This window comes from Homalodisca vitripennis, chromosome 5, assembly GCF_021130785.1.
Source record: "Homalodisca vitripennis isolate AUS2020 chromosome 5, UT_GWSS_2.1, whole genome shotgun sequence".
Taxonomy (NCBI): Eukaryota; Metazoa; Arthropoda; class Insecta; order Hemiptera; family Cicadellidae; genus Homalodisca; species Homalodisca vitripennis.
The window spans coordinates 97,185,793-97,474,150 of record NC_060211.1 but is presented as its reverse complement, the minus strand read 5'-3'; the positions used below and the strand labels follow the sequence as shown (position 1 = coordinate 97,474,150).

Here is a 288,358-nt window from a genome sequence, read left to right as displayed (position 1 = left end):
TAACATCCACCAAGTCATTGAGAAATACAGTAAACAAGAATGGTAAGTAAAGAAGAAATTGCAATAAAGATTGTAATTACTGTAATATCCCGGTTATGTTTCATTGTATATCCAAAATCCGGACTCACAGAAAGGCCTTTATCAACAAAAAGGAAAAGTTCTTCCTACATAAAATTATAATTTATTGTTTGCCCTACAAGGATACTTTGGTTAAATTAAGGTTATTTAAAGAGTTGTATCGGAATAAGAAGAGAAGCATGGGATTGCGGATTGCAGTTCAGATATTCAGAGAATTAACACTTTTTACTAAATTTTGGGACCTTTTATTAGTTAGTAGATCTAAGAGTCAGAGTAAATAGATTCTTTGGATTTGGTAGACGCGAGTTAGTGATGTGTGGGAGGTTTGGCAACTCTGGAATTAGATAAGGCAGCCAGGTTGGGTAAGGTCAATATGAGACCTGTATACACTGAAATTTGGTACTCTAAATTCAAATATAAAACTTGTATAAGCAATAATTAAATCTATCTGTAACTGAACACTATGTACATTTTTTTAATATTATTAAACTTCAGCTCAGTTAACAGAAAATATCGCAATACGTACACACACCACATCTACATGCATTATATTCAAAGAACAATATTTTATTTGAAGAATATACCAGACTAAACGGCAGGGCAACGTAATTTCAGGGCTCAAATCCAAAGAAGAGCGAAATTCTAAATTGGATATTCCGTCCGAGTGAACTTGAAGCAATTCAAATCAGGAATCTATTGCAGGGAAAATTTGGAATGTTTTGAGATTTTAAAGAGGTATTTTTACTGAAAAGGTATATTTATTAGTCTGTAATTAGGGATGGAATAATTTCTTGTAGAATCTTCTCGATTATTTCCGAACTTATTATTATTACTAGTAGCTTGTATATACATAAATAAGTATTTATGTTATACAATTTGAATATAAATTTCAAGAAAAATCAGGTTTTGTGCTTATAAAATATAATTGGACTCTAGGCCTCTAAACGAAAAAGTTCAATCTCTAACAATGGGCGATGCAGTCAATTGAGGCAAAGTACCAACAGCTATAAAGAAAATGTGGAGTCAAAGAGAATTCAATACAAGGCAAATCGTGAGGTATTAACTAGGAATAGTCAAAATAAATCGATAGTGATGAGCAAATCCTTTTCTCGTCAATAGTCTGTCAATCTGTCACGAAAACATGATGACTGATCATCTTTCTCAAATCCTGCTTCAGCGCCTTTGGTAAGTACGCACAATCGTCTTGCGCCAGCGATCTTTAGTCAACTGCTGTGTTGAAACGTCACAGTTCTAACTGTTATTTGCTAAATTTTAGAAAAAAGCCTCAGCTTTACGTTTCCTGATTGATATCCTGAAATTCTTAATAATATTTTTTCTAAATAGTCATTATTTCTTTAATCACTATGTTGTTAAGGCTGTACATGGAACTACATACGAGATTAAGTTTAATAGCTCAAACATGTACCCCATAACTCAGCATTGTATATATGAGCTAATTGTTAAATTATTTTAATCACTACATATGTTTATTGCTAATTTGTATATTACAAGGGTGGAGCTTTGATTGATGCATTTTATCTTAACTTTGTGTGCGTTCCTTATACTCTTGGAACATACTTGCATCGTAGTTGTTTTAACATAAAACATTTTAAAAATGATACTTGCACTCTGGGAAGAAGGGTAAATGATCACTTAAGTTAAATCATACTGCAAGAGAAAGGATAAACGTTAAGAGAAAGGGGGAAGAGGCTGTTAATAAGATAGATAGCGTAAGAAATATAATACAAATGAAAGTTTGTTATAACAGTTATGTACAAGTTTAAATTAATTATACCACACTACCTCTGTCATCAAGATTTGTGGATTATAATAGAATATCCATCATTAATTTGTTAAATCCGAAAAAAATAACCAGGACTTTTTCACAGTTGTTTATCAGGAGATGCGTCTTTTGTGGGTATTTAAGAGATAAGTCACTGAATGATTTTCTAATTTTCCAACCCATTTTAGATTGAAATTTAAAATGAATATTTAAGGAAAAAATTCGGAGAGTAAAACATATGTTACCAGTGTACGAATTTGAGTTATTCTACAATATAGTATTATATATTATCAGCTATTTTAGCTCAAAGGGGAGGAGTCCTCAATTCAAATTCCTTAGCTTTAATTTAACCTAATTGTAATGCGATAAATTGTATGGCTTTAAGTAATTTTAGAACGAAAGCATCTCTATTCTTTACACTTATATTAGTTACCTAAAATTTGAACTTGATCTTTTAATGATTTAATAAATAATCCTTCATCAGTGCGTAGTGCACTCAGATGTGTGGCTGATGAAACAACGCAAATACCTTTTCACCTACCTTACACGCTACAACAAGTAGTTACATTGTAAAATTTGTTTCTATAGAAACTTTAACAATGAAATTCATAGAACAATTTACGCCACAAAATGTTTCTTTTTATTTAATTATACGTATGAAGTAATTTCTTGCGATAGTTGATCAAATGTAGTGAAAATCAGCTTTTAGAAATTGAGAATTATTTTTTTTTTAATTTGAAACATCCAAGATTATCTATAAGAGGCATCAAATACAGCACCATTTTGAATAACCCTAGAGACCTGGTAAAAGACTCTTCACTTGTCTTTTTATAGAGTTTGCAATGTCAGATAAATACTCTGACAAATACTATGTTAGATCACTATACGCACCATGAAGCAAGAGACGCTACGTGGAAAGCACTGGTTCCAATGAAACCAAAGTTATTTTTAAGAAGGTTTTATTGTATATATATATATGTTATATATATATATACACATATATAGTCTCTCAGAGCAGTTTCAAAAGAAAACTACAATTTTTTCGTACAATATTTCGTTGTAATTAACAACTTTTTCAAGTACACTTTTAAAATATACACAGAATAAAATAAACAAACAAAGGAAGAAGACCTGATAATAAACATTCTAAATGTAAATACAATTTTTACATGTAAACAAGTTTTTATTAGTTGTTAATTTAACAATAATAACATAATATAATATAATTTTGAATTTAGGTAAATTTGTATCACAATCTAATTATTCAAGTGGAAAACAATAATTTAGCGAATGCTAAATAATATATTCAAAGAATATATTTATCATATACATTATTTATCCTTGATAATATATTTTGTACTGAAATAATATAGTTAATAATATAATTAAAATGTTGAAATGCTATCTATTACTAATCCTAAACTTCATGTGATTCAGATCTGTTTTAGCAAAAGTTAAATAAGTCCGTGATTGGATTATTATGCGTATTAGAATCTATTACAATTTAATTCCAGCACAGTGAAAAAAACTTTAATATATTTAAAATATTACAATAATAATAATATTTAGCAGTATTAAACTAATATTGTAAAATTAACTGTCAATCAACAAAACCTAACTTATTCATTGACAAAAAAAGACTAATAAAACTGTAAACAGTTAAAACGCAATCATGTAGGGTTCATAAGCTGTAAAGACTTACCTTTTCCAATAAATCAATAACTATAAACAACCACTTTTATATGGGCCATATCCGGTATTCAATACATTACATTAAAATTGATGTAGAGTGGAACTTGTTCGAGGAATATTTGAGCTATTGTTGAACAAGCAGCTTGTCTGTGGTTAAATGTGCGAGTACTGTTGTTGTGGATGATATGGGTAAAATAATAAATATGTTAAATTATATTTCAATAAATTGTTTAAAATACAACATGCCAATGCCTAAGATAAAAAAGATCATTGGCTATTTATGTTAAGTTTTCATATAAGTATTTAGTTTAGGATATAGTTTACACGAGTAATTACCCATTTCAGGCCACTTCTATCTAAGTGTCTTCAAAGACTCCATCAAATTTGACGAGGAAATTCCAGTGGTCAGCAGTACAGAGCTTCAAGGGGCAAAACAAAACTTGACCTCGTTACAGGCCTTTTCATCGCCATTATGTTTCGGAAACTGGTTTTTTATTAATAACTTTACAAATAGTATTTTTCTTTCGTGTGTAATTTAAAACATAACAGAATTATTATGAAAGTGTTATGTGTAAATTAAATATTGGACTATTCATGGTAAATTATGCAACTAAGTTTACCGTTACTCAGCTGTGTCCTTTAAAATAGTTACTGTTTTTTTGAGAATTCGGTCGTTTTAACCTAAATATAAAAAATTACTAAGTAAGCTTACAATGCAATGCGTCATTTAAGAGTGTCTTGTCTAAGAATGAATAAATCTTGTTCGAATTTCGGAATTTAAGTTACAACAATTTCTAGCTAACCTGTTGTTTAGTAAATGTTCCTAATCATATCATGTTATACAAATCTTAAAATATTGCAACATCGCGTCTGTGCCATCATGGTCTCATGCCAATAAGGATCGTGTTGACCTAACCTGTTTCAAACCGTTTTCTTAATATTTACAGAAACATAACAATGAATAGTATTTCGAGATAGCCTCATTCTATAATGTTATAGCGAAATAGCCCAGCTTGAGAGTCGTTTTGAGAGTTTGCATATCTGTAAACGTAACAGAATTATGGATAATTGCCCTTTTTAAACTTTACCAACAAGTAAAGTATATTACCTCCTCTTGTTAACTGAATATTGGCACTCTTCCTTTCGACACAAACTCCACTACAAACTTTACAAAATATTTTAACTCTTACGCGTTCGTGGCTGATCCCTAAACTAACATCAAAAACTTTCGGTTCAAACCCTGTCGAAAATTATCATCTTCAGTCAACAGACGTTAAACCGAAACTATCATTAATCAGCTGTTGTTTGTCAGATTAGTTTTTGCAGGAGCGGAGCTTTATTGTCACTGGCTGAAGCTTCACCAAACGAACAGTTGTGATACATAGGGCTTCCATACCATAACTATTAGAAATAAATCATGCTATATTCATTTGTTTTTCCTTCTGAACTATTTCTAAAGTTTCTGTTATTACAAGTAACTTAATTATAGATTAACTAGTACTTTTTTTGTCGAATTTAAATATAAATTTTAAAAAATCAGGTAGTGTGCTTATATAATGCTAATTTGATCTCGGCTCATAGACTAAGAGGTTCAATCTCTAACAATGGGTGTTGTCGGCACTTGAGGCAAAGTAGCAACAGCGATAAAGAAAAGGTAGGAACAAAGACAGTCCAAATCAAGAGGTCTCCGGAGGTATTTACAAAATCCAGTGAGACTTTTTTTATCTACGTTGTGTATATGTGGGAATGTTTAGGTCAGAAATCCAAAAGGCCAACAACAAAGGTTCTAAATCACCAGCCATGCTTTCAAAGTTTCTTCTTGTATCATTAAAGCAGGTGTTTTGCAAAGTCATTACACGAAAAATGATAACTGATCATATTAAGCAGGTCCTATGTCAGTGCCTTCAACTGGTAAGCGTAATCGAATCGCGCTAGCGTTTTCACACAACTGCGGTGCTAAAAAATCATAGAACTTAGTGTTATTTATTAAACGTTAGCAAGGTAGCCTAAGTTTCACGTTTCCTCGTTGAATGTCTGAAATTCCTAATAATACGTTTTGTAATTCGACATCCTTACTTCTTTAATCACTATGTTGTCAGGGCTGTACACGCAATGAGATATAGAATCAGGTTCACAAGTTCAACACTAATCAGGGTGTCTAACCAACAATTCTTAAGTAAATAAGTGTATTTTTGGCTATTTTTCACGAACAAAATGATATCTTAACACAATCGCCAGACATTTTGTGACGATAAATATTTTGTATGTCGTCTCAAGGGAGAGCTTTTGTTGATTCATTTAACATGTAAATGTAAACTTAGATTTTTACCTCACTTATACACTTGGATCATTGTTGCATCACAGTTTTTGACAATGCGAAACATTTTTGTAATATGAATAGAAGAGTATACTCTCTTCTAGTATACTTTTTTGTATACTAGAAGAGAGGGCCAAGCATTATTTTAAAGTTAAACCATACTGTAAGAGAATGCGTAAATGTTTGGAGCAAGGTAAGAGGGTTTTAAATAGTTGAGTAAAAATATTTATAGAAATAAATTTTAGTTACAATTGTGTTATTACTCAATCTAATTATATAATACTTTCTCTGATCATGATGTGCTAATTGTAAAAAATATCCTTTATGGTTTTATGGTTAGGTGTAAGAGAGGACTTAATAGTCCTAACCTCGCCAATTGAATACGTTTTACGTTGTATTTAATAAAGACATTTTTCATTTCATTTCATTTATTTATCCTTCCCTGCATTGTCACACTTAGAGCACATAAATAAAATGGAATAATTTAAACAATTGACAGTCAGAAGACTAGTATAATATTATTATAACATTGTTCCGTAATTGATAAAATGATACAAAAGAGTCTCACTCAGTTCAAATGTCTCTCAACTGTTTAAAACAAACTCAAATACTAATCAGTGACTGTTCTCGGCTTAACGCTTAGTTTTCATTTTGTTTTTGAATTTTCAGAACTTCCCATCAACAGAGCAAAGAACAGAAAGTAGTAGTTTTCACTCAGTCATTGGCAAGCTATTCACCAACATCTTTTAGTCTGAAATAGACCATGGGTGTCCATACAGATGTTTGGCGTTAAGTTCATATTGGACATCAAGTTCTGCCTATTTTATTGTAATTAGTTTACTAGTCAGCATGAATCTTTTTTAATGGGTGTCGATTATTTCTAGAGACTAGCCTTGCCAGATTGTTTAATTGTAATTATTCATTAGAGGTTGTTTTACGGCGGGTTAGTTAATTATGAATGGCTTACACAGAGAACTATGAAAAGGTATGAATTGAAGTTTATCCATAAGACTAGACATATATGTAGGTTTAAAACAGTGTTACATAAAGTATAAAGTTTCAATAAGTGTCAACAATCGGTTAAACACTACCAGTCCTTTCATAACATCTTTTCATGCATTGCTGTAACAACAGGAATTCTTAAACCATAACAGGCTTCCATACCATAACTATTAGAAATAAATCATGCTATATTCATTTGTTTTTCCTTCTGAACTATTTCTAAAGTTTCTGTTATTACAAGTAACTTAATTATAGATTAACTAGTACTTTTTTGTCGAATTTAAATATAAATTTTAAAAAATCAGGTAGTGTGCTTATATAATGCTAATTTGATCTCGGCTCATAGACTAAGAGGTTCAATCTCTAACAATGGGTGTTGTCGGCACTTGAGGCAAAGTAGCAACAGCGATAAAGAAAAGGTAGGAACAAAGACAGTCCAAATCAAGAGGTCTCCGGAGGTATTTACAAAATCCAGTGAGACTTTTTTTATCTACGTTGTGTATATGTGGGAATGTTTAGGTCAGAAATCCAAAAGGCCAACAACAAAGGTTCTAAATCACCAGCCATGCTTTCAAAGTTTCTTCTTGTATCATTAAAGCAGGTGTTTTGCAAAGTCATTACACGAAAAATGATAACTGATCATATTAAGCAGGTCCTATGTCAGCGCCTTCGACTGGTAAGTATAATCGAATCGTGCTAGCGTTTTTCACAAAACTGCTGTGCTAAAAAGTCATAGAACTTAGTGTTATTTATTAAACGTTAGCAAGGTAGCCTAAGTTTCACGTTTCCTCGTTGAATGTCTGTAATTCCTAATAATACGTTTTGTAATTGGACATCCTTACTTCTTTAATCACTATGTTGTCAGGGCTGTACACGCAATGAGATATAGAATCAGGTTCACAAGTTCAACACTAATCAGGGTGTCTAACCAACAATTCTTAACAAAATAAGTGTATTTTTGGCGATTATTCACGACCAAAATCATATCTTAACACAATCCCCAGACAGTTTGTGTGATAAATATTTTGCATATCTCAAGGGAGAGGTTTTTTTATTCATTTAATATTCAAATGTAAGCTTAATGTTTTACCTTCCTCATAAAATTGGATCATTGTTGCATCACAGTTTTTGACAATACGAAATATCTTTGTAATATGACTTACTGTATACTAGAAGAGAGGGTAAACCATTACTTAAACATAAGTTAAACAATACTGTAAGAGAATGCGTAAATGTTCGGATTTATAGAAATAAAATTTAGTTATACTTATTTTATTAGTCAATCTAATTATATTATACTTCCTCTGATATCATGATGTGCTGTTTGTAAAAAAAATCCTTCCCTTCATTTTCACACTTACAGCAGATAAATAAAATAGGATAAGTTAAACAACTGACAGTCAGAATACTAGTATGATATTTATACCATCGTTCCGTAAGTGATACAATTATACAAAAGAGCCTCACTCAAGTCAAATATCTCTCAACTGTTTAAAACAAACTCAAATACTAATCAGTGACTGTTCTCGGCTTAACGCACAATTTTCATTTCGTTTTTGAATTTTCAGAACTCCAAATCAACAGAGCAAAAAACAGAAGGTATTTTACACTTAGACAATGGCAAGCTATGCACCAACAACTTTAATCTTAAATATACCATGGGTGTCCCATACAGATGTTGGGAGTTTAGTTAATGTTGCACATCAAGTTCTACCTATTTTATTGTAATTATTTTACTAGTCAGCATGAATTTGTTTTAGTGGATGTCAATTATTTCTAGAGACTAGCCTTGTGAGATTTTCTAATTGTAATTATTCATTAGAGGTTGTTTTATGGCGGGTTAGTTAATTATGAATGGCTTACCCAGAGAACTATGAAAAGCTATGAATTGAAATTTAATCCATAAGACAACACATGTCAACACTAGATGTAGGCTATGTTTAAAACAGTGTTATATAAACTATGACATTTGTGTAAGGGACAACAATCGTGTACACACTATCAATGCTTGCTAAACGTCTTTTTATACATTGCTGTAACAACACGAATTCTTAAACCGACATCAGGTTTTCGGACACTTTGGCATATGTAACGTTAAAAAAATAACAAATACGTGTCAAGGTTTAGGAATCTATCCTCTTTTTAAGGTGAACAAACCAATTACATATATTTTAAGATAATAAAAAAGAGCTGCTGGTGTAAAACATAAGTCATCTCAGAAGTCATTATTACAAACAGATTTATCATGTGTCGGATATTGACCACACGCCAATCCCTATCTTTTACATAAATTTAACAAGTATTCCTTAGATATTTATTTTGGAAAATGGGACAAAATGAAAAAGTTTGCACTTCTAGAGGAATAACAGTGAGTCCCTCTAAGTCAGTAATATTCATTTTTCCGATTTATAGATTTTGATAATTTAATAATTTGGATTGTAATTTAACCTGAAAATAAAATTGAGTTTCAAAATAATATATACTTTGTGGTGCTAGAGGAACAAAGAGGTTTTATGTGACACTGCATTATGTCCATGTCACTTACTCGGACGTGTAGGAACTTCATTCAATGAATATATAGGTAAGTTCTTGCACTAATTTTTAAAATATGTTTAACGTAAGTATAATAGAATTTAAAGATTATAGAAAGTTTTATGTATCAAGCAAATGTTGCCGGGCCAGTGACATGCCACCTCGTCACGCCAGAATGTCATATAAAGAAATCACATCATGAATAAGGACTTATTTGTTCTAGTTTTTAAGCACAATTAGAATTACTCAACACAGTATATAGTTCTTAAAGAAAGTAGTGGCTAAGCCAAGCAATGTGATGTTCGACCATTTTGCACTTTACATAGAAAAAGAATCATTGTTACTCGTTGGTATGTTATCCTCGTACACGTTATGATTGGTGAAAATTACAATAAACTTCCGTAAAGTATGTTACAAACAAAATGTTTATGTGATCTAACAAAATGTTACTTTACATATACATGTTTATATATGTAACCAACCTTGGCAGGGATTGGGACTGCCTGCGCTTAAAACAGTTGTCGTGCATTCACCACTGTTATTACAATCAACAGCAATGGCTGCAATGACACTGTTATGCGCACCCAGGTTAGAGCATTACATGGTACTAGGGCCAGTCCTTCGACAGGTCGTCGCACTTTTACCATGTAATACTCCCCTCCCTTATTAGGTTGGATAATTAGGATATAATGGTTTACGTCACGTTTGCTGCTATCTGTCGTATAAAATATGCATTCACACGACAAGAGTATAGTAGAACCGTAATTTCTCTTTGTAAACCATTGAACTGTATTGTACAAATACTTTTTAAAAGCGTTTTTTTATATTTTCAGATTATATAAATACAAATATTATGTATTCCAAGTAGATATAGGCAAGAAATGAGTATTTGTACAAAAAGAACTGCTTGAGATCATTTAAAGTAAACTTATTTGATTCTCGGTTGCCATTTAAATAGTATAAATAAAGGCGATACGCGATATGATTGTCTGATTTGCTTTGAGTGATAGGAAATCTTGCAAAATCTTTCAAGTGCACTAGGTGCTTACTTGAGAGGTATACCGATATTATTATAGATAAGACGTTATATTAGGATATTGAAAGGATGAAAATTCCAAGTTTAACATATATAAATCGTAAACACCACCGCCAAATGTTGTTTCGACCTATTGCGAACACAAGTTTATAAAAAATACATAAATAATTTTAACATTAGTTTCCATAGAAACTTTCTAATAATGCAAATCAGAGATTGATACAATCTATACTTCTATAATTCCAATTAAAAATAAATAAATATTTTAATGAATAGTATATTTAGCCTCATAAAGTAATTGGAGCTCATCTAAATTTAGTATGAACAAATAACAATTTAAATATTTAATTCAGTTTAAATATATTAAAATTCACATCTTTTCTACATAAATATCACGATTTACTATTTTAATTTATTAAATTTGTTTTAATAGTTTTCAGCTTCTTTAAATTTTTCCTGGAGAAATCCAGTTTAACCTACGTGTCTATAAAATTAACAGATATATAATCGTTAGCTAATAATGAAAATCAACAAATTTCTAACTCCAGACATTGATTAAAGTAATGTATTATTTCTTTTTATTATTATTAGTTTCCTCCCAAATTTAAAAATTGTAGTCACTTTTTAAATAACAGATTTTAATTTTTGTTTAATCTCATCATATTTTAAAATGTTTTTGAATCATCCAAGATTATCAGTAAGAGCTTTTTAAATATTAAAATGTTTTGATTACTCTCGACGTGTAAAAGACTAACGGATTAATGAGACTTGTCTTATTGAAAATACTTGTATTTTCAATGCCTTTGCATGTCGGTTAAATATGTTGCAAAATATTAAGTTTTTCCGAAGGTTCTTACTTTCAAAATTGTCTTTCATTTGGTACAGTTTCTAATGAATTTTTGTTGATAGATTTTTTGACATTTATGAGATTAGGTTTTATTATAGGTTCTTGTAGAGCAGTGTCCCCGTTTAAAATTAATAAATTTGACAATTTTTCAATATTTATGCAAATCATGACATTTTAATCTAGTTCTATTTCCAAAAAATGTCACGTTTTCAATATTTTTATAAGTTACATTTTTATTTGAATAGTTTCCAACTGTTTTAAAGTTTCTTTGAAGAAACTTAGTTTAGCCTACACTTGTGTATAATTAAAAGACAGCAAAACGTTTGGATAATATTCAAACTTTATTTTGGCTGTATCGTTTACTTTTTTCACAACAATGTTTGAATGCTTGTAAATATGAAAACTCTCTGTATAAGAATAAATCATGCCGCAATATGATAGGTTAATTATGAAAACATTTTTTTTATAAAGTATACTCATATCATTATATACCTTGCATAGAAGCTGCTATCGTAAATATTTAACATTGGAACCTTTATATTTGAACATAAATTATTTCGTATGAGTTCCACACAGAAAGAAAACAATCTCAGTTTGAACTTCAGTTATCATCTTTTATTTTGTCGATAATTGTTTAACTCAAGATAATGACAACAGCAAAGTTCTTGAAATGTTTATTTGTACTTTTAATCGGGAAATTGAAAAATATTCACAGAGATTCCAGTCAAACGTAAAATAAGGTACAATGTCCACTGTATGCCCTATATCAGACGCCGTTAGAATGTTTTGCAGTCGGGCAAGGCCTGTGACGTATGATAAATGCATGCATAACTATAATGTCCCTGTCTTTATTTTGTAGTCTAAAACAGTGTGGTAATAGTCATGATGATAATATTATTAAGTGTAATGTTTTATTACTTTTTTATAATTTTAAACGATATTATATCAATAAGGAAGATATGAGAATTTGGGGTTATGTATATAATAAAATTCAGCATTTATAGAATAAACGGCTAAGTACATAACTTAAAAACTTCATAAAAATTATGGTTGCCTGTAAAGTCGGTTTTACGGGCGAAGATTTTACGTGACAACGTCTTTTTCTCGGTAGAATATTTATTGATATGAATATTATTAAATTGCACAATAGGAACAAGGAATTGAATGAAAATAAGAATTGCACAAATTATAGAATTGCACAACTATAGAAATATATTTTGTTTACTAAAACATTGTACATAATTTGAAATTAATTAAAATTTTTTATTGTAAATGGTAAAGTTGAATAAAACATTTACTAAAATTGGAATTTGAAATTCTTGCTAAACACAGTTAAATTCTAACTCCGCGCGTGGTGATTGGTCGGTTTAGTTCGTTTGTTTGGTCGCACTGTTATGACAGGTTAGAGGTTATAATTTGTTATTTTAAATGTTTGACTAGCAATACGCGCTGTTTCTTCTCAATCGACTGAATTACGATTGATTGCAGAGTGATTTAAACTAATAATTTACTTAACACTATCAACATTTGTCAATAGTATGACATAACCTATAAACTCAGTTTCTCAACTTTTGTGTCAATCTAACAATTAATCAATCAATCATAGTTTACGATAATGAAATATCAGTGCACAATTATTTACCTTTATTGTTGTAGTTGTTGTAAATGACGAATCTAAGAACTCCACATTTTCACGAATAAACATAGTTATCTGCTTTATCCCGTGCGGCGGACCCACAGTTATCTGCTTTATCCCGTGCGGATCCCGTGCGGCGGACCCACTGGACGGGCATCGTAACGTTACCGGGCGTTACACTTTTTCATGAGTGACTCCGAGCCGCAACCTAATTTAAGACGTTGTCACGTCAAAAATAAATAAGATCATTTTTATCCACAATAAAACCAACTTCGGTAATTTAGTTATTTTACAAACATTAGTGTACATATCGATTGTATATTTGGTATATACATTTAATACATATAGATAAAACTATAAATTATGCTGTTGTTCATTAAAATATAATTTAAATAGAGATGATAACAAATCCTAAAATCTGTCGATCTTAGTTTTTATGATCAATAATGTAGCGAAGAAAAAATCCATATTACCATACAATCAAATCTTTAACTAATAATACAACGTTTAGCAAGCAAAAACAAAGTGCCATAAATATTTACTGTTCTATGCATTACGAAATTATATTACTTTGGAATTTTTACTGCCATCTTACATAACAGTTTCGTGCTAACATTGCTACCTAGGCGTATAACTGATGGGGGGGGGGTTACCATTACCGAAAACCGCAATTTCCATGCCTCCTAGTTAAGCTGCGGGTACGCCACCCTTTAAAATTTATAGATATAACTTAGATAAATATACAAATCTATATATATAAAAATGAATGTTTGTATGTTTGTCCTTTATGGAATCGTGAACTATTGGACCGATCATGATGAAAATTTGTACGTATATGTATTTTTCCACGGAGAAGGTTTATAAGCTATGCCCATCCCTTTCCCGATTCAGGATTCCGCCCCACTGGTTACAGAAATACCCATAAGAAATGCATTGCAGCAAACATATGTTAACGTCTTTTCAAATTTTTAATCAGCTGTTCTTTGTAAACATATATTACACTTATAGTTTTAAAGCATAGAGTAAGCTTAAGAGAAACGACAAATTTTGTTTAAACTGTTTTTGCAATCACTGTTAAACATAGACTTTACTATCCAGATAATACAATTCAAATTTGACGTAAAAATTCACCTTTAACTGCAATATTTATTTAATATAAACCATGCTCATGCTTGATCAGAAGAGTAATGCAGATATCATAATTACTATCTTACGTTGGCTACAAATATAAAGAATGTTATAAAATCAACCTTAGTTGTTTTTTTTGACAGAAGTATGGTTCTCAAAACTCCGTGTGTACATATTCTCTCGATCGAGACAACAAAGCAAGCTCAATCGTGGCATCGGAGATATAACTAATTTAATCTAAAATTTATTATAGTAAAAAAAAAAATTTACTAAGTAATATAAGGACTTCGGTTCTTAAGATTTGCGTGCGAAGCCGTGGGTAACAGCTAGATAGAGGCAGGAATATGGTACATACCTTCATAATACGCCCAAGAGGCTCACGATGGAACGACTATCAATTATCTCAGCAATGTTTAGAATGTGATAGAAAAAGAATAAGTGAATATAGTGTACTGTTTTCAACGGGAAATTGCGTGCGAAGCCGCGGGCAACTTTTGCAAAAAATTATTGAAATGCGCAGCAAAGCGCGCCGGGCCCGCTAGTTTATTATAAAATAGGCTTCTTGAATTTACGTCTTTTAGTTAAAAATTGAAATGTATTTTTATACAAATTATACGTATTATTCATTTCACTGTTGTAAATATTTAAAACCATGTTATCTATATTAAAAAGGTATTGAAATTTAAATTGGTGCATTTGTTTAATTATATACAGGAATATTTTGTATTCGAATTTGTTCAAATTTTATTTGAGATAATTTCTTTTAATAAATCGTTCCATTAACTCATATTAACTGATTTACATCCATATCCAGACCCGTCTCACTATAAATATAACAAGCGATATTCATTATGCCTCAGGAATAAAAATTTAAATAATGATAGACAATATTTAAGTATAACTTAAAGTTTCCCGACTCCCAAAATATCATTAACTAATAAAACAAAACCATCGTGCAATCTTACTTTAATCAATTATATTAATAATTAATGTATATACAACGTATACTATGGGCAATGCATAATGTTTTGTCTACTTCACATTAACAAATATAGTAGAACTTGGATTGTTGGAATGTCAACAAAGTAATAAATAACAATCAAGTTATCTAAAATTTTTAAATATGCGTACTTTATAATTATTGTATATGGATATCAAGGGATTGGAATAAAAGTCTAAATAATCCAAGTTTAACTAAATTTATGTTTTTTCTATCGTTACTTTATATATTTCTGCTGAAACAGCTCAGCTATAAGCGTTTCGGACGCCCATGGAGCTTGTGTACATTCTTCATTAGATATTAGACAGAAAAATAAATAAATAGCTTAAAATTTTTAAACAATTGTTACGAATAATACTCTTCCAAAAACATTGTTTTAATAAAATTGAATATTTGTGCGTATGTAGTAAAGGTATCTGAAATTATGTATTTATATATCTAAAGATTGAAAAAAGGCGTGAAACTACTAAAATTAATATTTGAGGTTGTAACATGTTACTTTTTCATAACATACGAAATTAAATATTGAGTAGTGGAATGGGAAAATTAGAACACTTTTGTTTGGTAACCGTATAATATGACGACTTGAGTTTTATAGTGATCTGCACCAAAAGCACCGAAATCATTATTTTTAGTAACGATGAGTCAGGATCCAACTAACATGTCCATGCCCGTACGGAATATCACCGCTTCTTCACCACGCACCTGTATAACGACGGCCGACTGGCGAGTAGTGATGGGAGAACCAAACACTTAAAAGACGGTGTATTCAAAGGTATCCTTGTATTTGAATATATAAATTTAACAACTGATATAAAACCCATCTTAGTTCACTTTTAACAGGAATAGGCTTCTCTGATCTGTGATATATATACCAAGGTCCTATGATAACAAGGACCCTATCCCCTTTGTAATTTTTAGCACTTTTAATGTAATAACATGAAAAATGCTTACACTAGAAAGCTATGAATTTCGACTTAAAAGTGTTGTCTAAATTGGTCTAAAATAGTCAAGTGTTACTGAAATCATGGTAGCTATTCAATAAAATACACGAAATTTGGCATAAAAATTGCAAGCGAAGATGTGGGAATGTGCTAGTATTTGCATAAACTAAAATATTCCTAAAGCTCATCGATTTTGAAGAGCAGATTAAGATATCTCTTTGAGAGGGCCATCTACAGCCTTGATAGAGTACTATTCTTTCAAGTTTACCTTCCACTAAAAAAATATGAAATTAATCACTTAAATTATAACAGATTTGGTTTTTAATACTGTATTATTTTATCAATATGACTTGTACCCAAAAATTTAAAATTTCAAAGGTGCTGATAATTTGGATTTCTTTTGATTTTAATTATATAATTAAACTTTTGCTGCTCTCATATACAAAATACATAAAGCACTGACATTGGTAGTTTTTTTTTAATAGATAAACGCATCATTTTTTCGTTTTGCTATAAATGTATGTGTAAAATAAAATAATACTTCAATTTATTTAATACTTCAAATGACCATTTTCATATTAAAATTATACTTGAAAATATATAGATAAAAGTCTAAATTATGAAAATAATTTTTGTTTCATGTACCTTATAAAAATGCCCTTGCTTGCTTTACTGTAGCGTATAAAGTAATTATATGACGTGTCTGAGCTGTTTACCTGTTGTTGATGTAATGGACACTTGCACATTTGCGTCTTAGAGGGCCCGGCAACGTTGTATTCCTGAAGATTGACCCTGCAAATGTAATAATATAGAGTATGAATTAAGAGCCGCTCATGTATGTATGAAAGTTTTAGTGAATGAGTATTTATCAGAGGATATGTCCCTAACAATTTCTCTCAGTACTATTGCAGTGGTAACTTTAATAACACCTTCAATTAAAGTGTACGCTGAGCGAGACCGGCTACTTTAACTAGCTCTGAGCCGTAGGGCCTTAGTAGCCACATCCAACTTATTAAGTCTGATGGAAAAATTTGAATTACATTCTATAAATATAGATGTAACCCAGCAACAAATGAACAATAATGAACATATTTTGCGATCGGCTCACCCTCGCCTAATCGTGTGAGGGGAGGTATCCCAGAAGTAACATTTGTCCTGACATAAAGGTAAATCCCGTACCGGAATAGTCGGGATGGATACCTAACATGCTCCTTAGTAATGTCTTAGAAAATGTGAGAAAAGCATTAGCCTTCACGGATTGTTAGACCCTGATCAACCAGATATGCTTACCTGGGATGAACTCCGTCGGATGTGACACAGTCTTTGTCTACTCCTTAGTGGACGTAACCTTACTTAACGTTTGTCGATGCACACCGTTTGTCGTCTGCGAACGAAGTGTACAGCTCTACCTGAGTAAAGAAGGTATACCTGTAGTGCGCGGTTGCCAGGGCGGACTGCATTTGACTGAGAGATCACTCATTCGAAAGACTGACTTCGACACTGTAGGAGAAAATTGGCAAATGGTTGAAGGATGCATGAATGTTGCATTGTATGTTAGAATGTGATTCTAATGTGGTGAGAATGCACAAAATTTTAGTTTGATCTCTAGTTATTGACATTTTGTTAGTTGAATTATTATAAACATGTATCCACAATAATTTATTACATTGACTTATTAATTATATTAATTTATGTATTCCATTAACTAAGTTTTATCAGACCTATAAAATGTCGTTTAAAATTGAACACACTACCAATGGAAAACCGTGCATTTTATACGATGACCATAAATATAGACATTTTAGAGTTTAAAAAAACTGTGATGTGTCTTGGCGTTGTTTGGGAAAACCTGCAACCTATCAATTAAAAGTGACGCCGAAGTGACGTTGGTTAATGTCACAACAACAACACACTGTCCCAAGCACACTGGACAACACCCTGTCACCCTGAGACGTATGTCTTCTGCAGCGTCTTCACCGGCCTAGTCTCCAGCATCGCGGTCACCCGCCCTCGCCACACCACTCAACACCCCCCTACCCACTCAATCACCTGCCACACTGACAACCCCCCTCAACCCCCGCACACTACAACACACCCATAGCAATATTTACAAGCACTTCGTCTTCATCAATTCATCCGCTTTCTGACCAAAGTTCATTATTGCAAGAAAATATACTTCTGAAGGAAGAAATAAAACGCCTACAGACCGAACTAAAATCCATATTAGACTATGCTATCGAGTCAGACCAGCGCCTTAGTCTGTATACATCTCGAATTTTTGCCTCTGCAAGTTCCCAGTTATCAGTGTCATCAAAACCTGTGCAATCCAATGACGGTGCTGTACAGTGCGACCCAATCCCTCTAACCACCCAAGAAACTCAAACCCTTCCTCTCTTAATTCCAGTCCCTGAACATTTTTATGAAATTTTAAAAAGTCTAAGAACTACAGTTGAAGTATAAGAAGCTAAAATTGAAAGTTTAAAACTCCAACCTACGCAATGCGTCTGCAAAAATCTAAATGAAACCAGGAAGCTCGTAAAAAACAAAAAAAGGGACAAACAATCCATTTCCTATCCTTAAGCACCCATCGAAACAGTCTAAACCAAGTAATACACAACCTCCTAACCCACATAAAGTTCCAAACTCGACATCATATCCACCATCAAAGTCTGCCAAAATTCCAATTAAATATAAAAATAACAGCCGAAAGCTAAACCACTCTCTGTATCTAACCTCATACCTTTTGACAGCGCCGGAATGACATCCAAACTCCTCTCCCTACGCGTTCCTGTGACAGGAGCCTTGAAGCCTGGGGCGAGGCTGCTTCAGATAACCTCATCCCAACCTCAGCCGTGACGAGCGGGACTTGGTTCAGCGTCCTGATCGCCGAGATCAATGACCTTGCGGCTGGGGATTAACGAAATAACAACCTAGAGAAAAGGATCACGTCCGTATCTTCTCACAACAGGGTGATAGCCGCCACGCTGCCCCATCGCCACGACTTGCCCTCTATGCACGATATCAACCTGAACACCGCCCACGTGAATACTTATATACAAGCACTGGCTGCTATGTACCAAATCGTTGTCCTAGATATGAATAAACTGCAGCGAAAGCACTTCACGAGGCACGGGAATGCTTCTCCACATTAGAGGCAAGTGACATCTGGCCAGACTCATCGTGGGGGCTCTCGGCAGGTTGAGCGCTCGACTACTGCGGCCGAGAAGGCTGAGGTTGCTCCTGACACACGTAACGCCGGGCGCCGTCCCACCGCCGCCACCACCGTCGCCGCCGCCGCCACCGTCACAACCACCCTTTACTCTGCCGTCACGATCCCGAACTAACTCACCACCGCAGACTCCGGAGCCCTTCACTCTGCCGCATATGACGTTTGACGATGCCGCCAAAAGTATATAAGAAAACCCAGAGACTAAAAGTGATGACTCGATCTCTTGTAGTAACTCTAATTTTTTAGGAAACCCACATCTAGAGCCCGTTCAAAATTTACAATCAATTAAAGTTCAAAATTCGCAAAAAGAAAAAAGAAAAGATTAATTCTCGTTCATCAAAATTTGCAAATAGGCACAAACAAAGGCGATGAAATCTCTCTCATATGCTATGATCTTCATCCCGATTTGCTAGTAGTAACCGAACATTGTTTTACAAAAAGCAACATTGAAAATTTTCAAATTCAAAATTGCCAATTGGCAAATTAGTACTGTCACACCTTCTTCAAAGGAGGAGGTGTTGCAATTTTTACCAAAAATAATTTCTCCTTTATCTCTTACCAAATTGGCAAACCCTCAGACAAGGACTTTGAAGTTACAGGGGTGAAGTTAAAAACAAAACATTCTCAAATCGACGTTATAGGTTTATACAGGTCTCCCAACGGCAACGAAGAACCCTTTTTTTCAAGTTTTGAACATACATTGTCTAATGTAATAAAAAACCCAACGATTTTATTGTAATGGGGGACTTTAACATCGACGTTTTGGATGTTACTAGCCCTACAACAAAAACACTTGCTGATCTGCTAAAGTCAATTGGCCTTGAGTGGTTAGTTTACTCGCTAACGAGAGTAACGACTGAGTCAGTGACAGCTATCGATAACATTGTCACCAATTTACCAGGGGTGCAGGTTGCGGTCGTCAACACTGCGATATCTGACCATTATGCCCAACAAGCCATTATCAATAGTCACGAGCCGGCAAGCGATCCAATTAACAATGAAACAATCAGGAATACAAGGCCCTTAAATATTCATCTCCTAAATTCTCTTCTTTCAAGATAAACTTGTTTTTTTCTAAATGTTTGAGATCTCTTGGAACCTCAATTTCAAAATTTCGAAACAACTTTCAACTAACACCTGAACGGGAGCTGCCCCTTAAAACAAATTTTACAAATCCGTAGGAAAAAAGTGTACATGGATAACAAAAGGCATCCTAATTACTAGAGAAAAACTGTTATTTTTTCGGAAATTAAAAAGCATTTAGCATGGTGTTCTGCAGGGCTCTATTCTTAGTTCCTTACTCTTCCTCATTTACGTAAATGATGCCAGCTCATCTGATCAACAAGGACGAATTGTTCAGTATGCAGCTGACACGATTCTCTGTCTCAACGCTAACTCAATCGAAGAACTCGAAAAATTAACATTCATTGAGCTCAACAACACGTCCAATTCTTTAATGAGCTTAATCTTAAAACCAATTCAACAAAGTCAAATTTCATCCAATTTTGTTCGCACACAAACGCAGACAAACGTCCGACAGTAATGTTAGACGATACTGACATTGAAGAAGTCTTCACAACAAAATTTCTTGGAATATACCTTGATCGAGGGTTGACTTGAGACTGTCACGTAGTCCACGTTTTCTCAAAATTATCCTCAGGAATATATGTTTTGAGAAAACTATCCGAGTATTGTCCGACCCAGATATTTTTGACGACATACTAGGGAGTAATCTACCCACACCTATCCTACGGAGTAACATTGTGGGGAGGCTGCGTAAACTCAAATTTCTCAAGAATCTTCATTCTTCAAAAAAGGCGATCCGAATAATAGCCAAATTGCGTAGTAGAGAGTTGTGTAGGCAAGCTTTCAAAGACCTAACACTGTTGGCAATGCCCTGCTTCTATATTTTAAAGACCTGTCTTTTTTTTAATCTAAATTTAATGCCATAAGAGGTGATATACACTCTTATGATGCCTCTAGTGACATACACTCTTATGTAACTAGAGGCAGGAACAACTACCGAACTGGGGCATACAGGACGGTACTGTTTGAACGTTTGCCTTCCCAAACAGGAGTTCTCTTTCTCAACAGATTACTAAATTCGCTATAAAAAATGCCCTAATGCCGAAGGCATTTTAAGCTCTTCTGAAATCAACTTTAGTCGCAAACCCTTTTTACAACACGGACGAGTTTAAAGTATTTAATTGAGAGACCCTCGATTGGCAGACTGACTATGGAATAGAGTTGGACAATTCGAATGAACGAGAGAGTGTGACGGCAAACAATGTATGTATGAAAGAGAATTTTGTGGTAGTTGAAATTGAACATTTTAGCTCTCTAACTTTGACGATTCCGATACATTTCCTGTAAAAATGTCTTATGGAATAAAATATTTATTATTATTATTAAATATTTATTATTATTAGCATTGATTGACTGGTAGAAGTTAGTGCCACTATTACTTAGCAGCAATACTGTGGTACGTCTCTTGGAAGGCCTATCTTACGCCTAAAAGTACATCTACACACGTCCCATTGTTTCCTGCCCTCTCCTCGCTGAATCTCATAAATCATCTTGAGTGTATTCATTCGAATTCTTGACTTGATAACAGTTTTAGTGTTATTATAATCTATTTAGTGTTACTATTTTAATGGCTCCTGGCATTTTATTGAAATATTTCATACCAGTTAAAGGAAATGATTTGGAGGTTAGATGCAATCTAGATCTATGGGTACAAATGTTTCCTTTAAACCTGGTATCATATTTTAACGGTTCCTGGCTGTTTATTAAAATATATCATACCAGTTAAAGGAAATGATTTGGAGGTTAGATGCAATCTAGATCTATGGATACAAATGTTTCCTTTAAACCTGGTATCATATTTTAACGGTTCCTGGCTGTTTATTAAAATATATCATACCAGTTAAAGGAAATGATTTGGAGGTTAGATGCAATCTAGATCTATGGATACAAATGTTTCCTTTAAACCTGGTATCATATGAATGAACTTATCACTATTAAGAGGTAAAAGTAAATGATACTTATCAATAAATAACTAACAAGAAAATGAAAATATAAAGGCTATGCACTATTAGAATGTTGTGTTCTACAAATAGAGTTTACAATGCTCTAGAAAATTAACACTAATTAGGATTCCAACAGCCTTCTTTTGCAACAATAAAATCTTGTGTACATGGGACGAATGACCCAAGAGTACAATACCATATGCTACATGGGATTGGAAGAACGCAAAAAGCTTATCTTAAAAAGCTAATGGGCATCTCAATAAAAAACAATACTACTAAAGTTACTGCATAACAGTCAACATGAGCACTCGAATTCAGCTCAGGTTCAAGAGTAAAACCTAACATCTTGCCAGTACGTCTAATTGCAACAGTTGGCACATAGATATTATCCAGACAAATACTGAATCTTATAGACTGGTTCGTAGAGAGTTTGTTACTAGCGAATTAGTCAGAGGCTCATAAAAATTAAGTGCTAACAGAGGCCTCCGCTTCACTAGAATCCCTTTTAGTCGAGTACAACGTAGCATCGTCAGCAAGGAGCACTAGTTTACTCTAAACACAATAAAATAAATCGTTTATAGCCACCAGAAATAAACGGACAGAGCCCTGGGGGACGGATTTCATCTCACGATTTAGTATCGTCCCATCTGAATTTTCAGTGAGCTGATTTTCGGTAAGTTGGTCACTAGTAAAGACCAAACAGTATTGTCTTAGCTTTATATAAATGAAGGTAGTTGGGTCCAAAGGCCTTTGATTTACACATGGATCGTGTTGTGGGTCGACTGTTATGTTGTGGTTGCACACTAACGTCAGAAAAAGGCTGGAAGGCATGGTCTGCGATTGCTGATAATACTAGAGTGGTTTTACATTAGTCATTACTAACTGTACATTTCCTTCAATATCATTTACATGCGTATTTAATAAAGAGATCATTTACAATTCCGTTTACCAATTTTTCGAGGTTCCAAATCATATATTGTAAACTAAAGTACGTAGTCTTCATTGTCAACATAGGAAAAGATCACATTTGCTGTAGCAACTGTGGATGCCTCACACATCCACATCACATTAACTTCAAGCATTTTTAAAGCTTGGAAGTGTTCATCAATCAAATTATTGCACACGAAATGAAAATTAACTTACAGAAACCGTTGCACCTTAATATTATATTTGTGCTTTGAAAATTAATCATGCAAAAACATCATCACTGTCAGCCACCATCGGTGGAAAAAGTTAACTACTACATGAGAGGAAAGAACAGGATAGGATCGTATGTTTGTAGCCGTACCTTTAGACCTACCATGATCCCGGTAACTCAAAGTAACGAGGCAGTGCGACTGAGCTCCTTATATAGTAACCAGAACATATGACAGAACAAAAAAATAACTAGAAATAGTATTAAATATCTTACTATGAAAAAACCACGAAATCTTGTTACTAATTTGTGATGTAGAACGAAGAAATTGTCGACCTCACCGACGAGACTTAAAAAAGAACTTGTTAGAAAATATATTGTGTTTAAGTATTAATTTAAAATGTAACAGATGATTTTATTATTTATATATTTGGCCAGATGTTTGTTTTGTTGTCAATGAGCCACTATGTTTTGAGGTTATAAAATCAGTTTTCTCGTAAATGATATATTGATATGTTCTTTACAAAGTTAATTGTGTGCAATAATTAAAAACACATCAATAGGCCTGCATTTAACATTTCCGTGACACTCTACATGAACAATCCCTTCAACATAACTGTGTGTTGGTTATTGCATAATTAGTAAGTAAGATGAAAAAAATACTAAGGTATTCCAGATGTATTAAAATATTTACGCACCCTGTAATGAATTAAGCATACGCGAACAATTTTAGAAATATTTCTTTATTATAACATTCCCATTCTATGTCTATTTTCTATTAACATCGTATTAGACAAATTTAAATGTTCATAGTGGCAGGGTTCTCTCGAGTCCGCATAAGTGATTAGACGTTTTACTGGTAGGACGACAAAAACCACCGAAAATGTTGCAAAGGAAATGACTATTAGAATAGAATATCCACAGATTGAGATGCTCAATAGTATTCAGTCCGGAGCCATGAATAAGTATTCAGCCAATAAATTTGGCAATGAACCTAATGGTATGTACTCTGATTCTGAAAAAGTTAGTCTTCCCAACATTTAGGAGCCGCCCCAGTCAATAAAAAGTCTTTTGGGAAATAACCATTCCCTGTATGGACATTTCTTATCAAATATACGTAAGTACAACATCCTTTTTCATAAGACATCGTTTGTCAGCAAGAAATTAGGGAAGAAACTTTTATGCTTATTTTTAAAATAAAGGGACAAATATATCATCTTATAAGACGGCCAAAGTTTGTATTTTACTGAAGAAACGTCTGAGCGAGTGCCCCAAAACTCTAGTAACACCAATTTGCTGGGTCTCTTTGAGTTATATATAATGAAGATTAATTCGCAAAGATACTTTTATACCACGACGTCCCGCAATACTAAATATTGGCCCAATAATAAATTCACAAACAGGACGCCGTAGTTGACCATCCGCCTGGCCAAGTGGCATCTATTTTAAATCGGAATCATTTATGCCTATAAATAGATGCCGCTTTGGAAAGAGAACAGACATAAACATACGCTCCTACTATTTCCGAGGAAAGGAAGATATCCTTACCAATATCATGCAACATTTCAAAATAACCATTTTAAGGTTTTACGTCTTGTTATGGTTTGCACTGTAGTTGGTAAAGAATAGATTGTTGAAGCATGTTAGTGGTCACTTCTGTTTTTTCTTATGCCAGTCTAAAATTTCCATATCACAATGATAGGAAAGCCACTCGTTTCGAGAACCGTACATGAAAATATTCACAGCTTTGTTTATTAAGGTTGGTTTTATAAGTGTTTTAAGTAGTATATACAATGCATTCTATGTCTTAAATCATTCGCTACTAATCAATAATTTATTTTACAAAATTGTAATTTAAAGAAATGTCTCTTTGACGTATATGAGCTACCGTCACTTCTGTTTTTTTCTTAGGCCAGTGTAAATTTATCATATCACAATGATAAGAAAGCCACTCGTTTCGAGTACCGTACATGAAAATATTCACAGCTTTGTTTATTAAGGTTGGTTTTATAAGTGTTTTAAGTAGTATATACAATGCATTCTATGTCTTAAATCATTCGCTACTAATCAATAATTTATTTTACAAAATTGTAATTTAATGAAATGTCTCTTTGACGTAAATGAGCTACCGTCACTTCTGTTTTTTTCTTAGACCAGTGTAAATTTATCATATCACAATGATAAGAAAGCCATTGATTAAATCGTTTATTTTTACAAAATTTTAATTTAAAGAAATGTCTCTTTGACGTATATGAGCTAAAACACTAATGAAAGTGTTTAAAGACTATGGTCGTGAAAAGTATGCCACGAATGAAATGACTATCTATTAAAATGTTACTTTAAAATTGCTAATCGACCAACCTTGGCATAGATTGGGACTGCCTGTGCTAAAACAGTTGTCTTACATTCACCACTGTTACTGGAACCAACAGCAATGTCTGCAATGACACTGTTATGCGCACCCAGGTTAGAGCATTACATGGTACTGGGGCCAGTCCTTGGGCAGGTCGTCACCCTTTTACCATATAACACTCCCCTCCCTTTTTAGGTTGGAAAACTATCATTTCTCGGTTTCGTCACGTTTGCTACTATCTGTGGCAGAAAATATGACAAGAGAATAATCCACACGACAAGAGAATAATGTAGAACCCACATTTGTTTTTATAATTCATTAACCTATATGGTATAAATACTTTATAAAAGCGTTTTTTTTATTTCAAAATTATTAATTTTATAAGTATTAAGTAGCCCAAGTAGATTTAGGCAATAAATGAGAATTTTTATAAAAAGAACCAGTTGACATAAATAAAAAACTTATTTCATTCTTAGTTACCATTTTCATATTTATGATAAAGGTGCTACTCGTTATGATTGTCTGGTTTGTGTCGCTGTTGTTGATAATCTTGCAAAGTCTTTCAAGTGCACTAGGTGCTTACTTGAGAGGTACATATTTATTATTGTAGATAAGTTTGACGTTATATTAGGATCTTGAAAGGATGATAATTCCACCTTCACCAGATATAAAACGAACGCAAGTGTTATACCGACCTACTACCACAAGTTCGCAAAAAAATACTAAAATAATTATAAAATTAGTTTCCATAGAAAATTTCTAACAATGCAATTCTAAGATTGATCAAATGTATACTTCTTTCATTTCAATTAGTAATAAATAAAAATAGTGGTGAATACTATATTTAGCCTTATAGAATGTTGTCCCGGTTCAAAATTTAGTAGAAATTATTTTAAGTATTCGACGCACCTTTAACGTTTAAAAAGTGACATATTATTTCCAAAAATATCATGTTTTTACTATTTTTATTTATTACATTTGTGTTTAAATAATTTTCTACTTTTAAATGTTCCCTGGAGAAAACCAGTTTAACCTACGTTTCAATAAAATGAACAGATATATAATTGTAGCTTATATTCAAATCGTTATTTAGCTCTAACTATTACTAACTATTAAAATCAAATAGATATGTATAACTCCATAAATGGATTAAAGTGATGAATTCTTTTTTTTATAAAAGTAGTTCCCTACGAAATTTAAAAATGTCATGACTTTGAAAGTAACAGCTATTAATTGCCCTCCGTATATGTTGAAATTTTCTGAAAAATCTATTATTAATAGTAAGAGTTATCTAATATTAAACTTTTTGTAACCTTTGACGTGTAAAATCCCAAAGGATTAACAAGACTTGTCTTAGTAAAAATATCATGCATAATGTTCTGTTAGAACACTATACGCACCGTAGAAGTTTTTTCCGAAGGTTTTAGAACAAAGTTTTATATTGTATTGCTGTTAATGTGATATATTTTTTAATGAATTTTTGTTGATTGATTTTTATGACATTTTTTAGAATAAATATTTCATCCAGTTTTCTGCTAGATTTAAATAAAAATCTATACCTATTCAATTACTATTTAGAATATTTAAGATTAAGAGATTTAAGACTGGTACATACAATATTTAGTCTTATAGAGCGTTGCTCTGTTCAAATTTAATCATTAGTCTCGTGTTTTTTGCAAAAAAATCCCGTTTTTCAATATTTTTATTAGTTACCTTTTGAGTTGAATAGTTTTCAACTGTTTTAGAATTTTTGAAGAAACCCAGTTTAGCCTACGCTTGTGTATAGTGAAATGATAGCAACACTTTTTTATATAATACTAGCTGTTTCCCGCGGCTTCGCACGCGTCTCTTAAGCTTTGCCCGTATATTTCTTTGCCTTCAAATAGTGTTTGGATATTTTAATATACGTAACTACTGTGTTGTAATTGCAGTTTATAATGTGCAGGCGCTTTGATAACTTTTATATCTTGCAGTACAGCCTGGTGGTTAGTTACATCAATGGGCATTGCGTATAAACCTTCTACATAGAAAAATACAAATTTTCATAGTGATCGGTCCAATAGTTTCTGAGTCTATAAAGGACAAACACACAAACATTCATTTTTATATATTATGATTGCAGAAACAGTTTAAACAAAATTTGTCGTTTCTCTTAAGCTTACTCTATGCTTTAAAACTATAAGTGTAAAGAAATTTATTTTTTGTCGCATTTATATATGTTTACAAAGAACAGCTGATTAAAAATTTGAAAAGACTCTTTCACTTAATAACATATGTTTGCTGCAATGCATTTCTTACGGGTATTTCTGTAACCAGTGGGGCGGAATCCTGAATCGGGAAAGGGATAAAAAGTATCCTATAACCTTCTACAGATCAAGACGAACAAATTTAAAAAAAAATTAGGCGAATCCGTCCAGCCGTTTGTGAGTGATGCTGTTACACACGAACAGTTTCATTTTTATATATATATAGATTACAATATTATTGACCACCTCAATCTTGGTACCTTTAAACCACCATTTGTTGCGCTCTGGGTTTGCCACCTAGTCTGAAAATCATAATTTTTTATTTATTTAAATTTACTTTGATATTCCAGGTGTCACAACAGGTTTCAAGTCTCTTAATCATATGTTGCAAACCTGCAGCCGTGGGAGACAGAAATACGATATCGTCGGCGTACAGGAATACATTAACTCGAACATCACCGAAGTTAAAACCCCCTTCTATAATATCGGTCAAATCATTAACAAATTGTATGAACATTAATGAACTGAGAACACCTCCCTACTTGAGGCCTATTTTAGTATACAACATTTTCAGTCACTCCATCATTACACCATACCACTACAGTTGTGTCCTTATAATAATAATCTAATGTGGTTAATACGCAAGTGGAGACTCCTAAACAGGATAGTTTATATATTAACGAACATCTATCAACTGTATCGAGCGCTGAAAAGAAATCTAAAAAATAACTATATAGTTTTCCCTTATTGTTATTTAACTGCAGGTTAACCATGCAAGACAGATTAAAAATATTGTCTACAGTGGAATATCTTTTTCTGAATACGGCCTGAAATTCTGTAATAATATTTTTCTTCCTTACCCATTCATAAAATCTATTATTCAGCAAAGTGGTAAATATTTTTACAATAAAATGAATAAATGACAATCCCTTGTAATTTTTTGCATAATTGATATCACCCTTCTTATGAAGAGGGAATATAATAGATTTTTTAAAGCTAGCAGGAATTGTGATCTTTTTAAAAAATACTATTAAATATTAGCATTCTATTTATTAAACTATTAGGCGCTAAACAGTTCAGATAGGCTATAGGCAAACTAAAAGAATTGCTACTTAGAAAAGATTAGAATGTAAGGACTAAATATTAAAAAGTTTTAAGGCTAGATGGACAGGAATTGTATGACCAGTCCGAGATTGGACAACAAAGAGTCACGCGTGTTATTGTATAACTGTGTACAGGTGTTGATATCAAGCGTACAAGAGTAGCTTTATTTAGGTGATACGGTATTACTAATTGCGTCATAGAAAGTTGATATGTTAAGGTGAGAACAATTATTTCTGTCTAAAATTACTTAATACCTTCTTAGTTTCATCAATTCGAAACAGTTTTTTTTTCTTTTCTTTAACTAATCTACATTAGAACATTTTAAAATATATTATAACTATTAATAACATTTGCCTATTTTATTTTTATATGTTTGCAATAACTATTCATCCCAGTTTTATCGTTTACTGTACATTTTTTCTATTACTCATCCTAATAAAGTATATTTAATTTATTTAGAAAATATTATTTAATTAACTATGAATTTTGGATTCTGAAATCTTTGTATTGTGCTGAACAACTTTTTAAATCGGTTTTGTATGTTATTTATTCAATTTAGCTACGATTAATGTAAATGAATATAACGCTTCGCTTATATTCATTTTGATTGATTGGCTAAAGTAAGAGACGTTTATTTAAACACTCAGTAAAATCCCACTGAGTGACATGAACCATCATTCCAAATGCATCTATTTCATCTATTCACGAGAAATTTTCTCTCAGTACCAAGGAAAATGTTCTAAATACTGTAAACTTAAGAACTCTTAATGAAACAATATATTAAGCTACACTATATATTCGATCAGAGCATCAATAGACATTTCCGTATAATTAGTACATTTAGCTACAACATAGGTCAGACCTTTAGTGGTTATCAACATAAAAATTAATGATATTGATAGCAACTTATAAATTTTGGAAAAACAAACTTGGAAGACAGAATATTTGACATTACTGATACTACTACTTTACATTAGGTTATACTCATATTCCACTCAGAAAGTCTTTGGGTTCTTTTTTAATAATTGCGATATTAAACGATATTAAAGGTTAATCTAAAGTGACGCACTATTAAGATAAAACGATTATTCGACGTATATTAATAACTAATAATTGCCATGTGCAATTGTTATTACACTAAGATTATAAACTATTCTCATATAAACATATTATCGATTAATTAATATTAGAATGCCATTCTGAAAGAACTATTGTAGCCAAATTGTTTATAATAGTTTTATAAAAAAACAATCCATTACCAAGTGTATGTGTCGTGTGTGTATTAGTGTGAGTGGGGCGACCTCCTACTGAATTGACCGCATCACCCTGAAACAATCAGACAATACACCATATAATCTAAAATTTTTTATGAGATGAATAAAAAAAAAGTGGTTGCAGAACCACTATATTTACGGAAATACCTCTTATTAAAGTACGTATTTAAAAGAGTTTGGATAAATTTAAATGTATTCAACCATGATATGTATTATGAAAGTAAAACTTGTATACCTTAAATGTATTCAACAATTATGTAACTTAAGTCTAATATAAGAAGGTAAAGCTAGATACCTCAATGTGTAGTGCAGTGTAGAAGTATTTGTTAGAGTTATGTGTAGTTCTACACGCACACAGCCTTTCATACTTAAATACATTCACTCAGCACTCATACTTTGCGTGTTTTGCAACACACGTGAAGTGTTATTTGGTAGTGTGACCTAGGGGACGTCGGGTCAACGCAGGAACGAAGTCACCTGGAAATAATCAGAACAAAACTCTCGATTCACAAATATGACACCAATCAGTTGGCTGTTTTATTACTAGTAACTTAAAAGATAGTATTTAACAAGCTAGAAAGTTTGACTAAAACAGCAGTTTCAGAATGGCATTAAAACTTACACTTGATATGTCCCAAATACTTACGGCGCGGGATCTTTCGTATTTAGGAATAGTAATATTGAAGCCTGAAACATAATTTTAAGTTAATAAATATTCAGTACATAATAAGTAAAGTATTTGCTAGTAAAAATATCAATAATGAGAAATGTTATACTTTGTACATAAATCATACATTGGAATAATTAAAATAAAGTAAAATGGGATTTTCTTGATAAGAACCCGATGGAAATGTGATTTATTTTATTTAAAACATAAACTTGTGTTATAGTGTGAATATTGCCTTATTTCGCATGAGATACTGCTGTTAATGCTTCTAACTTTTTGTAATTGAGCCTTTAATAGATAGGGACGCACTGTCACTAATGCTTGTCAATATAAATATCAAGTACAGCACTGTCTAGTTGCATCAGATAGTACAGTTACAATGCAGATTGAGTAACGCCTGTTCATATAAAGCTTATCAATGACACTTCGATCTGGATGAAATCGATCGTCAACTACACTTTTGGTGGAAGTGAAAATAGGACCGTATCGAAATGGTTTAAAATATCAAGCGATAATCTTTCCTTAGACTTATCCTGGCTTTTTATACTTATTACAGATTTCAAAACAATTAGATGATAGTTATACCACTGTCAGACAATTACATAAAAGACAAAGTAGTCATTTCAAAGGTCTGTATATGATTTAAAATATATTTACTTGTCTAGCGGTCGGGTTTACGTGTAAAGCTAGACAAATATGATTTGAGAAAACCCCGTTATTTCATATTTTAAACTTTTTGGTACTCCCTTATTTATAACTATACTACAACTCGCAAAATTGACGATCAATTTCTTATTCAAGATAAACTTCTCTATAAATTTCGAGAACCAGGTTACGTATTTTGGTGTATACCACTTAAAACAATGACCAAGTGCATAATGTCTTATTATAATGAAGACATTCTAGGACATGTTCTGGCAACAATATTATGGCGCCAATTTTATACTTAAATACGTGTATCGTTAGATTTGTAAACTCGCAACTTTGCTCTTTTCCATGTTGTGTGTTTACGTCACTATACACTCTTTGGTTCAGTCAAAAAACCAAAATTAATTACTTTTGAAGAAATATATTTAAATTTGGAATTGTGAACATAATATTTCAGATAAGTGATATTTCAGTCTAAAACATAATTCCAAGATAATAATCAGAACATAGCAAGTAAAGTATTGGCTAATAAAAATATCAATTTGTAATAATGAATAATAAATATATGTGATAGTTAAAAAAAGTGAAATTTGATCATTTTTTCTTGAAAAGAACCTGATTAAAATGTTAGTCCAAGATCCCAGGCCCCCCAGACCTGCGTGCGTATACAAAAAATAGTCCATGAGTTTAAGAGTGAGAAAGCAATCTACAGAGTATATCTCACTCGCACTCAAGCGCATAGATAATGCTGTCGCGCTTACACTTACAGGATAGCTTTAATGCGTCTGGGGGAATGATTGGCCCATGGGGTTGGTCTGGCTGCCTACAAAAGGTATTAAAATAGCCCCATGAATATTATATATAAAAATTGGAAGTTAGAATATAAGTAAAGTGCAGTAATTGTTTATGCAAATTTAAAGCGTCTGGCGGGAGTTACCGCCCACAAGAGGTGTCTGGCAATATTGGATTATGATTTCTTACAATATTTTGTAAAACATATCAAAACACCAGCTGTTAGAATTTAAGTAAAGTAAGCTTTATTTTTATGTACCATTCTTTCCTGTTACCTGTAAACGGGCCGGCTAATGAAGCTAGAGGGTATGCATAGGTGCTTAAGCATACATTACCCCTCATATTTCTCATAATTTTGGGAGTTAGAAAATAATTAAGGTCTGGGGGGCCTGGGATATCAGTCTTTGTGATTTATTGACAAAATAAACTAATATAATTTAGCGGTTACCTTATTTTACATTAGATACCGTTATCGCCTGTAATTTTTTACAATTGTACATTTAATTCAGATAGTAACGCACTATCACGAATGTTTGTAAATGTAAACACAAGTGCAGCACTTACAACATTGTCTAGTTGCATCAGATAGTACAGTTACCATGCAGAATGAGCTACGCATGTTTATAGAAAGTTTTATCAACAATAAATAATCAATCTGAGTTTTCTGGTTGACCTGGAAGAAAACGATCGTCAACCATGCTACTTTTGGTGGAATCAAAATGGGACAATATGAAAAGGTTTAAAAATACTATACGATATTCTTTACTTAGATTATTTCCTGGCTTGTTACAACATTTAAATTAATTAACAACTTTCAAACGATTAAATAATAGTTATATCATTGTCGGATAATTAGATGAGAGAAAGTGTTCACTATATGATAAGGTTTGATAATGATTTAAAATATATTCACTTGTATGGCGGTTGATTTCAAGTGTGTAAAGCTAAATAAATTATTTAGAAAAAAATTTAAATCATATTTTATACTCTTTTGATACCCTCCCATTTTGACTTCCGCCAAACCACAAATAATTTAAGATCAATTTATTTTCTAAGATTAAATTTTCTATAAATTTCAAGAACCAGTTTATGCATTTGAACATTACAAATTGGCTCTAAACTCCTAGATGTAGATCACTTAAGACAGTAAACAAGTGAAGAAATGTAAATTTAATTATCATGCGGGAGAAATTATAGGAAAGTTTTTGGCAACAAACAATGATGGCGCCAGTTTGGCACATACTACGTGTTTTATTACATTGGTGAACTCGGAACGCTTTTCTTTTCCTTTGTGTGAGCTTATGTTACTACACACAAATTCGAAAAAATAGAACAAAATTAATTACTTCTGAGAAAACACATGTAATTTTGAATTGTGAACAATACAAACCAATCTTGCGTACAACTTCATTGAAAGCTAACAAGAGTGAATAGTTTGTTTTTAATTTGTTGAAACTGTTTTATCACATGTATTGCCTCAGCGGTAGTAATAAGATGGGCAAGTATGTGGCGTAGTCCATACAGTAATTACATAGTACATTACATATTAGTAATTACAAGTAGATTGTAGTAGTTCTGCTGCTCTTCAGGTAATAAGTCAAACTGATGAGTTGCTGCAATCTAAACTCAATGCTTAAGTATTTAACATCAATATTCAGACACAGTCTTTATGAGTTACATTCAATGAACAATGTGGTTATTACTTATCCAGTTGAAGAATTTTACAGAACGGGAGAGGTCTGCTATGGTATCAGGGTCACAGGTCCGAAGAATGAACGTGAGCGCTGCTAACCTTTTCCATATCAACTTGAAGTAAAATAATTCAGAAAGCCACTGCATTAAAACATTTTGCGAAAATATTATGTTTTAAATTGTGTTTTCATGGTAACGAAATATAATTATTGTCACTTATGAAACAGACTAACCGGTTTTATTTTTCTATGTAATAGTGTTACTAGCAATAATTGATAGTCATATACATTTTTCAGAAAGAACAATATTCTATATTTTTACAGCAGGATATTTAATGTTCTAGGCACAATCAAATAATTTAAATTTATGGAGTGTACATATGGAAACATCTCTTACCTATGCTTGGGCTATAAAATGTACAATAAAATTATGTTTTATTTAAATACTAAAATTGAATTACTAGGATTTCAAAATAAACAAGTAAAAATATTTATTTGAAATGTTCCTATGTGTTTGAATCTTATTAAATTTAACAAATTATATATATTTATATTAGAAATACGATTCTATTCAGTTATTTCCCACGACGTTAGAAAATATCAGACGTAGTACTCAGAAATAGTAAAAGTACTACAACCTCGGATTATCTTATTTATTATCTTTAGTTTTTCTCTTATGATGAGGCCCTACAGAGTGATTAAAAGTAAACAAATGCTCGATACAATATAAAAAAATGCATGAGGTAGGTCTAAAATATCGGACTTTACATCGACGTTTGAGATAGCGCAGATTCAAATCTGTGACCTGTCTATCACCGCTGCACTTTTAATCAGTATTATTGACGTTTTACTATATCAACTCCCCCCTTATGCGAACTCGCAAAGGCCCGTACCCTATGACGGCGGGCAGAATAAAGCTTAAAAGGGTCTCTCCCTTTAAAAACCACTTTTCTACAGAGGAATTGTAATACATTATTATTTTTTAGCCTTGAACTGTTGTGGCTTATGAATTAAATAAATGAATTTTTGTCGGAAAGTTTGGAACGCAGAAATAACTTTGATGGATTTCATTTTTCATGATTACTCTAGCCCTTACTATTTATTGAAGATTCAATTGGAATTTTGAATAGAGGAAAGATTCTTACCATTTTTTGTAAAATTTAGACTTATAATATCATATTAGACTTTTAATATCATGAAAGGGATTTCACATAGAATCCATACTCAAATTACACTCCTAGGTAAATTCCGGTCTATATTATATTCTAAGGTAACCCATCCAACAAGAATGTTCGTACATTATATTTCTAGTCAATATCTTTCATGTCCCTATATTTCATCCTCGGTGTCATTGCCCCTAATAACTATTGTACGTACTCTCCGAGGATTCGCTAGTCAAAAGAATGTAAGATTGTCAAGCTTGTTGTCTTCTACCGTCACGGGCTTCTATAGTTTATAGTATTTATAATTTTAGACTTTTTATAAATATAATATACCTATATATTGGACCGAAAGTGACTTCATTTACTATTTTCCCTTCTGATCATCGCCTTCCTGTTATATCGTTTCAGATGACACGCCGCGATACCAAAGTAAGTGCTTACAATGATTTTCTTGCAATATCCCATTATCACTTGTTCTGGTGTGACGTGTGCTTGTGCTCACGACTTCTTACATCCTGTGCAGTGACAACGCCTGGACTGGACTCCAAGCAACTTCGAGTGTTTTTGTCACCTTTCTTTATTTTATTTTATGTTTTATTTTTTTGTATTAATTATCTCCCCCACCTGAAGGGTATGCTGACAATTGCAGTCATGCCTGGGACGGAAGTTAAAAAACTCGTCAAGAGCGTTGTGGTTTAAGTGATAATGTCAAAAGTGTTGAAAAGGCAAATTCCACTTGGAACTAATAGAAAATTTGCATCTATGCAGGTAGTGGTCAGTACTTGTAAGAATACAATTAATATTGTCACAGGTGGAAAAAACCTGATTCTATCTTGCTATTGATTGCTTGATTGATATTGAAAGTTGAATGTGATACTATTACTGATGATCTAAGGAGAACAAACCAGGAGAATAAATTACAATAGTCGCATCACAGAAATACAAAGTATATGCCAAAGTTAAGATTTACATACATAAATTATCAATGAATCTGGACCAGAATTAATTTAATTTCTCTTCTAGTATATTATCTGTCGCCAGATATATTATGTATATGCGAACACTTAAAGATATTGATTAAAGAGGAAGGTGTTCGTTATAATAACCTAAACTATCTTACTCTTACTACTGCCTACTATTGTGCAGAACATGAAAACGCTGGTGTGATGATATATATTAATACACTTTACAAAGCTGTTCCAATCGATTTAAGTATATTTTGTGATGAAGTAAATATAGAGTTAGCTGGAATTGAGTTGGTACAATTCTCTTTGTCTGTAGTAGTTATCTATAGATCACCAGATAGTAGAAAGGCTATTTTTTCAATATGTAGGAAGGACCCTTATTTTTTTGGTCCGGATGGGAAATTTAGTTATTCTTGGAGTAGATTTTAGTATCAATCTTAATGTTGATAGCAACATAACTAATCTGTTAACAAAAATGTCCTAAGGAGCAACGGTCTATATGTTACCAACTACAGTACGATTCGTGGTAGCTATTGTTTGCATACTACGGCCAATAATATTAGTACCTGGGATCATACAAGATTTTCCACTCTTGTTGAAGCTGATCACTTTCCTGTAGGATGGATGTCATCGGTCCTATGTTGAGTAACATTAATGACTATTCATGGCATGTTGACTACTTAAAAACCACTCATACCATTAACGAAGCTAACCTCCATTATTTGAGCCACCTGTTGCTTTAAGTTGATTGGAGCTGTGATACTGTTAGAGCTTACGCTGGTATAATTTTGAAACAAATTTTAAATTGTTTTAAGTTCAATTTTTACCTTTCGAGAAAAATATTAAAGAATTTTATCATAATGCAGAACAAATCAAAACCTAACAGTAAAGCATAATATATTCATAGCCTTGCATTGAAAATAAAATATATATTAACATATGCTACATAACATTTGTGGGTCCTTTCAAGTCAAAACTTAATACAAAAATTGATATTAACGATCTTGTATCGATGTCTCAGCTAAGTTCGTCGGCCAGCTTAATATGGCGGCCATTTAAGTTAATAACTCCATTATTTATAACCTAGAAGAACAAAACGTGTTCTGGAATGTATGTAAGATTTACTAAACATTGTTTAATAAACAATCATTTCGTATCTTGAAAGGCTTTTCAGATATTTATTTCATGTAAATCCCATATGAACTGTGCTATCACTGAGAAATGGCTGTATAAATACAAATTCAAAACCACTGTATTACCAAGATACCTTGGGGTATTATGAACTTCACTTTTTGTACAGAAATGAATTTTGAGGTATGTGCCATCATACTTAGTACTACTAAGGATATTGTAATATCGTTGTATATACCCAGCGGTAATAATGTTAGAATATTCCTATACCAAATTGATTTATTTTTGGAATATTTGCAAAAATTATAGTGTAGTATTGTTCTGTGTGGAGATTTTAACATTGAAACTTGTGGAAATGAACAGAATATTCTTAGACTTCACATTTTGTTAAGAACGGCTGGACTCTATTGCACAAATTTCAAACCAACAAGAGGCCTAGACTGTATTGACTATATTGTCACTAACATTGTAAATTCTGATTATACGGTGAAAGTTCATGATTGCCTAATATCGGACCATTACATTTTGAGTATTGAACTGTACATTTTGTGTAAAATCAAACCAGACACTAAGGCTAATGAGGGTCTTGATGAAATTAGCTTTCGACCTCTTCCAATTTTGAAGGTCACGGATTGTAAACAGTGATTGAACGGCTTCGATTGGGCCTTTATGTTGGGTGGCCTTAGATGTGAAGATATGTTTAATAAAGTTAATGATATATTCATTTACTGGTTATACAGGGTGATTCAAAACTAAACGGCAATCTCTCGAGAGCTTATTCTATAGCTAAAAACAAGTAAAAAAGTTCATATAACCATATGCCCGGAAACGCTTCGTTAGCGAGTTACGCCTAGCGAAAGATTTCGCCCGGATTTCAGAACCCTTGGTGAAGTCAGGCCGTATAATAATGGTAAAGGTAGTTACAAAGATACAAATACGATTGTTTTTTATGTTTTTATATCTGACAAATTTATTAAAATTCGTCCCAGAGCTGTAAATGCAATACTTTCAGAGATATCTTACGTAAAACACAAGAATTGGTGCAAAGAAATAACACATTTTTGTGTTTAACGTAAGATTACTTCCATAAATGTTAAATAAAGGTCATTTGTTTCTTAAACAGATTTGTAGAACATTTAATTATGAAAAGATTCATGTGAATTACTTAGGAAAAAAATTAATAATAGGTATTGAAATTCAGCTTTATTTAAAAATAAAACAGACGCACAAAAATGCATATTCTTATCTGCATAAAATATTAACTAATGTTTAGGTTGTGAGTAACAGCTGATCATTTATTCAACACTTTTTATCGTCATATTTTCTTTGCAAAGGTTGGCAATATCAGCTGATCAACAATTAAGTTCATGAAGTAATATTTGAATAACCTTTATGGAGGTTTTTGTATTGTGGCGTGTGAAGATTGTATTTTGTGAGATCCTGTGATTATTTGGAAATATTTTATACAAGTGTATAAAATATTTTATTAAATATTTATTTTTAAAATATTTTATTAAATATTTTTATAAAAGTGTATGTAATTATCTTAGTAAATAATGGCAGATAATGTAAATGGTATGTATTCGTTTGAAGAGTATACGGACATGATACTGATTTACGGCAAAGTTAACAAGAATGGTTTAGCTGCAGTTCAGGAATATCGTGATACTTTTCCACATCGAAGAACACCTGATCGCAAAACATTTGAAGCTGTGGAGAGACGACTTAGAGAAACTGGTAGCTTTAAACCGAAGCGAATAGATACTGGTCGTCAACGTAGCGCAAGGAACTATAATAATGAACAAGCAATAATAAATGCTGTAGAATTATCACCAACCACAAGCACCAGACGATTATCACGTCAGTTAAATATTTGCCAGTCAAGCGTATGGCGGACACTTCATGAAGCACAGTTGTACCCATTCCATATAACACGTGTTCAAGACTTATTACCGCAAGATCTTAATAAACGGAAGATGTTCTGCTGCTGGTTAAGAAGAAATTGTTTACGACATCAGTATTTTCTTCGGCGTATTCTCGTTACTGATGAATCCTGTTTTACTAGAAATGGAATTGTAAATTTTCGTAATACCCATACTTGGGCGTACGACAATGCACATGAAACTGCGACGAGGCATTTTCAACATACATTTTCAGTCAATGTATGGCTTGGTCTTCTGGGTGATAATTTGATTGGTCCATTTTTCCTCCCTAATCGACTTAATGGAGTAGCGTACTTAAATTTTTTAAGAACAAACCTGCCTACCCTCTTGGAAGATATTCCTGTTCAAAACAGAATAAATGCATGGTTTATGCACGACGGAGCACCTCCACATTTTTCTAATGATGTGAAAAACTATTTAAATGATACATACGGTAGACAATGGATTGGTCGAAATGGACCAGTAAAATGGCCACCACGTTCTCCTGACCTCACGGCAGCAGACTTTTTCTTATGGGGTTGGATGAAGTCAATTGTTTATTCAAAACGGATTAACACCATAGAGGAGTTACGTAATCGCATTACAGAGGCGGCAGAAACTATCGAGAATGTTCCAAACGTTATGAAACGCGCTAGAAAAGAGTGGATTCGTCGTGCGAAAACGTGCATTGCTAACAACGGAGGACACTTTGAGCAACTGTTATAGTTGATTATTACAGTTTTATAAAGGTAAATACATTTTATGTTAATGTTCAGTCTAGAATAAATGATCAGCTGTTACTCACAACCTAAACATTAGTTAATATTTTATGCAGATAAGAATATGCATTTTTGTGCGTCTGTTTTATTTTTAAATAAAGCTAAATTTCAATACATATTATTAATTTTTTTCCTAAGTAATTCACATGAATCTTTTCATAATTAAATGTTCTACAAATCTGTTTAAGAAACAAATGACCTTTATTTAACATTTATGGAAGTAATCTTACGTTAAACACAAAAATGTGTTATTTCTTTGCACCAATTCTTGTGTTTTACGTAAGATATCTCTGAAAGTATTGCATTTACAGCTCTGGGACGAATTTTAATAAATTTGTCAGATATAAAAACATAAAAAACAATCGTATTTGTATCTTTGTAACTACCTTTACCATTTTTATACGGCCTGACTTCACCAAGGGTTCTGAAATCCGGGCGAAATCTTTCGCTAGGCGTAACTCGCTAACGAAGCGTTTCCGGGCATATGGTTATATGAACTTTTTTACTTGTTTTTAGCTATAGAATAAGCTCTCGAGAGATTGCCGTTTAGTTTTGAATCACCCTGTATATCTTTTTGCCTACAAAACATAAGAAAAGTACCATTAAAATCCAAAAAACTAATTGTCAACAATGGTATACAGTAGAATTGGTCGCATTGAAAGATGAGGTTATGAGCTCCTTTAGACGAACTTGTACAACTGGTCTACTCTCTGACAGAAAGGTCTGCCTTAAAGCCATAAAGCTTTAGAGCTGAAATAAATTAGGCTAAGAAAAGTAGATATGCAAACTTTATCCTCAATTAAATACAACACATGTAGAGCTGCTTGGCGGGTTGTGAAGAGTGAGCTGGGCTCAAACAGCGTCTATCCCGATATTCCAGCTGCCGATGTTTTCGCCAACTTCTTTTTGGAGGCCGTAAATAATGTGAGGCAGAGTATCCCTCAAGTGGATACTGCGGGAGCCGATCTCATGCAAGTTGCAAACCCTGAGATTTCCTTCAAATGGAGTACTGTCTCTTCTATGGACATATGTAATATAGTAGCCAAAATGAAACAAAAGAGAAGTTGTGATATATATGGTATATCTTCTGTTAGTAGTACTTAAGAATGTAATTAATGTAATTTCTTTTCCTCTAGCCTTATGCATTAATGCTAGTCTACTTGAAGGTATTTTCCCATCCAAGCCTAAAGTTTCTAAAGTAGTACCAGTCTTTAAAAAAGGTGATAAGGATGAGGTCAGTAACTATAGACAGATCTCTCTGGTACCTATTTTTGCTAAAGTCTACGAATCAGTAATGAAATTGTAATTAAACACTTTTTTGAGCAAAATAAGTTGTTTACAAATAGTCAATATGGTTTTAGATCTGGACGAAGAAAAACTCAAGGAACGAACAAGACTCAAACGGCTCACGTAAAAGACGTTAAAGCTCATACGGGGTCTCAACTGAAGGGAGAAGATTGTTGAACAATATCTAACGTTAGTGGCTCAGTAAATATTTGGTTGTAGTTTGTTTTTTGGACGCAAAAATGTAAGCTTGACGAGATGCTTTATTCGCAGGCTATATTGGAAATCCTGCTCGAGAATTTTAGAACGCTTCCCCGCTTGTAAACACCTTTCCCACGCTTATGTACCCACGTAGATTAACTCAGTGCACGCTAGCATGGAGTATCTCCGGCCAAAACTACAGCCAAGTTCGAAGGAGTTGGAGTGTCTATTCCCCGGACAACGAATTGAAGGAGAGTTGATTAATGCGTATATGTGGCTGTTGGAGAGGAGTAGTTTTTTCTTCACCACTGTCCTTGTGACCTATTTCGTAGATACATTTTTCTAGACCTACGGAAGAGGGAGCTACGATCGAGTGAAGGGCGCGTTTAAAGAGATCAACCTCTTTTCTAAAGAACTGATTCTGTTCCCCTTACACCTAAGGTACTACGAGGGAGGCCACAGGGCGTTTATCGCCGTAAAACCGAAACTCAACCTCGTCAGGGCACTCGACTCGTTGGCACATCCCCGGACAAAAGAGATGCCAGTGATCCTACAGTTTCTGGAAAGGAACGTAACGGAAAAGAAAATACTATTTGATAGGGAAATCTGGATGCTATGTAACACTCCAGACGAGTGCCCCAAACAACGGGCCTCTACGGACTGTAGAGCGTTCATTTGTGCTTATGCTGAACTTTTGTCAGCGGGAAGCACACAGTCAGGAAAAAAATCAACCCTTTGAATAGCTGCTATTTCGGGCTCGGTTGTCCGATTAAAGTTAGATTTGCGGCATTGTATTATACTAATAAAGACCTTTAATGTGATGTGTATATTAACCTGTGCTTCTATTTAAGATTTTCTTCCGACTCCTTGTGGGCCGTCTCCCTGAAGTGGTAGCGGCTCATTGAAATTGTAGTAAAATATTGTTTTATGCTCAATAACAGTGTACCAACTTGTATAGCTCCATCTGTAACGGTTAAAAAAAATATTAAGCCGTCCCGAGACTTTTCACCGATGTTGTAATAGGCCTACAAGAGGTTAATAATACTGTTAATTTGAATGATTGGCTTCAGAATAACAATAACATAAATTCATTGACTCATGTGAAGTATCAGCAGCTTGTTCTTCAATGGTTAAAGAGAACAGTCGAAACAATTCTGGTAATAAATAATCGGAAGATGTCATAACTCATTCTGATGCCAAAGTGCAGCTAGACATGCTGATATACTTTGAGCAAAGTCTTATACTTCATCAGCCAAAATTGGCGCCTTAAAATGTATGAGTGATTATACTGTAGACATCTGACTTCTTTGTGTGTAGGGAACACAAAGATTAAGGTTTTGCAAATAGGTCATTGCTTAGCAACCGCACGTACTATTCATGCTGTTTTCATATAGCACCTTGGAGTCACTGCAATAGCAGTGTTGCTGGTTTAGTAGCTACTAATTAATTGTGACAATGGTGATGGTCTATAAAAGAGAGCAGACTGTGAATAATGAAGCAAGAGAAGTGATAAGAAGAATGATAAAAGTATGGCGAGAAGCAGAGAGAGGACAATTTCTAGCATTAGAAAGGAAAAAGCTGCAACTGGCGAGACACCTTTAAATATGCTTGGTATGAAAAGGCCCTGATCAGAGGAGAAGAAATTTAATATAGATGATTTTGATGGAAGTCTTTCGACTCTATGACGCGATTGAAATCGAAATTGTGTAACAAACTAAGACAAATTCTTACAGAGTGGCTGGACCTAGTTAATTGGCGTGCTCGTTATTTGAGGGATATCCAACAATTTCAACATTTAGGAATTGCTGGAATAGTATTGAAGTACCTGGTGTGGTGTGTAATTGACACTATACTATTATGACAATGCCATCAAGAAAATAAGGAACCAAAGTACGCTGTGAAAAAACAAATGATATATTGGTTGCAGTATAACATACAATGTGCAGCATAAATGACAAAGTTTAGTTTGCACGAGCTGATAGACAAGCGAAAACCTAAAGAAATGGTGTACCGCATTGATAAAAATATGATAAAGATGTTTTATAAGTAAGCCTACTCATGGCTTTAAATTAACTATAAGGGTCTGGATCACGTGGTAAGAACACAACGACATTCACTAACTGGGCTGGCCAATTAACCTACAAAATAATTCTTGTAGAGCACACTCGTTCGTGCGTTATCTTGACGAGGCTTATCAATCAGCCGGTCACCATATCCATCAAAGCTGCTTTGTAGCTCAGAGACATAGTGAAAGAAATTACTGTCACCAGATCCTGAGTCCGATCCCAGCCCACGCACAATACTTTTTGCTTGGGAATTTAATTTGTGTAAATTTGTCTGACAATATCTCAATATCTGACAGAAATAAAATGACATCCCTTATTAAATTTTAAATAATTATTTATTTTTATATTAACAATAAAAACACACAAAATTACTTTTGAATTAATAAAAAATGCAGGAAAACAATATCTTAGAATAAAATCGTATAAATTTCAAGAATACAGAACTCTCGCCAAAGGAGATATGTCCTGGCGGTGCTGCGCAAAAGATTGCGATAGTTTGGTCAGAACAGACATCAATATATTAGTTATTTTTTAAGAGAAACACGACCACAAACATAAAACCCACTACTCAAAATACGCTGCGATCGGCGTCAGCCTCATCTCCGGCTGCTGCCCCGACACCGCACCTCCAGACTGCACTGCCGCCCGACCCTATCACACCGGTTAAGGCCATGTCACACTGCCGTGGCGTCGCGTCCGTCCATCTGCGGATGGATTTTTAAAATAATCGCTGACCATGTTGTCAGATAGGACAAGTCACACTGACATAACCGACGTGGCGCAACGTTCGTCGCGTCGGCCACCGTCTGCTGCGCTATGCGGCTGGAGCGATCCTTGGCCGACGTCGGCGATGCTACGAAGGCTCGCGCATGCGCATAAAGCACCTCCCCAACCCCCTCACCGGGGCACCGCGCGCTCTTGCCACTGCCTACTCCTTTTATTTTATATTTTTAATAATTTGTTTAAAAAACCCTTGCGCGAAGCTCTAAAACAGCCCGACACTCCAGGATGAAATGACCGCCAGTTCTAGGGTTAATGAATACTCTGGTGTCATGTTTATATGCAATCATTTTATTTGTTATTTTTCATATTATGTTTGATCTATAACAAAATTAAATAGGCCTTATTTTAAAAAACATAAAGACTTATTACAAAAATGAAAACACCAACACAAAAATTACAAAATAATCCTTTCAAGTGCATCTTATATATAAAAACCAATAGTTTTAAAGAGGTATATCAAAGTATTGAATGCCCTAATTACTAAGTTCATAATAGAAATAGTATTGCATATTGTAATAATGAAAATATAATTTTGATAATAATAATTAATAATGAATACGCTTCAGAACAATAAATTAATTTTGTACAGCTATAACAAACTGTTAATTCCACTATCAGTGTATAACTAAACAAATTCAAAGTAGTTGAAATGCATAAGCAACTCCTAGAAAGACGTGGCGTTGGCCGCGGACGCGGACGCGTGTCTGGTAGTTTGACGGGATTCGAGACCGTCGCGGCATACGCGGACGTACATACTATGGATGGACGGACGCGACGCCACGGCAGTGTGACATGGCCTTTACCGCCTTAAAGGGCGTTCACACATGGCGACTTTACTCGCTGCGACTAGAGTAGCGGCTACTAATCGCTATGTGTGAACAGTAAGTAGCGGCGACTAGCACTCGCCGGCGAGTAAAAATTCACTCGCGAGGAAAGTTGGACATGTTTAACTTTTGGGGCGAGTAGTCGCCAGTAGCTGACCTTGAAGTGTCACGTGGTACACTCGCCGCGAGTGGTAGCAAGCCTGTCGCCCTGTGTGAATAGTGTTATCGCCGACTAGAAGCCGGTAGCTTGCGATCTGACGACTCGTGGTTGTGTTTTGCTCCTTTTATAACGTTTTGTCAGTTTATACGGATTCTATACTAAAGATGGCCGATAGTGTGAAGTGGAGTAGTGACCAAATTGTTACTTTCCTTGAAATTTACAGAAAGCATGAGTGTTTGTGGGACATTAGGTCACCTGAATATCTAAAACGCGACTCGAAGCAACAGGCGTTTGCCAAATTGCTTGATGAACTCAGACTTAATGGAATAATAGTGACTGAAGATGTGCTGAAGAAAAAAATTAAGAACTTACGTGATGCATATCGTAATGAACTGAACAAAGTAAAGAAGTCGAAGAAGAGTGGTGCCGGGGCAAGTGAGGTGTATAAACCTAAGTTGGTTTGGTTTGGTGCAGCAGACGCTTTCTGGAATAGCGTGTTATCCGGGAGGCAATCATCTTCAAGTATGGTAAGTTAATTACTGTACATGATTAATTAATCATAGACAGGTCAAACTTCAAGTCAGCAAGCCTTTTTTATCCTGAAGATAGGTTAAAAAGGCTCGTTTAAAAAAAACAGTTTTGTATTAAATCAAATACGGTATGTAAGTACATAAAAACATCATATTCTTGTTTATGCCCTGCCTTTTTATTTTTCTGGAAATCAGAACTACCAAACTTGTAATGCACAACAATTAAGAGATAAAAATATTGAAACGAAATAGGAAACTGAAAATTAAGCATGTTTGAATTATTTTTAAATTAATTATACCAACAATTTAAAAACAAATTATACATGATTAACTTTCTGTTTCACATGTAATTAAGGTATTTTATCTTTCAGTTTTAGTACATTACGTCCTGTTTGGTAATTACGAAATTAATATAAATAAACATTATAATCTGTACTTATACTTATTACAGTAGTTGATTAAAATAATGAACGCAACATTGTTGGTATAATATATTTACATAATTGTAAAATAAGAGAAAACATATGATATTTACAGTCACATTTCATGGTACTATATTACCATTCCATCAATGTCCATTTTTATTTACTTAGGCCAACAGCTTTCTTCTGCCACGGTACAGCCATATGGGACATGAAAGCATAAGAATATGCATAGCGGACATCTTCTCCATCCTGTGCATAGTTATTGGATTTATATTGCTTTTCCATCGGGCTCAATGTAGTAGGTACATCCCGCCACGAGCCACCGGTGAGTTGGCCCGTAATGATGTCCTCCTCGTCCACTGATCCTGGTGGTAAATACGCCCGACTAGCTGTCATTCTAAGCCAGTTGTGGATTGAGCAACAAGCTTTAGTTAGAAGCTCAGCTGTATCTACCTTGAGTGCGATCGGAGTGTTGAATACACGAAACCTTGACGATAAAATCCCGAATGCGTTTTCTACAACTCGCCTAGCTCTTGATAAGCGGTAGTTGAAAATCCTCTCTTGGAGTGTTAGCTTTCTATGAGCGTATGGTTTCAGCAAGTTACTTCCCAAAGGGAAGATATCGTCTCCTACTAAAACCCCTCCCTCTGGCCAATTTAACAAATTTTGCTCTAGTGCACAGTTTAAAGTAGAAGTCTGGAATATGGTGCTGTCACTCGCTCGACCATCACTACCTACGTCTATGTATCTGAAGCAATAGTCAGCATCTACTAAGGCTAACAGTACTATACTGTAGGTCCCTTTGTAGTTGTAAAATTCTGAGGTTGAGTTTGGTGGTCTTCTTATCAGCACATGCTTCCCATCAACAGCACCACAACAGTTTGGGAAATTCCAAATGTCTTCAAAAGCTTTCATAATAGCATTCCACTCCTCTTCGGTGTTTGGTACCTACAAATAAAAAAGCCTGTAAAATACTACATTTTATTTATCTAAAGATTCTAGATGATACTGTATCAAAATTGCCAGTTTATTATTAATTTTGTGAAAACCCATATATATATATATATATATATATATATATATATATATATATATATATATATATATATGTATATACATATGTATAGCTAGCTTTATGCAGACTTTGGCTTCATTTAACTAACAATGGTTTCAGGAGCCCGAGCTTTGAATGGCATTAGTTGTATATTGATGTGTTTTTCCACAGGATTGGGACACTCAGAGTGTAGCCGAAGACGACATTGCAGGGGATGAACCGGAAAACGTAGATGGTTTGTTAATGGAGCAGACTGCAACCGCAACATCAACCGCAGCACCTGCGCCTGTTCTACCTGTAAAAAGGATTGCAAGTAGCATGCCACCACCCAGTCTTCGTAAAAAACCTTTCAAGCCAGGCAATATGATAAAGTATCCCACAGGCAGTAACTCAAAGTACCCGATCCGCTTTGAATCCTCCTTAGATAGGCTGGAAAACATAGCCATGATGGCATCGCTGCAGGAAACTGAAACTGTTACAGATGACCAGTATGACAGATTCGCTAAGCACGTTGGATCTCAGTTAAGAGAATTACCTCTGAGGAGTTTTGTTCTGTTGCAACAGGAAATACAAAACTTAATTACTAGAGAAAGACTGAATCAAATCGACTTTACAAATCAGTTCACGCCCTCGCCTGCTGAATCTTCAAGTAGTTGTGATGTTTATAGTCCGTTACAGATTCAGCCGTATGACAACTCGAACACATCCGGACTAGACCTCGTGCAGAAAGCACTTTTACAGATTGGCGAAATGCCAAAACCGTGAATGTAATACTGTGTTTCATTAATAAAGAATATGTCACGATTAGTATGTTTTGTTATTACTTTTTTCAATGTTTTGGCCTCCTTATAGGGGATTGATTTAGTTTATAAATGTTATTTGCAATTGAATAAATAGTATACTTATATGCAGAGAATGTCCAGTATGATGGACGCATTCCCCATACGTAAAAGTATGGGAAATGCATTCATTGTGCTTTGAATATTGAATTCCCAAGCCTGCATTACTTTAATTTAACATAGTATTGAAGATTATTGCTATTGAAGAAAATAAGTAATCTTACCTTCATAAATGGCTGAAGAACTTCACATATGGCACTCAGCACTTCAGGTAACAAGACGGAAATTGTATTGTATGGTACTCTAAAAAGGTATTGCAGTGATTTCAGGCTGTCTCCACTCGCCATATACCTCAAAGCTATCTCCAGTTTGGTACGGCAAGAAATTGCTTCCCTCCATCGTGTATCCGCCTTCTTTATTAATGGTGATACCATTTTTAACAACTCCTCAAATTTTGGAACTGTTAATCTCATAATGTTGTAATAAGATTGGGGATCTTCACTTGCCAATTCTTTCAATAGTGTCGCAGAAGCACCTAGCCTATCCCTTCGCCGTATCCACTCCCGGACCCACTGACGTTTTCTTTTATTTCTTAATTTATTCACTAATTCATCACAAAGTTCCTTAACACAGATACTCAATACACGTCTCAAGGTCTCTCGCCTTCCTACAGACATTTTCCACAGCCTACCCTACTCACAACGAATCATCGAACTGTACTAACTACTACAAATCGCGATGTGTGAACAGAGATCGAAAATTTGCCGGCGAGTAAATAGCGGCGACTAAAGTAGCGGCGACTTAGTAGCGGCTAGTTAGTCGCCATGTGTGAACGCCCCTTTACCGGTCATCTTCCCTGATACCGCACCTTCACACTGCGCTGCGGCCTCACTCGACACCGACACCCTCGCCGACGACACCTACACCAACGCTGCCTACAACACCGTCCAGATCTAATATCATGGAGGAGAATGAAGTATTAAAAGAAGAAATAAAGTCACTGCAAGAACGGTTAAAAATCATTCTAGACCAATCCATAGAGTCTGATCAGCGTCTACTTAAATATACAACCGAAATGTTTCCTACATATCACATTAAACCAGCGAATAACCCAGATAAAATTCTCACCCATCAAGGAACTCAAACCATCATTGAAACATTATCTAAAAGTATACAAACCTCTAAACTAGAACGTGACGATAAATTAAATGAATTAAAAAACACACAGTTACTTAAAAGTACCTGTAATAATTGTAAATTGTTGACAGAAGAAACACAACAAATGGTTTTATCAATTCGCTTTTTAGAAGAAGAAATTAAATCCCTCAAAAGCAGTAACTCCGAAATTAAATCCACCCAACAAATGGTGTCGACGTTTCTACTGAACAACCGCTTTGAACCTCTTTCGGGTCCTGAAAATGACTATGGCGACTATAAGACCGTACTAAATAAAAAGCGAAAAAGATCATGTAAACTAAAAAATAAAAAGTCTTCGAATAAATTAAATCAGAACAAGAAAATACCTAAGAGGAAACCTGATCAGCCTAGCATCATTCTCCCGTTCAAGAATATTACTGTAATAGGTGATAGTAATGCCCGTGGACTCGCAGCATATGAGCAGAAAGCCATCTCATCCAAGACTAATGTCACGGTTGTGTAAACCAGGTGCTGATCTTCTAGAAGTCGCGCCCATCTCGGTCCCTCCTGCCGGGCATTGCTACGTCCTTCTCGCGGGGACAATAATGACGTGGCAACTAGGAGTCAGCATATCATCTTCAAGCACATGGAAACTATCCTTGAAAACTGCAGCAACCACTCCAAGGTGCTGATCTCACCACTTCTTCCAAGGCATGACCTGCCCTCCAGCAGCCCCATTCACGACACCGTCGCCTTGGTTAATAACTTTATCCAAGAACTCTGCGACCAGCACAAGGGAACGAGCATGATTGACATCAGCGACATACACCGACACCACTTCACACCCCATGGCCTTCACTTAACTGACAGCGGAAAGAGACGGCTTTCCTGTCAAATTGTCAAAGTCTTGATGAGTATTCCACTACGTCCAACTCAATCTCGCAGGCATGTCGCAGTGACCAGATCATCGGAAGACACCACGATGCCTCCTGCCTCAAACCCAGCGATCCCGGTACACCCCAAAACACTGCCTCATGAAAGCTACGCCGACGCTGTAAAGGACTCTGGAAAGCAGCGGATCTCACCTGTACAACTAACGAACGCTACAAACACTGAAAATAAACCAGTCTGTTAGGGAACCCACTCTCAACCACAAATCAGAATTGACTGACAAAAGCGGAAGAATTAAAAAATCAAAACTGAATTACACATTTGAGAATCAAGTGACATTATTTCATCAGAATGCACAAATGGCTACAAATAAAGTGGATGAGCTAACTCTCATGTGCGAGGAACTCAATCCTGACATGCTAGTTATTACCGAACATGGTTTTAAGACTAGCAATATTGCCATTTTCAAAATTCAAAATAATTATGAATTGGCAAATTTTTAGTGCCGAACCTCAGCTAAAGGAGGAGGGGTTGCAGTTTTTGTGCGGAATAAATTTTCGTTTACCCTTTACAACTTTCACGAGACAACAGACAAACGTTTAGAAATTACTGGGGTAAACGTACAAACAAACAACACTCCATTGCTCATAATTGGAGTGTACATCGGAATCGAAGAACATTTCTTTCTAAATTTGAAGATATCCTGACAGACGTGACAAGGAAAGAACAAAATTTCATTGTCATGGGCGACTTCAATATCAACATTTTAGATGTAGAAGCGCCTATGATAAAACGCTTCGCTGACTTGCTGGGGTCTTTCGGTCTCGTCTGGTCAAAAGAGGAATCGACAAGAGTAACCGCCACTTCGGCGACAGCTATCGATAACATCGCCACCAACATAACTGACTGTAAGGTGTTAGTGATCAACACAGCCATCTCGGACCATTACGGCCAACAGGCCATAGTCAAAGGTCACGAGTTAACACGGGATCCAATCAACAAAAAGACAATCAGAAACACAATGCCCATAAACATCGCGCTTCTAAACTCTCTGCTTTCGCGAGATAGTTGGAAGTTTCTACATTTTTATGATCCCGTAGAACAGCAATTTGAATCTTTCAATAATTAAAAATAAAAATGCACATTCCGAAAAACGAATTAAAATACAGATTGGAAATGAACTAGTCAGTGATTCCACTAAGCTCGCTAATGAATTCAACAAATATTTTGCTTCGTTTGGAGGTGACCAAGGACTCAGTCCGCGTCAAACCCAGTCTTTCCCCCACCAGCCTCCATGGTTTTCTCTCCGGTCACAGAGGAGGAAATTGCCACAATAATAAGAGATTTTCCATCGAAAAAGTCAAATGATTTGAATTACGTGTCAACGTGGCTTCTAAAACAGTGCTCAAATCATTTGTTGAAGCCACTCGAACACCTAATTAATCTCTCTTTTCGCTCTGGAACTTTTCACTCCTCTCTCAAAACGGCCAAAGTCACCCCAGTTTTTTAAAAAGGCGACCCATATTCCGTTTAAAATTACCGATTTCGATCTTGCCATCTTTCAGCAAAGTTTTTGAAAAGGCCTTCTTAATTCGGATCGTCAATTTTTTGGAGAGTCACAAACTGTTATCAATAAATCAGTTCGGATTCCGAAGTAGGAATTCAACACTAGACGCAGTCGAGCGTCTAGTTGACTTGATAGTACATGGACTTGAAGTTCAAAGAGACACGCTTAATGTGTTTCTAGACTTATCGAAAGCTTTTGACTGCGTTGAACATTACACCTTGACTAACAAACTGGAATATTACGGGATTCGGGGAGTGCCTCTCAATGGGCTCAAATCGTATCTTAGTGATAGAAAACAATTCGTAAACATCTCAAACGTGTAATCGAGGGAGGACTGCCTGAGCTGTGAAGTCCCTCAAGGTGATACTCGGTCCGCTTCTCTTCTTATTGTATGTCAATGACTCTGGCTCATCGCTTAATAAAGGGCAAATTGACCAGTACGCAGATGACACGACTCTCTGTTTCAGCTCAAAATCAATCCCAGAACTGGAAATTGTGACATTCACAGAGCTCAACAATACAATCCAGCACTTCAACGAGCTCAATCTCAAAACAAACCCATCAAAGTCAACTTTCATCAAATTTTGTTTGCGAAATACAGACTCAAATTGGAATCCAACAGTCATGTTGGACGAAACTGAAGTCGAACACGTTCTCTCGACTAAATTCCTTGGGATGTACCTAGATAGAGGGCTGACATGAAATTCTCACGTCGACAGTGTCTGTTCAAAGCTGTCTTCAGGTATTTATGTTCTGAGGCAGCTCTCCAAATACTGCCCAATTCAGGTACTGATGACTACGTATTATGGAATAATCTACCCACGTCTCTTGTATGGAGTGATCTTGTGGGGAGGTTGTGCAAACATACATTTTCAAATAATGTTCATCCTGCAGAAGAAAGCAGTTAGATTAATTGCAAAACTTCAACAGAGAGAATCGTGCAGAACAGTATTCAAAAATCTCAAACTGTTGACGCTTTCCTGCCTATATATTCTGGAAACATCTCTTTTTTTCAAATCAAAATGCGAGGTCATAAGAGGTAGTGACGTACACTCTTATGACACTAGAAACAGGAATAACCACCGTACTGGAAGACACAGGACGGTGGCTTATGAACGATTGCCTTCGCAGGCAGGAGTTCAGTTCGTCAACAAATTACCAAATTCGATCAAAAATGCCACAATGCCTAATGCATTTAAAACTCGTCTGAAAACCGCGCTGATCTCTAAAGCTGTTTATAGTACAGACGAGTTTATGGCAAACGATTGGGGGACCACCTAATTGGCTAACCATGTGATTAGAGTGGGAAAATTATGCAATGAATGAGAATTTGGGTGAATGAAAAACTGTAAGTCTGAATGAGAGCCACTTTAATGATGAATGCAAAATTTTAGCTTTTAAATGTTATGACGATTGCGATGCAGTTTGTATTGTTTTTATGCAATAAAACATTGAATTGAATTGATGTGACATTGAAGAGGAGAGGCCATGCGGTCCTCCGATTACCAACCTGTGGTGCGAACTAAATCCAATTGAGCTGGCCTGGGCTAAAGTCAAGAGAGTGGTGACTAACATACGAGGGGACTGTCACTAACAAAACTAGAAGAGGCAACACAAAATTCTATTAACAAAATGCGAGGGCAATCCGGAAAGTAAGGTCCGATTTCTTATACAAAATACACAACAGATGTTTTTAAATTGTTTTATTTAATCTTTTTTGTTCAAACATTTGTCATAATATTCTATGAGCTTTACAATGCCGATGTCGTAGAAGTCTGCCACCTGTGAGGATAATCAATCTTAACTACTTCTTTCACATAGTCATCAGTGTTCAAGTACTTACCGCCGTGAAACTCCTTTAGGTAGTGAAAGTTGTTGGTGCCAAGTCTAGGCTATATGGCAGGTGGTCAATCTGCTCTCAACCAAATGATCTGATGAGATTTTGGGTTTGGATGGCAGATTGGGATTTGCTGTTGTCTTGCAGCAAAAGAACTTCAGATGTCAATAGGCCAAGTTGCTTATTCTGTATTGCACGTCGAAGTTTAATCAGAGTATTGTTATAAAGCATGTATTTATTGTTCTCCCTCGTTGCAGAAACTACCAAAAATCCATGTCTATCCCAAAACACGGTCGCCATAACCTTGCATGTTGAGATTGTTTATTTGGCCTTGACCTTGGCGTCTTGTGATGGGATGCCATCGACTAGCGTTTCTAGGGTTGTGTACGAAATCCATATCTCACCACCAGTGACAATATTTTCTAAAAGTGTATTCCCTTCCTCATGATATCTGTCAAAAGACTCAAGGGCACAACCCATTCTTCTTATTTTTGGTCCTCAGTAAGCACCCTGGGAACCCAATGTGAGCACAATTTTGGGAAATTTCAAAAGTTCAGAGACTATTTTGTACTATGTTGTTTTACTTATAGTCGGAAATTCCAATGCTTATAATGAAATGATAATCAGTGTTATTCACGAATCAGTTCATCAACGGAATTTACCAAATCCGTGATCACTGATGGTTAACCAGATTGCGGTTGCGGTTCATCATGGAAATTTTCCCGTCTATCTTTGAAAGCTCTTACCCACTTCTGCACTTTGCTATAACTCATTGCATTATGGCCATAAACTTCACTTATCCGTCTAAGAATATACACTGCTTAAACGTTCCTTGCTGTCAAAAACCGTATAACTAATCGTATTTTGCAGCAGCGAGTTGATCAATTATTTTGAACAACTTAAATTCGCACAGTAAACAGCACTCTATAATAACTTCGCTGCAAATGGTGTCATTTCATACACAAGACATGCTGGGAGTCGACGCACATGCGTATTGTGCTGTTCACTTGCCACTTGAATAGTTATTGCAAAACGGACCTTATTTTCTGGATGACCCTCGAGACTGGGGTGGCTTCAAAAATCACACCTTGAAGCTGGAGCAGCATTACTGGGTAAAGGACGGAATAAGCCATCAACAACTTTGTCACTGAGTTCGGAGGAAGGACTGCCGTGGCAGTGAAGTGTCAGATGACAGTGAGAAAGAAATTAATATCAGACGATGAAGTGGCTCAACCGCCTCCAAGTACAAGTGGGTCATTCTCCACTAAGTAGCAAATTTAAGTAGCAAAAAACTCTAGCTCTGTTATTTATAGTCTGAGAGATCCGGTGATTTTGAATATTAATAGAGGGAACTGGTTATCACATGATCCATAATTAAAAAACATGTTTCTGTATGTGCAATCATATTTAAAAAATTAATAAAGTACCATTTTCTCTCTACTGTGGCTTGTGACAACCTTGAGTTCACTACTTGTTTGTTGAATAATTAGGCTGTTTTCAATGCTTTTAAGGATGAAAAAATATATATGTGTCAGTATTTCCTGTAGAGAAGACAGAAAGCACTGACAAAATTTATCGGTCTACTGACGGAAATACACAGAGCTTTGAAGCTGTGTTACAAGAATCAAGTCTCTCAACCGTGTCACTTTTTGAAATGTGCGCCAATACGTAGTGGGTAACCATAGAGAGAGTAACTAATGTTGGCAGCTCTGCTCATCACGTGGTCGTTAAAAGGCAGGAATCTGTTCACTGTAAAACGTCTATTTCCCGGTCGTTTCGACATTTTTGTGCTGTAAAAGTGAAGTTCCTCACCACAGGCATCTCTCAACTGTGGAATTCATAACTTCAAACAGGTAAGTATTATAAATTTCTTTCTTTCATCAAAGTTTAGTGGTGAGGGAGTAGTTTACACCCACTTTTACCCTAACCTCTCAGCTTCAACTGGAGTCTCACAACGTGCATCCAAATGCGAAATTCTCTCTACCGTGGTTCTCTCAACTGTGGACCTAAACTTGCCAGGGTGGAGAGAGACATGACAGGGTGGAGAGAAAATTCACTGTTTCGCAAATTTTTGAAGAAGATATATAGCTATTTGGACTGTTAAAAAAATATTTGTCCTTCCACATAAAAGTAATTTTTTAGGTAATTAAAATACAGCTCGCGGTTTATTAAAAGATATTTTTATCAAACAGTTGTCGAGGTCTTCTTTAAATCTTATTTTAAAAGTGTTTTAAGCAAATCATTGGCATCAGCAGTAAACAAGCTCGTGGTTTAAAATACACAAGATATTTATCATAATGGGCCTGCAGCGATAAGATAAGACGAGAGCGAGTGGCAGGAAATACATAGTCTAAATATAGCTCACGCATTTCAGGTGAAGCGATAGCAACATCCGATTCATTGTTTGATCTAAATTCGGTCAGTAGGGGTCTGGGTCACTATTTACGATACTATTCACTGCTACAGTAACAGTTGAGGAAAACAATCAGCTGCACTACATGCAGAGAGTAAACTCAACTGAGTAATTCTTCAACTTCTACATACAGCTGCGTTATACGTGAATTTTATGAAAGATTTTTAAAAAACTTAACAAAAACCTTGCTATACAATCTTAGTTGACTAGCGAAGGTGTTCACGCAATCTTACAAACATTATTATAACTATTTGGAGGCAATTAAAAATGTACCGCTTCGTGAGCTCTTCACTGTGCCGCTTGGCCCATTCACTGCCTGCACATCAGTGATCCGCGATGGGTTCCCGTGCTGCACGAGTAAAAACTTTTTAGACATTTTTGTTTTACGTGTTAACAAAACACTTTTTTATTGAACTGAGTTTTGAAACACCTGATATTTGATTGCAGAGCTAAATAATGGGGAGGAAGAAAGCGGATCGGGAGATATCTCTATTGAAAAAAAGGGTTGCAGAACGCCTGAGAAGAGAAAAAATCAAGAAGGATCCAACTCTTGCAAAATTACAGGCTGAAAAGCAGGCAAAATGGAACAAAATGAAGAAAGAAAAACAGAAGCAGATGACTAACCGACAACAACGAGAACTGCGCAAGAAATGGCGGGAAAAAGCAAAAGAAGCGTATGAGCGAAAGAAGATAAAGAAACAAACTTCAGATGAAAATTTGCAACAAGACGTAACAAGCTGCCAAAATTGTGATGGCTCACCACCAGTGCAAAAGCTAAATCATAATAAAAGTTTGAGTGCTACAAAAAGGGAAAGACATCGATCAAAAACTGCCTACCAACGTTTGGTCAGTGAAAATAAAAAACTTGCAGCTAGCAGGGAAACACTCCAACGAAAAGTAAGAACATTACAAATGAGACTACTCAGAAAGAATTCTGGCTCAAAATCTGAGTCGCCTAAGTCAGTAGTCAAACAAGTAATTTAAAAAAATGATAAGAAGGAAATAGCCAGGCGTTTACTATTTGGTGAAACCATGAGAAAAACACTTAAAGACACATACTCAAGCTCCACGACCAAAGAGAAAGCTCTGCTTAAATCAAAGATTTCACCAAATTTTGAAATTATGAAGAAGTATCGTCTACTTACACAGCTGAACTATGTGAAGCCAAGTCTCTTCAACAAGAGTCGCCATCACTTGACCAACAACGGTTACTTGCGAACCAGAATGACTAAACTTACATATGCCGTACGAACTGATGTCAAAAATTTCTTTGAACAAGATGATAACAGCAAGATCTGTCCTGGGAAGAAAGATTGCATTACAATAAAGAAAATAAAGAAACAAAAGCGTTTCTTATTAGACTCTATCAAGAACTTGCATTGCAAATTTTGCGAGAATTCCTCCTATAAGCTTTGCTACAGCACATTCTGCAAACTGAGGCCATTCTGGGTCGTAGAACCACACGTTGATGACCGGAACACTGTTGCCTGCAAGATACATGCCAACATAGAATATCTGGCCGCTGCCCTTCACAAAGCAGGTATTGTTTACAAAGCAACTCCGAAAGGCATAGCTGAAAATATTTGCTGTGACAGTGGGAACATATCTTGCCTTCGAAGACAGTGCAATGCTTGCAAAGATCTTACAATTCCCTACTTTATAAATGATAACAAAGAAATTACTTACAGTAAATGGATTACAGTGAGCTCCCTGGTTAATGGAAAGAGTGTTAAAAATGTCACCAAAACAACTGTTACAGCAACTTCACATGAGGTAGTTAATTCTTTTGAAAAAGATTTTCATGCTAACATGTTCCACGAGTCGATTATGATTCACCAGTTCCGAAAAATAAAAGAGTTGAAGGTTAGGCTTGGTGAAAATGAAGTGCTCATTCACTGCGACTTCAGTGAAAATTATAATATGAAATATGCAAATGAAATTCAATCCTTCCACTTCGGTGGAAGCCGAAAGCAGTACACACTTCAGACAGTAGAAATTTATTATCGAAAAAACATCTACAGTGAAACCACCTCTCAGTCATTTTGCACTTTATTAGAATATAAAGAGCACGGTCCTGTCGCTGTGTGGGCACATCTACAACATGTTTTTGAATACATCAAAAAAGAACTGCCCACAGTCAATGTGCTCCACTTCCTATCTGATTGTCCTGCAACACAATACAGGAATAGAACTCTGTTCTATCTTTTTTCGAGGGCCCTACGAGCTTGCTTTGAAAACCTTAAATTTGCTACGTGGAACTACGGAGCTCCTGGGCACGGGAAAGGTACCCCAGATGGAATTGGGGGGTTGTCTGAAAAGGACAGCCGACAGGGTAGTGGCACTTAGTAATGACATCAGTGATTTTAGAACCTTCGTTGAAGTTTTACAAACTCACACAAGAAGAGTGCGCCTCGCTATCGTTGAGGAAGATGATGTGACAACTTTGGCCACGATGATCCCCACCAAAGTACCTCCTTATGTGGGATCAATGAAAGTTCATCAGGTGGTTTTTTCCGCTTCATATCCAGACATTCTTAAGATGAACTCGTTGAGCTGCTTCTCTTGTTATGACTGTGAGAAGTACATTCTCGGTATACACCAACTACCTTCAAAAGCAGACTCAGAGCCATCATCGCTTCCAATTCTTGACGATGTAACAATGGCAGAAGATGACCCTGATGGTACCCAAGCTGTGATTATCGATGAGGCAACCCTTACACCTGGCGTCTTCCTGTTGGTAAAATTTTCTTCAATGGGAAAGAATCCAAGTACCAGCTTGTGGTATTCCTATGTGTGCTGCATCGAAAGAATTGAAACTGACGGAAAATACGAGGTTCAAGCTTTTCAAAGCAGTGGCTCAAACCGTGAATTTGTAATCATTGAAAATGATGTGAGCCATGTGTCAAAAAACGACATTCTTGAGGTTCTGCCAAGCCCATCCATGTTGGTTAAAGGACGAAAAATCGTTCGTCTTCAATAAGCCAATAAACATTAAAGAAAAACTTTAGTTCCTTCAGTGAGTTATTGTAACTTTCCGATGGCTATAATATGCTATCAATCTATTTTTATCTTACATATAATTATTTAATTTAGTATATACTTATTTTCATATAAATACAAGAAATTAATGAGAATTTATAGTATTTTCCTGTCAACTGTGGTTGTGTTTCTCTCAACCGTGTGGCCATTTCTCTCCACTGTGGAAATTATTCTCTCTACTGTGTGTTGAAATTAAAAAAAATTAATATCTTATAAATGAGCGGTGATTTGTGCTTCCTGTTTCACTGACATCTTAAGCAAGGTACCTTAAACCAAATTAGTGAAAAAATTCTGTTTTATTTTATAGTTTATAAATTGGAATTTTCAACTCTGAAATTTGCTACTTAGTGGAGAATGACCCAAGTGCTAATTAAACAGTGTCGTAAAATAGCATGTTATGAGTGACCTTAGACTTCCTATATTAAAAAACTGTTACTATAAACATGATCTACAGTTTTTTAAGTTAGAAATGAAATAGAACTCAAACTTCTCAAAATATTAACGTTAATGTAAATACTTGACGTTAATGTAATACGTTACAATTTTTAACTTGAATAATGTATTATTTCAGAAAATACTGTACTGTAAATTACTATTTCTCACTTCGTTGTAAATAAACATAAAAAGTACTCTATTTTATTATATTTTATGTATTTAAATACTTTTTATGATTAATGCTTACATTGTCAAAATGTTTGGTCTGAAATTGTGTTTACTGATTGCTAATTACTAAGTATCAAGTGTAATTAAAAAGTTTATTCCAGAAATAAAACTATTTATTTATACAGAACCTTAAAACTAAGGAATATAAATAGTATAGTGTTTAACACAACTTTAAAAAACAGAGAACACTTTACGTTTTTTACATCATCATCACGTTTCTGATTATGTTTTTACAGTAAAATTGTCAAGCAGCATGAAGAGATATATTGAAAGGGTTGGACTGATACTGTTGAAATAACCAACGTTTTTATTTATGTCGTAGATGGTGATGGAGAAGTGTCCCAGCAATGGCTGCCACATTCCTCGTACACGCATTCAAATTGGAGAGCTACATTACGTACGAGAAACATTTACCCAAGTTATACTGATGATAGTAACAAAGTTTTTACTATACAATTAACAACGATTCTCTTCAAAATTTATTATCTTTATAAATAATATTTGTAAAAAATAATAAATTGCTCTATTTTACTGTACAATTTTTAATAAATTAAACCTATATTATATACAATATGTTGTGTTTTACTCTATTTCTGGTCCCAATTAATCCGCATAAACAAGATTGTAACTGTAACTAAGGCAATAATAATATTATACATTTTAATTAAGCTTTACAGCAAAGCCATTTATTTATTTATAGACTCCTTTGGTTATTTTTAATTAAAACCATTGTTTCAAAACTAACTTTGTTGCTCCAAGTCTCCCCTACTTTAACCACTACGTTACACTAAGCTTCCCTTCCATTTTCACCAACTTCTTATGTTTTATCAGCCATTTTGCAAACAAATAAATATATTATTGACAAATAAATCAATTTAATATCAAATAGGCACTGCCTTAGGTGATACGAACTAACAAGTACACTAAAGCTGCTACAATAATAACAGTATTCTCAGAATGGTAAAGTAGTACCAGTACAATCCGTATCAACCTGACACTCATAATGTTCTAAACTAGACTGAGACTGAGACAGATAATGATATGCCGAGAGCTGAACTGCCTTATTCCTCAGTTTTAATTAAGGGAGACAGCCACACCCGCGACTTGGCAAAACATGTGCGGCGGAAGATTACCCGGGGGATGAAAGTGGAGGGCGTCTGCAAGCCTGAAGCCGGGCTGCTTGATGCGACGTCTCAAGTCTCGCCCCCACTCGGTAGCTGCTGCGTCATTGTAGCTGGGACCAATGACGTCGCCTCCGGTCAGCAGCGCAACATTTACCGACATCTTGAGGACATCATCAGGACAAAGCTGAAAACCTCCAGTGTTGTTGTCTCCATCCTGCCCCACAGACACGACTTGCCAACCAACCACCAAATAAATCAAGAAATAGTGTTGGTAAACCATTACATAGAAGAATTGTGTGCCAGGTACCGTGGGGCAGGGGTTCTGGACTTCAACCGCATCGGCAGAAGTGCGTTCACACTGCACGGTATGCACTTTAAACCGGACAGCAAGCATCTGCTGGTTGAGTGTCTGCAGGGAGCGAACCGCTTCATCCGTGTAACGCCCTCGCCGCCTCCTGCCTCCCCCGCCGAGCCGTCACCAACACGGTCCGCGGAGTCTCCTGCGCCGCCGCTATCCGCCTTGGGACAGCCGGTCGCTGCTGGGCCTCACATGCTGCATTACGAGTCATTTGCGGAGGCGGTTAAAATCGGCTCAGCGGTGCGACAATCCGGTCCTTCTTCCTTGGGAAAAAAATTCCCAGCTCTGGACTCTGTGAATCCAACATAGCTAAATCAGGACCGGGGAGTGACAAATCTATAAAACCAAAAGAAAATTCAAAACAAATTCACAAAATTCTAAATCCAATTAAATCATTTTCCGTCGTGCACCAGAACCCGCAGTCTGCCACTAATACAATTGACGAGCTTGTTCTCATGGCAGAAGAGCTGCATCCAGACATATTTGTTGTTACTGAGCATGGCTTCACGGCAGATACTGTGGCAATGTTCAGTATCAGCAATTACGAATTGGCTAGTAATTTTCACCGAATGCAATTTAAAGGGGATGGCGTGGCAATTTTTGTCAAATCCCAATTGACTTTCCAGCCATGCAATGTTGGTTACAGCTGTGATCTAAACTTTGAAGTGGCTGCAATAAAACTCGGACTAAATTCCCTGGGAAACATAATAGTAGTTGGTTTGTACAGATCCCCAAACGGGTGTAGTACATTTTTTGAAAAAATTCGAGTCCCTCCTACATTTTTTCCATTCTAAATTATTAAAGTTTATTATTATAGGTGACTTCAATATTAACGTTTTAGACCACGCCAGCCCTATGACCCAGCGGCTCCACGATATTCTCACTTCTTTCGGCTTAATCTGGTTAGTGAACTCACCAACACGGGTGACCGCCGCGTCGAGTACAGCCATGGACAACGTCATCACAAATATTCCGGATGTTTCGGTCTCTGTGCTGGATGTGGCCATCTTCGACCACTTCGCCCAAGAAGCTGTCATAAATAATTCCAAAGCAAAATTCAAACCCCACCCCGTAAAAATTAAACGAGATATAAAGCCATCAAATGTACAGCTTTTTAATAAATCTCTCGGGAAGGAATAGTGGTCTTTCTTCGATCCATTCCAGCGAGTGGACGATGCCTTTAATGAGTTTTTTGACACTGTAATTTTTAACTTAAATGTCATTTGCCCATTTCAAATGTTCAGTGAGCATTCTCTTGGGAAGAGGAATACTTGGGTCACTCAAGATATCCTAAAATTAAGAGAAAGGCTCCGGTTTTATTATTCAATATACGTCGTCTGAAAACGAAGAATTTAAAACTTTTTTCCGCAACTTCAAAAAAAAATATTGTAACGAAATTAAAAATGCTAAGACTCGAAATTTTGAAGAAAAATTAATACAATCGGACAAGTTTTTCAAAAAGTGCATGGGAAATTATTAAAATCAACAAAAACTTTAAATATTTTTCTAAATTTTCAACTCCTACCCTTAAAATTCAAAACAAAATAATTGACGATCCTTTAAAAGTGGCAAGTGAATTCAACAAATTCTTCTAACAGTGGCCAAACCTGACAACTCATTTAACCCGGACAGCCATCGCGAGGAGCCACTGGTGGGACCGGTCTCGTCCATGGCTCTCTTCCTCGTGAGTGAGGCGGAGGTGGCTCGTATCGTGCAGTAGCTGAAACCTAAAAAATCCTGTGACATCAATGGTATGTCTGTGTGGTCAAAGGGTGGCGTCAAGCATCTTTTGACACCAATTGACAAAATTGATTAATCTGTCGTTCGCAAAAGGCGTCTTCCCATCGGCATTGAAGATTGCCAAAGTCATTCAAATTTTCAAAAAAGACGATCCTTGCATCTCAAGCAATTATCGTCCAATTTCAATCCTCTCTGTGTTCAGCAATAAAAAGCTTTCCTCAATCAATTTCAAAAATTTCTTGACCGTTACGACGTTCTCTGTACCGAACAGTTTGGGTTCAGAAAAAACAAGTCGACAATCAATGTCGTAACAGATCTCATTCATAATGTTGTCGATGGACTGGAGAGGCGAGAACATGTGATTAGCATATTTCTCAACCTCTACAAAGCCTTTGACTGCGTGTATCTGACAACTCATTTAACCCGGACAGCCATCGCGAGGAGCCACTGGTGGGACCGGTCTCGTCCATGGCTCTCTTCCTCGTGAGTGAGGCGGAGGTGGCTCGTATCGTGCAGTAGCTGAAACCTAAAAAATCCTGTGACATCAATGGTATGTCTGTGTGGTCAAAGGGTGGCGTCAAGCATCTTTTTGACACCAATTGACAAAATTGATTAATCTGTCGTTCGCAAAAGGCGTCTTCCCATCGGCATTGAAGATTGCCAAAGTCATTCAAATTTTCAAAAAAAGACGATCCTTGCATCTCAAGCAATTATCGTCCAATTTCAATCCTCTCTGTGTTCAGCAATAAAAAGCTTTCCTCAATCAATTTCAAAAATTTCTTTCTTGACCGTTACGACGTTCTCTGTACCGAACAGTTTGGGTTCAGAAAAAACAAGTCGACAATCAATGTCGTAACAGATCTCATTCATAATGTTGTCGATGGACTGGAGAGGCGAGAACATGTGATTAGCATATTTCTCAACCTCTCCAAAGCCTTTGACTGCGTGTATCATGCAACACTGATGCACCAGTTGTGGACAAGTGGTATTCGGGGTCTGCCGCATAAGTGGCTCTCGTCTTATCTGGAAGATAGGGGGCAGTGCGTGCAGATTGGGAGTGCTCTATCAGAGAAGATAAAAATGTTTTATGGTGTCCAGGGATCAATACTTGGACCAGTCCTCTTCCTGATATACGTCAACAGGTTGAATTCAACAATCCAACAAGGAAAAGTGATTCAATATGCTGACGACACGACTCTCTGCATCTGATCAAAATCAAAACACAATCTTGAAATAAAGTCTTTCATCGAACTTAATTCATGTATCGAGTATTTTTCCAGAACCAATTTGAAAACAAACAGTTTAAAATCAAACGTCATGAACTTCTGTCTTCGGCAGCATGACGACCAAGAGCTCCGGTCCGCGGTGATGGTGGACGACGTTCTTCTGGATGAAGCTGAATTCACCAAGTTCCTTGGAATGTATCTTGACCGAGGGCTGACATGGAACACCCACGTTGAGGGTCTTTGCTCTAAGGTTGCCTCGGGCATTTATGTCCTGCGCAACCTTGCAAATTGTTGTTCTTTGGGTGTTTTAAAACTGGCCTACTTTGGTCTTTTACATCCATATATATCTTACGGCTTGATATTGTGGGGCAGTTGTTCCAAAAACATGTTTCAAAGAGTTTTTAGATCTCAAAAGAAAGCCGTTAGAATTTTGTTACAGTTGAACCCCAGAGAGTCGTGCAAAGACGCCTTCAGGAGCCTTGGATTACTGACTTTACCCTGTCTCTTTATTCTAGAGGTTATCCTGTACTGTCGACTCAAATGTGAGTTGGAATGGGGCAGGGATGTCCACCAGTACGGGACTAGAGGCAGGGACAACTTCCGGCTCGATCAGCACAGAACGACGGCTTATGGACGCTTACCGTCCCAAGTTGGTGTCAGGCTAATCAACAAACTCCCTGAGGGTATTAAAAATTTAAACGATCCCAATCAATTTAAAGCTCGACTAAAACACTTCCTGGTGTCAAAGGCATTTTACTCTGTTGATGAGTTCATAATGGGCCGCTGGGATGAAAACATTAGAAATTAATGAAGTTATTCAAAAGTATTAACACATAACCCGGTTCTGATATAGATAAATAAAGACCGAATGACACCTTTATGACATACTGTGTTTATAAAAAATAGGCCTAACAAATTATGATGATTTTATTTTAAAGTTTAAATTTAAATTTCAACTTAATTCCATTTTATGACCCATGCAATGCAATTATAACAATTTTTAATGCAATAAAGAGTAAAAAAAAAAAAAAAAAAAAAAAAAAAAAAAAAAAAAAAAAAAAAAAAAAAAAAATAGTAAGGTGGCAGGACTATCACTGTCATGAGCAGTCATTAACTCACACTCTACTACAACACTCAAAAGTATAATGCAGACTACTAGTAGAATACTACTTCAGCTTAACTTTGAATTCACATAATGTTTACCACGAAAAACAACCATAAAAATAAATACAGGAAATTTTTTATACCAAAGAGTCGAATATGGAAAAGTTTAAGGTAGTACTTCAAAATAATATAACTATACAGGGTGTCCAGCAACCATTCAAACAAACTTTGCCACATTGTTCAGCAGGCCAAAACTAACAAATAATGCAATATAACAGGTGCCCTATTTCACTTCGTTTAGCGTCTGTCTGTCTGTATGTGTTTTTTGGGAAAAAAATTACTACTCAAAAACCACTTAAGATACAGAATTCAAACTTAACAGTTATGTTAACCTAGTGTTGGTCCTTTTCAGTGAAAAAAATAAAACAAATATCTCATTGCATTTCAAAATGGCGGCCGTTCAACATTTTCAAATTGTACTAGCTTTGAAACGGCTACTTTGACAACAAATTCACCAGGATAACTTATTTTAGCATATTTTATTACCAATTCAACAATTTTTGTTTCAAAAAGATTGAATAACAAATAACTGAGTTACAGCACCAAACGTAAAAACAGGTTAAATCCATGCATTGCAAGTACATACAACAATGTAGTGGATTTTTACGAATAAACTTTTTAAGGTTCTTTATTAAAATACTGAACAATTATTATAACCTAAAAAAAATATTACTATTATTTTTGTTCCATTTACAGTAATCAATGTGTTACACACACACAAATAAAAAAGAAACAAACTATTCACAATGCTCTTAAAAAACAATAGCATATTACATGAAAACAGCTGACCAACAATCAGCAACCAAATCAGGTGTTTTAAATGAAGAAAAACTAATAAACAAACTATCAAGACATTGTTGAGCAAGTCTATGTTTTGAACGTGATTGTCACTGTTTGAATGTTCTGTTCTTCTTTGTAATTCCTGTTAATTTAAATTTCTTTTATTACTTTGTTTCTTGTACGATATGAACCGTTTTACTTTTGAAGAGTATGCTGATATTCACTTTGTGTACGGACTTGCTGGAGGCAATGCCAGATTAGCTAGCAGATTGTACAGAGAGCGCTTTCCAGATAGGCTGCACCCAGTTCATAGCGTCTTCAGTGCTGTTCATATTCGTCTTAGGGAAACTGGACATTTGAAAAATAATGTTGTAGAACGGGTAAAATCCGTAAGGACTGTTGATTTTGAAGAAGAGGTTTTATTATTCCTAGAAGAAAACCCCTCCACCAGCGTTCGCGCTATTGCTCATAATTTGGATGTTTGCAAAAGTTCTGTGTGGAAAGTGTTAAATGAAGAACGTTTGTGCCCTTACAGACATCAGAAAGTACAAGCCTTAGAACCTGCAGATTTTCCTCTCAGGGTACACTGATCTCGTTGGTTCCTTCACAAATTAGTTGATGAACCCGATTTTTTAAGGTATGTTCTCTTTACTGACGAAGTGTCATTTACTCGAGATGGCATATTTAATAGCCGAAACAGCCATTTATGGGCTGGAGAGAACCCTCATGAAATTGTGCAACGTAAGTTTCAACACAAATTTTCTGTCAATATCTGAGCTGGAATAGTAGACGGATATTTGATTGGGCCACGCATTATACCAAACAGACTGAACTGTACTTATGAAGTTTTTTTTAGGGAAATCTTACCTGAGCTGTTGGAACATGTTCCTATTGAAACTAGACAAAGAATGTGGTTCCAACACGATGGAGCACCAGCCCACTTTTCCCTGATTGCTAGACAACATTTGAATGAAGTGTATGGAGATCGTTGGATTGGACGTGGAGGTCCCGTCCCTTGGCCTCCACGGTCACCTTACCTCACACCCATTGATTTTTACTTGTGGGGACACATGAAGCAATTAGTGTACAGGGTGTATATTATGTCTGGAAACACCCAAATATATCCTTTAATAATTTAAATATAAATTTGAAACCTCTTACAATCGTACGTCCTGCCGAGGGTATCGTGAATATTATTAATGGAAGCCTATACCTTGTGATACATAATTTTAAAGGTAATAGCTTACTGAATTGAATGCCACAAACCGCATCTCAAGGGAATTATTCTATCAGAAAATAGAGCATTTTTAGTATTGAAAATTTACTGATGTTCAACAATGTAATTTTAACATGGTTCTTGCCACAAAATGTGTTACACTAATTTTTTAGCATTTTTTAAATGTTCAATTAAAATAAAATAAACAATTTATTTTTAAGCTGGTTTCATTAGTACAAATTTACCAGTTTTTATTACAATGAATAAAACTTATGAGTCACTTTCTCTGATTACTTATGAATCTGTACTTGGTGTTTTCCAGTCAGCAGGAAGGTTTAAAGAGACAAAGGTCACTAGCCTATGAGAAACATTATTGTGTTATTAATCATCTGGTCTACAGGTTTCAGTTTGTTGAGCATGGAGCTTTCACTAGACAGGTCTAAGCTTGGGAATTACAAATGGACAAAGGTCATATCATTCCTGTCGAGTTAATCAGTGTCTCTGAAGCATTGCTGTCAACAAGTTATCTAATTACAGTAGTTCAGTTTTTATTTGGCATTTTAATGGAATTGTCTGAAAGAGAACGAATTACTCTGTTGATGATGCGAGGATATGGCGATCGTCAAAGATCTTATCGGGAAGTTTGTAATTTGTTTAATGACACTTTCCCAGAAAGGAATCCCATAAGTGTTTCAACAATATCAAAAACTATTGAGCGTTTTGAAATGACAGGGAGTGTACGTAATCGGCCAAAGTCGGGTAGGATACAATCTGCAACAGATGAAGAACATGCACTAGATGTTTTGCAAACATTTATTGAAGACCCACATACATCGCTCAGAAAAGCTGCACAGCAACATGATATGCACCCTATGTCTGTGAGTAAGATTTTGAAAATTAATAAATACAAACCATTTAAAGTTCATTTAGTCCAACAGTTAAGTGAGGATGATTACGACAGAAGAGTTGAGTTTTGTGAACTTGTGATGCGCAAATGTGATGACAATAGAGATTTTCTGACCAACATACTATTTTCTGATGAGGCAACTTTTTTCCTAAATGGCAATGTTAACAGGCACAATTGCCGTTACTGGGCTAGTGAAAACCCACATTGGATTACTGAGTCCCATTCACAGCAACCACAAAAACTGAACGTATGGTGTGGAATTTTAGGTAACAAAATTAGGTAACAAATTTTAGCAGGATGGTGCTCCACCCCATTATGGGAGACAAGTAAGAGAGTATTTGGATTTAAGGTTTCCTCATAAATGGATTGGCCGAAGAGGAGAAATCGAATGGCCTCCAAGATCTCCGGATTTGTCACCAATCGATTATTTCCTATGGGGTCATTTAAAATCCAATGTTTATAGAAGAAAGCCTCATAATTTGGAAGACCTAAGAAACAGGATTATAGAGGAGATTGCTTTGATAACTGAAGAAATGTTAGGCAACTCTGTCGAATCATTTTACACAAGATTGGCTCATTGTCAAACCGTAGAAGGAACACAGTTCGAACAATTGCTTTGACACCAAATGCAGAGAAAACGTTTGTTGTAAGACTTTTCTAACAGCATACATTATTTTTTATTTGTAATAAGAAATCAATAACATAAGTATTTCCATAATTGTACTGTAATAAAAACTGGCAAATTTGTGCTAATAGAACCAGCTTAAAATGAAATTGTTTGTTTTATTTTAATTGAACATTTAAAAAAATGCTAAAAAATTAGTGTAACACATTTTGTGGCAAGAACCATGTTAAAATTACATTGTTGAACATCAGTAAATTTTCAATACTAAAAATGCTCTATTTTCTGATAGAATAATTCCCTTGAGATGCGGTTTGTGGCATTCAATTCAGTAAGCTATTACCTTTAAAATTATGTATCACAAGGTATAGGCTTCCATTAAGAATATTCACGATACCCTCGGCAGGACGTCCCCCGTTGGTGTGACATAACAAAACATTGTTCCAAAAAGTAGATGCCCAATCTCTATCACGATTGTAAGAGGTTTCAAATTTATATTTAAATTATTAAAGGATATATTTGGGTGTTTCCAGACATAATATACACCCTGTATAACACTCCCATACAGAATGAAATGGATCTAGTAGCTAGAGTTGTTGAGGCTGCTGCAGTTATTCAAGACAGTAATCCTTTTGAAGGGGTGAGAAAATCGTGCTTACGACGCTTCAGAATCTGCAACGAGTTACAAGGACGCCACTTTGAGCAACGATTATGAAAGTTTTACAGTAATGTAATCATTGATTTATTAATAAAAAATATCATGTTCAATAAAACTTTTCAAACACATTGAATTAATTATGCTGTTTCACACAATTGCCATGTAAGAAAACCCTATACCCAACCATAACGTCGCCCTATCAACATTTTTTTTAAGATTTAAAAACCAGGATTCACAATTGGTTAAGAACTTTTTTTAAAATTTACCTTAAAACAAATTTAAAAAATAAATGTTAAATTTCAGGTTATAATATTGTTCACTATTTTAATAAAGAACCTTAAAAAGTTTATTCGTAAAAATCCACTACATTGTTGTATGTACTTGCATTGCATGGATTTAACCTGTTTTTACGTTTGGTGCTGTAACTCAGTTATTTGTTATTCAATCTTTTTGAAACAAAAATTGTTGAATTGGTAATAAAATACGCTAAAAAAAGTTATCCTGGTGAATTTGTTGTCAAAGTAGTCGTTTCAAAGCTAATACAATTTGAAAATTTTGAACGGCCGCCATTTTGAAATGCAATGAGATATTTGTTTTATTTTTTTCACTGAAAAGGACCAACACTAGGTTAACATAACTGTTAAGTTTGAATTCTGTATCTTAAGTGGTTTTTGAGTAGTCATTTTTTTCCGAAAAAACACATACAGACAGACAGACGCTAAACGAAGTGAAATAGGGCACCTGTTATATTGCATTATTTGTTAGTTTTGGCCTGCTGAACAATGTGGCAAAGTTTGTTCGAATGGTTGCTAGACACCCTGTATATTTCACACTGTCAAATTGCTTTTGAATATAACTGAATTATTCTTTTGTAAAAAGAAGCTAACTTTAATCAAATATAATAAAATAGAATTGAAAAACCATATATATTATATGAAACAGGAAGTTTTTATTAAAACAAAACAAATATTTTTGTAATATTTGTATTTATGGAAAATTGTTTCAACAGTATCAATAACAAATATGATGAACAGAGGCATAAATAAACAGTATTAAAATATAATGAAAAACTGTATTTTTTTAATACCTGCTTTGAAAAATAATGGCTAAAACAGTACTTACAAAAACACATTATGACCAACTCATCTTACAAAGATGTATTTCAACTATGACGATGGAAGCTAAATTAAGTGAAACATTTTATTTTATAACAAATTGCAATAATTTTGTTTGGGCTAAGTAAGCACTTTATTTATATTTATATTGTGCAATTTACAATTTTTTCAAGATAAAAAATGGCTCTTTTCATTGCGCTCAAATGTTAAGAGAAACATTTTTTTTATATACACATATGAAATATAAAAAAAGCCTAAAAGCCAATGGTTTAGTTTTTTGGAAAAAATTAGATTTTGTTCTTGGTTTTGATTATTTTACGAAAATATAATTTCACTTCATTAGAGGAAGATGTTTTTCCTATTGGCTCGTGATATTTCTCAAGATAAACCAATCTAAATAAAAAGTTGCACTAAAATATATTTGTTATTTTTTATGTAGATGATGATGATGATAGGGTATATAGTACAGAACAGTTTAAACAAATTCTGAAATTACAAATATTTAATGGTGTTGTTAACAGTTATATAGTCAAGAAGATGTTCAATTTGATAAAGGCACAGAGTTTGCCAAGTAATTAATCTTTAAAAGTGTTTCATTGCACAAAGATGGATTTGGAAAAGCTTGAAGAACAATTTCTTTACACATAAAGGAAGCTGGTCATTTCTTTTCTAAGACTGATCGCTAGTAGAGTCAAGTAAAAATAAGTTAGCTTATAAAAAATTATGTCAAACATCTTAAATAATGTTGTAATTAATAGTGAATTAAACATAATATGTATTTACATTTACAAACATATTTGTTTTTATATATTTCTTACTTTTTACCCAATATTTCTCTCGAAATAATAACCTTTAAAACAAATCATAAAAACACATTAATTCAACAACATAAACAATATATAGTAACCATATCTTAAAAGCAACATGAAAATTAACCATAGGTGATGATAAAACATACAGACTTAGGAATAGCACGATGAATACTAAATATGGTTCTTTAATCATGAATGTATGTCTACAATAGTGAACACAAGTGTTTTAACACATGAGTCATAAGTACATTTTGAAAATTCTGTAAGTAAAATGATGACATAAGAAAATCATGAAAAATGTACACAAAACAAATTAATGTTACAATTACAAAACAAACATAACATGATGAAATACAAAAGTTGTAAATGTTGGTATGCTACCATTTCAACTAATGGTATTAGAGATAACACTGGTAACGTCTTATTTTATTAAAATTAAAACAAAAGAAATGTATGATATATACAAAATATCATTCATTTAAGATATTCATATATAAAAAACCTAGTTTAAGTACAACAAAAGATTATGTCTTAATAGGAATGGATGAATCTATCAGTAACTAGGTCAAACAAGGCCTATGTTCAAAAATTTGATATATACACATAACTTTACATAAGCATAAGTTGACTTATAATTAAAAATGTTGTACTTTATAGAGTGAGGCACCATTGGTAAGGAAAAATGCTGTAGCATTTTACAAGAAGAAGAGCCTATCACAAAGAATTTGCGCTGGATCCTTGTGAATACTGGAGCCCACCAAATAAGCCAGCTTATGCGCATACTGAAACAAGAGACAAAGCTTTGTCATTGGCTATTCCGTAATGTGTTTAATAAATACTTTTGTAAACTAAATAAGTCAAACAATGTATTTCAATACAGAATAATGTAAATGAAACATGCATAGGAAAATAATGGAAGAAGTCAGAACAAATACATAGCAATGATATCTTACACTCATAATACCCTACTCTCCTGTTTCATTCAATAGATTATTCATCTGTGAAAGGTGAATGATATAAAAATGGGACTTTTTTAAAGCTATTCCAAAAATAGAAGTATTAGTATAAACTCAGTATCTTACATAATTGTTGTCAAATCATCACTATTTTCACTAGTGTTTATTATGAAACTCACAATAAATATATCATAATATTTTTGTATGCCAAAATATAATTATTCCTTGCAAAACTAGTTTTTGGTCTGTAATACATGGCTTATCATATTATTCCTGATTCTGGCTATTTCCCTTTTTAGTAGTAGTTACTCTGATTGTTTATTAACATATGAGAGATCGCACCCACACCAGTTTGCCACACAGTTTGGAATTTGATAATATTCTTGTGATTAAAATTATTAACAACTTGGGATCTCGTCACCTTTTCTCGTATAATTCTAAATAAAAGACCTTGTTTGTTTTTTGTTCACTTTGTTTTTAAGATAGTTAAATTTTTTTTATCAAATGCTATTAGTTCTGCGATATTACCAGAGACCAAAATTTTTATTTATAGGTATCATCACTATCATATAACAAATTCCAGTTCCATTTCGCATGTTGTTATTTTAGTAGACACATTTTCTATTTAATAAATATTTTATTTATATTCTTAAAATAGTACATGCAATGACTTGCTAACTTGCAATGGCCCGCAAAGTGTACATTTTATGTCAAATTGTACAGTACTCATGGTATACGTATTTGTTATGGACAGAGTTTACCAGTTACATTATTTACATTTCTATAAACTGTGAGAGAGTTATTCAAACTTATCAGGTTTTTTCAAGAAGATTTCTCATTCAAAGAAATCCCAAATAATAAAAATGTAAGTGTAGGAAAATTGCCTTTGAGCGATCTCTTTTGTTAATCCCTTGCTCTAATTATAATTTTACTTACTACCTCAGGGTTACTAGTTGGTCAAACTTGCTTTTAGATTGGCCAAGATAGTAAAAATTTACTTTCACTTAAATTAACCCTTTTCCAGCCTAGTGACCATTGTGCTTCAATAAGTCTGATGCTACTGTTTCACCACCATAAAATACCTGTAAAAATTGTGTATCCTCTGAGCTGCCAATTAGCAAGTGGGTTTTAAAATGTCTTATTATATCATCTATTGATAGGAACGTTTTCTTTATTTTCTCTATTAAAGTACTGCTGAGTTGAAAAATATGAAATGTTTTGCATCTTACTCTAAGAACAAGAAATGCATTCCTTTTGTTCACTAATCTTTCTATCTTGTGCTGTCATGGTATTTATTGTAATTACTAGCTGGTACCCGTGGATTTGCACGCATTTTCAAAATCCAAGTCCTTATTACAGTTGGAGGAATTTAGCTGTGCTCGTCGAGCCCTAATACTACCCTTTCAACAAATAAACGCTATATGTGTGGCGGATTGCGTTTACGTGCTAGCCGCTGAGATGAAGGCGCAGCAATCGCTTAAACTCATGATTTCGATTTGCAGATTAGTATTGACAAATACGTTATTTTCAAAAACACGTTAAACAACACTATAACAACTAAAAAACAAGGATAAGTCCTACTATTGATATTATTCGTTATTATCTTATTATTTAATTCCACCACAATCAGCACTGTCACTAAACAGACTGATTTTAGCGAGTGTGGTGAGTTATTTAAGCCAATACGATTCCCGAAAGAAGAGTTTTACCCATGAGTCACAGAAAATGTTTTCGGGACGCAGCGCATAATGCTACCCCGCCACCCCTCCCGCCTATCACCACACACCCAAGGTCACGCGCACAGCTAAAGTCCTCGAACTGTACTACTTAGGAAAAGCACCTGATGTAATATGATGAATTGCTGTGACATTTTTCAAATGTAAGTAGGCATACACCATACATATTATAAATAGGTATATATTATTTTAGTGCTCATGGCCAAGAGCAGGAGTCTCCAACTTACGGCCTGTGGGCCACACCCAGCCCGCGAACAGATTTTTCCGGCCCGCAGAAAGCTAGCATACTGAAAAATTATTTATATATTGATATTATATTTCTTTTTAAGTATTTTTACTATTAGCTCATTCTCATTCATACCAGTACTCATCTCTCACTTGCCCCTCTTTTCTCAATAACCGTAAAACTAGATATAAACAAGTAGTGATCAATTGAGCAATAGATAGTAAGTGGTTAGCTTGGACTGTACGCATAAGAGCAGAAAGCTCGGTGCTGTTGTACTCTACCCCGAATGTACCTGAGGCAGAACCAAATAACCTCATTGCATCAATCTTGTCAGTCGCTTTCCAGCGTTAGTTACAATCACAACTAGTGCGAGTGTACCTGTGAGTTGATGTTTCGCGAAATCATAGTGATCGTGGACAGTTTCTTTTATGTTCCTGTTTTATTGTTCGTAACAATGGCTTCTTGTAAAGAAAGGAAAGTGACTTTGAGTGCCAGTTTTAATAAACAGTGGACTCATGACAGTGGTATTCTATGATCGATATCAATAATAAAGCGTTGTTTTATTTGCAATGAGACTGTCGCTGTTCTCAAAGAATTTAATGTCCATAGAAATTATGAAACAAAACACAAGTGCAAGTATTCCAATTTAACAGGCAAATTGTGAGAGGACAAATTGATTCTTTGAAAAATTTATTTCCAAAATCAGACATATTCTTACCAAGCAATCTCTACAAAACAAGGCTGCTGTAAAAACCAGTTTCAAAGTCAAACATATTGTGGCTAAAGCTGGTAAACCTTTTATCAACGGCCAATTGGTGAAAGATTGCATCTTGGTGAATGTAGAAGAAATCTGCTCTGCTAAATGTTCACTGTTCAATGCTATTAGTTTGTCGGTGAACACAGTAGCGCACTGTATGAAAGATCTTGGAAATAACATTGATGATCAGCTGAAAGACACATGCAAGGACTTTGAATGGTTCTCAAATCAACTGATGTCAATGACTCAGCACAGGTTTTTTTATTTGTTCGTGGTGTGAACAGTGATTTAAAAATCACGGAAGACTTGGCTGACGTTCACTCTATGGAGAGTAGTGTGACCAGAGAAAAAAATCTTTGCAAAAATAAGTGAAACCATTTCCAATCTTGGGCTCGACTTCAATGCATGAGAGGTGTTACCACTGATGGTGGAAAATATGTCTGGTACAAAAACTTGAGTAGTTGGAAACATTTACAATTCTGTTAAAACAACTGGCAGTGTTCAACTCGTCATTTATCACTGCATTATCCATCAACAAGCATTGTGTGGTAAACACCTAGATGTAACTGAACTAGTGAATGTACTGTAAAAGCAGTTATCTTTATTAGATCAAGTTGTTCTCTCAAACACTAAGAGTTCAAAAATGTTCTTGCTCAAATTGATAGTGCATACTCAGATGTTCCTCACCAATGACAAGTTCGCTGGTTGAGTAGAGGTAAAGCATTTCAGCGGTTTTTCAAACCTTGTGAAATGACTGATATTTTTATGACTAAACAGCGTCGTCCTGTACCTGAACTTTCTAACAGTGTGTTTGTATGGAAATTGGCTTTTCTTGTTGGCCTCAAGGCACATATTAACTTTCTGTACTTGAAACTGCAAGGTGAAAACTCTTCAATTTGTGACTTATACTGACATGTCAAAGCTTTTAGAAAAAACTCATACTTTTCAAGAAGCATTTAGGAAGTATGAACTTTGACCACTTTGAATCTTGTCAGAACTTAAGTGGACTTAAGCACTGCTACCTTTCCGAAGGATTACGTTTTGGGAATCATGTCTAAGCTACAACAAGAGTTTGAAACCAGCTTTGAAAACTTTGACAGTGCAGTAGAAGACATTTAAATGTATCAAAATCCTTTTAAGTATGACATTGACAAAGTGCCTGCAAAAATGCAACTTGAAGTCAAAGAGCTAACAACCAATTACTCACTCAATACCGATTTCTAGGAATCCCACAAAGAAGGTAACCTACTTACATTCTATAATTCTCTCCCAAAAAAAGACCTTAAAAACATTAAAAACCATGCTCAAGCTATATTTTCTCTTTTTGGATCTATCTCCAAGTGTCAGCAGACTTAAAAAAATTAGAAAAAACTTTGTGGGTGTAGAGGGAGGGGGCTTGACTTTCTGCCCTAAAATATTGCTGGCCCACCTTTCCTCAAAACCTTTACAATGTGGCCCTTCAGTAAAAAAGTTTGAAGACCCCTGGTCAAGAGTATCAGAGTTTAACATGATTCTTGTCATGTTTTGCAAAAGTAGGGGCATTTCTGGTTTGAATTAATTATAATTATGTTTTCATCGCCACAGCTGAGTCTTTCTTGTTGTCCCACTCAGGAAATTACAAATACTTAGGTCTTGGAAACCTACTTCAGTCAAAAAGCGTTTACTTCTAACTCTTGTCATATAATTCCGATCTGAGATATTTCCAGTACAATAGTAGAGTTTCCCTTGTTTTCCTGACAAAAAGGTATATACATATATAGAACTGAGAAGCCTACTTCAGTTAAAAGATAGTTTCTCTTATTGCCCGATCAAAATACTACATAAATATGTAGCTCTGGGAAACTACTTCTTTCAAAAAGTGTCTACTACTAAGCCTTGTACTCTACTTTCAGTTTAAAATATTTCCAGTGCCATAGTTGAGTTTGCCTTGTTGTACCGAAGAAGAAAATATACATAAGGGATACGTAGGAATGAGAAACCTATTACGGCCTTGAGGAAATCCTACCTACTTCCTATCTAAGGGGAAATCCTTGTTAAGTTCATAAAATTCAAAATAATCGCATTATATAAGGCTTGCTGTTTTCAGACTGTAGTCTGGGAAAGAATAGGTTGTTGAGGCACGGGTTATCTGTTTATTTCTCTGTTTTCCTTAAGCGGTTGTTAAACTGTCATATTACAATGTTAAGCCTATCAATTTGGAGTACCTTGTGAGGAAACATTGACAGCTTTTTTCAATCAGTTGATTTTATATTAGTGTTTAAATAGTATTTACAATGCACTAGATTTGATGTTTTTCATTCATCACTGGCGTAATCTGGAGTGAAATTCAGGTAATAAATCTGTATTTGTTATTTGCATTACACTACTGATCACGCACCGCTATACTTAATACTTTGTTAAAATTATGAAAACATATATTATGTTCAACTTCAACTGAAAGTATCAACGGTTGTTTAGTGTCAGCTAAATTTGGATTTTAAAACATAGCGCTTAGCAAAACAATTTGTCATTCATTTTGATTTTAAGATAACTACATTTGTGTGTATTAGTAACATCACTGTGTATTATATAGACTGTTTCTTTAATTTTACTATAATATTCATAAAATATCTTTAGCATTATATTTATAGTAAATCGCATGATAGTGAAATAAAGTGTGTGTTTCTAAGAATTAAAGCGTTAAAAAGGATTTAACCAACTTTCCAAAAATATATAATAATATGTACAAGTTATGTTTGAACAAATTCTGAGTTGGTGTTCTCCTGTGACATGCAGGCTAGTAGCATCAGAAGCGCATCACAAAATTTGACTGGGAAAGGGTTTAGACTATCAAAATTCTTAATTATATATTCAATTATATATAAAAAAATATTATCATTTTTCAACCATATAAAAAATATATTAAATATTTAACTAAAGAGTTGACCAGAATATCATCTTGATTACCTTGGAATTTGGCACCGCTTATAACTGAGCAAAATCAATATCACAAGTGAGAGGTCTCAAAAAAATAAAATCTACATTATTTGAAATTATGAATATTACTACTATCAGACAACAAAGAATCATTGCCCATACAACAGTAAACTTCACTGTCGGGAGATAACACTTTCACAACAAATCATAGCATTGAAACAACAAAACAATCTCATATATTTTATGTAAATACAAACCAACTACACAAATGGAAAACACTAACCAAAATGCTCAATTAAATATCTTGTTTCTTTGTTTACTCATGTCACCACAGTAACTATGATGGTTGTTTATATCTATCAAAATAAAAATCACTACAGAGATTTAGATGAACATATAAATAATGTTTAATGGAGATACCTGACAAGGAGCAGGAACTCGAATAGTTCCTGGCCAATTGTAGTAGAGATGGCACATCTTGTACGTCAGTCTCTGGATCTTGTCAGGATCCATTGTGGTAGTATTGTGGAGTACTACGTAGTGGGTGGGGGTCACAGTTCCTTGTCTCACCATCTGAGACACTAGGAAGAAGTCAAACAAGTATCTCCGAGTGATGGTGTGGTCTACAATCGACCCTGGTAGTGGATTCTCAAAGTCTCCGTTTTTCTGAAGAAAATTACAGTTATTCATTAGTAATTAATCACAAGCAGAAATTAAATAGACTTTTTGTGCGAATGTTGAGTTTAGCTCCAGTTAACCTTCCCGAAATCTGATGCCGTCACAGACTTGACGAATCTGGAATCATGTTTACCTGATGAGATAAAAAGTCTGCAAATGATGAAGCTCAAATGAACCTTTACATCTTTTGACATCAGAGATACCTAGACTACGAAATATAGTGTAATCTAGATAAAGTTATCCTCATTGTCTCATTAGGTGCACAAATGTTTTAGACACTATCTCTGAGCGCAGTGGAGCAACCAAGTTTCCTACACATAATGTAGCTATGGTGGAGTTATTTAATGTGAACGTTAAGTTTAGCTTAAGTGTACCTTCCTCTCACAGCAGTGTACAGCACCTGGAATTTGACGCTGTCAATCACTTGACTTCTGGAATATAGAGTAATGTTCATCTGAAGAGATATCAAAACATCTTGTAACGAAGAAGGTCAAAATTAACTACTTATATTGTTTCTACATTAGAGACACCTAGAGTATATAGTGTAATCTACATGAAAAGGTATTCTCATTGTCTCATCAGGTGCAAAATTGAGTGCACTTTGATGTTTTAGACACATATAGACTTAGTGAATCAACCCTTTTCACTATAGCTACGTTCTGTGTAGTAGTGTAGGCAACAGCTAATGTAGCAGATTGGTAATTAATAAGTTTATTTACTTACTTATATTGGCCTCCACATTAAGAATTCAGGGTAAGTCTATAAGAAAAGTACAGTCTAAAATATTTTCATTTTATTCATGCTGATTCATTCCAGAAACGGTAACAAATTTAAAATAATATATTATAAATATTTACTATATGCTATTTACAAAACTAAATGCCAAGAACAATTACGGACAAAAACTAAAACAACAATACTAAATAACTTGCATTAAACTAAATTCTATTCCCTACCAATTTCATATTTGATAAATATTCCGAGAAATAATAAAAATTTTAAATTTGTGTATTGCAACTTTATTATGAATTAATGAAAAATTTAATTAATTATCTTCAGTTTATTGATTTTAATAAAATCAATGTTGTACTTTTGATTCCAGATGTGGACATGAATATTTTACTGTAAGTTTATTAAAGATAGAAGGGGGAATACCATGTTATTTATTCTTAAAAGATCAATATTTTAGAAACATTTTATTGAAAAAAGATGTTACTTCCTGAAGCCATAAGTTGCCTTATAGGACTAAGATTTTAAAATTAATAAAAACATCATCCAATTACAAAAAAAAACACAAACAAAAACTATGTCAGGACCTTAAAGTTAGTACTTCTAAACATCATCATTTGATATTCTAAATAAGTCCTTTTGAGCTGTGACAAAACCGTTATGCTACATATAACTACTCATTAGCTAGCAAAAACTCATGCTAAGTTTAAAATACCTCAGACACACTTCATAACAATTTTCAAACCATACATACACTCTAGGTATGTAAAAGTGCACTTCAGTTATTAAATTATGTATTAGACTACAATATGTATTAAAACAAATTATACACTTAGACTTTTACATTCACCTGAGGAAATACATTTCTAATGAATAGTTTAGTTCGTCACTTCACGCCCTCCCACCAAGCTTTGTATATGGTTGTGTAAAGGAATTCTTGCAGTTTTTGGAAACATATAAACCAGCTGCCTAAATTGATTATGATTTTTAAACAAAATTATTGAAAATATCTCACAATTTATATATTTTTATTTACCACACTCAAATTAATATTTTTTTAATGCTACAATGTATACTTTACGATTATTGTAAGATAAGAATGAATACGTTTCATTCTTGGTTATTACAGAGAACCAAATATATATAACTAGAGGCATTATCATGAGAAAAATAAAATTAAAAAAAAAAAAAAAACTGTCTTGCTTGTAAAACATACAGTATTCCCAAAACAATTCAATAAGAAAGTAAAATTTGAGCAACTACAACGGCTGGTCTCCGGTGGTATGAGATGCAAGAGTGTGCATGTGCGAGTGAGGTAATCAAAAGAGAGCTGATAGAGCAGTGCACTGTTTAAAGTTTGATGGTGACTTGGGAGAGGACTCTTAAAACGAAGAGGGGAGTCACTCAGTAATTGACAGTGGCACTCCTTTTGGCGGAACACAAAAACTCATGATGGCACACTGGCCAGAGACATTTTTCAAACATTTTTAGTTTAAAACCATTTTAAATCTGATACACATAAATGCCCATATTTGTTACAGACTAAAGGCATACATTCTGGAAGCTCATATTATAATCTATAAAATTAAACTTTTATAATCCGAAACCTCATTACGATTATATACTTCTTACCGGCAAGAAAATTCTGGTATTGATTCTCTTCTGGCACACAATGACGGCCAACATTGGCTTGTAGTCAGGGCTGACTGTGGCAAAAGCCTTCTCCAGGGCTTGTACCTCATGCTCCTTACAGACATTCAACTGGCCATCTCCCACCCCATCTCGGTAACAAATTATTACTTCAGGGTGACAGTTGTTCACCTGTATACAAGAAACTACAATTAATACATGGAATACAATTATGACAAACATTGGCTCGTAGTCAGGACTAACTTTAGCAAAAGCCTTCTCCACGGCTTGTACCTCATGCTCTTTGCACACATTTAGCTGGCCATCTCCCACTCCATCTTCGTAGCAAATTATTACTTCAATTGATGAGAATAAAGTTATTAATACTTGTGTACCAAATGTTATGTATGTACTTGATTCTGAAACATTTATTGTCATCCATTCATCTGAAACAATTTTCAAGTACAGTTGTGTATCAGGGGAGGGCATATTTAGCTTTGCGTACAATAAAATCACCTAGATTACCATAGACATTTTCTTGACTCTCACCAAATTAAATGGAGTTTTGAACTGTTGTGCCTAACTATATAGGTGAATGTTGAGCAAGCATTGAACAAAAAAAAGCCTGTAATTGTTTAAATACACAATCAAATAAATATCCTTAAATTTATGTTGCCAGCATTAAACTGAAAATAATTATATTTTGGATAATAGTAGCAGTTCAGGTATACTAGGTTTTGACCACTAGAGGAACAAATTACCGTAGCCTGATCAGGGCTGAATGTTTAAATTGGTTTTGGCCAAAATGAATGCAATGCATTCTATTGATAGAATGAGTTTGGATAGAGATAATTTAGTCAATTATTCAGGACATTTTAGTCTATTCAGTTGCTCTACAACAGTGTTTGTTACTTTTTCCAAATAATGTTTATTTACTTTCTTTTAGTAGGTATATATTTACAATTTTTTTTTTAAGAAAAACAAAAAATCAAAAGCAACTGTCAATATTTTTATATGTATTTATTTTTTGTTTGTTTATCTGTTTCAATATTTTTTTAAATTTAAAACAGCTCAATTTTTTTACATAGAAAACCAGTTTTTATAGGATTACTTAATTACAAAACGTAATAACAAAACAATTGAGATTCACTTACATTTTTTTATTATTTTATGACAAGCTCCTAAATTAGTTGTCTGGGAGATAAGATAAAATGGTTTGTTACATTCAATTGTTATTAAAATGACAATAAATCAAACATGATAATAAATTATGTTTATAGTTTATTTTTAGGATAAGTATATTTTAAACTATATTGACGAGTCACCTGTTTATTTGGTTTCATAACAAGTTCTCAGGTATCCTAATGTTTAGAAATCTCCTGCAAAAAAAAATAACAGTCCAGTTCCACTATTTTTGGGAATAAAACCATTTCTAAGGATCGGTATTAATAAGTTGAGCCAAAAGCAACAACCAACAAATCATTGTAGATCTTATCTACTATAATTATGTAATATTACGTGACAATAAATTTCTGATTTCTGATTAAAATAAATTAAATTACATACAATGACCATCCATTTACATTTTATAATTCACTTTTGTGTCAGTCTTTGAGCATCTTTGATATCTCAATATCACTGTTTAAGTATCTGTCTACTTCTGCAGGACGCAAATTGTCTTGTTTCATGGAGTAGCAGAAGAACTAAAAACTCATTCAACAACTATAAACAGTTAAACGATAAACATTGAGAACACGAATGTAAGCAGAACATTGAACTGATGAAAATTGAGGATATGGCAAAATGTAAACAATAATAAAACAAGCCATTAGATGTGGTTCCATTATGCAAACATAACAAATTGAAATTGAATAATTTTTACAAGGATGCACCAAGGCACAAATCTGCGATCTAACAATAAAACAAACAAATACGTGATTGTTAGCTTCTAGAAAGAGCATGAGTGCCGCTCAGGTAAGATTACTCGGTCCCACTCAGCCACAACGCTCGGGCAAGTTCCTCAATGGGTTAAGCATTTGAGACAAAGTGAAAAACAGTACCATTGATATTAGCCTATATCGATAAACATGAGTGACAATTCTTATAAGACAAAGAGGAAGCTTCTTGTAATTTGGTTATGACAAGTTCTCAGGTACCCTAATTTTTGGAGTACTCATGCAAACAATACAACAGTCTAGTTCCATTATTTCTGGGAATAAAACCATTTCTAAGGATCGGTATAAGTTCAGCCAAAAGCAACAACCAAATTGTTATCTAACTTTTCCACTTTACACAATGTCAAAACATTTCTAACACAATTATTATATCTTAAGGTATTTCAGCCTTGTGGTGGAGAGCCAGATTCATTCAAGATACAGTACTGAAACATCTCAGATTGACATTTGTTTACTATAATTCTAACAGCATAAACCAATTCATAAAAAGATAGCTGAATTAAGGGCAAAATACATAATAGCAACAAAAAACAAAGTAAACAAAATTACAACAACTAAACCTCAAAAATAGTAATTAAAAACAATAATAAGTATTCAACAATTAATTAATAAACAAAGCACTCTGAAGGTTCTTTCTAGGATAAGTCTAGACAGGAATAAGCATATGTACACTTGATAACTTCCATCCTACTGGATTATGAAAGCTGAACCTCTCCAGCAGGTGAGGGTTATAATTTTATTCATAAATCTGCCATTTTTCTTCCCATGCATACCAAGCTCTGGAAACCATATTTACAAGGTGTGTTCAAAAAGTATCCTGAATTTTGTGTATTTTCAAAAGTTATTTATTTATTCGTAAATATCTATTTTGTCCCCTTCAAAGTAATCCCCCTGGGATATACACTTGTGCCAACGTTTTTTTCAATCTTCGAATCACTTCAAAAAATCATTTTTTTGTATCTTGTTCAGCTCCTTCTTCGATGCAGTCTCTATCTCATCAATCGTGGCGTAGCGTCGTCCTTTCATGGGCCTCTTCAGTTTCAGGAATTAATGAAAAAGTCACAGGGGCCATACGGTGGCTGCAGTATCATTAATGTGTTGTTTTTGGCCAAGAAGTCGCGTACAAGCAGCGATGTGTGAGCAGGGGTGTTATCGTAGTGCAAAAGCCAATTTTTGTTTTTCCACAAATTCGGGCGTTTCTGGCGGATTGCTTCGTGCAAATTGCGCATAACTTGCAGTTAATAATAATAATAATAATAATTCTTTATTGCAGTATAAACACAATTAACAAAATTGCATTGCAAGCGTCATTTCAACATTTGGATTTAAAAATCTATAAACTAAAAACCTATCTTAACATAGGCACAGTTTAATTCCACATACTAATGTGTGAACCTAACAATGTATTGTATTTTGCACGTTTTGCATGTTTTTGGATATCAGAAAAGGATAAATAGAATAATAATAATAAAATATTAATTTTCATCCCAGCGGCCCATCGTAAACTCATCAACGGAGTTAAAATGCCTTTGACAACAAAAAGTGTCTTAATCGAGATTTGAATTGTTTGGGTTCATTAATTCGTTTGAGATCTCCAGGGAGCTTATTGATTAACCTGACACCCATTTGAGATGGTAAGTGTTCGAACATTGCCGTTCTATGCTGTTCTGTCCTGAAATTGTTCCTGCCTTCTGGTCTCGTACTGATGGACGTCCCTGCCCTGAAACCAGTTCACATTTGAATCGGCAGTACAGGGTAACGTCGAGAATATAGAGGCTGGGTAAGGTTAGAAATCCAAGCTCCCTGAAGGCAATTTTACACGACTCTCTGGGTTTTAATTTTCGAAATTATTCGAACAGCTTTCTTTTGTGTTCTAAATACTCTGTCAAATTTGTATTTAGAACAGCTGCCCCATAGTCTCAAACCGTAGGTCAAATGTGGATGTACTATACTATGCAAAGTTGGCAGTTTTCAGTACATCAAACGAGCAGAATTTTGCTAGATTGCGTAAGACATAAGTGCCTGAGGCAACCTTTGAGCAAACTCTGTCAATGTGATCGCTCCAGGTCAGTCCCCTGTCCAGGTACATCCCCAGAAACTTGGTGGATTCGGCTTCATCTAAGATAGCTTCATCCGCCATCACAATTGGTCTGTATTCGTCTTCTTGTTGACGGAGACAAAATTTTATTACGTTAGTTTTGGCATAGTTAGTTTTTTAGATTTTTTCTCTTGAAAAGTGCTCGATTGCATGCGTTTTAGTTCAATAAAGGGCTTTGATCTCAAGATCTTGTTTCGTACTTGATCTGATGCAGAGAGTCGTATCGTCCGCATATTGAATCACCTCTCCATTTTGAATTGATGAATTCAATCTGTTGACGTAAATGAGAAAAAAGTATGGGCCCCCAAAATTGAACCCTGGGGGAAACACCGTACTGCATTTTTACTTTGCCTGACAGGGTGTTCGCGATCTGCACACACTGCTCTCTCCACTGAGGTATGACGAAAGCCATTTATGCGGCTGACCTCGAACACCACATGGTCCATAACTGATGCAACAATGTCCCCATGATGCACACAGTCAAAGGCCTTTGAAAGGTCGAGAAATATGCTGAGCACTTGTTTCTCGCCTCTCCAAGCCATCAACAACACAGTCAATGAGTTTTGTTACAGCATCAATCGTCGATTTATTTTTCCTGAATCCGTACTGCTCAGGGGTTTTAAGAATTTCAAAACTGTTCAAGAAAAACCTTCCCAAGCCTTCTAATGAAAACCTTTTCGAAAAATTTTGCTCATGACAGGAAGAATGGATACAGGACGGTAATTACTTGCGATGCAAGGATCATCCTTTTTAAAGATCGGAACCACTCTTGCTGTCCTTCAAAGCTGAAGGGAAAACGCCTTGGGCGAAGGACAGATTTATCAATTTAGTAAGTGGTGTCAAAATGTGCTTGAAGCAACGCTTGATCAGCCACACGGACATTCCGTTGATGTCGCTGGACTTCTTCGGCTTGAGGTCTCTCAAGACGTCTGCCATCTCCACCTCCCCCACAGGAAACAGAACCATGGAAGAGACCGGTCTCACTACTACATTTTCTACAAGGATTGTCCCAATTGAAAGATGTGCTTGGTACAGCCACAGTTCGAAAAAAAATTATTAAATTCGCTAGCCACTAGAAGTGGGTCGTCTGTTAATTTACCGTCAATTTTTAGTTTCGGATTTGATTGTTTTGAGTTATTTGTTTGTGATGTAACGCTTTTTATTACTTCCCACGCACTTTTTGAAAAATTTTCTGCGTTTCTCCAATTTTTGTTTCAATATGTCGTGCTTTAGCGGCTTTTATTTCCTTGCGATAATTTTGTTTAAATGTTTCTATAAAAATTTTTGAAGTTTTCGTTATTTGATTTTAAATAAATTGAATGGTAAAATTTGAGCCTTTCTCTCAAGTAGAGAATATCCTGAGTAATCCAGGCATTACTCTTCCTATGAGATCGCTCCTTTATCATTCTATATGGGCAAGTAATATTTAAGTAATAATTAAGGCAGTCATTGAACGCAGTGAATGCTTCCTCTACGTGTTCAAAAGCATCCACAAATGACCAAGATTCTCTTTGGAGGAATCTGTTGAGAATTTTAATGTTTTCATTTTTTAAATCTCTTTAAATTTTGCTGAAAGAGGGTTCGTATTTAGGATTGAATTGTTTGATTACAGTCTCCTGTGCGAAATGGTCAGAGATGGCCGCGTCGAGAACAGGAACAGAGACGCCCGGAAAAGTTTTTGTGATGACGTTGTCGATGGCCGTACTCGACCTGGCAGTCACTCGAGTTGGTGTGTTCACGGACCAGACTAAAGTCAAAAGAAGTGAGAACATCGCGAAAACCGCTGGTTTGAGGGTTGGTGTGGTCTAATACATCAATGTTGAAATCACCAGTAATTATGAATTTTATTGCCTTGGAACGTAACAAATTTAGAAGGGACTCGCGAATTGTTCAAAAAAATGTTGTGAAGCATCCGTTCGGGGATCTATATACGCCAATTATTACAATTTTTCCAGAAAAAATTTAGACTGATTTGTATACCTTCCGCTTCAAAGTCCAACTCACTAGTGCGGTCAACTCTGAAGGGTTGGAATACCAGTTTCGATTTTGACAAAAATTGCCACACCTCCCCCTTTGTATTGCGTTTCGATTAAATATAGTTGCCAATTGATAATTGTCAATTCTGAACAGAGCAGCATTTTCAGCAGGTGTGAAAAACCATGCTCAGAGATAATGAAAATGTCAGGTTGCAGTTCGTCTGCCATGAGCGATAGCTCCTCAATTTTGTTGGATGCAATCTGTGCATTTTGATGCACCACTGAAAGTGTTTGTAAAGAATTTTGAATTTTGTTGTTAAATTTTGATTTGGAATTTGAAAAAATGTTTTTGAGTATCCAGTGCTGATATCCCTAGGTTACTGTCGTAGTCATTAGAGGTGGAAAGTTTTTTGTTTTTTTCACACTATTCTTTGTCGTCTTGACCGCGTCGGCAAAAGTCTCGTATGGCAGCGTGCGAGGTTCGGTTACGCCAGCCGAAGACTTCCGGGCCAGCAGAGGATTGTCTTCGGGTGTCTGTAGGAGGCGAAGACTGCGCTGCACCAGAATGTGTGACCTAGCTCCTGCATGCATTGTATCAGGTGCCTTGCCAGGAGTTGCTTACTTTTGGTTTTTAAATGCATCCCGTGTCTTGTAAATGCACCCCTTCTAATAAGGTTGAAGTCTAACACCACTGCCCCACTATGCCTAGCGCACAGTTCTTCAATATAGGCGTTTGACTAGTTTCGTCTCCTTATTTATTGGATGGTCAGTTGGCAGGTCGTGTCGGTGGGGCAGAGTTAAGACAATCACCTTAGCAGTTTTCAGCTTGGCAGTGATGCAGAGCTCCAAATGCCTATAAATATTGTACTGCTGCCCAGCTGCAAGATCGTTGGTTCCCGCTATGAGAACATAGCAACTGCCAGGTGGAGGGGTAGCATCAGAATTCACGGTCTGCAGCTTTGCTCCCGGCCTGCAGGCTCCCTCCACTGTAGTATCCCTGGTCACCATGCTCTGAACTAGTTCGGCAATATTTCGGCCATGGCTATCACCGTTGATCCAAACCGTATGGAAAGGCAGTGATGCTTTTGTTTTAAAAAACGGGTTGCTGAGCCTTCTTCCTCGGAGCTGTATTCGGTCGCCGCTCGAGTTTCGGTCCTTTATAATTTTTATTTTTGTTTCCGCTTTCCTGGATATCAGTCTTCAGAGCAGCAAACCTGTTGTTTATTTGGAGTGGTCTTCCTTTACCACGCTGCACCGTCCACTCGGATCCACCATCCTCCCCTCCACACTTGCCACACCTTGTCCCCCTCAGAGTCCGCAGCTCGGCCTCAAGCACTTCCACCGTGGTCCTCAGGTTGTTGATATCAGTACGGCTATTTACACACTGCTCTTCCATACAGATAGCTGGCAAATCACACTGCGTCCCGAAATCAGCCACCGACGCACGAGTTGTCATGACAGACTGTGGCGAGTTTACAACAAATATTTCGTCCGTATACTGCAACAGTCGCTTATCGTTTTCTATTGTATGGTCTATGACATGACGTAGTTGTTCTTTCAGTTCAGCAATCTTTTCCTGAAGAATAGAGTTTTGTCCTTTACCAGGTTCTCTATAGTGGGTAGCTTCAGGCTGTGTAGAAGAGGTGTCCAGAATTGAATAATGTGGGGAGAGTGATACCACAGGCGTTGACATATCGGGTGCCACGGTAGACGTCGGGCGGCGGGCGTCGAGAGGTAGATGTCGATAGCACGTGTGTCACAGTAGGCGTCGTGGAACATGTCTGCGAAGGTAAGGATGGCGAGACGGTGGGCCGCAGCGACAAGCGGCAAGCTGCCAGGGCGCTCCAGCAGACGGTGAACGCTGCGGCATCGACAGTCGTCTCATAGTGACGGGGTGAGGCCCCGAGTGTTTGGCATTGCCTACTGTCATTGTCTTATATCTGGAGTCCGTTTTTAATGAAGCACCGCAATTTTTTTCCTAGACAAATCCATGATACATCTCCGTTTTTTAAAATTCTGTGTTGTCTGAATTTGTATTCATTGTACAATTATACAAGGTTTTCCTCTCTTTTAGTTTTCTTCAATTTTGAAAGACATTGAGTTGAATATATGTAAGAATACTTTTTGTTGATTTAACGAAATAAATAAATAAATAAATTAGTAAACAGTAATAAATATTAACAGATTTAACAATACAAATTTAACAATAACACATTTTATAACAACGAATTTAACAATAATAAATTTAACAATAACACATTTTACAATATAACAGTAATAATTAAAATAATAACAGGCAATAATATTAACAATACGAAAAAAATAAAATAGAAAAAAGTAACGAATACAACTCAAATTTGATAAAATTCTTAATAGATTTAATAAAATAGTTCTTTGGTTTTAAGCAAAAAAGATAAGCTCGACACTAGGATTCGATCCGTGTAGACCGAGGGTCGTAGGTACCAGCGCTTTACCCACTGGTCTACGAGGTGCCTTGTAGATAAGATGTAGACACTAGTACATAAGCTGTGTATTCTGCAGAAAAACAAAGCGAAGGCACGTTGTAGGTTGCTCTGCAGTTCGTTGAACGGAATAAGGAATAATATTCCTTATTCACCGTTCTACCTTGTGGCAAGAAGTCATGATGCACCACGACCCTGCAATCGAAGAAAACTGTAAGCAAAACTTTCACATTCGACCGAACTTGGTGTGCTTTTTTCGACCTTGGTTCATGCGGCAGCTTCCATTGAGATGATTGAGCTTTGGTTTCCACGTCATAATCATAAACCCACGATTCGTCACCAGTTATGACCCTCTGGAGCAAATTCAGGTCGTCGCGGACAGATTCCAACATCTCATTAGCAATGTTCATGCGATGCTGTTTTTGATCGAAATTGAGCAATTTTGGTACGAATTTTGCTGCGACCTGTCTCATGCCCAAATTATCGATTAAAATCGAATGGCACGAGCCAATCGATATGCCTAGGTCCTTGGCAATTTCTCTAACGGTGATTCGACGATTGGCCAATACAATTTTCTTCACTTCATTAATTTTATCGTCTGTTGAAGTGCTCGGGCGTCCGGCACGCTCTTCGTCGTTCACATCTTCTCAGCCTTCTGAAAACATTTTGTACCACCGATAAATGTTGCTTTTGTCCAAAGTAGTTGCTTCTCCGTATGCCACAGTCAACATTCGGAATGCATCCACGCACTTAATTTCGTATTTCACACAAAATTTGATACAGGTTCTTTGTTCCATTTTTTTCAATAGGTAAAAATCGAAGACGAACCAAAACACGTGCAAGCAAAGCAGCTGTCAACAATTAACTGAACATTCAAAATGGCCGAAATTGTCAACATAAGTGAGAGACATATGTACCAACATAACGCCACAAAAAAAATCTAAATTCGAATATACGTAACCCGCGAAAATTCTAAATTCACGATACTTTTTGAACACACCTCGTATAACAGATAACTCTTTAAGCAGGGTATAAGAAAAGTTAAACCCAGCTCTGTAACTTAGGAACAAAGTGTCTATAATTTGACTGAAGGTGTTGAACATTATCAAGTTGATAGAGCAACCACACCACCGAAGAGACACATCAGCACCCATGCACAAGCTTGACAGTTTGGACTAAGCTCATCTATTGACTAAAAGATGGCTCCCACAGCAAGACTAAAATATCTCAAGGTCCCAAATATGAATTGTGTCAGTAATATTTTAGCACAACGTGAATTAAAAATCTTAGAAGATGGTCATGTCAACGACTGCTTACACCTAATAAACTAAGACAACTTCAATACTATTTGACAAAACAGATAGCATCAAGGCCTCACCTCACTGTACTTTTGGAGGGCAATGGCCAGTGCTGTTCGTAGGCCATCCACCATCTCACGGTTGCTCGACTGCATAAAGACCTGGGAGTGCCATCGCGTGACATTGGGATTCAATGAGGCTACAAATCCTGCTACCGACTGAGCGCGGTTCTTTGTGTCATGGTACGTGTCGATGCCACATATCATTGCTTTGGCCTGTAAACACATTACTACTGTACTCTACATAGTCACATTTAAATCCATTAGTAATAAATACTCCGCCAATAACTACAAATAATTGTATCTTTATTAGAAATGTACAAAATTACAAATAGCAATTAATTATTTGATAAAAATTTAAAATATGCAGTTTAGAATACTCAAATATTTTTTGACAAGAAATAACAGTGATGATACAAAGTATAAAAACTAATAAACTGAAAATAGAAAATAATAGAATAACAAAACACAATTTTTGTAACTGTTCAGGAAAAGTAAATATTTACTTCTCTTAATTGGAAAAACTAGTATTTTATAAGTCTTTACATCTTTATTAAAAAAGAAGACCTATTAGTCAGTAACTATTTTATTATTTCAAACTAATATTATATTAGGAATAATTTCAATCCTTACACTGTCAGAAATGAACTTCAAACATTGAACCACTAACTTAAAATAAAAAAAAACCATAAATTTTAAGAGAATTAGAAGACAAACATGCTAAATCAATATAAAGTAGATTAAGTTCTAGTTTAATGCATTTGATAATCAAGTATTAATTATATAACCGATTCTATTAATTTTATTCTACTATGGAAAATAACACAACTTACAAATGGTATTTTAACAGCCCAAAGTGCTCCTCCCAGCTTGCAATTAATTTGCAAGGCTATCTTCTGCACTATAGATCTGAGCTTATCAGGTCTTGATATCGTCCTGGAATTTATTACCTGTAAATCATTATATTATTGTTAGTTCACACCACCCATCTCCAAACAAAAGGCAAATACTTTACCTGTAGAAAATAATTGTTTAAACTGGTTTGTTTTTTACGTATAAAAAATTACCCTTGCTTAAAAAACATTCCTGCTGAAATAAAAAAATATTAAAAATACCTCAGATATTTTTATAACTAAATAGCAATTAACTGTCCATAATAAAAACAATACTTACTTAACACTTGGTACCCTGGGCCCTTAATACATGTTTCGGCATGGCTCCCTGGGGGTTTTACGATGCTTTTAAAAAATTCTGTGTTATTACAGTAATTATGTTATAAACTCATACTATATATCTTTTTAAAGATTGAGATACATAATTTTTTTTAATGTATACAAATATAAAGTTTATTTTCAAAATAAAATTATTACATAATATTGAATGTTATGTAAAAAATACAAAAAAAGTTTTTGCTACATAGCTTGTTAGTTCAGGTAATTCGCCTTAGAGTGGTAATTTTTAAAGCACAGTGGTCTGAATCAAATACAGGATCTCGCAAATTTTCGTTAAGGTCGTTCATAAAATCAATATTTGGTCCCAGGTGTGTATCAAAATCATCGTCACTTTCCGACTCGCAGTCAAACAAAAGATCGCAAATTGCACACTTTTGATTTCATCACCCATATTATTTAAACTCGAAAATAATAAGTAAATAATATAAAATAAAATCAACGGAAAGTCTAGAAGAAAGAACAAAGCGAGTATAAATACAAAACAAAACACACGGATAACCTCACATTGCTTGCATTTGCCTTTACTTCATTCAGTAAGAAACTAAAGTTCTGATTATTTACAAACAGTTAAATTCACATTTATAATACATTATAATAACATCTGCTTCAGTGTTTGTCGGCAAGATTTGTAGAAGACATCACTAAGACTCACAACAACACACAACGTGAAACACTACAAAGCAAACTGACAGTACCGACGATCAGCTGCGGCGCCTACGATCAGCTGTCTAGACTCGCTTGTAGTACGACGATAAATATACGTATTTCATTACTAAAACGTGACCCAGGGATCTCAAAACCAACAAATACGAACTTAGACAACCAATGAACATAATCAAAATGTTTGAATCCAAAAATAAGATGACTGAGCTAAATAATACAATTAAATAACACGACCCGAGCTATACTCGGGCGCCGGTAGCAGGCGCTGCCGACGCGGCCCGACCTATACTCGGGCTCAGGGTACAAAGTGTTAATAATGGTTTAAGTCAAAATCTACAACTAAAGAATTAGCAAGTTTGACCATAGAAAACAAATCATTAAACTTTCATAAGTCAAGTACAAAATTACCTGAGATGGGACAGGACGCTCTACACAACACATTTTCTTTATGGCAGAGTATCTATCATCTCTTGATGTTGGAAATATGATAACCGTTAACTGAACATTTTTGTTCAATCCTTCTCTCAAACCCTTTAGATAAGTCTCTGTGCGATCATCTCGAATCTTCTGCATGACTGGAAATTCAACCTTCACACCCATTTGAGGACAAACTTTGGCCATCATCTCCACAAAGTTTCTTGAGTTTACATCATCTTTCTGAGTGTACAGCACCAACCAGTTGTTAATGTTCACCTAGCAGTAAAACAGCATTTGTGTCATTTATTTCATGAATAATTTATATTTTGTGATTTTATTCTCTATCAATTTCTATTTCTAATTATAATGAATATTATTAAATATCTATAATGTTTCATGTAAAGCTATATGATAATTATCATATATGTAATTAATTACATGTAGCTTAGAAGAAGCTTACCTTAATGTAGAGTATTTGTAAAAACCAACTACATAGTCCTTAACTGAAAATATATACTGTTATTTGTATTCAATTTGACTTTGAAAACTTCTACATCATATTATGTAGACTGATTGATATACTATGAATGTTGTTTTTCCAATGTGATTATCACAAGTATATTATAACAATTACTTTGTTTCATAACCCAGTAATCAAAATTAAAATCCATGTTGTTTGTTTGTATGCATCCGTTTTAAAACTGGTAACAAAACTAAAATTTTGTATGAACTATATTGTACATTACTACAGCACAAAAATCGTACTGTCTAACAAAACCATCTTTCTTGAATGTTACAGCAGCGAACAATTAGACTGGTTGGCCTTGGCTGACAATCCTTCATTACACACAATATTTTAAAGTCTGTTTAATTTTTATAATGTTACTTCACAAGTGACTTAATTCTCTTAGTTTCATATTTTTATACTAATTTTGCTATTTTCCTACATTGTAATTAAATGATAATGTAATAAACATTGTAATAAAATTGTTTAAAAACAAAAATAAATTATTTAAACCTGTTGATTTAAATTTAAAACATGTGTTTTTTGTCGATTTTCCTATATAACAAAGTTATACTTAGTGCTGCTGTATATACATAACATTGTGCTATTAGTAATATCTTACATTCTAAGGTTACAAATAGCAAACATTGACTCTCGCTGTAGACACAGACGCAGACACATAAGTGTGAGTGTGATGTCACTGCTCAGTTTACAACACTACATCAGTACCAACAAGAAGAAATTTTACGTCAGTCCACCTTATCTGATATTTTGACTATACAAAATTAGCTTTGTCCCATCAGCTTGAGATAATTGTGTTCCTAGTGTACAATTGCAGAGAAAAAGTGATTTTAAGAAAGAATCAATTTTTTGACTCCAGTACAATCAAATTGATGGATAATTTAAAAATTATTTGAAGGTGATCTACCTTTGTGTGTGTGTTAACTTGAGTGACTTAAGTACTTAAGAAAAGTAATACAAAATGCAGAAAATTGTACAAGAAACAGCGAAGCAAGACAAAAATTGGATCTTGAGGATGTAATAACTGCTGGCATTGCCCAGTTTTTTTAACTTATAAATTACAAATTTTTATTTTTTCTAAAAACAATCATCAGAAATTATAATTGTCTTCTTGTTTTATTTCAAAAGAATGTTAAAATAGGCTTTACCGATCTCGTTTATTCCACAGATGGGAATGTTTATTAATTGTCATTAATTTTTATTAATTTAGATGTTATCCATAAAGAAATAATTTGATTTTTTCATTTCATCTATTTTTTCAGACAATGTGTAAATAAAACAGATAGTAGTAATCATAACTATGTAATAACGGGAACAGCTGGTGGTCAGCACTGATTTAGTAACAACGCCTCAAGCGTTATCAGACTATTTTGGTGAGGGCTGCTCTAGTAACATTTAGATGGACTTAAAATTATAAATCTTAATTTGAAATGTGAATATATACAGTACAATCTACAAGTGTTTTAATTCATGTTATTTTTTACCTAACTCACTTTCCTATCCTAGTATTTTGAAACACACTTGAACAAACAGCGTGTATAAAAAAATACATAGACACGAATCTAGCAGAGTCCAACCAGGATATGATTTGGCAAGAGAGCAATTTTCTAACCATGGCTAATGAGTCCAGTGTACACTCAATTAGGCCTATGATTTGACAAGTTTGGCAAATTGTACAATTACATTTATCAATGGTTTATACTTATTCCAGATCAATTTGGAAAATAAGACCAATGAAATAAAATAATAATATAGATGGCTTCTCTATAAGGCAATTAAAGCCAATGTGTACACATTCCCACATGACTTTGAAAAAATATCAGTTTCTCTGGATAATTAAGAGTTGACTGTGTCGTTCATACATAATAAAGAACTTACAACTTCCAACATGTGTTGGGAACTTGCTGCTCTACTCCAGTCAGCGTTATATGAGCCCCTGTCTTCAAAGTTTCTTCCAAAGAAAATTTTCTCTGGTGGCAGAGTTCGAGCAGTCAGACGAATTGATTTTTCTGGTACTGCAAGTCCCCATTCATCCAACAGTTTAACACAGGCTGGTGAATCTAAAACATATACAGACATGATTATTGTTCAATGTGTTAACATCATTACAATTTAATATTACAATTACTGTTTTGGATGAAAATATATTTGCATTATGTAAATTACTGATTACTAAAACAAGCTGTTTTTGTAAGTTGCATTTGAAAAATTGTAACTAGCTAACTAACCAAATTAACAAATTATCAATGTTTTATAAATAATATTTTGGTAGCAGTCTGTATTTCCCAATTTTATGGTCGTGCATCTACTCGTGAGTGACAGCTGATCGGTAACGCAAATTAAAGATCACTAAAATTAAATTTTCGTACTTGTGATTGGAAAACCATAGATACATAACCAACAACAAATTATGTCTATTTTGTAAATAATATTTTGATTGTTATTCATATCTTTTAAATTTATTTTAATGCATTACCACAAATCTACTTGACAACTTCTCAGTAATACAAAAATGATTGATCACTACACGTTTTTGTAGTACAGTCAAACCTCAATATAACAAATTCCTTGATATAACGATATATGATATATTTTTTTTCAATCCCCTAGAAGTCTCCATAAGAATGAATGCAAATTTCACCTCTACATAACAAATAAAGCATACTCACAACCTAAATATAATGAATGTTTAGTAATCCTGGAAAAAATAAATCACCCAAGGTATAGTGCATTTTTCGTTTTTAGAACCTCTTGTAGCGAAATTCACCTCTATATAGCGAATTTTCCACGACTGCACCTTGTTATAACGAACGTAAACAAACTCACAATGGCAACAAAGGACAAAAAACAATCATGTCTCGACATGGAAGCTTAGTCACAGCCACTCCGGTATGAAGTGCTAGACAAGTTTATTCAGTTGTTGTGGAAAGTGACAATGGACGCCAATAACAAAAAGAAACGGCGTGCTTTAAGTGTAGTGTGTAAATGAAAAATTATCAAATGCATTGAAGACGATCCGACGGAAAAAAAATTGGACATCGCAAAAGAATTTGGCATTCTGCCCAGCACTTTTTAAAAAAAGAAAGAGAAGTTCGATAACGGAAGTGTTACTGTGTTGTAAAATCAGAAAGATAAAGTCATGTGAGCTGAAGGACGTAGAAGTGTGTGTGCTTCAATGGTTGAAGCAGTTCCGAGACAAAAATATTGCGATAAGTGGACCTATACTTCAAGAAAAAGCCCAGTTTTGCTTTTAAACTGGGACACGAGAACTTCCGAGCTAGCAATGGATGGTTTCAAAACTTTAAAAAACAAAATGAACTTATTTTCCTAAAAGTGTGCGGTGTAAGTGCAAAAGTCTATGATGGTGTTTGTACTGAGTGGAAAGATAAACTTCCCGAGCTAACCAAAGGAATATGAACCAGAAAACATCTATAACTCAGATGAAATTGGATTGTTTTTCAAATGTTTACCTGACAAAACATTGTCATTTAAGGGTGATAAATAACATGGTGGAAAAAATAGTAAATATCGTTTAACAGTTATGCTGGGAACAAACTGCACAGGGACTCATAAATTAAAGCCTTTAGTAATTGGAAAAGCGATAAAACCACGTTGTTTTAAAAACGTGAATAAACTTCCTACAGACTACAAGGCGAATACAAAGGCTTGGATGAATTGTGACGCTTTCAGTGCATGGCTTCAAAGTGGTAACAAAGATATGAATAAGAAAAGGAAGAAAATTCTCATCTTCACTGATAACTGCACGGCTCATGGAGACATTCCTAGGCTGAGTAACATTAAGGTCGAGTATCTTCCTCCAAACACAACCTCCAATCAGCAACCGCTAGACCAGGGCATTATCCGAAGTTTTAATGTAAATTATAGAAAAGAGGTCGTACAACAGTTCCTTAGAGACATGGAAAGCAGTTTACCTACAAATATCAATGTCTTGACGCCATGTGGATTATCACAAAAGCGTGGAGTAAAGTTACAGAAACTACAATTTGTAATTGTTTCAAGAAGAGTGGATTCACTGTCACAACTCAGGAGGACAATTCAGACCAGCCTCCTACACAAGAAATCAGCACTGCGGAGGGTTTGGAAACAGTCAAAAAAGCATTAGAGCTAGAAAGGATGCAGAGTTTGAAGACTTTGTTACTTTTGATGACGACATGGCTGTATGTGGGGAGTTGACGGACGCTGACATCATTAATTCTTCTGTGACCTCTGTTCCGGACGAAAACATGGCTGCCGAAGATGACGATGAACCAGATTGTGTAATGACCGACCCGAATTTAAAAGAGGCTCGTGAAGCCATAGTGTTCTAAAGCGTTTTTTTTTTTTTTTTCTTAAAAAGGGTGGTCTGAGTGAAAGTGTGGTAAAATCTATAACTGAATTGGATTGCTCATTGGATATTATTAACGTCACATCACATAAGCAGACTACTATTACTGACTTTTTCTCTAACAAACAGGGCGAAAACAGCATCAATAATGATGCCATTGAAACACAAAATGTAGATTAGGCCATTTAACCTTTAACGATTTGTAATTTCCAGTTTAGTAATACTGTACAGTATGAGTACTGTATTTTATTTTACTGTATTATTTACTATCTGTAGCGTAAGATTTTTAGGTCATGTTTGCTTTTCAACTTTCAACACTATGTGTTTTCAAAGTACATAGCTACTGTATTAGTTTTTCTGTTTTACATACTGTAATCTTAATTGAAACAAACAAATTAAAATAAAGTTTCATTGTTCCAAATTAAATGCATTTTTATTTCGTTTTACACACTATTTAAATACAGTATAGCATACAATCTCACAACGTTTCAACACGACCGAGCCGAGGGTCTGTGAACCTCGATGTAGCGAAATTGTACCTAACCTAACCTCAATATGACAAACCTCATTATAACAAAGTACTCGATATAACGAATTTTCTGTCTGGTCCCTTGAGGTTCGTTATATTGAGGTTTGACTGTACACACATAAGTAAGACTGAAAAGCCTATTACGACCTAGGGGGAAATCTTACCTACTTTTCTTATGTATTTTCGGTATAAGGGGGAAATCCTTATTAAGGTTATGCAACATTCCAAAATAATCATTATTAAAGTTTTGCGTTATACCAGTCTTGCTTTTTGGACTGTAGCCAGGGAAAGAATGAATCGTTCAAGCATGTTAGTATTCATTTCTCTGTTTTTCCATAAGCCATTGTTAAAATGTAATATCATAATGTCAAGGAAGCCCAACATTTTAAAGTAACTAATGTGAAAACATTCATAATTTTGTTCATTAAGGTTAGTTTTATAAAAGTATTTAATGCATTAGATTTCAATTCATACTGGCGCAATCTGGAGTAAAATTTATATATTAATGTATTATTTACTATCTGCATTACACTACCGATCAAGCACTGTTTACTTATTATTGATAAAATTTAAATATAAACAGATGTTTCAGAAAGTTTGTCGAACTATAGCGGTCAACAGCTGTTTATGAAACGTAAAAACTACAATTTTTTCTGAATTTCAAAATATTCCAGTTAAATTTTCTTAACTTTTTCTTCACATAAACCTTCCTTGGATTTCAATGGACATTTTACAAAAAGAATTAACCGAATTGGTCCAGCCGTTATCGAGTTTAGCGCTTACCAACAAATTTCAGCATTCATTTTTATTTATAAGACAAGATAAGATATATTTTTTTCTGTGTTGATGTTTATGTTTATTGTATTCTTATAGCCATATTTATCATGTTTAATTTCCTGAAGACGGTTTAAGCCAAAATATAGAAATTGTTCATTAATATCTTCCTATTTCTTATTGAAGATTAACCCTTAGCACGCCGTAGACGGAATAATCCGCGATGTTGTTAGGTCTTATAACACCAAAGACGAAATAATCCGCCGATCGATAACAATATATTTTATTACTGTTTTTGAAGTTTATAAGCTCAATATAGATAAGCCACAATACTAAGTAATGTACCGGCTTGACCAAATAATCCAATTGCAGCTGTCAGCTGGCCGCAGTAGGTAAACAATAAATTGTTTTGTTGCTGGCAGCTGTTGTTCCACTCCCGTCTGTACGCCGATGACGATACTATCCGCCATTACCGACTGTCAGTGGAGCACGCATTGTGCCTTTGGGACGTGTTCTTGTGTTGTCATTCCTTATACAAACAGTTGTAAAAAGTTATTGTTACCATGTTTTAGGTGTTACAATCAAGTTTTTATTGTTTCTTTTCTGTTGTGTAATTATGGCTGCAAGTCATGTCCCGAAACCCCATGGCTTCATTCCGATTTGTATTTTGAAGTTTACCATACAACTGCCTAAATCTATCATCAGAACTTATAAATTAATCAAGATCAGCATATTACACTTTATTTGTTTTCTTATCCTTGTACATAGCTTTCCAATTTTTCATCACATATATTTGATTACTCTGTAACCTGAATTTGATTTTTATTGAAATATTCCATTATTATGAAAAAATGTGATTATTTTAATGCAAGTATTACATTACTGTAAAATTTATTTTGTGTGTGTGTGTTATTAGTCATTAGGAATGAATAAAAAAATAGCTTTAAGGAATTTTCATTTAAATTTTTTCACCTTAAATGAGCGTAATCTAAAAAAAATACTAAATTTATATCGGCGTTCAAGGGGTTAATATATATCTATATATATATATATATATATATATAAGCTACAAAGATGATAAGCTTAGTGAACCATCATCAAGCTTAATTACTACCTGGTAGAATAGTCTCGACCAGGCTGAAATGTTGGATTAAAGCACAAAATGAAACCTAAATGTAATTGTCAGGAAATCCTAGAGCTTTATGTTAAGACATTTGCAAAGTATTAAGTGATTAAAGATCCATATCACTTTTTCCACCAACTTAAAATTAATAGCATTTTGGGACTCTTAATTTATAAATTTTTAATGTAAATAACAGCATTGTATTTTTTTATCAGTCAATGCAATACACGATTAGGATTTTATTACTTATTCAACTACAATTACTTTGTTAGAAAAAAGAAATTGTGTGACAAATGAAACTAACTTTTGATGCTATCAATAAAGTCTTGTAGAAGACGTTGTCTCTGGTTAGGATTGACACGAGTGTAGTTAGATACGTCCTTCATAACTTTGAAGTCATTTCTCATCTCTTCTGTCAGCCCAGTCATGTAACACAACTCTGGGATCAGCATCAACAGCCCAGTACCTCCCTAGAACATATCACACTCGTGTTAGTTTTACATAAAACAGGATGTCATCAGGGAGTTTAAAATAATCCATAAGATAGCTTATAATGACATATAACACTTTATTTACAAGCAAATTATTTATTTGTTTCCATCTTTAATTTCTATAGAAAATAACAAATAAAAAATTTGCTATGCATAATGTACATTTTACTATTATTTCTCCTGTTAGTTAAAGGATCATAGTTTCAATCACAGAAACAAGAAACTAATTATTTTAACTTGGTTTTGTTATTTAACTTTCAAATTACCATCAGCTTTACTGACTTTTTAGGATATAAACATATTTCTGTCCGTGCCAACTCTGACTGCATATCCAAGTCATCCTTGTTCTCACCGACATAAGAATTAAGTATGAATTAGACTTATTTGGTATTTAGGGACAATCATATAATATTGTAAATGCAGAGCCATTAATCTTTCAAGGGTCTGCCCGATCAATTTATCATCTTATTATAAAATCTTGAGACCTAATATGTTTTTTGACACTTTTGGAACAGCTAATGGAAAAAATAATATCTAATGACAGCATTGTTGACTGTGCTCGTTAAATGTTTTAATGGCTAGGGATGCTACCTAGAAGTAATATTTTATCAACCTTTTCATTGACAGTGATTTACTTGTTTTTCATCACAGTTCCTTCAGACTTACAGAATTGATGGAACTACTACTAACTTTCTGCAACTCTAGTTTTACTGACATCATATTGTTATTTTCTTTTCAGAGTTATATGTATAAGAAATAAAAACTGTCATTTTTAAATGGCAACATAAACATTTCTTACACAAATTAGTTTTTGTTTGGATTTAGCTTACCAGAAAAGCTTAGTATTTTTCTTTAGATACCACTGTAATATAGAGAACTGTAATCTTTACAACAATGTACGTATAATATGTAACAGTTTTGTTCAAAAGGAGTTCTTTAAATAATAAAAACGTAAAAGTGTTCTCCCGTGGCAGAGAAATCGAATTATCCCGGTTTTTACAGAAGCATGTCATTACAATTTGTTCGAGGGTAGGTTAACATACTAAAGTTAAAAAGGATTGTTGCATTGTCTTTTGAGTCTTTTAAAGACAAACGCACGGTTATTTGTATGTCATTACTTTTCAATTACTGAACGGATTTAGATATGTTATACCATTTTTAAATACAAACAGAGATTATAAAGAGAACAATTCCTTTGATGCGCACTGAAAGTGTGACTGAAGTTACAAGATGATCTGAAAGAGATTTTCAAGATATGGAAATATTTTGGTTTGCTATAACTAACTCACCGGTCTCTTGCTTGGTTTAGGTCTGTGGACAAGTAGAGGTTGTTGGAAGTCATGAATCTGAATATCCTTTCTTCGATGATACTCAACATAATCCATCTGTAAATTAAAATATTATGAAAACAAATGGGAAACAATTACATTATTTACAACAGTTCAATTCCATAATTCACTAAAGCTAATGACTATCAGATAATAAACATTCTGGATGATTGGAATCCTTCAAATATACAGGAAAATTTTTCATTTCTATATGCGAATTACACAACCAGTGTTTGGCCAACTAACAGAATATTAAACATGTTACTACTCACTGTAAATTTGCAATCTTGTGGACATTAGTGAAATTGAGTCCAAATCCCAATCATTATCATTATCAGAAAAGTTACACACTGTTGAATGTCTAACTTACAACAACGCATCTGGATGAATCTAAAATTGATAAAACCTCCATATCTTTATTAAAAATAAAAAAATTACAGTAGCAACTTCAAAAACGCAATTGAAAAAAATGTTCTGTTTCTAACATGGACAGTGAAGCTTCACCACGTGATTTTATGATAGTTCCTTAGTTGACCGTCATAGTATAGTACCAATCAAACAGCACTACTATTGATTTGTAGTAGTTCAAATAATCACTACTACAGGCTAATGTGTATTGTATTACAGCTGCCAGTCTTCGTGGCACGTGATAACACGGACGGACATGGCAGTTAAGGGATTAAAATGAGATATTTCTCATAGTTCTACTACCAAAAATGAAGGCACAAATGTATTTGAAGTTTGACATTGTTCTCATGGGGTAAAACTCAATTCAATACAGCCGACTAATATGTTATTTTTATTGCAATAAGGGAATTTATTGCGGCTGAATATAACATAAGCAAACATGTCAAGTATACATTTGAGATATTTGATATACATGAGACAAACCACCCGTCTGTGATCTATAGCGACTGAACCAAGAAATATCTTTTTTTGTTTAACGAAAACCCCCTAATATGACCCCAAAGAATTCTGTGAAATAATTTTTAACATCCAAAAATACCCCACAAGAGCACTCTTGAGAAGTAAGCATTATTTTGTAAAGATATTACGTGTCAGTTGTAAATTTTCAGCATATTTCCAATATTTTTTGTAATAGTTCAGACCTAGGATATTTCAAACTCGTAAAAGCAAAAATGTCCAAATAGTAAGGTATGACTTTCATTACACCTATCATTAGCTCTTTGGATAAGAATGGCTTTAAAAATATTTTTAAATTGTTAGTTTTAATAGAAACAGAAAATGTTACAAGAGTAAAATCAAACTGTTACATTTTTACCATACTTAACTGTTGCTACCAGGCCTGCAGAGGACTAAATAACTATTACATCAATGAGTTAATAATAATCAGCAAAACTTTAAGGTAAGAAATTCACCATTATTACATACACTCATGTTGTTTAGTAGAAATTAAGTTTTATCCAACATTTAAATTATATTAACTCAATTCATTCTTGACATATCCTCATAAGTAAATGGCTTTGCTATTAGTCAGCCAAATTCCATGGAACCATCATGGAACTCTCTTGCCTGTAGAAATACAGGTTCATGGAAGTCTACAGCTCAATTTTTTATGTTCAGCTCAGACTGAATAGAAATGTTGTCATCCAGTAAAAGTGATACGTACCACTGTTCCATCAGCTTTCTCGAAGGTACTTTTAGGATTTTGACTGAAATCAATATCATCAATTCTATATATATTTACAGGCCTCATTGTCATAACAGACTGTCCAATCAGCATTCTTTCCAAAACAGTTTTCCAATCGCCTCCACCACCACGAGACAAAATATCTTTTCTGAAAAAAGATAAGCATACATTTAAGTTGTCAAACACTTATTGAAATGACATATTTTATAAATAAAACACTCTTAAAAATTATCTATAGATACCTCAAAATTAATCAAGCTTAACCCTTTGAGTGCCGCTGGCATTTTCCCAAGTCATATGCATAAAGTGCTGGGCTATTTTTGCATATTTGTAAGCTTTTGGGGAAAAAGCTGTTGTATAAGAAAAGCTGCCTTATATTAAAGAACTGTAACGTGAGATTGACAAAAATAAATATCTTCCAACAACTCAAATTAAAACCAGAAAATTTTATAGCCAAGGGCCCACAGAATATAAATAAAATACAAATTTTCAGAGTAGAAAAATATGAGCTGAGGAGCGGACCAAAATAAATGAAGTGAGAGAAGATAAGGGATGGGTTAATTTTGATAACTGAATATGGTGGTATCCATTGTCTATGTAAATATAAAATATGATATAAGAAATAAATAACAATGTCAACTATTCTCAATACCATTAAACAACTATAAATAATTAAACACTAATCATTGAAAACACGATACATAGAATATAAGCAGAACATTGAAGTGATGAAAATTGATCATATGGCAAAATATAAACAATAACAAAACAAGCTATTAGTTGTGGTTCCAGTGTGAAAACATAAAGAATCGAACTGGAATAATTGCTTATAAGGATGCATAAGGGAACAAAACTGCGATCTAACGGTAAACGGAAACAAATACTTGATCATTAGCGTTTAGAAAGAACACAACAACTGCCGTTCAGGCAAGATTATTCAGTCTTGTTCGGCCGCAACAAGTCACGCTTGGGCAAGTTCCCCAATGACCCAGCAGGGATCACTTCTGGCTGGTTTATATCTACCAGTTGAACCCACCACTGGGCACAGCAAAAACCGATGTGCCACTACAATCTGGGCAACCTTATGGATGTCCAGTAGCAGCACATCACTAACCGCAAATGTTGAGATTCTGGGGTTCATGGGCAATTCAATAGGTCTAGTCTACTGTGGAAGATGACTGTTGGTGAGTTGGTGGGGTTTGTTCCCTAACCTCAGAGGTTCTTGTTAACCTCAACAAGGGTGTGCCACCCCCTGGTTCAGAGCTGGCCCCCCTTGGTATTTTAATAATCAATTTTTGGTCGTACATAATAATACAAGCTGTACACTTATTCAATGTTACTATCTTTTTTTGTCGCTTAACTGTTTTATATCAAATCTATTTTTTTTTTCCAGATGTATCATAGCTTTTAACTTCATACAGCAGACTATTTAATCTGTTAAATATTAGCTTGTCATATTCAAACTTCATACCGGAAATTATGTTGAGCTATGAAACGTTGGCAAATGGTGGATTAAAAAATAGCAATTGTTATATTTTTTATTTATAATAACATCCGAATATGATAAGCATTCAATAAAAAGGCCTATAACATAAGAGTTAAGGAGTATATTATTGATGTAGTATAAGTCGGTGTTATTGTCTGATATCTAATCTCTACTAGTTGGAAAACAAGTATTAAATAGAGATCATAACATATATCAGTAATGTATAACGTTTATTGTTCGAGTCTTTATAACAAAGTAAAGAAATACTTACATAACATCCAGAACGGTCTGAGTTCGCAGAACTTTATTGGAAGAATTGCAATTCAGCATAATTCCTCCTTCAAATGCATCTACTGCTGTTACGTATCCTGGCCATATTTCAAGCCTAAAAATGTTTAAAATTTTATTACACTATAAGAAGGCACCATGCACAAAGATTTATATACGCACATAAATATCTTTTACTTAAACATTGAATATCAAGTTTTAAGACTAGTATAGCTGCCAACACCTGCATTTATGGAAATCAAGATGTTCCTACACTGGCATTGCTACATATGTAGCATACTTTATTTTATTGTTTTACTCTTTCTTCTTTTCATGCTGAATGTTTCTGATTTAATGATTGTAAAAAACTACTGAACCAGTTTTGAAATATTTTTACTGTTTGGAATTAAAAATCTCTGATTGGAATGATTCCAAATAATCCAGGCTTAGTCAACATTAAACTACATTGTATTGCTGCAGGTCATTACAGTATTTTTTCACTTCAAGACACCTACAATGATTAAAAAGATTTTCATTTTTGTGAGACAAACTTATCTTTTCTACTTAACACTATCTTGAACACCAATCTTATTTTATATTAAATAAAAGTGACAAGTTATGTAACTGTAACTGAACATTTAAAGACTCAAACCAATCATTTTTTTTTAATTATTTAAACTAAAAGTTAACTTACTAAATTTTTAATGTATAAATTTATTAACTTGTATAAACTCTTAGAAGGAAGTTTATTTGACTTGAAGTATTCTCATTGCCAAACTCAAGAAACTTTAACCCATTATTTCCAAAAATTTAACTTAAATTTGAAATAAGTTTTTATTCTAATTAATTATTTTAATGCAACAAATTCATACAATTGGTGTTTTACATTTTAAGAGCACAGCAGTAATTACTTCACAATTAACTACTTCTGAAAAAAGCATGAACATAACGTGAATAAATATAAACATGTTTTCAGTATGATTTCAGTAAGTTTCAAAATCAAAGTCCAAGTGTAGCTAGTTAAACTTATCACAAGGTGTTCCGGTTTCAGGATTCACTAAAAAAAAATAATTAGACTCCCAATTAAAAATCTGTTCAGATAGTGAACATCATAATGGGGTATATAATGAGGTATGAAAAGACAGAACAGAACATCATAACAAAAGGCTGTAACTTTGCTTCCCTCTGATCTATCAATGAGTTCTTCCTTGGATCAAGATGAATTTATGTACTATGCTACAAGTCTCGATGATCACAAGCCTATCAAGAATTGTCACACAGACCGAGAATGGCACAATTTTAAGAAAAACCTGTCAGATCCTTAATAAAAAGACAAGATTCGAATTTCAATCTGTTTGTACAAAGTAGACATACCGGGTGATTCCGATAAAAGTGCACAATTTTTCCAGGTTAATAGAGGATGTGAATACAAACATTTTTGTCTAATACACATGGGGTCGCAAATGTTTTCGAGAAAATTGAGGATTTATGAATAGCCTCCTTGTAGGCAACACTTGGTGCTGACTGAGATCCAGCTAGAAAACGGAAAGCTACTGAAACTAAATGTGTTTTTCTTCTTAATTACAAATAAAAAACACATTTATGTTATGTTATTACAAATGAAATAAAGTTTTGTTTCAGCAGCTTCTTCATTTTTAGCCGAATCTCAAAAGGAACACTAAGTGTTGCCTACAAGGCGAAATTTTAAAAATTCTCAATTTTCTAGGAAACCAAACACTTAGAACACTACATGTATTGGACAAAAAATTTTTGTATTCACATCCTCTGTCAACCCTGAAAAATATGCACTTTTATAGGAATCACCCTGTATAATTAAGTTTTTATTTACTTACACAAATAACATAAAAAGTACTAGAAAACATCTTACTTGTGTTGAGGAATTGAGTATGAGCGATCCTTGGAGAAGTATTCTCTATCTAACTTTACCATATTCAGCTCTCGTTGGATGATGCTGAACAACACATTGAACATATGAGTACATTCTCCCATTGATCTTTCCTTCTTGAAGATTAGTGAGATGGTGTGTGTTTCGTTTGTTATCGGATGCACACTAGTCAATATGGTGTCCTATAGCACAGATATAAAGAAAATATTAGTCTGACAAATTCAATAAAGAACTAAAAGCTTGTTTTTTTAGAAAAATAAAATATACTATGGACTATCTAATCAATGCAACATGTACTTGATCATATTAGTCTCATTGTTTTTTAAGAATCAGAATCTGAAACTTCTAATTTAACATTATATTATGGAAACTACACAATTACATTTTAAAACTAATCCTACAAATTGTATTTGTTTAAACTATCTAGAATATAACACTTGATTAAAAATTAAATAAATTTAGCAAAGTAAATTTTTGTGTTTCTTATTTATTGAAAGAATATGTATGTACTAACTTAAAAACTTAAAACCTTCAATAATAACAATTCAAAATCATTGTTAAAAGAATTAATTAAAGGTCAAAAATTAAATAATCTTATACTAATTTAAATATGTATATAAATGACTTAGAACTTAACTTACCACTTCATCAAGTTTTCGAGGTAAATACATTGTCACTCCATCAAAAGTTCTGTTTCGTCCAAACAAATCTCTATGTTGAACAAACAGTAATTTCTCACAATAAATTCTGTCATCAACTGGTGGATTAAATCTAACTTCATATTCATAAATTCCTCGTCCTTCCTTTAAATATAGATGGATGTAATTAGCTGTAGCAGGAACTCTGAAACAAACAATTTATAAATTAGGGTTTCAATTATTAAATCTAAAATGCGTACAAAATCTATATTTTATGGAAATGAATAAGTTATAGGTAAACAGTAAACCAAAAACAAAACTGGTCAAACCAAACACTGATGAGATCAGGTTAACTGAGTCTTGATCACCTAATTTTTAGTGATAATCAAGGCACACAAGATAAAAATAGCATTACAAAAAAAAGTGAAAAGTATATTAGTACATTTAATTAATATTGTACCATGTATCACTTGGTATAAAGATTAGGTAATATAAACATGTTGTTGTTTCTCTTAAAAGAAAACAATGTGATCACAAACTTAATAGTAGAGCATGTGAGAAAGGTGCAACCGATCTTGAAGTTAGTGTAGTAGCTAAAATTGGAAACTGGTGATTTTTGGTAAAAGACAAACAATTGGATTGTGCATAACACAGAACAGCAGTTATCAAGTAGGAAAACGTTGAAAAAACTTGAGCATAGAAAACACTAAAGAAGCTTAGTTTATTTGGTTTTAATAAATGATATCTCTAGGAAGACTACTTAACAGGACAATGATACAGGGTGACACAGAATAACGGGAATTTTTAAAAAAATTCTAAAAAATAAGAGTGATGGAAGAAAATGGTTTTATTTGTATTAAATGAAACATCAAAACTTGCCATTTATGAAACACTGATGGAATTTATGATTTTTTTAAAACAACATCCTTTAAGTGGCATCCTCGTCTACGAATGCATTCTTGAAATCTGCGGTGGAGATTCCTCATTGACCACGGCAACATCTCAACTGGAATACTGCTAATTTCATCCCGAATTCTCTAATTTACAGTTCTTGGTCGAGTTGTGAACACTTTAGTTTTGAGGTAGCCCCACAAAAAGAAATCGCACACGGTCAAATCTGGCGATCTAGGGGGCCAGGAAACGTTACCGAATCTTTAGATGACACGGTTACCAAACAATACTCGCACAGCTTCCATTGACTGTCGTGCAGTGTGTGATGTCGCACCATCTTGTTGAAACCAGGATTCTTGAACGTCTGGAAAATTGTTCAATTCAGGTGTAATGAAACGTTGTAACATTTCCACGTAACGATCAGAATTGACAGTTACTGCAATCCCCCGTTCATCCTCAAAAAAATAAGGTCCAATGATCCCATGTAATGAAACAGCACACCATACTGTAACCTTATTAGCGTGTAAAGGGCGCTCATGAAGTTCATTAGGATTTTTTCTTCATTGTTTATGTGTGTTAACATTGTTGGCAGAATTGCAATCGCCACTGGTAATCATTTTCCTTCAACTGTTGCACTATCTGCAGCTTGTAGGGGTGAAATTTTAATTCTAAATGAAGAATTCTGCGAACACTCTCACAGGACATTTCAACCGCAGCTGCTTGCTTACAAATCGAATGGCGTGGACTCCTCAATACAGATCGGCGTACAACATCAATGTTCTGTGCAGCACGAGCACTTCTTGGTTGATTTCTTCTTTAAAGCTGATCAACTGTCTTCAAAATTATTAATCCAACTTCTAATGGCATGTTTTGACAGAACAGAATCATGACGTCCTAAGTTGTAAAAACATCGGAACTCAATCTGGGCAGCTTTCAAACTATCACCGTTTTTATAAAACATTTTTATAGCTAACGCACGCTGTTGCCCGTTCCACTGATCCATGGCTACTGTAATGGCGACTTGCTTACTTGGTCACTGTCACTGTCCCGCAGTGCTGCCACAACACGTTACAAAAATTCCTGTTATTCTGTGTCACCCTGTACAAAGTTAAGACTATTGCCATTCACATCAAATTTAAATATGCTGTATGAACTTTGACTGCTAGCTTAGGGTAGCTTGATCGTTGGAAGAAACAGAATGGCGTTAGGCAATTAAAGACTAATGGCGAGAAACTGTGGCTTATCTTGCAGAATTGAGACAGGATTAAACTAAAGAATATTGTAATAAAAACAAACGATAGTAGCAAGAAATTAATAATCTACTCCAGGGAACAAAAAGAATAAAGATATGATGTCACAATTCATTTGGAATACTTAAGTTTAAACCAATAATTTTTTTAATAAATTGTGAAAATCAAGCCATTAATTACAATACTAAATATCAGATATTATATCTCTATTAGTGTATAAGGAAATAAACTCCAAGAAAGTGGAGGACACAAAAACTTGTTTCCAAAGGTGATATTTTTTAATGGTCAGAATCGCCAGAGTCCTGGAAATTTTACAATCTGTAACATTTTATGGGATATTCAGACATCAAGAGATCCCATAAACAGAGAATTCTCAGCTTCTAGAGGTCAAGATATCCTACTGGTTCCGAAGCTCATTGAGACAAAGCTCAGAGAGAACAGAAACTGCAAGAGGCAAATCTTCTTGAGATATGGAGCTACTAAAGACGAGGAGCTGCTAGAAACTGACAGCTTCCAAATGCTGGAAAATCCGTAACACCATACACACCCTGAGTCTTGGAGCAACAAGGGCTGATAACTCTCAGGAGCTTGGGGGTTATAGGTTGGAAGCTTCCAGAAATCAGGAACTCAAAAAGGCATAGAACAGCTAAAGGCAGGGAGCTCTTAGAGTCTAGTGATTATATAAGCTAAAAACTTTCTGACGCAAGAAGCTTCCAGAAATGTGGAACTAGAGGATGAATCTTTTTGGAATCCAGGAGCTACCAGACGTCACAGATTCACAGAGACATCGGGATTTCCCAATAGCTGTTATCTCTCAAAGACTGAGATTCCGAAAACCTCCTATGGTTTCCCAAGATGCCAGAGTTATCCAGAGTTTCCCAAATGCACATATATTCTTTTTAAGTATTATCAGTTTAAAGGGGATTCTTTCCTAGCTAGCTTGTCAGAGGTAAATCTAGGATAGGCCTAAAAATTTTGTTAAGGGAAAACTAAGTCTATTGGCAATGTCTATTGTACTGTATTGTGTGTAGTGGCAATAAAGAATTTGATTGATTGATTTGATTGAAAATAAATATTAAAGCGATAATTATTGTAATTATTTATTAGTAATCTGCAAAGAAAAATATCTGCTCACAATTTTACTGTGTGGGTTCATAAAAATTGTTTTATACAACTTAGTGAACTATTAAATTGAACTACCTGAGTCATTCTATTTGTTAAGAGATCACTTGAATGTTATGTACATGTGTTTAATAAATTATTGTAGAAGCTGAGAAAATTAAAAACAAGAATACTTACTCCTGACCTGTTGTACCTCTGTTAATACTAGGTTCTCTGTTTGCATCAATCTGTATCCGTCTAAATTGTTTTGTGACAGAGGTTACTTCAGATGTGGCAGAAGCTGCAACAGCAGGTGGTGGTGGTTCAACCTGGCTCAGTACACTCTGCAAAGGTGTAGGTGCAGTCACACGTGGCGCTGGTAGTGATGGTTGACTTTGTAACCTGTAACATAACCAAGAAAAATAAAATATATATTTTTTTCATTATTTATTTATTTTGTGACACATAAGTTTACATAATCATGGCCCCACCAAGTCAACATGACTTATCGGTGAGGTCCATAATGAAACTTTAAAAAAAGCAAGATACAAAATTCCATTACAGTTTCATCAATTATTTGTTTTGCTCCACTTAGTTCATGCTTTTACAAGAAAATGTTATTTAGCTCTTTGTGTGTTATATATATATATATATATATATACATACAGGGTGATTCAAAACTAAACGGCAATCTCTCGAGAGCTTATTCTATAGCTAAAAACAAGTAAAAAAGTTCATATAACCATATGCCCGGAAACGCTTCGTTAGCGAGTTACGCCTAGCGAAAGATTTCGCCCGGATTTCAGAACCCTTGGTGAAGTCAGGCCGTATAAAAATGGTAAAGGTAGTTACAAAGATACAAATACGATTGTTTTTTATGTTTTTATATCTGACAAATTTATTAAAATTCGTCCCAGAACTGTAAATGCAATACTTTCAGAGATATCTTACGTAAAACACAAGAATTGGTGCAAAGAAATAACACATTTTTGTGTTTAACGTAAGATTACTTCCATAAATGTTAAATAAAGGTCATTTTTTTCTTAAACAGATTTGTAGAACATTTAATTCTGAAAATATTCATGTGAATTACTTAGGAAAAAAATTAATAATAGGTATTGAAATTTAGCTTTATTTAAAAATAAAACAGACGCACAAAAATGCATATTCTTATCTGCATAAAATATTAACTAATGTTTAGGTTGTGAGTAACAGCTGATCATTTATTCAACACTTTTTATCGTCATATTTTCTTTGCAAAGGTTGGCAATATCAGCTGATCAACAATTAAGTTCATGAAGTAATATTTAAATAACCTTTATGGAGGTTTTTGTATTGTGGCGTGTGAAGATTGTATTTTGTGAGATCCTGTGATTATTTGGAAATATTTTATACAAGTGTATAAAATATTTTATTAAATATTTATTTTTAAAATATTTTATTAAATATTTTTATAAAAGTGTATGTAATTATCTTAGTAAATAATGGCAGATAATGTAAATGGTATGTATTCGTTTGAAGAGTATACGGACATGATACTGATTTACGGCAAAGTTAACAAGAATGGTTTAGCTGCAGTTCAGGAATATCGTGATACTTTTCCACATCGAAGAACACCTGATCGCAAAACATTTGAAGCTGTGGAGAGACGACTTAGAGAAACTGGTAGCTTTAAACCAAAGCGAATAGATACTGGTCGTCAACGTAGCGCAAGGAACTATAATAATGAACAAGCAATAATAAATGCTGTAGAATTATCACCAACCACAAGCACCAGACGATTATCACGTCAGTTAAATATTTGCCAGTCAAGCGTATGGCGGACACTTCATGAAGCACAGTTGTACCCATTCCATATAACACGTGTTCAAGACTTATTACCGCAAGATCTTAATAAACACAAGATGTTCTGCCGCTGGTTAAGAAGAAATTGTTTACGACATCAGTATTTTCTTCGGCGTATTCTCGTTACTGATGAATCCTGTTTTACTAGAAATGGAATTGTAAATTTTCGTAATACCCATACTTGGGCGTACGACAACCCACATGAAACTGCGACGAGGCATTTTCAACATACATTTTCAGTCAATGTATGGCTTGGTGTTCTGGGTGATAATTTGATTGGTCCATTTTTCCTCCCTAATCGACTTAATGGAGTAGCGTACTTAAATTTTTTAAGAACAAACCTGCCTACCCTCTTGGAAGATATTCCTGTTCAAAACAGAATAAATGCATGGTTTATGCACGACGGAGCACCTCCACATTTTTCTAATGATGTGAAAAACTATTTAAATGATACATACGGTAGACAATGGATTGGTCGAAATGGACCAGTAAAATGGCCACCACGTTCTCCTGACCTCACGCCAGCAGACTTTTTCTTATGGGGTTGGATGAAGTCAATTGTTTATTCAAAACGGATTAACACCATAGAGGAGTTACGTAATCGCATTACAGAGGCGGCAGAAACTATCAAGAATGCTCCAAACGTTATGAAACGCGCTAGAAAAGAGTGGATTCGTCGTGCGAAAACGTGCATTGCTAACAACGGAGGACACTTTGAGCAACTATTATAGGTGATTATTACAGTTTTATAAAGGTAAATACATTTTATGTTAATGTTCAGTCTAGAATAAATGATCAGCTGTTACTCACAACCTAAACATTAGTTAATATTTTATGCAGATAAGAATATGCATTTTAGTGCGTTTGTTTTATTTTTAAATAAAGCTAAATTTCAATACCTATTATTAATTTTTTTCCTAAGTAATTCACATGAATATTTTCAGAATTAAATGTTCTACAAATCTGTTTAAGAAAAAAATGACCTTTATTTAACATTTATGGAAGTAATCTTACGTTAAACACAAAAATGTGTTATTTCTTTGCACCAATTCTTGTGTTTTACGTAAGATATCTCTGAAAGTATTGCATTTACAGTTCTGGGACGAATTTTAATAAATTTTTCAGATATAAAAACATAAAAAACAATCGTATTTGTATCTTTGTAACTACCTTTACCATTTTTATACGCCCTGACTTCACCAAGGGTTCTGAAATCCGGGCGAAATCTTTCGCTAGGCGTAACTCGCTAACGAAGCGTTTCCGGGCATATGGTTATATGAACTTTTTTACTTGTTTTTAGCTATAGAATAAGCTCCCGAGAGATTGCCGTTTAGTTTTGAATCACCCTGTATATATATATATAGAGAGAGAGAGAGAGAGAGAAGACCGGGGGCTATTCCAGTTCAAGTACCCATTGCTACATATCTGGAGTGAACCATCTTGTCCCTAGGTTTTGTCAAATCACATGGCAAGCGTCCCAATCAAATCCTTTTAATGAGGAAGTTGCTCATCAAAGCGCACATCGGAAGCTGAACAGTTTCAAACGACCAATACTGAAGAGGGCTTCTAAATAGCTCAATTAGTGAAATGGATTTGGATGATAATCACCAGTTACCACAATGGGATCCTATGGAACTCTTGGAAACAGTTGAGAAACTTCAATTAAAGAGTGAAAGAAAAATAAGAATGACTGAAGCAGATAAAGATGTTTCAAATGGCTTCTTAGTAAGGGAGTCCCTGAAGAAGAGGCCAGAAAGAGACAATTAAGGCTCTGCCTCTAGACAGAAGGACTAAGCAGCCTACATTGGAGGAAACCATCCCAGAATCTAACCAGGGTGAAAAGAAGGCTAATGTTGCTAAGAGATCTTAAAGCGGGTTCCCTAAGTAGGAAGCAGCCCTGGGAGAATCTTTGTGAGGTCTACCTGAAGACAGTCTGGTGAGATCAGTAAAATCCCGTCTATGGGCTAAACAGGACAGTCAAAAGACAGCTTCAAAGACACCTTCAAGGTACCAAGATGGGAATTATGATGTCGACTTACTGAGAATAAAATCGGACTAATGAACAGATGAATGGAATTCAGATAAGAAAGGATGACCTTTACGCCATAGCTTTTCATCACGTTGGCTAAGCACCTTGTGTGCAGGACATCTCAGGATGGCTAATGTACATTATAGATCTAAAGCCATTGGAAAGGTCAAGCTTGAAAGCTATAGAGGAGAATGATCTATCAAAATCGAAGATCCTGTGCGTATACTTTTCAAATAAGAGACTCTGATTCAGCAAAAAAGATTTTGAAATTGGTCAGAGTACAAAACTCTTGAGATGGCCAAATGGAGAATGGTAGGCTATGGAGTGACAAGGGCACTGCTGTAAATCTCCTGATTTCTGTAGATCTGGCCTTCAGCAAACACCACAAGAAAAAAGATTACAAGAGTTTCTACAAATTTATCAATTCTACTATACATAACAGGAGTAATAAGCCCAAAAAGTGTTAACAAACAGACTGTCAAAAAGGTGAATGAAACCAGTCTTGAAACTCTGTCATCTCTTCAGACTGGCTAAGACGATAAGAAGGTGGTACAGACTGCCACTACCTGTCCATAAGCCTCACGAAAAGCTCGTAGGCAAAGAGGGTGCTTCCAAAAAACTATCCGGATCTTGATTTGCCACAAAGGGGCTTCTGATCCAGCAAAGGAAAGGAATATAAAACCCAAAGGCCAAGAAAGTGATGAAGAGGCTTCCAGTCGTACAGGTCTCCCAGTCTAAGATGTAGTGAGCAGAATACTCACCTACGACAAAACATCTGTGGTGCTGATTCAACAGCCCTACATATATGGAGAAGGAGCAATAGACTTCCAACCAGTGCAGGTAAGTTGTTCTACTCTACAAATTCTACAGAAAAACTTAATAAATTGTTTACGCTTTTCCCACAGGGATTGGTTGCAGTAGAAGTGGGGGTACACTCAAACCAGGAGAATGGAAGTTATCATCATGGCTCCAGCTTAAATACCGTGAAGGGGAAACACTGCCTCCTGAATGAGTTGAAAGAGTTGTTTTTTTGTGGAAAAAGAAGGAAGAGTAGCCTTGTCATTGACTGCGATGCCAATGCCTATCATATGATATGGTCAGCAGTGACACCAATAAATGAAATGAGTGTCAATGAAATACTGGTCAGCAATGACAGGTATAAAATAGGGGATAATTACCAACATTCAGGAATATGGTTGGCATGTGAACAAAGAAATGTCATGTCAGTTTGTTGGTATAAAACTTCTCAGTCGAGATCCCACAAAGAGCAGTATAAATTATTAGAGTGTGGAATGCAGAGACAAGCGAGTGAGCAAGCTCGAACTCGGATAAATGTAACAATACAACAATTTCACTTAGTTAATAAGGTGAAAATAGTATAGAACACAGCATGCTCATGCACACGCACAATTAACACAGTATAATTATCAGTGTTACTCTGATTAATTGACGAGAAGCATTGAAATGTATTTGCTAAAATTATGAATATTCCTAGGCTAGCTCTGAATATGTGGTGCATTCAATAAATTAAAGAGTACAATTAATAAATACTGTAAAATACAATAACAATTAACTATTCATCAAAGCAACAAACCCCAAAGTCATTAGCAGTTTCCCTCTGCCTCTGGGAACTGGAGGTGGGTCCAAAGGATCAACCACTAGCTGGGGTGTTGGAGTGATAGGTGGTTGTTGGATTGTTTCGGCCTGTATCTGCTGAAGACGTTGTAATATAGCACCTCGACCTGAGGGTCTGGGCAAAGGTACCTGAACTGCCTCCTATAAAAGAACATAATTGATTATACGACCAAGTATTCCATGACTAAAAAAACTAAGAACTAATATATGTCAAAACAATAATTACCACTAAAATTAGAACATGTAAGGCTGCTAATATATCTTAAATTTTCTATTCTATATCAAATTTAAATTATTCGGCTGATTAAACACTGTAGCCAGTTATCATTTAACATACAGAAAGAGTGATTTTACATGCCACTGATACACCACACATCATTTAAAGTAGATGTGTGCAAGACCATTCTGGAATGGGAACTGTTCCGACTAGAACGTTAGTCGGCTCAGGACTAGTTCCGCGAGATAGTTCCAGTTCCATGCATTAGGTTCAGACTGTGCTTGTCTACTTATTTCAGTTTCTGTCTGATTTCGTTCTGGTACAATATAATACTATATTCCGATGTTTGAATTTTAAACACTGTCTCTCTGCTCAAGTGATGCATCATAGATACACAGTTCCATAAAAATTAAACTTTGTGATAGCTTATATTCACAAATATAAATTTTAATTGTATATCCATAAAAACTACTGTCAGTATATAGGTGATCAAAGAAACTAACCAATTTAATCAAAGACAATTTTATTCAAACAAAAACAAACACAATAAAAAATATATTTCTGAAGTGAATTGAAATTCACATATTTTAAAATCAGGATATAAAATATAATGAATGGAACTGAAACAAAATTATATATTTAGAAGTTTAGCTTAAAACAGTAAAATAAATAGATATGCTAAAAGAATGTCTATTACTTAAATACTAAAACCTTACTCAATTAACACCGTTAATCCCAAATTATAACAGTTGTTTAAAATTAAGAAATATTTTTACTAGTAAAGAGAGCCTTAAACTATAGTTGTGCGAAAATGAGTGTGAGCCTACTGTTACACTACTATATACTTGGATGTAGTAATGCGGTTTATACGAATGGATTTTTGGTGATACAATAATTTAAATGTATCAGAACGTATTACATACTTATAGATACAGAACTATTACACTGCTTAATCTGGACAAGGTAACAAAACATCATAAAAATATATATACAATTCATGCTGAATGTAACGTAGGTAATGATACTTTCTCTGAGGTCATGAACACAGAGTTAGTAATTCCCAAACGTGCCTGAACCTTTTTAGACTATGCCTATCTTTATGGTAGAATTAGGTATTTTAAAAGGTGGCATAAGTTAGTTACAATAATGTGTTTCACAGGTTGTTTAAAAAACTGTTGGGTGAAAATATATCACACAAACAGTAATTATGACACAGACCTATTTTTTGCGACACAATACGCACAAGATTCTCAAGAGTTTTATTTTATATTTCTATAACGTTTGTGCACAAGATCACAGGTCCGTTTATAGAGCCTGATATAAAACCTTAACAACAGGTTTTTATAATACAAAAATGTAATTAAGTTAGTATACGTAAGTCTTAGAGTAAAGCTACCCCTCTCATAACAGTCTACTTTAATTTCACTTAATGCACAAGATTTAAGTTCGTTTCGGTCTTTTATAAATACATTTAAGCTCAGCTTTGTGATAGGAAATTAAAAATTCACAGTTTAAAACAAATTTAATTGTCATGCTCAAAGTTAATTTTAATTGGAATGCTAAGCTTAATTTGAATACTGTTCAGAGTAGCTCTACACTCTCAATTATCTGCCTCTTGTTTTTATCTGCAAATTAAAATGCATTATTGTTTTTATATCCTGAGGGAAAGGATGGTTTGTCCCAGTGCTTAATCCTAAAAGGACCTTTGCACCACCCTTACTTAAATTTGTGTCCTCAAAGTCCGAGGTTAAAGTGCATAGCAAACAAGGTTAAGGCAGTTTACAAAAAACTCTTTTGTATTATTCAGTGATTCGTCTTTCACATTTGAGATTAAATGCTTTCTGAGCATTATATTTTTCTGAGTTTTAGAATGCTGTTAATCCAGCCACATTTATAGAGAGTATAGTACAATTTGGTGTACTTTATTTACATAACAGAACAATTCCAATTTTGGTAAACCTACAAAAATCAAACTAAAATCAACTGTTGACAGATAATACAATATATTGTTGCAGATGTTGAAAGCAGCTCCATTTCACATTCCACTTCTGTGTAACATCTGAAATGGAGCTGAATTCAACATCTGCATGTAATCAACCCTTCCCACCGTAGCTGTTTCATATGAAGAAAACTTGGTTGCTTTGCCATGCTTTGGTATCGGTCTAAAATCATCATAGTGCACTCAATTGTGTATTTGGTGAGACAATGAGAATACCTGTAAATCTAGATGGCACTTAATTTATAAGTCTACGTGTCTCTGATGTTGAAACAATTCAAAAAGTTCATTTTTAGTCCCTTTGTCAGCGATTTTTTTGGATTTTTTTCAGATGGACGATGACTCCAGATTACAGATGTCAAATTTGTGTGTCAGATTTCAGATGCTGAACTAAGCGGAAGGTGAAATGTATTTGAACTCAACATTCAAACTGAATCAACCCTTCCCACTGTACAGTTAAATTATGATATTATCATTTTTTTTTTGAAACTAACCTTAAAATAAATATTATTTACTTTTTATAATAATACACTGAAAATTATCAAATTGGACTGTTTATAACTTTAACATTGTTTAACCCTTTGGATGCCAACGTACCGGTATTACGGCCGTCGGCTACTCAACTGAAAATCGCCAACGGCCGTAATATAGGTACGTCACGTTTTTCACCTGTAATTTTCTTATAGTTCATCTTATTGCCGCGAAATTTTGACTAATCGATAGTCGATTAGTTGCTTTGCAACCACAAAGTAGTTAATTCGTTTATGGACTGTTTGTTTGGTCGTATTTGAGCTTCGCAGCTGTTGAATTGTTTGGTCGAGATTGAGGTTACGTTCGTGTTGCTATGCGTTGTTTACGTTTGTAATTCTCTCATTACTTTTGTTGTTAGGGCATTTTTACTATGCCCCTATTATTAGATTCATTGGTACTTTGGGATTATACAGACCACACCCAGACATGAATCGTTATTTGACATTTAGCTTCAACTGGTTAATAGATTAGCGTAGAACAATATTTCGTCGATATAAAACAGGAATTGTCTTATCGCAAACCCCTCCCCATCCTCAGACAGAGGTCAAAGTCGAGCGGTGTAGTAGATAACGTGATTGCAGAGTCTCGCCGCCCGTTCGCTTTGTTGTACTTTCGTATTTTACCCCTACATTTCTCCAAACACAAAAATTCAACAAAAATAAACATTACCAAACAAAAACTAAACTCTTTATTGAAAAAAAACACACAAAACTTGTCATTATTCTTGATCAAACTCCGCCACCCAAAATGCGAGTGCCTCCGGCCGAAGGTGCTTCGGAAGCTCGCGCTGATGTCAACGAAAGAAAAACATCCCTCGAGATAGTATCTATCAGTAAATATAATTCTAGAGGGGCTGATCAGAAATATAAATTGAATTGTAATGGAAAGGCAATTATGTACCGTGCAAAAAACTTAAATAATCATGTGATGCTGCGCGGCCTGCCGTAATCGGGATTCTCGAGAAAGATAAGATAACAGCGACCACAATACCTGGAAATGCTTGTTGATTGATGGAATGTTAGTTCTGTTACTCAAATACATCGTTTTATAATGTTCTAAGTTCATTGAAAAAAGTTTAAGCGAATCTGACCTCATTAACAATTGATAATCTTTGTAAGTTTGTAATTTTGTAATTAAAAAGTTGTTTTTTCGTTCTACAATGTTTGTTTATAATATATCTATAAATTTATATTTTTGTTTTCTTCATAGTGGTGTGGTTAGTATAATCCCAAAGTACCGATTTGTATAGTGTCAAATATTGATTTGTGAATATAGTGTAACATTACATACAACGTCCATGCAAATTACAAAAACTGTGCCCGTGTCACATTTAGTGAAAAAAATCATAACTGGACTTCTATATAAGGTAGGCTTTTGAAATTTTGTAATTAGGTTAAGGGTTAGATATAGTTTACTAGGATGTAACAGGAAATCAGCATACATTTTCTTTTAAACCACTTATTTGTGCTAAAAAAAAATGTTTTTTGGAAGTTTTAATTTTTTTTTCTTAATTTTTAACTTTTTTATAAGTTTAAATTGCATTTATGCAACTAAAATTTACCAACAGAACAAGGGCATTTCATAAGCAAACTAATGGTAAAAAAATCATCAATATCTGTTAAAAAATAAAAAAGTTACGATACATTTAGTGAAAGCTTGCAAAACTGCTGTAAATGCCCTTGGCGTTTCTGGGTAGTACTTTTGGAAAATGGGCTGGCATCCAAAGGGTTAATAACAACAAATTACTTGGCCTATAATCGCCAAAATACTCCCATCGTTGGGGGAGGCCTATTATAAAAGAAAACTAGCTTAAAGGGTTAATCTGGTTTCTTTACATAGACTTGTTTTGAAAAAAGTTACTTTACATTATAACCTGCTGTAATTTTTAGTACCTTGCCATCTAATGTCAAGTTGATACAGGGAATTTAATTTTGTCTCACCGTATACTAAACTGATTTACCTGTACTGGAGGTGAGCCATCTGCTGTGGAAGATGAAGTGGATGGACCAGGGCGTTGTTCCATCTCCAGCAACTTAGCAATTATTGCTCCCCGGCCCCCTCGGCCTCGTCCCGGTATTCCTTCAGCCATTGCTAAAAACAAAACATATAATTTAAAACAAAAAGTTATGTTGATAACATTAATTAGGATTTTCCATGCCTTGTAGTGGTTTGGTACTATGCATTTACCAGTTAACTAACATATTGATGCTTTTCTAAACAAAATCTGTGTGTTTGCCAATAAAGAGATTGACTGATTGGTCAGGAGATTTCACTTATATACAAAACAAGTAAATTATTTGCTTTGAAAACAATATAAATTTCTCGTTTAATGTACCATACTCCTCAGTATTATATGCAGATGACACCACACTCTTGAATTTCAGTGAAAATTATGAGAATCTTATTATGGAAGAAAACTATGCTGTAAAATCGGCTATGGAATGGTTTGAGACAAACTACTTAGTAGTAAATGATCAAAAGACTGAGAAAATACTGTTCACTTTAAATAGGAATTATGAAGTTAGTAAACCTGTAAAACTATTAGGGGTATACCTTGACAGCAGATTGAGTTGGGAACATCACATAGACCAATTGTGTAAAAAATTATCTAGAGTAGTCTATCTCTTGAGTAAATTGAGACATTGTATAACTATCGATATGCTTCTAGCCTCCTATTATGCATTTTTCCATTCACACTTAAGTTATGGTATAACTTTATGGGGGAACAGTAGTAGTGCAGTAAGAGTATTTAAATGGCAAAAAAATGCATTACGTGTTATGAAAAATGTTTCAAAAAGAGAGACTTGTGTTCCAATTTTTAAGGAATTAAAAGTAATGACTATTCCTAATATGTATATATTCTACTACCTTATAAGTGTAAAGGAACAACTTGAAACATTTACAACTAGACAGGATATTCATGATTATCCTACTAGAACAAAACATTTGTTACAACTCTTATCAGTTAAATTAACCAAAACAAAATGCAGTCATCTTTTTATGAAAATTAAATTGTTCAATAAGTTACCATTAGATGCTAGATCTGTATCTTTAGTCAAATTTAAAACAGTTTTGAAGTGCTGGTTAAAATTTAATATATTTTATTGTGTTAATGAATTCTTAAATTGTGATACCACAACAATAATTTTTTTAAATTTTGTCTCTCAATGTATTTATTTATTCAGTAATTTATTATTTATTTAGTTTTAATATTGTTGAGTTTTAAAATTTTATCCATGTTAAATGTGTTAATAGTTATTTATTATTGTTAATTTATATAGATCTGTTGGTTGTTTGGTTATTGTTGTTATTAATTATATAGATCTATATATTTGCTGGTAGGCTGGATTGAGCAGGTAGAATCTGAGTAGTTTGTTTTAGTTTTAGTTTAGTGTTTTAGTTTAGAATATTTTAGTAACTTGACGAAGTCTATTGCACTATTGAATGTGTTTAAAGACCAATAAAGATCTTGAATCTTGAACTTTTTCTATCTTAATACAAAAACACTTGTGTTAATAATTTTGTTAAATCCCCAGTTATAATAACAAGTACAATTGTATAAATAACCTTAGCTTGATTATCGCTACAAATAACAAAACACAACAGCTTGTATCATGTACTCTCCAAAATCATTAACACTTTTTGAGCCAATGTATATATACAGAGTTAATAAAAGGTCCGGAGACCCCCTATTAATATTGCAATGGCTCACACTAGAAAATCTAAACTCAATACACCGTTATGTCATGTTATGAAGTAATTTTTGGGCATACTACTTAGTTCACAACCCTAAAATGGGGGATTTTGGGAACAACTAAAGAAATTCAAAGTTCCATTGAGTTACCACTCATTTTGATGGTCTTGATAAAAGAAGACAATACAAACTAGATGTCTCTATCTTAACCCAGTACAAAATTACGACCAATTTAAAGTTTGAGAGGTCTGAATTAACTGTTTACAACCTAGGCATAAGGTAACCTTTCGGAGCAGCTAAAAGTTGAAAATTTTAAGCATCACTCATTGACTTTTCATTTTTTAAATATTAAAAAGGAAAAAATCAAAGCTAAGTATGGGTTTGAATATAAAACCTAAGAAATCAAAAAAGTAATAAAAATAATTGTGAATTCTTATCAGATTCTTTTTAGAGTCATTCCATGTTATTTCAACCATACAATTAAACTCACCGTCTCAGATTTTGATGAAACTTGGCATAGTTGTTCCATTCATTCATGGAAGTAACCATCTCAAATGTTTTTAGATATTATAGGGGTTTAAAGTTTAAGGAATATTATGATTTTTATTGTTCAATCGCAAGAAACAAAACTTGTTTTTGGTTATCAATACCATCAAAATGAGTGGTAACTCAATGGGGATTTGAATTTCTTTAGTTGTTCCCAAAATCCCCCATTTTAGGTTTGTGAACCAAGTATTAAGTATACCCAAAAAGTACTTCATAACATGACAACGGTGTGTTGAGTTTAGTTTTTCTAGCGTGAGCCATTACAATATTAGCAGGAGGTCTCCAGACTTTTTATTCACCCTGTATGTACACAGATGTTTAAAATCCCATAGAAAAATGCAGATATCTGATAATACCATCAAGTATAGACATCCTAACATCAATTCTTTTAGGAAGTTTTCTCATCAAAATAATTCAGAAGAGTTGAAGTTAATTTAAGAAACAATATTTACTAATACAACTTAATATAATTTTCTTACTAAATTCTTTAAATATTTAGTACTTCAAAATTTTATAAGTGTATGTGAGAAGAAAGTAAAACAATTTAGGGGGAAAAAGCTGATAGAGGTCTCATTAACTTATAGTTTGATAAGTATAAAAATAAAGCTTGGGTGCGTAAGGACACTTTTACTGCTCTTCGTAGTACTGAGAACTGTTCAACTCTATATGAACTAAATGTAGTTATTCAAACAACAAATTTCTAATAATTGTTTTTAGACTAAAATTTTTTGAAACTGAGAATTCCAATATCACGTGACTCTACAAATAACTGAGGTGGTATGATTTTGACCTAGTAGATTGGTATTAATTGGTTTTGTTTGATTTATGTAATGATTTATTTATTTATAATATCTAAAAATTTTGAAATATATAATTTATTTAAATTTAAGTTCACCCTCTGCCAAAAGATGACTGAATAGGCTTTGAATATACTTTGCCAACTGTAATATATAAAAAAAGACATAATAATATGCCAATATATTAAAAAAGACATTGTTTTTCTCTTTCACACGTGATTTGTATAGCATATGGAAATGTACTTTTTTTTTTTAAATAAAGTTTTTTGTCAACTGAACTGTGAACTGTGAAGATGGAGCAACCCTTATTGCCATGCTTATCCCTCTGCCTTTCATGAGATATTTGAACATATTAGACAAATTCGTAACAGCTCATAAGCAAAAATTACATAGAGTAATTAGTCGGTTGAAAACATTTTGCACAGTAACAAATAACAAGTGGTATCAGTTGATGCAGGTCATTTTTCTGTTTATGATTGGATTTATGAAATTGTATTCAGTCAAAAATCAAAACAAACTATTTGTCATAGGAAAAATGAGATTTCAAATTCCTATTTTCATACATAGAGCATTATAAAGTTAAATTATACAATACTTTGTAACTGCTCCAGGACTTCGATAACCATGATGATGAATAAAATACCTCAGGCAATTAATAAAATGTTCAAATGATTTGATCGTAAATGCACATTCACATTTTATCCAATGGCCATATTTGCATTTGCATTTGCAAGGGCCAGTAAGACATTAAGTAGCCCATCTGAAACTAGAGACCAGAAGGGAATAGGGTTCTTAATAGGATATAACTAAAAATGTTAATCTAAACCAGAAGGGAATAGGGTTCTTAATAGGATATAACTAAAAATGTTAATCTAAACCAGAAGGGAATAGGGTTCTTAATAGGATATAACTAAAAATGTTAATCTAAACTAAACAAACTCCTCACCTAACCTAACTACCTAACTGTAAGTCTACCTGAGGGCTAACCACCCTACACAGGAGCTGACCACCCTAACTAAGAATCAGAATCATTTTATTGTCGTCCAACAATTACAAAATTGTATTGACAAAGTCAAATATGATATTAAAAATATCACTATGTAGGCCTACAGAGCCTAAAATAAATACAATCTATATCTATGTTAAAAGTTTAAAATTGTAAGTCACTAAAATTAGCATTAAAAATCTCATCTACAGAATAAAATGTTTTTCTCTTGAGCCACTCTGCAACAAAATTCTTAAACCTACCAACAGAAATTCATCCAGCACTTAAAGGTAACTTATTGAATAGCCTAGCTCCGGTTATTGCATAGTTCTGTTGAGTTTTACTTAACCTAGCATATTGTACATCAATTGTATTTTTAATTCTAGTGTTGTGTTCATGGTTAAAGCTTCTAAGATTGAAAGAGTCGAGATTTTCCTTAACAAAAACTAAACTGTGTAATATATATACATGGAAGCGTAAGTATATATCCAGTTCTTAAAAAAATGGCCTACAGGACTCATTGTCGCTAATTCCTACTATGCAGCATATTGCTTTCTTTTGCCACTTAAACACAGTCTTGGCCCCACTAGAGTTGCCCCACAGTAAAACCCTATACAGAAGGTGTACATTAAAAAAAGCGTAATATGCACTAATGACAAGATTAAGACTTGTATACAATTTTAGGTTTTTGAGTAGAAATATTACTCTGGCTAATCTAATACATAAATGGTTTGTATGGATTCTCCAGCTAAGCTTTGAGTCTAAATTGATACCAAGTAGTTTTACGGACTTATTTTCAGAATTACGTAAACTAAAGAAATTTCCTCGGTCTTGTTATTATTAACAGTTAATTTATTAGCAGAGAAACAGAGATAGGATCTTTCCCTCATATAGCCCATAATGACATCATTTGATTTTTCCTAAACCAATACTGAGATGAAGAAATGAAATTTTAGCACTCAAAGTAATATTCCAATTGGTTTTTCACAATAGTCTCTATTAACTTTGATATAACGGGTACTATGGCAATAGGCCGGTAATTATTTAAATTCATTTTGTCACCCTTCTTATGTAAAGGTACTGTTACTGTTATTTTAAGGCACTGTGAATATATTCCATCAGTAAGCACCCAGTTTATCAGCTGTGTTAAAGGATAGATTATAGCATCTAATATTTCCTTTAATACAAAGTTGGAAAGTCCATAGACATCTTCTGATCTGGAATTACTTAACCTATACACAGAACTATATACATCTCTACTATTTACAACTGTCCACTTAAAACTAGATAGGACAGGAGGTTTAATACCTGACGATTTCAACATATCAACAGAACTTGCTACATCTAAAATATCACAGTTATTTTTTAACACATTAACATCATTAAATTAAAATCTATTAAAATCGTCAGCTGTTATTGGGATTTTTTTCTTTGGCTTTGTTAGGCACACGACCTGTTTCAGCGTTTATAACTTTCCATGCAGCTTTACATTTATTGTGTGACTCAAAAATAAACTTTTCATTTGCTCTTTTTTTAGCCAAAATAATTTTCTGCCTATACATTTTCTTAAGCCTGCCATGAATTGCCATGCACTGAGGATCAGTCCTTCCTTTTTCATGACTTAAGTCTAGCAATAGCCTTATTTCCCTTAGCAGAGGAGTGTCCAGTTCAACTTTAAGCTTTTTGACTTATATCTAGGCTTACTATGGTTGACAAGACTTTTCTTTTTTAGAGGGCATTGATTCATTCAAACGATCAGATAAAACTTGCAGAAAAGTTTGAAAAGCTAACTCAACATTAGTTACTGTTAAAAAAATGCTATCCCAGGTTACAGATCTTAACCTATGCTTAAGTCTATCTAGACAAGGTTTGCTCAAAAGCCTATGTGTTTCAAATGTATAGTGAATATTTTGAAAAGGTTCAGAAGATGAGTTTAGGTGTTGCATATTATAATTTAAAAGTAGTGCACAATGGTCAGAAAGATGAGGTTGGATAATTTCACAGGTGAACATTGAGGGGTGTAGGTTAGTGACAAAATTATCAAGACAGGAGGCAAGGCGGGTGGGCTGGAAATTTAAACAGACAAAATCAAGAGATCGTAGAATATTAACAAAGTTTTGCACTTTAGGGTCGTCACTTTTTGGATCCATGTTTATATCCCCAGCAATTATCATCTTGAAATTTCTGTATTTATTTACAAAGTCAATAAGATTAGCCAGCTTCTATGTAAAAATGTCGACTGACGAATCAGGTGTACGATATACAGACACAGTCAGTAAGCACAAAGTAGGAAAAGCTATCATAGCCACTTCAAATTGCTTAATTTCACACAGGCAATGGATGTCAACAACTTCAAACGCATGTAAAAAAGTTTTACACAAAGATTGCCACTCCGCCAAATGAAGTAGGCCTACAATAACTAGCAGCTAGTAGAAAACCTGCTGGTTGATAGAGCAATATTTCATCGTCTACACACCAGTGTTCATTAATATAAAGTATGTCACAATTGACATCCTCAAGGAAAACATCCAGCTCGTTAACTTTATTTTTAATTGACTGAGTGTTTATGTGCACAAAATTTACATCCAATTTCAAACCAGATATAGATTGAGAAGGAATAGGATCACTCACCTTAACTGCAAACTTTGGTAGGCCTAAGTTACCATACTCGCACCATGGTTTGATTCCAAAAAAGACTCACTAGGAACATTATGAGAACTAAGGGCCGACCAGCCTTCCTGAGGGCCGATCAGTCTTCCCAAGAGCCAATAACCATTTTATTTCATATTTCCTCACCCTACATTATCTATTTCTACACTAGTATCTACACACTATAGGAGGAGTTAAACAAATTTCAGACCAAAAATTGTGTGTCTCTAAACCAAATAAATAACCAATTCACAATGTCCAATTCAGTTGCGATCAGATTCTCAGAAGATTTTATACAGGCTATTACATACTGTCAAGCTTAGGTAGCTTAAGCTATCTTAGCCTATTTTTAATGAGCTGGGTAGGCAGGCCCTCATTAGAGACTGGAGGCATTTATGATCTAACCTATATGATGATTTGGAAAGGAAAATGTGCTATGTAATTTAATTTCTACGTATTTGCATGCATAGTAGTACTAAAATTAAAAATGGAATTTAAATCTCAATTTGTGGTTTATTTGTGTATTGTGATTCTTGTTATTTATGATTTTCAGTGTTATATGCTCCTGATAGCTTATTCGCTTAGTACATCATCCCTTTTGATTCCCAGGGAGATTAATGAGTATAAGTATGAGTGTGTTTGGGCCGTTTTCCCTTAAAAATTTTTATTATCCTCAATTAAAATTCCACTGGCATAGAAAAAACCACCTTTGAAGAAACTGTTAAGTGCAGTGGCCTTCACTTCCTTGTGGATAAACATGGTGTCTATTACTCAAGGCGCGATAACTCTAATACGATCAATTATTTTTGAAAGTCATTTATGTGTTGATTGAGGATTATATAAACAATGGAAATATTACAATATTAATTATTTCCTTTTTAATTGGTTATCGTATTCTTAAAGAGTAAGATTATAAGGTTGTTATGTAATCATGTGTTATTTTTAAAACCAGATAAGCTATTTTGATGTGATCAGAAGTTAGGCTACAACAGATATGTACGAAATTAGTTAAATTATGGTTACATTAGTTTTTCTTATTTATTAAAATTACAGCATTATTGTTTTTTACTCTCTTTATTCGTTTGTAGAGTTTTATTCAAATTGTTTGAATTTATTTGTATCTAAAGCGGGTAACAAGATTTACGTTATTAATTTATAAAATTGGTTTGTTTGGTCAAGTTGCGTTTCCCAGTTAGCAGTAAATGGCCAATGGTATTTGTAATCAAACCTAACAGAAATTGATTTTCTAGTGATAGGTTCCTCGAGGGATGATGTTTCGTATTTCACAATCAGCCCAAGGCAGCATTGAAGGTGCCGGTATTCTTAGATCTAAATAACTAAAATATTTTTGTATTGAGTCAAACTCTGCATTATTGTTATTTTACATAGCCTATCCAAGATAGCGTAATACACGAGGTTGACTTGCAATCGTAACAAGACCACGTAACGCCACGTATTTATATAACAATACTACTCCACATGAGAAAAGTAGTTTAATGTTCTATAAATTCGTTATTTGTCATTTGAATCCCTTGAAACCTTATATTATTTTGTTCAGGAGGAAAATAGCAATAGCTTAATAACGTGAAATTCGTCTATTACCGTTCCGGCCATTAAGCTCACGATTACCCAAATAAAATGGGGTAAATCACCCAGTGTTTAATAGCATGCCAGTGTTTGATAGGCCTAACATATTTTGGCTTCTGCTAGGTTCATATGTTATTTAATTAAATATGTTTGGGGTTTGAAAAAGTCCAATTCTTTTTTAACCTATCCAGCTGATTAATTCTGTATTTGGAGAGAAGATATATTGATGGGAATTATTATCAGTAAGTATTAAGAGTAAGTGTTATCAGCATCGAGAGCTTTGCTTTTAAAACAAGAAGGCTGAGTTAAGTATTTTAAATATATATTTTTGTAATTACTCATTAATTAAATTTTATATGATATATAAAGAAAGAATGTACATTAAATTCTCTTCAATTCTTTGCAAAACACAATTATCTAACCTTAACCTCAAGAAATAGGAAACAGAATCAATCAATGGATTGTAAAATTGTGTTCGAACCCAGTGTTTGATAATAACTATCAAACACTAGATTACACGATTTCTAATGTTTGATCATTGGTTAGTGAAGCTTTTAAAAATTAAATATTCTATGTAGTTAAAATTTGTATTAATTGTAGTTAACAATGTTACTAGGCCTAATAACAAGAAACTGAACAAATTTTATTTTTCCCTGATGCCGCCAAAAAAGAAACCAAAGTGTGCCTACAAACATGAAAACCTCCTACTTGCATTAAATGCTGTTTAAAAGGGTGAAAGCATCAATTCTGCCTACAAGTGCTTCGGAATCCCACAATCAACTTCATCATACAAGGTATCTGGTAACACACCACTAAATAGGGAAATGGGACCACAGCCTCTTCTAGGGACTCAAGCTGAGGAAATGCTTTCTAATTAGGTAAAAGGTTTATTTAGCTGCTTAAGGATTTCCTGCCAACATATTGTATTCTCACTTTTGTGCAACAGATCACTGAAGATCTTCACTTACAAGATAAATTCAACAATGGGTCCACAGGGAATAAATGGCTTAGTCTGTTCCTTCTAAATCATCCTGAAATTTCATTAAGGATGATAAACCAGAGAAGTTGAGCTGTGTTAGAAAGATTTCATAAGAAGTTGGTTTTCTCTGATCAGCAGATATCTGAATGAAAATAACTTGTACAATGTGCTTTCAGACCCTGTACGGGTGTTCAATATGGACGAGACTTCTTTTTTCTTGTGACAAAAAGCGGGAAGGTACTTGGCATAAAAAGATATTGCATTTTTTAGATATTTACATGGAAATATCATAAATCTTATTAACTTTAAAAGTAATAATTTTAAACAACCTGTTATGGTTGTTAGTAAGTAAAGTTCCCTTACAAATGTGATTTTGAAGACTATCAAAACACTGGGTATTGATTAGCAAACAATGGGTAAAGTGTTTTTCTTTGAATATATATGTTTTTTTTCCATAATTAATAAATATATAACTTTTTACCGGTGTATACACATTATTTAGAAACTAGATTAATAAAGATTCAGAATGCACTAATTTTTATGTCTCTACGATAAAGTCATTGAGGTATGAATTTGTATCTCACTTTTTCCTTAATACAATCAAAGGGCAGGGCACGACAAACAGACCCGGTTGTTTATATCGAAATTGGCGAAAGATATTACTTAATCATAACCATCGATATAATCAATCGATACTCATTAATTGTTTTGAACAATTAATTAACTTAAATAATCGGTACTTTGGGATTATACCGACCACACCAGTATGAAGAACACAAAAATATAAATTTATAGAAACAAACATGATAGAACGAAAAAAAAACAACTGTTTAATTACAAAATTACAAACTTACAAGCATTTCCAGGTATTGTGATCGGTATTGTTGTCGCTGTTATCTTATCTTTCTCGAGAATCCCGATTACGGCAGGCCACGCGGCATCACATGATTTCTACAGTACATAATTGCCTTTCCATTACAATTCAATTTATATTTCTGATCAGCCCCTCTAGAATTTGATATTTTACTGATAGGTACTATCTCGAGGGATGTTTTTCTTTCGTTGACATCAGCGCGGGCTTCGGCAGCACCTTTGGCCGGAGGCACTCGCATTTTGGGTAGCGGAGTGTGATCAAAAATAAAAAGAAGTTTTGTGTGTTTTTTTTTCAACAAATGGTTTAGTTTTTGTTTGGTAATGTTTGTTTTTGTTGAATTTTTGTGTTTGGAGAAATGTAGGAGACTGCAATCACGTTATCTACTAGACCGTTCGACTTTGACCTCTGTCTGAGGATGGGGAGAGGTTTGCGATAAGACAATTCTTGTTTTATACTAACGAAATATTGTTCTACAATAATCTAGTAATCACTAGAAGCAAAATGTCAAATAACGATTCATGTCTGGGTGTGGTCAGTATAATCCAAAAGTACCTTTAAGTTTTTTGCACGGTACATAATTGCCTTTCCATTACAATTCAATTTATATTTCTTATCAGCCCCTCTAGAATTTTATATTTTACTGATAGGTACTAGGCTATCTCGAGGGATGTTTTTCTTTCATTGACATCAGCGCGTGCTTCGGCAGCACCTTTGGCCGGAGGCACTCGCATTTTGGGTGGCGGAGTGTGATCAAGAATAAAAACAAGTTTTGGTAAATCTTAAGATCAGCGACTAACGCTCCGATCGCCGTAATTTTTTGCATACTAACACAAGTTAACGTAATTTCACCGAAAAAAATAGTCCCGATTATCGCAGAAGCCGTTTACTCCCCCCAAAAAAAATTAATTAAAATAAAACCTGACTGACAGTGCATTTATTTGTTTTTTTGGTGTTATTAGTTCGTAGGGCAGTAGTCCAGGTACTACCCCTAGTATAAACTCGTCTTATCTTATCAGTGATAAACGCGTGCCGCTTATCTTTTGCCTGTAATGAAACCTGCATTAGTTCTGTCTGAGTTTTGTAAGTGTAAGCAGTCATGGCGTGATCTAGGCTTGGACTTTGCAAACTCGAGTTAATTTTTTTTCTAAAAGAGCAAGCAGCGCAAAGCGCTGTGCAGCGGGCAAGCATTGCGTGATCTGAGTTTTGAATAGGGAAGCTAGGGTCTTTTTAGCGTGTGACAAGAACCATCGCACGCCATGTCAATAACTTCACTAATTATTCCTTGTCCATGTGGGTTTGTTTGTTTACGTCTGGCGGTCTATCGAAGCCGTCCTATAGGTCACGTGATCCGCCCGGCCAATCGGAAACTTTCCTGTTTGTCACGTGACTACTGTCTGATAGTAGAAAATCTTGTTATTTAACCCTTTGCACGCCAGCCTATTTTCCAAAAGTACTACCCAGAAACGCCAAGGGCATTTTCAGCAGTTTTGCAAGCTTTCAAAAAATGTATCATAACTTTTTTATTATTTAAGAGATATTGATGATTTCTTTACCATTGTTTTGCTTATAAAATTCTCTTGTTCAATTGGTAAATTTTAGTTGCATAAATGTAATTTAAACTTATAAAAAAAAATAAAAATTTATGAAAAAAAAATTAAAATTTAAAAAAAAAATATTTTTTTAGCACAAATAAATGGTTTCAAAAAACATTTAGGCTGATTTCCTGTTATATCCCAGTAATCTATATCTACCCCTTAACCGAATTACAAAATTTCAAAAGCCTACCTTATATAGAAGTCCTGTTGTGATTTTTTTCACTAAATGTGACATGGGCACAGTTTTTGTAAGTTGCACGGACGTTGTATGTAATGTTACACTATATTCACAAATCAATATTTGACACTATACAAATCGGTACTTTGGGATTATACCAACCACACCAGTATGAAGAACACAACAATATAAATTTATAGATATATTATAAACAAACATTGTAGAACCTAAAAACAACTCTTTAATTACAAAATTACAAACTTACAATGATTATCAATTGTTAATGAGGTCAGATTCGCTTAAACTTTTTTCAATGAACTTAGAACGTTATAAAACGATGTATTTGAGTAACAGAACTAACATTCCATCAATCAACAAGCATTTCCAGGTATTGTAGTCGCTGTTATCTCATCTTTCTCGAGAATCCCGATTACGGCAGGCCGCGCGGCATCACATGATTATTTAAGTTTTTTGCACGGTACATAATTGCCTTTTCATTACAATTCAATTTATATTTGTGATCAGCCCCTCTAGAATTATATTTACTGATAGATACTATCTCGAGGGATGTTTTTCTTTCGTTGACATCAGCGCGAGCTTCGGAAGCACCTTCGGCCGGAGGCACTCGCATTTTAGGTGGCGGAGTTTGATCAAGAATATAAACAAGTTTTGTGTGTTTTTTTTTTTTTAATAAAGAGTTTAGTTTTTGTTTGGTAATGTTTGTTTTAGTTGAATTTTTGTGTTTGGAGAAATGTAGGGGTAAAATACGAAAGTACAACAAAGCGAACGGGCGGCGAGACTCTGCAATCACGTTATCTACTAGACCGCTCGACTTTGACCTCTGTCTGAGGATGGGGAGGGGTTTGCGATAAGACAATTCCTGTTTTATACTGACGAAATATTGTTCTACGCTAATCTAGTAATCAGTAGAAGCTAAATGTCAGCTGTCTGAGGATGGGGAGGGGTTTGCGATAAGACAATTCCTGTTTTATATCGACGAAATATTGTTCTACGCTAATCTATTAATCAGTTTAAGCTAAATGTCAAATAACGATTCATGTCTGGGTGTGGTCGGTATAATCCCAAAGTACCAATGAATCTAATAAAAGGGGCATAGTAAAAATGCCCTAACAACAAAAGTAATGAGAGAATTACAAACGTAAACAACGCACAGCAACACGAACGTAACCTCAATCTCGACCAAACAATCCAACAGCTGCGAAGCTCAAATACGACCAAACAAACAGTCCATAAAGGAATTAACTACTTTGTGGTTGCAAAGCAACTAATCGACTATCGATTAGTCAAAATTTCGCGGCAATCAGATGAACTATAAGAAAATTACAGGCGAAAAACGTGACGTACCTATATTACGGCCGTTGGCGATTTTCGGTTGAGTAGCCGACGGCCGTAATATAGGTACGTTGGCGTGCAAAGGGTTAAGTGTTTTGTATTGCCAACATTGTACTGCCGAAAAACTGGTTTTTATATATTAGCGATCATCGGGACTATTTTTTTCGGTGAAATTACGTTAACCTGTGTTAGTATGCAAAAAATTACGGCGACTAGAGCGGTAATCGCTGATCTTAATATTTACCCAAGTTTTGTGTATTTTTTTCAATAGGCCTAAAGAGTTTCAAAGTTTTTGTTTGGTAATGTTTGTTTTTGTTGAATATTTGTGTTTGGAGAAATGTAGGGGTAAAACACAGAAGTACAGCAAAGCGACGAACGGGCGGCGAGACTCTGCAATCACGTTATCTACTAGACCGCTCGACTTTGTCTGTGGATGGGGAGGGGTTTGCGATAAGACAATTCCTGTTTTATATTGACAAAATATTGTTCTACGCTAATCTAGTAATCAGTAGAAGCAAATGTCAAATAACGATTCATGTCTGGGTGTGGTCAGTATAATCCCAAAGTACCAACTGTTTCTATGGTGTGGAAGTTTTTTAAACTATACAGCATGAAACCAATCCCCACATGACTCTCCTCAGAATCAGATTTTGACCTGCAAAAGCCTGTCATTGGGCCATTTTCCTGTGGAACTCCAAGTATCAAGTACATTCTATAAGTTTTTGATTTAATGAATTTTTAAAAACTCAGCAAAACCCCTAAAACTACTGAGGCCCTATAAAAACTGAAGTAGGCTAGGCCTCAACAAACATGGGAGGGTTGAGGCTTGAAAATGCAACAAGGCCTATTTGCAATACATCTACCTATAGCTGTATTTTCTGTTGTAAAAATGCAATTAAAATATGAGGTTTCTATAAGTAGAACCTGCTATATAGGCCTAATTATGAAATTCTAAGAGTACTTCAGGGCCCTGTAAAATTTTAAGAATAGGCTATACCCTCAGGTTTGACCAGAGAGTTTTTGATAAGCTCCTATCTGGTAATTAAGGTTTTTGTAATAGGCCTATACTACACTATTTTATTTTATTCTAATATTTCTAAAATATTAGTTATAAGCTAAACCAAAATCAATACAATGCAAAGAAACGTACCTGTTAATGGTTATTGTGTTAAATCTGTCTTTTCAAGATGTAACTTCTAATTTAACAGTGTTCAGGAATATTCATGACGGAGCAAAAAACTTTTCCACACAAAATCAATCACTTTGTTAGAAGTGTGCTTGTTATACTAAGGAAGAGACTTTCAAACACATCACATACATCCATTACACCATCACACGCCTTACTAAACACAGACTCACAGACCATACGCTCAGTTCACAAAGACGGAAGAATGTAAAAGAATAAAAACTGGATTTCACCAAAGAGAAATACTAAAATTACAAAGAAAACGGAAGCCGTAGTGGTACATAATTTGCTATAGCTTTTCTTGTGGTGCACGTTTGGATCATTTCAGAAGCCAACAAAAAAAAATTATGGTTGCCTGTAAAGTCGGTTTTACGGGCGAAGATTTTACGTGACAACGTCTTTTTCTCGGTAGAATATTTATTGATATGAATATTATTAAATTGCACAATAGGAACAAGGAATTGAATGAAAATAAGAATTCCACAAATTTTAACTATAGAAATATATTTTGTTTACTAAAACATTGTACATAATTTGAAATTAATTAAAATTTGTTATTGTAAATGGTAAAGTTGAATAAAACATTTACTAAAATTGGAATTTGAAATTCTTCCTAAACACAGTTAAATTCTAACTCCGCGCGTGGTGATTGGTCGGTTTAGTTCGTTTGTTTGGTCGCACTGTTATGACAGGTTAGAGGTTATAATTTGTTATTTTAAATGTTTGACTAGCAATACGCGCTGTTTCTTCTCAATCGACTGAATTACGATTGATTGCAGAGTGATTTAAACTAATAATTTACTTAACACTATCAACATTTGTCAATAGTATGACATAACCTATAAACTCAGTTTCTCAACTTTTGTGTCAATCTAACAATTAATCAATCAATCATAGTTTACGATAATGAAATATCAGTGTACAATTATTTACCTTTATTGTTGTACATTTGTCAATAGTATGACATAACCTATAAACTCAGTTTCTCAACTTTTGTGTCAATCTAACAATTAATCAATCAATCATAGTTTACGATAATGAAATATCAGTGTACAATTATTTACCTTTATTGTTGTAGTTGTTGTAAATGACGAATCTAAGCACTCCACATTTTCACGAATAAACATAGTTATCTGCTTTATCCCGTGCGGCGGACCCACAGTTATCTGCTTTATCCCGTGCGGATCCCGTGCGGCGGACCCACTGGACGGGCATCGTAACGTTACCGGGCGTTACACTTTTTCATGAGTGACTCCGAGCCGCAACCTAATTTAAGACGTTGTCACGTCAATAATCATATTAAACATTGAACTGGATTATGGGTGCGTTTTCTTGACTCCATATCAAACTGGCCACTACGACAGTTTTCACGCTGTATAGAAGAGATTTCTACGATTGTTATATAACAAACTTTAATACTCATATTCGGAGGCTTCCCTTGAGAAGCAGGAGGTGCGATTCAATCAGCCCTCCTTGGCTGACCGGTGTTAAAGTCAAAGTCTTCATTGCAACAAAAACAAGTTGGTAACTCATAAAGGGGAAATCAAATTGCCACAAGACATTCCAAAACAAATAATAGTAAATACTACTTATGTCTTTACTGGTACATCTTTACTTAAACTTAAAATAGAATTCAAGTAATAAAATCCATTCTTAATAGAAAATTAAAACTAACAATTAACAAATGGTAACACAGATAAAGCGAAGTACAACAATTAAACTTAGTCAATATTTGAAGGACAAAACTAATTAATATTTAAAGTTTCATTTAAGGTATTACATAATGATGATAAAAAGTAAAAATAAAATAATAAAAATCTATTATATGCAAAAATGCAATATAGTTAAACATTAATATCACAGATAAAGCAAGGTCATTACTTAAAGCTAATGACAATGTTTCAAAGGTCTAAAAACTCATTTACACTGTAAAAAGGATTCCTTGGTAGCCAACTGTACAATTGTGTTTTAAAATATTTAAAATCAATATCACAAGCATTTCTAGGAAGTTTGTTGAACATACTTATCCTACGTAAGAATAAGACTTTTGTGTCTTGCTAAGCATAACATGAGGTAAATCTCTGTATCTGGCGCTATAGTTGTGAATTTCATCCCTAAACAAGGAAGAATCAATCCCCAACTTAATTCTAACTAGATAACTTTTTTATATACAAATTAAAAACTGTGGGTATTTGTTCACTTATAAACAATGGTCTGCAGTGAGCTCTATAATTAGAGTACGGTAAGTAATTATTCCGATTGCTTTTTTCTGGAGCAACAGAATGGTTTTTTGTACTGGTACTACAACCTTAGAGCAGTTTACCATAAGAGATTATACAATGAAAAATATACCATCCTCAAATACATTTTTGGGATATAGTTTTTCAAATTGCGCAAAAGGTATATTATTCTTGAAAGCCTGCTACACACTCCCTGAATGTAAGGACCCCAAGAGATTTTTGAATTGATGTTGATTCCTAATAGTTTAACATTATCGCTAAAGCGTAGATCTTGTGAACCAAGTTCTAGAGTGCCAAGAGTAAAAAGAACAGATTGAGTTTTATTACTATTTAACAAAAGACCATTGCTATCAAACCAGTTTTCGCTTTTCTTGAGTCTGTTGTCAGTTTGATTAAAAGAGTACTTTCACTAGAGTTTCTACTAAACAATGTTGTATCGTCAGCATAAATAATTGATGTACTGTGTATAGAAATATTTTTTGGGAGGTGGCTTATCATAACTAGAAAAAGAAAATGACTAAGGACCGAACCCTAAAGTACTCCACTCAGTACCCCTGCCACAACAGAAAATTTGTTCCCAAAGCTAACCTGCTGAGTGCGATTTTTAAGGTAGCTACGAAATAAGTTAAGCTCGGCACCATCAATGCCATAATGTTCTAGCTTCATGAGTAGAATGTAATGCGAAACACAATCAGATCACACATGGTAGCGACCGTACGTGCACGATTTTCAAATTCACCAGGGACGGCCTCCACCAGGCCCCCGATCGCATCCACTGTTGACAGGCCACCCCTGAAGCCAAATTGACATTCTGAAAACAATCGGTTAGACTCAAAAGAGTGATTAACCTGGTGTATTACCATAATATTTTATTTATATTATTTATTATTATTAATATTTTTGGAGAAACAGGCATCACAGAGATCGGTCGATAATTGCAGGGACTAGACGGGTCACACTTCTTAAAAATGGCTACAACTTTGGATAAATTGAGTACATCAGGGAATGAGCCCTTCTCTAGACACTCATATTTATCAGACTGTCAAAGGCTGTACTATTACTAACAGTACTTTATTTACAAGATTCCTGATGCAATCAAAGATTTATCTACACTTGCTTTCGCTTGAAATTAGCTGTAACAATTCCATTCATATTCTGTAAGTATAGCAAAGCAATTGCAACAGATGAACCAGTTTTGTACAAGTTGCTAAACTCAGAGGTTGATTGTCAGAATCTATTTTCCTCTGTACATATTAAATGCTCCTCTTGCACCCAATACGCGGCATCTCTTTGAGGGGTGAAATTGCACTAAATCATACGTATATCACTCCACTATGCCTAGACTTCATCGGTTGTACATTATCCAGTATGAACTTCTCTTCTGACTCCAGACTGACAACTAACAGAAAGTTGAAGAGATTAAACACTATGTGTCAGTTAATATACATTCATTAAAAGAGGATGCTGCAAAAAGGCACTATTATTTATTACTTAGTATTTTCATAATTACCTAATGGCTGTTTATTTCTGTAAGAAATTAAATAGCAATTACTTTTGTATACTTCGTTTTATTACCTTTTGTAATTTATTGCTTGGTATGTATCATGAATGTTTTATTATATCGGCAACTGTTTACTAGTCTATTTTATAATTATTTGTATGACCGTAGCCTTTTAAATATAAGTAAAACAGTAAAAGAAGTTTGTTATGCTTTTGACAAAAAAAAAAAAAAAAAAAAAAAAAAAAAAAAAAAAAAAAAAAAAAAAAAAAAAAAAAAAAACTCTCAGGCACGGCAGCAAGAAGAGACACTTCCGACCAGTGTAGTGTGTGCCAAATTGACATGTGCAAAGAACCATGTTTCAAAACTTTCCACACTAAAAATAAATATCTATACATAAGTGGGTTTCAACTGTATATATGTGAAGCTATAGTGACAGTAATGACAATGCTGAATACAGTAAATAATAATGAGAAATATATTTATATTATAGACTAGTACATGATGACGTTTTTCAGTCAACTTTTGATATTTTACAAAACATATTAAAACATTTATTTTATTTTTTAGTTTTAAAACAAGACTTTCTGTTTGAAAATATGCATGAATAAGCGTTTGTGTACAATGAGGAAGAACTCAGCTTAAAAATTCATGTCCCATGTTTTTCTTATAATTGGTTAAAATTATTGTATTTATTTAAAAATCATTAAAACGGGTGGCGGTGTAAGAAAGTTTTCAAGATTAGGAGGCGGCAGTGAAAGTAATCAATAACGTTACAAGGTAAAGGAATGATGATCCCTTTTAACTCAGTAATAGCTATGAATTACTATCGTCTAAAAACGGATATTCAATGGATGAAGATATCACCACCAACAGCCAAATAAAAGATTCAAAGCCACCCTACATATTTTTTCCAGGAGCGAACAATTTTTCACTGATGGTCAAATCCCTGGATTCAATGGCAAGTAAAAAAAGAATACTCGTATAAGTGTCTTAATCAAGACAAAATTAAACCTTTTTCGCCATCTCCTAACCCCCATAGGACTCACAGATTTGAACGTCAGTTTTCATACTTTCTAGATAAAGTAAGAACGTGCATATACAGTTTTGTTAAAGAACATGCATTGCTCTATTTCTATTAAAGACCAAAAATGGCGATTAAAGAATACAACCACAAAAAGTCTGTGTTTTTTATTTCGAGCCTTGCGGATCGTAATAAGCAAATATATCAAATTCAGTATTTACTAATTAATGCAAAATTTGTATTTGAACGATTTAACCCTTTACTGCATGATTTTTATGTAATTGCTAAAATAAATACCTTGTGGTCCTTATATAATCTGTTTAGCAAAAAAATAGTAAAAAATTTTTTTTTTCAACTTTAACATGCTTTTTTAATGTTTTTTGCTGTTGGCTCAGATATGGCGCCTCATGCAATTAAAGGAAAGAAGTCCAAATTTCAGTAGAGCTATATATGTACCATTATGCATTTGACTAATAGTAATAAAATTGTACAAATGGCAGTAATAATAGTCCAGTTTGTTATTAAAAAAGTTTTAATTGACAAATATAAGTTGTGTTGACAAAAGATGACTAAATTATATATAATTAAAGACCTAATTAAAAGTTTACTTATTGTTATTGAATTAAATGCAATGAGAAATCAACTCTGATGAACTCTATCATGTGTATTTACATGGTGTGAAATTTGTAAAAACAGTTGTTGTCCTTATTGAGGCACAAAGTTAGAATGCACTTAGAACACTTCACAAAGCTTCTACTCTGGCAGTTAGGCAATTTGCACCTCAACCTAGAGTCACTCCAGATAGGCCAGTGCCCTGTCTCGTCTTTCCTTACATCTTTTGGAGGAATGGCAGAAACATGTGGCTTTTTAGCTTTAGATTGGAGAGCCACATCCAACTCAGTGCTTGGTCTTCCTCGTTTTAGAGGTTGTTTTGCACCTAGTTTACACATTGTCAATGCCACTGATTCCCTAAACTCTGCCAATGGCAGAGTGACTTTGCCGTTTTCTTTGCAGACTCTTTGGTACAGCAACCAGCTGTTACACATCGTTACGTCCAGTAGGTGATAAAAAAGTCTCATGTACCACTTTCTTGTTTTCATTTGTATTTTGTACCGCCCAAGGATGGAGTTGATTTTGTCAATTCCTCCCTGTCAGGTTGCCAGGCAACAAGTGACAGTTCAACCTCTTCAACTTTTGCACATTTTTCAGTTGAAAATCCTCGTTCTTTTGCTTGAAATTCTGAAGGTAAAGGCGGATTGTTTCCTGGAACTCTATCCCTCCTGACGGTTCCAAGTGCATGAACATTCCTTTTAGCCAGATGATCAACAAGTGGTACAGTAGTATAAAAGTTGTTCATGTAAAGCTGGTGATTTTGCGGTGAAATGCATCGTGACAGGCGAACTACTACATTGGCGCATGACCCGAGATCTGGTTCACCTGGAAGTCTTCGACTTTCGTCATTTTCTTGGCCCGTGTAAATTTCAAAGTTGTAGGCAAAACCGCTGACCCCACTTAAAACATAAACTTTATACCCCCAATTGTGTGGTTTTTTTAGGTAAATATTGTCTAAGGTAGTTTTTGGCCTTTGTAGCACACATTTGCTCATCAACGCAAAGCATTTGCTCGAGAGCGACTGACTTAAATTTTGATTGTAGCTCCTCAACAAGAGGTCTTAATTTGTAAAGGCGATCATGCTCTGGCCCACCCCTAGGAATTGCTTTTAGGTTGTCACTAAAATGGATAGCGCTCCTTATAAATTCAAATTTATTTACCCCCATGGTTTCAATAACAGCAGAATTCCCAATCGACTCTTTCCAGTAGCTTCGAACGTTTGGCAGTCTCACTATTGACATCATTATTACTATTCCTAAAAAAATTTGCAGTTCAAGAACAGTGATGCTCTTTGTGGTGTTAGGGTCTTTTTGAGTTAAAAATAAGTTTGACTCTTGAACAATATTTTTCAATAACTTATCATCAAAGAAATATTTAAAAAAAAGCATATGGAGTTTCTAGGTCCATAATTTCTTGAGACAGCAGCTCATTTGCTTTGTCAAACGGCATTTTTTTAGGTAAAATACTTGCATCAACCCAAGGAATTCCCGGCTTATTCTTTTCTTTCACAGGTTTTTGTTTAGGTTTTGTTCCCACTGTATTTTTTTAGTTTGACTAGCACATTTTTTCATACAAAGATTAGGCTTTTTAGGTTTGGTCTTCATACAAGGATTACTAGATGTACTAGACGTACCTGGCTGTGGACTTGGAGGAGGGATATTTTCATCTTCATCGCTCGATGAATCAGTAACTTGCGAAGGATCCAGTTTAGCATAAATAGGTTGTATTTTTCTTGGCGTTCTCCTGTCGTCTTCATCACTGCTTACCTCAAAGTCTGGATCAGCGTCCACATCGTCCAAGTCTTCACTACAGTCAGATAAGGGCAGCAACGCATCAAGAATATCATCAGTATTCAAAAACTCGTCCATATCTAAAAAAAGAAGAAAACACTTAGTTTAACTTGAAAAACTAATGTTACTAACATTTGTTTATATTAAGACAAATAAGAAACTTTTTTTCATATTAATGACTTAAGTGCATAATGGCACAAATATGATCCAATCAAAAATTGGTCAGTTTTAAGCCTATTGCATGATGGTCCATATATGGACCATTTGAAAAATAAACATTTATAAACGTAAGAAAACAGCAATATAACTTTAAATAGGTTCAATATGATCTACATACCTCATAGAAGGTGAATATGTTGGTCTTTTTTTATCAAAACTCACAATGAAACTTGTTTTTCGCACTTAAGAATCAGGCATTTATAGGTTAAGTTTCACATTAGGAGTGTCACCATGTGCTGAGTGGAAGGAAGCAACGGTGCTGCAACCTAGTGGCAAAATCTGAAAGCTCTTAACTCAGCTGGTAGTGCCAGATGTGGAATGTCATGCATTCAAGACTTTAAAAGACATTTTTGAACACAATAAGTGGATGGTTCATATAAGGTCAACGATGCAGTAAAGGGTTAATATAAAGAAGAAAGCTGTTTAATGTAAATGTTGCCAATGTTATGAACATAAAATCCTACTATCAAAATACATTTCTTTGTAAAGGAAACAGGAATTTTCCGGACATTTGCCATCGATCAGTGATACAAGAAATCTAAATAACAACACTAAGTTTCGATATCTGCAATCTGATCTCTTCTTCAGGTTAAGTTCACATTAGGAGTGTCACCATGTGCTGAGTGGAAGGAAGCAACGGTGCTGCAACCTAGTGGCAAAATCTGAAAGCTCTTAACTCAGCTGGTAGTGCCAGATGTGGAATGTCATGCATTCAAGACTTTAAAAGACATTTTTGAACACAAAAAAAAAAAAAAAAAAAATAAGTGGATGGTTCATATAAGGTCAACGATGCAGTAAAGGGTTAATATAAAGAAGAAAGCTGTTTAATGTAAATGTTGCCAATGTTATGAACATAAATCCTACTATCAAAATACATTTCTTTGTAAAGGAAACAGGAATTTTCCGGACATTTGCCATCGATCAGTGATACAAGAAATCTAAATAACAACACTAAGTTTCGATATCTGCAATCTGATCTCTTCTTCAGGTAAATAACTAACATAACACATAATTACACACTAGGTTAAAATAAACCTTTTTTTATTATTTGATCATGTTAGATGAACTTCTTAAAAAACCATACTGTAACTCCGCATTGGTTTATTATAAATATCTAATCTGTTTGATACGTTTGATTTTCTGTTTTAGGCTAATTTCGATTAATGGTTGTCTGATCGATTGATCTGCTACATTAATGTATGAAGTCTAAATTAACTTTCATTCCAAGAAATGAGGTTCCTGATGTATTATGTTGGCTTCATTCCAATTAATATGATGGTCTTGAGACCAACAGTGACATACAGTTTTTACTTTTCTCTTTCTCGTGTTTTCTTTTTGTCCTTTTATCCTTACGTTTAATGGTCTTTTTGTTTCGCCTACGTATTACATATTGCAAATACATTTTATACTGTAAACACAGTTTTGGGATGTGTGCCATTTTTTGGTTTTGTTTTTACGAGCCTTTGTCTACTAGTATTGTGTGTTTTAAACGCGGTTTTAATGTTGTATTTGCTACCCACTCTTCTAATTTTTTCCGATAATCCCGGCACATAAGGGATTGACATAAATGCAAATTTATCACTATTATATTTTCCTGACTCAGGAATGAATCTTCTGGTTTGTTTTCACTTATGTAATACTGATTGAGGGTATCCATTGCGTCTAAGATCCGATTCAACTTTCCTAAATTTATCTTTTAATCCAGCACTATCTGAGCATAAGCTCTTTTCTCTATCAAATAACGAGTAGACCACTGCTTCTTTGACATATTATTGATGGTTTTATTGTCAATTAAAATATTTTCCTGTCTGTGTGTTTTCTTTCAACACACCCCTTTTTGTATATCCCTATTGTCTATACAAAAACATCAAAAGGAAGCTTGCTTTGGACTTCAACTTCCAATGTGAGGTGGATGAAGGAGAAATACTATTATTGTGATTTTTAAACTCATTCAATTTAGTGTTTTCATGAGAAAAAATAACGTAGGTATCATCCACATACCCCCACCAAATCTTTGGTTTGAACTGAGCTGAAGCCAAAAGATTTTTGCTCAAATTCCTCCCTGAAAATATTGGTGAAAATAGGAGACAGTGGAGAACCCATTCCCATCACCTCATCTTGATGGCACATATGACCCTCTAACTCAAAATAATTGCGTTGAGTGCATAGTTATAACAATTTCATAATTACTGACACGGGAAGTTTAGTTATTTCCTTTAATGTTTGATCTTCTTTGAGATGTGATTTAATGATTCCGAGAATTTCTAGAACTGGTACATTTGTGAATAGACTTACAACGTCAAAACTTACTTGTTTGTCAGTTGCAGTCAACTTCAGGGATTTTTACCTCTATACAAAATGCCTGAAACGTTTGATAAAAGAGTCAGTTTTTCCTACCAATGGTGTTAAAATATCCAAGAGGACTTTAGAAAATACTCTGCAAGGTGAATCACGAGAACTAATGATGGGCCGGACAGGGATGCTAGGTTTAGAGTTTTAGTTTAGAGTTAGAGTTAGGTTAGAGTTTGGAGTGCATGTTTTAGTGAAATTGACGTACAACATGGTGGTTGTGACTCCTAACTTACACGAGTGTCACAACGCAGAGCGTATGATTCGTTTATTTTAACCTAGTTTGTAATTATGTGTTAGGTTAGTTATTTACCTGAAGAAGAGATTAGATTGCAGATCTCGAAACGTAGTGTTACTGATTTTTGTATCACTGAACGACTTTAATGTCCGGAAAAATCCTGTTTCCTTCACCATACTGAGACTGGAACACATACCCGTTCCATTTAAAGAACCCAGCTCGTTGTTATATCAAAACCAGGGAAGCCTCTTAGTCGTCTTATCTATTATTTCAAAAATTTTTCAAAAGCTTCTTCTGAGAAGACTACTATCAATAATCGATGAAGATTCTGTAGCACCTGCTTATCAGTTTAGTTTTAGGCAGAAACATAAAACATGAGATCAAGTTCACAGAGTAGGTAGTTGAAATGATACGGGAGTGCTTAGAAAATAAAAGTTATTGTTCAGCTACGGTACCTTTTTAGATGTCAATCAAGCGTTTGATAAGGTGTGGCATACTGGTCTATAATACAAAATTAAGAAGTGTTTGTCCCATTCTATTTTTCCAACAGTAAAATTATAACTTTCAAACTTATATTTTAAAATAAAATACCAAGATATTCTTACTTAGCAACATTCAATAGAATTTGGAGTTCCTCAAGAAAGTGTACTTGATCCACCTTTTTACTTACTATATACCGTTGCGCTTACCTTCCAGAAAGTGAACATACTAGAATTTCATTTTCGCAGATGGTATTGCAGTTTTGTCAGTATATAAAGATTGTGTTCGAGCATCTCAATATTTACATCACAGCAATACTAACTGGTTTAAGCGATGGAGAATAACAATTCTTGTCCTCTAGTTATGTTAAATAACGTTAATGTACCCCAAGGAACTGAAGTAAATGATCTAGGCATGCGTTTAGACAGAAGGCTTACATGGAAATCCCATATTTGGATGAGGAGACAGCAGCTAAATAAAAAAAAAGAATTAGCTGCTTTGATTTAAATTAAAACAGTTTGAATAACTATACAATCTAACGTGATGACTCAAATAAACTCATTAACCATTTCAATATTATATGTTATTTATTTACAATCTATTCAATTTAAGAACACTATTAAGCAAATATTACATACAAGAACAAAAATAATATGTTATCAATTGTTAATACTAACATAATTAATTCAAGAATCTAAAAGGTAGTTCCTGGATAGCAGATTTCTGAATTCTGTATATACTTTTAGAATGATTTAGGTAGATTTAACTAACCGCAAGGTGGTTTTATAATCTTGAAAGATAATTTAGACTGAATTTGATAATTTCTTCTTTAGTTGTTGGGATATTAAAACTTTTATTTAATGTTTTATTGAATATACACTAAGGCGCTTTTGCAATTTTTTGTTTTTGTACGCCTTCTGTCTAAGCGCATGCCTAGATAATTTACCTCAGTTACCTGGGATAAATGAATGTTATTTTGTGTAACTGAATGACAAGAATTTTGATTAATTTATTTTCGTTAATTTTGTTTCACCATGTCTTAAACCAATTAATGATTACATCTAATCTCTGAAGGAAACAGGATTTTCCGGACATTTGCTATCGTTCAGTGATAATATACAATATGTAACACTAAGTTTGAGATCTGCCAGATATCCTAGATAACCTGGATTGCATTAGTTTAGTCATTTCCTGAAACAGAGATCGGATTTCAGATCTTGAAACATAGTGTTACTAATTGTATTGTTTCACTGAACGATGGAAAATGTCCGGAAAATCCTGTTTCCTCCACAATTCCTCCATCGTCGTCAATAACAAACTTCAAACAAAGAATCTAAACTCTGTTGTAAGTAATGAGATGCTCAAACACGATCTTTATGGTATGACAAAGTTTCAATCTGCAAAAGTCTCAATTTGAGTATGTTCATTTTCTGCGATGTCAGCGGTACATAGTACGTATAATAATGGACCAAGGACACAGTGTTCAGAAATTCCGGATTCTACTGAATATAGCTGAGTATGAATATGTTGATTTTATTTAGAAAAATTGGTTTGAACTATATGATGTTAATATTGGAAAAACAGAATGGGTAAAAAACTTCTTATTTTTGTATTATAGATCAGTATGCCACTCCTTATCAAATGCTTCATTGAGATCTAAAAAGGTAGTTGAACAATAATTTTTATTTTCTAAGCACTTCTGTATCCCGCAACTACTCTCTGGAGTTGTTCTATTGTTCTATGTTTTCGCCTAAACTGATCAGCAGGTACTTAAAAATCTTCATTGATTAATGATTATAGTCTTCTCAGAAGAAGCTTTTCAGTTTTAAAATAATATATATGAGAATTATGAAGTCAGCTCAGTGAGAGGCTTTCCTGGTTTTGACATGAAAAGTAGCTGGACTCTAAAATTTAACGGTTTTCTAGTCTTAGTACGCCGTTTAATTTAGTATTTTAAGAATAATCGTTTTTCTTGGATGTTCTATTTTTCTGGTAATACTCAGAAGAATTGAGGATTGAAATTGTGAGTTATAACTGAGCGAACTTCAGACGGTATGATTTTTATAAGGGAAACCGAGTTGACGTGGAGAATCTAAATACTCGTGTACTTCTTCTTCGTTGTTTAAAAAGGTGTCATTTGGTTTGAAAACACATGAGAGATATTCTGCAAATGCCTCAGATTTTTCAATGTTACTTTTCGTCCAGTTTCCATCAGTTTTAAAATAACAGAAATGGATATTTTAAGTTGCTAATTTCTCTTTGTATTTTCAGGATTTTAGGATCTGCGTGATAACAAATATGGAATTTTTATATATTAGTTGGCAAGTATGTAGGTTCATTCATAGAAAAATTATTGAAATGATTATCATTTAGAACTTGTAACAGATATAGTCTTCTATGATAATTGAGAACCCCATTCTTGATGGTCGCGTTGTAATCATATTCTGCTATAAATTTATTCCCTAATGCAGTGAAAAACTATTAACATTGTTTTTGGTTAAAAATGTGCCTTGGGTGACAATAAACGGCTGAAAATGTAATTGGCTTACCAATTCTTAATAACAATGCTGGAAGCTTGAAGGTAATTCTTCATAACGCTAGGTAGTCCGTAATGTTTAATACTGTCTTTAACTAAAATGCCACTACTCCCATGGGCCGTGTTGTCAGGATGATTAGTGTAGTATAATGAGTAGTGAAAGTTACTTCAATCAGGGTGGAGAAGAAACCAACAAATTAAAGAACATTATCATCAGTACATAAATTTTGTTTGAATGGTGTAACTAACACGACTTTGTTTTATGTAAATTTTTAATGTATTAGATAAATTATATAAATTATACTGGTGCAATCTGTAGTAAAGATTTGATAGTCATTTTGTTTTTGCAGTTTTCATCACATCAGTCTTCAGTCATGATGTTTAATACTTTCTAAAATTTATATCAAACGTTTCTGCCTCTTTGATGAAGTTCAGTCGAATGTGGCCAGTGTTTACTGTAAGTTAATTTCGGATTCTGTTTTGTAAATATTATCACTATTTTCTGAATCCTAAAATGTAAAAGGAAACATCCGATTTTTATTTTAATAAAAAACCTTCCTCTGAATCTAATGAAAATTAAAATAAACAATTGTCCACATTGGTCCAGCCGTCTTCGAGTTTATCGCTTAACAACCAACAGATTTAGTAATTATATTTTTTTGTGTTACAGTATTTATTGTTTTGTAGACCGTCTCGGCATCACTTCGTGTAAAGTATCTGTTTAATTCTATATTCACAGTAGTTAATTTTGAACTAATTAAATTGACTTAATGTACAGTAACTAAAATACTTGTTTATAGTTTATTTAAATGTTTTTTTCACTGTCTTTAATATGGCACTAATAGGTATCGTAACTTTTCAAAACAGTGATATACGTTCCACTTAGTATATATTTTTGGTTATCGATTCATTCAGAAACATTTTCCCGTGAAATGAGTGTGGCACAACAGCTATATGAATAACAACAATACACTTACTTCGTGTTCAACATTCAACAATCGCGTGCGCTTCCAGATAGAAAACTATAGTTTTCCAAAACATTCAGACTGTGATAGACGAATTCGTCTTTGGAAAGAGATAAAGGAATAAATAAAACAGGTACTTTATATAAAAATATAATAAAAACTAAATTTATCAGCTACAAGACGTCTTTGAATCAGACGTCCAGCCAAAAAGATTTGTTTCAATGACAATAATGATACCAATTAATGTGAGATACATAAATAAACAAATAAACCCTAGAATCCTATTAAAGTAAAAACGGTTTAGTGCTGCTGCTATAAACAGAATTGCGACACAAGCAATTTGGGCGGCAGTGTTATAAACTAGACCGGCAGACTGTATCTTGATGGGCCCGCCTCCGAGGGAAGCAGGGAGGATCGTCTTGATCATCCAAGGTAGCCCAAGGCACAGGAGGATGTCCAGGGTGTTTGCCCCCAGAGCGTTGCTGATGCTCATTGATGCTATTCCTATGCATAAATCAAAATATATCGTCAAGTTAAGCAGTAAAATTTAAATCCGATAAAAAGAAACGTCTCAAAATAATTAAAATGAATTAGATTACTAGAGTACACTTACTACATTAATGTAACTAAGCATTGTTTTCAAGGTTAATTTCGTTGAGAGATTTATTGGTTTATGACTAAAATAAACCCTATAGCTCGGGATGGCCATAATAGAGAAAGGAGTTAATATCTAATCTACTTATTAATGTATAAAATATATATGTAGTATTCTATTGGGAAGAGAATGGCATGTGAAGTTAAAATTAAGAAGTTATGAACGGTATTTATATTTTTTTATCTTGATCTCATTCCAAATTCTACCAATCCTCACTGCTGCTTATCGCTTCAGTATAGTAGAACTCTTGAAAGGTCAAATGTTCAAAGTAGGTATAAGGATCCAAACAAAAGTTGTATTTTGACCCGCGAGTTCTATTTAAATTCCAGGATCTGAAAGCCGATTCGGACTCTAAAAGCACAAAACTTGGTTGTCCATGTATTGGTATGGGAATTTTTCTATGGGATAAATCGATCACAAGCCTTGCTAGTTTTAGCAAATCGAAATGGGAGGACAAAAAAGGGTAAAAATATGAAATTATTTTTTTTTTAAATTATATTTGTTTTTGCTTGACCATACTTAAAACAAACCGTCAGACAGGTAAGTAAAAGTGAAATCAGCGTCAAGAGACACTTAAAGTGGCAACTTCCGGTATCTTTATCTAGTTGTTTGACGTTAATAATTTTGATTTATGTGTCTGATGTAAGGTTAATACTATCGTTTTATATTTTTTAACATACCTTCGGTGCAAACGGTATTCCATTAACCTGCTGGATCGAAGAGGTAATGTGGCATGGTCTCGTTTAATTAGTTAAAGAATAGTGTAAAAAGGTGAAAAAAGTCTTTACAAGTAAATACGTTGTACAATTATTTAGATAAAGCATGATTTAATATGTTTACTAAATAGAAATATATGAGTAAATATCCTAAACTTAATTACAATTTCATTGAAAAGAAAGCGTTAAAAGGCAAAAACTAAACATTAGATTTAATAAAATTTACCTAATCGTGCATTGATGACGCTGGAGCAGGCTTCAGGCATGCTACCTCCCATGGCCAGAAACGTTATGCCCATTACAGAATCACTTATTGTAAAAGTGGTACCTGGAAAAATACATAGCAGGATTTAGGAACTCATTGTTTGGAGTGTTTACTCTGAGCTCAAAAAGTTTAGTTCCCGATTTTGCAATTTAACCACAAAATAACCAGTAGAGCTGGAATAACACATGTTACGTTAAAGTTCGTTTATTTCATTCTATATCATCCATATAAAGGAAATTATTTCCACTATTTTTGTCAATAGCAAAACAAATGGTACGGATTTTGGCGATCAATGACACTGCTACTTAGAAAATTGACAAGCTGGAAACTTGTGATCTGATCAGGACAAACTTTTATACAAGATAGGTACAAAATGTTTAGTTTCGAGTATGTCATTGTACAATTATATGATAAATGTAGTTTCTGAATCACCGTTGGTGATACCATAAATCAGTGAAACCCTTCCTGGAAGTAAGATTTACCTCATTGTTCAGTAAGTAACTTGTAAGTAGTTGTTGAATGCTTATTGAGCTACACCAATTATTTAAGAGACGATATTTCATTCTGGACTTTTACTAAAGATAGGTAACAGAGTATTCAGTTTATGAAAAGGACAATATTTTATGGTGAGTGGTTTATGTATAATAGATCTAGAGGATGGATAGTATGTGTATAGTTCGCTAAAACACGGTGAGACAGGGTTCTTTCACTTGATAGTGGTTAATTGCTTTTATATCGTCAGTATAACAGCTCACGGGAGTACTGGTCAAGCGATGAAAGCGATTAATTCCCTGCCAGAAGGAGGTGGTTACAATACTATTTCTTTGAGTTATGATGGAAATATACAATCATGATTTCTCAACCTACTGACGACGTGGGTGTTCGTCTGGTTTACACCTTTTTCTGTTATCTAACCACAAAGGTTGTTCTTGGTAACATTGTAGGTCCAAACACAAAACACATGGACTAAGCACACACACATGGGTATTTTGTTTACATGTTATAGACTTTATAGACTTAGTCTTATGGTCATTTAATTAATTTACGTACGGTATACCGAGAATTGTGTAGGCCACCCCTTTTTTAAAGTGGTATTCTAATAATTCCTATGTTAAATGATTATCATTGGAAGTTATTTCAACGTTCAGAATAATTTATTATTAGAATTATTGAATGGTTACCATAAATGGTCTTTTGGTTAGAGCCTTGAAGCTGGAAAGAAAACAGTTTCTTAGTCATCGAAAGTAACAAACATAAATGTTTTATGACAAAATTTCATGATATTTATTTCAGATTTAAGTTTCAGAGATTAACAAAATTACTAATGAACGTTTAAGAGGGGTGAATTAGACGTGTTTTGTATGCTACAACTATTGATGAGGAAATAAAATGTAATAATAATATATGAAATATGTGTAAAACGAATGACACTAGTTTGAATATTTCCTTAGATTCCTGTTTCTAACTTCAATAACCAGTAGGTAGATCCCTAACGTAAACAAGTCTGTGTTATCACAGTGTGTAAAATACATTGTAAAAGTTTAATACAGTAATTGAGTAGTTTGTGTGTAATGAAAGCCTAAAAATCCGAATAGTTTTTCACCATTTTCATTCTAGGAAACTTTAAACTTAATGTGTCATGTTTGGTATTCATGTTAGCGTGTATTGGGTTGTAAATTATAGAAGAGTAAGTGACTTACCAACTAAAGCTACCATCCAAGAGACAACGTAAGACGATAGTCCGATCCAAACAATGCACATGCAGAACGTGAATGGGTATAATTTCCTGCGAACCTTGCAGTCGGGTACTGTCAACCAGAGTGCAATCTCAACCGGAAGCGTGAATACCCACCAGCACATGCTCATCACACCGTCAGGCTTTACACAGAGCTTCTCCTTCTCTAAAACCATAAACATATGAGGATGTATTAATCTAGAGATCCTGTAGACTGGTACTGTCAACAAGGATGCAATATCCACCGGGAACATGAATACCCACAAGCACATGTTCATCACATTACCAGGCTTAACATAGAGCTTCTCATTCTCTAAAAAATAAACATATGAGGATGTATTGATCTAGAGATCCTGTAGTCTGGTACTGTCAACAAGGATGCAATATCCACCGGGAACGTGAATACCCACGAGCACATGTTCATCATACTGCCAGGCTTAACACAGAGCTTCTCCTTCTCTAAAACCATAAACATATGATGATGTATTAATCTAGAGATTCTGTAGTCTGGTAGAGTGAAATATTCACTGGAATCGTGAATACCTCAGCTGCTTAAAAGGAAATTACTACTAACAAATATTCACCAAGCCATATTGCCTTCAGCCGGTGTATTAAATGACCACTAGAGTTGCAAGGGCTGAACAATTTCACGTAGTCCGTTAAATTGTGTTTGGGTGTGAGGATTTGGTGAAATTATTGAGTTTTAGCTTTTGGAAATGAAAGAAAACTAAACATAACTTTTGGTACTACCAAATAGAATGCTTCATAAGCAGTGACTGCGTAAATGACAAACTTACCAACTACTACTAGCTTCATTGGGCTTCTTCAAGCAATGAGTCTCTTGATACAAGAATTGAAATGGTAAATGTGATTGGAACGTCATTACATTATATTATGTTTAATTTTGTTCCCAAATGTTTCTCACAATAAAAATGGAAGTAAGGACGTTTCACTTAAATTTTACCAACGAAACACTTTGACTATTTTCTTATTAAATTCATAAGGATAATCTCACCTGGCTCATTAGCTTCCACGTTGCCATTTCCACTTTCATCGACTTTGGGACGATTCACCTCTCTTAAGCTGGATAATCTACGTGCTCGCTGAATAGAACTGAACAACTGATCGCTCTGAAAATGGGTTGGGCGGTAGACTCCATCTCCCGCACCGTCTCGCACGTCAGATCTTGCTGATTTTATTGATTCTGAAAATGTGTCATTAATATAATTAGCAATGATTCGTGCCGCGGGAATACAGGTACTTTACTAAAACTGATTTTACATCTTTCAAGATATAGTTTACACTTGTTAATAAATTGATGACTAGTTTTGTTTCCATTGCAATTTGTTTATATCACAGTACTTTTAAGATTTAGCTTACTTTGCCTGAACCTCTTAGTACACTGTTATTTATTTAATTTAACTATAAGGTGTTTTCACTTCATTGGGGAATTAAATAGTTGAATATAACGTAGTATTGAAGGACCCGACCGAACGTAATGGCGGATGGACTGCTCTTTGACTTAATGGCCCCAAAAATCAATATGGGATTCCCTTAGCCCAAGAGAAACATAAGTACCAAGTTTCAAGTTTGCTATCTGTAGATATAACACAGACTGACGAAAAAAGATCAGATTTATTTTAAGTTTGAGAGAAAAACTGGTAGGATACGGAGGGGCCTCTTTTAAAAGAATGCATTATTTTAAAAGTTAAATCTTAATCACTAACCAGCAACGACCCATTGTGAAGAAACATTGCTATGTGGAGTAATGCAAATAGTGTATGTTCTTTACGTTCAATAATCAATGCATGGTTCATTATAATAAAATATAATAATTTCCATACGACATACTTGAACTGTCAAAAGAGTTGGCTTTCTTCAAAACCTTCTTGGCCGCCTTGGACATTTTCCTGTCACAAAACATGATGATGCCGTAGACGAAGTAGAGGACTAAAAGTATGAGGGACTCATACCAGTAGATGTGCTCGTCCCACAACATGATGGCTAACACTGCCAGTACGACCATATAGATACCGCAGTCCCGGGCCAGGGGGTACACTTTAAGCTTGATGACCTGGGGGATACATATTGTTGTAAAATATTCTTTTTGTAAGCATAAATAATAAATAGTTCAAAGACATCCCTGAAAGTTAATATAGAACTACCCTCAGCTTCAAAGATGAATATTCCTATTGGAAAATATTGCCTGGCATCATTGTATTTTTATATCTCAACTTAACTATTATACAGTCAACTTACCATTGCGGCAGCTATACCCCCGCAAGCTGGGACTCCTAGTGTGTTGAACACCGCACTACCAACCACCGCGCCCACACCCAGGTCAGACTGGGTCACGAAGGTACCGATCAGGTTGGCGAACAGCTCAGGTGTACAGGTGGCGAGTGCCATGAACGTGGCTCCTGCCACATCTTGGCTCAGGTTCAGGTCTGCAAACAAAAGGTGCAGTACAATACACGGGACTACCAACCACCGCGCCTACGCCCAGGTCAGACTGAGTCACGAAGGTACCGATCAGGTTGGCGAACAGCTCAGGTGTACAGGTGGCGAGCGCCATGAACGTGGCTCTTGCCACGTCTTGGCTCAGGTTCAGATCTGCAAATAAAATCTGCAGTAGAATAATTCACTGACAAACACATGTAGATAAGTTATATTTTTATGTAGATGTAGATACAGTATATAGATAGGTAGGCAGATATGTAAAATGTGTACCATTTACATGAATATATTTCAAGCTAATTTATCCATAACATTCAATTTGGAGAAAATATAATATAAAAGTGCAGTGAATTACTTGTATAACTATATAAAAATAAGGTCTAATAGGTTCAATTAGAAGGATGCAAAATTGCCAAGATGGAAGAAATTACCGAATTTTTGCAATGGAACTGAGCATCTAATAATTTATGCAATGGTTTGCTTAGCACATAAAATATGTATTTATATTTAACCAAATAGATGACCACAATATGTGCAATATATTCCAATTCATTGTTTACATTGTCACTTTCCAACTCAAGCATGGTATAAACAACTATTTATTATAGACTTAAAATATGGATGAAACGTGTATTAGAAAATATACAAATATAATATAGGGGGTAAAATATATATATATGAATGGATAAAATAAATAGAGATAAAACCTAGTTAGAGTAAAAATATAATTTTGCTGTGATTAAAATAAAAAGTAAGGCAGACGCGGGACTGACCGACAGAAGTGAGTAGGCCTACTTCTTATAATAGGCTCTGAAAATATATTTCGAAAAAGTACGTTTGCTAATTATTAAATGATTTTTTAAATATTTTAAAATAACATGAGATATATGCCACTAAACGTTCCTCATTTGGTATTTTTTCAAATAGATCATTATCTGTTCTATTTGCTTCGTTATCAGTTGCACATAATTTTCATCAATAATAACATTATAAACTTCATCCAGAGGATTTTTAATAAATATAGCAACAACTTAATCAATTTTCATTTATTAACTGTTCCTCAAACAGCTTGATTTATATTTTTTTTCCTTTTTGATATGAACAGTAATACAATAATCATCATCCACACCCCTTGGTAATTGGTTTACCATTGCATTTACTTCTACTGAAACATTTATAACTTACCTATAGATTCAGTGTTGACCATTAACATTTCTTAATCTTCTTATTTTCATGAATGGTATTCTTGGACAGATTAGTCTCTCTGAAATTAAGCCTAATGGTACGTTTTTTAAACCATCTGGGAACGGTGGGTACTTGAATCCATTACACACTAATAAAGTATGAATGTTTTGCTTTTTGATTGATTGAAAAAAACTTTTGATTGAACATTGACAGATGGTTTTTCTTTATTTGTAGGAGTGTAAACATTGCTCAAACGATCTGCTCTTTTCTTGTTTTTATATATCAGCGAACGTTGTCTTGCTACACTTCATTAGTCTTATTTTCATTTACACTCCTATTTTTTGCCTTTTGTAAATTAAAAATTATGCTTCGCTGTTTTCAGAGCTTTCATCACAATTAAACAAATTATAGGCATAAGAAAAAATCGCAGTCTATATATTAACATTAATATTCGTAGTGCAATTACAATTAATCTGTTTGTAAGCAATTACAAGTAATTTAGAATACCATAAAATATTTTACGGCGTGCCAGCCGATTCTACAGTACACTATCAGGGTATTAATTTGAACCTTCTTTCAGTCAGTTGATGTATCTTTTGCATGTTATTTTGTTGAAATGTTATTTTTATCGTTTATAACTTTTACATTTTTAAATAATAAACCTTTTAATAATTACCTTGACAAATGCAGTCGACGGTTGGTAGGAAATAGTCGTTACAAACAAAAGCAATGACTATGAAGCAGTAGAAGGCAACGAAGACGTGAAACAAGAAACCGCCATGTCGTCTCTGATCGTTCGTGAATATATCACCTGGGAATTTGTCACTGGATTCTTCTGCCAAGACGCAGCCTGTACTGTCTGAAAGAAGCAAAAGAAACCCTATTAGGAAAGTAGTGAACGGCTGGAATGGCTTATTGATTTATATAAAACTTTATATAAAAATTTCAATTTTGCTAATAATACAAAAAATAAATAAATCGGTTTTAAAATACGTCAACGTTTTTTCTCGGTAGAATATTTATTGATATGAATATTATTAAATTGCACAATAGGAACAAGGAATTGAATGAAAATAAGAATTGCACAAATTTTAACTATAGAAATATATTTTGTTTACTAAAACATTGTACATAATTTGAAATTAATTAAAATTTGTTATTGTAAATGGTAAAGTTGAATAAAACATTTACTAAAATTGGAATTTGAAATTCTTCCTAAACACAAACTCCGCGCGTGGTGATTGGTTGGTTTAGTTCGTTTGTTTGGTCGCACTGTTATGACAGGTTAGAGGTTATAATTTGTTATTTTAAATGTTTGACTAGCAATACGCGCTGTTTCTTCTTAATCGACTGAATTACGATTGATTGCAGAGTGATTTAAACTAATAATTTACTTAACACTATCAACATTTGTCAATAGTATGACATAACCTATAAACTCAGTTTCTCAACTTTTGTGTCAATCTAACAATTAATCAATCAATCATAGTTTACGATAATGAAATATCAGTGTACAATTATTTACCTTTATTGTTGTAGTTGTTGTAAATGACGAATCTAAACACTCCACATTTTCACGAATAAACATAGTTATCTGCTTTATCCCGTGCGGCGGACCCACAGTTATCTGCTTTATCCCGTGCGGATCCCGTGCGGCGGACCCACTGGACGGGCATCGTAACGTTACCGGGCGTTACACTTTTTCATGAGTGACTCCGAGCCGTAACCTAATTTAAGACGTTGTCACGTCAATAAACTATTGATATCACTGAATTATTGTTTCCTCAAGGAGATTTCTCTTAGTGAGTTGGCGAAAAATCTCAAATTTGAGTCTAGGCCGTTATTTATAATTTTAATCCTGAAACCCTCAACAATTAGAGGACTACATATACGTCTGGTAACTATTTAATGGATGTTCTCTTTTGTCCAGTATTGGAGCGATGTGCACACATGAGTTAAACTGACAACACACTACCCAATAAGTATAAATATACATTCAGAGGACAGTTCTTGATCTTGCAAAAACAACTATAAAAATATGAAATTTTGAAAGCTTTTTGCTATTTTTTGTTTGAAAATAAACTATTTTTAAATGAAACCCCCTCTCCTTGATGTAACATTAATGGTCCCCTAGAAGTACATTCGAAAATAAAATATATTGAAAACAATACAGCGCAGTACAAAAGTTTTAAATTGACATCCAGCTAATTTATGCTTGATGAATATCATGAATGTTTACTGTGCGTACATACATAACAAGCTATAACCTCCCTCATAGAACATTTTTAACCACATTAATAGTCTGCAGGGGTTCGTGCCCGGATCCAGAAAAGCACGGACTCGTCAGGTGTCCTGTCCAACCGGTTCATAAACTTCATAAACGACTTTTAAATGAAATTACATCCCGTATATTGCTAGTCATATGACGTTAGTTTATGAACATTACCAGGACTGGTAGCTTGAACTGGTATCCTGTCACTTGATGTCAGATTTTGAGGCAGTTTCAAGATTAGGAAGTATTGGAATAGACGTTTCTATAAAGTGCATGTAGTCTATAATAAAGGGAAGTTCTTGGATAGTGAAATGAAAAGCGTCTGGTTTGGAACTTGGAGTTCAAGAGTTTACCAATATAAAAAAAAACTAATAGGCTATAGCAAAACCCCGGAATCTTAGTGACTTGGATCCTCGTAAAGGCAAGGAACTCTTTTAGCTGTTATTGGACTAATAAATGCAATAGAGGAATAAAACAAAATATTTGATGTTAGTTAGTAACGTGGCCACATCCATTTCGATACTATTTGTTCATACAAACCTAAGTTTATATTAGCTTAAAATAAGTATTTGATGTTTCACGTCGGCTTTTCACTGGTAACTAATAATTGGAATTTATTGGCATTAACAGCAATTAAATAGCTTTACATAACTCTAGGTCACATTTGGATATTCGTGGGGAAAGAACGAAACCCCCTTGCTATAAAAAGCTCTAGACTTGGACTGACATGGACGAGAATGGAGTCAGTTATATAGGCAAAGATTGGTTTTCACTGGAATAGTCTGGGTGTGAGTTATGAAGGGACTGATCCCGCTTATTGGCAGGGGATTGATTTATCCCTGACAAAGGAGCGCACATTGTCGTGTGATGTATTTGTGCATGGCAGTGACAAACAGTCCCCGCAACAACACTTGCTGCCTCACTAATCAATCTTATGGTGTTGCTTTGGTTGGAGCAATCTTGCAGACGTAGACAACATTACATGTCGTGTAGTTGTAAGGTGGTAGCTGTCTTATAGACTGTAATGTTTTTAGGATTTAAGTAAAGTTCCTGCCTCACTTCAGGAATAAAAGTACTTCTTCCGCTTGCAGTATTAATTTTTTTAACCAATTCCCATTCCAACTCCAATCCAATTGAAACATAATCACTGAATTTTGAAAGAACCAAAGATCTTTAGAAATAAATAAAGTAGTGTTAACCACTAAATATGGGACCATGCAGTTATGATTATGTTGGCACGATTGGTTTTTGGTTGGCATGGTTTTGTGGAGAAATTCTAACTCTAAGATGTCTAAAATACCTCAACTGAATGTAGAAAAATTGGAAAAACATTTGTAATAGCTCAACTTGTAGTATAGGCTTTTGGAGTGGTCAATTTGTGTATTACTACAACAAAGGTAAAAGGCTATTAATGTATGCTATCATATTAAAGTAATTTTTAATACAAATATATTTAAAGTCATATTTAATACAAATATTTTTAAAGTACATTCAATCGTACGTCCTGTACCTGATTTAAAAACGGCGTAATTAAAACTTTTTTGAAATACAAAAATGTAGATTTCAGTGAAAGACATTGAACTCAACCAACATCCGTATTAAATAAACCCTTCCCACCATAGCTATGTATATGTTAATTTTTAAATAGTACAACTTTTGTGGAATGATTATAAAGTGATTGTATTTTTACCGTCGTCCTTACGGTACATAACTTCTATATTACTAGTATATAACTTCCCTGGAAGGTATATACTAGTAATGAAAAATAAAAAAATCCAACACGGGTTACGTAGTTGTCAAAAGATTAAAAGAAACATTACAAAACATTTGTACTGTATAAACTTTACTTGTTGCTCATATTACTGAGTAAATACCTAATTTATAAATGTGTGGTTAAAATATTCGTTAAATTCAAACAATAATATTTTTATTAAAAATTGGAGGAAATACCTATAACAGATACAATAAGTAAGTTTACGATTTATACACAATGCTAAGGTTCACATTACTAAATTAATGCAACTTATACTGTCATATTGAAACTATCAGATATTTTATAAGGATTGATGTCTTTAGAAATATAATTATTTTACCTCCCTTTGTCATGTATAAATGTAGTAGTAAAGTGCCTGACACAACGTATATAATACACTACACATTTCTATATAACATAATTAGTTACAATGACCGGTGTTTATGAGTCACTTGATATTCTACAAAGCTAGTGATTGATCCCTTAAACTCAAAGTTAACTTACAAGTTCAAGTTAAAGTTCAATTAAACAGGATTGCGTGATTACCATGTTATTGATGTCACCGTCTGGGGCTGTTAACCAAAGTTCGCAGATACCTGACTTGACTTAAGGGCATACCCAGCTCATCAACAATACAGTACGATACAAATGGGCTGTATATCCATGGTACGCCTTAATGATGATACTTACCGAAGCAAAAACAAGCGGAATAAGATAAATAATATTGTTTGTTTGTTCTTTCGGAGGAGATATTTGTCAAAAGTGCTTTCCAGATATTCGGGAATTCGGGTTTCAGGTCTCTTGTCCCATATTAGAGATGGTTTAGCTTAAGATAGAGCCATTTGGTTTTTGGTTGCATTATATCTATATATATAAAAGAAAGTAGTGTTAGTTACGCTATTTATAAGTCAAGAACGGCTGAACCGATTTGGCTGAAAATTGGTAGGGAGGTAGCTAAGAACTGGGAGAAGGACATAGGATACTTTTTATCCCGTTCCCGATTCAGGATTCCGCCCCACTGGTCTCTAAAAGTTACAGAAATACCCGTAAGAAATGCATTGCAGCAAACATATGTTATTAAGTGAAAGAGCCTTTTCAAATTTAATCAGCTGTTCTTTGTAAACATATATAATGCGACAAAAGTTATATGTTTATAATATAATTCAATTACTATTTAAAATTTCTTTACACTTATAGTTTGAAAGCATAGAGTAAGCTTAAGAGAAACAGCAAATTTTGTTTCAACTGTTTCTGCAATCACTGTTAAACATAGACTTTACTATCCAGATAATACAACTCAAATTTGACGTAAAAATTCACCTTTAACTGCAATATTTATCTAATATAAACCATGCTCATGCTTGATCAGAAGAGCAATGCAGATATCAAAATTACTATCTTACGTTGGCTACAAATATAAAGAATGTTATAAAACCAATCTTAGTTGTTTTTTTTTTTTTTTTTTTTTTGGGAGAAGTATGGTTCTCAAAACTCCGTGTGTACATATTCTCTCAATCGAGACAACAAAGCAAGCTCAATCATGGCATCGGAGATATAACTAATTTAATCCAGAAGTGATACACGCGCAAAGCTTAAAATAAAAACCAATACGCAATTTCGCTTAACATCTGAAGCTCATAATCATTAGACTGTAATAATATGTACGTAAAATATGCCTATTTTCGTTTCAAAATTACATTGAGCGCCATCATTTATTACATTGAATTCCGCGCTAATGAATTCCGACTTTTTGACTCCTGTCCACGATGGTCTAATATAGTTCAATTGTATACAAAAATCATAGAATATTGGAGAAAAATTCCAGTTATTTCACAGGTGCATATTGAGACTGTTTTAACATTTAAATCTTAAATAGATCATGAGCTTGGAGTATCTGTCAGTGACTATCATTTATCTCAGAAGGGTAATAACGACGTTTAAAAGAAATATGCTCTCCTACGTTCTGTAGAAAATCGCGTGCGAAGCCGTGGGTAACAGCTAGTATTACATATAGTTACAACCCATTAATGTAACTTCTATGAAGACAGAAAAATATAAAAATGCAGTCAATCCTTTCGAGAATTTTAAATCCAGGCGTAAGAACAAATTGTTGTAGGGAGGATTTTAATATTTTACAAGCACATGGTTATTGAGTTAAGGGAATGATATATTTTTAATGATTCATTACAAAAAGAAACTTTTGAAAAGGAGCATATTTATTACATTGAAATGAAGTATTTATTAACAAAATACCACTTAACCAAATAAATGCTCATAGATAAATAACGTGTCATTCCTTTAGTCTTACTCAATTTAACATATAGCGTGCAATTTTCTTGTCCTTATCTTTAGTAGTTTTTCTTTGGCCCTATTTATATGATTGTCTAAATAATACTGTAAATGCCTAAATCTCTTATAGAATGATTAATAAATTACTTTCCATTTTTTTTGTCTTAAATAAAATATTATACAGCAAAAAGACTCAAGAGTTCTAAAATAACTCCAAAGGTTAACCCGACCAACCACCGGTAGCACCATCCAGCATTGTGTCGAATGTAATGCTTGAGTACACTGATTATCGATGTGATGTATTGTACCCACAAAGGGCCTTTTTACCATTCATTCATCTTATAAGTGCTTATCATCCGTTTAAGTCTTATAACTGACTGTATTATTCACAAGAAACATAAAACATAACAAATTTAGTATTTAGAGTATAGCCTATCTTATTTTAAAAATATTCACAAATTTTAATTATTGATGGATGATATATTTATTATTGATTTATATTAACAAGAATATTTTGTATTAAAAGAGAAATATATCTTTTTCCAGTAATAGATCCAAAATGTCTTGTCTTGAAATAGAAAATTGCAGGCATCTTTTAATTGTATACCTATTTCATTTGGTCATGTCCTATGGCCCAGTTTTATTGAAATAAATAATAATATGTTAGCAGGGTCATGGTTTTAAGATTAAATAACGGGAGACAGAGATCAGTGTCATTTTGTTAAATATTGATGGCAGGTTATGATTGCGTAAGAGTACATTAAATTATTAGTAATGTGAAAAAATGGAAAGGTAGTCGCGGTACTGACCGACAGAAGTGACTATTTCTTATAAAGGGTTGTGAACATATATATCTCGAAAAAGTACGCTTGCTAATTATTAAATTTTTAAAATTTTAAAATAATATGAAACACAATATTATTTAACATAAAAAAGTTGTATATATATTCGTCATATTATATATAATTTCATAAATTACAAAATAACGCTGTTATCCCTAAGGTAACTTAATCTTAAAATCATTATTGGATCTAAATTACATAAATTAAATGAATTAAAAAAATAAAGTCAAATTTATCTTCCGCCCCAGAAAAAAAATTAATAAAATTAAAAAATAAATTTACTAAAAAATACCTAAAATTTATTAAAATTAAAGTTCTATAGGGTCTTATCGTCCAAAAAAAAAAAATTAGGCTTTTTTACCTAAAAATCAAATTATAAAATTAAAAAAAAATAAAATTAATCCCTCATCTATTCATTCATACCAGCCTTCAATTAAAAGACTAATTATTATGCTACCTTTGCACAGTCAGAATACTGCAGCCATTTAACTAATCATAGGGCAGAATTTACCTTTAAAATTTTCCTAAAAGAAACAACATCATTGAATTATTAATATTACTTCAATAACTATATATATATATATATATATATATATATATATATATATATATATATATATATATAAAATCTCCAATAATAAATCTTAAGTATTAATAAAAATTTAATAATAATAATAATATAAATAACAATAATAATAGTATTAAGTAATAACAATAATAGTAAGTGATTAATTAACAATATAACTCATTTATTTATTGTATTCTACTGGCTGACCTCGCATTATCGTATATACAGGTAAGCGGTCCCCTACTCTTTGCGCTGTATCTCAAAAAGGGTTGAAGTACATAATATTACTTCAGACAAAAGTTGAAGAGAATTTTACGTTCTACAATTTCTCTAACCACCTTCAAAGTCATTTAGCGTAAAGGTGATTTTCGTGACCTTTGACCTTAAATATCTTAAGTCGCGTACACGTGATTATATGAGACTTTTAAGGTAAGTTTTATATCATCAAAATAAAGACGTATGCAAATTTTTAGCTTATTAAATTTAATTCCGAGGTTGCATCTTTATTTTGCCTTATTTTACTGAGTTATTACAATATACACAACTATACACACTTCCACACATTTATTTCTAAAGTATGTACACTGAAATTAGGAGTATTTCTTGAATTAATTTCCATATGTAAACTGATAATATGGGATGTATCTTGCGTATTGCAATATATTGCCACTGCAGCAGCTGCAACCTGTGATCTTTTGAAATGAACTGTGCAATTGCAATTTGGAATGTCTATAGGTTTTTCATTGTTCGTATGAGTGTCAGCAATATCGGCACAGTTGATCAAGATCAAGATTTGAGGTTATCCGAAGAACATAATATTCCGCAACCCTGTATCTGAATAATTATAAATTTTTACAAAAAAACTAAAGAAAAATACGTGTTTTAAATACTGATGTTTGTCTAAAAAGTAGTGCCATTCTATAACTTTCAAAATTTTAAACTAATATAATTTAATAGCGTACTGAAATCAATAAAATGTCTTAAATTTAATAATATAATTGATTTCGTAAAACCCAACATGCAAAAACACTTTATTTCAATTTTATTTTGATTATCAAGTAAGATTACTTGCACTTTTATCATGACGCGAAAAGAAAGTTTTTTCCCCTGTGCAAAACATACATCCATAACCCGCAAAAAGATATCATTATATTGAAAGGTAACATTACGTATAGTGTAGTTTTATCGTGGTCGGCAAAACTCATGGTAATTCATTAAGAGTTATACGGTTATTAGGTAGCTGTCACTTTTATCTGTTACTACCCAATAACAAGCAGGATTGCGAGTAACTATAAATGTTTCCAAGTAAAGCACACTTGCGTGCGTTGACAGTACGGATATGAAGCATATTTTGTTGTTTTCATAATAAGAGGATTAAGACAATGAGCATTTTTGGTCTGCCTTCAAACAGAGAACAAGTCTTGTATATTTAGTAATGTAAGTTAGTAGAACCGAAGGATGGTTCAAACATTTATACACTAGCCTGTTATGAAATTTCTTCATTACTAGATACTGGTGGTTTGATTTCCATTTACATCAATATAAATCAATATTAAAAATTGTACGTTTCATGCCGATTTTATTATGTTATTTGTAACTATTTGAATGTAAAAATCGTAAAGAAATATGTATAGCCTTGTCAAAACTATGACAAAAATTTTTTTTTAAACCAATATACCATTGTATTTTATTTTAAACTCTTTAAAACTTAAATAAGCTACACTATAGCTTATCTTTAATATACTGTTCGCATGAGCTCATTTTAAAACTATATGAAACACAATGCACTAAAAATGTATGTCTTCATCACTTTCTAATAAGAAGTTTTACAAATATGTCGTTTGAAATATTTTATAAATCATTTATTAAGCTGCAGATGTGAAATTTAAATCAATATCGCGAAAGTAGATTTAAGATTTTCTCGGGAGAGAGAATGTAAAAAATATAACATTGAAATTATTGAGAAGTTTCCAATGTATTAAATATGTCTTCAAGGACAGTTTTGTGGTAGAGCTCTCGAATCTTGATAATTTCCGACGCTGGGAGGTTTTAGTCTCTGTAGCTTCCCGGTCCGTAAGAGATCTTGGCCTCTGGGAGATCTGAACTAAGCTTCCGGTCTCTGGGAGCTCCCGGACACTGGAAACTTTCAGTTTGTAGATCTAGGAGTTTCCAACCCCTTATGCTCTCGGCTTATAGAAGCTTCTGCTTTTTAGACCTACCAGACTCTGGATGTTTTCGGTGATAAGACTCCCACCTCTAGGAACTCACAATCTCTAAGAGCTTCCGCGATAGACAGCTGTCAGCCTCTCGAAATTCGAGGATTATGATTGTTAGAGTAGGTTTATGAAATAATGTTTTGACCCTGGGCATTCATTCACCTCTACAACGTGTCAACAACGAAATTGATTTTGCCATTAACCTTAAGAACGCTTTTGTAAATTAAAATTAAAATCCATACGACTAAATGGCGCCAAGAGCAGTTATGAAAAAGGTTTTTGACCATGGGGCTCCACCTGCTTATCTCAATTAGTAGCAAATGCCGAAACACCAATTATTCCATAGAAAATGCATTCCAAATTCGGTTAAAATGCATTCCCATAACAGTCTTTTACTTTGATACAATTTTTTTTTACCTTGAAAATCTACTAGTTTTATTCCGATTTATTCTTACAGTGAACATAACCTTAACATTTACTTGAAGAACGTCCATACCATTGTTCATAAATATATTTTAAGAATTGTGATCATAATCATGATAAAATTATGTACATAGATTTGACTCTAAGACTCGTAATTAGATTATATCTACGCAAAGTGACTAGACCCAAAATTATTTATGCAAAAGTTTAACAAATGCTAAATGCCAGAGCCAGTAAAAGAATTGGTTATTTGTGAGACGGTCATTGATGCTAAGTTGCCAAATAAATTTTGCCACCACGACGTAGAATAGGATTGTAAACAATTCCAATGAGACACGCGATCACCTTCTTAATAAGTTAACTGTAGGCAAGTAATTATTCACTCGAGGATAAGTATATTGAATATTTCTTTAAGATGCAGAACAGTTGCATTTTCTTCATATCTAAGTGATTATTGGAACACACCGGCCAATTAAGATAAGGTAAAAGCACTGCACTCAATGTGTCGGAACAGGCTTCGCTCTGGTTGCATGCAAAATTTTAGATATATAGCTCATTTCATTTTTAAGATATCTTGCAGATAGATAAACAGACAGTTAATTAAAAAAAACTGAGATTGACAAGAAGATTTCTCATAGAACCAATTCTCATATAAATTAAGTACTACGCAAAATTTAATGTGTGCATATGAATTCTTTACCGACTTATTCTGTCAAATAATTCATTCACATCTGTGTTCAATAAAATTGGGGTTTTATATCTGTTTTAAAATAATAAAAGTCACTATCAAATAATACATGTGTTGGAATAAATTAGACTATATGTATAAGTCAAATGTTTGGATCTCTTATGAGTGAATTGAGTCTATTTACAAATATTTCTCTTCTTCCTTTTTCTCGTAAATCATGCTTACCCTCAAGACCAATGTAAAAATATTCGCTAAACTCAACCAAATCCTATGGAGTAACATGTACCATCATCGAGCTAACTGTATTTCAAATATAAAAATAAAGGTATACGTGCAATTTCAAGCCTATAGGTCACTATAAAATAAATAGTACCTTTTAGTAATAATAAGTAGTAATCGTACCTTTTCGAAATATACTGACAGACTGTCAGAAATGAAATCTTTCCCGCCCCGCGATTGAAAGGATTCACTAAAGCTCAGCCAATAAGTACAATAAAAATATTATTACTTCAAATAATTAGGTAGAACATAGTACTTCATCCAATATTTAGATAACGTTGAAGAAGGTAAAAATGTAAGGAAAAATGTGACATATATGTGGTGGGTCCAGCTCATGCTTGCCAACTGTCGTTATTCGAATACGGCACGGAAAGTACTCCCACTGAAGAATATAACCCCATCAAAGCCCTCGTTTAACGACTGTTGGCAAACGTCCTTTGGACTTACCGATCGGCCTCCTCAACGCAATCTTTCCAAATTCGTTCGAATATTTTATAAAGTCATTGTATGAAACCTTTATGCCTCTTATGTTTATTATTTCATAAAATTGTCTACATTCTTTAGGTAAAAATTACCACTGCAAACTAAATCGTAGTATTAAACGAGTGTTAAATAAAAATAAAGCTTAGGTTATTATCTCAGAAATCGTACGTTCGAGATAATAGAGTCCGGACTGATAAGTTAAATTACTGAATCTAGCCTACACGTTACTTTTTTCGAACGCACTACTTTAACCTTTGTCATAATCCCTTCTTGAAATAACCTCTTTTTCCGTAGTTAATTAAGTTGGTTACATAAATTACAAAATGCAGTTGGTTGTTATTGATAAAGATGTTGTAATAGACTAACGCTATCCATGTGGTTCATGCACAATAATATCACATCTGCAAAGTAGGCAGCAAATGCTTATATAAGGGATACAAGTCCTGCAAGAAATGTTTTAACGAGGCAGTTTATTTTTGTAAACGGACCCCTTCATGGAGATCTTACAATCGAACTATCTGTGGTAGAAGACGCTGATATACGAAAGAGTACACAATTTGGCATGCCTGATGCTATTTGATGAATGAGACTTCCGAGACATCTGAAAGTTCTGGTATCCGTGTTCAATAACATGGAAAGTAAAAATTAAAGAAACAAGTAATAATTTTCGTACTTCAATAAAAAAAATGTGTAATCCAGAATTATGCGAACTGAGAGGTTTTCAGAAGAGTAAAAACTTTATATATATAATAACGAGAATGTACTGATAATCGAGATTTCCTCTGTCTCCATCTATTATACAATGATAGTAGATACTGTACTCTGTCCGAGAGCTATGGTTCTTGAAGTACTGTATGTACCCTCTCCGGATGTCCCTACCGTTCTATCAGGCGTTACGGTCGGACTACCCTTTGAGTCACTGACTGAGTTCGGGGTGATGTGAATTGGTCAGTATTGTTAGTGCTTATGTATTTTACTTAATTTTATTACGGTAATAAAAAATTATTACGCTATTAATATAAAAACTCCATACAAAAATACAACAGCTTAGCTACACAGGACAGCCATATGGACAGAGTGTAACTAATGTTTCTTGGGGGGGGGGGTTACTTCCTGTCTATTATACCACCTTCACTTTATTACTTATATTTTTTATCATTATTAAGTCTCTGTATAATAAATATTACTTTAAAGTAAATTCATCATACTTTGTAGAAGTTGCATATAGAATTAGAATACAAATACGATATTAAATGTCAAGTTCAAATACAGTTTTGGCCTTAACTGAACAAAAGAATGTAATGGGTATTTTATTGGGTTTTCACGATTAATAAGTACTTTATATATTAACAATCAACATTTAAAACTAAACTTGAAATATTTGACTTGAGATATGGTGACCTGTTATATTTGGTTTACACTGTATATTTAAATATTTATGATTCATAAGTAGTGTTATAGTTAGTCAAACACTTAAAAAATGTATTGAAAGATTGATTAAATATCTTAATTTTGTTTATAACAGGAGGACGGTTTTTCAACCTTATCTACAACATTTCCTTTAAACAATAAGTTCTAATATATATAATGTTTTACACGTGAACATACATAAACATGTAGTGTGCGCACACAATAAGAATAGAAGTCACGATGGCCAGGAGTGCTCGAGAGTTGTACGTTGAATGATATTAATTTCCATAGAGCAAGGTTACTTGGATCCGGGAGGGTCTCTGAAGGGTACTTAGTGAGCACTTATCCGTCTCACGAGACCTTTCAAGCTGCAAGACTTTCCTCTTTATCTTTACACTTACGCTGCTGAAATACCAGCAACAGCATCGCGTTACTTCAGATTATTCCAATTCGTAAAGTATGATGTATAAACATGGTGTTATTATTTTAACAATTTTCTTTCCTTTGAATATAGTATGGGCACAAATAGAGACTTATGTTCCCCTGCACTATCAGTACAAATGAGTAGACATTCTTGAAATGAAGAGGGCCCTATTGAAAATTCCAGTCTTCTTTCTTCTCAATTTATTCAAAAATTACATCTTAGCCATATCTAATTTGTTATACTGGCTGAAATATTTCCAAAATCTTTGTATTTACATATTTACACCATATGGTATTTTAATTGTAATAAACATTATGTAAATATTTATTTGTGGAGTCGCCTGATGAGGAAACCTTCGGTTTCGAAAGGCCTCGCCCGAAAAATAAATAAATTGGAAATGTTATGTATTTTTTACTTTTAGTAATATTCTTGAAATGGTCTTCACATTACAAGATAAGAAAACAAGATTATGGAACTTGGTTTTTTGACAAAAATATTAGCTAACGATGTCACTGTTCACCGTGTAAACAAAAAATTACACATTACATAAGACGGGGAAAATATTTTGCATAATTTGATTACCAATGGTCCAATCCAAAACAGATATGTGTTAAAATTACCACTGTAATTGACGCAGCCCTGAAAAAGCGATAACACATATTAGGTATTACATGTGGCGCCTACAATTGTATATCGTATGACACCAGCCAAGATTATGAATAAACAGTAAAATTAACATAATGAATAAACAGATTATGGTGAACAGTAAAATAGTATAGAAATAAACATTTTTTTGGATAAAATATTGATTTTTGTATTTTATTCATAATACACATTATTATTCAAGTAATAATACAACAAAAATAATAGCTAAATGTCGAGTATTTTTTACAGGAACAAATTAAATTATATTGATGACCTGTAATGTTAAAATGACCGAATTATATGGTACTGTAATTATTTTTAAGCAAATTTCATTTTAATTTTTTGGCAAGATGCTGTATAGACTTCTGTGTATTAACTTCCAAAAAATGTCAATATTTCTATTTCTATTGGTGACTGTTTGCTGGGTTTAAAGTCAGGAGGAAATAATGTGAAATTAAAATGCTCAGCATGTGAAGCACACATGGCCTCAGGATCCATATGCTAGGACCTAAATAGTTCAGTGTAATTCCCAGGTGAGTGACAGCTAGTTCAAACTGGTTAGCCATTGAACACAAAAGATAATGTTGCGGGCGTAAAGATGACTAAGCTTGTCCTTGGTTCATCGTTTCTTAAGTAAAATATGAACTTCTCGAGTAGAGTGCATGTTCTTGGGTGGTGGGCCTAATCACAGTGCATAAATATGTAAGGAAACACCTTTACAGAATGAGGCATTTTAAGAGTAATACTATGTAGGCTATGCAATTATGGGGGGAGGGGAACTCATAATTTTGTGGAACTGATAAAATATAAACGGCTAATGCTTCATTTTATACTTGAAGACTGTATAATAGGCCCAACAGCTTAGCAATTTTTATAATTCCAAGGTTTCTACTCAAGAACCATTATAAAATTATCGCACAACCCTTATGAAATTAATAACCAAACATGAGCTATATCCTGGATTGTAATTTACCCAATAGTACAGTTTTAAATAGAGCTCGATAAACCCCAGTAACACAACCCATTAACTCAACTACAAAGAGAAAAATGTTTGAATTCTTTCACCTCAACACTTTTATACTTTTGCGAATTCAAAATTTTTTAAATTTGTTGTTTCAATAGTATGAATTTAAATTTCGCATAATGGATTTATTATATTGAACTCTTCTTAAATGTCTTTATGAATAAATTATTTAGGACTTTAGGCATGCGAGAGAGTACAAAAGCCTCGATAAAAGTGCATTTAAAGCAGAGTCCCTAAAAAGTAGTTATTACAATTACTTTGAATTTGTGAGACCCATGTTGGAGTTAATGTTGGTATTTTTGAGCAATTTCGGTGCAACTTACATTTAAAATTATAGTTAATCACATTGTGCTTGAGAAACATTTATATTAAAGACTACCTTGGTGTTTTCAAGTTACAATCTTTGTTAATCTTACTAAGCAAACCGTTTTTGCTATTTAAGAACTCTCCTTTGAGACTACCCTAGCAAAAATGAGTTCAAATAGGATACTTTATATTGGTTTTGAAGTATTTAGTTCTTTTTCGATGTATAACTGTTTTTGTTCATGTAATGTTATAAGTCTTTTTGTATCACCGATAGGTGCTGCACTCTTTTCGTGTTTTGAGTGGGAGAGAACGAAATAATGTTGAGCAATCTTCTCTACCCCTATAGAAAGCGGTTCAAAAACTACCCACCGTCTCTGACAATGACCCGCTGCTACTTGTTCTACGAGTAAAACCTCGAGGCAACTCCACCTTTCGGTCACTGCGACCACACTGTTTATACTCCTCTGCAATCTCGCGGTTTTCACGTGCTCTCACTACAGTTAAAGTGTCTCTAAAACCCTCTTTTTGGAGTATCTATCACATTAACATAAAACAAGGTCCTTCTTGGCCACCATACACAATGTGACGCCAAATGTGGATCTCCAAAATAAGGAACCTCACCAGCTTTCGTAGCTGGGCAGACTCTCCAAAATACGTAATGCCGTAAACGTGTTCCTCAAGATGTCTTTGGCAATCCTTGAACTACCTTTTCGGAAGCGTCTGCATCTTCAACTCATGGTCCTCAAAACAGAAGAAATACCTGACGCAACTTACTTTTACAAAACTTGAACTTTGAAATCTCTTTGATTTTAAAATTATTCCAAGTGCTCGACACCCCGAAATGTTTAACCAGTGCTGCTGAATGGCTTAAATTCAGGAAAAACGTGTTACGTAGATCACCTGCTTCATCGTGGTGATCTGAGGCTAAGGTAGAAATGTATCTGACAAAGTGCAGCATGCTACTTAGCTATCTAATAGTATAAGTAACTCCACACCAGCGATTTTCAATGTACTTAAATGTAATCTATTCAGGCTCGGCTTACGATTGGTTTGTGAAAAGTGTCCATCGTTAAGATAGTGATGCATTACAGTAACAACATTTTTGTTTAAAATTAAGGATGATAAGGAAATGACGTCTGCATACCTGTTACTAGTTTCGAATATTTACGTAAAACAACGTTAAATACTTGCGATTATTGCTAAAGCCACTTACTTTGTTTACTCAGTCGTTTGTTTGGACAATTACGTAGACATAATTATATACTGGCAGGTTGAGGAGTATTATGTATATAATGGTGATTTTTGTCTATCGTAATAACAGGTTATTCATAGGAAAAATGCGAGTTTAATTATTTTGTTAACTACTAAGCAAAATGCTATAAACGTTTTTTAACAAGTCATATTTGGGTATTAGTATCAATAAAAAATTATAGTATTGAATAATATTGGTCTATCTTTAAACCCAATAAAGGGGACCCATGGAGTAAAAATTTATAAAATAGTTATAGATGTAACATTGAATAGTCATTATAAGTAAGTATAGATATACATTTTTATGTACAAAGCAAAGTATGTAATGGTTAAACAACTAATTATTTGTTTTTAAACGACAATAGATTTGTATTATTATTCAGTATTTAATATTTATACTATACGATATTGTATAGGACTACTGCCATTATATATTACATTACAAACTCATTTCTGGCTGTGTATTCTAAGCATACGTTTCTGCCTACTTAAAGATAAGTATTGTCAGATTGAGTAATACCCTATGGTAATCAAACAGTTAATATATTAGAGGACAGGTTACGAATATATATATTACATTACAAACTCATTTCTGGCTGTGTATTCTAAGCATACGTTTCTGCCTACTTAAAGATAAGTATTGTCAGATTGAGTAATACCCTATGGTAATCAAACAGTTAATATATTAGAGGACAGACGAATATATATATTACATTACAAACTCATTTCTGGCTGTGTATTCTAAGCATACGTTTCTGCCTACTTAAAGATAAGTATTGTGAGATTGAGTAATACCCTATGGTAATCAAACAGTTAATATATTAGAGGACAGACGAATATATATATTACATTACAAACTCATTTCTGGCTGCGTATTCTAAGCATACGTTTCTGCCTACTTAAAGATAAGTATTGTCAGATTGAGTAATACCCTATGGTAATCAAACAGTTAATATATTAGAGGACAGGTTAGCTGGAAAATACGGCATTTATATGTTTTTCGTCTCCACGTTTATTAACTGTCAACTAATAAACCCAGTAGGTTACCACTTGAATTGATAGTGGAAGGTGAAACTCGGAACGTGAGATTTGCTGAGAATTTGACACCATATTTAGTGCTAAAACTAATAACAGTGTTTATTTCAGTTTTATCTTTATAACTTGCACGTAAATTCGATAACAATAACAAGTCTAAGGTTTTGAAAAAAGGCACATTATTTATGTTTAAAAGATTAAATACATTTTTTAGAGGTAATGGATATACACTACTTGAAAATGAACTGAAAATTTGATAGAAAATTGTAGCTATAAATAAATGGTCTACACAACTTCAGTGCTAAAACTAATAACGGTGTTAATTTGTTTTAGAATTGTTGCTATAAATGAGTGGTCTACTCATAAATAAGTATTGGAAAAGAAATTTTCAAATTCAGATGTAATATAAAATAAATGACGTATTGTATATTAGCTCTCTATTAGTTTGTACTTGCTGAGTGATAGGAGTTTTTTGAGTCGATATACATATAAAGCGTCCAAATACGTCCGCCGTAGGAAAATACGAGATGGGTATTACCGTTGAACACTACGCAACTGGTACGGGATGGTATTACACATGGATGTTGGGGGGGGGGGGGGGGGCTAGATCAGCGCTTTGATGAATTTCGGTAAGGAAAAGTCTTAACGAATCAGGAAATATTTGAGTATATGTGTAAAAGCATTAAGGCAGAAGTATGACCGTAACAATATGTCAAGTAAAAGTGAAGTGTACCATGTTCACCATCATAAATCTTGAAATTATACCTGAACCTTGGGAAACTTCAGAAACATTACTAAGTGCTTTTAACTGTAGATGTTTTTATTGTAAGCTAGTCAGGAATGTCGACCTATTAAAATGTGTAATTTTTATAATTCTCTGATTAAGACATTTTTATGTACACAAATGACCGCAAATAGCTATTATACGAGTATATACACGAGTTAAATTCAAGGTTGGCCTATTAGAACATTTTACATTTGAAATTGCAGTACTGTAATAAAGTAAACTACTTATAAGAATTACCATATTACAGGTAGTAGTTTTAGTGGCATAAATTCTGCAAGTTACATACATAATACGTATAAACAGACGAACCTAAAATAATATACTTTATAACACTATAGCAAAAATCTACATATCTTCAAACAAAAGGATAACAACAAAACATCATTATAACAAATATCATTGATAATTTGATGAAGTGGGCTGAAATCACAGAAATAACCGAGTTTACAATGAACTAAATTAATATAATTTTTAAATGTTGATTAAGAATAAAGGAATGTCTTTCCCAACCTAAAGTGTAGGATACTGTTTTGTTGTTGACAGCTTAGACCTTGAAATCTCTAGCAGAACTAAGTCTAAAGCAAAGCGCCATTGGCGTGTTTTCAGATTGCCCTTCGCACTAAACAAGCACACCTACACAAATAGCCCATTGACAAGCAGAGCTATACAATGTGGCTCATTAGTCGTTTCTCCTGTGAATCTAGTAATCAGCACTATTCAGCTCCCAGAATTGTCCACTTCCTTCAGTTTTGTGCAAATTTCTGCCATTCTTTGGCAAGGAACGATTTTTACATGACCATGTTAAAACACACGAAGGTTTTTTCTCTCACTAATAATAGTATTTATAAAAAAGTAACAAGTTCTCGTTACTTTTAACAACAATGTTATATGATTGAAATGAAATTTCTTCCGGGTAGTTGGATAAGCACAATTTCAATCCTGCGCTAAGCCAATCGTAGGTTTTGCTAAACTGTAATAGTGTAACACTATACATATACTAATTTAAAGGCATGTCATTTGATATCATGACATAATAACGTAGGCTAACACTATCTTAAAAAAGCCCATGTACATGTGCGAGATTCCTGTATACAATGGACTAATGAGAGAGGTTAAGTACTATTCTCCTTCCATTAAGAATATAAAGTATCTCGTGATTCTGATAATTATTCTTTGTTTAAGAGTTTTACAGAGGTCTTCATAACCACATGAAAGATCTTTTAGCACTTATAGTTTTAGTTTAAATAAGTTTGAGTGGCTAGGAACGAGTGTAAAAACGAAATGTACAAAAGAATGACTGTTGGTTTTGTTAAATAAAAATTAAGGTGGTCAAAATCTAAGCATATAAATCTAAAATCTAAAATATCTTAAGCCATATAAACATCTAAAATATGATAGGGAGAGTTAAACTAAGAATAAAGCAGCTTATCTATATTTAGCATATAAATTACTGCAGGAATAGGCGTTTCATATATCTTCGTTAATGTTTTGTAAATTAATATAGATGATTATTTCTTTAACTCAAATTAGTTGTGAGATTCTTTTATTCGGTCAGAAACAAAATTGTTGCAAACTGACAAAACGTTTTATGAAGATTACCATGTTTACCTGTTGCCACCTGGTCCGTTGTTATTTTAAATGGGGTCTATGTGCTCTTTAGTCAGAACCCAAAAGCTAATTTATGTTGTATAAGCATAAATGTGATATTTCGTAAAATCAATATAGGAATTTTACTAAAAATGAAATTAAACGTCAGCCTGTTAGTTTTTATGGGGGCAAAAATTGTAAAATTATTGGAACGGGTTAAAAATACCAAACAATAATTATTTTCTGCCATCACGTTGTTTTTTGTTTGATGCATTTAAATCATACGCAATAATTAGACTTAAGTCGGGTTTAGCCAATCTTATAACTGAAAATGGTTTAGTAGTTTTGTATCTTAGGCAAACGCTGCTATAAAAATTATCTATTTATCGTACGTCTGACGGCTGATGTTAAGGGCATTTCTAAGAAAACTGTGATATCATAAAAAATTTTGATTTAAATTTTTAACCCTTTTGATACCATCTATTTTGGACCATTTACAACAACTATCGCGTCTGACGACTCGTCTAAGCTCTTCTTTATCAGTCTAGACTGGGTCTATAGTTCCAAAGAGCAGCCGTTGACCATTATATTTGAGCTGAACACTGCCAATTCCATTATATTATGCTCGACGCTACAAAACCTGATTTATGTTCCTAATTAGTCATCCTACTATTGAGATAAAAGTAGTATATATTTCTGGTTTCGAATAATTGGTTTTTATCTTCTACTTATTAATTGTAAAAAAATCATTACATTTAACAATACGACTAATAAGTTGAGGCTTTAAATAAACAAGACTCAGTATTTTGCGGAGAGCTTGAGTCTTGTAATCGATGAATGTACCGCTTCGTCATTATAATTTATAGCCCAAGGCTATGAATACGATACTATCCCAAGGTCAGGTGACGCACCACCTGAATGTATTCGCACCATGTGACAAAGAAGTACATTTGATCAAACAATGCAATGTTTGTTCAATTGGTAAAATAATCACCTTTCACATGTTATAAGAAGATGTTCATGTTGCACAATAATTCTGCATCAGACGACCGCCCTCTTCCAACTATAAATCATACAGTTACATGACGTTGTCAATCCGTCGTATATAATAGGCCAAACTCACCATAAAGAACACGTAAAACTAGAGTTTAGTTCATCAAATTTTTTAAAGTTACACAAACAATTCATTGCATTTAAAACACACGTAGTGACGCTAAATCCAAACATAACGAGCTGCTTAATACTATTGCAAACGATGTGATGGACTCATAACGGTATCACGCAAAGAATATGCGTGCTCGTTTCAGTATCACAGTATCACACCTTGTTATACCATACTGTTTATTGTGCGTTACTTTTTGGAAGAAAGTGTGATTCCTAACCACAAAATAAACGGCCAGGACTATTTATAAATTTAGGCTTAATTTATTGGTCGTTATGTACAATTTATTATTACAGATTATGTCTTATAATCGATGTTATCCATATCTACCGATTATATTTGATATCTACCGTCTTGGAGGAGAAGGTAACGAATGGAAAGGACACGAAGCGAAAATAAACGATATACTTTGTCTAATTTCTACTGTATATAATTGGTTGAAAGGTTTGTAGCCAACACAAATATGACTATAATTACTTTTAAATTTTCAGCAAATACAGCACATTTGAAAACACTATTACTTATCTTAAAAATACTTAATGAACAATTTCCAGTCCCGAATGAGTTGGAGTGTTTTACGTGGTTAAAATGTACTTTCAAATCCCTCCCAAATTGTTAAATTAGCAAATTATACCATGTTTAAGAATATTTAGTCAAAGTCGTTTTTATTGATATAGCATGCATTTGAAGACTAGTTCTGTTGCTAGACAATGTTCAATTACAAGCAAAATGGGTTTAAGCTGGTGTTATCTCATTCTCACATCTCATTCAGTGTAATAGTGTAAAATAACCACAATAGAGAATATACTAATGAATTCCAAATTATTGTAATTTCGTTTCATTTTCAAAAGCAAGATATATAACGGTGGAATGAGCAAAATCATTTCCAATACCGAAGGTCAAGAAACGTAGTAATGAAGCGGAGCTGGTACCACTTTGGGAAATGTAACTAAATCAAATAGAGATAGACAACTTAACAAGCAGCTAGAAATTACATAACCTATACGGACGAACAGGTCAAGTAAATCACAAATAATTAAATTACTGTAAACTTTATTCACATATAGTATTTCTACTAATTTAGTTACTTCCTTTTGGAATTAATCAATTACATAATGTATCTACTTATTGATTGATATTATCTGTCGAAATAATAGTAAACGAAACGTTAAAACTTAATCACTGCCTGAATATACTTATGAGGAGAAACGTATTATATACACAATCCTTATTACAAAGAAATTTGAAAATACAGAACAATGTAAGTTGTAAGATTGTTGGGTGGTATAAAAGAATTATAACTGAATTTCATGCTGCATTAAAAAGCTTTTCTCTGTTGCAATAAGAACAACAACACACTTGAATATAAATGTATATTATGAAAAATGAATTCTTAAAAATAGCATCAACAGAGGCAGCTTGAAAGGTTGTACTTCGTAGTCACTTGTATGAAATAAATCATTTCTTTAACAGAGATCGTCCATATTAGGCCTAAATCTTTTACGATATGAGCGTAAAAATATATGTATTGTATTATTTGTTAAATACTTATTAATTGTTATTCTTTGTATGTAAAAAAGTAAAATGTCACGAGTTTCTGAATAAGTTATGTATAATAATAGACCACGAAACAAACTATTTGAATATGAACTGTAAATGAATCCAACAGAGTGGTACCTCATATCATCCATCTGGGCTAGTAATAAAAATTAAACGTCTAACTAAAGCATTTAGTGTAATACATTGCATTTAGATACACGGATATGTTTTAATAATGTTTAAAACTAAACGCACTTACTCGTTTGGTTGGTTGTGAAGTCAGCGTCAACGACTGCGGAATGCACAGATGCTATTGAGAAGGCTGCGACAACAACCAATGAGAACCTCACGCTAATCATGGTGGCAGTGGCAACAACAACGAACACCGCGCGAATGATCACTCCTCACCTGAGGTTAGGTTAGGTCTACAAGTCCCGCTTCTGTAATTAGCACTATGCACAAAGCCGATATAATAGCCTACTTAGCTTAACTGATAGCGATTCATTGAAGTACAGGTAACTCATTAGTGATTGGAATAGAATATTAATTTCCTTTTCAACGGTCAAGTGGCAGTCGCAAAATATGTTTTGAAAGTTAATTAATTTATAATTCCTTCTTGTAAAAACTAAAGTACCTAGATATCAAAGACAAAGTATAGAATCCTCAGACCTGCTGCCACCTGATATGTTGCAAGATTACCAATATTAACACGTGATCTAACAGATTGGTTAAAACTCAAAAGTACAAGAATTATGTTTTAGTACCAAAATCCATTTTATATTAATATAAAGCTTTTGAACATTCCAGCTGAGTTTTTAAATTTCACTACTTGAGGGAAATCTAGAGTTTCACCACTCTAGAAAATATTCTTAAATTTAAATTCTATTGCAACTTCTTTTTGGGTTTAAAACAAAATATAGTGCTGGTACATTTATTTCAAAACATACTAAACTACTTTTGTTTCAACATTTTTGTTATAAGGTGCGTGTGTCTAATTTAGTCTTTCTGTTACATCGGGAAGTTGAACCCGAAGCTTAGTTATCCTATAGGTTGCAACCCCATTTCAACCTCTTTGGATTAGTGAGTGCGTGACGGCTTTGGCTTTAATACGTAGGTATAACATGTAAATGCTACATAACACGGCGTTTGAAAACAATCAATATACCACAAAAAGACAAAAAAAGTTTAATCTTAATAAATTAATAAAAGATAAATTACTAATGATATAAATATTTTGGTTAGGTTTGTTGACCAAATTATAACGCCATTTTGTTCCAATATGAATGACGGCCTTGAAAATTACAATAAGCACAACTAGTTATTTATGGAGATAAGGAAAAATTAACCATGTATGGAAATATATATATAACACATTTCCTAAATACTTCTGGTCATAAACTGGTTTTTTTTGTATCTCAAATGGTTATTGAGATGTCGAATAGACCCTAATGTAAATCCTGTAAGATAGCTTTCGATCGCCAAGAAACAAGATCAAACTTGATAAAGTCTCTTTTGAGTGAGGTATGCAATTCAATATGGTGGCTGCAAAACTTTAAACGTTCACTCCATCCTTTATATGCCTAGGAACAGTCCTACAAATGTCGCTGGAATCCTGTACTTTTAAAATAAATCATCATAATTTTTAAATGGTCAACAAATCTACATGATTCTACCGACTGAGCCTGTATGTAAATAAACTTTTTAAATAACTTCTCTAAATTTTTATTTCATTATCTAATTTGTATTCATTATCCAATTATAACCCCGCTCTCCACCATTATCCAGCGGAGCAACCTTGGCCTTTGCCCTCGACTCCAGTACATTTAAACAGCCGATATTCTGTATATTTAGTCCGGTAACTTGAAAGTGAAATACTTTCTTTGTTAAAAATCTACTAATTCTATACAGCAGATGGACAATAGTTATGGGTACCTTTCCATATCTGTTTTCCTTTATATTGCTTTAAATATAAACAAGTACATATAGTTAAAACAATAATAAATTTGTTGAAAGATGTAATTAGATTGATTATGATTTAAACTTATAAGCGGTTTTGATCCGTTTAAAACTATATAAAATAAGGTAGACCTGGTCCAAATAGTTGAATAAATTCAAAGATAAATAATATATTTAAATACCTAAATATGAAGTAGTAAATTATTATGTAACAATGAAAATCACTCACAGAGCCTAGGCTTACTATTCACTACGTAGTATATAATGTAAAAGTGTTTTAATACTGATTAAAAATCGTTAACGCATTCGACCTTTATATTTTCCAAATAGAGTATTGTTTAAAACATGGTTTCAGTTTATGTTAACAGTGTTGTCCACATAAAATTTAATTAAATACTAATATCTCTATATATAAAAGATATTTCAGACCAACATGTGCTAATACTTTCTTAATCTGGACTACAAGGCTAACGTTACTACAGTACAAATACCTTAGACCCGAGGTAGATTACAATATCCGGAAAGAGTCTTTTTGACCGCAGAAGGCTTTTTAGATATATACATCAATAACTTTCATCGTCAGCGTAAAATCACAAACGATACTAAGCACCGGAAATACCTCATACCGGAATAATTAGATTACAATGATCGAAATTTGTCGCTTTTTCACCAAAGTAGACTTTTCAGACCTATGTTTGTATACGCGGTATAGTCTTAAACGAGGCAATAAGGAAAATACTACTGGGGCAAAAAGAAAAATGGGGCAAAATTATACTGGAAGAAGATAGTAAGGGTTGGAAATATATACTTTTCGACTAAAGTCGAATTCTCAGACCTAATAAGCATATATTTTTTGATCGTGGCAACATGGAAAACTCTACGAAAACAAGGCGAAAGAGTTATAATATTGTTTCGAACCAGAAATGCTTATTCACGCGCTAACTTGAATTAAGAGCTATTGGCAATTTTGTTTACCTTTTGAACATCTTATTAATTATCCTCACTCATTACCATACCCATTAAAAGGGATATGCTTGTGACGTACCTGTTATTCAATAGGAAACCGCGTGAAAAGCCACTGGTAATTGCTAGTTTTACTTTCCTTCTCCGACAATGAAAAGGATAAAAATGAAAATACATAAAACTTATAAAAATAGTTCTTACTACCTACAAAACTTTATTTTCTATCCCTCTGAAAGCAGAACGGACTTTACTATTCAAATATTGTTTAGCTTTGCTTATAATCGATTCTATCTCCTTAGATCCTAGCCGAAATTTTCCAGAGTATCGAAGATATGAGGGCTTAACGTGATAGCAATTGTACGGAGGTTTTAGATATCCACATTCTAAAATAAGTAATTATGCACCCAAAAATGATTGATTACCTCTATCTCTGATCGTCTTCGTATTATTTAAACGCAAGCTTTCCACACACTATCTGCTTGAGTATCAGCAACATTCAAAATATCCACGTTTTACAGAGTACGTTAAGTTTACTGCTTTATAATAGTATGCTGTGAATGTGGTTGGAGTATGAGTTTTGTATTTTATTGTCCTCATCAAAGACACCTGGACTAACCTAGCAGTCCTTCAGTAAAACCTAGATGAAGAGGTTATTATTGTTTCATCAGGTGCACAGCAAATCGCCAACAATGGTAAAAAATCACCTACCCATCACGTGTTTTTGTAATTTTTAATAAAACTCACAGCTCTGTAGCGTAAAAAGAATATTCATAATATTTCCAATAATCCAGTATATTTGATAGTATTATAACACTATCCAGTACATTTGACTTCATAAAATACAAAATGTTAATATTTAAATCTTCACATTAAATTACAAATGTGTTAGTCACGATTTCATTATTCTAAGATTTCAAAAATATTTTCAAATAAAAAATTAAAATATTAGATAATACAAAAGAGCAACAGTTTCTTTACTTGTTTTGTAAACGATTTATGCTTCTTAGACTTAATATTTCGAGATAATGTCCACATATGAACTCTAACTTTTCTCCTATTCATGCTGGAAGTTATATTTTATGGAATAATGGCTACAGATACAAAATACAAACATATAACTTGAAGTACTTTACAAGAGTTTAGTGCAAAGCCACTATGAGTACTATATCTTTTACACTAACAGAAAGCAGTATTACGAAAATTTATCATAAAAAAATTCACAGAAGCTCTTTTTATGGATAACTAAGAATTATTATTGGAGCATTTAAATCTTTTAGTTCATCGTATTTTGTACGATAGTGTTCTAAAAATAGCTGCGTTTCCTATAACTTTCTCAGCTAGATAGCGAACAGATCTAATTATCGTTACCATGACTCATTTATTTGTCCCTGACATGGAACATATAATCCAGTAGTAAGATGCGCCATCCTCACAAATACTTTACTAACCTTGTTATAGCCTTGTCAAGTTTATAAGAAGCGTGAGGGACACGGTGAATTATGGCCCCGCGATTGCTATGTTGTGAAGATTGTACAACTGCGGTTCATAATCCCCATTAAGTAAGCCGGTATCACTGGCGCGTGTTTAACACTCATGTGTGTGATGAATACTCCACTACTGATCACTCGTTACGTGGCCTACGATATAATCCTTGTTTCGCCGATTGAAGATATGATTATTTTTCTTGGTTTCCACTATAGAACTACTGTGCAAGAAAAAATCTTGAGTTATTAATTGTAACACGTTAGTTACAGTAAAATATTTAGGAACTGAGACTGAGTTACTTGTACGTTTTAACATAGTTTAATGTTAAGAGCTCCCCTAAAATAACTTACTAATGCTATCACGAAGATACTAGTAATAGTATAATAGTAATCAAATTTTTTTAGTAATAATAAATTACAAATTTAATTTATTTCGCTTACTATTGGTAACCCTTATGAACGCTCATTAAATAGTATGTATTCGATGTTCGCGGCAATGAGTTTAATGTTTAAACTGATGTGAGGCAAGATAAGTTCGGGTATATTTGTCGATTTTTCCAACCGAGGAGAGTTTATTGTGAGCTACTACATTCTAGAAATATAATAGTAAATCTTTTGCCACGCTGGTGGCCCCGTAGATGGCATAATTCAATTTATTAGTTGCTTGGTTGCCGTATAAAGAAAGCTTTCCATCGTATATGTAGCTAGGCCCGGTAGCTAATATTTAACCATTTTGAACAACATTTATACATAAAAAACGTATTTACATACATACATGGATATACGTATATATACAAATATATATGATTACCAATATTAAAATAATAATTTGAATATAAAACTAAACATCTATGAAAAATCGAATGAAAGAAAAATATCATTAAATTATACATTGATTTGGGCTATGAATATTTAAAAATGTCCGACTATTTATAAATTAAACAAATAAGTGTGCTATAATTTAAAATATCTTCTTTAATTTTTTTTATTATTTCGATAGGTATTTATTCAATATTTGCTAAAGGAGAGGATGTAAGAGTATGCCAATAATCCTACAAAAACAAAAACGAAACTCGTTTTAACTAATTGAGTGTAGAAGTATTTGCCCGTTAGTTGATCTCACCTACAACAGTAATCTACTCTAAGGTGACAAAAACAATTAATTGCACCAGTTATTTTCATTCTGTATCAAGGAAGTGTGATTACTCTTTTCCAGGAAGATACTCGTAACTAAAGGAGGATTGAGTACACGCAATGTATGAATCAGTTCTGATCGGTAAACAGTTTTAATCGTTCTTAACCTAAGCTAACAAAAACATTTCAGATTAGATATTGTAAACCTTTCAATACAAATTACCCACGTTAACACTCAGTTCAGCGCAACAGTACCTATAAGTAACACGGTAAACTAACATATTTTGAAGTTTCAAAAGTAAATTTTTATAATACTTTTGAAGGGATCATACATATATTTACTGATTATTTGGGGAAAACTGCATATTATCAGTTTATAAATACTCTATCAGGAAAAATCGTAACCGCTTCAGGCAATAAAATAAAATATATAAATAGCAATAAATTACTCTTCTTTGCTTGAATTTAACTATTGATGACGTATGGTTTTAAAGGATAACGTGATTACGGTCATTTGCCATCGTTATGATTGACAACAGAACATTTCGAGAGCTGGTATCTGCTTCCTTCTTTAGTTGACACTTCCTAAAAACCTAGGGTTAAGCATGGAAAAGTAAATATTTCAGACTCATTGCAGTGAAATAGTGTCTTTGGATGGTCACAACATTGACTTAATATTCAGTTTCGAATCAGAAAAAGCGCAAATGACACATTATGATACATTCAAATGTACCTATGAAACACTTGTTGCACCTACCAAAACAAGCAGATAGTAAGAGGCTTCAAGGTCAAGTGTTTATGGTTTTGACAGGCAACATTATAGTGTTCAACTTTTACTTTTGTGTGATAGTCACGCATGTTTTTAAATTGCAGGATTACAGTCAGCCTATTGAAATTGACCTCATAATGGCTCTTACAGCTTAAATTGACACTCATTAAAGTTTTTATGGATCCAGGAAAAGAATTGAAAATGTTCTATAATTATTATAATATTTCCCAAACTTCTTGTTTAGTAAATATTTTGAGTGGATTTTGAGATATCAAGTACAAGCAAATCCCATGAAAATAATAAACTAGTAATATTTCACTTATAAAACATTTGCTTACTTCTTCCGACTGAGTCGGAAGTACTATTTTGCATGCTTATTTTTAGGATTTTGTACAATATAAAGGTGTAAATTCTAGGTAACGAAACGGTGTATTTCTGTTGTACCATATAACGGTAGTTAATGTCTGATAATAATAGCTAGCTAAGGAGAAACTAATGCGGTTTACTTACTCTTTGGATGACGTCATGTTTTAAAAGGTTAAATAGCAGATAAATGTAGGTTACTGGGCGTGGCAACCCTTACTTGTGTTGTAGATCATCAGGGTTGGTGTAGCCGCGCCCTTAGTTATTAGTTCGCCCAAATGGGAACCAATAGATAACATTCCAAAAGATGGGAATATTACATAATTACAATATACATTGTCTATACATTGTATCCGTATCGATAGATTTTTAAATGCTCTGTTGGAAATTGTTAGTTTGTTTATAATCCATGGCTTAATTGTAATTGTTCTCTATTACATCAATATGAGATAAGAAACTGACTCACTATAAGGTAGTGAGAAATTACATTGTGTAAGCGATAGTGAAGTTTACTATTTATTACTTAAACAGTGTGCCTTTCCTCTACATATATGATACATTCTATATTATATATTTTTAGTAATGGAACGCGTGAGCGTGTGGGTCGGTTGTTTGTTTGTAACGCGTCTCGACTATTTTGCTTCCTTTGTAAGCAAATTAATGTGGACCTGGCAATTACATGGTGTAAACCTGTAGTATTTGTAGCAGATACTGACTCTACCTACCTAGTATGTTATTTTAAATACAGTGAAGTCTTGCAGTTTTAAAATTAAAAAGATTGGAAAGAGTTTTCATAATTACAATACCAGGCATTATCAAATTCCTGAATAAATGTAAATTGTTGTTGTTAATGTTAACGTTCAAGTTGTCACACTATACATATTCTGGTTTTATATAAGATAATTCACTCCACCACAATAAGAAAAATTGTGCAGTGTTTTCTTTAAGTTATGTATTTCAACAACTGATAGAGATAATTTTGGTATTCTGTTTATTCCATAATTAACTAATATTATAACTAGTTCGTACAATTTAAAAACATATATTAATATCTTTACTTCCAAAAACAAATTTAACAAAAGAAGTGTACAGTAAATAATGAATATATACGAGTATAAATATTCGTCGTGTGTAGTTAGTAATATGAGCACTCCCCTTAACTTAGTTAGGGTTCTCTAAGTCCATTTGATTAATTCCTTGATATCCCTACAACGCTAAGTCCAGACTCAATTAACGGTAGCCTGTTGCACTGGGCTCAGCCTAGTTGAGTTAATTTGTGGGAATTACACATAGTTTATATGTCAACTATAGTCATATATGCCTTACTTGTCCAATAAAAAATGTAAAGGCAGTCGCGCGACTGACCGATAGAAGTGACCATTACTTGTAACAGGCTGTGAATATATATCTTGAAAAAGTACGATTTCTAATTATGAAATGGTTATTTCTTTATTTTTAAAATAATATGAGACTCTAAATTCTTTAACATAAATAGCTTTAAACATATAATTGAAAATATTTTACATATCTTTTATTACAACGTTTACTGACAATGTCTACATATTACAGTAATACATATTTAGTCATTTTTATTATTATCGTTAATATTCGTTTGTACAATTTGGTTTGTATTATTTTCACTACAATTTTTCATTTTGGAAATAATCACTTCAGCTTTCTTGTCATTACATCCTAAAAATGTAATGGATTAATAATAACTGAAATAAGAAATTCTGGAATAAAATCTTGCTAAATATCTTGTAAACACAGCATGTATTGTGCTCCATATCCTATTGTACTTATGTTTTTATCGTCTTAAATGTTAAACAATGCGATATTTCGGAAAGCATTTACGTCAATATTTATATGAGTAAACAGATCGAACTGTTAGACAACAAATAATTGTAAAACACTACTAGATTAGAGAAGCGTTACGTTATTTTATCATATCTAATGTTTCGTAGGTTACTGTGGTTTATATTTCCCTTTTAATCTTTCCTAAAATATTTTTCACTAACGTTAACTTTTTGAGATATTTGAGATCAGATGTTTGAATAACGGTTTGTTTACGTTTCGGTAAAGCTGTAATTCTATTTTGAAAATATGTGGAAAACATACACATGTGCCACGTTCCTTGACCGAAATAAACGTTTTCCTCTCTGCAAAACATACATCCATAGCCCGCCAAATAGAAGTAGCCACTTCGAATAATTTCCCTGTTTATTTTGATGCAAAGAGAACCATAATTTAATGAGCAAATTTAAAAACAAAAACTACTTATATAAACCATTGAAACATTTGGTCAAAACTTAAGAACCTTTATCAGAATACATCAGGGTTTCAGGTTTTCATATATCGTGGAACTAGTAGTAACAAGTTGAAATCTGACGTTATATTCAAATCGGAATCACTTAAACATTTCGTTGTTCATGTTAAGGTCCATGTTGAGTCACTATAGAATCCATCCTTAAAATGTGAGAAAGGCTAAAATTCAGAAATTAGAATCTATAAAATTGGTTACTATGTCAAATTCAGTGATGCTCTGGGACATTTTGCTGCTCTTCTGAAATATATCTAACTCGGGGAGATGCCAGGAAGAATAATATCTACAGATGGGGTAATTTAAATGTGGGATCTATGAGTTTGGTGCTTGTTGGGTAACAGAAATATCATTTAAATATGACAATATTGATTGGGTACCAATATAAAGCATTATTCGAAAATCTGTATAAAAGCAAATTTTGAAGTTAAAACGTTCATGCACCAGGATCCCATAATCAAAATAGTAGTTACATGTTGAAGTTTTAACATTTTGTAACATACTTGAGAGGAGTAGAAAATTAAATGTGTTATCATATTAGGTTACAAACCTGCGTTTTATGTAAAAAATGTTCTAAATTTATGACTGTTGACCAAATTCACAAAAGTCGAAAAATTATAAAAAATGTAATTTTAGAAAAATTAAATTTTGTGCAAGATACTGGGGTACTCATTAAATGTATACCCGACAAAAGTATGAACTTAAAATAAAAAAGTATTAAATACTCTATCAAATTCTTCTTCTACTTAATAGGAGAATACTATTAGAGGATAATTGTTAAGTTTGAAACGTATACATGACGAATATAAAATTAAATGTAACCTATTACTAAACAAAAATGTTTTACATTGCATACAGTCAAAACAAAATGGATAATAGTGCATAAAAATTTTCTTAAAACCGTTGATCAATCTAATTTTTTAAGAAAATAATTAAATGAGATAAAAACTAAAAGTGTAAAAAACATATTAAGATTTATTTTTCAAAATTTAAAATATTTGGATTTCTCTTACTTCTCTACTTTAAATATTCACAAAGAAACACGATACCTGACATTTGTGCTGTTTTCAAAAAACTACTTGGAGGTTTATACAGAAAGCATTGTCTTACTAATAACTTTCCCTTTTGTGAGGTGAGTTAGTGAAATAAAAAATATAAACTAATTAGTATGCAGTACTAACGGAAAGGAGCATGTAAATGTGCGCCTCGTCTTAGTCATAAACAGTGGGGCTAAAAAATTGTATGTAAAAAGTTATACATAAATTTATGGGTTTTTGCGAGTCACCAATAGTGCATATTTTCACCACTGCGAACAGAGTTTTCTCAGTACTTTTTTAGGCTTACAATCACTTATGTCTTCATGTTCCATCAGCTTTTATACATTCTAATTAGTTCTCTAAACAATGGCTCTACTGAGCAGAATTCAGATTAGAGAAGAAAAAAATAAATAACAAATAAAGAAAAATATAATAACTATCATTTTATTTTTAAAGGAGAAGGCAAGATATGATATATCATAAGGTAACATATGATAATGTGTGATAATTAACCTTTAATGTACTGTCCACGAAGGGAATAAGTGGCTCAACTGTAGTTGATGTTGGTTGCTATGAACCCTAATGTAAAACATGAGCTAATAATTAATTAAGTTCGCTAAACTAATTAGTCTGACTTTCCCAGCGACCCTACCACGCTAACCTTGAGGCAATATTGGGAATTGACTCAGTTTTGTAAACGATTCTATCTTGTTGGGGTGAATGGTAGGACTGGGGTCACTGATTTTACCACCTACCCTATCTCTAAATCCTCAAGGATGTATATTAGGAAATGACTGAGTTTCGTCATCAGTTATATCTTGTAGGGCTGAGAGTAACTAAAATCACTAGCAACACTATCCCGTTAGCAACAATTTAATATTAAGAATGTGCTAGATTTTCTGGGATCTCTTTGGATTCACCGATGCACACTTATTACCAGATTTAAAATTCAAAATTACAGAAGAGTCATAATTTCTTTAATGCAATCCTACATACAAAATACGCAGAAGTTGTCAAATCCACACCATCCAGCATCAAAGTAATATTGAAAATACACACTTGGTTCACTCGCAACATCTACGCAAATGTTTTTTAGAAGAGAATTTTCTTGCAGTCATTTATATTTAGGTAGTGTTATATTATAATTGAATTTTCCCAAAAGACGGTTTTAATGCGAATGTTGAGTTTAGCTCCAGTTAACCTTTCTCTTACGTGCAGTATTTGAAATCTGATGCTGTTGCAGACTTGACTCCTAAATCTGAGGTCATGTTTGTATGAAGGGATTCAAAAACAGTCGGCCATGAAGAACGAAGAAACTTAAAACGAAAACCCCTGCATCGTTTCGACATCAGAGACACCCAGACTACAAAAAGTAGTGCAATCTAGGTGAAGAGGTATTCTCATTTCTCATCAGGTTCACAATTGAGTGCACTACGATGACGATCCCAGAGGACGGTGGAGCAACCAAGTCTTCTATACCTAACGAAGTTATAGTGGGAAGGGTTGATTCAATGCAAATGTTGAATTTAGCTCCAGTTCACCTTCGTCTTACGTTCATCATCTGAAATCTGATGCTGTCAGATTTGACTCCTGAAGTGTGCTCGTCTGAAGGGATCCAAAAACACTCAGCGACGAATTACGGATAAGCTCAAAACTAAAACCCCCGCAGTTCGCTACCAGAAATCGGTGTTTCTCGAGGCAGAACCGGCACCTACTGTACAGGCACTCTTGGGTTGGATCTTTGATTGGCAGCAAGCAACCTCTCAGATTGAAATTCATATCGTTTTATTTAAATTCATGAGTTCCTTTCTATTTCCTTCGCTGGAGGTATCATCTGTACCATCTTTGTTGTAATCACCCCATACCATCACAGATTTCCCTTACGGATCTCCCTCAAGACCATGTGTGTTCAAACTGAAATTTGAGGCTCTCTTTATAGTTAATCAAATGGTAAATCTCATCCAGCCTGGAAATTGGGATGAAAATATCTGTATAAGAAGATGATCTGTTAATAAACACCTATATAATAAGTCAACATCTGGCGTACGAGTGAGATTTTCGTCAGTTAGGTTAGGCGACCCTTGCTTGGGTGCTGTAACTAAGGCTTCAGTATTACCTCGTGGACTCTGCCGGTGTGTCAATACAGAGTTACTCTAACCCTATCCTCCACGTGCGGCCTCAGATCATAACTGTTTCTGTCCTACAGTGCTGCTTCGTTTAGTCTATTTTTCCTTTAATCGTGATTTTTACGACTATGTAGCATTGAAAAAACGGCGAGTGGTTATCGTATGCCATGAAATATTGTCCACTTCATTCACTTCTGACAGGAATATTCCTTAACCTACCAATAAGGTCCCATTGTACTCTGCTTAGAAAGAGTAATTTCTTGCTGATTGTGATTGATATGCACAATATGATTTGATATGCATAATAGGAAAGAGACCATTTATCACAAAAATGTATCATCACCATCTGAAGTTTGATTCTCCAACTCCCAACTGGACATACGGATACAGGAAAACCTTTTTACTTGACCATTTTCGCTATAAAAGATACTCCAAACCGGATATCTTAATCAATGCCTCTAAATCGATGCTCTGAGGTATCGCAATATTTTCTTCTTATATGGAAGTAATAACGAACAAGGTAATCTTTTATAGCAGTTACAAAATAAGTAAAGGTATTTGTTTTACCCCATGTTTTAATAATTCAGTGTGTATTGGTTACCAGACTAATAATTATGTTGCTTGTAAAAGTCTAAAAACAAGGTAATCCATTAGTGAGTTAGCTTCAAGCGTTAACTAACCATTGATGCTGAACAGAATAGCGAGGTCATGCATCACTTATTTCGTCATAACTCCTGACAGCATCGCAGTTTAACATTCTTAGCTATGACCTTGTGAACATGCCTTATCGAATACGTTTGCCAGCTACAAATGTTTTATTGCTGTCAAGCTTTCCTCTCGCATATTACAGTTTGACACTTTTTAGTATTTCCGTTAAACTTGTATCGTTAGTATCCTTTTCTATTTGGAAATAGAACGTAGTAAAGTAACTTATATAATAAACCAAATTTCCGATTCCACAGAAACATTGAGATGTTTTAATGTAACTTAAGTTGGTGATACGAGTTATAACATTATTATTGTTATATGGAAGCGTATTACTTATTGTGTCTTTGCCTGATCCTCTGGATCCCACTCTAGCTTACCGTTACATAAAGTTTACTCTAACAGATTTTTTTATTTCTTTGATTGGAAATGATTCAGTTTATAACAATAAATAATACAGAAACAGAAAAATTGTTATTTATTTATTTATTAACGGCAAGCAGCCAATTTATACATAAATATACCAACAACATAAGGCTCAAGCCTCAGACAATGCTTACTTGATCTACTATTAAATTAACATAGAGTTAAAAAAAAGAAAAATTGAAGAAGTTTAGCAATTATTGATCAGAAAACAAAACCAGTGCGTGTCAAAATAGACTAACTGACGGATAACAGAGTGAAATATGCATAAAGATATATAAAAAACCTTTCAACAAGATATTAACAATAATTATAAATTTAATAATACTTTGGTAAATAGACTATAAAGGTTATAACATCAAAAAATCTATATAAAGCTATAATGATAATAAATCAACAAAATCATTAACAACATAATAATAACTGTAGAGAAAAAATAAACTATATAAAAAAACATTAAATATATATATATATATATATATATATATATATATATATATATATATATATACATATATACATACAACTATAACAAACTTTCAACAAAATAATAACAACAATAATTAACAAGGATTAAACAAATAATACACAGAACTGGACACCCACAAGAACGACAAGTATTAAGTATCACTGATGCTTAGAATTCTGAAGGCCCGACTTCGGATTTGAGGGATACTTCGTTATTATGATTACTGGATACGTTGTGAAACCGCTGTAAGAAAAGGGTTTTTTACTGGAAGTTGAATTATTAATTTTGTATAATCTGAAAGAAAGTAATGAAATGTTAAGAAAATAGTTAAGTGAGGAGGCTCTATTTAACTACATTAAAGTAGACTAGACCTACCGAACAGACAATATATGATGCTGCAGCGTCGGTAATGGACACAGGCCGAGTCGCACGCTGTGCGGGAATGGAGGATCACGGAGGGGGTCCGATCGGATAAACAAGTACAGCTATGGAGAGAACCCATTAATTGTCCGATATCCAGTTGGCCGCTGGTACTATATATTTTGTTATACATCAATAAAAGCACCTAGAATGAAACAACTTCTGATGTAATGCCAAAGCACTAGTTAAAAATTTTTTCAGTTTTCTCATTAAAAGATCAACACAGTTTAGAGTGTAAGCATCCAAAGAAATAGGAGTATTTAAGAGGAACCAGAAGACCTAATGATGGTGCAATAAGAACGTTTAGAAAAGTATGAAAAATGGGGTTACGATAAAAGTGTAGCACTGTTACATTCTAAGTCCGGGTGGCTCATGGACTTGGTGGTAACCAAAGACTGCGATAATACATAAGTTTAGAAGGTTACCAGTTAAAATTAGAGATTGGTTGTAAGACTAGGGGAGTAAGTAGCTGATAAAACTAATTGAGAGGGATAATTTCAAACACATATGTGGAGGCAGAGGGAATTCACAAGCATTTGGTGGACGAGGCTCTATTAAATTTGATCTCATTTATATTTGGATCTGTAACTAAGAAGTCCGGTAGATTTTGAAATCATATACATTTCCGTTTGGATACAATCTCCAATCAAACAGCTAAAACCAAGTACTTAGGACCAAGGAACCAAGGAATTAAATATTAAGTGCTTAAGGATATCAGTACTGGCGTAAGGACACGTAAGAATTCAACTACTAAGGTGCTATACTAGTTATATATATATATATATATATATATATATATATATATATAATTTTTCTATAAACATTGAATCACAAAAAGTACTTACTCCGCCGGGACTCAAACCCGGATCTCTCACTTGCCGTGCGAATGTGCTGCTACCATTACACCACAGAGCCCTCACTTTTTTACGATTCAATTATATTGTATTTTATATTGTATTATATCTGTCACATATGGACACACACACACACACACACACACACACACACACACACACACACACACACACACACACACACACATATTGAGTACGTGTTTGTGTTACAATATGTCCAACTACATTTATAGTTAACAAATGTGTTTCTTTGCCGTAAGTTCTATTATTCTTTTTCTTAAAGTACACTACAATGAAGTCTATTGAAGTACTTTTTGATGAACACCAAGCGAGATACAACGCAGTTGATTAAAATAGGTTAGAGTCGAAGATGTGTGTCTGAGATGTTTGGTCTTATAGGACCAACGAGATCGGATTTGGTCGCCAAATGATAAATTAGTAAGCAAAAATTATGCACTATAAGACTTTTTTCACTATTTTACACCATACATCACATGGCCTGATTGATATACTTGTATTATTTATTAATTATTATTATATATTATTAAATGTATTATATATTATTAAATTTACTGTTCTGTCAGAGGAATTGTATTCAATTAGTAGTAGATTAGTTTGTGGTTTATTCACGATTGTAATTTTATTTTAACCCAACCTATATAGCCTAGATTACGTAAAAAAGTGAAGGCACCATGTTTTCAACTTAATTCTTTGTGGCATTATGATTCAGCAATGAATCAGCTGCTCTTTCACTAACTTCAATATTCACGTAATCCTGAAAAGATAGCAGGTGTTATAAATTAAAGGCTATTATACTGATTTCTCGCGTGAATTCAGTCAGTAAATAGCTGCAGTGGTGGTGTTCAAGGTCTCTTGTACGGGGTTTCCGTGCATCCAAAAGTTATAGTAACAGCAAAGTTTCCAGCAACAAAGTAAGACAAGTAGTGAAATGTTCAAAAGAAAATACTGTAATGTTGGGGGTATTAGTGTCTTTGTTTTTAAATAATTCAGTATTAAAGTCTGTTTTATCCTGTGGTTATTAAATCATTGTACAAGACTCACTGTTTAGTTAGGAATAGATCGAATAATTATTTACATAGGATTTAATACAATGAAAAGCAAACTAATTATTGTAATAGTTTACCCAATAAAATCTAGTAAAATAAACTATAGTTAATTGATCAAGAAAATAACGAGTAGTGGTCATTTTTATTATTGGTTTTATAATTGGTTAAGTGATTTTCTCTAGAAAAAATTAATAAATACTACTTTCTTGTATCGTGCAATATATAATTTTTTTACTCATACACTTGCAAACTTATTCGAATTATAAATTCAATATTGAAATCATAACAGAAGTTGTCAATGTTATATGTGATTTATAATTTATGAGTTGGACAACTTTTGTAAATATTTCGTCCAGTAGTCGTGATTAGAAAATAAGGTAGTGTAGTATTTTGTAACAAGAGATAGTTTAGTTTGCAGTTATCGTCAAGGAAATTAGAGTAGTATATATTACATTTCAAAAGATGGCACGTTTAATGTTCTTGAAACAGACAAGTACACAGTAGTTTCACTGATCAGCCGACAGATAGCAGAGTGATCCCCTAGCAGTGGATTCTTTTATAATCTGAGTGCCACATCAATATCCGAAACACAAATATAAGCTATCAGGGCAATAAGATGGGATTTAAACAGTTATCTAATTAATAAGTACTAGCCCTGATTACGATAAAAGTTTTTATTGTAATTAAATTTATAACTACAATTTGAAAAGCTATTGTGAGGACGTTTTTTACATCATGTTATATTAATAAAACAATACCAACACGATAATTGCATGATTTTAAAATTAACAACCGAAAAAGGTTTCTATTATTAAGGAATTCATTCTTTAAGCAAATAATATAAACTAATATTTCTTATCATAATATAAGATTATATTTATATGTATGATAAAAATTAAACTATACTGCACAGAAATGATGTAAAGGAGTGTGCTCTCCTATGCTGCGATATTATCTTAATCTTCTATTTTAGTAAGGTTTTGTAATTTCTAAATAAAGACAACTCTTCCAAAATAACCTAATAGGAACGGTTATAAGTTACTCAGTAATAACGATATAGGATTATAGGTATTTGCCATAATTATGTATTATATAGCATTGGAATCACGACGGGAAGTTGAGAGTATTGTCCAGGAATAAAATATTAAAACATAATGCTATAAAAAAATTGAATAATTGAGGCAAAAAGCGATGATCCAATGTCTAAGTTAAGATCAACAAAAAGTGTTAAATTTTGGTGATGTAAATGTTAACTCTAAGTGCTTAAGTAATTTCTATTGGTTATTAAGACTAATATTTATCATTTTTGTACTTTATTATTCAATGACTAAACAATCATACACGGTACAATAAAAAGTTACTGGACGCGTATTACTAAGATCTAAGAAATGTGCAAAAGAACACGGGATTTAAACATTGTAAATAAGGGGAGAAGCACAAAGTCCTTTCTCTACAGCCATATATTAATATTAACATTAAACTGTTCGTAATTATATATTAAATGTATAACATGTCTTGTCACCATGTTATTTTATCAATATTAACTCTGCTAGATAATTGTTGTTCAGACACAAAAAATACACTGGTTACGATGTAAGATACCCTTTTGGTGCAATACTGAATGTTGTGTTTTTCTAAAGGAAATCGTACGGTTTATACGTCTTTATGTATTAAAATAGCAAAGAATGGCCAGTGGACATGTCGAAAGTCAATTCTTATATAGTGCGTTTGTGTTGTAAGAAAAGGAGTCGTCGCTCTTAATTCGACTTCATTAAGTTTCTAAGTATCCGTGAGATTTGCTACGTCATTGATATAAATCTCCGAATTGCATTAAGTTCCACTTTAGTAGATGAAAATGAGGAAATTCTAAAATAGTTGTCATTAGACACCCTTGTATAGTTCTTGAGATAACCTAAAGGGTACTTTAGGATTGTCGAGTAAAAGTTATATCCGCACTCTATTTGAGACTAAAATTTCATGTCTGCAACAGAGATGATATCCACCACATTTCCTTGGATAGCGTGGGTTTCCACGACACTACTGAGGTCCGCAAGACTATACTCTATAAAATTTTACAGGCCTGGAACCTCGGAGTTGAAACTCCTGAAATGCAGCATGTTCTTTGTGCTCCTCAATCTGAGGAGTGAGGACCGTAGGCATTCCTAACAGCAGTAACGGTTTGGGAGGAAATTCCATATCCTACTTCCTATCCTATATCGACGAGTCTGGCCTGAAATCACCTTAAAAGAGTATGAGACATCTCTCCTCGAGCGTGGATGCCTTCGAGCTAATTAGAAACGAAGTTATTAATCCATGTAAGAAAAATATTTTACACACAAATTTTAAAGTTTCGTTTTGAATTCATTATCAATGGTGCGTTAGACCATTTAGTGCAGGAACCGAGAGCCATTTGGAATTTTACAAGCACAAAAACAGAGTTGATAAGGGAATTGATAAAGGAACTACCACAAAAAGAGAAATTCAGCCCTTGTCTTCATAGAAGGTGAAATGAGAGAAGTAACCAATGGGTTAAAACGATAATATTTTTCAGGTCATATTTTCCTTAGCTTGAAATACGTGACACCAACCGTTAGACACTTAAATAAATGTGCAATCAGCTTCATGTAAATATTAGTCAGAAAGTGATGACCTCCAGACCGTCTATGTAGCAGTCTGACGGTGATACAACAATTAGTTATGTGTCTGATGGTTATGTCTATAAGTTACGTTCTGACTATGTAGATTTAAGGAAAAACTACACTGTGTACCAATGCAAATTGGCTCTCGGCTCCTCGACTAAGCATAGAAAGGCCACAGATAAAATTATAAAAAAGATTAGGTGTATTTGAACTTAATATTTTGATCCTCAGCATTATTAGTTTTCACCCCTTTCAAATGTTTGTTAATTTTTAACATTGAACTTTTACAGAAATAAAAAAATTATGAGTGTTTTATTTACAAGATATACAAGTTCAATAGGGTTGTTAGCAAAAAGCCTTTAGCTCAATGCCAATATCAGACAAAAATGAAATTGTATCACCCTCAGACAAATTCGTTGGTTGGACATGTGACATTATAGAACGTATTCTTGTGTGTATAAAGATATATATACACACACACATATACATATATACATAAATAAATATATATATATATATATATATATATATATATATATATATTTCTTGTGGTCGTGTGTATGTGACTGAACTCCTAAACGACTGGACCGATTTTGGATGACATTTATTGTGTGTGTCATTTTTTGTGACGTGATTCGAAAATGGTTTAGATTTACAAAAGGACCACATTTTTAAATAGTCTATTTAATTAAATTTTTATTTATAAATTGTTGTTGTTATTGGAGTGTTTTACACTGGATCCGTCAGATTGCGCAACGACACGTAATATAAATTGAACTACTGACCAGAACAGACCCATATTGACCGCAGCAACTTTTTAGTTGTGCGATACACTTTCGTCATTGGGATAAAAAGGCTAACCTTATTGCTACTGAAGCCATCGAAGAACTTCAACAAATTATCATGGAATGTGGGAGGGAAATACTAAGCTTATAAAAACTGTTTCACTTTAAGACTTCAGGACCCCAAACCTCTGTTCTTTAAACTTAAATCTAAAATGGATCAGGGGATTGGAGTAGGTTTGAGTGACTATTGATTATCTCTAGACTGTTTATTATGTCATAGAGAAAGAATACATAGATATATTTTCCAGTTTTTCAACAGAAAATTGCGTGCGTAGCCGCGGGTAACTGATATTATATATAGATGATTCCATAATATACCATCAACAAAACCTAAATTGGGTAATATTTTGAAAGACATCTCAAAACAAAAACGTCTAAGGCTATTTAAAAATACACTTTTTCAACGTGATAACTCCAAGTTAACCCTCTATCGAGGCGTATACCAAGGAATATAGTCACGTTGTCTTCTTCAATTTTCTTACCGCCAAACATGATTGTTGGGCTGATATATAAATCTGTTTGCCGTTGAGAAAATGTAATGAAAGTTGATGTTTTTGTGGATTTATTTTCAGATTAAGCTCACTGCAGTGCTGGATTACACAGTTGAACTTAGTTACTGACGCAATTTCGAGTTCACTCTGTGAAGATGTTTTGAAGTAGAGTTATGTAATCTACATACTGAACAAGCTATCCCTCATGTATCGATGAACATTTATATCAGTTTTATGAAAAATGTATAGTTTGCAGATGATCTTTATCGCAATGCTGAAATAACACCTTTTCACCACACAACTGACTGTCACTCTATTATTTTTTTACGTGCAACATCATATAAATCATTCTTGTCTAACATAGACAAAATGAAGTTTAATTCAAAGTTTTCATTTCAGCGAAATATTTTTCGAGATACTTGCCACTTGATCCATTTACACTTTTTCCATTAAATTGGATTTCACATCAGACATTAAGTAAACATAATTATACAAACAAAGCCACCATAAGATGATAAGGAATAATTAATTAGGTAACATGTATTAATACGTAACATATTATATGTTCTGAGTATCTGAGTTTGTAACAAACTTATTTCTTCTGATATTCACTTTTGCTATCATGGTTACCCATAAAACCAATGTTAAAGAATTCGGTAACACTCAGCTAAATCCTGTGGAGTATAATCATCAACAGTATAATCAACAGTATAAAATCAACAGTATAATCATACTATTGAAACGTTTTCTATAATAAAAAAATATATTAATACGTTAACATACGTGACATAAGCTAGTGACGTAAATGATAACACTGCATAATTAATTGAATATAATAAGATGAAAGAAAGAACAAAGAATCCGATAATTTCAGTGAAACTATAGATAAAGCAGATAAAAACGCAATCAACAGTATAATCATACTATTGAAACGTTTTCTATAATAAAAAAATGTATTACTACGTTAACATACGTGACATAAGCTAGTGACGTAAATGATAACACTGCATAATAATTGGTTTACTATCTGGCACTCTTTACGACAGCGAATCAGGTAAGCAATATTTGTTTACTGTGATAATAAGTAATACTCATTGTTGTTGCCCTTCGATTTTTATATTATTTGCTTATTTTACTTTAAATTTAAACGTTTGTATATTCCTATACATTTGTGTTAATTTAAAAGATTAATGCAGTCATTACAATGGCATGGCTGCCGATCAAATACTGCGGTCTTGGTCACTGATGTAATAAAATCATAAAAGACTTACCATGTTAATCGCGTTATAATTTTATTATTTTTGACAGCACAAGAAACTCAATATTTTTTAAGTCATAAAACTGACAATAAATATTTTTTTAACTGTTCCTAAATTGCAGTAGGCAAGCGAAAAACCTCAAAACAATGTTGGCTAACCTTTAGAACAAGCAAAAGTACTTATTAATTTTACATACTTAGATTGGTGGCTGGAAAAGTTATTGGATGCTTAAGTGAGAAGATTAAAGGTGTTTACATTTGCATCCCTTACTTCCACGTAGGTAAGCAAGGATAAGCTCTCCATCAAAGTGCTGTACCTCCGTTCCACAACTTTACCAATATCAAAGCTCATGGCGATGTTGTCATAGCTATTCTGACTTTGATAACACGATATTGGTAGAGTAAGAATAAACATACTTCTTATTGTTAGATCTCTTTCCTCAAAATGGAAAGAGGTTAATTGTTTGATCGTTAGCAAAGCCTATCACTTGTGGGGCTGGAAAGATTTTAATTATGTAAGTTTGCCTATCTGTCTGTCCGCGTAATATCTCGGAAAATAAGTGACCTATATATTTAAAATTGTGCATGAAACTTTATTTCTATACGAGGGACACTGAGTCCGAATACGGTGCATCTCTTTCTATAGGATTGACCTTAATGATGACAAGGATATAATATCAGAATAAATAAATTTGTAAATAAAGTCCCTTGAAAATCTTTAAAACACCATCACTTCACCTGTTTAGTGATTGAATTCACGCAAGAAATTAGTATGATAGATCTAATTAGCAACACTTGCTATCTATTGAATCCTTTCAGGACTATGTAAGTACTGGAGTTAATGAAATAGCAGCTGATTCAAAATGAATTGAATCAAAATGCCACAAAGAGGTAAGTTGAAACATGGAGCCATCATCATTTTACACAGTCTGGGCTAGGCGAGATCATAAAGATTACTTCAGTAGTTTGTAATTTAAAAAAAATACAATTTTTACATCCCTCTGCAAACAAAAGAGAACGTGTGTCAGCATATCGAGTGATAGATTTCAACGACGCTCAGCCCAAATAGCATGGTTGGAGGTGCAACATAAGTTCATTCATATTTATGTAGAAATGAAGTTTCTTGGGAAATTTAAAATCTACAGATGACATCTTTCTCGAGATATGATACAATTACTTTAAAAAATTAAATTGGGTTTCATGTAATTGTTAAGTAATAAAGTTCTACACACCAAATCACCATAAAAATTGTGCTGTATGTTTTAGGATAGTTTGGCTACATATCTTACTATGTCTCTTATTAGTGTACTGAGTTTGATTATTAATATATTTATTCTGATATTGTATCATTCACATCATGGTTACCGATAAGATCAATGTAAAAATATTCGATAACGCTTAGCCAAATCCCATAAAGTAATATGCACAATAATCGGACTCTGATAGAAATAAAGGTTTATGCTTAATTTTAAGTATGTAGAGATAAAAATACATGCAGACAGACAGACAGTAATTACATTTTTCCAGTTCCTCGAGTGATAGGCTTCGCTAAAGAACAGCAAATAATTACCGCTGCTTGGTAGCGCCTTATCATTAAAACATACTAAACATGCATTACATTTTAAATTATACTTTGCGTTATAACTTTAAGTAGGTACCAAGATGTGAATTATGAACAATTTGCTTTGAAATCGAGTACTGTACTTTGTATTAACGATTGAGAAAATGTTTGACCTAGGAGGGGAACTAAAAAGAAATAACAAATTAGTGAGTTGAACTCTACTATCCTGTATTCCTCAATAAGACATTATTAGCCCACCAATCAAAATAGAAAACCATATAACCTAATTATCAAACAATGCCAGCAGTATTTTATGGTTACTTGATGTGCAGACTTTTATTATTTATATTTAAACTCTGATACGAAACCTAATTTAATTAACAAAAATGTGACTGAAATTTCGAATCTAACTTCGTTTCACGATCGATAAGAATGAACTTATAGTGAAACTTCAAGGCTGTTTATAATATGAACATGAACTTCAATAATTGTAATTATTTCAATTTTGGTTTCTTTACGTTCGTTAGTGATGCTATTTTATCATGTTAAAAACAAAACGTACTTGAACTCTGTTGCGTTAGCCATACGAATTCCAGTTTTGCAACAAGAGCCAGTCTAGGTATACGCAGGAAGAAATGTTCCTGGCTCTTAGTTTTTACTTGAATAAATGAATAAATAACTTCCAGCCATCTAGTCACTTTACAGATTAATTCGAATGAGGGTTAGCTACAAATAATATTCTTGGCATATGTTCCAATTTCATCAAGTAGTTTTAAATTGAAATTTTACTTAACCCATTCAGGAAAAGATAAGGAAATTTTCCCCAGTAACTCAAATAAGAGCCTTTTTGAAATGTCCTGGTTACCTCGTAGTGTGGAAAGAGAGCGTCCGCTGAGCTGAAAATAAAAACTAAATATTCGTTGCCAATATTAAAGGAAATAAATCGCTGTAAACCCTAATTAAAACAGTTGGATTGATATTTTTTAATTTAATTTAAGGGCTACAGCCCTTTTAAGACAAATTCCTTGAAGACAGAAAAAGTATAAACATATCTTTTCGACAACGCTACGAGAAATTGGAGAATTTTAATTAATAATGTTGGGGATTTTTGTAACCACGCGAATTAAACAAAGGTTGAACATTTTTATAATGATTTTTGGCTATGGGAAGTAATGTTTTGGATATAATTTGAGAATTGAAATATTTATTTACAAAACATATTTCAGAAAATTAAATAAATTTATTTCCTCTACTAGGTTTTCTTATTAATGCTGCAAAATCATACCCATATATTCAAGAGTTATTCTTTGTGCATGATTATGCGATGCTTCTAAATTATAATTTAAATGTATACACCTCATTATATAAAGAACAAATTTGTTAACATTATTCGCCCTTCAGAAAAGGGATTTTAAAGGAACATGATGAGAGAATAAATTTGCCAACAGCACACCAATTTCATACCTTATTAAAAGACAAGGTAATAGGGGATAAAATAATAATCAGTAGAATTACAAATGTTATTTATTAGAATTATTTATAATATGCGATTTTCAACATGAATAGAGCCATGTTTAATATATAATAACGTCGTGATGGTATTTACTCTAAAGTTAGCTGCTAAGCGTGTTGTCTCTGCCACTGCGATTGTCGCTAATTTAGGGGGTTAACGAGTCAAGTTAGCCGTGGCTTCAATAACATGGTAATCACCAGGACAGCGCTGTAACTGGACCTAATCGGGGCACCTCTATACCAGCTCCGGCAATTTGCTTGTGATTCCACTGAAGTTGGAGCATTTTGGTACCCATTGTGACCGAGTAGTGCGATGCAACGCTTTAGATTGAACATTTGTTGAATCCATTGGAACATATGAAGCCGAACGAGATTGTGTCAGGATCTTTCCAGAGAGAACATAAAGCCATTATGACTGAAAGTACTGGCTGCACTAAATGTATTAGACCAGTTAGCTGTAACCGATTTTTCTTGAATGGGGGTTATCCTCCATTCCTGTACACTTTGTCCCCAAGAGATTTATAAGGTAACAAGTCTCCTGGATTAGAAGGAAGCATCTAAATAATAAAAGATATTTTCACTAGCTGATATTTCTTTGTGCTAGATTAAGAGTTCAACCCTAAAATACTCTATATACAATCTATCTATGCGATCTAAAATACTATGATTTTAAGTTTAGAAAATTTACACATAATTTGCAGCCAATATTGAAAAACTATTACGTGCTTGAAAATATAACCTGTGTGAAGATAATATGTTGAAATAAAAATTACGTTATAGTTATAACACAATTAAAATATGAGACTCTTAGTTAGAATGATTACGATTATTCTAAGATTAGTTAGAGTTGATTTAATCTGTAATATGCTGAAATTAGTACCTTCTATTGATGCTGAAATAACTATACTGGTTTTTTAGTGAATGTTTGTGAACTTTGTTCAACTAGAATTTAGAAACCCAGAAGGATTAACATACAAATCTATCTTCGATTGCTACCACGAATAATTTACAAGCGATTTCTATAGTTCAGATAACTACTGAAAAACAGGGGTACGCTAGACCAAGAGTTGTATAATAGGCTTCGTTCAATTTGCATGCATAGTTTTAGTCATTTTATTTTCGAGATAATATGTCACTGAGACTGGTTATACGATCATTCAGTAAAATCACATGAGGGTCATGCACAATACAACTTGATATTGTCAGTGTAAAACTGTAGTTTCATAGTAAATAAATTAAAAAACTAAGTGAAAATCGCTTTTGGAATGTCCTGTGGCTATTTGAAATACACTAACGCTAATTAATCCCACGAAGGAATAAGCGCCGTCATCAAAATCGTGATTAGGTTGTCCCTGTATCGATGTAAATACATGTATGTTTTTAAGTCCATAATTCAATAAAATGGCAAGAATGAACATGCATAATCAAAGAAAATGATTAATTGTAATGAAAATATAGACGAATGAAATAGTTCTCGAGATAATTGACTGACAGAGACATATAAGACAAACTAAGTAATAATAGTGTCAGAACTCTCAGTGTTAGCAAAATATTAAAGAATATGTCTACAGCTTTTGTTTTCGAAATATCCCAAGAAAAGTTAGGCTTATATACAGGTAGTAGTAACATTTTGCCAGCCATCTTAGTGATAGGATCTCTCTATGTTTCACAAACGTTCGTTTTGATCTTTTGTTCCACAGATTTATAGTCGTTAGAAGGAGCGAAAATTGATATAAAAAAGGAACAATGGTTTATAGAATCTCTGATTTTTTAAACTGATGTATAACACACCTGGTACTGAAATATGATTTGGATGAATACTCGCTAACACGTGGAAGTGGCAATGTGAGCCAGTTGAGGACTTGAGCAAACAGTGATATTTGTTGAACATTAGTCAGGATGTCCACTGTCGACAGTTCAAGGTGGGATTGCGTTGTTTGCGATCTGTCACTACGGTTCTTTCCTCTCATCTCACAACCTACCGTTGGTTTTCTTTTAATCACGTAAGTGAAACAATTTATATTTAACAAACTATTTGTTTAAACTGTTTTGATAAGAATTTGAATTCTTATATTTTTAAAAGGTAGTATTGTAATACTCATATAACGGTAGGATTGCTTAAAAATGTTTTAATAAAAAACCCTTCTTCTTCTAAATAAATATATACTAATTAATTAATAAACTAATGTATACTAAATTAATACTAAACGAGCGAAGGATTTTTTACTAATTATTTTTATAAATACGTATGCAAAGTATCTGTACTTATGTGCAATTTAGTACAGGATATAGTAATTAGTATAGTGGTAGTTCTGGAATATAATGAAATATAATACAGCTATTAATACTTATTAAATCATAATATAAAACAAAGGTTTAATCAATCGTCTTGGTTGTTATAATCGTCTGTAATTTATGACTTTGACCACTTAAACGTTATTTTTATTTTACCTTTGTTTCCTACCTCACTTCACCTGAGTTAAAACAGCTATCCACCGTACACCATCCTTGTAATAAATTTTTTTCTTCAAATATTTTACTACTTTGTCGACATTACACTCCTTTGTTAATTAGGTTGTTAGTATTATTAGTTGGTTATTTCAGACTGAGTATATAAATATTCACCTGATGTAATATAAATAATATGGCTTCCTTATCACAGAAATATCCTGAAAATACGTAGTGATTAGGGTTTGGGAAGGCATGCGTATGGTAGTTTTATTTATATCTAAACGTCATAGGTATTAAGGGCCAGTCTAAAAACAGAAAGTTAAAGTAATAAACAAACTTCGGGAAAAGAACGTTATACGCCACCAGAACTTTAGCCTGTATGTACAAGGTAATTTAGTTAGTATTTTGTATTAGATCACTAGATTTTATTGAAATATCCGGCTATTGGTTTTTGATATTTTTGGTAGAACTTGGTGAGGCAGATTCTGTACATCTACGTTTCCGAACTAAAACGGAGAACACACGAAAACTTTTCGAGGTTTAAAAATGCGACTATGTGTTATACATAATTCAAAGGAATCTATTAGAACTGCTAAATCCATAGTCATAGTAGCGTATTTACATGATTATAAACTTCGTACAAGAGTAGTTTGATACCTTAAGGGTATACTTAGAGGTAAGAACTTTTTGTTGTATATGATTTTTTTAAACACGTACCCTCACAAATAGATAGTATAGTCCAAACTTTGAAAGATAAATCCTCATTTGAACAAATCGTAGTCATTAGTAAAATCTTAGAAAATCTTAGAATAAGAGAACGCAGTTGCTTTTTATTTTTGTCCACTATGTTATTAACCATCCACGTTTGAATATTAAAATTAAATGTACTATTTCAACAGAAGGATTGCCAGTTTTAGAATAGCCAGGTTAAGATTTATTAATAGCATTTATTAAACATGGGAACTCTCGTAACCCAAAATTAAAAAATAAATTCATTAGGTGATGTTTTATTGTAAATGAAATGAAAATGTATACCTCGGCTTGTGTACATTTTATGGATAAATGAAAGGACCGGTTTAGTTTTATGTTTAGAATATATGTGTAAACTGAAATGGCTTACTGTTTCAGTATGAAAAGTGTAAACAATTTACTATTTCCTAATAAGGAAAGGTTTGGGAACAAACTCATACATTAATCTAGTAGAAGATATCGTTTATAAAAATTTAATTATGTCAATACAACATACAGACTTGATACATAAATGGTAGTGTTGATTTAGGAATTCAGTCAACTTGTAATAGATAAAAACAATAAAATGTAAAGGGTTTAATTGAAGAATAATTACATTAGTTTTCTCATTCCTTTATCATTCTTTATTATTTTCCTTCGTTGTTTCAACAATAGTTTGCTCAACATTCTCCTCATCCATAAATGTTTGATCTGGGTGAATAGGGACAGATTCTGCGTTCTCCTCTTCTGGTGTATCACTTCCACGCATGTCAGTGAGAGAGTTATGATTGTTATTTATCTCCTCTAAGAATTTATCCAATGAGTCATCATCATCTACAAGCGGTTTTTCGATGTTTACAAGGGGTTTACTCTTTCGGGTGGAAGTGCGCTTTGAGAGCTGTGGTGCCATTTGAAATGCTTCACTTATCGACCGAGAAGCTAGTGGAGAAGATACAGTGTGTCTCATCGCAGTTTTCCTGCAGAACTCTAAGCTCTCCCTTACTTTCTCTGTCGTAGTCGCTCTCTTTCTCCTCTTCTCAGGCTTTAACTCCGCCAGCTCCTTCGTGATCTGCCTCAGCTCCATTGTGGCTTTCAGCGCGAGAAACTGGCTAAACTGTCTGTCGTTGATATATTCTCCACCGCTCTCTAGGATTTCCCTTGCGATCCACGCCATCGCTGCTCTTCCCACTAGATCCACTTCGCTGCCTGGGGTCCATTCCTCGTCTTCGTCGTTATAATCAATTTTATCCTCGGATTGACTGGAGTCATTCGATAGGATTGACCTTTTCCCACTTTTCTTGATGGACTTTATCACTTGTTCCAAGTCGCTGATAGGTCTGCTTTCCAGGAAGTAATAGAAGTTGTGCACAGTGGTCCATAAAAATATCGATATACCTGAAATAGCGTAAAAGTATATACAAGATAATGAAATATACAATTTTATACAGTACAGTACGTTAAACGACTGATATATTTTCAGTAAACTAAACTAAATCTGTAATATATTACAGAATGGAGATTTTATCAAAAATGTAACCTTTGAAAATGACAGTGTGTAGAACTTGCGATTGGTATAAATGTTCTGAGTTCACTGTTTGAAAATTCGCTCAATAACCAATTAGCTCCTATAACAACTAACGTGAGCCAGTTTAGTTTCAAAACTGTAAGGATTTCTCCCCTATTACCGCAAGCAATGGTCTGTTGGCTATTTTGAGAGAGAATATCAATTTTCGTCTGAAACAAAAAAAACCTACAAGAATCATTAGAGATAGAACAACATTGCACTAACTCATTACATGAACGGCCGTCGCAAGAAATATCTGATTATTGTTCTTTTGCGTGTAAAATTGAAATATTTATACATATTTCATTTTATAAAACCCTAATGTAATTAAATGTTAAAAAATACTGACAGATAATAGCACCATGTACGTAAATGCTGATATATACGTTTTTGTTTATACCTTAAAAAAAATTGCACACATAATATATATATATATATATATATATATATATTCATTCTCTGCTATATATATATATATATATATCATGAAATGGAAAAACTTACTGTAAGAGTTTGTTATAAACAACGGCTTAACCAACCTTGCTACTGATAATACAGTCATATGCTCTGGTTTATACGAATTGCATAGACAGTTTACTGGTGTATATTCAAATCATATGAACCAAATATGAACTATATTGTACCCATAACACTATATTAAGAACATCTTAAGATATTCCATAAATGGAACAGAGGCATATCTGGCTTTAACTAACAGTAAATGGCATATTTCACCTGCTTAATATAAACCAAATATGTGCTGAAACGCAGCAAAATTTGAAGAATTTCTAATGAGGTTAGAAAAGATTTTCCAACAGTGGTACAGTGGACACATATGGGTTAAATTGGTTTATTTCACATATATAAAACAAATATATGCTTAATCGCTAGCAACATTTTGAAGAATTTCTAGTGAGGTTAGAAAAGATTTTCCAACAGTAGTAAAGTGGACGCACATGGGATAAACTGGTTTATTTTACCTATATAAACCGTATATTTTAAAGACCTTAATAGCAGCTATTTTAGAATTCCTGGAGATTTTCCCAGACATGAAGTAATGAGCACATATGGTCTATGTAATATATTTTATGTTACTCTTTTATTATGTGTTTCATTCTCTAAATGAAAATTTTGTTTATTTGAATATTTTAAATGAAATTATTGTAACTCAGATTGTGTTTGTTTTATATTAGGGAGTAAATCAATTGTGTTTAATTAAGCCTAATTTCAGGTGCTCTTTGTCATATATATATTAATGAAAGTAGGTAGCTTGTTTCACCCAAATAAACCAAACATTTGTTTAATAGTGTTAATCACTGGGAAAAAATCTTAGGATAATCGTTGGAAATTAAAACAAAAATGGAGTAATAACCCATACGGGATAAGCTGACAGTAACTGGCTTATCTATTTATTCAACGGTCATAACCATTTTATCAAGCCATTACAAGAGAATGTTTTGACAAATGGCAAGAACTGCTTACATTCATAACATGCACAGTGAGGTGGTAAATATAAACAACAAGGTGCGATAAAGTTAAAGCATAAATTACCATACATAACAATAAACAACAAGAACCACCATACTACATAGTTAATAAGAATAAGTAATAGGAATATATAACGAATTATATAATCTAATGCTGCTTTCAATTCAAGATGCAATAGAAGAGAAACAATTTAAATATGATCATATAAATACAAGTTGCAAAGTGGAAAGGTAAAAAGATTATTTTTCAAGAAATTATACTGTCTAAGATCTAATTAACTAGTATAAGCAAAGCAATGAACAAGATCAACTAGTATTGACATACAAAGAAAGAAGAGCTAATGCTAGGGCTGATTGGAAAAATAAAAATAAATATTGAAATCAAGTGAGACGGTTTGCCTTTCATGTATTTTGTTTCGCCAACAGCCTGTGCCAATGTTTTGGAAGTTTGTCATTTTTGATCGATGATCATAGAGTATGATCCTACAGTTTGAAATTACAAATCTTCTAAAGGCAGGTAGATTAAATGAGAAGAAATCAACATCAGAAGATTGCACGTTTCCCAATTTCTGGATCCTCTCCATTGCACTGAATGTCTTGTAGTTTTTAAGGCTATGGTGGCGAGCAAAAGGTTCTTGAGACCTTGTTTGACCAGGGCAGCGGATAGCAATATATGTGCTTAGTTTGACGGTGTTAAGCATTAGCTTTATGGAAAATTTCTGAAGAATCTCCATAAATGGAGCAGAGGAATGTCATACCTCCGTGGTCTATACCTGTGCATGACCAATCCTTCTCTAATTTAAAGTGACATAAAAGGGCATAAAACCAATAAAAACTATAGAAATAAAATATAAGGGGTATATTAGTAGGAGAGGTTTGGGAAGGTTTTCCACAACCTAAATAGATATAAGTATTGATTAACATAAGTAGTAGTTATTTAAGTAATTAAAATTGAGTTCGACCACGATGCTAGCTATATCTACAAATAGTATCAGAATTTCTCTTATAAAAAGTGTATTTTGATACTATAATTAAGCTTGGAACCTTTTAATCGCAGTGTGTTATCTGTTCTTCAAATGAAAATTGGATGTTTATATCAATGTTCAAAGGTAATCCAAAGAAGAGCTGAGACGCTTTCAAGTCGGTATTCAAGAATAACAGTTTTCTTTGGTATGCCGTTCTTAGTGGGGACTTACTTCCGTCTCTATAATACGAGATACCTTTTTTACTGTAATATGTAATAGTTAGCAAAATGTTTTGAACGATTTTATATTGTTTATTTTAAATTTCTTTAGACTTTTTTCTGTTTATAATTATAACTAATATTGGTTTACATACTGAATAAAACAGGATTTAAGATGCTGTACCTTATATTTTCATTTAAATTATGGAATTTGAGAGGCTGCAACGATTCCCATTAATTCGATTTTTTAAAAATAGTGTTTGATCGTTATAGTTTTTCAAGTCAGGTACTATCCTCGCTTATATTGAAATTTGCTGTTGAAAGTTTCTTTCTGAGAATGTTTCAAGTTTTACGATAATTTATTTTAAGAATTTAAAATTCTAATATTGTGTGATGAAAATTCATTATTTCTTTTAACTTATATAATTTGTTAATTTACGGTAAAATCAATAATGGTATTTAATTGAAAAGTCTATTTATAGACAATATCATAATAATACTAAATATTGAGTTGGTTATGAATTTTTTGTATTCTTACACAATTCCATTCCATGTAAAACTGAGTACTCCAGACAAGGATAGTTAAGTTTGTGGTAGGAAGAACATAGAAGGATACCCATCAGGCTCGTCAGCAAGTTGAGCAAAACCGACCTCAGCACTCCACACAAGAGCCACGGTACCAGCAGTACCTTCTGTTTCTCCTGCAAAAAATTCATGCAAGACAATAAATAAATTTAAAAAAAGATACCTTCTGCCATTTAAACATATAGCAGATCTATACATATGCGAAAGTGCTAATAGTTTTAATACATTGAGTTGTAAAATATTATGTGGCTATAGAGTCAGTTGTATAGATTCAATAGCACGTTGAGTGTCTACTCCGCAGTTTATGTTTCAAAATTCGATTCTAGAAATTTATATGACGTCCATATATTTTATAGGCTTTGCGGGAAATTAAATTGATTGAAGGGCACACCACACCAAGGAGGAGATAAACAAATATATAAAATATTAAAAATATGAATAACATAGATAGGCATAATTCAAGATAAAACCTTTTACATGCATTAGAAACAAGTTGTACTGGAGGGCTTTGAGAGAGAGTTTATCTCCCTCATTACCCCCTTAGTTACGTAACTGCACTTTCTGTGGACATTTTTACTCTGAGTAGAATTTATATTTACTCTAAATCAATAGGTTATGGTCAAGAATTGTATCAGGTTTAACATTAATTACGATGGCTCCCTTTTTTTAATTGCAGTACGCATTGTAAGAAATGTTGACAAATGTTAACTTCGAATTTTAAGGAACACATCACTACCAACTCAGACCATGATGTTATCGTTACGAGAAAAGCTTCAAAGAAAATATTAATTTATTTACAGTTTGTAGCATTGTATCTGAACTTCAGAAAAAAAACTATCATAAACCCACGATTTGTAAAAATTTACAACTAGACAATTTAGATTTTGCTCTATATTAATTATTATATTACAAAAAAAAGTTTTTATGAGAACTGATAGGAAGCGTTTGATGAAATAATCTTTTTTCGGACTAAGAAAAAATTTTGAATACATTTAGAACCAGGATATTGTATCTTGATGTTAACTGGATGATTTTTCCTTTTGGTGTCAACTAATTTAATGGAAATACATATTTATATTTTAGGCAAAAAACAAAAAAAGAAATATATAACCTTGCATTACATACAGAGACTTACTGTGAGGAGAGGATATGGCAGCAGAATGTATGTGGCCAAGTACAGGTGGACAGAGTAGAGACGGATCACGTTCACTGAGTCGGATACTGTCAACAATCACGTAAGGTTATCTGAGGTAAGTGTTGTACTGTCACTATCACACTATAACATCTTATGTGGTTGAATTTGCAGTTGTCAGTCTCATAACGTGGCTATTAAAGAAATTAGGCATTACAAATGTTCAGTTAAGGCTAGCTATAAAGTAGAAATTTTAACAGTAATCCTTGCTGCCTTAATGAAATTTGTTTATCAAAAACAAATTATTATAAGATTTTTGTCTATAAATATTTACTTACAATAATTTAAAGAAATATACAAGATGGTTTATCAAAATTATGAGTATATAAAAAGTTGAGATCCACTAATTATTAAAGCCTATTCTAAATAGAGTATTCATAAATGACAAAATGCAGTAACTATATTCGATAAATTCCATTGAAAGAAATACAAACTGTTATATTAATTTGTCTTTAATTTCTACCATATATGGTACAATGTGATTACCTTGACACACTTATCGAAGAACGGAAGTTGTAATTAATGAAATTGGCTCTACCAGGAAACCCTGTCTTCACTGTATTAGCAGATTTGTAAAGACAGATAAATTACAACTCTGTCTCATCAACTTCAGAATAGTATTGGAAACATATTAAATTTGTCGGCTATGCATCTACCACCAACCAGACATAAATCCTGAAATCCCCTTATAAATGTAAAGGTGAAATTGAAAGAATTCTGATTTCACTCGTCTGTCCTTGTAAAACACTGGATTTATCAGCAATTATATCACGCTAACCTTAATTCATAAACTAATAAATTTAATGTATAACACGAGGCTTTGCCAGCAGCCACATTTCAAATGCTTCCAACCACTGGGATATACTGACCGATCGCCAACTACATCTCACCTCCTTCGTGAGGGATAGCTGGCATTGCCAGCAGTAATATCTCACCAGCCAAAACTGAAATTATTCGGTACAAAAATCCTACCAGTCATAAGAATACACAATCTATACTGGCAACTCCAGGTCAATGGCTTCAAGTCGGGATCGATTATAAACCTGCTTAGCAGTCAATGATATATCAGGGGGCCATTAGTGGAATTCAAGATACTTCATCTTCAGCAAAACTCCAGGTTACTAGCCTTAAGTTGGGATCGAGAATAAGCCTGATTAGCTTCCAATGGTATATCGTGGGGCCTTTGGTGGAGTTGAGAACACACCAGTCTCATTTGTTCTAAATTTTTCTTCAAAAGGAAATTACCTTTGAAAAAAATCCTTTATATGGCCAGTAATATCAATTCATTGTAATTTATATCGTTACAATATGTAGTACTTGTTTTGAAACTGAGGTTAGGAGGCATAATATTTAAATCTAAACGTTTATAAAACATTTCAATACTAATTTATTTCAAATAATTAATTTTATTTATAAGTTATAAATCAATTGGAATACTAAATAATGATATTCAGTGAGTTGGAATCGTGAAATATTTAATAAATTCCTTTAGAGCACTTTAATAATATAAACAATTTATTATTTCTCAACAGTTCATTTTCACATCGACACCTGACATCCATTTCACTGTTTTTCCTGACATTGACATTTAAATTGTTTGAACTTTGTAATAAATAGTTTTATTTGCTGCATCTTGCGTAATTTTATTATGTATATACCAGTATTACTGATAAAACATTATTAACAAATTTACGCTACAGATTTACTTGAACTAAAATAAAACTAGTTTTAAAACTAATAAATTCCTTGAAATGTTTTAAAAGTTTCACCAGTAAAATATAATAAAAATTAGACCTGTGACACTGTATAAAAAATAAATAGAGAAACACAAAAATATACAAAATGGGTACAATTTTCAATTCCCAATTGTATACTCACAATATTTCAAAATAATTAAACTAAGGTTCACATACTGATTTTCTACCATCAAAAATCTTCTCTACTATTTAAAGCGTAACGAAAAACTTGAAATAACCTGACACAACAATAGGTCTATTTGATAATTATAATTTGTATATCTTTCTGTTTAGAAGTTCACTTTAACTGAGGGAAACCCGTAGAATGTTATTTTTATAGAGATTTGTACAAAATTAAACTAATCAACGATTAGAAAACAACAGATTTTAACTCACTATATTACAAAAATGTTTAGTTATAATATACTATTATCAGTTTTTGTGTAAATTAATTACTTGCAAAAGTAAAATTCTTGAGTTTTGGATGGATTTCTCTTTGAAGTTCCACAGGAAACAGTTCAGTCAAGCGCATCTCAGGCCAAAGTCCCACCAGTTCTGCGATGGTACCAAGCTGGAATAAAGTAATAGTAATGAGGATAGTTTTATTATGTGTAATTATGAATTTCTAGTTTGCACATTTGTTATAGTAACAAATAGTTCAAAAGTTAAATATGTTAAATGTTATAAGAATTCTTTAGTTTTAAATATAACTATAAGGATTCTATTTGTTACTCCTGCAAAAAAGTATGAAACAATTAACTTAATATATAATGAAAAAAGTAAGCTGTGTTATTCACTTTGCTGAACAGTATTTGAATCGCGCTCACACTAAATACGTCCATTTCCAATAACTCGTGGTTCTGGTAAAAGCAGTGGTTTCCTTAAAAACAACCAACTAAATGTATTTTGATCTAAATTAGTAAACGTTTCGTGAAGTTGACTTACGACTCCCAAAAACATGAACACAAGAATCTCGGTGTTTGGGCTTATAACTCCCCAGCCTTTATTAACTATGGACTCCAATGAATCGGTTTGTTCCATTGACACAATAAAAATAAAATTTCTGCCACGTAAAAAACTATTAATAAATTTTGAGATTCACTGAATCTGATTAGTTGTATAACCTACGTTGCTTTCATGACATCAAATTTAATAAACAACGAATCTATATGCTTGAAGAAAGATAAATAACACATGTTTTATACATGTCAAGTACATCTTAATAATTAATGATTTGATTAGTTACTCCGACATAGACTAATGCAATAGACCTAATGAAGGAGTTAGGTCTAATCTTCCTTATTGAATGAAACCATATATAAAGCTTGATGACTCGTGAACCTCCATGCGTATGTGGTGGTATATGATTCATCTTAATGGAATCTAATTAATAAATGTTGTTATTGAACCTAATCAGTTGAAGATACTCAGTCAAAGCTTGTACGAGTAGATTATAGTTTGTAAATATAAGGTTGTCATTGAAGTAAACACTTGTGCTGACCATTGTAATAGTACTATCTGTAAAAGATTTTTTTTTATTTAGTTATATTTTATACGGGTAAAGATTAACTGTTTGAACCGGTCACGTAAAACTTATTGATGTAGCCCGTCTTTGTTTTAGAGTATGTTTTAAATCAGGAATCGGGAAAGACATTTTTTAAGACTTTCTTGGTCATATTTAGAGTACAGAAAAGAGCTCCCAAAACACATCATACATTACCAGCCACAAATTGTTCTACTTCTGTTTATTCTTGGTCATTAAGTAAGTCACCACACTTCATTTGACTGTAGGCCTATTTATACTGTAGTCTACGTATTTGGAACTAATTATGTAATCACGCTGGCTTGAATTTATGTTTATTTTTAAATAGTTATCATTGGAAGAGGTTCTTATGAGGTTATTTTTAATGCTTTAAATGGAAATCGTCCAAACAGAGTGCTATATTTTAATGACCCCTCACAGATAGATAGTAATCAGATTTTGAAACGGTACAGAAATAATGCTTTACTACATATACAAATTCTTGTAAATAAAATGAAAAAAGAACGTCCCACCATGTGTTGCTAATAGGTTTTGTTGAGGTTGCATGCTAAATATCAACTCTTAGCTCATTTAATTCCCAAGATGTATTTAGGGCTGACACACATACTTAAAAACATAAATAAACTTTGTATGTTTCCATGGTAGACAAAAGAGAATTTGTACCAACCTACTGAAGTAATAGGTTAATAGGAAGTGACGCTCAACTAAATACCACAGTTAACATGGTTTCCATAGAGCTCATTCTTGTCCATGTAGAATTATTGAAGATTCATGTACCAAATCAAACTCTAATGATGACATTTTTCTCGAAATATCTTGCAAATAGGTACTAAATGTCACTATGTCATGTGATAAAATGACTTAATATTATACTTGGTCCGCAAAATTATATATTCTACGATTTTCTCGTTTCTATAATGTTTACACGAAAGAACAATTTACATATGCAGATTTATATTAAATCTATCTAAAATGGTACCTAATGGTCAACTAAATCGTATGGTGTGACATTCATCATCATTGACTCAAATTTGCCTTTTGAAATTAAGCTTTTTGCAATATTTCGAGTTTATAGGTCAGTTTATTCTCGATAGATCGTGCTTGCAGACAGATAGACAGAAATCGAATCTTCCTACCCCCTACAATGATAGACTTCATAGATACTCAGACAAAAGCATCAGGAAAAGATAAGAAAAACTTTTGAAATATGATATACCATCGTTAGTTAGTGAGGATAAAGAGGATTGAATACAATCATATGTTACTTTTACTCTGATATAATACTAGAATCATAAGCCGATGAGTTCATTAATCGAGTTTGATTTTGTTTTATATTAATAAAATATACATAGGTCTTGTATATCACACTCTGATATCACAGTGATTGTGTATTACAGTGATTGTTCTTGAGTATCACACAACGTATACACGCTTCTATAAGTTATTATTTTTAGGAGGAGTGGATAGAAAACATGTACGTAATTTAATATACCAATGCGTAGAAGGTAAATATTATATTTACTATTTATGTTTCGATTTAGTTAGGTCTTGCATATTTGGTATTCTATGTACAGAGAATTCTAAAAAAGCATTAAACATTTGTACTATCACTGATTATTTATCCCTAATACTCAAAATTCACGTAAGAAATATGACAAGTGCATGTCATTATTTAGGTTTGTGGATTTGAATTTAAACATAAGAAAAACAATGTTTATTTACAAAATGTGCTTTACATAAACCAATATTATGGAATTATAAAGTATACTAATCAAATGTTTAGACATTTATTCAGAGTTTTGTATTATAGACAGGGTAAAACTAGTTTTAATACACACTGACATTTACACACAAATTTCCCATTTCATCTAATTCTTTTGGAATTTTATCTATAATGATATTTATTTTTTAAAACAAATATATTTATTTTAGAGCTGCAACAGTACGTTTAATTTTGTATTATCTTTACAAGACTACATAACGTATCAAATGTTAACACTTGTGTAGTGTCCAGTCCCTTCCGTCCTGGCATACTGGAAGAACTCACATTTGTATTGTGTCCGGCTCCTCAGTTCAATATCTATGGCGGTAGAAGCACACTAAAATGGCGGAGTGTTGAAGTAGCGTTACGTGATTAAAATTCGAGCTCGTAATGCGTGCAGTCCTGATGCTGAATGCAAACAAATTATAATGAGGAAAAGTGCTCTCTATGGGTATCACAAAAAAAGTACAATGAAACGCATAATTATAATAATTGATTGTTGATGTGATTCGATAATAAATACAATGTTTCTTGATCACACGTTTAACTTAAGCCGAAGACTTGAAATAGTCTTTTACTCCGGCAGGATTGGGTTTCATGGTTTTGTCCCCAGGCTTCCAGTTGGCGGGGCAAACTTCGCCGTACTTGTCGGTGAACTGAAAAGCTTGAACAAGGCGAAGGGTCTCGTCAACAGAACGTCCAACTGATAAGTCATTGATAGTAATTTGACGCAAAATCTGATTGCCGTCAATGATAAATAATCCTCTGTACGGTATACCAGTGTCTTCGTTGTAAACTCCGTACGCTCTGGCGACTTTGGCAGTCTTGTCCGCCAGCAGGGGTATCTTGATGTCTCCCAGGCCCCCCTCAATCTTAGGTGTGTTGACCCAAGCCAAGTGACAGTACTGGCTGTCAGTCGACGCTGCGACTACCTCACAATTGATCTTTTGAAAGTCCTGGTAGGAATCGGAGAATTCCACGATCTCTGTCGGGCAGACGAAAGTGAAGTCAAGAGGGTAGAAGAAGAAAACCAAGTATTTACCCCTGTAGTCAGCCAGCCTGATTTTCTTGAATTGTCCATTTACGACGGCGTGTCCTTCGAAGGCTGGAGCGGGCATCCCTAGTTCAAGAACCATTTTAAGAACTGCAGAAGGAGGAATGTGTGCAAAATATTTCTCTGTAAAATATCACACGCGAAGAGTTTGTTTTACAAAATAATAATAAGTCTAAGTATTGACATTCTAAAACTATCATATGGTTTCTCCAATTGCCAATACATTGTTTCTAGTACTCTTGCTCAATTAAACAGCTGCCCAAATAAATAAATAAATTAATGTGAATTTACATTAAAGTGGTCACTATTCTATTATAAAATATGTTAGATTTTTTCAATATAAATTGAAATACTCATACGTTTTAGAATATCATTTCATCCACGATATCGATTATAATAAACATAGAATAGGAGAGTGAGATAAAAAAATTATTACGAACACTCTTAAATTTTTACACAAGGCTGCTTTATACATCCATTTCCGGTATAAATGTGATTATATTCGTTAGAATTTAGCCTTTGTCAGCCACGAAGCCAAAAACCCGAAATCTGTATCCGTAAGTATTAATTTGCTTGTAGTAATAGTTACTAAGAAGAGAATTTTTTGAAAGTAGTAATATAATTGAATAAACATAGAAAATAATACAAGAATTTGAGTTCAAACATTTCTGTCTTTTCCAATGCAAACCAGTAGTGATATTGAACGTTCTTAACCCTTCTGGTGAAGCAGGTATATTTTATTAATCAATATCTTGGCTTACGTAAAGCTAATTAGTTTGGTGATTATTTTTACGGATTAATGGCAGCAACATTTCGTGGCCTTCTCGTCGTAATTAAGATAATTTCTAGACTATAAGCTTGCGTGGACATCAGAGTGCTGTGGAACCCAGTAAAGGGAACTGTTTTTAGTTGAAAGATTATTTTGGGTATTTGCTAAGGGCTAAAAGACTATGTTTTCAAAAAGCTATAACCAAAGGTTTAAAGTCAGCCAGCTATACATATTTCATACAAGATGTTAGTGTCATACATCAGAGTGTAGTAATAGATGAGTATTATCGGACCTGGAAGGCTAAGATTTATTTATGAGCGTGAACCTTCCTGTATGAACAAGTATATTGAAACAATAATAATAATTGGGTTTATAAAAATGTTTTCCTGCCTTCGAGGAAGATATCATAAAACAACATTTTGCGATTAAAACATCGCAATTTAGATTTGAGCTCGTGAGTAACGGTTCCGAGAATGACAGCGGCGGTTACACTAGTTGCTTGCAGTGTTGTTGCCTCGCCTCTCGGGCTATTTGCTCAGTATTAGGGCTAACACCCGTGCAAACACTGCTATTGTTGTCGTTATCTTGCGCGAGCACACGTCACTATCCCATCACTGTATTCCCGTCTTCCCACTCTCCCCTCTGGATATCAGTTCTACTGCCTCAATACAACCACCCTGCTATTGTTCTCATTAATTCCGTTATTTATATTATAAGGAATTATGAAAATTGCGGGTTTAATGTAATATAAATGTCGGATGCTGGTAAGCTAAATTTGATCACTAAAAGATCACTGTTAGTTATTTTCTACAGCGGCTTTAGCTACAAAGCTTCCTTGGAGGTTTATAACCATCACATTTCCATGTCCTACTTGAGTTACTTATCGATACCAACAGTTAAAAAAAAATAGACGTAAAGCGTATTTTTCCACTAAGAACAGATATACTATAAAATGTACGCATTGCGATTTTATGTGCATTAAAAAACAATAAATTACTATATTGATTTATTACACTAACTATTAATTTTTAATTAACCTGAAATTCAGTAATTTGCGTAATTGGCTCACTTTATTAATGAATATTTTAATAGAGTAATGATGGCATATTATTATATGACTGATTATTATAATTTAGGTCAGTACACTTTAATACATCAACTATGTTTGTATTTTTTATGGTTATTATGTTAGTTTGGTCATACTGTCATTGTAACGTTAAAATCTTATCTTAGATTCATTATTATTAATATAAGAAATTAATACAAGGTAGGAGTACGCCAAACACAATGTCACAACAAGTTTCGCTGAGGTTGCATACATCATTTCAAATCAATAGCTTATTTCATTTTCGAGACGTTCTGCGGACAGAGAGACAGAAAAACATGATAACAAATAAATTTAAACATCCTTTGGCAGAAAATAATATCACGCATCAACTCCTTGTTGTATAAATAAAGTTTCATGCAAAATTTAAAGTCTATATTACTCTTATATTATTCTTCGGTGATGGGCACTAGTTTGGTACCACGCCAAAAGGGCGCTAGTCGTGTTACCTAGTTTCTGATTGGTTGACGGTTTATACTACAGTATTAATAGCATAATATCAGATGTAAAAATAAATTCATGTGGTTATTATTTATGTTCTTAACAGGTGTTGTTGTTTATTTTGTATTTATTTCAACGGTTTCCCATTACACAGACTTGATACAGTATTGTGTGTTTAACGTAGTCAAAAGTACTTAATGGAAAAAAGGTTAAATATGTATAATAACATAAATAAAGAACAGAAAAAGTATTACAAGAATAACAATAGTTAAATAAAACAAGAAACAATAATTTTAAATGGGTAACAACAAAAAAAGTAACAAAAACAACAGGTAAAAAGACAGTGTTGAATACGTCTTTTATACTATGAAAAGAGAGAACAATTTAGCGATTAAACGAGGGAAAGAGAAAGAAAAGAAAGTTAAGGCTTCAAGTAACATCTGAGATATTTCCTCTAGGCTCCCATCGACTGGCCGAAAATGTCATAACTGCTCTCCAGCTCTTTGGCGTTGAGAAGACAAGGAAAAGTTTAGGAGGCTAGAATCGTTTAGCAAAGAGACTCCTGAATTGAGTTCTTCTTGGCACTTTACAGTCAATGGAGTGTAGAATCTCCGAGCAATCTATACGTCTGTTTAGCAATTTGTAGAGGAACATCTGGTCAAGAAATGATCTAAGTTGACTAACTGTCTCAATTTCAAAAAACAGAAGCTCGTACGTGTTTCAACCAGTTGCACCAAACTCAACTGAATTCTATCCAAAGAATTAGTGTGTTTTCATGTAGGGGCATCAGGCAACATATGAGTATTCCAATAATGGGCGCACACGCATCTTGTTGAGTGTGATCATAAGATAAGGTGAAGTCTCGGTACGGTCTGAAGATGGGATCTGCTGTTGGCATGCTTTGTTGGAGACATAACGTATGTGTCCTGCAGGGTTCCAAAATGAAAATACCACAACACTAAGGTCCTTGATGCAATCATCTGTACCCACCCACATTGTAATCATATAAGACATAATTGTGCGTGAATAACTTTGAGCCCCGTGAGAATGTGGGGACAGCACAATTCCCGGCATTGAGTTTCATACAGTTTTCAGCACTCTACAATTCTATCGCAGCAAGAAAATATAGCAACTGAATCTGCAGTGACGATCCTACTGAAGATCTCGATATTGTCAGTAAACAGGAGGTATATTTCTGTACCAACATCGTTGATAAAGTTCACGAACTTGAACGTTGCTAGATGCAGGCCCTCCGGAACACCCAGTAGAACAGCAATGGGTTGTGATAGGGCACCATTAAATGTTACTGTTAATGTGCGATCCGTCAAGGAACTCTCAATCCAGGCCAGGACAAGAGAGATCCATGCACTCCGTGTGCCCGCTCCTTAGCAAGTAACAAGGGATAGCATACCCGGGCCAACATCTTTGAGTAATCAAGGTATCTGCAGTCAACTAACAATCTCATACTAAAAGCAGAACGTATGTAGTCTTCCATAATAATTAGATTTGTCACTATTAATTTTCTACTAAGGAATCCATTGTTTATGTGTAATAAAATTTTGCAACGCAAAAGCCAATCTGTCCGGAACAAGAGCCTCAATGTTTTGGCCATTGTATAAAAATTGGCGTATAGTTTAAAACATCACTCCGGTCTTCAGATTTGAAAATTGGTACCAATATATGTTCTTGGGATTGGTAGGAAAAAATCTATATATAATTATCTATAGATAAAAGGGTATTAAATAAAATTGCCAGGTGAGTCGCCAATGCACGAGCACAGTGCTTGAGGAAACTTGGATGTATATTGACTGGTCCAGCCCCATCATAAGATTAAGTGATAGTATTTTTCCTCAACCTGTGTAGGAGTGACCACGCAACTAGGAATGTATATGCTGGAATTAAGTCAAAATCAGTCATCCTTGGATGTTGATCCTGGGAAAATATTGAAAAGAACTTCGCAAACAGGTTACGCTGGTTAAGCAGGTTCTTTTGTAGTTTCATTATTATAGTGTTGTCTAATTTGGTTTTTTTCTGTTTTAAATTGTTAGCATGGTTAATCCACATTGCCATATTTATTCATCCAGTTTACTGAAAACTATACTAATTTAAACTTATAATCTTCTTATTTTTTGCATGACAATTAGTATTGTATGTTTATGATGTATTACAATACAAAACAATTGAACAATTGGAGGAAAATGGTTACAAACGAAAGTCGACGTATTAATAGTTTTAGGAGATACCAATATAGTATAATTTAAGATTGGTGCCAATTTTAACGAATCAGAAACTATGGCCCCACGTTTCGAATGATCTTAATATTACTGACACCAATCCAATCGTTAATGAGACATTGGATCAGAGGATAAAACAGATTAAAAATTCTATTTAGAGTTCTCTGATGAATTTTGACATGATTGTCTTTTTTCACACTTTACATTTACAGCAACATTTATCCTCATTTGGTTTGTTAAAATGGCAAGATAATGAACCCATGAAGGTTTTTCAAAATTGGGAAATATTTAAAAACCAATTAATAAACAGTCGATGTGTTGTATCTAGGTATTGTTTAAATTAATAATATTCTGATGGTAGAACAGGTTCTAAACGTCACGAAAATACCTAATGCGCCTTAGTTGTTATAAAAAAGTGTAAATTAATTGTTTTAAATAAAATATCAATATTAATAAATACTGTCTAAAAGTGTATACTGAAAAAAATTAGATTAAAAAAAATGATGAATAAGGAATAAACTTGTACAATGTTAAAGAAACTGTAGAGCTGTGTATATAGCTTTGCTGATTTTTGAAGGGACTCTATTTGAAATTCTATAATATTTTATATAAACACAGAAATTATAATTAAATTTTAGAAGCTCGCGTTTTACTTTTTGGACGTGATTTCTCAACCAGAAAGAGCCACCTTTATAAATGGATACATATGTTATTTTATATTACGGACCCTTAGAGGGGTTTCTAAGTAACACAAAAGTGAATCGTTTTGTTTTCAAACGAAACAGGGAATCGTTTCTAAACAGTCAGTGACACGCGTGATAATTAATGCTCTTGTGTTGTACCAATGGCCAGACAAAAGAAATTACAACCCATTTTCTCGTGGGCTGAAAGCTGTATTTCTAACAGGATTTATTAAAAACAATTATTTGCGTTTTCAAAGTTTTGACTGGCACCGAATTCTTATACAAATTATGTAGAAAACGGTACATAGGTCGTGTGGTGATATGAATAGCTTAAAATACGAACATTAAAAATGGACTTTCAAATTCGGAAGGAATAAGGAGGCTCAAGATGGTTTTATGATTATCTTTGACCTAGGTGGGCAGAGTTTCAGTTCCATAACGGTTTTCACCTATATTACTTGTTTAACTTAATGCCAAAGGAAGTATAATGCCCATATTGCCAAACGTGTAATATTTTGATATAGGAATAAAGCTATTTTGTACACTGCTAACTCTTACAAATATAAAAATAGAAGACCAGATTACGGAATAATTGGCTGAGCTTTAAGGATGATAGTGCAAGTCACTTCATGTGATTTGACTGAAAGTCAGTGAATATTTTTCATTTGTCTTATTGAGTAACCATGATGGCAACGAGAGAATAGCAGAAATATCCAATTTGTAAACAATCTTGCGTTGTAGTAAGTACCCTTCCTAGCTCAGAGAGGAGCTTTTATTATTTAAAAACTGCTATGAAACCGAATTTTATGAAAAAAAATGAGAACGCATTATGTGGAAAGATACTATGAGAAAGATTTCATATGTTTATTTTGAATGTTGTGTGAGACTTCATTTCTACATAGACAAATAATAATAATAATAATAATAATAATTTATTTCCAAATAAATACATACATTACATAGTTCTTTGTACAAATACAGGATAATAAAAACCATAATAATATACTTAGGTAACAAAATACATTTGCCATTACCACAATAATTGAAATCTAAAAGTATCTTAAACTAAGTGCCAAGCCTAACTTTACATCCTTAAAACTTAACGCATTCATTCCAACATGAATAAAAGTACATACACTCTTCACATTCATACATGCACAACAAATATAAAGTACGATATTACTGTAAAATTCATGGATTGACACATTTAAATATAACAAAATAAAATCAGAATGTTGGTCATGTATTGTACAAAATATATTGGATATTCATTATTATTTATTTGGAGCTAGAGTACTCCAAGGCAGTGCCTGTTTGGAGGTACTTTCACCACTAGAAATCCTGTAATATTATGGCAAAACAGAGTATAAATATATATATATATATATATAATAATTTTCCAAACTTTATCATACTGATATTTCAAAAGAAAATTTATCGTTCAAGTGCAATTTTGTATAAGCCCTTCAATACCAGGAAATGTCTTTGTTTTCAAAGATAATTTATATTTTTGACGTTATTTAAATTTGTAAATATTGTTAAAATTGAATTGTATGGCAAAAGATTTTCAAGCGTTTCTATGCAATCATAATAGGATAGTACACTAGTAGTTATGTAAGGAATGTTATATTGAACTATATTAAACATCTTATCTTCAATATTTTCAACAGTAAACAACCATATTCTAACTTTATTAGCAAAAAAGGTTGCTGTTTTTAAATTTTGAATTTCAGTTGGTAATTTATTAAACATTCTTGGTGCTAAAAAGTATTATGTTTTTGTGAAGTATGTATTGGAAGGTTTGGGTACAGTAAAACTAGCTGCATTTCTTAGTTTAGACTTAAAAGCCTTATCATTTATGCAGCATCTGCTACGAATGAAAAATATTTTTAAAACTTTATATACGAACATATATTGCAGGGGTAAGATTTTCAAATTGCAAAAAATTGGGAAAGATTTTTCAGTTTTTAAGCTTTTTTTTCTATTATTCGTATAAAATGTTTTTGAATCATGTAGATTGGTTTGTTATTTGATGGTTTATGTCGTACCATTAAGAATAAATGAGAGTAATTACAGATTAGGATTCAATAGACCGATATAGATTTTTTTTTCTTTCATGCTGGAGGAAATTTAATAATTTCTTTATTATTGCCCTTCTCTCTATCTGTCCGCAGGACCTCTCGAGAATGAAACGAGTTATAGGTTTGAAAGTATGTGTCCGTAGCGTAGCTGTCTACCTTGTTTATAGGTAGGAATTTTATTGATACCATAGATAAGAAGCTTTAAATACTGTTAGAGATGAATAATTGTAGAGACCTCCCTGTGGTTGAGAACTGACCACGGACGGAAACTCTCTCCGCATGGTGTCTTATAAAAGATGGAAGCTCCAGTAAGTGAGGAGGGACCATATATCCCAATTAACATAGTGGATTCAAAAGAACGAATACGGAAACCTCCAATGAATCTGGAAATTAAGATAGATGCTACTAGAACAAATGAGCTTCTAGAAGTTTGTAACTATGAGAAATCGGATGCTGATTAAGTTTGAAAGTCCCAGTGACCAGTAGCTTCCAGAAACAAAGAGCAGCCATATTCTATTAGCTTGTACATGCTTAAAGCTCTCTAGGGCGGGAGTACCCACACGGAGAGAGACCATCGGCTCCCAGACATTGTAAGATTCCTTTGGCATAAGGCCTTCTAACGTCTATAAAGTAGCAGCTTTTAGAGATGGCAGCTTCCAAAAGGTATTGAACTGCCAAAGTACAGAAACTCTCAGATGTCTGCAGTGGTCTGGAGCCGGGCGCAGAAAAAATCAGCAGGTCCCAGAGACCGTAAGCTACCAGAAGCTGAGTCCCCAGAATTCGAAGGCTCTCAGGGATCGAAAGCTGACAGACGTCGGAAACCAGCAAATTCCAGTAGTTCCTAGAGTAAGGAAGCTAAAAGTGGCTCGGTGCTCGTAAAGGGTAAGAACTCCAAGAGCCTTCCAAATCTTAGAGGCCTCTTGAAGCCGAAAGCTTCGTTAAATCGAAAATACATTGAGTCCAAGAGTTTCAAGAGAGGGTTACCTCTCAGGAGCCTGGAGCACCTACAGATTGATTCCGTTTAGCGACCAATAACTCTTAGGAGATGTTAGTCCGTCAACGTTTCTAACATCAAGAAAATAAGGAGCTTTCAGGGTTCGATGACACCTAGAATTCACGACCTAGAAGAGATCAGAGTATCCTAAAGATCAGTGACTTTCAATTTAAAAGAACAGAAATCTACTTGAATCTTGTCACCGGTGACACAGAACGTTTTATCACACACACACACACACACACACACACACACACACACACACACACACACGCGCGCGCGCGCGCGCGCGCGCACAGACAGACAGATATATATAGCTAGAGTATATAAGAGTATTAGTAAATCTTTACTCACTATTAGACACGAAAATATATTATACGTTACAATTAGTTAAAAATTTAAGCGAAGATTCTATGTGAGGTGTTTAAAACGTAGTCACAGATAAATAACACGAAAGTAGGGCCCACAGCATCGGCGTATTTTTCTTTCCTAAGTAACACTTGAGCGTTATAAATGAACGTGTGGGACGAACAATCGGTAAATGCAGTTTAAATGTAGCCAGCGAGCGCAGCGTAGAGAGCTGACAATGACAAATGTGAGTGTACAGTAATACCGGCAGACAGGGACAGACGGTGTAGCTCTCATTAACACACCTCCACCACACTTCGAACGTTTCCCGATACTGAAACACCTACCAGCATATCGGTAACATTAGTAAAGTTCGCTAACTAACAAATTAAACGAGTTCGCACTGAAACGTACTGATTTAGTTTGAAGTATTCTCTTAAAATATTGACATTTATTTACTTTTTTGAAATTCTTTTATTGGTAAACGGGTAATCGAAATTTTATGTTAAGGAAACATGAATGTATGTAGGTAAAGGAGCCTTAGGTAGAAACCATTACCCACATAGCACATAGCAACAGCCCACTTCATTTTTATCACATACATTTATTACGTTAATTTTTATCCGTTCATAACAAATACTGTATTACAATGTTTTTTTGTATAGGCTACGGTATATTTATATATTTTGACATTTTTTCTGTTTTCATTGGAATTTATTAAATTTTGCAATACAGTTTTTAAGGGCTTCCACTTTTAAATAATAAATTATAACTTTTTAACATAAAGCTACATAGAAAGATATTAAAACATAAAAAAATATGGTTGCCTGTAAAGTCGGTTTTACGGGCGAAGATTTTACGTGACAACGTCTTTTTCTCGGTAGAATATTTATTGATATGAATATTATTAAATTGCACAATAGGAACAAGGAATTGAATGAAAATAAGAATTGCACAAATTTTAACTATAGAAATATATTTTGCTTACTAAAACATTGTACATAATTTGAAATTAATTAAAATTTGTTATTTTAAATGGTAAAGTTGAATAAAACATTTACTAAAATTGGAATTTGAAATTCTTGCTAAACACAGTTAAATTCTAACTCCGCGCGTGGTGATTGGTCGGTTTAGTTCGTTTGTTTGGTCGCACTGTTATGACAGGTTAGAGGTTATAATTTGTTATTTTAAATGTTTGACTAGCAATACGCGCTGTTTCTTCTCAATCGACTGAATTACGATTGATTGCAGAGTGATTTAAACTAATAATTTACTAAACACTATCAACATTTGTCAATAGTATGACATAACCTATAAACTGAGTTTCTCAACTTTTGTGTCAATCTAACAATTAATCAATCAATCATAGTTTACGATAATGAAATATCAGTGTACAATTATTTACCTTTATTATTGTAGTTGTTGTAAATGACGAATCTAAGCACTCCACATTTTCACGAATAAACATAGTTATCTGCTTTATCCCGTGCGGCGGACCCACAGTTATCTGCTTTATCCCGTGCGGATCCCGTGCGGCGGACCCACTGGACGGGCATCGTAACGTTACCGGGCGTTACACTTTTTCATGAGTGACTCCGAGCCGCAACCTAATTTAAGACGTTGTCACGTCAAAAACGACAACTCATATTTGTCTATGTAGAAATGAAGTCTCACACAACATTCAAAATAAACATATGAAAACTTTCTCATAGTATCTTTCCACATAATGCGTTCTCATTTTTCTTTATAAAATTCGGTTTCATAGCAGTTTTTAAATAATAAAAGCTCCTCTCTGAGCTAGGAAGGGTACTTACTACAACGCAAGATTGTTTACAAATTGGATATTTCTGCTATTCTCTCGTTGCCATCATGGTTACTTAATAAGACAAATGATACATGCTTTATCCCGTGCGGATCCCGTGTGGCGGACCCACTGGACGGGCATCGTAACGTTACCGGGCGTTACACTTTTTCATGAGTGACTCCAAGCCGCAACCTAATTTAAGACGTTGTCACGTCAAAAATAAGAAACCGTAACTTCTATAAGTTACAATTTTTTAAATTGCAAATACAAACATGCAGACGCTAAACGAAGGGAAGTAGACCATAGGGAATCATGTGTTTATTTTCACCAATATAAACATTTCAACAGCATATCCCCTACATGTTTTGAACACTATATATACACAGCTACCTATCATGGATATCTGTCAATAAATACGTGTAGTTAAAGATATTCTTCCATATGTACCCATCTGGGAATATGTACCTATACACAGTGGATATCCAACTAGCGTTATTCAGCGGTTGTTCACAGTTTTTTTTTAAGTCAATAAAATTTATTCTCTTTTAAAATACATTAAATATAATTGAATTGATTTATTTCATAATTCTTCCATGATCATGCATTTTTAATTATTATTATTCTATTGTCTTATAATAACGTGTGCTACCTCGGCTCTCGAACCCAAATTCACATAATTATATGTTCAATCACAATATATTCGTTCAGTAATCAGTAAACAAGAATAGTTAAATCTTTTTGCTCGTGGTTACATTAATTTAAATTAAAACGTAGCAGTAATAACAATATTATATAAGTTCTATTTGTTTCGAGTTAGGAAGATACTATTACGCCGTAACTACGACCCACTTTTCTTCTGATAACTGCTTAAAGTCTGCGATATGAACCCAGGCAGTCATTGGCCGAGCTGTTTTGCAACCGCCAAACTGCTCTGGTTGTATGTAAATTATTTATTACGTTAATTTCCGGTTTCCCGTTCTTTTTTTGAGATACTGAATCCGTCTTCCTACTTAATTTAGTCGCTGCAGGTGCATCAATAGGATTTCAGTATTGTCTATGAGAGCTACTTCTTCGGAGGGTGTAAGTTTTATAATTATTATATACCGAGTATTCAAAATATTATAAAAACTGAATGGATCTTGGAAACTGTAAAATATACAGTAAAGGTCACATAGACAAAGTGTGTGTAGTGAGAATACCAACAAATCTATGTCGGTAAGATGGTTATTGGTTGTGTCTTTCACTCGCTGTTTTTGTAAACACTTCCAAACCGTCACATAGCTTTTATTAGTACTTTTACTTGGATGTTTTTTTTTACAGATAATCAAACAAATTAATGCAAGTTTTACTTTAACTTATTTTACTCTAAACCATGGTAAAATGTTGCTTTGGTTTAAATTAAAATTGTAATAGAATTGTCATGGTTTTCTTAAGTAAAAATAATGTTTATTCTATGTAAATTTAAAGTATTTTTCTACACCAATATGAGGATTTCTTTGAGTAAAACTTGAAAGAGTAATTATTTAAAACAAGAAGTTTATAAAATGTTTGTTTTGTAATTATTTATATAAACATTACAATTAATCAATAATGTAAAGAAATGTATATTAATAATTTAGTAGAGTTATCGCAAGAAACTAATCTCCTATACCTTGCAAAGTTTAAACAATATACCTCATGCTTGAGTTTTACAACTTTGCTGCTACTCAGCCTTGCAATGATTTGGCTTATACTACAACTGTTTCACTTGTTACATAATTTGAATGTACACTGTTTCCTTCTACAGTGATAAAGTTGTTAGGTATAATATTAAGTATAAATACAGCTATGTCAGTCTCATGGAGTTTAATATACATGTAGTTGAATTTATACGTGAGTTTCTTGTATATTTATTTAATACGTGAGTTTCTTTGATTGTATCTTTTGTTTTCTGCAAGTTCTTTTCTTTCGTTTTGAATTGGACAAACCATAGGTAACACATAAATAAATACTCATCTAAACCCTTTGATGTTTTTCTAGTAAAGGGTCTTATTTTTGAATATTTAAAGTCAAACTCAAACAAGTTTGAGGTTTTTTTAACTAACAACCAGTAGAACTAAAACATTTAAAAGTGCATGAATAGCATTATATATTTCATCATTCAACGAGTAAAATAAGACCTTAGAAGTTTAAAAAGTTTAACAATGTTATTATAGTACTAAAATCTAGATGGCCGTCAATAGAGCTTGGTCTTGCTGTAGAAGAAGAGAAAATGGGCATTCGCCCTCAACTAACTTTTAGTTTGTATGTTTTGTTTGGATTTTAATGTCATAGTGAGTGTTCCCCAGTTTTATTGGCTGAGATATATGTATTAAAAACACACTCTGAACATGTTGATGATTTAAAAAAATATCATAGCAGAATTATTAATCTAAATAATGTAACTAAAAATTCGTTTAGAATAGTGCAAAAAATCTAATATATAGACGCACATGCGCGTGTGTGTTTGTGTTTATAAAATAAAAATAAGAATATGGTATTATCCTCCTTGGGACAGTACTATGAGCTTTAAATTTTGTATCCGTCAAGAGATACTAATATTCATTTTGCTTCAAAACATAAACATCCAAATTCAATTCCATGAGTAGAATGTTTACGTTAGTTACGCCAGAAAGAAAGTTACTGCGTATTTTGTTTTTATGTTATTGCCCAAATGCTTTAATCCTAAACCACTTTAATTTACAAAAGTCTACAAGCAGATTGACGTTTTGATGCATAAACATTTATGTGATGAAGAAATAACAGTTGAGAACAAAGTTATACGCTGGAACTTTTACAGCCACATAAATTATAGTTTTATACATGTTATGATTCGTTGTGCTATAAACGAAGGCGACAGTAATCGTTAGCCTGATTGCTGGAGACTCCAAACTGATTAGATCTCAGATTACACCATTAAACATGAATTTCACTCCTGATGTTCCGTCATTAAATCTCCTCCTGGTATAACATTCTAATCTCTGCTTCTGTATTTTCAAGAAAATGTTAATTCAGATTTTTAATCGTGTTAATAGTTCATTTCACCACAGCGTATCAATATTGGGAATAAATCCAAGAAAATACGCTAAATTAAGCATAATATCTATCTTTGTTATACATTGGAAAGTGCGAGGAGTAATATAACTAATTTTTAGCTGACATACGCATTTGAAATAAAAATAGAAAATGCGCGTTGTTATAGAAAAAATGTGTTTGCTATGCGACCATTAGGCGTACTTGTGTTTTACCGAATGAAGTTTCTGTTACCTAAATATTGAATTAATTTTATTTATTTAAAAACACATTTTTTTGATAAACCTGTATTAAACGGTAGTTGCTTGGTGATTTACATGCGAATAACAAAAAAAAAAAAAAAACACTATGTTTGGATTATGCGTTTGCTGCATAGATGACATTAATAATTCTAGTTTCATCATGATGCTTATAGTAGCTACTTACTAGTAATTGTATAAAAATATTGTTTTTATACAAATAAGATTCAAAATTTATTACAATTAATGGAGAAAGTTTATATACTAGATTTATGCGTACGAGGAAAATTATTAAATAGAAGTGGAGGTCGACTGGTTTCATAAGGATGCATTTATCTATAAAATACATGTTAGCAGTTATGCTGAAGAGTATAAAAAATAAATACGCCATTCTGCTTAGTGAAAGGGTATTAAATGAAAATGTTCAAAATTATTGTATTCTCTACGCTCAAAGGGAAAGATACAAATTTGAGCTAGTGCATCCTCCCAGAGGAATTACAAAATGTGGTTTATTTGTTATTTTGAGTAATCTTTTAGATAGTTTTACTACATAAATTATGTATTTTGAGTATTTATTACTACTCTTTAATTTAAAAACATTTATACAAAATTTATTTGCATAGTATTTTTGATACTTTTAATGAATAGCAAACTTGAGATTTAAAAATTTCTTTTTTTCAAAAACGGTTACACAAGCACCATGTAAACAATAGTTTTGTTATTGGAAAATATAATATTTGTTAAAAAGATAATTTAAAACAATTATTGTTCTGCTTTTTTATTTAAATTTCTATTAAGATTTATGTAAATCTAAGTACTAGTAAGTCTGTAGTACAGATCAGAATTAGGTAAAAGGTTTTTTTTGGTACAGTATCTAATTTTATTATTAAACTTACCAATCAGTTTCTTATCACAAAAATTTAAAGCCATATAAAACTGAAGTATAGGTAAAATATACTGCAATAATTCAAATTTAACCGTAAAAGGTTTTATCGTAATGGATGTTATAAGATCGGTGAGGAATGATTGTTGAACAAAGATTAAAAGAACAGTAAACAGAAAGAGTCTTGATTTATTGTATGTCGTCATTACTGATATTTCAAAAATCGCTCTTCGCCTACATTTACCGGACCGGACCCTGTAGTCAAATCGGCCATGCACTGATATGGATTACCGTATAATATTACAGAATCGTGATTAAGTTCTAATTACAGTTTTAATATTCTAATAGTAAGGTGATTTAGTGAAAGGTCAAATTGATTCATATCGTTTTGATACCTAACTGAGAGTAAAATTGTAAAATTAGCAGTTTAATTCGATACAGGTAAGGTCATTATTGTAGATTGGCATCCATAAATATTGGGTTTTGCTAATATAAAATTATGAATTAATATAAAAATGTACTAACTGCCTGGTTAAAGATAGTAAATAAAAAGATCGGTACCTATTGCGATTTATGAAATTAAGGAAGTACATTAAATTTAATCCATCAACTTAAGAGGGCAAGAGTTTTGAAAATTTGAACGAACAACCTTGGTATTTATTTTCTGCTGCACAAAAAACTTCAACGTACAATTTTAATTTCAATATATTCAAGTATTTACATAGTCATACAGTATGGAACAATAATGGTTTGTGTGGTAAAATTGTGTAGTGTTAATATGCTTTAAGGAAAGTCATTAAATTAAAATTTCAAAAACAATATAGTAACTAATAAATATAACACTAAATTACTTAATAATCATGTATTAAATAACTGCAATTATTGTAAGAATAGAGAGTTTCAATTTTCAATTTGACGGTGGCCTCAGATATCAAAAATTTAGTTTGCAGTCTGTATTACACTGGAGGTTGCTCATAAGGATTTGATTAATACTAATAAATATTTTTCTTTTATTTTAACAAAAGTACATTGTACTTGTTACTTATGTAAAGTTAAATCATTGGTTTTATTTTAATGTGATAGTATGTTACACGTACGATAGAGAATGTGTGCAAGTAATACAAGTTTTACATACTTCGTACTTTATAACAAAATGATTTCCTCATTCATCCTGGTGTGTTAAGCAATCTGCCTTACCCAAACATTAGGAGAGGTTACTATTCAGTCTTAGTAATCCCGGATGAGTGATCCTACTATACATTATGCAAGTAGCTTACTACCTGACCATTAGTACAAACAGTGGTTGGAGTCAAGTGATTGGTTCCCAGGTACAGTAGTTCCTACTTCGATTTGCTTTTTGTGGTCTCTCGGATTTTATTCATTTTTATTTATACAATGATTTATAAACATTTCAAAAATTATATCCTAATAATATTATAAATGGGAAAGTGTCTTTTTGTTTTGCTTTCAAGTATAAACTATTCAATCGATTACTACCAAACAAACCATAAACGAAGATTCAAAACATAGATGGCAGAAGTGCATATTACCTTAGTGTTAATTTATTTGAGTACAGTATTTATTATATATTTATTTGTTTGCATTTTTGTGGTGTCTGGTAAATTATACATTGTTTATTGTTGATTCCAGTTATATTTATATTTAATTTTTATTGCTTGAAATTTATCGTACTGCTTGTTGGTTTATATCGTTTATTGCACGTTACTCTCTCTATGTTTTATTGCTTGGTTTTGTTTAGATAGTTTAGTGTATGTAATTTTTTAAATGTTATGAATTAAGTTAATATGAATTAAAAAGTGATTAGCCACTCACCTACAATGTAACGTTTTCAATATGTATAAGGGGGTTTCAATTGAAAGTGATAGCTAAGAACTTTGACAAGACTGACAGAGATTAATGAATTATATATATTTTTTAAATTTATTAATTGTCCCCGCACGCACTCTTGTGGTGCATGGGGACTGTAAATTATCCTGTCTCATTATTGAATAAAGATTTTGTAACTTGTGATTACACTGCAACTTTTCCACGGACATTCTTATGGTCCCTGGCATATATAAAAGCCAATTATTATTTCGAAAATCCCTCCGGGCTATGCCCCATTGGTCTTTAAAGTAGCAAAAAGTCCCATCTTGGTCTCTTAAGTTGTGAAAAAATTAATTAAGAGAGCATGTCTAATGTAATCAACTGTTCGGTGTAAACATTGTTTTATTATTTGTTACATTATTTTTAAGTTGTTTACATTTACGCTGAGTACATCCTCTCAGGAATAACCATTGTTTTTCACGCTGTTTTAGATTTCAGCGGTTAGGTAAGTATCTTGCAAAATGTCATAAAATATAATTTAGTCAGAATTTGAGACTCCGACAAACTCCCTTTGAAGCAGTTGACAAGATAAAATTTGGCTGGACTGTTATTTTGAACTAATATGCCAATTCCAGATGCAAATATTCAAAAAATATTGGTAAAAAGTTTCAGTTTATAAAGAAAAAAAAAAACGCGTAGTGTAGTTTTTAATGTACTTTTAACTGTATATTTTTTATCAAATATTATTTATTAGAGCTAAAAGGCAATTTTACTACCTGACTTTTTACTACAAATTTGAAGACTGATAAAGAATCCATCTTAGTTCAATTTTGACCAGAGTAGGCTTTCCTCATCAGCGGAACAAAACATACTAATAACAAAGTCTATTACAATGGCAATAAAATAATATACACTTTTTGCCGTATTTTCTTGACCGTGGCAACAAGGCAAATTCAAGATTGGCGTTGGAAATATAATTAACTCGAAGAAGCAGTGGTCATAAATGTGCAACGCCTATTAAATTAAGTGCAATGCAGTGAGAAATGCTACCAGTGCAGATATGAGACGATGTACTCTAACTTTTACTGTATATTTAAAGACTGTTATGAAACCTAAATTAATGAAACCTAAATAATGAAACCTAAATTCTTTTGACTAAAAGTAGGCTTTTTAGAGCTAATTTACAATGAAAGTTAATATCAACGTTTTAACATATATTTTGATCGTGGTAAGAAGGTAAACTTAACATTGGCGTCGGAAATATAATTCACTCGAATCAGAAATGTCCATACAGGTGCAAAACCTTACGGAATTGCGTGCGAAGTCGACTTCCATGTTCTTAAAATTACTTTTCAATTTCGTGGCAGATAAAGAAGTTGAAAATTCAACTAGCCATAACGATTAATTGTCTGAATTGAACTACTCAGTCGAAATTCATTGGTACAGTGATAAATGTTATTATATTCCTAGATAGACCTGGGAATTAATCCAGGCCTCTGTTTGGTCAAAAATGACCACGTGAACTGAATGGATTCCTCTTATTGGCGGGATTCTAAGATAAAAGCGCGGTGAAAATTCAAATGCAAGGAAGACTGTTTAGTTGTCTTTCCACTAAAATAAATGCCCCACATAAATAGCATTCCACCTTCCATTCGTTTAATCATGGAGTTAGAAATCTGAAACTAAGTCTCCTTCCTCCTTAAGTTTAGTACGGTATAGGAACGTCTGAGAACAGTCCATCTGAAGAAACCCCCCCACACACACATACAGGTCAATAACTAACATTTAAATCTATCCAAAAAAACCTTCAAAAATTAAATCGTATACTATTTGTTTGATGAAGAAAGAGATTGTGCTCATACAGAGTAGAAATGTAGAAGTTTACCATATACAAAAGGGTACTGCCAGTCTGTCATAAATAAGTGCAAATGAAATTATAAGAAGCACTCTGAGTCACAAAACTAAGACAAAGAAAAATTCACTGGTTTCTAAAAATTTATAATTCAGATCAGAAATTAGAAGAGTAGAGAAAAATACAAAATTAGAACGCTTTTAAAACATAAAATTCTTAGGCAAGTTTACGTAAAACCAAACCAAAAATGGAACATAAGACCACAAAAACTTAGATTACGGGATAGCAGGTTCTTGTAGTAAACAATACATAGTGACATAGAAAGATATCTAAATTTTATAGTTAAAGAACTAAAAGATATTACGTTAGCATATAAGGAGCTGGAAGATGTTATGAAATTTAATGCATGCATACATATTTAACGACTCAGTGAATTACTTTAAATATTAATACTTAATATTTTATATTTAAATGTAAAATATTACTATTGAATTATTTTGATCTTTTCTATAGAACATTTTACCTTAGTTTATAAATGTGTTTAACGGAATAACGACATTATTACAAGTGAATTGCGTTTACTAAGCTTGCTATGAGGAGATTGAGTATAGTTCATAATCAGAAAAGAAAACTGTATTGACTGTTCAGTCCAAATAACCGCTTAGAAATGTGTAGTGTATTTTATCCGGAGTTGACGGAATGTGAGTGATACGGTTGGACTGATAAGACGAGGAGTAATCAGCAGGCTATCAGAGTGTAATCAAGGCAAATCGCTTTACAGGCTCACAAGGTAATTTCCTTCGGGGAGATTGAGTTGGGCACCCTCGCAGCACCGCCGCGCCGCACCATCGCGCCGACGCGGTGCGTTACTTTTCACCTTCCTAGGAGAGCTTTAATGAGAAATTGCTCTATAGTTTGTTATTACTTGCAATAATAATGAGACTCTTGCATGTGCTGTGTGGATAGAATATTACTATCCATTTAATTTCTTTAAAAAAATATAAGTTTGTTGCTCCTCCTGAGGATGAATATTTATCAAGCAAAATGTCATAACCAACTATAATCAATAGATAAGGAAAGATTTGCTTTTTAACCTTAGAGAAATGAAAATAAGTTGAAGTTTAACAAACTTGTGAATTCGTTGAAATAGATGATAACATAACATGCTATTTAATAATAATTTAAGACTTCGGAAATGCACATATGGTCACGAGATTTGTCAATCATAGTGTAATATTGTTTATGTATATAAAAAAGGCTATGTTAGAAAGGAATCGATCTAAATTTTGCATCTTAGTTTTGGTCAATCCTAAAAATTAATTTTAATTCCTTCATCTCTTTCTGAAAGAAAATAATTATCTTTGTTGGTAGTAATATTTTATTTCACTAGAATACTACACATAGTTTTGAGCACAATTGTATTAGAAAAATCTTTTATACGAACAGGATTACCGGAGCATAAAACTAGCCTTTGTCCAAGGTTCGTTAATAATGTTAGTTGTTCTTTTGTTCGCGTAACTTGAAGCCTACACTTGTTACTGACGAAGTAGATTTAAAATTAAGTTGGATATAATCATCTATCTTTTTATTACTTTATCTCTGTGGGATCTATCTATTCTATTTTATATACAACGCAATACCATCTTCTGAACTCGTTGAAAGTATACCCGTTTACTTAAAACATAGCTATAGTGTTGTTGGTGGAGCGATAGCACCTAGGCAACAGTACAATCTAAACACGTATAATTTGATTAGCCTATGACTAGTCAATTTATTTTTTTTTTTTTAGTCATATGTCATGAAAACTAATATGGAGAAAATACTGGAAAAATCGTTAAATTCTATTTTAAAACATGAAAATCAGTAGTAAGAAATATACATTATTGCAGGGTACAATGTAGAGGTTTAGATTTCAATAAAATAAGTGATTACGTCTAGTCCGGCTGTAACCCCTATTGATAATGAATATTTTATCAATGAGAGTTGATCAACGGCAAATATGTAATAATTGAAGTTGCTTTACGACTCGTATTGGGGATATTGTATTTATAGTGATTATTTGCACAACACCAATGATAGTCAAAATAAAAACATGTATATCTGTTAAAATAAAACGAAATATCGAATACATATTACATTTTAAATTCCACAAGAATGATGCACATAGAATAAATAATTATTTATTTTCTGTAGCGAATGTGGTTCACAATTAATTTTTATTTTCTGTATTTAGTTATGAAGTTAGTGTTATATGTTTTTCGTTACTTTTTGTTCACCACGTCAGCAACATACCGAGCTATAACGAATTTCCAGATTAACCAATCATAGAAATAGTCTGAAACCGTACCTTGATTGATTTAAATATTTATTTATGCAAAATTTTAATTTCAATAACTGGGTGCTTGACATTTAAAGCCCTCGTAACTGTTTGATTAGGAACAATACACAAATTTACTTGCAGCTCAACTTGATGCGCAAGACAGTCTTAAATGAACAGGGTTAAGAGATTTTCATACATTAATCTGTGTAACCGAGCCGCCATCTCATTAGCATTTAAATTGTTAATTTCCCTCGCGTGATCAGGTGTAGATGAAAGCAAACTTGGAGTTTTATTGCTCACTGTGTGTGTGGTGTAAAATTACCTTTTGCTCTTGGATAACTAGTCCAAAGCTATTACGGGATCATTGTATGAAAGAAATGTTATACCACTATATTTATGATCATACGTACATCTTATAAATCTGCATATTGCAGTCACTCTTACGATGGTAGCTGTTCTAAGTTAAGTAAAAAGATGATTATGTCCAAGTTAGTCAAATTATCTATACGCTTTTCAGCGAAACGTAATAATATCTTAAAAGTTTCAGACCATTTAATCTTACATGATATCTCAAAATATTTTAAGATAGCGGCCGTACAAAGTTTAACAATTAGTATACGACTAGTAATATTACAGAGACATTAGTGATTGTTTAATACATCTTAAGAATATAATTTCTTCTTCATTAAGTCATTTCAATCAGTTAGATATCATCATCGCAGTTGAGCTATAGTTTGCTTGTAAACAAGTACTTATTTAGATGTACAACAACAAAGCGTTAAACAGATGTAAGATAACTATCATAATTACCCTTTAATTTCTAATAATTTGGTAATATTTTTTAATGTATATTTTCCGTATGTATTAGTGAGCCATATCTAATTTTTGGGCAAAAGTTTATTTTTTATTTTTTTTAAATTGGATTATTTCACAATATATGCTATTTGCTTGAATGCTTTTAGGTGGAGATATTTCATCTATATGGCGTTTAAATGCATGTTACGACTTAACGCCGGGTAAAAAAAATAAAGTATTTACAAAATATAAATTAAAGAACCACTAACTTATAACAAATATATCATAGAGATTTGAAAACAAACAAAACCATAACACGATACTCATGATGTACAGGGACAATCCTGTATATTACAATAAGGGAACAACAGTTCAGTGTTCTATCTGGGTTGGTTAACCTCTAATTAATAAAGGGACTGATGGTTAGTAGACGAGCTGGTATAGTCTTTGAGCCGTACATTGAACGTGACTATACCAAGAACGTTACAATACTATGATTAGTAACACAGTACACATGCTATTTCACCTATACTCCCTCGGGGTGGTTAGCCTCTAATTACTGAAGAGACTAATGTTCAGACAATGGCTTTAGTTTCTATACCATACACTGATTATGTCTAACCAAGAATATTGTAATATTGTTCCTGTACAATAATGAAAGTAGAGGGGGCAATAGATTGTGGTTGTGATTCGGGTGAGTTTTGGAACTACGCTATTATTTACATTAATTACCTTTAGTACCATATAACTGTGTAAAAAAATAATTTTCCTGAACACTTTTAGAACTTGCAAGTCTCATTTAATTTCATTCCTACAAAAACCCTACAAGTACTACATTTACTTCTTAAAATCGTGTCGTTGTTTTTCATCTGTGTGCTAACTCGTTATGGAAAGGACCAAGAGAATTGATCTTAGTATATTATAGTTCCTTCTTGATCCAATGAAAATCTCTATTGATTTTGAGTTCAGAAAGCCAAAGATTCCGCGTCTGTCTGAACAGCGAATTAAACTCAAGTGGATGAGGTGGTTTCAAATTTCTCATCAATAAACAGAAACATTTAACGTAAATTAATATTATAGAGATTATAAGAAGCACCAAATTTTGCAATTGCAGGTGGGTTGTAATAGAAACTTTTAATATCAAAAATAAAAATAAATTTCTCCACTGTCATGTTTGGTTTAACTTAATAATACATGTCAAGGGCAACTTTATTAAATTAACTTACAATTTCGAGGGTCAATCTACTAGTTAGAACAGTAGTGATAACAAACAATAACAATACATAAACCATTTGGGCATTTTCCACTTTCAACACCTTTATGATTAATGGTTCGCTAGAGCTATGTGTGAAGTCTCTATTCTTACTCAAAGTATTTTGAGATGGTTTCCCGTAGCAAATATATATTTTATTATTTAGTTTACCTTATAGGGATGTAGAAATAAATTCATGATGACAGCCAATGTAAAAATATATAACGTGTTTTGATATTATCTGATTTAATTGATAAACACTTACATAGAACAGTAATGGTAACAACTAAGACTAGGAATGCACTAAAAACCCTATAAGATGATCCATTCTGACTATAATATAATCTAACAACTATAGTTTGAAAAATTATCAAATTAGCACCAGATTTATTCATGGTGTGTTTTGAATTTATTAACAAAATAATAATAGTAATAATAACACTAATTATAACTACGCTACTTTAAGTAATTGTGAGCATGATTTCTTGTTTAGATAACATGTACGACGATCATTTGAAGTCGAGCAGAATTAGGAGCGTCTGTAGCAGATATCCTAGCACAGTTGATTAGATTATGTCATACCGCTAATCAGACTCCATAGTACCTGAGTATAAGCCATGTGAATCACATCATGATTTGTATGTGATCAACTTCAACTAATTGTATGAATGATTAATTACTGTACAATAAACTTTTAGAATGCTGTTGGCAAAAATAGTTAACAACATAACTTTAAAGAATTCAAACATTATAGGATTATTTATTTAAATTTTAGTAGTAAATTCGATTTTACTATGTTATTTAAAGTATTTATTTTACAAACCGTCTTTATAAATTAACTCATACTAAAAATATATTTTAAATATTTTTCTATCAATAAGTTCATTTCTAATTCGTTCATGAATTGCAATATTCATTTTTATTTTAATCGCCCTTTAGTTAATGTTACAGTTTCTCTGAAGTTATATATCTTTATTTGTCAATGCCTTTAGAATTTATAGACATGATTTGAAGGAGATAAAGATATACACTAGTGTTGAGACTCTGTGGCATCTTGTTACTATCAGAAGTTAAAAGATCAGAGGTTTATTAATTAAGAGGTCAGTGACAAGGGAAACAAAAAGGTTTCTAGTTTAATGTGCCTTCGGATCACGAAGATATTGGTATTATTATGATTGCACCCTATCAAGTAATAAACCCAAAGAAACTTAATTTTTCTAGTTATGTCCAATTTGATTATGAATGTAAATAGACATGTGACAATATGAGAATTTGTTGTTAAACTCTTTGTAAACAATTTTGGGAGTGGTCTTAGACGTCGGAATTAGGATCTAAGTGAGATATAGCGCGGTCTCAAATCCTGTCTGTGACAGTTTGTATCAGTGCCTGATAAAATGTGACAGTGTTTGATAAACTCCTCTTACAGGCTAGTGGCCCATGAGGAACGGCAGAATAGGGATTAAAATATCGGCCTCTGCTTAAATAATATACAAAAATAAACAAACCTTTGATGAGCCACATCTTAATGAGTAAATAAATAACACACAGGTGTATGAGTAGCTGAATCACATCGCTACGCCATAAGTGCCACCATATGTTGTACGTTTGCTTTTGTAGCAAATCTTTCCTTTGACAAACTCTGGTTAGAAGTCAACTGATGATAATATGAAATGAAATGAAAATCCATATGCTGTGAAAAATGTGTTTATTAAAAAAGGGAAGGTTTATGCATAAAATGGTAAAGGTTTATGACCTACCCATTTAATTTTGCTTATATATAGAAAATCAAATGAATTCACTAACTCTCAAATTCAAACTCACATTGCTTCCAAACATAACTTATTCATATTTAAAATTAAACTTCGAAAGCCTTATTTCTACTTTTTTTATTTCTCTCTGTATCGCAAATGTAAAATAGGTCTTTATTTCAATAATTCTCTGAAATATTTAGTCACATCCATCTAAGAGATATTATTTATCCATCAAAATAAAGCAGATATTATTTATACTCATTGATAAATTAAAAGACTTTTAATAAGGAAATATAGTCAATTTTGTTGCCGGGCACAAATAACAAATGGCTGAAGAAACAAACCTGAACGTTTGAGAGCAAGGATTTACATGTTTTTATAACGATTTATGATTTAAGGAAATTATATTTTACGTTTAAATACAACAATACAAATGATATTTTTACATAAACATAAAAACAGTTAATTCCTCCAATCATATCTGATATAAATATAACATTATATTCGTTTCCTTATCACCTTATATTATTATTATTGATCTATGTTTTAATGTCAGCAGGAAAATGTAAAGTCCCATTTAGTGTTTTGTGTCAACCATATTGTTATTCCATTGATGTAATAGTAAAAATCAACCTAATTAAAATGGTCATATTTAGTAATAAAGATTTAAATTGAAATCTTTTCGTAAAAAATCCTTCACTCAAGTTATTTTTATAGGAAAATTTAAATACATATTTATATTTAGTGTGAAGTTAACATTTAAAGAATATAATCTAAGTTTGGTGATATATCTAAACCCATAATTGAGATGAAAATTATTATATTTTTAATAGTGAAATTAGGATGCAGAGAATTTTAAGTTTAAACAGACTTAGCGAATATTAGTTTTTGGCTTTGGGTGACAAAAAGATTTCTCTACACTTCAACTTCTTTAATCTTTACGAAATAACATAATTTGATATGATTTTAACAGTTCCACCAATTTATCAATTTATCAGTGCCCAGTGATTTTGTGAGCAATGATAGCAAGATAGTTCAATATTGTACTGCCTTGCACCAAAAGTACCAAGGCACATAAATCAGTCGGAGGTGCCAGGTGGAGGTGACTATGGCACTTGAATACAAGGGCTCTTACACCGCATTTACAGTTCGACCGTTGTAGTGTACAGTATATATCCGACTCTGCACCGAGATGTTGGCTAATACTGATCCATTGCAAATTTTGCTATCCCTAACAGCATGCTAAGAATAGTGAATGATATTTAGGCAACATTTGTAGATCTGAAATTGATATTAGTCGATATGAAGTTAATTTTTTACTCTGCATTTAATACAAAATATGATTCAAACAGTGCCATTGAAAATTATCTGATCTATCCACTACTCTACTCGTATCCTAGATTTTGTCAAATTGTTACCTTTCTAGACGAATGCTTTGTAGAGGATATCATCCCGATAATTGAGTTATAAATTGTTGAAATTTATCATTAATGTTCACGTTTATTGTATACTATAATAGAGTAGAGTGATTTCACCTAAATTCACAAAATAAAGTAATTAATAAAATTAATTGTAATCAAATTGTAATACAGTAGAATAAATGACCGAACCGACTGAGGGTTTTAATTTAATTTGACGTGTTTATGAGCTTATATTTCAGTGAGTGTATTTTTAATAAAAGATTTACTTACCTATTCATGTAATGAGTCATTTTAGAATGTAGTATAGATGGTTCGAGTATATATTAACTTCTTTATAAGTTGATTTTGTATCTTTATACCCATTGGGATTTTTGGTGCTCTCTCCAACAGCGCCAAAAGTTCTAAAAAAATCGCTAAACGGATCTTCTGACCTTTTCAAAGAAGAAATTAGCAGATTTTTGTGTACTGCCAGCAATATAAAAAAATGTAGAACGGGTTTGGAAGTAAGAATGAGCAAAGCAACTATGTGAATTCCGTCATAACTTTTACGTTGAATACTTACATTTTTTTAATAGGTATTTGGAGATATATATTTATTTTGCGTATTAGATATAAATATCCTTATTTTCCAGAAAATGGACCATCGAGTAATTAAAATAGACAGCTTGATTTCAGGAAGCTATTCTGCCACAATTTCAGTATGTTATTAAGAGAAATCGTAATCCTTACACACCATAATGGTTCTGTTGTTTTGGGTTATGACTGTTTACTTTTTACAGTACCATAAAAGTATGTTGAAAAGAATACCTATAAACCTTAAATTTTAATGGTGATGATACATACGCTATAGATGAGCAATAAATTATGCTTTAAAAGAATTACTTTGACGTGGTTTCCAAGGAACTGATAACTCTTTAACGGAGTTGACGAAACTTATTTTCTGCGTTATACTTTCATCATCTTATGAGATTGAGGTGCCAATACCATTATTTTTATTATATATTAGCTGTTTCCTGCGGCTTCGCACGCTTTTCGTAAGCTTTGCCGTGCATGAGTACTACTGGTTCTAGTGAATTATGTTTCAAACTCCGATGTAGAGTTTGCTTTATTGCCACGATCAAGAAAATCTGTCAAAAGTGTACGTTTATAGCCATTATACACTGGTACTTAATTATAAAGTGGCCTAACATTCAAGCTTTAATTTCAACCAGAAATTTATTTTTATGATAAATATACATCATAAATTTGCGCCTTCAAACAGCGTTTGGCTATTGAATATACGTAACTGTCTCGTAATTCCAGTTTATTTTGTGCAGCGCTTTGAAAACTTATCTTTTTTCAGCGCCGCCTGGTAGCTACTTACATTAATGGGGAAAAGCACATAAATCTTCTTCGTGAAAAATGATGATCGGTAAAGCAGTTAACGATTCTATAGAGGACATTCAGACAAACATTAATTTTATATAATATATATATATATATATATATATATATATATATAATATGTTAAATAACAGACTTTACTGTCAAACTTACTGTTTACTTACCTTATTTAGTTCAAATTCGAAACAAAATGGAGAACTTTTCAACCCTTGTAACACATAGTTGGCACTGGAAATCTAGTTCTAATTTATTTTGCTATGGTAATGTTTATTTCATCTTTTATACATGTTACATAGAAGCATGGGAAATGTTGAGTGGTTACATTATGGACATGAAGTCCAGAACTGAACCAAACAAAATGATAACCTCACTGATTATCCCAAAATTGAAGTTCCAAATAGGTTTTTAGTTCAATACCCAAAACTGGGTTTGTGCAGTATTAATCATAATTAATCTGGAGACAAGACCGGTTCTGATTGACCGATTGTCGTGTCGAGGGTGGCTAATTGCGATATGGATCCACCCCACCCGTACCTCTACTGACAATGTGGTTATCAAATACCACTTGACGGTGTGAGCTAATTAATCTGCATCTCTGTGACACTGTTCTCAAACACACCGATGGTAGCACCTCAGTACTGCTCCTTTTGTACATGGAAGAAAAATTTTCAAAATAGAGTTCTTTTTCTGACTTAAGAATGAATGAAAGGGGATTTGAAAATCATTCTGTCTTATCCACAACAGGGAAACTGTAAAAAAATAAAATAGCACAAACCCAAGAGAACACAAATGTTCCCTAAAAATGTTTGTGGTTTTCTCAGTATTATATGAGATTATATGCGTCCTTGATTCTTTATACAAAAGCGGTTAAATTGTGCTCCTCTGGGTAGCAAAAATGAGTTAATCCCAGACCTACATGCCAAGGTTGATATAGCCGCACCATTTAGAGACTCACTATGAATTCCGTTTTATAAACAAAGTTTGGGTTTTATGAGTGACGATACTAAACCACAATTGGATCAGAAAATTAATTTAATATATTACTCCCTGTATATTGTTTAAACAAGCAACTGATTAGTTGTTTCAATCATGTCTGATCAAATGCTCTGCTACAGTGAATGAATATTCAGGAGGCGGGAGGCCACTGTGAGCAGTCATCTGATCTGTATGCTCCCCAGCACGGACACGGAAATTGAAGACATCCACCGCTGCCTTGAATTAACCGTGTTACCTTCTTACAAAGTCATGTATTTTAATAAGGCATAAATTCAGGTAGTCCTTTTAAAAATTTCTTCCTTTAACTAGTTTTTACCTTCACTTCCATCAAAGCCCCAAAACATTGTTTTGTAAGTAATCGATTTTGTTCATCTTTAAATTGTCATTGGAATGTCTTGAAAATAATTGCTACAATAAAAGAATGTTAGTTTTGGTTTAACACTGTGAATATATACGGTTCATTAAAGTAATGCAGAAATATTTCAAAATTTTCCTCGTGTAATCTACGATTTTAATTCATCATTCAAAGCAAAAATCTTAAATTATGACTTAGCATTTGTTAAGAAAGGTTTTAAAGAATAAATGTATTGATTGAAAAAAGTAACATTTAAAATTATAAACAACGTCAATCACTACAAGAGAGTTTATTTGAATACGTGTATAAACCTATTAAAATGATTTAATATAATTAAATCAATTTGCGATTTATTATTGATCAATCAAACGCATAGATCAATCTCAGATCTCTGTAACGTTACTAAAAATTACATTTCATGTATCAATGTTTCCAAATCAAATCAAATCAGATTTTTATTGCCGAAACATTCTATAATGCATGGCAAAAGTCAACTTTTGACGTGACAACGTCTTAAATTAGGTTGCGGCTCGGAGTCACTCATGAAAAAGTGTAACGCCCGGTAACGTTACGATGCCCGTCCAGTGGGTCCGCCGCACGGGATCCGTAAGGGATAAAGCAGATAACTGTGGGTCCGCCGCACGGGATAAAGCAGATAACTATGTTTATTCGTAAAAATGTGGAGTGCTTAGATTCGTCATTTACAACAACTACAACAATAAAGGTAAATAATTGTACACTGATATTTCATTATCGTAAACTATGATTGATTGATTAATTGTTAGATTGACACAAAATTTGAGAAACTGAGTTTATAGGTTATGTCATACTATTGACAAATGTTGATAGTGTTAAGTAAATTATTAGTTTAAATCACTCTGCAATCAATCGTAATTCAGTCGATTGAGAAGAAACAGCGCGTATTGCTAGTCAAACATTTAAAATAACAAATTATAACCTCTAACCTGTCATAACAGTGCGACCAAACAAACGAACTAAACCGACCAATCACCACGCGCGGAGTTAGAATTTAACTGTGTTTAGCAAGAATTTCAAATTCCAATTTTAGTAAATGTTTTATTCAACTTTACCATTTACAATAACAAATTTTAATTAATTTCAAATTATGTACAATGTTTTAGTAAACAAAATATATTTCTATTTACTTGCTAGAATTTTGTTATACACCCCACAATAGATCTCATTCAGACATACAGTTTACAAATTTACATACATCCATTCATTCGCCAATGATTCCCACTTCAAGCGACGGATTCAGTCAGTCTTTTTAATTGGTGGTCTCCCAATCATATGCTAAAAACTCGTCTACATTATAAAATGCTTGTGACACTAAAAAGCATTTCAAACGAGTTTTTAACACCTTGGGCGTTGGAGCGTTTTTTATTGAATTTGGTAATTTTTTGACGAAATGAACACCTGGCTGTGAAGGCAAGCGTTCATAAACCACCGATCTGTGTCTACCAGTTCGGTAGTTATCTCTGCCTCTAGTCTCATACGCATGTATGTCTCGGCCATTCGTCATGGTACATTTAGACATACAAAACAGAGTTGTTTCCAAGATGTAGAGACTGGGCAGCGTCAACAGTTGTAAATTTTTGAAGGCTTCCTTGGACGACTCTCTAAATTTCAACAGAGCGATAATGCGGATCGCTTGTTTTTTCAACTTGAACACTCTCATAAATTGATTGTTTGCACAAGCTCCCCACAACACCAACCCGTAAGTGAGATGGGGGTAAATCAAGCCATAATACGCCACCATTAGAACCTGAATAGGGCAGTATTTGGCTAGAGACCTCAAAACATAAATGCCTGAGGCCAATTTGGAGCAAACATGATCGATGTGATTATTCCAAGTCAACCCTCGATCTAGGTATATTCCCAGGAATTTTGAGCAGTAGACTTCTTCCAGCATTATGTCAGCCAACATAATGGCTGGCTCGTCATGCCTGTCTACTGATCGCAAAGCAAAATTTAGAAAATTAGATTTTGCAGAATTTGTCTTAAGATTGAGGCTGTTGAAATGTTGAACGCAGTTGATAATCTCAACAAAACTCTGCTGTTCCAGAATAAATTTTGATTTGCTAGTGAAACAGAGAGTCGTGTCATCAGCATACTGCACAAGTTTTCTTTGCAGAAGTGAGGAACCTACGTCATTGACATAGATCAGGAAGAGAATTGGACTGAGAATTGAGCCCTGTGGGACACCATAGCTCAGGTGAATTGGTTCAGATAATTTGTTTGAGATCTGGACAATTTGGGTTCTGCGGCTTAAAAATGACCTGAGCCACTGGAGAGGCACGCCTCGAATGCCATGAGATTCAAGTTTGTCAAGCATTGTAACATGGTCAACGCAGTAGAATGCTTTCGATAAGTCTAGGAACACACTGAATGTGGGATCCCGACGTTCTAGCCCCTCTACAACCATATCGACTAGACGTACAACTGCGTCTATTGTCGACTTACCCTTCCTGAAGCCAAACTGGTCTTCAGATAGCTGGTTGTGCTTATTTAAAAATTGAAGCATTCTTACCAAGAAAGGTTTTTCGAATATTTTGCTCAAAACTGGCAAAATTGAGACAGGCCGGTAATTGTGTGGGGAGTGGGGATCATCTTTCTTAAAAATCGGGCTCATTTCGCGGTTTTTAGGAGTGAGGGAAAAACTCCTTGTTCAAAAGAGAAATTTAATAATTGGGTTAATGGTTTCACAATATGCTTTGAACATGTTTTTATTAGCCACATCGACATTAAATTTAAATCATTTGATTTTTTGGCTGGGAACTGCTGAATTATTCGCAACCTCAACCACGTCCTCCATAAGTCTGTCACCATTTTTTAATTTGATTTGATTATTGCATGATTTGTTTTTATTGTTGATGATGTTCCAAGCAGTTTTAGAAATATTTTTGAAAATATAATTGATTTAGAAACATCATATGCCTTTGCCGCCTGGATCACTTTTCTGTAAATTAGTTTGTAATTTCGAAAAACTTTAGTTTTTCTCTAGAAATTAAAATTCATTTGTTGTTTACCGTTTAGGGACAAAATTGTATGGTTTTGAGAGGACAGTACATGTTAACATGAAAGTTTAGTGTATCACTAAGCATTTTAAAATGCTGTTCTACCGAAAGACTTGATTCTTGGAATTTCCAATCTTCTTTGGAAAGGGAAGTGTTGAGGAGAGCGATGTTTCCTGGCCTTAAGTCTATTATTGTTTTAATGATTTTGGGCTCCCTCTCGCTTTTTACTCCACTAATAATAGCCTCTTGGCCGTAGTGGTCCGAGATAGCTGTATTGACCACGGACACTGTGACACTTGGGAGATTAGATATAATATTGTCAATTGTAGACTGTGTAGACTGTGTTACACGCGTTGGCGTTTCGACCAACAACTCAAGGTCGAATGATCTTAACAAGTCGACAGATCGTTTGGTGGAAGGGTGATTAGTGTCCATCGCATTGATGTTAAAATCACCCATTAGGATATAACCCTGTTCTTGGTTAGTTAAATCCATCAGTAGGGCTTAAAAATTTGTAAAGAAATTTTCCTCATTGCCATTGGGAGACCTGTAGATTCCGATGACGGTAAATTTTGATATGTTCGAATTGAATTTTATCCCAACTGATTCAAAGTCTTTTTCTATAGTTTTGACAAGTGAAAAGGGAGAAAAAGAAAAAAATTTTTTGACAAAAATGGCGACTCCTCCTCCTTTGGAAAGTTGTCGGCAATATGAATTAGCCAATGTGACATTTGGAATTTGGCACAGGTCGATGTCTTGTCATTAAAACCGTTCTCAGTTACAACAAGTACATCTGTTTTCGTTTCTTCACACATCAATTGAATTTCGTCAAGCTTGTTAGTGGCAGATTGGGCATTTTGGTGAAGCAGTCGGATTTGAATCTGATTGAGAAATTTGGAATTCGTCTGTATTTGTTGGGTAGCGTCAGTCAATTTTGCCCGTCGGCCGTCCGTGGGGTCCCTAAAAATAACACAATCAGCTTTATCAGAATTCACAGGAGATGAAGTGGCAGGTGAACAGCTGGTGACGGCCTTGGCATAGGTCTTGTTGCCAGTACGTGTCATCGCGCATGCTGGAGTTGACACCAGCGCGAGTCTCGAAGAAGCTGGTCCTGGCGTCTCAGGCAGAGGAACTGGTCTCGAGGTAGTGGACACAACAGTCATCGGCTCCACAGGCTGCACTGCCGCTGGAGAAGGTGCCGCCGAGTTTAGTTGTTGATGGTTCTCACAGGAACCAAAGTCGGCCAGTCTCCACGAAATCAGTCGTGCCATAACCCTCTTGCCGCACATTCTCAGGTGCATGCCGTGGGCAGTAAAGTTAGGACGTCGGATGCAGTTCACCTCCAGTATCCTTACATCCTTATGCCGATTGCAGAGTTCCGTTATGTAGCCATTCACCATCCTGATCGTCATGTTTGTTGCGTTGTCAGGAGCTAAGTCATGGCGGTGGGGAAGGGTAGCTACTAGCACTTTGTAGGATGAGCTAATTTCTTGAAGGATTCACTCCATGTATTTGTAAATTATCTCCTCCTTCCCCGCTGCAACATCATTGGTGCCCGCTATGAGGACATAGCAGTGGTTCGCAGATGGTGGGCTGTTCGATGGCGAGACGATGTGCAGCAGGCCGGCTCCGGGTTTACAGACACCACTCACTTCGTTCCCTGGACCTGTGAGCTTACCGACAAGACCGGCGATATGTCGGGTGTGACTATCACCCAATATGGTGACGCCATGGAAAGGGATTTTTCAGCTGTCACATGTTTACTATATTCATGTTTTTTCTTATTTTTCTTTCTTAGTTTTTTGTTGTTATTTATTTTTTCCTGAGAGGACACAGATTTATTCTCCCTGAGAACAGTTTCCTCATCAGTTAGTGGCTCTGGAGGGTTTGTTATGGGAGGTGTATGGATATTCGACAAGGTGGGGCTTGGTTTGGTCAATATGGTGGGGTTTTTGTACAGTTTTAGCTGTTCTTCAAGAGCCTTGATTGCCGATATCATATTGGATGCTTCTTCCTTGAGGATGATGCACCTTTCAGAAGGTCGCTTCAACCTCGTTACTTCTTCCTCCAGCATTTTAATAGTTTCTTAAGCTGTATGTTTGATTACTTTGAAAGGAACCCCGCTAAAAATAATCAAAGTACAACATCCAATAAGGAAAGTTAACACCAGAGTAAATAATTGTTTACAATGTTTTAATTTTGAATTTAGGTGTGCATTATCAACATTTCAAATTAAAAGATGTTAAATAATTTTAAAATTATGTTTATGTTAATATTCCTAAAACGTTATTTATCGCAACTATTTATTTCATAACCTTTAAAAATAAAATACGAAAAGATAAAATTAAATAAATAGATTTTTTACCTCCTAATTTCCATTATTTTGTATTAAGGATCCGACACCCTTTTTAAAATTGTATCGCTGTCAGTCCGTCTGTTTGTACAAATTATCTTGATAGAATAGTTCTAGAAACTTTAAAATTGGTACGTACCTAGGTGTCTCTTGTCCAAGGAAGTAGTCTATTGGTTTTGGAATTAGTGCAGCTAACTCCTGAGGTCCGTAAAGTAGTTAGTTAAACCGCGGAAATTGTCTATCCATCTGAGTGCCTAGTCCATAAAACAGACTTCAATTATTGGTTAATTTACACAAATAACGAATTAAGTAATATTTATTTGTTCCAAAACGGTTACCGTTATTTATATAATTACACCAAAACATATTACATTACAAAGTATTACATTTCGGTAAATTTTAGGTTAAAACCTGCAGCTTGTTCATTCGTGACCTTTTCGGAGACCATTAAATTACTGTTTTACAGTATATTCTCCCCTAGGAATAATTAATCACACAGACCAGCCCTACGCTCTTGCTAACATCCCTTCTGGTCTCCGTAATAGTAGGTTTACACCATTTTCATATTGATCAGCTTCCCTAATAATTTCCCTGAAGTGACGCAGGTCCTACCCTATCACTGACTGCACTCTGACTCCTGCCGCGTGTGCATTCGTGAGTGCGACCTACGACCCCTCCTGGTGGTCACCTGGGCAAAATGCGACGTTGAAAGGATGACGACTGGATGTTACTGCTGACAATCCGAGTCGGACGAACAGTGCAGAGTTGAAAGTAAAAGGTCAGAAGAGTTTCTATACGTTTTTTCGCGTCTTTTGATATCCTGATTATATTAGTTTTATGGAGGCTGTATTTATCATGTAGCGGGATATTTCAAAATATTATGTTTAAATAATATTAGAAAAATTGAAATTGAATGAATAAGTTTAAAGAAATTCCTTGATTACTTTAGTGCAAGACAACTATTTACAGGCATATTTTTATACTTTGTTTAACTATACATGTCAGTTCTGTGACATTCTTGATATATTACAGCGGCTTGGCATTTAAGAAATGAAGCTCCAAATATGTCTTTAAATACTTCTTAGCGCATATATTTCTGTGTTAAACTTATTCCTTTATGTAACTTGTTGGGAGGGTTATCTTGAAATGAGTGGTACATTCACATTTAAAAAAGGATGTAGTGTTTCAAGAAATCTGGTCATAAATTTTCAACATGATAATGCATGAATTTCTTTGCATATTTACTTAAAATATATAAATAATATTTATCTACCCTACATGTCCTAGATAAACGAAAAGTCGATGAGCAAATGAATTATTATGTATTACGTAAAAAGAGAAATAATATAAAGTAAATGTATAACTCAAAGTGCGTCATTGTAAATCTGTAGCCATCCTAACATCTCGACCCTTCTGAAAGGGTTTTGTCGACTAAAGTTTAGATACAATACTCCCGCATCTCAACCGTCACGGACTTCAACTCTAATTATTCACGCTCAAGCCGCCGCGCCGGGAGGGACATTTTTAAAGAAAAGTAAAGCTACAGCAGCAGCAGTAAATTGTTTTATTTGTTGCCATGAATGACAATATTTTATAATAAGAAAAGTTATTTACATTTAAAAAAGTATTACAAAACCAATTAGACAACACCGACGTGCAATGTAATCGTCAAGTGATCTATTTCAATTATTCAACGTAAAAATTAATAATTTTATGCTAATGAGACAATATATGGTTCTTGTAAAATAGTAAATATATTTGTATGGATCCATTGCACTTTTTTGTAAGTATTTCTACATACAATATTACAATTCCACGGGCAGTTTATACACTTATTAGTCTCATAGTTTTTCATAGATGCAAATTAAATGCAGTCAGTTCGTGGGTTTAGTGTATAAAGTCAAGTGATAATTTTTTTACACAAGCAACCTGATGTGTCTCGTAATAAATGTTTATCTAATTTTTGGTAACCTTTGCTGTACGCAATATCTTAGTAGCCTAGTTTCAAAATCAGATAGTTATATTTTGCGATTTATGGTTATTATAATTTATGCCTTTTGGTATTAAGATCTATATGGTTACAGACTACAACATTTTAAAGCCTGGTATATTTCCTTCATTTCAATTATGGAAATCAGGAGTTGGTTGCAATCACAGATACATTTCAGATGTTGCGTTGCAAATAGATCGTGGTATTTAGAGTTTATGCCGCGAAGTTTTTTATTGTGCAGTAAAACGGTACATGACCGTAATTCATATTGAACCATCATTTCAATATCAGGAAAAAAACTACAACGGGAAAGAAGTCCCTAAAAGAACTCCTATTTCTCCGAAAAACATTGTGATTAAAAAGAACTCTTATTTTGTAACTTATTATGAGTAACAATTACTTCGTAACGTAGAAACGGTATTGTTTTTTTAGATCACTATAATTTTGGTGAATATATTTTTATCTGGAATAATATTTTTAACTGACTTATAGACTTAAAATTTACCATTAATATAATATGAATATAAGTATCGAACATCGAGTTTGATAAAGGTGCATGTCACTCCATGGGATTCGGCTCAGTGTTAGCAAACATTTTTACATTGGATAACTATGAGTAGTTACACACTACGTGTTCATAACAGCCTTTTCAGAGGTTGTATGAAGAGTTTTAAGTCTTTACCTCATTTTATTACTGATATATTTTGCACAAAGACCCATAATCATGCAAAAAATTATTTCAGCCTACTGACTGATTATTATTATTTAAAATCAAAACTTGATACGGTTTACTGAAATATTAAAAAAAATCATACAGACATTTTCTTCTAAATAAACAATTGTACAACTTCGTTTAGTATATAGTTAGTAACTATTTTTGTACAACACTTCTAAAATTTAAATCAGTTTTGTATCATACTGGTGAAAAAGAAATATACTCAAGGATATTGATATCCGTATTAGTTAATACTTGGAATTGTATTACTTAAATTTACTTTATATTAATCAAAAGTGGAAATAACTTATTATGTATAACTAATAATGTAATGTAGTTTTTTATATTATGCAGTTTACATTTTTATCCCTTTTAGGTTTAATTACATACTCTTAATTTTTCTTAAAAGTTTAAATTTATTAGTAGCTTAGTCATTTTAAGTAGAGCTACTTCTATAAATAATATACGATAGCAGTGAATATAGTATGATTTTTATTTCCATGATAAATCCTCGTATGGCCGACAAACAGGTCGCGCGCGTACGTGTGTGTGTAATGTGTACACATCTCTAGTACTCCTGTCGCCACTTGGTCGCGCCACTGACAAACACCGTCTCCCCTCTCAAGATGTTATGTCCCCAACTGCCCATAACTGGTATTTACATACTGTTTGGTGGAATCAGTAAACGGCTATTTCAGGAAATATTATCACAAATCTGATTCCTTAAAAACAACTTCATGAATATACTAACTTGTAAACACAGTTGTAATGTAGTATTAACCATTCTTTACGCGTTAAAAATGGTTGTATCATGAATTAAGACAAGAATCCGTCTACTGTATGATGCTAAAAGACACTATAGTCGTTATTTTTAATGAATAAAATATATATTTTTAGTTTTAAGGTCAAATCAATATTATGCAAGAAAGCACACGTTTTTTACATCACCAACATTACGATTGTAGTTTAGGGTACAGATATGTTTTAGTATAATAAATGGTACTGATAGCTAAGAAAATAACACCACTTATTAATTTCTCAAATGAGGTATTTTAGTTCACTTCGTTGTAAATAATTATGTTTTAGCGACTAACGTTCTCATGCAACCCATTATAGAACGATTCATTGGAAATTTAAATAATGCTAAGTAGATATATAAAATGAAAGGATATAAGAATGAAGTTGGAAAAATGGAAGTTATCAACATTTTTATTCCGGATATAAAACAAGGCAATTCGTTTTGTTCTAAACGTTGATCATTTAGCATATACGGAAAAGAGCTAAAATTGCGATTGTGGCACACGCAAGTGATTTTTCAAAATACGATTTCTAACGATTAGAATACCCTACTTATTTTTAAAATCATAAATCATGTCAAAATTTCGTATAACTCATGTTTAACTCATGGCTAATTTATGAGTACTCGTCTCTTTTCTAATTCTCGACATCCCAGTCCATGATTTTTCAGTTTTACACATCTTTACTAGGACGAAATATTTCAACACATCAAAATTATAAATGTGTTAGCAATGCGGTGCGAACTAAATACAGAATGAATAAGGCACTCCAGTTCATGAACAATTACTTTTCTAGAATAAAAAAAAAAAAAAAAAAAAAAAAAAAAAAAAAAAAAAAAAAAAAAAAAAAAAAAAAAAAAAAAAAAAAACGGCATTGGCCTCAAAATAAAATAATAAAAATATAAAAGTATATATTAATAGTATAAAACTATAATTCCTTTTACTCTTATTCTATTATTTACAGTACCAAATTTTTATTTTTGACCCAACATTTTAAATTTAAGCTAAATGTCTGAGAGACATTATTAATAATACTCTGAGAAAATATGTCAAATATTAAAAAAAAACCTATGCCCGTGTACTTTATCAATATGTACAGTATATGTATAGTAAAGGCAAGTATAAAAAAATAAGTTAAGGAGATGTAAAACATCTCTTTTTGATGTGTTATATTTCATTTTAAATATTGTACCGCCTTTCCTCAAATCTTTTTGTCCATGACTAATTTGAAGCAAAACAAGATCTCTGAATTATATCTTTCCTTTCAAAGCAATTTTTTCACAATCGCAATGAACGTGTTAATTACATAAACAATTCAAATATGCTACTTCAGATACTGCGTAAATTTCTAGTAAAGTCCCTTATGGTATAAAACACTTACCAGCGAGCTCGCAAATACAGAATTTCCTACCGAATAATAGGAATGTCGAAGGCATATCTTTTGAAAATGGCATACAATAACACTCCAGTGATAAGTAATGAAGACTGAAAAATATTCCACTCACCTGACACATACCAGAATAGTTAGTATTTGAGTTTAGAGACAAGGGTTTGAGGCTCTGAAGTCAGAGAGTGAAAGAAATATTTCTATGCAAAATGGCATTGATTTAATTGAATACAATGTTGTAATCTGTATGTACCGATTAGTTATACTGTTTTCTTTGCTTGGTGAATGGTTTGTTGAATCATGCTAGCACTTTCGTTGTTCCTTCAGCTTACAGTAGAATTTACAGTAATATACTGTCAAAGGAAACCAATTTCTGGTACCTTACATATACAAATTCTCAACACTATTCATTAAGTAATATCCAGAATAAACAAATTGGTTTGAATTCGTAGCTGCTGCCATCTATAAAGGCAGATAATTCTATTTTTTATTACTATACACAGCACACAATGACAGCTAATATTTATTCAAGGATAAAATTTTGGCTTTACAGTAAATACATTTTCTATTACTTTTAAGAGGTTTTTTGTGTGGTATTTTGGAAAAAAAAATACCATATGTCATTGTAGTATTTAATTTATGTACGCTTGCCAATTTTGTCCAAATCTGTCCCCTAGATTTTGCGTGATTGAATATCATAAACCAAAATATACAAACATAGATTTTAAAACGTTCTTAATTGATTTTTCATTAATTCCAAACATATTTGAAAAACTCCTCAATGAATTTTGTTTAGAATTTACATTAGATTATGCTTAACATTTTTAATTAATATTTTATTAAATATTAAGTTAATTAAAACAAAAATTGATTTAATTAACAAATGAACTTAGGATAGTTAAACAGAGTTGGAGAATTAAGATATAAATACTATAAAATGTAACATGAATAAGACAAAAATTGAAATATAGAATTATAGATTTGCCAAAAATAAAATAAAATTTAATATAACATTTATAGCAGAATTAGATTTAAAATTTCATCGTTTTTGCACGTTTTAGACAATAAATCGCGAATAAAAAGATAATTTACACTTAATAGTTATTGGTAAAAAGTCATTAAAAAAGAATGTATTATGATTAAATTTGTACAATGAAGAGAGGAAAAAACTTTGACCTTATACGTGGCAAGTTTTTTATTTTGTATTATGTACGTATATGTATCAACAGAGTGAGTATGATATATCATGCAAGTAACATTTTATTTGTGGAGATGTGTTTGTGGGATTTGAATAAAACCTTCAAGAACAACAAAGAAGGGTGTGATCGATGGTTTATCAAGCCATTCTCTATAAAACCGTCAAATGAACGCTCGAGCGGGCGCGGTCTGCCGGGCACTACGAAGAGTAGTAGTAAAAGCGCTATCTGTCAATGTCTCAAGACATTACTCGTGCATTTGTCAGTGCCACTCTGGTTAAACCCGTGCTTACAAAAAGTGCTTTAATGTTCCATATGTGATGGATGTATCGAGATGTACACGCGTTGATTAGTAAAGTTCGACTGGTGTAATTTCCCATTGCGAGTCCACGAACGTATATTCATGGATGTACTGTACCCGATTTGACGTTAATGAATTGCAATGTGTATAATAGAATGTTCGAAACGTAATTAATTTATTTACGGTTATCTAAAATTAAATGTGAAACCATAACTATTAATTAACCTTCTCAATAGTAGATATGTCGGATATCACACAAATACCAACCCTTCGTAAACTTTTAAATGAAAGAGTTTAATTACACCAACTGATGGTTTAACTGTTATTAAAAGGCGATTGGCGAGAGCCAAGAACTAGATTGCTATTGATTGTGTTCTAATGGTGGCGCCCGCCTAACTCTTGACTTCAGACTGGCCGGCTCCTCGGAGCACGGTCAACATTGACAGACCTCCCTGGGGTCTCCTACCCCCTAGGGACTGCTCGAGAAGTACACAGCACCAAGGATGTAGTTTGTCAGTATACAGTCTAGAAATCGCATTGTTAGTCGCTACATCAAGGATCGTTTTAGATGGATGGCGGAAAAGGAGGAGTTAACCCGATTAAGGAAATATAAATTAGATATCTGAATCCAAATAACTTCTGTAACCAGCTACAACATTTAGTTAATTTTATCTCCCCAGACGATGTAACTATACCCAGAAGCTTGCAAAATATTAATAGAATAATAGAGAATCGGAACCCTGTGTTTCTACAAACACCTTTGCCAACTTTTTTCTATTTCCTAGAGCTGAATGTTTACATAAAATTGAATCTTAAAAACAATGAAATTACTTATAATATATTGTAGAGGTTTACAAAGTATTTATATTGAGAATTATACACATGAAATGTTATTATACTCCATTGATATTGTCGGCATAACAAAGAAGTCTAAAACTTACAAAAATATATTTGTTACTCCTATTACATTCCTCCTTCATCCAGCTTTAATTTCAAAACCATTTTCTTAGGTTCATTAGATATTATGTTTTAGCTCAGCTTTAGTGAAGCCTATCACTCTATGAGCTGAAAAATGTCTCTTATGTATGTCTGTCTATCTGCTCTCCGCACGATATCTCAAAAACAAAACGACATACTGACTTGAAATTTAGCATAAAGCTTTAGTGCTACATGAGGGAAACTGAGGTAAATGGTCTTGCATGTCACTCTAGTGGATTTGGCGATGGAGCATTAGCGACTATTTTTACGTTGGTGTTAATTATGATGGTGATAATTATGATGTCAACAAGAAACTCTCAGAATAAAGAAATTTGTAAACGAGCTGTGTACAACCGTATGTGGTTTGAGCATGTGAAATATTTCTGTTCATAGATTAAAGGGAAAGATAATATAGTGAAAAGTCAATATTTTAACTATCTAGCTCACAAGGTAATTTATTATTTGAACATTACTATGACACCTAACTTAATGAATTAGACTGTGAATGTATCATGTGGAAAGATATAGCGAGAAAGATTTTATCCCTAGTTTCCATTTTGCATCAAACTTCATTGCTACATAGACAATAATGTTGTTGGTCACTGTCCAACTATCGGATTCAGCCATACGTAATGATTGAGTGAATTTATTTTCTATAAGATTTTTTGTGTGTATATCTGTCTGCAGGAGATCTCAAGAATTAAATGAGTTATGGAGTAAAAATTCTGCAAGCAAACTAAGCGAAACCTGTTTCGTGACACGTGGTGTAGCGTACCCCTGCCTTGTTAATTATGATTTTTGATACTATTACAGGCAGTTAGCGAGTGTCTTAGGCTACTTCAAACCAAATAAGATGATTTATTCACACTCATATACAGTAAACTCCCATAATTTCAAATAAAACATTCTCTATGTAGACTATATGTATGTGTAAGGTAAATAGCCCATATCAGTCTCTTCTTGAATTAAATTTATAGTATGGCGCTGGTTTAATACTGTACACAATAAATTTTTATGAAAAGCATAAAAATATATACATACATTTATCTATTAATTTAAGGCACCGTTTAACCCCCAATATATAATATTAAATGGATGAGAATCATCAAACAATACCTGCAAACCAAATCTAATAATAATAATTCTCATATAGATACAATTTTAAATTATTTTCAGTTGGCAGGCTTCTACATAATTTATTAATACTGTGATCGAATCAGTGCCACTGCAGCAGCATCACCCAGCAACGGACCCACACTACGCTTATAATCGGCAATATTCAAACTACATCTTATACATCTTACCATCTAATTAAGAATCTATGTTAAAAGGGTTAAATTTGTATATGTAACCGTTTGGTCTATGTATTTGATATCCATACTGTATTCTGTGTTTAGTAGTAGGCCTATAGTTGTGGTGAAGCGCGATAACGGTATACTATTTGTATTTTTGTATAGCCGGTAAAAGAGATTTTATAAACAGTTGCCTTTCACTTCAAACAGCAACATCATTAAAATAAAATATTAGAATCATATCCAAGACTTCTCCTCAATGTTATCGTTATTAAACTGCCATACCCACTAAATGATACGTTTTAGCAAACTATTTAAAATCAGACATTTCAATATATCACTTGTATATAACTACAATGAACACTTTCACATATCTATTGCAGTGGTAAATTTATTAAAACCAATGAACTTTAACGAAATATACACACGTGTGGTGGTAATACAAGCGCATGCATGTCATTGAACAGTACAATTTGGTCGCGTATTTTCAGTTGATGTTTTGACGAGAACGATATTTGAATTTTTATGAAGGCATTATTTACTTTATTTATTGACATATTATAAGATGTAATGTATGGAAAAGTTGGTTGTTGATGTCTTGGAATAAACTGGGGCTTTAAAAGATTGATTGCAATGGAGCAGATGCAAATAAAGAAAGCAGGCAAAGCCGTTGAGGAAATCGCCAAATGTGTCAACGACAAACTGCCTTATCATACAGGAGACTAGAAGATGAATATGAGGAACTGGAATATTCAGTAGTATTTCACGTTTTGCTTTAATATTCTTTCTTTGACGTCTTTAGAAATTACTGTATTAAAAAGCAACCGACACAGTAATGTATGAGAATTGCAATTAGTATTTTGCTCTGTTAGTTTATGAGAGTAATGTAATTGAAACATTTATTTTGCTCTTATTAAAAAGTTACAACAGACAAAATATTAAGATCAAGAGAGGCTTTGGCAAGAACTTTTTAATAAGGGAGTTTTTTTTAGTGATGATGACAACTCACCAACGTTCTCGCTTCATACTTCATACGCTACATACGGGGCGGAAACCTAGCTCGGTTAGGCCTTCCAGGGGATCGGCCGACGACTATAGGTAAACGGGCCGTTGACTAAAAAAACGTCTCTGGCATTAGGATGGGGAACATGTTTCAAGGCATTCCAAACTATCGTACATTAAAGGGCTACAACGAGAGGACCTCCAAAGTGACTCTGGCACACCCAACGGGGTTTCAAAGGGGCGATCGAAATGTCCTCACTTTGTTTAAAGAGAAAATGAGACCACTCACGTACTACAAGACGAGGTTCAAAGCGGAACTACTATTGCCAAAGGGTATAAAGAGGGCAACAGGTTCCATAGTTTGCTGAGTTACCGGTTACGTTCCTACCGAGACTAGATCCAATGCGGCACTGGTGGTTCAAGTGTTTATGGGACGCTTTCGGATAGACAGTCGAAATGCCACGCTATACAAGAACACCAATAAAAAACGACCGTCTCATCAGATCACAGGGGCAAAGTTTATCAAACCAGCTTATTTATTATCTCTAGTGCAATGCAACTATTTTAAACGATAACAACGAGTTTTGTTCTACGGCAGTCGTTCAATAGGTCCTAAGAAAAAAATAGAAAAAATATTTTTTTGCAATTTATTTTTTTCTGAACATTATCTCCTTTCAGCTCTATACATTTTTCCAATATTTTTTCAAATTTATCAAGCTGTACAAAAATACAATTTCGAAAGTTCTTAAAAATAAACATTGGTTTGCTCAGTACCCTCCTCGATTGAAGAGAAGTGCCATCTGCTAAGCCATTTTTTCGAATTCTCGAATTCGGAAACCGGAAAAAGTCACTGGGGGTCAAATCTAGTAAATAAGGTGAATTAAAGCGTTTCCATCTTTCTGCCATTTTGACCAACGACCACGCAATTGGTCGTATTATACTCGGTTAGCAAACGCAGCATATATCTTGCGGAAAGTTTTTGTCCAGACATATTTCATCAAAATTTAAGTGACTGCACCTTGTGGTATCCCTCAACTGTGTTCGCACTTTAATTCGTAGATAATTCAAAATAATTTCCCCAATTACTTTTAATCATTTCGAGTGTAGACATTACCACTGGTAGTCTCGATCGATGTTCGTTATTTCTAGATGAACGGCCACGTTTAACTCGTGTACCCAAATGTAAACTGTTGCAAACTGCAGATGTGGCATGAACTGCATCCAACTTCGATTTTTTCAGCGTTAAACCTTTCAAATCAAACTATTTAATCACTGATCGAAACTCACTTTTGTCCATTATTATAAACAGACAAAAGTAGTTTACTTCAATCGTCAATCGCAATGAATCTACGCTATCGATCAACTTGAAATTGTAACAGCTGTCTAGTCAATAATGCTGCTTACGAACAAAAGTTTTAAAATCCTATGAGCGCAAACTCAAGGATTTTATAAGGACTTATTGAAGGACCCTCGTAAGTACTGAAGCTAGAACGTACTCTACTAAACTTATTGTAAACATTATACAGTAACACTGTATATTGGGATTTAAAATTAATAAGATAAGGTAATAAAACTGACTGCAATAGTATTTTTCAGGACAGTGTATGTTAATTTTAGTTACTTCATACATAATAAACCCATTAAAAATTAATCATTAGCTAAGATATTATGTATTTGAAGATCATTGAAAATTTTGGATACGCCTAGAGCTGACAAGATGGGATTGCTATTCTAATAAGTTTATGAGCATGTATGTTATAGGTGCTGGAATAACAGTAAATACTTTTAAACAACATAGGAGTGCAAGAGATTACCTGCCGCTACGTGTATCGTAGCTTTATCTGAAGTTTAACAATTTCAAATTCACTACTTAATTCGTTCACAGATAGATAAACAGAAGTTATATTTTACTATTGCACTGAGTGACAGGCTTCGCTAACGTTATGCCAAATCCCATAGGATGAAACGGACCATTGTCAAACTCGTTATTATCTATTCCACGAAAATTAAGTCTATGCCTCAATTCGTTATCGAAGTGTCCTAAGCATTTTTAATCATGGATGAATATTTACCGTCATAAAACCCTAAGTTTCAAGTCTACAGTTTAATTAGTTTTCAAGATCTCCTGTGGAAGGCAGACATACAAATAGACAATGCATTTTTCCTGTCCTAGTTTTCTTCAGTGCTAAAAAAATAAGCAAGTGGTAGACTGTAGCTTAATCAAATCTAAATATATCGCTCAGACAAGCTACTGAATGGAATATTCAACTAAAAAGTAGAATATTTGCATGCTTAATCCCATGGTATTGGATTTAACATCTGAAGACGAGAGCAGATTAAAATTTTAGAAACGTAAGAAGTCTGTTGTGACGTAAGATGATTCGTGCGATTCGTAAGATGATTCGTACACATGTTTGTACTCCTTTTGTTCGTCTAAATCATCCGTCACCAATAAGAAACTTTAAAATAAAAATGGTTTCAAAATTACAGAGAATTTTAAAAACTTAAAAAAAATTTCATTTATATTTTCAGCAATAAAGCAACGAAAGGCTAAGTAAAATGTACTTAAATATTAAAATAATGGTTTTTCGTTCAAAGCAAAGACTTTGAAAGGTTTATCCTGGAAAGTGTTAAAGGTTTTAAAAATGCAAAAGCTAATCTCTGCCACGATGAGCTACTTTGAATTTTAATACATGTTTTTATCATACTAAGTCATATACATTATGTTTTCACCAATCATTACTTTCGATATACCCTAGTTTAAATGTATGCCACAAGCTTTAAAAACTTTAAAGATTTAATTTTTGACAGAGGGGACTTGTAACTCAATCCAAGTCATTTTAGACGTTATCTATTGAAATATCTTTTTTATGTAAAGGGATTGTATAAAAAATAATCGATTTTTTAGTTTTAAATCTACCATAATTCTATAACTATGACACGTACAGGTAGTATTTAAGAATTTTAAAATTTCAAGGACCAAAACAAGATTACTTCTGTACAATATACTATATAATGCGCCAGGAGATGAACAGTGATCGAATCTTGCCAATATTAAAGATGTGTTCTTCCGGCCAACCTGTTACTGCCGTCAGCCAGGCACATAATTCCCCGTGTGAGCTCGTGTGTGGCACATATATCGCCGCGACGCCGCTGCCGCCGCCGGGACGCTACTCCTCTATAACGGTGACATAAGCACCCGCCCTCCCTTAACTCTCCTGTTGCGTCGCACATTATACCCTCCCCCACCCACAACTCTTCATTTGAATAATTTTTCACAACCTCTATTCGCTCCCATTTGTTCGCTGACTCGCTCCTAAACTTGTTGTCGTATATATAAACTTGCTTGAAATATTTTCCGACGCATTTTGCGGCAGAGCTGTTCTGCTAAGTAAAATACTCTCCTAGTGGAACAGTGCCCAAAGCACCTATTATGTAAAAGGATCGTAAACGAACGCTATTATAATATTCTTGTGATGACATTGTGTCTGTGCACTTATGGTGCTCATGTATTATTTCGCTAATATTAAAAGAGTGTTAAGTTGCATCATTCGAACTAACCAATCAGAATAGTACAAGCATTGTACCGACATAAAACATTATTTTCAACGCTAATATATCAAATTGCGTAAGAAATTATGATTTTTATTGTAAAAATGCTCTTAAATGATGTACTTTCTACAGTTTGAAAAATGACTAAAGAAGTGGCATGCATCACGAATAGATTTAGAGATTAGGAAACTTCTACAGATTTCTACTTCATCTTCAACTCCCGCTAATTTATCCATACCTGATTCTGTTAATCCTGTTACAGAGGCTACTCACAAGTTTGAGGTTCAAACTGCTTAAAAATTTCCCACAGCAAGATCAGTCTTGAAGTCACTGTCGAAGAGCACAAGTAGATGACGTAAATAAAGAAACGTTTACAAAGGCGCAAAGCAAGTCTGTACTTTAAAAAGTTATGTTTGGTTTGTAGAAAAAAGAAATAGCTGCACAAAAAATGTTTGGTTTTAAATACGCATTTTATTGAAATTAATTCAAGTTGTTCTCTTTACACAATCAGGAATGTCTGATACACGGGTTTGTGTAGATCACTCTTCATATAAATGACTCAGGATGAGGTAGCAGCCAGAAATATCTCATCAACCCCATCGTCCCAATTCCAGAGTCCAGCCATGTCCCTGAGGATATGACAACTATTTTTTCGTTGGATAAGTACTCTATTCTCAGATCATTCTTTCCATATAGAATACAGAGGCCTTGGTCACCACACACTTACTAATCTCAATCAAACCATTACTAATTCTTTAACTCCTTGAGGGAAATTGGAGAATTGTAAAAATGTGTATTATTATTATTCATTACGAATAATAATAGATTACTTCAAGGTCTTTTTAAAGCTTGACTTACAGTAAAATATCTGCAGGCTTAATAAATTTTTTCAGTAGGCCAGTATAATTCAATCAACGTATGCCCTATAATGGTGTCTATTGGTAACGGCAGGAGGAGTACGGAGGCTGGGTGGATTAACCTGATAAATTAACCTGTCGGTTAAAGAAAGCATGTTTTTAGTTGCTCGCCATCGGATACGAGCTTTGATTAAGAAGGTAACTGTAAAAAATACTTTAAAATAGTCTTGCAAATAGTTTTTGTTATAATAGTGTTAGTTAAGTTCCAAGTTAAATTTGTAATGTAATAATGTATAAAAAATAAGAAATTGTAGGTCGTTTGTACAATGTCAATTAAATTGGCTATTATTAAAAATATATGTTATAAAATGTTGTAACTAGAATGATTTTTAGTTTTTTTAAATCAAAATGAAATAAAATGTTTGGTAAAAAGTTTTAAATATTTAAGTATAGTTAATGAGAAGGTTTTAATTATGAGCAAAACAGATAACATTTTATTTTTATTACCGGCTTCACTAATCACGACTGTAAATTCAGTGCATATCCTAGATTGAATTTGAAATTAGTGTTTGAGGAGGCGGAGGGTAAAGCAGCACGAAAATAAATGTCTCAACTTATTCCATTCAACAACGGCAGTTTTGAGTAAATTTACTCAAAAATAAGTAAATTTACATATAGATTATATGTATAACTATACAAATATTATTTACTTAAACAAAATTGATACATTACTTTTTGTGCTTTTTGATAGGTGATATCTGCATTTGAGCACTTAAAATTGTTACAAATTGTATTAATACCTTAACACCATATAAACATCAATATTGTTATATTTATTTAGTCTACTAAAGGTATTTACAGTCGATTATGTAATGTAGGTTATGTAATCGATTTACATTAGTGTTGCTTTGATGATGAGTGGTGGAAATGTCAGAGTTCCAATTTATCAAGTTATAACAGCTTCACATTGGATTGGTAGATAGAGCAACGCCATTTGACAGTGTAAGTCACTATGTTCCTTCTGAAGTCTTGGCAGAGTTAGGTCACATAGAAAGAGGTTACAAATGTGTCATGGTTGGACTTACTTGGCACAAGGGAGGATGATCTTTGTCATCGATGACAAATCTCACCGAAGTAGTCTGTTATAACGCTATGAACATCCCCACGACTTACGCGTCTTGTCTAACTTCGTACGTAGCAATGTGTTGCCTATCTCGACCGCGATAGCAACCTACGCCTCCAATGCGGCTGTCCGATTTTATAACCTGAATCAATAATTATAAATATTTGGCCTGGAAGCCAATAGCCAATTTACATTTTATAGATATATAAAAAGGATTTCTCGAAAGTGAATTTTCACACAAAAATAAGTCGATTGTCAGTCATTCTAATTTTTCTGATTGTCGAATTGGCATACATAGGCTATATATACAAAATGCTAACTTTTTATCATATTATATTATTCTTAGCTTGACACAATTAAAATAAACTGCCATACTCGTATATGAAAATAAACTATAAACATAATAAGCTAACCGTATGCAGACTAACTATTTGGCTGGAATTAGTGAATTTTACGTTTTATATAGTTGTCTGACCATCATATAACTATTATTTATGTTTCTTACTGTTGTTTTTAAGTGTGTCAAACTAAGAAAAAGTTGATTTGAGAATAAAAATATCGTTTTATAATTTTACCTTTCTGATACTCCATTTCAGCATCCAATAAAAGCGTGGTTCACAATTGAGCTCTTTCTTAGAAGACATTCCTCCCGGCTCATTGACTATCGGTTTTTCCCTCATGATCACCCAATTATGTAATAATGAAAGTATAGAGGATACAGGAAAGCATTTAGTTAACAAAATACCAATAATTTTAATTTAGGATCAGACTGGAATTCTCGTTGAGTAACTAGTCAAAGACACAGTTGTTTTGGCGGCTTTACAGAAATCTAATGTTTATTGTAAACAATGGTGATAACAGATTTAAAGCAGTGTTCTTAAAGGTAAGAATATAATATTGTGATTGCAACGTTTAAGCAATTTACATTATTAGCCTCAACTATGAAGTCTCTGAGACAAAGGACTGATTAGTTTATTAAGCAAATAATATTATTTGCAAACACTGTACTTACTGACTAAATGTCAATATTACACAAATATTAGTGTGTTGTTCATACCCTAGAGCTGGTGGGGTTCCTCGTAGGGCCAAGTATCAATAGGACTATTAAAAGAGAAGAAACAGTACTAAAACGTCTCTAGTCAAAAGTAAAATCAATTTGCTCCCATATTGACGTTGTAATATACAGTACTTAAGTAACCGTCATGAAAATTCATTCTTAGCATACAATATTAGTTTTTGAAGAATTGATAAAATATTAACATGCTAATATCTGTATTAAGACTCATTGAATCCAACAATATACTCCTCTGATATGTATCTTATCTACGAACTACGGGAAAAGTCGTCATCTTCGTCACAACGTAAATAAGTTGGAAGCTCTTCTTGGGAAAACATACGTCAAAGAATGGTCTCAATATGATGATACCGAAAACAAAAGTAAATTGGGGTGTCAAAAGTTATAAGGAAATAATGTTTTAATAATGTAAGAACCAATGATGAATTCAAATGGTAACTTTAAACAACGTGCTTTGAACAGAAATAATTGACAAATTTTGTTTAGAATGTACAGTATGTTCCACTAAGAGGGTTACACGCGTAAAGCTAGCATTTAGCCTTTAACATTAAACATTAAAGTTATACTCCGTTACAATTACTTTGATGAAAGAAAAGACACTTTTTATATCTTTACGAAACGTTGAAAGTAGAAAATATAGGCAATTTATAATCAGGCATTATAAAAATGAATGATTGTATGACTTAACTGAGTAAATTTTTACGAAATAACAAATATATTATAATGAAACAAAAAAAATTATAATGTGATTTTTCTTTAAAAAAAAATTAAAATGTGTATCAATAAAAAAAAATAAAAAAGGCAAGTCCCGGGCAGATTCAGAAAAAATTGACCGACAGGTGTAACTATTTCTTATAACAAGCTGTGAATATTTATGTTAATAATTTACATTTAGTAGGTAATTACTAAATGGTAATTGTAATATTTTAATGTAACATAAAACACTCAATCCTTTATCGTAAAAGGTTTTATACCTTCTATCACTTTTAAACATATTGTTGTAATATTTTTACATTTAATATTTGAAACTGATCATTGACCCCGCCCCTAGCGGGTACAGAGCAAACGTGCGTGATGTGACGTTTCGTGACGCGAAACAAAGTTATTCCCCCGTGCCAAACATACATCCATAGACCGCCAAAAGAAGTAGTCACTTCAAAAGGTAACTCTCTCAAGTCACCTTTTACATAGATACTGTAGAAATGTTATATCATTATATTAAACTGTTTTGCTTTAGGCCTGATTAAGATTTTCCTAAATTATGCTTTAAATTTAAAAGGGAAGAATGCAAATCCTCTTGGAAGGATTAAATTGTTTTATATTTTTCTGTCTTCATTAAAAGTAAGTTATAGCCTGGTACTAGAATTTTATTTGGATAAAAAATTACAAAAAAAAAACTGTATCTATCAAAGACCGATTACAACATTGTATATGTTTTATAGATAATACATGGACTTTTACATGGACATTTATGTGACCTCATAGGATCTCCGATATTATGGTTCCACGTGATTTAAACTTGCATATTTAGTGACTGTTGTTTAAAAATGAGTTGCTTCTCTTAAAAAAAAAAAAACTCCTTACAAGTTTATCGGCCATACGCTGTGTATGATATGAAATTGGGTTTGCTGTTAGAATTGCGTGATGCACTCACTGAATTTGCACCTCAATTGTCACCGCAACAACATTACTTTTCTTTTAATTGTTTTCTCTGGTTAAAGGTTTGCATAACTAATTATATCTGAAAGCAATGATATTTCTTTATTATTAATTCTACTAATCCTTTCTACAAGTAATGAATATTGATCAAAAAAGTATTTTTAATGTCAGCGATATTAACTTGCAAGGCAATCGCACAAAATTGTATATTGATTGTGCAATATTTATCCCTTGCGTGTGCAGATAATAATATCATAGTTAGACATTAAATTGCAGTAGGGATAAAATGTACTATTTTCTTTTAATTGTTTATTTTGGTTTTTAGTCCAATAAAACGCCACTACTTTATAAGTTTTACTAGCTGTAAATGATTACGTAATCAGGCAGCTATTGATCATTACAGTATGGCAGTCAAGAATTCAAAACTTACAGTTAAGTTGGGTGTCTTATTTTACCAGATGAAGTTAGGGCTGAAAAGCCCAATGCTACACTTAGCATGACCCAGGAGGGTTTACTTCTGGTTAGTTTATACCTGCAAATAAAACCTATACTGAGAAAAGAAAAGAACTGTTTGTTACATAAATCTGAGAAATCTACTGGGTATCCTGGAATGGCCCATCACTAATCACAATTTCGAGATATTAGGGTAAAAAGGACTGATCGATGAGTATTGTAGACTTTGGAGGACGTTGGAATAGATAAATCTACCTATATTTTAAAGGTTTTGAAAGCCTAAACATGTGGTAGTATGGATTCTTCTGTCCAAATTAACTGGAAAATGTTAACCAGAGCTAACCTCTCTCTCTTCTGTGGCTGAGATTGTGCCCTATTATCCTTTCTCATGACATCTTGACCGGAAGCGGCACCTACCTTTTATACTACCCATGAAGCAACGTAAAGGTCCTTTTAGGATCAAGTGGAAGGAGGGGTATTCTAATATTATTGTCCTAAGTAAACAAACAACGGAAAAACGCTTTACTTAGGTATCAATGGCTTAATGGTGACCTCCGAACTACCACCAGAGGTAGAAAAGGCTGACTCCTTGTTAGACCAGGATCTTTCAGCGATCCAAGGAGTAGCCACGCCAGAAGTTACTTTAACAGAAGTTAACTCAGTTATAATTTTATAATAGTTGTACCAACAGAATGCACCGTCTACAGTTTGGGATTAATAAAGGGAATATTAAAATTGTAAAAGTATTACTGCATGAAATAGAATGTTATGCCGCGGGTAACAACTGTAGACTGTATTTTTGAGGATTCACTCTAAATATATCAGTGCTTCTAAGTGCGAGGTGAGTTATGTTAAATACTGGAACACACGTTTTTGGGAAAAAATAACTATTACTATTTTATTTGATTAGCTAAAGGCTAAAGCTTTAGATGAATATCTGGATTAATATAATAATAATAAATAAATCATATTTTCTCCTAATTCTACGGAGAGATCTGCAACTACCGAACATCGAAAATTACATACCTGAAGCTGAGATGGTTGTGTTAAGACAAGCATCTGAGATGGATGTGAACATCGCTTTCACTCCTGGTGTAATGTACTGTATAGTGAGGGTGTTGTGTTTATGCAGTAGACGCTCTAAAGATACGCATGCTTTCAGCATTGCCTCAATAGCTTTCCAAATAGTCTTCATAATGAGCTTCCACATTGCTTCACTTTGTTAAATATACTGTAAACACGTCATGCCATTATCATATTGTTCTATATTTGATCAATTTATATTCCTCAGTGATGCCCTGTAGGAACATTTTAAATCCACCTATTGTTCTTTGTTTGAAGGTTATTTTTGACAATGGAAGGATTGTGAAGGAAACGGGATTTTCCGGATATTTACCATCGTTCAGTGAAACAAGAAATCAGTAACATTACGTTTCGAGATCTCCAATCTGATCTCTTCTTCAGGTAAAGAACTAACCTAATGCATAGTTACAAACTAGGTTAAAATAAACAAATCTTACCAAACAGTAGCGTAGCCTGAAATTTCGTTCGGGGGGGTCCGAAACCGGGGGATCCGGGGGACGTTTTGTGTGTTATTTGCCAATGAATTCACTAGTAAAAGGTAAATACCAAAAATTTGGAGCTTTAGTAACTACGCCTTATAGAAAGTGGAAAGATGTAATAGGCAAATTAAACTCTCACAGCAAATCTAGTACCACAAATTTTCTTGTATAGCTACAGAAACTTTACGAAGTTCGATTCTGGCCGAGTAGAAGGCACCAAAGTGATGTTGGATTCACTGGATAAGAAAGAAAAAGAACAAAACAGAGCTTCACTCAAGCGTATAATTCAGTCAACTATATTCTGTGGAGAAAATGAAATACTCCTTCGGGGACATTGGGCCACTGATGGCCGAAAACCCTTTAGAAAAGGAGGGCAATTTTCGAGCGTTGCTCGGGTACAGATCAAACTAACGGTCGGATAATGCACCGGAAAGACTCTACTGATTAGAAGTTCGGCCACTTTGGATTTCACTGATTGAGGTATTTATGAATGAGTTATAATGACGAGTTTTTGTATCATTACACTGTAGACGAGTAGGCTATATAATTATTGGAAAAAATCACTTTCGGTCGGAAATAAAATACACCTGAAAAACTCTAATGATTAGAACTTCAACTACTTCGGACTTCGGTTATTGAGGTAAACGTGGTATTTTTGTTTGAGTTAGGACAACGATTTTTTGTTATCATTAAACTGTACTCGACTACCTATATAATTATCGAGAAAAAAAATCACTTTTGGTCGGTAAATACCGAAGAAAAGCTCTCTACTAATTCGTTTTGACGATTTTGGATTTCACTGGTTGAGTGGTTGAGGTAAAAGTAGTACTTATAATTATGTTAGGACATTGATTTTAGAGATTAATTCAACGCCGACTAATAAATATATAATTATCGAGAAAAAACAAAAATAATCACTTCCGATTGGAATATACTAAGAAAAATGAAACAATACCTCAGTCAGTGAAATCCAAAGTAGTCGGACCTTCTTATCAGTAGAGTTTTTCCGGTGTATTATCCGACCGGAAGTGATTTTTTAAAATTTTTCTTCTATAATTATATAGGTATTAGTCGGCGTTCAATTGATACCTAAAACCAATGTTCTAACATAATTCTAAGTACCACTTTTATCTCAACTACTCAACCAGTGAAATCCAAAATCGTCAAAATCTGAATCAGTAGAGCTTTTCCTCGGTATTTTCCGACCGGATGTAATAATAATATAATAATAATAATAATACTTTTTATTGTGTCAAAAATTATAAAAATTGCATACAATCGTCAAATTAAATTATTTAGAAATATGAATATCTATTTTAAATTTCCCTCATTCATACCCGTTTATACACAGTCCACACTCATTCCTAAGATTAATACATACGTACAGCCATACGTTTTAAAATCTTCTAAATTTTACCACCAGAAATAGAGGATGATCCAATTACTTTAAATTTCATCCCAGCGGCTCATCATAAACTCTTCCACTGAATAAAACACCCTCGACACCAAAAAGTGTCTCAATCGAGCTTTAAATTTTGTTGGTTCATTCAAATTTTTGATTTAATCAGCGAGATTGTTGATCAGCTTAACACCAACTCGGATGGCAAACGTCTGAATGCGGCTGTTCTGTGCGGATGTAACCGAAGGTTGTCCCTACCTCTTGTCCCGTATTGATGGACGTCCCTGCCCCGGACCAACTCGCACTTAAATCGGCAGTAAAGGGCGACATCGAGGATGTAGAAACAGGGCAAAGTTAGCAATCCAAGCTCCCTAAAGGTATCTGCATGAATTTCGGGATTTCAATTTTGAAATGATGCGGACAGCTTTCTTTTGACTTCTAAATACTCGCTCTAATTTGTATTTAGAACAGCTGCCCCATAGCATCAACTCGTACGTTAGATGGGGGGTGTACAAGGCCGAAGTAGACCATTTTGTATTACATCCCGGGAGCAAAATTTTGAAAGGTTCCGTAGAGCATAGATGCCTGAAGAAACCTTTGAGTAGGTACTTTCAATGTGATCGTCCCAAGTCAGACTTCGATCAAAGTACATTCCGAGGAACTTGATTTCCTCTATGAGGACATCGTTCACCATCACAGCAGCGCGATCCTCAATCTCTCTTCGCCGCAAACAGAAATTTAGTGCATTTGATTTGGAGTTGTTGGTCCTCAGATTTAATTTAGAATAAAACTGAATACATGAATTCAGTTCTAAAAAGGAAATGATTTCTAATTCATGTTTTGTTGGAGCTTTAATGCAGAGCATTGTACCGTTAGAATACTAGACCATTTTCCCTCTCAGGAGCGATGAGTTCAGCCTGCTGACGTACACAAGGAACAAGACTGGTCCAAGTATAGATCCCTGTGGGACTCCATATGAAAACGTCGCTAATTTAAAGTGACCTAAGATCTAAAATCACCGTCCTAACATAATCCTAAGTACCACTTTTACCTCAACCACTCAACCAATGAAATCCAAAATCGTCAAAACGTGAATCTGTAGAGAGGTTTTCTTCGGTATTTTCCGACCGAAAGTGATTTTTTTAGATAATTATATAGGTAAAGTGTACAGTTTAATGATAACAAAAATCGTCGTCCTAAATCAATCGAAAACACCACATTTACCTCAATCACTGAAGTCCAAATTAGTTGAAGTTCTAATCAGTAGAGTTTTTCAAGTGCATTTTCCGACCGAAATTGATTTTTTCGATAATTATATACACGTTTACAGTTTAATGGCACCTAAAATCAACGTCGTAACTTAATTCTAAGCAGTCATTTTACGTCCCCAAGACGAATTTGAAGTGGTCGCTAATTTAAACTGTTCGCCGTGTTACGGTTCAGGTTACTTTGCGACGTCACGTGACCGCGCCCAATAGAAATACCGTGATTACACTACACTATCCGAAAGGCCGAGCACAAAAGTATCGTTTGATACTTTATGATTTAAACGAATGGACAATTATATGTTTAACAACGGTCACTTCAATCAATTAAATAAATCAATTTAATGTTTGTAGACAAGAGTAATGGTAACTGTCCTTTTTTCTCCTGCTCCATGCTTTATTTTTTAATATATCTTTCAATTTCGGGGGTGGGGGTCCGGACCCCCTGGACCCCCCTCTTCGCTACGCCACTGTTACCAAAGCGTTGTGGCACGCTTAGGTCAGGAATCACAACCACCATGTTGTTTGTCAACTCGACTAACTCTATAAACATGCAATATTTTTATAGTGCACTAACAAGTCCACCTATTGGACATGCTTCAGTATGTACGTCCGTGATCATTAACATATATATTCTGAGCAAAAATAAAGTTGACACATAATCCTGTGTCCTTTTAATCAAATCTGAGATGAGCACTGTGGAGCAAATATTAATATTGGGTAGTAAAAGTCTCTTTCAAAAATATTTCCATTACAGCTAGTAAGGATATCCGAAATCTTATCGAGAGCAACAGGCCCCAATAGCCTAAACTTCCAAGGCCGTGATCCTTATGAGCAGGGAGTTTCTATATGCTGGTAAATTCTATACGTGAAAGCTCAAATTGTATAGCGTGAATGATTGTAGAGAGCGGTTTCTAGGGACAATGAATTCCCAATGGCTTAGGATTTTCAGAGGTTAGAAGTTATCAAGGCCATAAGCAACTAGAGGAAACTCTAAGAAGTAGGGAGTTTCAATCTCTCGTGCGCCGAGTTCGTGTATTTTCATAAGCTAAACTGTTCTAGACACCCAACAAGCATTTATAATATATTAGGAGCAAGAAATGGATAACTTGTGGACAGCGTAGTGCACACAAAAAAGGAAATCTAGAAACAAGATCAGAAAATTTGTTGCGTTTGTAAATGGATATTACTACAATAAATACACCTAATAAGAACTTACGATGCCATATGTTGGTTTAATCAATAACGTTCTCTATTTGAAAAGAAAAAGTTTAATGTTATTCCTCTACTTATTACAAATTAAAGTATTTGCTTCTAAATCTAACAAAAAAGATAACAAATAAGATTTTTGTAAAATAAATAAAAACAATTTGTTATTTTAGTTATGGTTTGTAAATTAACTAGGGGAAGTTGTTTTTAACAAACACACCAAACAGAGCAAAAGAATCCAGCAGAACGCGTATTTATCAATCAGCACACGGAGCGAAATTGATTGTGTTATGTCATTCAATTAGTCAGCTACTGAACCTGTTCGCATGTGACTGAACAAAATACGTTTTTAATAATGAAATTGGAAAATTCACGTTTGTGTTCAGCTGTAGTCGGTTTCAATATTACGGACCATATATTATGTTATTGCGTTTTATACGTTTTTTAAAATCATTCTCAAATTTCCAATGTAAAAAGCACATATATTTTGAGACCGAAAGTCGACAGCCTTTTTTATATATGAAGTACACAATTACATTATCATAGTATGAAACAAATTTTATATTACGTACTCTTTATGTAACATTTTTATTACGTACTATAAAAAGTAATAGTTACATTGCAAACTTACTGCTTTTGTAACAGTTATTAACTTGTTATGAATCATATTACAATTTGTACCTAGTAGTATGAAATTGAAAATAAATCAAAACCTTCAGTTGTTAGCAATGAAAACATCGATTTGTAATAAAATTGAGAATAAATAGTACACAGAAAATACAAACATAATAACTTACCTGCTTGGTGGGTAATATCCAGAGATATGCATCCCACAGGACTGCGGTTTGCATTGAAGTTGGTTTGTGGCAAGTGGGTTGGTATCACTGCTAAACAGGGATGAATAAAACTATAATAATTGTGAAATCTGTTGTCTGGTTTTATGCACTATCCAGTGTAAAGTATATAATGTCTAACGGTATTATCTACATAAAATAGTTTGAGTTTTACGAGAATTAATTGTGTCATACCTCGAAATAGAAGAATGTTAACATTACCATTATTATGTAACTTCATAGCAAAACATTACTTTTTATATTATTTTTTACACCTTAATTTTGGGAACAATTTAATCTTCATACAACATGACTAGGGCGACTTCACCAGATACGTAATATGTACATCAAACAACGTAATATATATATAATATATATATATATATATATATATATATATATATATATATATATATATATATATATATATATATATACAATTCAAAATATTTTTGTGACGATAATTTTGAAAGATTTACCTAAACCTCTGACAAAAGTAAAGAATGTGAAACTAATGCAGGAATTTATCTGAATATTTTCAATTGGGAGTGTCGTTATTATTTTTTTAAATGTCTAAATGTATTTTTTACCTTTAAAATCTCTTAATGGGGAGCTATCTCAAACTTATTTAGCTAATCATAAATTTGTGCATTAGATTGCACAAAAGTAACCATTTTCAATTAAATATTAAAGTTTATAAGCTTCTATATTCTTTTATTTGTTTATACCGTCAATTATTAAATAATAATATTGTGTTTATTTAAATGTATAATAACTAGATATCCTATGTATTGTTAAATTACTGTCAGTTACACTATTTTGTTACTTAATTTGTTTATGAACTGATTTTCTAAACAGATATAAATAAATAATATAAACAATGCGTTATACTTACTACTGAAAACAGATATGATTTAATATGTTTTTCTAATCACAGTATTTTTATAGACGAAACTTTGATCAATAATTGTCACCAGATCATTATTAATTCTTTGAGCCTTATTCATTTAAAATTGCTAATGAATATTCAATGAACTTTGAAGACTAAAAATGTGTGTCTGAATTGCTGAAAATATGCTAATGGGTACGATTTGATATTCTTTATTATGTAGCAAATACATTTGTTGCATAAATTTTCAACAAAAAGTGACTTAACCAAGTGTAATGTATAAAATTATAATTAGAAAATTATAATCAATATTGTTTTAAACAATACGAGGGTTAAAGTTTACTGAATGTAATAGTAAAATAATTACAATTGTTGCTTTTTATGTAAGCTGTTTTCCCAATATCCTCAATTAATACACGAATTAAAAGTGCTAAAAGTGAAATAAAATAATATTTCCGGTTCAGTCGGAATAAGTGGGAAGATTTATGACAGCTAAAACATTATTAATTTGTTTCTTATAGGAGTTAAATAATGTAGTCGCATGTCAACAACCGTACAAGATACAAAAATACTATTTAAATTTAAAAGTTTAGGAAATGTCATAAGCATTCCACATCTCTTTCTTCTTCAGTTTAAATGTTTCCAATTCATAACTAACGGAGTTATTATTTTAATTTTAAAGGCCGTGATATCGGAGTAAAATGGAATATTAACCTAACTGGACAATGGACGTGGTAAATGTATTCTTATTATCAATTTGCACCCAGTTTGTACTTTTTTTCAGAATTTATTTAGTCATTTGTAAGTAATAAAACATTCTTATGTGATTTACATGTAATCAATGTCTTGCAAACTATTCGAAATACAAAAAAATAGTATATTGCATAAAGATTATATAATGACTTACGAATTCCATAAATAACGTCTATAAATAACGTAATTGTTAATTTTTGCAAAGTTAAAAGAGCCACCATAATGGAACAAAATGGGAAACAAACATAGTCGAGATGTTTATAAGATAAATTTAGATTTAATATTTCAATTTGTATGGGCTATTTTGGGTAGCTTTTATATAGCATATGTATAAACAATAACACTGAGGATGGGTTTGGGATCTTGGGCGGCAGAAATATCAACATGTTGTTAAGTACTACCATGACACAATTTCCGTAGGCCGATTTTGTATAAAAAATATATCTATAAATTCATGATTAGTTGCTAAATAAATATCGGTCAAAGAAATCGCAACATATTTCTTTTATCGAATCAATAACTGTTATCTAAGAAATAAACATCAACATGTAAGTAATTGAATAAAAATTACTCTCGTAATAACTTTAAGACTTATGGGATAATATTACTTGATTTTTAAAGAACAATATTTAGCCATTTTAAAGTGCTCCAACTGGGACTGTTTGAAGTAAGATAAGCCAAGCCGAGTAGGTGTGAACGCCGCTGATACTCTCAGCTGTTTGTTACGGTTTAATGTACTGTGAAGAGAGAATGTTGTGTTTATGCAGTAGACGCTTCAAAACATGCTTTTAACATTGCCTTTGTCGTGCGGAACAGGACAATCTATACAATTGCCGAATCCTTTATTTTGTCTTTCTGGGTATCTGAACTGCGAAAAGTAATTTTATCTGGAACGTTTTATACCAACAGAAACATGAAATTTATATGATTATAGTATATGATAAAAGGTGTACAAATATTGATATCATATTTGAATTTAATCAGCAAATACTGATATGTAAGACTTATGTATATTACAATGGTAGGATGTAACAATGTTACAAAACTATTTTCTCAAGGTGAAAAAGGCATTTATTTGAACTATATTTGAGAATTTGTCTGTAATTGGCCATTATTACGATTGGTGGTTGCCAAGTTATGAGAAATCTAACCGACACATGACATTATGCGATTGCTAGTCTGTTAAACCTATAACGAGACTTTGAAATCTAATAAACCGGTGCTCTAAATTCTTGCATAAAACATTGTCTAAGATTAATTAGAAAAGAAAAAATCACAAATCTAATTCCATTTAAGTTCTAGTCAGTACAAATATCAAAGTTATGTTTCATCGTTGGGAGTATCATGGAGCACCCGCCACGATGACACATGTGGTGCAGAGTTATAAGGATCTCATTAAATCAGTGTTTGTGCTTGACTAGAGGGTGCTGGGACCATCTTCGTTCAGCCCTGCGGAAATTTGACTCAATGGAATGCCAGAAAGTGAAGTTGGCATTAGCACCCAATCTCACGTTAACATGTTCTCCACGAGTAGGTGTGGATGTTAACTACGGACGATCGATGAAGTTGTCGATGGGTTGCTGAACCAAAAGTAACCGGAAATCAATATCACTGGTTCAAAGCTGGTCTTTATCTTCATAGTAGCAAAGTCGGCTGTCTTGTACTCCAGAATTACTGTTGGCTGTTGGCTCCGGTTTGCAGATTATCGCTTACGTTGGTCGCGTGTCTTCTGGGTGGTTGCCAACGATGATGTTTGACGTCAAACCTCCTGGCCTTGCATCCAATGCTGTACGGTCCTTACACTATGAGAATATCAATATTCTCATCCACTATGACCTGCCAGGCTTCGTTTTATGCTCCTTTAATGTTCCACAAGTTTGGCTACATATTTATAAGGATCTCTCACCTTGCTTCGCTCTTTCGAGTTTTTAATGGTATGCTCGATCCGCAGGTCTCCATACCATGCACGGTAATGTCTGCAGGTCTCCTTTGCTGTACTGCAGGCTTTGGCCAGGTGTTTATAGGGAATGATATGTTACTAAATAATTCCCTAATTAAGAAATTAAAGATATGTAATTAGTCAAAATAATAGTATTGTATTTACAGAGAGAAACTGATAACTAACTTTATAATAATGACCAAAACAAAACAGGTGGTCTATATCTTTTACAATACTAAAATAAATTATATTTTTAAATCAGCTGACCAGCTGACACTACATGAGCCCTCTAGGGAGACTGGAAGTCAGGGAGCAAGCCGTAAACGCACAGTGCGACCAAATCTGGTAGCGCACTCTGGTGTTGCGTTGTCCGGGTCGGCAGCAGGTGTACCGATGCTGGGTGCCGGTGTGTGGGCGCTTCTTGGCTGAGGCTGTGGGGGAAGGGTCAGGTAGAATGTAAGCAGGCTTCACTCTGTCAATGCTTACTTTAGAGCGTCTATCTGCGATCTGGATGTCATAGTTTTGTCGTCACGGCTGAGCACTTTGTGAGGTGTCCGCTGTAGGGAGGTTTGCAGGGCTTCGACGCACAGTATCGTCACGTAAGAAAACATTGAGTGCATGTTGATAATTCCTGGAAGACAAATGTCTGAGGTTTGCTGTGAGCTGAGCCAGAGACAGGTTGAAGGCGAGAAGTTTGACGTTGATGCAGCCTGACAACAAGGTCAGAGATGTCTTCACTACGTCCCAACCCCTGAGGGCTGGCAAGGAGTGATCCAGGTAGACGTAAGGGTTCTCCGTATACTAGTTTCAGCAGAGGACGTTGTTAAATCTTCTCTGTATACGTTTCGGATACCAAGCAGAACTAGAGGGAGGGCTTGGAGCCAGCTTGATTCTGGGTGACAGATGATGGCCGCTTTTAGATGACGGTTGAAAACGTTTGACCATACCATTGGCTTGTGGGTGATAACTGGTGGTCCGTAGACGTTCAATCCCAAATGTAGAGGTGAGACGTTTGAAAAGTCCAGATTCGAATTGACGACCTTGATCCGTTGTGATACGTTCTGGGGCATCCAAAACGGGATATCCAACAGTTCACCAAGCTTCGGCGACTTCCTCAGCAGTGATTTGCTGAAGTGGGTGAACTTCTGGCCATCTGGTAAACCTGTCAATAACGGTCAAACAGTATCGGTAGGGGCCAGCTGGTGGGAGTGGTCCAATTATGTCTACATGAATGTGACGAAAACTAGCAGATGGTGGATTAACTGTTCCAAGTGGACTGTGAACGTGGCGTGAAACTTTGGCACGTTGGCAGAGCTGACAAGTTTGGGCCCAAGTGCGGCAATCTCGCTGAATATTAGGCCAAACAAAAACGTTGAGATATGAGGCGAGCTGAAGCTTTGATGCCGGGATGACTTAAGTTGTGTAGAGAGTCAAAAACCAAGTCGTCTGAGAGGAGCAGGTACAAATGGTCGGAGTGAAGGATTAGAAGTGTCACAGAAGAGGTCAACGTTTGAACCAGGGACTGTGATTCTCTTGAGCTTCAATGCTGTGTCACGGTTTCAAAAGATCTTGAAGTTTAGTGTCCTCTCGTTGAGCCTGTGAAAGAGTACAGTGGTTGAAAGTTGTGATTCCTGAAATGGTATCGACACGTGAGAAAGTATCGGCAACAATGTTTGCAGATCCAGATATGTGCTGAATGTCAGTAGTGAATTGGGCAATAAATGATAGTTGATTTGACTTGAACAGGAGGAAGTTTATCCTTTCTCTGTTGGAAAGCAAATGTCAATGGTTTATGATCAGTGAATATAGTACAACGTTGAGCTTCTAAAATGTGTCTAAAATGATGTACTGATGAGTAGACGGCATAAGAGTTCACGGTAGTAGGCGGGCCAACTCTATTTGTCTTGCAGTAAGCTTTTGAGAAAAGAAAGCAAGTGGTTGCCATTCATTCTTGACGAGTTGTTGAAGGCATGCCCCAACAGATGAGGTTGCTGGCGTCAGTTGAAAAGTCCGAGTGGAGCGTTTGGGTCAGGGTGATTGAGCAGAGTTGCTTGAGAGAGATTCTCCTTGCAATTGATGAAGGCCTGTTCTAACTCGGTGGTCCAGGTTATCTTCTGATTTCCTTTGAGGCCTGCAAGAGCAGAGTGAAGTGGTGCTTGGTGTTGATATGCAGAAGGAATGAAATCTTCTATAAAAATTAATCATTCCCAGAAATCGACGTAGTCCTTTGGCAGTTTCCGGGCGAGCGAAGTTCTGAAGAGCGGTGATACGATCGGGGAAGAGGTCTAGTACCACTGGCAGATTACTTCGTAGCCTAGAAAGGTAACTATTGGAAATCCAAGGACACATTTGTTAGCGTTGACAAGGATTCCATAGTCTGGTGAGTCTTTGAAAAAGGATACGGAGGTGATTCTTGATGTTGTTCGGATGTTTGTGAGAAAATAAGTATGTCATCAATGTACGGGAAACAAAAATCAAGTCCTGAAACCACTTCGTCGATAAATCTCTGAAATGTTCTGTCCAGCATTTCTGAGTCCAAACCCCATAAAGGGAAAATTCGAACAAACCGAAAGGTGTGGTTATGGCCGTCTTAGGGATGTCGTCAGGGTTTACTGGTATTTGGGTGTAAGCTTTTACTAGATCAATGACCGAAAATGTTGTGCACCCACGAATTTGATGATTGAAGTCATGAATGTGACGTACCGGATAGCTGTCAGGAATGGTTCTAGCGTTTAGAGCACGGTAGTCACCACACGGTCGCCAACCATCAGTCTTCTTAGGAACTAAGTGCAGAGGAGACGACCAAGGTCCATCAGAGCGTCGGGCAGTCCCTTCTTGGACCATACCATCGAATTCGGCTTTGGCGATTTTAAGGCGATCAGGTGCAAGACGGCGAGGTCGGCAAGAGATTGGAGGGCCAGGCGTCGTCCTTGATGAAGTGTAACGTATTATGCTTCACCTCACGAGGTGTTCCAGCCGGACGAGTGAGGGTAGGAAACTCAGCAAGCACAGCGTGGAATAGAGAGGACTCGGTGAGGGTCTTCACATTAGGAACAGAGGCGTCAGAAGTTTGACATCTTACTGTTAAATTAGTTGTTGAGTCAATTCAAGCGTTGATTGCGACAGTCCAGGAAGAAGTCCCGTAGTGAGCAAGAAAATCATATCCAATGATGGGGCATGGTGACATCAGCGATGATGAATTTCCATGCAAAGATGCGTCGCAAACCTAGATTTAGACCAAAATTTCTAAAAACCGTAGGTGTGAATTTGTGATGAGTTCGCTGCAACCAAGTCGTAGTTCACGCGTTGTGGTCTGTTTTGTAGTAGGTGATGTGGGTAGCAGCAGAGATCAAAACCAGTGTCCTATGAGAAGAAATTTAGTACCAGTAAACCCGGTCACTGATGAGAAGGCGTCGTCCTCCAGTTGAGCAGCCAGTAGACGCCATTATTGACTGCTATTGGAGTTTAAAGAAAATTTACATGGCTTGATACATTTATTAGCTTTTTTACCATATTTAAAATGATACCAACATATATCGGAGGAGCTAGATAATGATTTAGAAACCATACTGGCCGTGTAAGTCTGAGCGAGATCCAGGATGATGAGCTGAGAGTGCTGTCTCGATCTGAGAAATCCTATCCGTCAATTCCTTTATGACCAAAGGTGAGTTCTGAGTCAATATTACAGTTTTTAAACGGTTGAGAGAACACACTGTAGATGGCAAAGTAAATACACTTACATTCGGAGTTGCGGTGCTTTGAACTGTACTCGAAGGGATTGATGGGCCTTACCTCAAATATCTTGTCAGCAACATGAGCTAGTTGCTCTAGTGACTGTTCTTGAGGTGTGTGCCTGCAGTATTGCTTGGACTTGGCATGGTAGGCGAGTGATCCATAGTTGACGAATAAGATCCTCATGTACAGGAGTGTTATCGGAAAGTGATAGTAGATGACGAAGGAATTGAGATGGTTTACGAGATCCCATTTCTTCCTCCGTCAGAATTTGTTTTAGTCGTTGATTGGTACTGAGAGAGAGCCTTTGGATAAGTTCGGTTTTGAGACGCGTGTAAGGGTTGGCTACAGGAGGGCTTTAATTATATCCCTTACCTCATGAGCGTAGCGACCTTCTAGCTGACTTACAGCGTATGCAAATCTTGTATTTCTCCTGTGTAACATGGGCGATGGTAAACTGAGCTTCGACTTGTGCAACCATAGTTCCACATCTTCGGGCCAAAAGGGTGGAAGTTTGACACTTACCCGATTGACGACACGTTGGGGAGAGTCTGCAGTTTTGTATATCAGGTTCCGCATGTTCATGTCCTGGTTAGCAGGATGGTGGAATCTCTTCAGCATTGTTTTCTTGCTGACCTTGAAGATGACGTTTGCAGATCTTCAACTTGAGTCCGCAAAATGTCGTTTTGGGGCCTTTGCAAATCTTCCATTGAATGTGAATAAAAGCGGGTCTTGAATAACTTGTCCTCTTTTTCGGGGTCACCAATATAGGGAATGATATGTTACTAAATAATTCCCTAATTAAGAAATTAAAGATATGTAATTAGTCAAAATAATAGTATTGTATTTACAGAGAGAAACTGATAACTAACTTTATAATAATGACCAAAACAAAACAGGTGGTTCTTCTGATCGCGAGAGAAAAAGAAGAGACCTGGATTCTGGCCTATCTGAAATTTGCAGGCGCTACTACTAGTATGTTGCCGCGCCTTGTTTCGTAATTCCATTATTGTTTCACTGTTTCCATTGCTATGATAAACAATTCGCAGGGTTGGCTGTGGGGCGAAGCGCCTGAAATTACCGCGCGGCAACACACTAGTACACAGCTGTGCGCCGGCACGGGCCAGGTCTCTTCTTTTCTCTCGCCATCAGTTTATCTTTTACAATACTAAAAATAAATTATATTTTTAAATCAGCTGACCAGCTGACACTACTACATGTTTATATCTCTAAAATTATACATGGCAGTGTGACTGTGACGTAGTACACGATCTTACACGATTTCCATCCGAGGTGGATGTGGTCTTGTCTGTATCTTGTTATAAGTTCTTCCGAATTTCGAGCAAACGGAATTTGCAAACCCAGTTACATATTTAGATTTAGGTCTATTAGATCCGTGAAGAGCAAAGAGGAGCCTCCTATGATGAATGTTTTCGGCTTCATGCTAGTTTCCTTGAAATTTTGTTGCTACAGATCCAGGCTATTTATTCAGGTTCTAGCTCCCTAGGGAAATCATAAGTGAGCATCTTAAGGAGTTTCTTCTTTTCTTGGCCTTTATCTTATATTAATATCTAAGTTCTTGATCTGTGATAATCTGGAAAAAAACCTCTCCATCTTGTCAAAATTTGTGGAATCTTTATCAGTATCTCAATTTATGTTTATAATTTTAGCTATCGTCATCAGAGGTGGAGAGCTTTCCCAGGTTGCTGTGCACTATCTATTGTATGTTACAAGATATTTTAATTAATATTCCGCCACTTTAGAGACAAATAATATGATTTCTTGGTACTTTAGAGACTGGTGTGGCGTAGCGCGGAGAGATTTTTGAGATATGAACAGGGCTATATTCATACCAAACATCCTTAAAACGTCCAAGTAAAATTTTTCAGTACAATTAGTTCAGTAGTTTACGCATCAAAGCAAAAGAAACATAGTCACTTTTGCAAGTATAATATTGTTAGAATATAAAGAAATAAACGTGATAATCTAAAAGAAATATAGGTTATCTCCGATGATTGTTGTTTTGAAATGGACGGGTTCGTAATGGCGGTACAAGACGTATATTTCTCGGAAGGAATTACATTTTATTTTCTTTTGGTTTAATGGAAAGGTGGATAGAATCTCACGGTATTGTTCCTGACAGTTTTGACAACATTGCCACACAAGATTATGTGGAGTATTCCAATATTTGTTTGGCATTCCCCAGCGTGCTGAAGCGGATTGTATTTTTTTATTGTTAATATTGCGAGGTAAAACTGTTAGCTTCCAAAGAAATATTGAAATAATATATAAATTTAGAAATATATATATATATATATATATATGACAAAAGTTTCATTCATTGCATAGTGTAATATATTGACATTTTATCATGAAAGCAAAACGATGATAGCTATTAGTAAACAAATTAGTATCTCTTTCAGTCTGTTGTATTCCATTCGCACCTATCACAAAAAGTAAAATAATACT

The 288,358-nt window shown here is 33.6% G+C and overlaps 4 protein-coding genes across 4 annotated transcripts; all 4 read right to left on the bottom strand.

Moving 5' to 3' along the window:
* Nucleotides 1-70,598: 70,598 nt before the first annotated feature.
* On the bottom strand, nucleotides 70,599-136,503 carry LOC124362557 (piwi-like protein Ago3). The gene is made up of 17 exons (XM_046817174.1): nucleotides 136,292-136,503; nucleotides 121,865-121,995; nucleotides 117,120-117,301; nucleotides 111,850-112,053; nucleotides 108,413-108,614; nucleotides 107,754-107,953; nucleotides 105,870-105,983; nucleotides 104,092-104,260; nucleotides 102,423-102,518; nucleotides 100,947-101,112; nucleotides 95,750-95,931; nucleotides 93,337-93,621; nucleotides 91,867-91,983; nucleotides 91,055-91,249; nucleotides 81,189-81,377; nucleotides 78,570-78,815; nucleotides 70,599-72,340 (listed from the first exon to the last, which is right to left on the bottom strand). The coding sequence occupies exons 2-17, from the start codon at nucleotides 121,991-121,993 to the stop codon at nucleotides 72,254-72,256; spliced, it is 2,763 nt and encodes a 920-aa protein (XP_046673130.1). The 5' UTR covers nucleotides 121,994-121,995; nucleotides 136,292-136,503; the 3' UTR covers nucleotides 70,599-72,253.
* A 13,909-nt stretch (nucleotides 136,504-150,412) lies between these two features.
* On the bottom strand, nucleotides 150,413-180,687 carry LOC124362556 (sodium/potassium/calcium exchanger 3-like). The gene is made up of 8 exons (XM_046817173.1): nucleotides 180,534-180,687; nucleotides 157,968-158,150; nucleotides 155,909-156,096; nucleotides 155,501-155,723; nucleotides 154,665-154,853; nucleotides 153,615-153,815; nucleotides 151,876-151,977; nucleotides 150,413-150,782 (listed from the first exon to the last, which is right to left on the bottom strand). Exons 1-8 carry the CDS (start codon nucleotides 180,631-180,633, stop codon nucleotides 150,448-150,450), a joined length of 1,521 nt encoding a protein of 506 aa, XP_046673129.1. The 5' UTR covers nucleotides 180,634-180,687; the 3' UTR covers nucleotides 150,413-150,447.
* A 27,643-nt stretch (nucleotides 180,688-208,330) lies between these two features.
* On the bottom strand, nucleotides 208,331-216,765 carry LOC124363889. Its single transcript, XM_046819162.1, has 5 exons — nucleotides 216,543-216,765; nucleotides 216,054-216,168; nucleotides 213,805-213,890; nucleotides 212,623-212,785; nucleotides 208,331-209,245 (listed from the first exon to the last, which is right to left on the bottom strand). Exons 1-5 carry the CDS (start codon nucleotides 216,636-216,638, stop codon nucleotides 208,488-208,490), a joined length of 1,218 nt encoding a protein of 405 aa, XP_046675118.1. The 5' UTR covers nucleotides 216,639-216,765; the 3' UTR covers nucleotides 208,331-208,487.
* Nucleotides 216,766-219,066: 2,301 nt separating this feature from the next.
* Nucleotides 219,067-220,182, bottom strand: LOC124363888 (peroxiredoxin 1-like). The gene has a single exon (XM_046819161.1). It carries the CDS (start codon nucleotides 220,036-220,038, stop codon nucleotides 219,451-219,453), a length of 588 nt encoding a protein of 195 aa, XP_046675117.1. The 5' UTR covers nucleotides 220,039-220,182; the 3' UTR covers nucleotides 219,067-219,450.
* Between the last annotated feature and the right edge of the window lie 68,176 nt (nucleotides 220,183-288,358).

What these genes read in the sequence shown, in the direction of transcription:
- LOC124363889 (XM_046819162.1), bottom strand. Translation starts at nt 216,638, where the DNA reads ATGGAACAAACCGATTCATTGGAGTCCATAGTTAATAAAGGCTGGGGA. An exon ending in TGTTCATGTTTTTGGGAGTC is followed by an intron (nt 216,169 to 216,542) that starts GTAAGTCAACTT and finishes ACTTTATTCCAG; the next exon opens with CTTGGTACCATCGCAGAACT. An exon ending in TTTACATGGAATGGAATTGT is followed by an intron (nt 209,246 to 212,622) that starts GTAAGAATACAA and finishes ACGCTATTTCAG; the next exon opens with GTATATCGATATTTTTATGG.
- LOC124362557 (XM_046817174.1), bottom strand. Translation starts at nt 121,993, where the DNA reads ATGGCTGAAGGAATACCGGGACGAGGCCGAGGGGGCCGGGGAGCAATA. An exon ending in ATGGCTCACCTCCAGTACAG is followed by an intron (nt 117,302 to 121,864) that starts GTAAATCAGTTT and finishes GTTCTTTTATAG; the next exon opens with GAGGCAGTTCAGGTACCTTT. An exon ending in CAGACCGTTCTGGATGTTAT is followed by an intron (nt 104,261 to 105,869) that starts GTAAGTATTTCT and finishes ATCTTTTTTCAG; the next exon opens with AAAAGATATTTTGTCTCGTG.
- LOC124363888 (XM_046819161.1), bottom strand. Translation starts at nt 220,038, where the DNA reads ATGGTTCTTGAACTAGGGATGCCCGCTCCAGCCTTCGAAGGACACGCC.
- LOC124362556 (XM_046817173.1), bottom strand. Translation starts at nt 180,633, where the DNA reads ATGATTAGCGTGAGGTTCTCATTGGTTGTTGTCGCAGCCTTCTCAATA. An exon ending in CTTCACAACCAACCAAACGA is followed by an intron (nt 158,151 to 180,533) that starts GTAAGTGCGTTT and finishes TGCTTCTTTCAG; the next exon opens with ACAGTACAGGCTGCGTCTTG. An exon ending in CAACTCTTTTGACAGTTCAA is followed by an intron (nt 154,854 to 155,500) that starts GTATGTCGTATG and finishes ACACATTTTCAG; the next exon opens with AATCAATAAAATCAGCAAGA.